The sequence below is a fragment of the Mustelus asterias genome, chromosome 6 (assembly GCF_964213995.1).
Source record: "Mustelus asterias chromosome 6, sMusAst1.hap1.1, whole genome shotgun sequence".
NCBI classification, from domain to species: Eukaryota; Metazoa; Chordata; class Chondrichthyes; order Carcharhiniformes; family Triakidae; genus Mustelus; species Mustelus asterias.
The window spans coordinates 7,887,434-8,102,607 of NC_135806.1; the positions used below are offsets into that span (position 1 = coordinate 7,887,434).

The 215,174-nt window shown below is 47.5% G+C and overlaps 1 protein-coding gene and 1 pseudogene across 4 annotated transcripts; both read right to left on the bottom strand.

Annotated features, from left to right (window-relative positions):
- Positions 1-367: 367 nt before the first annotated feature.
- lpar1 (lysophosphatidic acid receptor 1) lies at positions 368-136,709 on the bottom strand. 4 transcript variants are annotated; one of them, XM_078214045.1, is made up of 5 exons: positions 136,661-136,709; positions 103,102-103,173; positions 72,537-72,659; positions 59,850-60,594; positions 368-4,183 (listed from the first exon to the last, which is right to left on the bottom strand). In XM_078214045.1, the coding sequence occupies exons 4-5, from the start codon at positions 60,583-60,585 to the stop codon at positions 3,885-3,887; spliced, it is 1,035 nt and encodes a 344-aa protein (XP_078070171.1). In that variant the 5' UTR covers positions 60,586-60,594; positions 72,537-72,659; positions 103,102-103,173; positions 136,661-136,709; the 3' UTR covers positions 368-3,884. The 4 variants fall into 4 exon arrangements, with proteins under 4 accessions (XP_078070171.1, XP_078070169.1, XP_078070168.1 ...); XM_078214043.1 differs by lacking the exon at positions 136,661-136,709 and adding an exon at positions 118,455-118,770; XM_078214042.1 differs by lacking the exons at positions 103,102-103,173; positions 136,661-136,709 and adding an exon at positions 118,455-118,770.
- Positions 136,710-136,958: 249 nt separating this feature from the next.
- LOC144495377 (U2 spliceosomal RNA) lies at positions 136,959-137,168 on the bottom strand (annotated as a pseudogene).
- Positions 137,169-215,174: the final 78,006 nt, after the last annotated feature.

Here is a 215,174-nt window from a genome sequence, read left to right on the forward strand (position 1 = left end):
ATTTTAGCATGGCCAATCAACCTAACCCGCACATCTTTGGACTGTGGGAGGAAACCGGAGCACCCGGAGGAAACCCACGCAGACACAAGGAGAATGTGCAAACTCCACACAGACAGTGACCCAAGCTGGGAATCGAACCCAGGTCCCTGGAGCTGTGAAGCAGCAGTGCTAACCACTGTGCTACCGTAAGGCTACCACTTAACATTTGATGGCAAACCAGTCACCAGGTAAATTCTGTCCCTCGATTTCCCAAATTGTGCCAAAGTTCTGCATTTCCCACGGCCTTTCCCGATAAATAATGTAGCATCAGGCCAACATAGACCAAGCTGAAATATGAAGAAAAGGTCAAAGAATTTGTCAACACATTTCCATCCAAAACCATGGAGTTTTTTTATTTTTTGTAAAAAAAAACACAGAAGGAAACATCAAGGGGAATTGGAAATAAAATGTTATCAGTTTATGCAGAGCTAATCGATTATGCTTTGACCGTTAAGATAATGGTATTTGCACCATAATTTTTACATAGAGAACATATCTGCAAAAGTGGTCCTAAGTCTTGGAAAGGTTCAAATAAGTCTTTCACGCTTTCGAAGGAAGCCATTACGTGAAGTGTTACGCAATTTTTTTTAATTATTAATATTTAACCTTCCAGAATAGCTTTTATAGCTTTAAAATTAGGATTGGTCACAAAAGACATTTTGCAAATGGAGTCTCAGATGTTACATTACAGAATTACGAAGAAAAACAAGTTAGCGTGTTGATTGGTGAAGGTCCTGGGATCTGTTCCCATTTCGCTATGTTTCAGGAAGTGCGTCCATTTATGAATGGAAACTTCCCGTTTACATACGGGAAGGCGGGGGAAGGAGAGGAACAGGAAGAGGAGGAATTTCCCAGCCATGGGCAGTCCACAATTCAATTCTTAATTTGACAATTCTCAAAATAAAAATTGGAACACTTTCATAGAATCCCTACAGTGGAGGAGGCGGCTATTCGGCCCATCGAGCCTGCACCAACCCTGCAAAAGAGCATCCCGCACAGGCTTAACACCCACCCTTACCCCCATAACCCCGCACATTTAGCTTGGCCAATCCATCCATCTAACCTGCATAAACCTAATCTTTGGACACTAAGGGACAATTTAGTATGGCCAATCCGCCTAACCTGCACATCTTTGGACACTAAAGGGCAATTTAGCATGGTCAATTCACCTAATCTTCCAATCTTTGGACTGAGAGGGGAAACCGGAGCACCCGGAGGAAACCCACGCAGACATGGGGAGAACGTGCAAACTCCACACAGACATGACCCGAAGCCGGAATTGAACCCGGGTCCCTGGCGCTGAGAATCAGCAGTGCTAACCAGTGCTAACCGCTCTACTTAGCACCTCCTAAAAATGACTGCGTTTCCACAGTCTAATGACTATCCCAAACAGTGCGAGCTTTGCACTCTAAGCTCTCTCTCTCCACCTCCGTTCCCAGCCTGGACCAGGTTTCCCCCTTTTGCTTTTACAGATGTCCCATAGGCGGACGAGACTGGATTAAGCCACAACAACATAAAAAGATCCGGCTAATTCATATGCATGAACAAAAAAGCGGATTCAGTTCTGAATTAAAGGGAAAATGTTAGAACACAATACATAAATCAATACTGAAATGTCCAGTTGCATTTACTAATACAAATTTAAAAGGTTAGTTATGTAAAACACATACTGGCACTAGGTACTGCTACAAAGACAATACATAATGACCTGCTTACATTAAAATAGTTATATTATGTAGTGGTGAATAGTTTCTGTAGTAAGTACTATCAGGACTATTATTTTACCCTACTGGTGCACAGCGCTACCTCCAACTCCTTGTGCACTAAGTTGCAGAATGATTACATAGCTTGTGACAAAGCAGTATTACCCGGAGATTAAACTGAATATGAAACCTGGTATAATTTAGAGAAACTACTCCGAGCAACAATCTGGGTGCTGTAACTCTTGTCTTTTTGAAGAGGAGAAAAAAAGCACCTTGCCTGGTTAAAAACAACAATAAAAATACTCGTATAAATTGTACCTAATTCAGGAAATGTACAAAACAATTTACTAAATAGCAAAGACTTGGAAAAGGAATACAGGTCAAAATCTCCAGTCCTGGTGCATCATTTAATGAGACTTGCAGAGATGACTATCTGCCAATGCACGTTACAGATTGTAATAACGGTCCAGCAATGCATGGGGACACCGCAGGAACTTAAGTCACCCAAATTAAGGCACCTATAGGTTAATCAAAAACAAAACCCAGGCAAAATTGCATTCACCAACGATGAGATTATCAAACCGACCTTTTAAGGCAATCTTTCCAACCCCCTCATCCCGGCAATTTGTATAAAAATTGCAGCACAGCAGCCGGGATGGTTTCCCATTCTGGTCAATCGTTCCATTCATGAGTGCAATGTAACCAAGCACTGGTATACACGTCCATCGCAGACAGTGGAGTTGGTTCATGGTGCTGCTCCAAGGAATGCATTCCAAAGAACCATTGTATTCCCACGCCATGCCATTATCATGCATCGTCCATTCTTATTTGCTAGGAAATCCTTTTAGTCATTAGGAATGTGCTTGAGATTCCAGTAGGTAATTCTCCAACTTAATCAGGTACCTGGCAGGGAAATGTATCAACCAGGAAACTTGGTATTTGGAAGTAGAACTCAAAATGAGAGGTTACTCCCACGAATGTAACACCATCAAATATTTGGTAACACAGATTTTGGCACTAACAATGCCCGGTGCAGATTGGCATTACCTTGTCATGGCAAACCTTAATCTGTTCAAAGATCCTAGGACGTATCAACGCAGCATCTCCCAGACCCAGATTTCACAGGGAGCCATCGGGAAATCAAACAACGGGTCAACACAACTCAACATCATCCTGTTAAAGCACACCCGCCAGACCATATTCAATAAATAGTTCACCTTTAGGTTTTTTTGCTGACAGATTTGTGCATTTTTTAAAAAACCTTTTCATTTGCTCCACTTACAGCCGTGACTGCAACGCGGTAATCGGTGTGATGGAGAGAATGTGTTAGCAATGCAGGAAGTGATGAACTATTTACTCAGGAGGTCCCAACTGCGATTGAAACTCAGAATGCTTCACAAAACACAACTCTCCCCTGCTGACACCGAATAGTCATCTGTATGTACCGTTTGCTCTGATAGACCGTCCTTTTAAAGTTAAAAAGTTTATTTATTAGTCACAAGTAGGCTTACACTCACATTGCAATGAAGTTACTGTGAAAATCCCCTGGATAAAACATTGGAAGCAAAACTGACTGGATCGGCATGGGAGCAACTGTTATTTTTAAATTAAAAAAGGGGGATTAAAGAAAGCACGCATTCTGAGATATTGCTAATGAATGACAGAGTGTGTGCATTCCAAAGGGCAAAGAACTGCCAACAGTCTCTTTAGAGAGATACAATAAAAGCTCTTCTTAATGATCATAATATTTTGTTTTTCAGTGTACTAACATGAAGCATTAAAAGGTCGAATCTGCCTGCTCGACAAAGTCCATCTCAAGCATGCTGATGGGGGTTGGTGGGGGTGGGGAGGTGAATAAAATAGGTTTATTATATTTTTAATAAGCTATAATTTCTACAGTTTAGCAGGTAATACAACATAAGTACTTAAGATGTCAACGGGTGTTACGGTGTCTCACACTAGGTCCGACTAAAGCAGAAATACTTGTCAACAAAGTCTCATATTAGTTTGTCAATAGGCCCCTGGCGCTTATTTAGCATTTAGTCTTCAGTGTTTAATTCACGCGTCCACAGCTGGTTCACATCTGGCCGTCTCCTCGATCCCGGCAGTGGGCAGCCGCGAACCCTTTCTCCCGCTCCGGTTTTACACCATCGAATGGTCGTTGTGGATGCCGCTCAGAATGGTGTGGTTGAGGGAGGAGGCCGAGCGGTCAGAGCCCTCGGCTGCGGTGTTGCTGCCCTCGTTGCCCTGGCAGCACAGGATCTGCTTGAAGGTGGCGCTCATCTCCTTGTCGCGGTAGGAGTAAATGATGGGGTTCATCGCGGAGTTGAACTCGGCCAAGAGCAGGAAAAACTTCTCGTAGGTGAGGACTTTGCACGTGGGGCAGAACACGTCCAGCAACAGCAGCACCAGGCCGGGGGTCCAGCAGATGATAAACGCCCCTAAACAGAGTGAACAACAGAACAAAAATTACACACTTAGAATGATGTGGGGATGCCAGCATTGGACTGGGGTGGGCACAGTAAGAAGCCTGGGTTTGCAAAATCCTACTAACTGTCCTGGCTTGAGACAATTCACATCTCTTTAACCTGTGATTATCCCTCTCTCCGCTTGCACTGTCTGTACCCGTAAAGACTTGATCACCTGTAAAGACTGACATCCCAACCGTTATCTTGCAATTGAGTCTTTGTCTAAATACGCCGTGTTTGTGAAATCTACCTCTCCACTCACCTGATGAAGAAACAGCACTCCATCCGAAAGCTCGTGCTACCAAATAAAGCTGTTGGACTTTAACCTGGTGCTGTGAGACCTCTTACTGTGCACACTGAGAATTCACAGCACAGGGACGAGGCCATTCAGCCCAACTGGTCCATGCCAGTGATTATGCTCCACACAAACTGCTTCCCTTTCACACTATCCATGTTTTAATCAGGTTCCAGCACACGGCATTCAGTCTTGGCAAAGGGAGTCGAGTGCAGAACAGCCATTTTGTTATACATTCCGGAAACATGACAAACTTCAGACTAGCTTCCCAAGAACTACAATTTCTCCATCTTACCGAATGTGCAGGGGTGCGGGGAAAAGGCAGGGGAATGGCCATAATTTGGAGAGCCAGTGCAGACACGATGGACCAAATGGCCTCCTTCTTAACCGTAACTATGATGGTTCACTGCCTGTGTGGAGTTTGCACATTCTCCCCGTGTCTGCGTGGGTTTCCTCCGGGTGCTCCAGTTTCCTCCCACAGTCCAAAGATGCACAGGTTAGGTTGATTGGCCATGCTAAATTGCCCCTTAGTGTCAGGGGGACTATAGCAGGGTAAATAGATGGGGTTATGGGGATAGGGTCTGGGTGGGATTGTTGTCAGTGCTTTTTCTGCACTTCAGGGATTCCGCACCATAGGGAATCTATGATTCTATGACCAAATATTGCAGATGTGGATTATACATTACACATTCACACTTATCAAGTGTGGTTGCCCTTAAATGAGTGAAGGATACCAACAGAAAGAGAGTGGGAAAAAGTCACTCTTAATAATGTAGAAGATAAAGGGTGGCACGGTGACACAGTGGTTAGCACTGCTGCCTCACAGCGCCGGAGACCCGGCTTCGATTCCTGGCTTGGGTCATTGTCTATGTGGGAGTTTTGCACATTCTCCCCATGTCTGCGTGGGTTTCCTCCAGGTGCTCCGGTTTCCTCCCACAGTCCCAGACACATACTGGTTAGGGTGTATTGGCCGTGCTAAATTCTCCCTCAGTGTACCCGAACAGGTGCCGGAGTGTGGTGACTAGGGGATTTTCACAGTAACTTCATTGCAGTGTTAATGTAAACCGACTTGTGACACTAAATAAATGAAAAAGCTTTAATTCACACTACCTGCTCCCACATCAGGATTTGAACCTCAAATGTTAACACTACTTTTCCGTCTCCATAGATGTTGTCTGATGTGCAGAGTGAATCCAGCACTTTTGTTTTTATTTCTGATCTCCAGTGTCTGAAATCTTTTTTTGCTTTAATTCTGAGCCAGGAGAATTTATCCCCATCAGCTGAGTGATATTATTTTGCACTTTGAGATCAATTCCGTTCCGTTACTTATCAATTTCAAATGGTGAAAATTTATCCTGAGGTTATCCTGAGGTTTATCCACCTCCCCCAACCCCCACTCCCCCCCACTCCTTCATTCCCCCCTCCCCACACCCCTCCATCCTTCCTCTATCCTTTGATGCATTAATTCAGGGGACGATGGTGACATGATGGTAATTTGTGAAGAATAATAATTTTGAAAAACCCAATATTACTTCACATCTCGTTTAATTCAAAGTTCACAATATCAGGTTCCTGTTCCTCTTATCCAAGCTTTATTCCAAACAGAGATTTTTTACACAGTGGGTGCCTGGAACTCGTTGCCGGGGGAGGTAGTGGAAGCAAATACGATAGTGAGTTTTAAGGGGCATCTTGACAAATACACGAATAGGATGGGAAATGGTCCCCGGAAGGGTAAGGGATTTTAGTTCAGGCGGGCAGCATGGTCATAGAACATAGAACAGTACAGCACAGTACAGGCCCTTAAGCCCACGATGTTGTGCCGAGCTTTATCTGAAACCAAGATCAAGCTATCCCACTCCCTATCATCCTGGTGTGCTCCATGTGCCTATCCAATAACCGCTTAAATGTTCCTAAAGTGTCTGACTCCACTATCACTGCAGGCAGTCCATTCCACACCCCAACCACTCTCTAAGTAAAGAACCTACCTCGGATATCCTTCCTATATCTCCCACCATGAACCCGATAGTTATGCCCCCTTGTAATAGCTCCATCCACCAATTTATGGTCGGTGCAGGCTTGGAGGGCCGAAGGGTCTGTTCCTGTGCTGAAATTTTCTTTGTTATTTTCCTTGTTCTATTTAACTCCTTTCTTGTATATACAAGTTATATAATAGATGTAAATACAAAATTTCTGGAGTTGCCCATCCCTGATTGCCCTTGGACTGAGTGCTTTGGTAGGCTTTTGCAGAGGGCAGTTACATGCTGTGAATCACATGTAGGCCAGACCAGGTAAGGACGGCAGATTTCCTGCCCTAAAAAACATGAGTGAAACAGATGGGGTTTTTTTTTTAAACGACAATTGACGATCGTTACAAGGTCGGCATTACTGGGACAAGCACATGAAAAGACGATTAACAGGACTACTAACTTTCGACCAAGATTTATCCATGAAATGAAGTTCTTAATTAGTTACGGTTCAATTCTACCTGATGCTCTCCTCTCCAGAGCATTAGCCCAGTGCCATCACCAAAATAAAGTTATTTATTAGTCACAAGTAGGCCTACATTAACACTGCAATGAAGTTATTGCGAAAATCTCCTGGTTGCCACACTCCAGCACCTGTTTGGGTACACAGAGAGAATTTAGCATGGACAATGAATCTAACGTCTTTCAGACTGTGGGAGGAAACTGGAGCACCCGGAGGAAACCCACGCAGACACGGGGAGAACGTGCAGACTCCGCACAGACAGTGACTCAAGCCGGGAATCGAACCCGGGTCCCTGGCGCTGTGAGGCAGCAGCGCTAACCACTGTGCCACTCCAGTACACTACCTCAAATCTCACTAACCTAAAGCTTGGGTTCGTCAACCTCAACTTCCTTAACTGCTTTACTCAGTGGCCGGAACTCTATCACCTCGCCTGCCACGGAATGGGAGCGGGCGAGGTGTTAACAAACGGAAATCTCTGCTGACCTCAGGCGGGGAATTTCCAGTCTCACCCGAGCGGGGCTGTAAAATCCTGCCCTGTACCTTTTCACACAATGTTCATACTCGAACTATGTCTTTAGGAACGTCACCATCATTTACTAGGACTTGTACAGGTTTATTCACACAGCTTGACATTTTTTAACCATTTAACTTGCTGCAGTCTAATAACATAGGAGCAAAAAATATATAGGAGCAGCAGTAGGCCACTCGGCCCCTTCAGTCTGCTGCCCCTTTCAATAAGACCATGGCTGCTGTTTACATCAACTCCACTTTGGTCATCTGTGCCAACTAGAAGCAATCCCTTAATTCACCCGAACGACATCTTTTAACAATATTAGCTCTTTAGTAGGCATATATATATATCTAAGCTGGTACATTTAAATCAGAATCTATGCACTCAGCTCATACTTAGGACAATGGAAAAGTTACAGCACTGAAAGAGGCCATTCAGCCCATCTCACCAGCTGAAAAAAACTAATTCTAATCCCACCTTCCAGTTTGGAACTGTCGATTCACTCGAGGTGAAAGAGAAACATATCAGAACTGTGGACCCTTAAGAAGGTTTAGAATCCAAAAATTATACAATTGAATAAACCATATGTACAACAGTTAAATCAGCAAAGTATTAACGCATTGAAGCATTTCACTGAAAATTCATTATATTAAAAATGTAGTGGATATAAATGGCTAATTTCACTGTTCTAAATCAGATAGCTCTATTGGCAGTGGCCCATGCGTTGCATTACAGTGAGGCACAACCAAGCTCAGGCAGGGCAACTTGGCAAAGTCCCCCCACGCACACCATTAACATCTTCTGGCATCCAAGTCCCAGCTGGGGACTGTGCTGTACACACGCAACAGCCTGACACGCACACTCTGTACACACGCAGCAGCCTGACACGCACACTCTGCACACACGCAACAGCCTGACACGCACACTCTGCACACACGCAACAGCCTGACACGCACACTCTGCACACACGCAACAGCCTGACACGCACACTCTGCACACACGCAACAGCCTGACACGCACACTCTGTACACACGCAACAGCCTGACACGCACACTCTGTACACACGCAACAGCCTGACACGCACACTCTGTACACACGCAACAGCCTGACACGCACACCCTGTACACACACAACAGCCTGACACGCATACTCTGTACACACGCAACAGCCTGACACGCACACTCTGCACACACGCAACAGCCTGACACGCACACCCTGTACACACGCAACAGCCTGACACGCACACTCTGTACACACGCAACAGCCTGATATGCACACTCTGTACACACGCAACAGCCTGACACGCACACCCTGTACACACGCAACAGCCTGACACGCACACTCTGTACACACGCAACAGCCTGACACGCACACTCTGTACACACGCAACAGCCTGACACGCACACTCTGTACACACGCAACAGCCTGACACGCACACCCTGTACACACGCAACAGCCTGACACGCACACTCTGTACACACGCAACAGCCTGACACGCACACTCTGTACACACGCAACAGCCTGACACGCACACTCTGTACACACGCAACAGCCTGACACGCACATGGGCACAGTGGTTAGCACTGCTGCCTCACAGCGCCAGGGCTCTGGGTTCAATTCCCGGCTTGGGTCACTGTCTGTGCGGAGTCTGCACATTCTCTCTGTGTCTGCGTGGGTTTCCTCCGGGTGCTCCAGTTTCCTCCCACAGTCTGAAAGACGTGCTGGTTAGGGTGCATTGGCCATGCTAAATTCTCCCTCAGTGAAGCCAAACAGGCGCCGGAGTGTGGCAACTAGGGGATTTTCACAGTAACTCCATTGCAGTGTTAATGTAAGCCTACTTGTGACAATAATAAATAAACTTTCAAACTGTAAACTTTGTAAATGGTGAGTTAATATGATTAGATGCTGGTATTTGGAGGAATGAGCATTAGCCAGGAACATAGCATCTCTCCTGTCTCTATCTAAATAGCAGCATGGGATCTTCCACATCCATCTGAACAGGCAGACCGAGTTCTGGGTTTAATGCGCAAACCAGCCTCCCATCCATTGACTCTGTCTACACTTCCCGCTGCCTCGGAAAAGCAGCCAGCATAACCAAGGACCCCCACGCACCCCAGACATTCTCTCTTCCACCTTCTTCCTTCGGGAAAAAGGTACAAAAGTCTGAGGTCACGCCCCAACCGACTCAAGAACAGCTTCTTCCCTGCTGCTGTCAGACTTTTGAATGGACCTACCTCGCATTAAGTTGATCTTTCTCTACACTCTAGCTATAACTGTAACATTACATTCTGCGCTCTCTCCTTTCCTTCTCTATGAACGGTATGCTTTGTCTGTATAGCGCGCAAGAAACAATACTTTTCACTGTATGTTAATACGTGACAATAATAAATCAAATCAAATCAAATAATATCTCATCAAAGAATCTGATTCTGTGGCACACACTCCTGAACTAAAATGGCAATCTAGACCCTGCGCTTTGCAGTTAATACATTTCAAAACCGGCCCAATCTCACTTTGCAAAGAGAAATTCCACAAGGAAAATGAAACATTTAATCTGATCTGTGGCCTCGGAGTTGTTTCCATTGCCAATTAATCAACAATTTCAGCTTGCGTTACAGGAAATCAGGCAAACTGAAACAATATGCAATGTTCTCAGTTCTGAGGATTACGTTCTTGCAAAATTGAGGGGGAAACATGATTAAAGTTTGAAAAGGGAACTAACCACTGAAAACGTTATCCAACCCCAAAAGTTTTGTCATTTGTTTCAATCTTGCCGTCTCTTCCCAGGAGGAGGAAGACACAGATAGGGTGGATAGGGAGGAACTTTGCCCCTTAGCAGAGGGATCAGTAATCAGGGGGCATTGATTTCGGTTAAGGGGCAGGAAATTTATAGGAGTGTGAGAATCTATAGAATCTATGGTTCTATGGTGACCCCAAGATTGTGAAGAGTCTGGCTCAGCCACAGCCAACGAGAGGCAAGGAGTCGGAACAGGGAGCAGGAAGAGGCAATGGCCCCACTCTTCCTGATAGCAGGACATTTTAATTCACCGCGTACTGGATGTCAGGGAAACAGTCTGATAATAGACAGAGAGTGGAGGAGTTGGAGAAGAGTTGGAGTTGAGGGTGGAGCTGGACATTGGCAGAATACGGGTGAAAACGAACACTGGGCACTTACTGGCTGTTCACGCCACGCTCCCATTGCAGCAAAGTTGGTGAATTTGCCTCCATTCACTGCAATGGGATGGGAAAATCCCACTGGCGAGAACGGCCATAACATTCATAGAATCCCTGCAGTGCAGGAGGAGGCCATTTGGCCCATCGAGTCTGCACCGACCACATCTCCACCTATCCCCGTAACCCCACATATTTACCCTACTAGTCCCCCTAATCTACGCACCCCAGGACATTAAGAGGCAATTTAGCATGGCCAATCCACCTATACCGCACATCTTTCGGACTGTGGGAGGAAACCGGAGCACCCGGAGGAAACCCACGCAGACACGGGGAGAATGTGCAGACTCCGCACAGACAGTGACCCAAGCCGGGAATCAAACCCAGGTCCCTGGAGCTGTGAGGCAGCAGTGCTAACCACCGTGCCGCCTCCACCGTGTTTTCAGATGATGCCATCGAGGGCAGTCAGGAGCCAAGGGTGGCACAGTGGTTAGCACTACTGCCTCACAGCACCAGGGACCCGGTTTCAATTCTGGCCTCGGGTCACTGTCGGTGCGGAGTCTGCCCGTTCTCCTCGTGTCTGTGTGGGTTTCCTCCAGGTGCTCCGGTTTCCTCCCATAGTCCAAAGATGTGTGTTAGATTGATTGGCCATGCTAAATTGCCCCTAGTGTTAGGGGGATTAACAGGGTAAATATGTGGGTTATGGGAATAGGGCTTGGGTGGGATTGTGGCTGGTGCAGACTCGATGGGCCAAATGGCCTCCTTCTGCACTGTAGGGATTCTATGATATTCTACGATTCTAAGGATAGATCCTTGAGGCACACCAGAGGTAACGGAGCAGGAAGAGAAACCTCAGCAAGTGGCTCTCTGGCTATGAGCAGATAAGAATGGAACCAAGGTGAGTGCGTCCCACCCCACTGGACGGCTGTGCACAGGTATCGATGGAGGAGGATGGGGTTAACCAAGACAAAGGCCGGAGACAGGTCAAGAAACATGAGGAGGAATAGTTTACCTTTGTCATAGCCTCGTAGGCCGTCACCTGTGAGTTTGATAAGAGTTGTTTGGGGGGCCTGAAACTTAATTGGAGGGATTCAAACATGGAGTTCCAGGAAAGACGGACACTAGGATGGTCACGCAATGCCCCCCCCACCTCCACGTCTACACTCATTACAAAACTGGCTTCAGAGAGTCGGAGCTGTACTGAAATACATGGCTTTGAAATCGTACCGCACTGCGGACTGAAAAGAGACAAAAGCCCCAATGTTTTCCCTGATAATCATCAACGTGAGTGAGAAGATGTCAGGAGCCCAGCAGCACATTCTTGTATGCCCCAGTGTGTTTTGCTTTCTGTAAAATGGAATGTGAGCAGAGGATCAAAAGAAGCAGAATGTGTCGGATAAACTGAAACCCTTCCCACAGGAGGAAGATCCAGCGATGCTGCTGCAGCTCAAAACCATTAACCCGCCTTGCAGCAGGTGCATTGGTGTCTGCAGAACAGGGCAATTTCAAACACACAACAATTTACGCTGCAGTGAAAAGGAGGCTGGTTGGCAGGCAAGTTGACTCTAATTGGCCAAAGTGTTGTCACGGAGAACTATAGAAGAACCATAGAATCCCTACAGTGCAGGAGGAGGGTCATTCGGACCATCGAGTCAGTACAGGCCACAATCCCACCCAGGCCCAATCCCCGTAACCCTCATTGATCCTGCTAACCCCCCCTGACACTAAGGGGCAATTTAGCATGGCCAATCAACCGAACCCGCGCATCTTTCAGACTGTGGGAGGAAACCAGAGCACCCGGAGAAAACCCACACAGACACGGGGAGAACGTGCAAACTCCACACAGGCAAGTTCCCAGCTGTGGCATAAAAAGACGCAGAGTTTGGACATGTTCCTTTAGTCTGCAGAGTACAGATCCCTCTGTATGAATGTATGTCACATTGACATTTTTATGAATGAGTTCACGGGGTGTAAACGTCGCTGGCTAGGCCAGCATCTATTGCCCATTCCTCAGTGCTCTTGAGAAGTTGGTGGCGAGTGGCCTTCTTGAACCGCTGCAGTCCATGGTCAGGTTGCAATCGGTTGCTCCACCATTGGCTGCTCCCTGGGCCCCAAGCTCCGGAATTCCCTTCCCAAATCTCTCCACCTCTCCCCCTCACTTTCCTCTCTTGAGACACTCCTTACGACTTCTTTCCAATTTTGACTATGTTTTTGGTCAAATCTCCCTCCGTGCCTCTATTTCGTTCAATGAACAATCCTGTCAAATGACTTGGAGCCTAGATTATGCGTTACAGGCAACAACGAGGTTGGTGGACAGATCAGAGGCAGCACAAATCAAACTGGTGGGCATTATGTCTGCCCCCATGGTCTACGAATCACGGGGTGGGCTTGAGTACTTCAATACTGGGCGCTGTTTATTGAAGGTGCCCTCATTCACAGTCTGGTCTAAGATTGCCCAATGGGGTCCCACACTGGGAGGAGCTAATTGCCCAGGGGTCGCCTAACCTGCACAGTCTTAAAGGGAAAGTCCGCACCCCAAACTCCAACATACAATACATACACATATATCACAGCAGCGGGATTCCTAACCAGCTAATCTAACATCAGCTCTGGAGGAAGCTGCCCACTCCAGCAGTGATTGGCAGTCACGTGGTCTACGGGAGGTAGTTACTGCACATCAGAGGGTATCGCGACCGTGTGGAACAGGCCAGGTATTCTAGAGGGTTCATAAGACCACAGGATACAGGAACAGAGTTAGGCCATTGAACCCATCGAGTCTGCTCCACCATTCAATCACGGCTGACAAGTTTTTCGACCCCATTCTCCTGCCTTTTCCCCATAACCTCTGATCCCCTTACCAATCAGAACCTATCTATCTCTGTCTTAAATACACTCAATGACCCGGCCTCCTCTGTGGCAATGAGTTCCACAGATTCACCACCCTCTGGCTGAAGAAATTCCTCCTCATCTCGGTTCTAAAGTGTTGCCCCTTTACTCTGAAGCTACATTCTTGGGTCATAGTCTCTCCTGCTAATGGAAACAACTTCCCCACGTCCACTCTATCCAGGCCTGTGAAGGTCATATCCTTCCTGTCACGATCGGCAAGTTATTCAGAACGACAAATGAAGAGCTCAGCACCCCAACCCTCGAGAACCTGTGTGAAATAAATAAGGTTTTAGCCAACCTCAACAACAAAGGTTGCGGGAGACAATTCACGACAGGAGTCCCCTCAGCATGGACTCAACTAGGCAACGGAAAAAATCCAGGGGAGACAATGGCCTAGTGGTATTATTCCAAAAACTCAGCTAATGTTCTGGGGACCCGGGTTCGAATCCCACCACGGCGGATAGTGGAATTTAAACTCATTAAAAGAAAAATCTACTGATGACCCATAAAACCATTGTCGAAAAAACCCATCTGGTTCACTAATGCCCTTTAGGGAAGGAAATCTGCCATCCTTACCCGGTCAGGCCTACATGTGACTCCAGACCCACAGCAATGTGGTTGACTCTCAGCTGCCCTCCAAGGGCAACTAGGGATGGGCAATAAATGCTGGGCCCAGCCAGTGACGCCCATGTCCCGTGAATGAATATAAAAAAATACTGACAGGGTGACGAGTAAAAAGCAAAGAGCATCACACGCCCTTCATCAGAAATACCTCAAAATACCCAGACAAGCAATGAAGTCCTTCAAAAATCGTTGATGTGTGTAGGATGGCACAAGCAATATGGAAGAGTTACAGAGCACAATGTGAGAGACTGATACTTCAATCTGCCAGAGAATTGATAAGACATGTTTTGGACTAAAATTCCAACTTGCATACTGCACAATCCTGGAATTCCGAAGCGCTCAGCAGTCTGCTCCAGGATGTTCCGAGCAGGCATGTGTTTGCGGAGGTTCCCTGCGCACACTCCCACCTGCCTTGATCCACGCACCCAGGGTTCTCAGGCTCAATAAATCATGGCAATTAGTCATTGGTAGATTTTCGTTCACCAGAGGTATTAAGCAAAATGGTGCTAAATTAGCTGGATATGGAACAGCTCTTAGTAAATGGCGGAACAGGCTCAAGGGGCTGAATGGCCTCTTCCCATGTTCAAGCTCATTTTGAGTACATCGGGATTACAGAACTTGAATATTGGTGAAAAGAGGAAACAGACGTGTTGCTGAAGTTTTTCCCCTTGTACTCATGAGGACAAATCCAAGAACGTCAATTTCAAACAATCACAATTCATACTATGTTTGAAATTTGGTATTCTTGCATTTGTCCTGATGAGTACAAGTCAAAAAGCTTCAGCAGCTCATCTCCCTTTTCAGCAAGATTCATTGCGACTTTCTCAGGATTCCAGGTATAGATTTGGCCTCGGAAGCACTCCATACAGGAGAAAATGGAACGCCAGCCAAATTTAAAGAGCTGGCCAATGAAATAGTAATGTTAGAATAGAGGGATAAAATTCTGGAAAGCTTTCAGAGCTGCAAAAATACCTCCAGCGATTAGCCGACTCCTCCAAGGATGCAGAGGATTAGTCAGCACATCCACAAACATGCACTCCCTCCACCACCAACGCTCAGTAGCAGCAGTGTGTACTATCTACAAGATGCACTGCAGCAATTCACCAAAGATCCTTAGACAACACCTTCCAAACTCACAATCACTTCCATCTGGAAGGATAAGGGCAGCAGATAAATGGGAACACCACCACCTGCAAATTCCCCTCCAAGCCTTCCAGGCACGGTGGCACAGTAGATAGCACTGCTGCCTCACAGCGCCTTGGTTCGATTCCCGGCTTGGGTCACTGTCTGTGCAGAGTTTGTACATTCTCACCGTGGGTTTCCTCTGGGTGCTCCAGTTTCCTCCCACAGTCCGGAAGACGTGCTGGTTAGAACCATAGAAAATTACAGCTCAGAAACAGGCCTTTTGGCCCTTCTTGTCTGTGCCGAACCATTTTACGCCTAGTCCCACTGACCTGCACTTGGACCATATCCCTCCACACCCCTCTCATCCATGAACCCATCCAAGTTTTTCTTAAATGTTAAAAGTGACCCCGCATTTACCACTTTATCCGGCAGCTCATTCCACACTCCCACCACTCTCTGCGTGAAGAAGCCCCCCCTAATATTCCCTTTAAACTTTTCTCCTTTCACCCTTAACCCATGCCCTCTGGTTTTTTTCTCCCCTAGCCTCAGCAGAAAAAGCCTGCTTGCATTCACTCTATCTATACCCATCAAAATCTTATGCACCTCTATCAAATCTCCCCTCAAACTTCTGCGCTCCAGGGAATAAAGTCCCAACCTATTCAATCTCTCTCTGTAACTCAGCTTCTCAAGTCCCGGCAACATCCTTGTGCATTGGCCGTGCTAAATGCACCTTAGGTGCATTGGCCGTGCTAAATGCTCCCTCAGTGTACCCAAACAGGCGCCGGACTGTGGGGGATTTTCACAGTAACTTCATTGCAGTGTTAACGTAAGCCTGACTTCACCTGATGAAGGAGCAGCGCTCCAAAAGCTCGTGATTCCAAATAAACCTGCTGGACTTTAACCTGGTGTTGTGAGACTTCTTACTGTAACCTTTTACATTGATTGAAAATGGCAGACGGAGCCTGGGTTTAATGTCTGATCCAAAAGCCGGCACGTCTGTCAGTGAGGCACTCCCTCACGATGCAGTTTCTCTGGAAAGTGCGCCGTGAAACTCCCTCGTACTAAGCTGGCTGCTCACTGATGCAGTTAAAACTTTCCAGTCATGTAAATTCAGCCCACATCAACTTGTAGGAACTTCCATCTCGTTCACCTCTTATAAAAGGATATTTTCCCCACTGTTGGGTTACGGGGTTGAGACGCTGACTGGAATTTAAGGAGCCTTTGCCAGGATCCTCAGCATCTTTCGTCTGCAGCTAAGGGAAAAATAACCATTTGACGTACACTCGGAAAAATATCAAGACTCTTCAAGAATGAACAACATGGAAAATGCTGGATCCAGTCACAATCGTGCCAATTAAACCCAATCTTGGATTTTTTTCCTGACAATTTAGTTAAAGTATAAAGGATATACATTCTATATTCAATATAAATTAAAATCTAACCTGATGATGATGCACTAATGACCACATATATCCCTAAACAGACAGGGACAATGAAGAAGGTGCCAGTGTTTGGAGAGTTTTTCGGTGGAAATTGGCAGCATCACAGGCATTCATTTTGCGCCCAACATTATAAAATTGTTTTTAGATGTGACTATCCCAATCTTCTCCTGGTTACTCACCCACTCTGTGCCCTCCATAAACCCAAGCCTATCCGTGCTGCCCATATCCTAACTCACACCAAATTCCGTGCACCCCTGCGCTCATAGACCCTGTGCTAGCCCAGTCCACCAAGCAAAGTAGCTGCCCATCCGTTCACTCCATCTACACTCCCTGCTGCCTCGGAGAAGCCTTAGGGTAGCACAGTGGTTAGCACTGCTGCCTCACAGCGCCAGGGACCTGGGTTCAATTCCCGGCTTGGGTCACTGTCTATGCGGAGTCTGCACGTTCTCCCCGTGTCTGCGTGGGTTTCCTCCGGGTGCTCCGGTTTCCTCCCACAGTCCAAAGATGTGCAGATTAGGTGGATTGGCCATGCTAAATTGACCCTAGTGTCAGGGGAACGAGAGGGTAACTCTGTGGGGTTACGGGAATAGGGCCTGGTTCGGATTGTGGTTGGTACAGACCTGATGGGCCGAATGGCCTCCTTCTGTACTGTAGGAATTCTATGTAACAATGCTTTTAGTGATCAGGAGAGAAGCCAGAATTCTCCTTTCTGGAGCACAAGAAAGATTAAGAAATTATTTAGAGGCGTTCAAAACTAAAGGATTTTGATCGAGTGAATAAGGACATTGTCCAGTTGTGTACACCCCACCACCACTGCCAGTGAGAACGGAGAATTTGACGCTCAGCCAAATCTCCATTCAGACCAGCGGGACTGGAGAATCCCAGCCGCAGGCGAGGCTGGAGAATTCTGGTCATTGTTTCCGGTGGTAAAAGAGTTGGAAACCAGGGGGACGCTGGTTGAAGGCAATTGGCAAAGTGTTGTGCTCCTTGGAGAGGAGCTTGGATAGGGAAAATCATGGGTGGATGGGAACCATTCTCATTGGCAGAAGAGTTGAGAACAAGAGGACACGGATTTAAGGTGATTGGCAAAAGAAGCAAAGTGAACGGGAAAATACATTTTTTTTCTAAACACAGCGAGTGGTTAGGATCGGGAGCGCACTGACTGAGTGTGATGGAGGATTTCAAAGGGGAGTTGGATAAACACCCGGAGAGAAAAACAAACTGCAGGGTTACGGCGAAAGGACAGGTGAGTGGGACTAGCTGTGATACTCTTAGAATTACACAGGGTTCACGGCACAGAAACAGGCCATTCAGCCCAACTGATCTATACACAACACAAGCATCCTCCCACCCTACTTCATGTCAGCCTATCAACAATTCCTTCCATTCCTCTCTCCCTCATGTACCTTTCCAGATTCTTCTTAACTACATCCGCACTATTGGCCTCGACCTCTCCTTGCGGTCGTGCATTCTCAGCACTCTCTGACTAAAGACGTTTCTCCTGAATTTCCAAAGGGATTTTATAGAGTGCAGAAGGAGGCCATTTGGCCCATCGAGTCTGCACCGACCACAATCCCACCCAGGCTCTAGTCCCGTAACCCCAAGCATTTACCCTCTAATCCCCCTGACAGTAATGGACAATTTAACATGGTATGAAGTCTAACAACACCAGGTTAAAGTCCAACAGGTTTATTTGGTAGCAAAAGCCACTAGCTTTCGGAGCACTGCTCCTTCATCAGGTGAGTGTTTAACATGGCCAATTTAACATGGCCAATCAACCTAACCCGCACATCTTTGGAGTGTGGGAGGAAACCGGAGCACCCGGAGGAAACCCACGCAGACACGGGGAGAACGTGCAAACTCCACACATACAGCGACCGAAGGCCGGAATTGAACCCGTGTCCCTGCCGCTGTGAGGCAGCAGTGCTAACCACTGTGCCACCGTGCTGTCCCTTAGGTACGGACCAGAGATTTAGTTTGGTTTCATTTGTCAATGGGAGCAGAATTCAATCATCAGGGAATTTTCCAACGCACATGGAGGCCATTTGATTTAAAAGTGACCACCTGATATTCGTGATCCTTGGCTACAGAGATGCAGTGCAAATATAATGGGCTGAATGGCCTCCTTCTGCCATTCTGAATATAAGCCTTTCTTTTCTTTGAACTGTCGTCTCAAACTACAGCTGAGGAACGGTTGTACAGCAGCGAGTAATTTGGTGCCTGACTCACATTGCCGTGCTGTGGAACGGTGTGTCAGAGCAGTTTAAATAAAATATTCTAACTTTATCCAGTTTGCAACTTGCCAGTCCCCCAGCCTCCTGAGGGAGGGCTTGTGTGCACAACAGGAATCACAGAATGCACGGAATCACCGATCACTGAAAGTGGCAACACAGGTGGATAAGGTAGTCAAGAAAGCATACGGTATTTTCAGATAAAGCTCGGCACAACATCTTGGGCCGAAGGGCCTGTTCTGTGCTGTACTGTTCTATGTTCTATGTATGCTTTCCTTCATCGGTCGGGGCATTGAGTATAAAATTTTTCAGGTCATGCTGCAACTGTACAGAACATTAGTTAGGCTTCATTTAGAATATTGTGTATAATTCTGGTCGCCACACTACCAGAAGGATATGGATGCTTTGGGGAGAGTACAGAAGAGGTTTACCAGGATGTTGCCTAGTCCGGAGGGTATTAGCCACAAGGAGAGGTTGGATAAACTTGGTTTGTTCTCACTGGAACAACGGAGGTTGAGGGGTGACCTGATAGAGGTTTACAAGTTTATGAATGGCATGGACAGAGTGGATAGTCAGATGCTCTTTCCTAGGGTAGGAAAGTCAGGTACTCAGGGGCTTGGGTTTAAGGTGCGTGGGGAAAAGTTTAGAGGAGATGTGCGGGGCAAGTTTTTTCACAGAGGGTGGTGAATGTCTGGAGCGCGCTGCCCGGGGAGGTGGTGGGACCAGGTACGATTGCAGTATTTAAGGGGCAACTAGATGAATACATGAATAGGATGGGAATGGAAGGATACGGATTCCGTAGGTGTATATGATTTTAGTTTAGGCAGGCATCATGATCGGTGCAGGCTTGGAGGGCCGAAGGGCCTGTTCCTGTGCTGTATTGTTCTTTGCTCCTTGTAATGGACTTGGAATATGAAGCATCTAACGTAATAGCATCTGATTTTACAGAAAGATGCAGACCAGTGATTTAGCTTGGTTTCATTTGTCAAAGGGAGCAGAATTCGATTATCATGGAATCTCCCAACACACACGGAGGCCATTTGATTAATCAGGCCTGTGTTGGCACTGTGAAAGAACGATCCAATTAGTCCCACTCCTAAGCTTTCTCCCCATCACCCTATCAGTTAGTTTCAAATGGAACTCCTCAGACACTGAAGTAGTTTGTGTCCATATGCAGAAAGACCTGGACAACATTCAGGCTCAGACTGATCAGTAACAAGTAACATTCGCGTCACATAAGTGGCAGACACTGGCCATCTCTGACAACAGAGAATCTAACCATCTCACCTAGACATTCAATGGCATTACCAGTACTGAATCCCACACCATCAACTTCCTGGGGGTTACTGTGGACCAGAAGCTGAACTGGACCCAACCACATAAATACTGGGGCCACAAGAGCAGGTCAGAGACTGATTTGATTTGACTTATTGTTCTCACATGTATTCACATACAGTGAAAAGTATTGTTTCTTGTGCGCTATACAGACAAAGCATACCGTTCATAGAGAAGGAAACGAGAGAGTGCAGAATGTAGTGTTACAGTCATAGCTAGGGTGTAGAGAAAGATCAACTTAGTGCGAGGTAGGTCCATTCAAAAGTCTGACAGCAGAAGGGAAGAAGCTGTTCTTGAGTCGGTTGGTACGTGACCTCAGACTTTTGTATCTTTTTCCCGATGGGAGAAGGTGGAAGAGATAATGTCCGGGTTGCGTGGGGTCCTTATTTATGCTAGCTGCTTTGCCGAGGCAGCGGGAAGTGTAGACAGAGTCAATGGATGGGAGGCTGGTTTGCGTGATGGACTGGGCTTCATTTACGACCTTTTGTAGTTCCTTGCGGTCTTGGGCAGAGCAGGAGCCATACCAAGCTGTGATACAACCAGAAAGACTGGGAATCCTGTGGAGAATATCTCACCTCCTAACTCCCCAAAGTCTGTCCACCATCTACGAGGCACAAGTCAGGAGTGTGAAGGAATACTGTCCATTGAATGCAGTTCCAACAACACCCAAGAAGCTCAATGCCATCCTGGACAAAGCAGCACACTTGATTGGCACCCTATCCAACACTTTGAACATTCACTCCCTCCATCACTGATACATCTACAAGATGCACTGCAGCAACTCAACAAGCCTCCTTCGACCACATCTTCCAAACCGGCAGCCTCTATCAACTAGGAGGACAAGGGCAGCAGATGCACCACCACCTGCAAGTTCCCCTCCAAATCACATACCATCCAGATTTGGAATTATATCACTGCTCCTTCACTGTCACAACATCCTGGAACATTCTTCCTAACAGCACTGTGGGTGTACCTACACCAGCTGAACTGCAGTGCCTCAAGAAGGCAGCTCAGCATCTCAAAGGCGTTGAGGAGTGGAACATTAGAAGTGACCTTGCCAGCAATGTTCACATCCCACCAAAGAATGAAGAATCAGACACGCCCGAATGCCTTTGGAAAGTTACCAATGAATCTGTGTCCACCACTCTTTAAGGTTTGATTGATTGGTTTATTTGATTTATTATTGTCACGTGTTGGAATACAGTGGAATACAGTGGAAAGTATTGTTTCTTGCGCACTATAGGGACAAAACATACCGTTCATAGAGTACATAGGGGAGAAGGAAAGGAGAGAGTGCAGAATGTAGTGTTACAGTCATAACTAGGGTGCAGAGAAAGATCAACTTAACACAGTGCTCAACACAGTGCTAACCACTTTGCCACCATGGGCAGCATGGTGGCACAGTGATTAGCACTGCTGCCTCACAGCGCCAGGGGCCTGGGTTCAATTCCCGGCTTGGGTCACTATCTGTACAGAGTCTGCATGTTCTCCCCATGTCTGCGTGGGTTTCCTCCGGGTGCTCCGGTTTCCTCCCACAGTCCAAAGGTGTGCGGGTTAGGTTGATTGGCCAGGCTAAATTGACTCTTAGTGTCCCAGGGTGCGTAGGTCAGAGGGATTGGCGGAGTCCATATGTGGGGTTGCGGGAATGGGGCATGGGTGAGATTGTTGTCGGTGCACACTCGATGGGCTGAATGGCCTCCTTCTGCACTGTAAAGATTCTATGATCATTCTATGATCGATAAGGTAGGACCATTCACAAATCTGATGGCAGCAGGGAAGAAATTGTTCTTGAGTCTTAAAGGTGGAGTCTACAGATCCCAAATATCCTCCCAGTGGGAAAAAAAAGTCTCCTCATTTCCCCTCTCGTTTTGTTTGTAATTTATTTTAAATCTGTCTCCCCTTTGGTTACTGACACACTTGGCAGAGGAAGCAGAGCAAATAGGGAGAGACTGGAGCAAAACAGAATATTCTGGACACTCTCAGCGGGTCTGACAGCATCTGTGAAGAGAGATTAGAGCCAACGCTTCGAGTTTGGATGACACTTCATCAGAGCTGAAGACAAAGAAATTAGGACGAGATTTATACTGTTAGGGTGAACGGTGCTGTGGGGTGGGGGGTGTGATGTCCACCACCAGTTATATCCTTTGGCTTTTTATCTACGACATGTTTGCCAACTTCTCTGCTTCACAGCTCCAGGGTCCCGGGTTCGATTCCCGGCTCGGGTCACTGTCTGTGTGGAGTTTGCACATTCTCCTCGTGTCTGCGTGGGTTTCCTCCGGGTGCTCCGGTTTCCTCCCACAGTCCAAAGATGTGCGGGTTAGGTTGATTGGCCAGGTTAAAAATTGCCCCTTAGAGTCCTGGGATGCATAGGTTAAAGGGATTAGCGGGTAAAATATGTGGGGGTAGGGCCTGGGTGGGGTTGTGGTCGGTGCAGACTCGATGGGCCGAATGGCCTCCTTCTGCACTGTAGGGTTTCTATGATTTCTATGATTTCTCCTCCCCCCCCCCCCCCCCTTGTCTTCAACTCTGACAAAGGGTCATCCGGACTGGAAACTTTGACTCAATTCTCTCTCGACAGAAGCTGTCAGATCTGCTGAGATTTTCCAGCACGTTATGTTTCATTTCAGATTCCAGCATCCAAAGTATTTTGATTTGATTTATTGTCACATGTATTAACATACAATGAAAAGTATTGTTTCTTGCGCGCTATACAAAGCATACCGTTCATAGAGAAGGAAATGAGAGAGTGCAGAATGTAGTGTTACAGTTATAGCTAGGGTGTAGAGAAGGATCAACTTAATGCGATAAAAACTACTGCGGATGCTGGAATCTGAAACCAAAAGAGAAAATGCTGGAAAATCTCAGCAGGTCTGGCAGCATCTGTAAGGAGAGAAAAGAGCTGATGTTTTGAGTCCAGACGACCCTTTGTCAAAACTAAAAGGCAGAGAAAGTGGGAGATGTTTATACTGCAGGGGGAGGGAATGACCATAGAAACCAGGGGAAAGGCTGCTAATAGCTGTCCACAGAGAGAATAGAGGGTGTGAATGGCCAAACAGCAGAGAAGCTGTAAGCTGTGACAAATGGGACAGAGGTAGAATGTAGAAAAGGGGAAGCGGGGGGGAGGTAGGTCCATTCAAAATTAATGTGAGGTAGGCCCATTCAAAAGTCTGATAAGTTTAAGTTTCTTTAGTATTGTCACAAGTAGGCTTACATTAACACTGCAATTAAGCTACTGTGAAAATCCCCTATTCACCACACTCCGGCGCCTGTTCAGGTACACTAAGGGAAAATTTAGCACGGCCAATGTACCTAACCAGCATGTCTTTCAGACTGTGGGAGGAAACCCATGTAGACATGGGGAGATTCCACACAGTGACCTAAGCCGGGAATCGAACCAGGACTCCTGGCGCTGTGAGGAATCAGTGCTAACCACTGTGCCGCCGGTAGCAGGGAAGGGATTCCTGATCGGTAATGGAATTAGGGGTTATAGGGATCAGGCGGGTAAGTGGAACTGATCCACTTCAGATCAGCCATGATCTTATTGAATGGCGGGGCAGGCTCGAGGGGCTAGATGGCCTACTCCTGCTCCTACTTCTAATGTTCTTATGTTCTTAAACTGTTCTTGAATCGGTTGATACGTGACCTCAGACTTATCCTAAGGAGAAACTAAAACTCCTCAATTTGAGCCAGCTCTATTAAATCTCCCCTTAACCTTCTCTGCCCCAAGGACCACGGATGAATTGGAATCTCACGCACGTTGCATTGTTAATTGTCGGTGGAACTGGGCGGGCGAGTGGGGGGAGGGAAGAGGGTGAAGAAACAGGAAAACAAAAGGAAAAATGAGCAAGTGTCAACAGATTCCGATTCACAGCTGAAATTTTCCCCAAAAAGATCATTCCAACACACATGTCAAACGTTAGCCAGTGAAGAATGCTGCTGACTTTGAACCTATCCACCGCATTCAATTAGTTACATGGAAAGATTCCCAGGAGCTATTTTCCCCCCTTTGGTTTAAGCTACTGGCAGTTAAACCAGTTCCAAAAATGCATTCGGAATTATTCTGAAACCAGACTCAAGCCGCTGACTGCATTAGAACAAAAAAGAGAGACTTGCATTTATATAGCGCCTTTGGGCCTCCCAAAATACTGTGCCACCAATGAAGCGCAGTCGCTGTCTTAACGTCGGAAACACTGCAGGCAATTTGCTCACAGCATCCTCCCACAAGTAGGGCAAAGAGACGATACGCATATACTGTGTTTTAGTGCCTTTCTTGATTTGATTTATTGTCACATGTATTAACATTCAGTGAAAAGTATTGTTTCGTGCGCGCTATACAGACAAAACATACCGTTCATAGAGGAGGGAAGGAGAGAGTGCAGAATGTTACAGTCATAGCTAGGGTGCAGAGAAAGATCAACTTATTGCAAGGTAGGTCCATTCAAAAGTCTGACAGCAGCAGGGAAGAAGCTGTTCTTGAGTCGGTTGGTACGTGACCTCAGACTTTTGTACCATTTTCCCGACGGAAGAAGGTGGAAGAGAGAATGTCCGGGATGCGTGAAGTCCTTAATTATGCTGGCTGCTTTTCCGAGGCAGCGGGAAGTGTAGACAGAGTCAATGGATGGGAGGCTGGTTTGCGTGATGGATTGGGCTACATTCATGACCTTTTATAGTTCTTTGCGGTTTTGGGCAGAGCAAGAGCCATACCAAGCTCTGATACAACCAGAAAGAATGCTTTCTATGGTGTGTCTCTGAAGAAATACACATTAGATCAGTATAGAGAACATACAACCTCTGAATTAGACCATTCAGCCCATTGAGCCTGCTCTGCCATTCAATAAGATCATGGCTGATCCGATTGTGGCCTCAACTCCACTTTCCTGCCTACCCTCTGATAACCTTTGACTCCCTTGTTAGTCGAGAATATAGCTACCTCTGCCTTAAAAATATTCAATGACCCTGCCCCCCTCCCCAACACTCTGGGGAAGAAAGTTCCAAAGAGGACTTTCCAAGAGAAAAAAATTCTCCTCATCGCTACCTTAATTGGGAGACCCTTTATTTTTAAATTGTATCCCCTGGTTCTAGTCTCTCTCACAAGGGGAATCCACCCTGCCAAGTCCCCTCAGAATCTTATGTTTCCAACGCTCGTTCTTCCAAACTCCAATGGATACAGGCCCAACCTATCCAACCTTTCCTCTTAGGGTAACTCCCACCACGCCAGCCCCCTCACCCCAGGTATCCATCAAATGAAGACCTTCTCTTCTACTAAATAGTGTTCTGGGATCTTTCACAGCCCAACAGCACTCCGAGATCTCTATGCTCATCCAATTCTGATCACCCACATAGCTCCAATCTTCGCTGATCCGTCATTGGCAGCCATCACGGTAGCACGGCGGCATGGTAGCACAGTGGTTAGCACTGCTGCTTCACAGCTCCAGGGTCTCGGGTTCGATTCCCGGCTCGGGTCACTGTCTGTGTGGAGTTTGCACATTCTCCTCGTGTCTGCGTGGGTTTCCTCCGGGTGCTCCGGTTTCCTCCCACAGTCCAAAGATGTGCAGGTTAGGTTGATTGGCCAGGTTAAAAATTGCCCCTTAGAGTCCGGAGATGCGTAGGTTAGAGGGATTAGCAGGTAAATATGTGGGGGTAGGGCCTGGGTGGGATTGTGGTCGGTGCAGACTCGATGGGCCGAATGGCCTCCTTCTGCATTGTAGGGTTTCTATGATTTCTATGATCAAGAAGAGGCCTTCAATTGAACCCCTGATCTGAGACAGTAAGAAGTCCCACAACACCAGGTTAAAGTCCAACAGGTTTATTTGGAATCACGAGCTGTCGGAGCGCTGTTCCTTCCTCAGGTGAGTGGACCTGATGAAGGATCAATGTTGTCCACTCACCCAGTCCAACGCCAGCCTCTCCACACCTGATCTGAGAGCTAGCACTGCAGTCAGTGCAGCATTCCCGCAGTACCGCGCTGAGTGTATCAGCTTAGATTTCGTGCTCAGGTCTCTGGGTGCCGGGACCCGAACCCATGGCCGTCTGTCTCAGGGGCAAGGGTGCCACCAACTGAACCACAGCCAAAACCAGACACCAGCATGTTCCCTTCGCCGTGACCCATGTACTTTCCATCACTGTTACAACAACAATCTGCACTTACATACGGGACCACGCGTATAATAAAACATTCCAAAGCACGGGAATATGCAAAGTGTGCATCCGTCATCCTCAAACTAACAGGAATAGCTAAAGCTAGCCGTTGTGACCCACTATTAGTTCCCAGAAGGAAAGGAAGCAAGATTTGCATTTATATAGCGCCTTTCACGACCCAATGACATCCCAAAACTCAGTGATGCACTTTAGAAGTTTGGACACGGGTGCAATGTGGGGAACAGGGGACAGTCACACGGTTCAGTAATTGCAGCGCGCGACTCAGCCAGCCTACATTCCTCGTGTTTCAGCACTTTTCAGGTTGGTGCACAGCAAGATCCCACCAACACTGGTTACGAGACTGTGGAGAAGTCCCCCTGCTCTTCCTCAAATCACCAGCCAGCCAGCCGGGTAGTTTTGCATCCACCTGGGTGGCCGCGGGGGGGGGGAACGTTTACTTTTGAAACATCTCACCCTGGAGTGCAGTACCTCTGGCAGTGCAGCACTCCCTCAGCGCTGCATCGGGAGAGATTTTGCCCTCGACTCTCTCGGTCGAAGCATTGAACCTGAGGTTGGCTATTCCTAAACTTCCTATCAACAGGTTTCACCCCCATGTCACCACAACCAGATGCATTGAGATGTAAATAAATTTAAATTAGAACAAATCTGTGCGCAAAAAAACTCTGTACAAGACCAAGGTAAATTTTTCAATTGTTCGATCAAGTTATTTTTTAATCTGAAGGAAGTTTCCCCACATTCCATGGAGACAGCATCAGGCAGCACCGTGGCTCTTGCACTCGCTGACCCTGTGCTAGCCCAATCCATCAGGCAAACCAGCCTCCCATCCATCGACTCCATCTACATTTCCCACTGCCTTGGAAAAGCCTCAGGGCAGCACAGTGGTTAGCACTGCTGCCTCACAGCGCCAGGGACCCGGGTTCGATTCCCAGCTTGGGCCACTGTCTGTGCGGAGTCTGCACATTCTCCCCGTGTCTGCGTGGGCTTCCTCCCTCAGTCCGAAAGGCGTGCTGGTTAGGCACCTCCTCCCAGCCAATCACCTGTGGAGACAACTGCACTGATCTAATTCTGGTCTCTTGCGCATATTCCATTTTAATCTCTCCACCAATGATGGCCAAGCTTTCATCTCCTTAGCTCCCAACTCCCTCCCTCAAGCTCTCCATCTCTCAACCGCTTTCCTATTTTTTAAACATCCTCCCTAAAACCTACCTTTTAGCCTTATGGGCAACATGGTGGCACAGTGGTTAGTAGGCTTGAGTCACTGTCTGTGCAAAGGCTGCACGTTCTCCCCGTGTCTGCGTGGGTTTCCTCTGGGTGCTCCAGTTTCCTCCCACAGTCAGAAAGACGTGCTGGTTAGGTGCATTGGCCATGCTAAATTCTCCCTCAGTGTACCCGAACAGGCGCCGGAGTATGGTGACTAGGGGATTTTCACAGTAACTTCATTGCAGTGTGAATGTAAGCCTACTTGTGACAACTAATAAACAAACTTTAAAAACTTTAATTTCACTTTTCCAAACTGATGCAATTAAAGCTTTGCAAAAGCTTGACTATTTACATTATCCTTTGCAAACTATATTTGTACCAAAAGTAGATTTTCCTTTGAAACCACACTGGGTGGATTTGGAAATCTCTTCTGTGTAAACACAGCAAGAAATGATATTCTGGAGCAACTCGAGAGAGAGAGAGAGAGAGGTGTGTCCGTGCTGGGAGTGCTGCCAAGGTAAATACTGAAACCAAAATGTTTAATGAAAACAGGAGGATGATTTTATTTTTGTTTTGAAATGTTGACTGCAGTACTGTACAAAAACCATCAAAAGCAAAGTATTGACCTCAAAACCCACACAGTGTCAACTCAAGGGTCATCTAGCGTCTCAGTAATTGCAAGCAGCAACACAAAACAGCCAACCTTCAGCACTTTTCAGTTCTTACTGCAGTTCCACCGCAGATTCGTTTGAAGTCTAAAGTTTATTTATCACTGTCACAAGTAGGTTTACATTAACACTGCAGTGAAGTTACTGTGAAAGTCTCCTGGTCGCCACACTCCGGCGCCTGTTTGTGTACACTGAGGGAGAATTTAGCATGGCCAATGCACCTAACCAGCATGTCTTTCAGGCTGTGGGAGGAAACTGGAGCACACGGAGGAAACCCACGCAGACACGGGGAGAAGGTACAGCCTCCACACAGACTGAGGCCCAAGTCAGGAATCAAACCCGGGTCCCTGGCGCTGTGAGGCAGCAGTGCTAACCACTATGCCACGTGGGTCATCATTGGGTCACTTAAAACGGAACTTCTGTCCAAAACAGAAACTCTGATTTGAAGGTAGACACTGAGAGGGTGTTTTCCCTGGCTGGACTCCAGAATCAAATGCCACCAGTCTCAGAATAAGACGTTGGCCATTTAGGATTGAGACGAGGAGAGATTTCAGCACTCCAGGATTTTCCCACCCTTCCCATCTGTGGGATCGTCCGGTCCCCCCCCGCCCCACTTCCCAGAGCGGGACAGGCGAGCCACACAAAACACCATAAACATCGGGGGGGGGACGGAACTGGAAGATTCTGCCACCAGCCAACGGCGAGCTGCCTCCACCATCAGAAAACACACCACAGGAGGGTGGAAAATTCCTCCCCTAAGGGTTGTGAATCTTTGGGGATTGAGGAATGTTTTAGCCCAGAGATTCACAGCCGTTGAATGTATTCAAGGCAGAGATCGATAGATTTTTGGATGCTAGGGAATGAAGGGGATACTGAAAGATGGAGTGAGGTACAAGGTCAGCCATGATTTCATTAAATGCGGAGCAGAATCAAGTGTGGGTATGTCCTGCTCACTCACTTGTTACATAAAGGAGGCAATCTGCTGCTGTTGGGGGCTGGACCAGAGTCTCTTTGGTGTTTTCAGAAGTTGTCTCGTCTTCAAACTGTTCTGAATGAATCCGGAGAACTGCAGACTTCAGCCAAAGGACTCAATTTCCAGTATCACGTGAGCAGTAGTCTGTGCTGTGTTAAACCTGTGAAAAGGGTCTTTTGTCTCTGGGGTTGATTTGATTGGGGCATTGTAGAGATCTTTGTTAAGGGCTATACATGATCATGATTGTTTGTTTCCTGTGAGGATTCCAAAAATTTGGATTGTTCAGACAGTGGAAGATCCAACATTAAATGTGCTCCTCCCTGCCAGATAAATAGTTCTTCCTTCTCAACCACTGCACACCCGAACTCCTGCTTCCACCAAGCTTCATGTTCCAGAGACCGTTTTAGCCACCGTGATCTCGAAGATCCACTGATAAAGCCAGGGGATGACAGAAATACTCCCACAACATTCCACAAGGAGCTGGTTCAACAAGTCAAATCAACAAGAGGAACAGCAAAGGCATTTGTGAAGTGAAACTTCACAATAGAACTCAAAGTTTCCAGAATGAACTTTTACAGATGCACCATAGAAAGCATTCTTTCTGGTTGTATCACAGCTTGGTATGACTCCTGCTCTGCCCAAGATCGCAAGGAACTGCAAAGGGTCGTGAATGTAGCCCAGTCCATCACGCAAACCAGCCTCCCATCCATTGACTCTGTCTACACTTCCTGCTGCCTCAGCAAAGCAGCCAGCATAATTAAAGACCCCACGCACCCCGGACATTCTCTCTTCCACCTTCTTCCGTCGGGAAAAAGATACAAAAGTCTGAGGTCACGTGCCAACCGATTCAAGTACAGCTCCTTCCCTGCTGCTGTCAGACTTTTGAATGGACTTACCTTATATCCAGGTATCAGCCCAGGTCCCTCACAGTGCCAGGGACCCGGGTTCGATTCCCACCTTGGGTGACTGTGCGGAGTCTGCATGTTCTCCCCGTGTCTGTCTGGGTTTCCTCCGGGTGCTCTGGTTTCCTCCCACAATCCAAAAGATGTGCTGGTTAGGTGCAGTGACCATGCTAAATTGTCTCTTAGTGTACCTGAACAGGCGCAGGGCTTTGGCAACTAGGGGATTTTCACAGTAACTTCATTGCAGTGTTAACGTAAGCCTACTTGTGACACTAATAAATAAACTATAAACTTTTTTTAAAAAAGTAGCCAGCATAATCAAGGACCCTAGGCACCCCGGACACTCTCTCTTCCACCTTCTTCCATCGGGAAAAAGGTACAAAATTCTGAGGTCACGTACCAAATGACTCAAGAACAGCTTCTTCCCTGCTGCTGTCAGACTTTTGAATGGACCTACCTCGTATTAAGTTGATCTTTCTCTACACCCTAGCTGTGACTGTAACACTACATTCTGCACTCTCTCCTTTCCTTCTCTATGAACAGTATGCTTTAACGCATAAGAAACAATACTTTTCATTGTATGTTAATACATGTGACAATAATAAATCAAATCAAAGAAACTGTGCTGTCTGTCACGCATTGAAGTTGAAGGAATTTGCTGTCAAAGGGTGCGGTCCTGACTGTACATTTAGAGGACTGAATGCACAGGCTTGCCTGGGTGATTGTGACTGGGAGTAGGCTTCAAGTCCGTAGCTTGCTGCCAAGGGAATGTTTGTTAAAACCATCAGAGAGAGAGACAGAATCCAATGCCAACACTGTGGGCAAAAAAATACGATGAATAATGGAGGCGAATGAGCTGCTGAAAGAGCATTATTTATGAATCACGGGAATCTCAGTTACCAGCATGGAATTATTTTCCATTTGCGGCTGCATCAGATCATTGTTCTGGGAAAACTCCTTCCCATCGTCCTACAAGGCAGTTCCTAAAAAGGACATCAGGACTGATGATGGCACAGTGGTTGGCACTGCTGCCTCACACCGCCAGGGACCCGGGTTCGATTCTGGCCTCGATGACTGTGTGCGGAGGTTACATATTCTCCCCGTGTCTGCGTGGGTTTCCTCCGGGTGCAGTGGTTTCCTCCCACACTCCAAAGATGTGCAGGTTAGATGGATTGGCCATGCTAAATTGCCCCTTAGTGTCGGGGGACTAGCTCGGGTAAATATGTGGGATTATGGGGTTAGGACCTGAATGAGATTGTGGCTGGTGCAGACCCAATGGGCCAAATGGCCTCCTTCTGCACTGTAGGGGTTCTATGGTTCCATGTGCCTTGGGATCTATTTACCCATCGGTTTTCCCAGTGGGAGGAGATACACAGACAGGTCATGGGGCCTTTGAAACGCTGAATATACTTATAGCTCAAATTCAAAACCAGTTGCATTCACGAACATTCCTACCTGCATCTCTTTCATAGGGCACATTAATAAATCATGACACAGGGGTTACAATAGATGAATATGGAGAAACTTTCCATATCCACTGGGGTGACACAGTGGTTAGCACTGCTGCCTCACAGCTCCAGGGACCCAGGTTCAATTCCCAGCTTGGGTCACTGTCTGTGTGGAGTTTGCACGTTCTTCCCGTGTCTGCGTGGGTTTCCTCCCACAGTCCAAAAATGTGCGGGTTAAGTGCATTGGCCATGCTAAATTGCCCCTTAGTGTCCCGGAGTGCGGAGGTTCGCAGGATTAGTGGGGTAAATATTTGGGGTTATGGGGATAGGCCCTTGGTGGGATTGTTGTCAGTGCAAACTTGATGGGCCGAATGGCCTCCTTCTGCATTGTCGGGATTTATGATTTATATGAACCAGAGGACTCAGATTTAAGGTATTTACCTCAGTGGCAACAAGAGGGGGAAGGAAAACCTCCGCAATGTGTTGTGATCGGGAAGGTGCTGCCTGAAAGGGTGTTGGAAGCAGATTTAATCGGAACTTGCCAAAGGGGAAACGGGATAAATATTCAGCAAGGTAAAAAGAAAAGTGGTGGAGGACAACCAGAACGTTTCACAAAAAGCACTTTCAAAGAGCCAACACAGACACAATAGGCCAAATGGCCTCGTTCTATATTGTACCATTCAATATAGATGCAAACTTTTAACCAGCCAACCTCCATTCCCCATCTTGGGATGGGTGAAAGAGGGGTGGGCGTTAAGTTAAAAAGTTATTGATACACAACTTGACTCTAAAGCACCTCCCACATGTTGTCGTCACCTGATGAAGGGGCAGCGCTCCGAAAGCTCGTGCTACCAAACAAACCTGTTGGACTTTAACCTGGTGTTGTGACTTCTTACTGTGCCCATTCCAGTTTTAATGGTGGAGGATTTGGGGGAAGGGGGAGGGGGAGGGGGGAGGAGTGGTGGGGGGGGGGCGGGGGTGGGGGGGGCGCTTTGTTTCCAGAGGTGGGCACCTAATTTAATATGATAACATGTAACATCTGTGAGCCACGTTTACCAGGGCCCAGGGTGTTTATTCAGCTTGGGTGTATCCAGCACTGCTTGAGGGTCAAGAAGAGCAAGATTGCCATTTCTCCTGACTCCAACCCCACACTCCCCAAGCTAACCTGTCTCCCAATCCACACCAGGTCAAACCTCCCCGAACTATCCACGACGGTAGCACAGTGGTTCGCACTGCTGCCTCACGGCACCAGGGACCTGGGTTCGATTCCCGGCTTGGGTCACTGTCTGCGTGGAGTTTGCACATTCTCCCCATGTCTGCGTGGGTTTCCCCCGGGGGCTCCGGTTTCCTCCCACAGTCTGAAAAATGTGCTGGTTAGGGTGCATTGGCTGGTGCTAAATTCTCCCTCAGTGTACCCGAACAGGCACCGGAGTGTGGCGACTAGGGAATTTTCACATTGCAGTGTTAATGTAAGCCTAATTGTGACACTAATAAATAATCTTAAAACCCAATTCCTCAGGCCATTGGGCCATGTCCCCTATCTAATGAAATATCCAAAGTTCTTCACTCTTTCCACCCATTCCCACCCCCCCCCCCCGCTCTCCCCCACTGCCTGAAAGCTATATTTCCCTGTCTTTCCCACTCTACGCTCCCCCGCTGTTGTGGCAGTTGTTTTTCAGCCAAAGACCATAAAACATAGGGGCAAAATTAGGCCACTCGGCCCATCGAGTTTGCTCCGCCATTCAATCATGGCTGCTATTTTTCTCATCCCCATTCTCCTGCCTTTTCCCCATAACCCCTGATCCCCTTATTAATCAAGAACCTATCTATCTCTGTCTTAAAGACACTCAATGACCTGGCCTCCACAGCCTTCTGCGGCAAAGAGTTCCACAGATTCACCACTCTCTGGCTGAAGAAATTCCTCCTCATCTCTGTTTTAAAGGATCGTCCCTTTAGCCTGAGGTTGTGCCCTACGTCTTTGCCTCCACAACACCCACCCCCCCCCCACTCCCTGACCAACTTCTCTAGAAAGATCCGGGCCTCCGATTCTCACTTATTAGTACAAATTAGATAAGGAGATGTATAATTAGACAAATGACAGAGAGGAATAGACAGTCCCTTGAAGAAAACTGGCACCAGTAAGATAGAGAAAGTAATTAATTGCGGGAAGCCTCATTACCCACTTACGAGGTTATTCAGGCAGAAAGATATTCCACATTTCATTCACACTGTTGTGTCCTGTGCAGTTAGGCAGTCACATCAGGTTTATACTATCAGTCAAATCTCTACTGCATCTCATTTCTTAGTCAGTAATCAGTAAAGGTTTGTGAAACAATAAGTTTGCAATAAAATGTTTATTTTCGCACATATTCACTTCCATAAATACTCAGGTATTTAATCGGAAGCTGAAATATAAACTTGGCAACATGTCGTGGACAGCACGGTGACACAGTGGCTAGCACTACTTCCTCACAGCGCCATGGACCCGGGTTCGATTCCCGGCTCGGGTCACTGTCTGTGTGGAGTCTGCAGGTTCTCCCCGTGTCTGCGTGGGTTTCCTCCGAGTGCTCCCACACTCCAAAGATGCGTGGATTAGGTTGATTGGCCATGTTAAATCGCCCATTAGTGTCGGGGGACTAGCAGGGTAAATATGGAGGGTTATGGAGTAAGGCCTGGACGGGATTGTTGTCGGTGCAGGCTTGATGGGCCGAATGGTTTCTTTACCCTCCTGATCCCCCTGACATGAAGGGGCAATTTAGCATGGCCAATCAACCTAATCTGCACATTTTTGGACTGTGGGGGGAAACCAGAGCACCCGGAGGAAACCCACGCAGACGAGGAGAGAATGTGCAAACCCCACACAGACAGTGAACCCAGGCTGGAATCGAACCCGGGTCCCTGGCGCTGTGAGGCAGCAGTGCTAATCACTGTGCCACCGTGCCATTTGTAATGGCTGCAAATTCTGGCCTTGCCATCAATGCCCGGATCCCATGAAAGAATACAAACCCTCCCATGGCACTTGTCATAAGAGCAATTAGTCAAACGATCGGCATAGAGGCAGTGAGCGCGGATTGAGTGAAATGTTCAAATCACAAAATATGAAATTCTATCTCGCTTGAACAAAAGTCAAAACAAGTTATAATTGCATTGCTTTGGAAATGGTTCCTGTTATTCAGATTGATGACTCTGGCCTAGATCCTAAATGAAAAGTGCTGCCTTTCAGATCTTTCACTGTGTGAGGGCTTTCCTTCAGTCTTAGGGGAGGAAGATAGAGACAACATTTTGAATAAAGTGCCAAGTGATTACAGTAGTGGTAAAAGTAAAGTTTATTTGTTAGTGTCACAAGTAGGCTTACATTAACACTGCAATGAAGTTACTGTGAAAGTCCCCTAGTCGCCACACTCGAGCGTCTGTTTGGGTTCACTGAGGGTAATTTAGCACGGCCAATGCACCCTAACCAGCACGTCTTTTGGACTGAGAGGGGAAACCGGAGCACCCGGAGGAAACCCACACAGACACAGGGAGAACGTGTAAACTCCGCACAGATAGTGACCCAAGCCGGGAATCGAACCCGTGTCTCTGGCGCTGTGAGGCAATAGTGCGAACCACAGTGCGGCCCCTTGGTGCAACTTTGAGACAATTCTTTACCCAGTAAGTTTGACAGAGAATGGAAATTTTTCTAACCAAGTTTTCTGGGTCACATAGATCATTATAAATGGGGTTATGAGTGCGGCATGTTGCAGGGTTTTAAAGAACCTGCTATACATTCACACTGCTAACACTTAACAACATTTTTCTACAACTTTAAACTTCCTCGTTAAGGATCTCTTTGAAGTTTGTTGCGACTTGCGGAGGGAAAGAAGAGCTTTCTTTAAGAAGACTTAAGTTGGCCCCTAAAACGCCCCTTGACATCCAACAGGCTTACAGCGGAGGATGTATTTATTGTGTGCCCGCACCGACATTAAATGATAAACTTTGGGAAGTGAGTGGCTTATACAAAATAAGCCAAGATATTTTCTAACCCCACACAAATAATTACTTCCTGCTGGAGAAAGAACCCAGTCAATGATGACTGTTCCCCACATCTGTAGCAATATGCAAAGCAGCTTTAGTTACAAAATTTATAACAAATGCCAGCTTGTTTTTGATTTCAAGATTTTCCTGCATGGTTCCTGTACAGTACCAAGTGTATATTTCTGGAAGTGTTTTTGTCCCAGTTTAAAGCTAGACCCTGAAGAGTGATTTATTTAATTATATTATTTAATTGCACACAGACTCATTATCCACTGATTAGGTTCTTCAAGCAGAAAATTTTCCACATTACAATCGTGTTTGTTGAGTCCTGTGGCAATTATTCAGTCACGTCAGGTTTACACAGTGTTTAAAAGCCTGGGCCCTACTATGCCCCGTTTCTTTGTAGTTAGTAAATTAATGTCAGGCAGGAATCTTACAAAAAAAAAACTTAGATTGCGTCTGCATAAATACTTGAGCATTGCAAAGTTGGGTAGAATAATTGAAGATTGCCGTTTGTTAAATTTTAAGATGCTGATGGGGAAAGCATTGCGTGGTTCTGTGCTTAGAGATTTAAAATGCAAGTACACTGAGAGCCCAGACTGAAACATTAGTATCGAAAGGCCAAGCAGCAGTTTTTACCAAGACAACAGGCTTTTGAATTCAGCCAATCAATTTGAATCAGGCACTTAGATACCACAAACCTATTAAATTTAAATCCGATGGTTTTGACAACCTAGACCAATCCTATTGTGGGAAATATTGATATGTCATCACAGGTATTAAAGAAGGGGGGCAGTGGGACAAAAAGAGAGAGCAACTGCCGCCTGCCGGAGAAAACAGCTCTCAGAGAGAGAGAGAGAGAGAGAGAGAATCGCTGGCTCTCATAGCTTCATCTCTGTCTTAGAGAAAGCACCATCTGGATAGCAAAGGTACCAAAGAAGAAAGAAGTTCCAGACAGAAGAATCAACAGAGAAAGCCCAGAATATTCCGGAAGACACAAAACCTGGTTGTAATTTAGAGAGTGACTAAATTCTATTTTGTTAATGAGTGGGAATTGTACTTATTTGAACAGCATTCCATTAGAATCTTGTTTTATTCGGAAATAGTTAATAGAAGGGATTTATTCGGTTTGTTAATAGTTTAGTTAATTTGCTCACTGTTAGATAAATAAATTGTTACATGTTGATTTTAGAGCGAGTGCCAGGGATTTATTTTGTATTTAACCACTAGGAGTTGCTGAAGAGCAGGTCACACCACTTCACACACACTTCTTACAGATTATAGGGCGAGGTCCTCCTCTTTGGGGTGTTTCAGTGTTAGCTCTCAGAGGGGGGATCCACCTCCGCTTTATAACACGAGTATGAACTCGGCAGTGTGTTTAAGAGCTCTGCAATCATATCAGGAATTTCAAATGACATTGTAGATATGTCTTCATTTGAAGTTCTTAGGTCCACTGATTTTACGGGACACAAATCCATTGCGTATGATCCCATTATGGTTATGCAACTGGACCATGCTGTAAACCTCTGTGACTCTATAGGGCATAGGTTTAAGGTGAGAGGGGAGAGATGCAAAAGGGTCCAGAGGGGCAACTTTTTCACACAGAGGGTGGTGAGTGTCTGGAACAAGCTGCCAGAAGTAGTAGTGGAGGCGGGTACAATTTTGCTCTTTAAAAAGCGTTTAGACAGTTACATGGGTGAGATGGGTCAAATGCGGGCAATTGGGACTAGCTTAGGGGTTTAAAAAACGGGGCGGCATGGACAAGTTGGGCCGAAGGGCCTGTTTCCATGCTGTAATTGAGGAGAGCTGTTCAAGTCCCAATGAGGCAGCTGAGAATTTTAAATTCAATGAATGAAAGGAATCTGCAATCAAAAGTTGACATCAGTTACCAAGAAGCTATTGGATTGGATTGTCATAAAAATCCATCTGGTTCATTTAATGTCCTTCAGCGGGAAGGAAATCCTCACTTTCTCTCCCTCACACTGAACTCCAGCCACTCTCTGACATGTCCTGACAAACCACTCAATTGCGTTCAAGGGGGCATTTCATCTCTAGAATAATTTGGGATGTTGGTCCTTGCCAGCGATGCCCACGTGGGCAGCACAGTGGTTAGCACTGCTGCCCCTCAGCACCGTGGTTAGCACTGCTGCCCCTCAGCACCAGGGAGCCAGGTTCAATCCTCGGGTCACTGTCTGTGCGGAGTTTGCACGTTCTCCTCGTGTCTGCGTGGGTTTCCTCTGGGTGCTCCAGTTTCCTCCCACGCTCCAAAGATGTGCGGGTTAGGTGGAGTAGCAGGATAAATGCTCTTTCAGAGAGTCAGTGCGGACTCAATGGGCCGAATGGCCTCCTTCTGCACGGTAGGGATTTGACGATTCTATCCCATGGACGTGGTAGCAAAATAACAAATGCAGGGACAATGTAGCAACATTCCACCACTTCAGCTCCCACCCATTCCTGCTCAATTGCCGGAATTTTACCACCCCGCCCACCACGGAAATCAGAGCGGGCGAGGGGCGGAAAACGGAAAGGTCTGTTGACCTTAGACAGGATTTTACGGTTTCAGGACGAGCATGGCCGTAAAATCCTGCCCGATGTCTCTGTTGGAGGGGGCTGCAACCGTGTGGCTGGGGTTGCCAAACCTGATTGGACATTCATTCTTCTGGCGGTTTAATCACATGACCTGCTGGTTACAACCATCCCTCCCTCACAACCTGGCCATTGGCCACTCTACGGGCCAATCCTCACATTGTAGCACCCTCCCAGCCAATCAGACTCATTACTCCCAATTCATGACTTGTCAGTCCAAAAGTCTTCCACATGTCCCAATGGTTTGGCAACTAATAACCAACGGTGTTCAAAAAAAAATGAAGGAAAATCCTATTTCAGTTAATACCCTGATGATTTTGTTCAGAAGAGTTTCCTAGAGATTGAACCTTAACTCGTAGAGACTCTGTGGTGAACCATAGATGGTTACCACTATGGATACTGAACCATAGATGGTTATCACTATGGGTACTTGTACATATGTTACTCTTGTTACTGTTGGGGTTAGGGTTGGGGTGTTCCACCTGTTGGTATTGTTCTGTGGTACACTCCGGTTGGCTCCGCCTTCCTATAGGAGGATAAAGGTCACTGCACTTCCTAGTGACCCTTTAGTCTGGGATTGTATTGTTAAGCAGTATGCTCTATTCTTGTTGCTAATAAAAGCCTTTATTTCCCGGGTACGATCCAGCCTCCCGAGTGAATTAATCGTGCATCAGACTCCATAGTGTGTTCTGGAGGATTGGCCAACTCTTGGATACAGCTCTAACAATGTTACATGGCTTTGTGTATCTTGTCCATCCCCCTGATATTCAGGCAGTGGGGTAGACAGCTTGTGTAAAGAAGAGCCTTATTCTCACTGCACAGAGAAATGGTGAGACCACACCTGGAACACTCTGTGCAGTTTTGCTCTGCTTACCTAAGGACATAGTTACCCTACAGAGAACGTGGGGAGGCAAAGTGGTTAGCACTGCTGCCTCACAGCACCAAGGACCCAGATTCAATTCCGGCCTCGGGTCACTGTCTGTGCGGAGTTTGCATGTTCTCCCCGTGTCTGCGTGAATGTGCAAATCCGGGTGCTCAGGTTTCCTCTCACAGTCCAAAGATGTGCAGGTTAGGTGGATTGGCCACGCTAAATTGCCCCTTAGTGTCGGGGGATTAGCAGGGTAAATATGAGGGGTTACGGGAATAAGCCCTGGGTGGGATTGTGTTTGGTACAGACTTGATGGGCCAAATGACCTCCTTCTGCAGTGTAGGGATTCTATTCTATGATTCTATGACATTCGAGAGTGCAGTGAAGGTTCACCAGGCCTATTCCTGGGATGAGGGGAATGTCCTATGAGTAGAGATGGGTGTAGAGTTAGCAGAATGAGGGGATCTAAGAGGAGGGTAGATGCTGAGAAAATGTTTCCCCCGGTTGGGGAGACTGGAACATGGGAGCACAGCCTCAGGACAAGCACCTGGACATTTAGGAAGAGAGATTTGTTCACTCTACCCCAGGGAGCTGTGGATGCTCTGTCATCGAATTATATTCAAGACACAAGTTGATAGATTTCTGTACCGAGGGAATTGAGGGAAATGAAGTTGAGATAGAGATCAGACACAACTCTGTTCGGTAGTAGAGAAGGTTTGAAGAGTTAAGAGGCCTACTGCAGTTCCTATTATGTGAAATTATGTAAGCGAAGGATTATTTGATTTGATTTATTACTGTCACATGTATTAGTATACAGTGAAAAGTATTGTTTCTTGCGTGCTATACAGACAAAGCATACCATTCATAGAGAAGGAAATGAAAGAGTGCCGAATGTAGCGTTACAGTCATAGCTAGGGTGTAGAGAAAGATCAACTTAATGCAAGGTAAGTCCATTCAAAAGTCTGACAGCAGCAGGGAAGAAGCTGTTCTTGAGTCGGTTGCTACATGACCTCAGACTTTTGTATCTTTTTCCTGACGGAAGAAGGTGGAAGAGAGAATGTCTGGGGCGCGTGGGGTCCTTAATTATGCTGGCTGCTTTGCCGAGGCAATGGGAAGTGTAGACAGAGTCAATGGGTGGGAGGCTGGTTTGCGTGATGGATTGGGCTACATTCACGACCTTTTGTAGTTCCTTGCGGTCTTGGGCAGAGCAGGAGCCATACCAAGCTGTGATACAACCAGAAAGGATGTTTCCTATGGTACATCTCAGATTCAGATCTTGGAATAATAACCCATCTGCTTGTGACAGAAACAAAGCAGCTCTATCTCATTTTTGAAAAGATATTCCTTCAATTCAGTCACTAGTTGTCTGAACTTATCGTTTTCAAAAGTTAGAATCGTGTTCCAAGCTGATCTCAACATGAACTCATTAACAAATCTTGTTGTTTTGCTGCATCCCAGATGCCACATATATCTCACATTATTTTCCAAGTATATTAATTATATTTATTTGCCTGTTCGCCTTTTGTTAAAAAAGAGTCTGCTTCCTGTTTAAAATTAAAACTATTTCTGTGATGCTATTGCACTTATCAAAGACGGAATGCAGATCCCACGGTTGCACAGATATCAAGCCCAGTAAGATGCCACTGAAGATGTAGAGACTGGCACACACTTGCAAGAATCTCAAATACGGAGATGAAAAGATGTAGAAGTTTTTTTTAAGTTGAAGTTTATTTTATTAATGTCACAAGTAGGCTTACATTAACACTGCAATGAAGTTACTGTGAAAATCCCCCAGTCGCCACACTCCAGCGCCTGTTCGGGTACACTGAGGGAGAATTTAGCACGGCCAATGCACCCTAACCAGCACGTCTTTCGGACTGTGGGAGGAAACCGGAGCACCCGGAGGAAACCCACGCAGACACGGGGGAGAACATGCAGACTCCGCACAGACAGTGACCCAAGCTGGGAATCGAACCCGGGTTCCTGGTGCTGTGAGGCAGCCGTGCTAACCACTGTGCCATCCCAGGATTTTGAGAGACAATCCAAAATGGAGCAGACATTTTATTGGGCAAGGGAGGGGTTGCTGGCTAGCTTATATTTTGCCAATTTAACAACGCCTCATGTCAATTCTAAGCACTCCGACCTTAACCCTACACTGGGGAAATTGAATTGTCTCTGTCCAGCTTTGCTGGTCATTAGATAGCCTCCCACAATCATCACACTGAGCAAAATCTGAACCAAGATAAAGCCAGAATTTGGCCTGTAAACTCGCTCATTTACCAGTTTGGGGAAAACCCATCTCGTTTAGTTACAGGTTGAAACTATACAGAGGCGAGCAGCCTCGTGGCTGCAATCAGCTCCCGGGATGAACCATGGTGATCCCTCACCCTGCTCCCCGATTGGTTCTTCAGGTCACATGACCCTTATTCTGCGGACTAATCCTTAAAGGGGCAATCACCACAAAGATGCAACGAGCCCCTTGGCTGTTGATAGTTCAGCTCAGCACATTGATTGGCGTGGCTGTTCCATTGCGCTAACAGACCTCCAGCCAACACAATGGCTTCATGTGCCCTTGCAATGAGAGATGAACCCAGTTGGCAACAACGGCCTAAGTCAATGCTACCAATACGAACACAATTGCCTCTCCTCCTGGGAACCCACCATTACTGAGCAGGAGCTGTGATACAACCAGAAAGAATGTGGTACATCTCAGGTTCAGATCTTGGAACAATAACCCATCTGCTTGTGACAAAAGAAAGGCAGCTCTCGCTCAAGGTGAAGGTGATTTGAACGGTGTCTCACCACCGTTCCTACTCAAAACCTCAATCATACATCACGTAAACTCCACAGAAAGAAGCTGGCACCGCAGCACAAAGAAAGAAAACACATTCGCGTTTTCCTGGCGTCTTGCTAGGTGGATAAGAGAGACTTGGCTTTCGCAACGTGCTCTCTGCACTTGCTGATTGCCATGAGAACATTGGATTTGAGGTTGCCTCTTAACCATTGATTTATTAAATGATGGATTAAGTGACTAAACCAGACCTGGCCAACAAAATAAAACTGGGGAGCTGTAGGAACTGTACGTTACTATTTGAACTACGTTGGAATGTGTTGCCAGGAAGGGTAATGGAAGTAGATTCAATGATAACCTTCAAATAGTTGAAAGAAAGCATTTGCAGGACTGAAGGAAGAGTGTGAAAAGCAAATCGCTCTTTCCAATGAAACATTAACCTGAGGCCCTGTCTCCCTGATCAGGTGAGGAAGATCCCATGACACTATTGCGAAGTAAGAAGTCTCACAACACCAGGTTAAAGTCCAACAGGTTTATTTGATAGCGCGAGCTTTCCAAGTGTCGCTGCTTCTTCAGGTGAAGGGGGAGCGACACTCGCCTGAAGGGGGAGCGACACTCACCTGAGGGAGGAGCGACACTCACCTGAGGGAGGAGTGGCACTCACCTGATGAAGGGGCAGCACTCCGAAAGCTCGTGCTACCAAATAAACCTGTTGGACTTTAACCTGGTGTTGTGAGACTTCTTACTGTACTCATCCCAGTCCAATGCTGGCATCTCCACATCATCACTACTTGGAAGAACAGAGAAGTTCCCCCACCCCCCCAGTGCTCCCAGCCAATATCCATCCAACAACCAACACCTAAATATAAATCATCTAGTCACAGAATTCCTACAGTGCAGAAGGAGGCCATTCAGACCCTCAAGCCTGCACCGACAACAATCCCACCCAGGCCCTACCCCTTTATTCCAACGTATTTACCCTGCTAATCTCCCTGACACTAAGGGGCAATTTAGCATGGCCAATCCACCTAACCAGCACATCTTTGGAGTGTGGGAGGAAACCGGAGCACCCGGAGGTAACCCACACAGACACGGGGAGAACGTGCAGACTCCACACAGACAGTGACCCAAGCCAGGAATCGAACCCGGGTCCCTGGCGCTGTGAGGCAGCCGCGCTGACCACCGTGCCACCCAATCTCACATTGCTGATGATTGAGAGAGCTTATTCTGCGCAAACTGGGGCTGCCACGTTACAGCAGTGACTATACTTCAAAAAGTACTTCACCGGTTGTAAAGCCAACCTGGACATTCTGAGCGAGTAAAAGGCGTCCGTCTTTCTGTACGGCAGAACCCCCGCCTCCGAATTAGAAGATTCTGGGTTCAGGTCCCATCCCTGAACTTCAGCAGGAAAGAAAAATCAAGGATGACAGTCCAGTGTGAGTGCTGCACTGTTCGATGTGCCTTCTTTCGAATGAGACCAAAATAACATCTCAGGTCAACGCAAAGAAACTACAAAGGGTGGTGAATGAAGCCCAGCCCATCACGCAAACCAGCCTCCCATCCATTGACACTTCCCGCTGCCTCGGAAAAGCAGCCAGCATAATTAAGGGACTCCATGCACCCCGGACATTCTCTTTTCCAACTTCTTCCATCGGGAAAAAGATAGAAAAGTCTGAGGTCACGTACCAACCGACTCAAGAACAGCTTCTTCCCTGCTGCCATCAGACTTTTGAATGGACCTACCTTGCACTAAGTTGATCTTTCCCTAGACCCTAGCTATGACTGTAACACTACATTCTGCACCCTCTCCTTTCCTTCTCCCCATGTACTCTATGAACGGTATGCTTTGTCTGTATAATACTTTTCATTGTATCCCAATACACGTAACAATATAAAATCAAATCAAAAGATGCCCTTGCACTTATAGAGTTATAGAGGTTTACAGCATGGAAACCGGCCCTTCAGCCCAACTTGTCCATGCTGCCCCTTTTTTAAATTAACCATTAAGATAGTCTCAGTTGCCTGTGTTTGGCCCATATCCCTCTATACCCATCTTACCCATGTAACTGTCTAAATGCTTTTTAAAAGACAAAATTGTACCCGCCTCTACTACTACCTCTGGCAGCTTATTCCAGACACTCACCAGCCTCTGTGTGAAAAAATTGTCCCTCTGGACCCTTTTGTATCTCTTCCCTCTCACCTTAAACCTATCCCTCTAGTTTCAGACTCCCCTACCTTTGGGAAAAGATGTTGACCACTTCGCTGATCTGTGCCCCTTATTATTTTATAGATCTCTATAAGGTCACCCCCTCACCTCAGCCTCCTACGCTCCAGAGAAAAAAGTCCCAGTCTATCCAGCCTCTCCTTATAACTCAAATCATCAAGTCCTGGCAGCATCCTAGTAAATCTTTTCTGCACTCTTTCTAGTTTAAAAGAACTGTTTTGAAGAAGGGTGGGAGAGTGGTTCTTGCCATCTTTCAACCAAATCCCTCCCCCCCCCAAAAGATTATCTAGTAATAATCACATTGCCGTTTGTGGGAGCTTGCTACGCACAAATTGACTGCCATTTCCTACATTACAACAGTGACTACAGCTTCAAAAGTACTTTATCGGTTGCAGAATGCTTCAAGACATCTGGTGGTCATGAAAGGCTTGATATAAATGCAAGTCTTTCTTTCTCTGAGCCTCCCTGGGTAGAGGTGGTGTTTCTTTATTTTCAGTGGATCTCTGTTAGAAAGTGCGCGTGGAGGAAAAGTCAGAATCTGGCACCACAGTGATTCATCAGACAACCAAACAACTCGTCAGTATTGAGTAGATGCTCAGGCATGAATAATAGCTCCTTTGTTAAGATACTATCAGCGCTTGTTAACTCTCAATCACAATCCTTGGAACTGGATGAGGGAGAAAAAAAATCAGCAGGCAAATCTGGAGAAAGAAAGTGAAAAGAACACAAGTTTTACCATCCAAATCCACCCCGAAACAGTCTCTTCAACAGACATCCGGGGAATTAATACTTGAGCCAAAACCTGCAACAAAGCTATACAACTTTCTGAAAATTTAGGATATGAGTAAGTTTCGTTTGGACTGATAGGCAATATTTATAATTCACATTTCTAAAGCATTAGATCCAGTAATTCAAGACACTTGGATTAGTGTTCAAAAATACATAAACATCCATTAAAGGGAACACTCTCTTTGTACAGACTGCTTAGTCCAAACTTCAGCAAAGCTCCACAATGTGATCTTGCCAAAACGCAATAAAACGTGTGTCAAATGCTTTGTTGCCCTTCTAAGGAATTTGTGCAACAATGTGTTTAGTTAGTATACCTGTTAAGAAGAAGGACTTTGCAAGGCAGTTACATTTTAAATATCCCCTTTAATTTCAGATCATTCTGTAAAGGGGCAAGGTGAAGTCACAATGAACACCTCTACTCAGAGACAGGCCCATATGATCCGATTGCCATGGGGGAGAAACTCAAACAAATGCCCATTGAAATATCGAGGAACAGTTTTCACACCTTCATAGGATAACTCACAGAAAAAGGACAGCTGTTTTTGAGAGGCAAAGAGAAAGAAAGAAAATACTATTGTGTGTCTAGACAAAGCAGCTATTTTGATTGTTTTGTGTTAACAACCATGCAGGATGCTTGTGAGGATATATTTTCTGTTGTGAAAAGACAGAACCAACAATTTAAGGAACAAGCTTTGCTAGTGAAAACTGGATCTGGAAATCTCAGACTAAATGGAACACTTTTTGAAAGACACCAGAAGTTTTGGCTTAGATTCGGCAGAGAGAACTGAGCTTGTTGCAAAACTGGGAGTTATGGAGGCACTGTTCCTGAAATAGTACAAATGTGTCAGAAGTGCAGCACACGGCCAAAGGGGGCGTGTAAGACTTATCTCGACTGCATTGGCTAGTTAAGGCAAAAGTACTTTTTCTTTATTTTGTTGTATTAGCTGCTTGTTGAGTAATGTTTGGTCTATGGTGTGATTTTAGCTATGTTTGTTACAGTAAAAGTCTTAACCCATGAAATGGTGCCCCAGTGATTTTTTCCATCTGTCGCTGGGAAATTCATCTCTTTTACAAAGTTATCGACCTCCACTGGGACTGTGGCAGTGTTACAAGGATTTAACGTTTCCCCAAATCAAAAATAAAACAAAATCGCTGTTCGGATAACTAAGAAAGGAGCGGGCACTTGTTAACTGAAGATACAAAACAGATCTCCTGTGTTTTTTAAATAAATAAATTACAGTTTGCTGACACAGGACAAGTGAAGGAGAGCGAGGCCAAAAATTACTCAATGCAAGCAACTAGTAGCCAACAATGTTATAAACTGGAAGAGAGCGGATAACCTTTTGCTTACAATCTAATCTCAAATACCGCAGGAATTGCAAACTCAGTGAGATTGCAGCTCCTAGATAAAGTTGAAGATAGTTTCAAACTGAAAAAAGCATACAATTTGGCAAAGGTTAGTGGTAGATTGGACAGCAAAGAATAACTTTAAAAAATAGGGAGGGAGTAATTTCAGTGAAAGAGAAAGCAAGCTAGGAATATAAGGTTAATTTCATTTTTTAGTGTCGCAAGTAGGCTTACATTAACACTGCAATGCAGTTGCTGCGAGAACCCCCAAGTCGCCACACTCCGGTACCTATTCGGGTGCACTGAGGGAGAATTTAGCATGGCCAATGCACCTAACCAGCACGTCTTTTGGACAGTGGGAGGAAACTGGAGCAGCCAGAGGAAACCCACGCAGATACGGGGAGCACATGCAAACTCCGCACAGACAGTGACCTAAGCCGGGAATCGAACCCAGGTCCCTGGCGCTGTGAGGCAGCAGTGCTAACCACTGTGTCGCCCAGACAGACAGCAAGAGCTTCTACAAGTATTTTAAAATGAAAAGAGTAATTAAACGGAGTGTTGGTCTTCCAGAGAGTGAGAACGGGGGAATTGCTAAATGTTAGTATACAGGTACAGAAGGTGATTAGCAAGGCAAATGAAACGTTGTTTATTGCAAGGGGAACAGAGTATAAAAGTACGGATATTTTGTTACAGTAGTACAGGGTGATGTGGAAACCACATCCTGAGCCCCGAGTACAGTTTTGGTCTCCTTACCTAAGGACAGGCATAATTGCATTCGAAGCAGTTAAGAGAAGGTTCACTCGAATGATACATAGGATGAGGAGGTTATCCTATGAGGAAAGGACAGGCTCTGTACCCATTGTGGAGTTTGGAGGAATGTGAGGTGATCTTAGTGAAGCATACAAGATCCTGATGGAACTTGACAGAATGGATGCCAAAAGTTTGTTTTGCCTTGTTGGAGACACCACGACCAGGGGGCAGTTTAAAACTAAGGGGTCTCCCATTTAAGACGGAGATAAGGAGTTTGTGGCACAGTGGTTAGCACTGCTGCCTCACAGCGCCAGGGACCTGGGTTCAATTCCGGCCTCGGGTCACTGTCTGTGTGGAGTTTGCACTTTCTCCCCGTGTCTGCGTGGGTTTCCTCCGGGTGCTCCGGTTTCCTCCCACAGTCCAAAGATGTGCGGGTTAGGTTGATAGGCCATGTTAAGTTGCCCATTACTGTTAGGGGGGACTAACAGGGTAAATGTGTGGGGTTACGGGAATAGTGCCTGGGTGGGATTGTGGTCGGTGCTGACTCGATGGGCCGAATGGCCTCCTTCTGAACTGTGGGGATTCTATTATTTTTTTTCTCTCTGGGAGTCAGTAGTCTGTGGAACTCTCTTCACCATTGTGTGGTGGGGGCAAGCTCATTTGAATCGTTTTAAGGCAGAGGGAGATAGGAAGGGCAGCGATTCCTGGGTCAGCCATGCGATGGAAAGGATGTTGAAACCTCGACCATCACTATCCATAGCTGCAGAGTACCATGTACATGAAAAATGCATGTTGCCACAGCAATGCACTGTAACACTGCCACCTGTTCACTAATCACTACACATCCATTTTGTCTCGAGAGCTTACATCTCAAGAGTTAGAGAATCTTTTGTTATTATTCATTCGTGGGACATGGGCGTCGCTGGCTGGCCAGCATTTATTGCCCATCCCTAGTTGCCCTTGGAGGGCAGTTAAGAGTCAACCACATTGCTGTGGCTCTGGAGTCACATGTAGGCCAGACCAGGTAAGGACGGCAGATTTCCTTCCCTAAAGGACATTAGTGAACCAGATGGGTTGTTCTGACAATGGTTTCATGGTCATCAGTTGATTCTTAATTTGTATTAAAATCAAATTCCACCATCTGCCGCGCGGGATTCGAACCCGGGTCCCCAGAATATTAACCGAGTTTCTAGATTAATAGTCTGGCGATAATACCACTTGGGCCATTGCCTCCCTTCAGACTGTTCCTTGTCCAATTTCCCTTAATTAAAAATAAAATCAACATATCCCCGATAGTGAAGGATGGGAAAAACCCCCCTTGGGTCTCCCCCCGCCACTCTGTTCCCCCTCTGAGGGAGAACGCCACTGACTCCTTTAAAAGAAAATCTACATGTGTAGCAACACTCACACTTCCAAAATTTTGACCCAGCGACAATCAGGCCAGGATGACGTGTGGATTGGAGGTTGCGGTTTTCTCATGCACTTGCTGCCCTTTGTTCTCTGGAGCATTAAGGGGTCTCTGGTTTGATTCTGACCGACTCTAAGTTGCGGTGTTAACAAAGCTGATCGAGTCAAACATCCTGTCAAGGGTGAATCCCCCCTCCCCCCATCCCCGACCTCCCCCAGACACTGACAGCGTGAGGATGGTAAATCCCGTTGACCGTCAAGGCAGTGTGGGTGGAGTGGGATGTGGGTAGAGGATGTTTAGGGAGGGATGATCAATGTTCCTTGGGGGAGGGAAGAAAGACAACAGAATGTTTAGGAAGGGGGCCACAGGGGTTTAATTGTAAATTTGGAGCAAGGATGAGTGCTCGCTTTCTCTCGGTTTGGTGAGGGGGAAAGATTCGGACTCCTGTTGACCCATCAGCAGTGCAGGAAAGACATTTGCCTGGTGATGGTCAAAGTTTTCAGAATGAAACTTTTACAGATGCACCATAGAAAGCATTCTTTCTGGTTGTATCACAGCTTGGTATGGCTCCTGCTCTGCCCAACACCGCAAGAAACTACAAAGGGTCATGAATGAAGCCCAGTCCATCATGCAAAGCAGCCTACCATCCATTGACACTGTCTACTCTTCCCGTTGCCTTGGAAAAGCAGCCAGCATTATCAAAAACCCCAGGCACTCCGGACATACTCTCTTCCACCTTCTTCCATCTGGAAAAGGATACAAAAGTCTGAGGTCACGTACCAACCGGCTCAAGGACAGCTTCTTCCCTGCTGCCATCAGACTTCTGAATGGACCTACCTCGCACTAAGTTGATCTTTCTCTACACCCTAGCTATGACTGTAACACTACATTCTGCACTCTCTCCTTTCCTTCTCTATGTACGGTGTGCTTTGTCTGTATCACCATGATGTGGAGATGCCAGTGTTGGACTGGGGTAGGCACAGTAAGAAGTCTCACAACACCAGGTTAAAGCCCAACAGGTATATTTGGAATCAAGACTTGATTACCTGAAAAGGCTCGCATTCCAACTATGATCTTGTAATTGTGCCTTTGCCTATATACGCCGTTTTGTGAAACCTCCCACTTTACTCACCTGATGAAGGGGCAGCGCTCCGAAAGCTCGTGATTCCAAATAAACCTGTTGGACTTTAACCTGGTGTTGTGAGACTCCTTTTACCTGAACCACGGTTCTCAAAGTTAGATGGTCATTTTTACACTGTTACTAAAACATATTTACTTCCAAACAGGCTGTTGCCTAAGAAAACTTGTGTAACAGAAGTTGGTCTCTGATGCAAAATATATCATTCTGCATTTAAATAAACAGAACTTGGGCTGTAACATAAACAGTATAAAGCAAGCTTCGTATCACAAGCAATGGAATCATGTTGGCAATTTTTCAATGTGGCGTGCAATATGTTTAAGATCATTCGCGCTCATCTAAATATATACGCCCCTCCGATTCACGGGTTTATGACCCTTTTTTTGCCTATAAACCAAATCAATGAACAAGTGGCTGTAGTGTGAACGGAACCAGTCATGCCTGGCAAAGCACTATCGAAAAAACAGTCAAAAAGTCTCATTTAATGTTGCACAACAGTTCTACAGTGTTCAAAACCAGGGCGAGGGAGAAAACGTAACACTGTGCTGACTGTGACATGGCAGCGGAGGAAGCTGGGCCCAGGCCAACGTCTACATTCTATAAATTATTACCAATCGACACCAACACGCTTTAAGGACCGGCCAAACAATTTATCACCATCTCAACTCTTTCACCAAACACTCTCGTGCCAACGTTCTTTGCACTCTGTACTCATCGGTGGCCAATTCGCCTCACTCTTTCCTCCAACCCTTACCCCCCCGCTCAAGAACGAGAACAGCCCAAAAAGCGGAACCTTGACTGCTCGCAGCCCTGCGGGGCACGGGTGGCTCAGTGGGTTAGCACTGCTGCCTCACAGCACCAGGACCCGGGTTCGATTCCCGGCTTGGGTCACTGTCTGTGCGGAGTAGGCACGTTCTCCCCGTGCCTGTGTGGGTTTCCTCTCCGGTTTCCCCCCACAGTCCGAAAGACGTGCTGGTTAGGGTGCATTGGCCGTGCTAAATTCTCCCTCAGTGTACCCGAACAGGTGCCGGAGTGTGGCGACTAGGGGATTTTCACAGTAACCTCATTGCAGTGTTAATGTAAGCCTACTTGTGACATTAATAAAACAAACCTGCTTTCGCAGAATCTGTGAGCACTGCATTGGGGATCCAGTGGGAATTAATGACACCCCCGCCACCTCCAATGTCACAATGACGACAATTAGGAGGAGAAACGGCTGAAAGATGAACACAGAGATCCATTTTCTAAAGAGTCGCTCCAGTCCTTTGTACTTGTGAGGGGATCCAAACCTTAAAGGTCAAAAACATACGGTAAGTACGAATAAATCCAAGAGGAAATTCAGGAGAGACTTCTTTACCCAAAGAACCCACTCTCACAGGGAGGTGAGCAGCATTTAAGGAGACAAAAATGGAAAATGCTGGAAAATTTCAGCAGGTCTGACAGCATCTGTGGGGAGAGAATGGAGCCAAGATGACCCTTCCACTCAAAACATTGGCTCGACTCTCTCTCCACAGATGCTGTCAGACCTGCTGAGATTTTCCAACATTTTCTGCTTTTGTCCGATTCCAGCATCCGCAGTATTTTGCTTTTATCTTAGCATTTAAGGAGACTGAGTAAACTGGGAGTATACTCATTGGAATTCAGAAGGAGGAGTAGAGATCTTATGGAAACATATGTGAGATTATGAAGGGAAAAGATGAGATAGAAGCAGGGAGGTTGTCTCCAATGGTGGGTGAAACTAGAACTGGGGGGCATAGCCTCAAAATAAGAGGGAGCAGATTTAGGACTGAGTTGAGGAGGAACTTCTTCGCCCAAAGGGTTGTGAATCAGTGAATTCCCTGCCCAGTGAAGCAGTTGAGGCTACCACGTTGAATGCCTTTAAAACAAGGATAGATAAATTTTTGAACAGTGAAGGAATTAAGGATTATGGGGAGCGAGCGGGTAAATGGAGCCGAGTCCACGAATAGATCAGCCATGATCTTATTGAATGGCGGAGCAGGCTCGAGGGGCCAGATGGCCTACTCCTGCTCCTAGTTCTTATGTTCATAGAAGCTGGGTAAACATGAGGGAGAAAGGGACATGCTGATAGGGCGAGATAAAGAAGGGTTGGAGAAGTCTCGTGTGGAACAGACCAGTTGGCTGTAAAATCTATGGGTGGAATGTTCCTGTCCCGCCTGCTACGATTCTCCCGGCAGACGGGACAGGAAGATTTGGCGGGCCATTTCAAGTTCTGTTGACCTTGGGTGGAACTTTCCTGTCTTGGAGCGCATGTGGCCTGAAAATCCTGCCCTACGTAACTTTAGATTGCGTTCTGCCACAGTAAAGGAAAGCTAAATCGTCGCCCAAGGAGGGTAGACAAAGCATAGAAATGGGAACACCCGGGGCAGAGAAGATGAAGGAGGGATTTTATAGAATAATTCAAACTCACAAAGGATTCTGACAGATCCCACGCATCCCGGACATTCTCTCTTCCACCTTCTTCCGTCGGGAAAAAGATACAAAAGTCTGAGGTCACGTACCAACCGACTCAAGAACAGCTTCTTCCCTGCCGTCATCAGACTTTTGAATGGACCTACCTCGCATTAAATTGATCTTTCTCTACACCCTAGTTCTGACTGTAACACTACATTCTGCATCCTCTCCTTTCCTTCTCGATGAACAGCATGCTTAGTCTGTATAGCGCGCAAGAAACAATACTTTTCACTGTATACTGATATACGTGATAATAACAAATCAAATCAAATTCAGAGGAAATAAGGAGAATTTACTTTCATTGGCAGAAGGGTCAGTAACAAATTTAACTGGTTAACAAAAAAATAACACACCACCCCCCACGCCCCCGAGACAAGATGAGGAAGAAATTTTGACACAACGGATTCTTGTGATCAGGAATGCACTGCCTGAAAACAGAGTAAATAACACTCAGAATGGAAATATTCGAAGGGGCAGGATTTGCAGGACTACAAGGAGGCAATGAACAGGGGAATGGAACCAATTGCAAAGCTCCTTCAAAGAACTGGTACCAGCATGATGGGCCAAATGGCCTCTTTCAGGGCTGTATCATTCTATAACCTGTGGATCTTCAACAATCCTTTGTCAGAAGTATTGAACGTTCTGCCCTGAGATCAGATTAGTCATCAGGGAATCATAGAATCCCTACAGTGCAGAAAGAGGCCATTTGGCCCATCGGGTCTGCACCAACTCTCCGACAGAGCATTCCACCCAGACTCTATAACCCCACACACTTACTCTGCTAATCCCCCTAGCCTACACATCTTTGGACACTAAGGAGCAATTTAGCATGGCTAATCCCCCTTATCTGCACTTCTTTGGACACTAGGGGCAATTTAGCATGGCCAATCCACCTAATTTATACTTCTTTGGACACTAAGGGGCAATTTAGCATGGCCAATCCACCTAACCTGCACATCTTTGTGCACTAAGGGGCAATTTAACATGGCCAATCCACCTAACCTGCACATCTTTGGACACTAGGGGCAATTTAGCATGGCCAATCCACCTAACTTATAGTTCTTTGGACACGAAGGGGCAACTTAGCATGGCCAATTCACCTAACCTGCACATCTTTGGACACTAGGAGCAATTTAGCATGGCCAATCGATCTAACCTGCATATTGTTGGACACTAGGGGCAATTTAACATGGCCAATCCACCTAACCTGCATATCTTTGGAAAAGGATATAAGATTATGTCCTGACTTAACTTCATTGTAACTTGTGGGTTTCCTCTGAATATGAAGTCAGCCATTCACTTTAATCTTTATCACATTCTCATTAGAGATATTTGTAAATCGCCATCTCAAACATACCAACTAATCAATGGGATGGTAGATTAAGTTTAGCAAATTAAAAAGGATGAGAAGTTTGTCAGGAGAAAACACAGTGACTTAGCAGCACATAAACAAAACTGTTTCTGAAAGATAAGAAGTCAAAAATAAACAGGAACGGCTATAATTTTTGTTAAAAAATGAAATGGTTCATTTGGATTGTCTTAGACATGTTGCCATACATGGCATCAAGGAATTATACATTTGGCAGATTCAAGGGATGGTAATAAATTTAAGAGGTGGTTTCTAGGTTACCAATCACTTAAAATGAAAAGAATAATGTTTTCTGTTCTCTCTCCTTGTATCGCTATGGATACCAGTGGCTAAACTATAGGGCAAGCCAGCTCGCTGGGACTTGGGGCGCAGTTACGGGCAAATTGAGACATTGGGGTGAATTTCCCGTTTTGCTCACCGTGGGAATCGGAGCAGGCGACGGGCGGACCATGGAAAAATCCACTGATCTCAGGTGGGATTTTCCGGTTTCGGGGTGAACACAGCTGGAAAATCCCACCCATTGTTTTCCTTTAGAATTATTTACATGTCACCTTCTCAATGCCTCAAGAGTTGATCCTGTGAGTAGGCCGATTCGCATGGCCCAGGGGATCTCAAAGCTCCAGCCTGTGCTTAGTAAGGTTTTTGGGGTTGGACAGAGAGAGGACATGTCGCCTTTCCTTCGTGCTCTGCCACTTTTCATCTGGCTCTCGTCCAACTCTTGTTGCCCCCTCTGATGCCTTGCCCCTTATATTAGCTTGTTGTCTTTTTGTCTCCTGGGCCTTTTCCTTGTTTTTAATATATTCTTACTCATTAGTTTTTTCTTGTGCAGGGTAAGGTTAGCCTAGAAGACCCTCAAGATTGTGAATTCAACAACAGCTGCTTACATTTATTACAGGGCCTTAAATATAGCATAATGCCCCAAGCCACTTCACAGGAGTATTGTCAAGTGAATTTTGACACTAAGTCACATGAGGAAATGTGAGGGTAGGTCACCAAAAGCCTGGTCAAAGAGGTAGGTTTAAAGGTGCGTCTGAAAGGAAAAAAGAGAGGCACAAGAGGTTTATGTTAGGGCCTAGACAGATGAAGGCAAGGCTGCCAAGGGCGAGTGGCTAAAAGTAGACGCTGCACGAGTGGCCTGAGTTTGAGGAGCAGAGGTCGCAAGGGAGCAGTGTGGCTGGAGGAAATTCCAGAGAAATGGAGGAGGGCAACATCACAGGGGGATTTGGTGAGCATTTTTAAAGTGAAGCATTATGAGACCATGAATCGTAGAATCCCTACAGTGCAGAAGGAGGCCATTCGGCCCATCGAGTCTGCACCAACTACAATCCCACCAAGGCCATTTCCCCATAGTCCCACATATTTACCCTGTTAGTTCCCCCTGATATTAAGGGGCAATTCAGCACAGCCCATCAACCTAACCCGCACATCTTTGGACCATGGGAGGAAACTGGAGCACCCGGAGGAAACCAACACAGGCATGGAGAGAACGTGCAAACAGTCATTGAAGGCTGGAATCGAACCCAGGTCCCTGGGCGCTGTGAGGCAGCAGTGCTAACCACTGTGCCACCCACCATGCTGCCATCCCAGACTCAACTCCACTTTCCTGCCCGTTCTCCTTCAACCCATTACTAATTAAAAATCTGTCTATCGCTTCCTTAAATTTACTCAATGTCCCAGCATCCACTGCACTCTGGGATAGTGAATTCCGCAGACTCCCTATCCTTTCTCCTCATCTCTGTTTAAATCTGCTACCCATTCTCCCAAAGCTGTGACCGCTTGTCCGAGATTGCCCCACAAGGGGAAACACCCTCTACACGTCTACTTTATCAATCTCCTTTAACATCTTATACTCCTCAGTTAGATGGAGCCAGCTGTACAATTCAGCACAGCTAGCTCAGGAAACTCAAAAGCGTGTAATAATATCACATCAGGACAGGTCCTGTTGGTCTGATTGAAATGCTATGTTTCTAAAAGGGAAGATAGAACATAGAAAAACTACAGCACAAACAGGCCCTTCGGCCCACAAGTTGTGCCGAACACATCCCTACCTTCTAGACCTACCTATAACCCTCCATCCTATTAAGCTCCATGTAGTCATCCAGGAGTCTCTTAAAAGACCCTATTGAGTTCGCCTCCACCACCACTGACGGCAGCCGATTCCACTCGCCCACCACCCTCTGTGTGAAAAACTTACCCCTAACATCTCCCCTGTACCTACCCCCCAGATGCCATGAGTCTACTGTCAGCAAAGTCCAACCCAGTTGTTTATAGTGACCATTGGGCCCGGAATTTCCTCATTATGAAAAGGTTCATGCTCACTTTACACTGGTCTCACTGCCAGGAATTGACACCGGAATTTGTTGAGAGTTGCATTGCGCAAAGCAGATTGTTTTTTTAAAAAACCGGCAAAACAAAACCAAAGCAGCATGAGGCATCAGGACCCCAAGGAAAGCACAGAATATCCATCATTTAAACCCATTTTAAATCGCCTTCATGTCATGAAAATTAAAAATTTGCCGCCCCTCATTCACGCACATTAAACACAAAACTATTTCCGAAAATACAATCCTGGAAATTTTCCTCCTTTTAATGTAACAGATTTGGATGTTATTACGAAAAGAAATGTAGAAATTACCACAGCAGATTACCACACACGCAAATTTCCTCAGAGAAATCAGCAAGTCTTGGCACTCCCGCCATTATTATGCTGGAAATATTTAAGCAGAAATGTGTAACCCTGGGTTAACAACCCCAAACACCACTCACTAAATCAGTACCTTTTTAAAAATTCATTCTTGGGACATGGGCATCACTGGCTGGGCCAGCATTTATTGCCAATCCCTAGTTGCCCGAGGGCAGTTGAGCATCAACCACATTGCTGTGGGAGTCACATGTAGCTCTGGAGTCACATGTAGACCAGACTGGGTAAGGACAGCAGATTTCCTTCCCTGGACATTAGTGAACCAGATGGGTTTTTCCAACAATCGACAATGGTTTCACGGTCATAAGTAGATTCCTAATTCCAAATATTTTTAATTGAATTCAAATTCCACCATCTGCCGTGGCGGGATTCAAACCTGGGCCCCCCAGAACATTAGCTGAGTTTCTGGATTAATAGTCTAGTGATAATACCACTGGGCCATCGCCTGCCCGCTGTGAGTAAAAGTGCAGGTGACGCAACAGACAGAGCTGCTGTAAGGGGCACTGTGCTCAGTTTAAGTTCTCGAGCTCGCCCAGTGTTACAGCCAAAATTTCTGGGTGGCCAAATGTCAACTGATCAAGAACAGGGAGTACGAGAGAAGATATCCCAGTGTGTCACCATCCTTGACCAAGGAACAATTCCTCTATGTGAAAGGCTGTTTTTTTCTTTCATCGTACTGCCGAACAAAGGGAGCAGTTTTTGAAACCTCTGGCAGCCGCTCCTGTCGTACAGCCTCAGCAATGTTGATGTATGACACTGCCTCACACTACCAGGCATCTGCCAAACTGATAACAAATGGCAGAGGAAACAGCAATTCCTTGTAATCACTTTTGGAGCTCAGGCAGCCAATGACTTAACGAATATCTGAACGGTGAATTGCTTCCTTGTCCTTCAGTCTAGAACTTCAATATTGACAACGGGACGAACTCTCAAAATCCACAATGAAGCCATCCTGTCCCAGCCTGAGAATCTCAGAGTTCGCAGCACTGAAACAGGCCATTTGGCCCGACTGGTCTACATATAGGTGGCGCAGTGGCTAGCACTGCTGCCTCATAGTGCCATGGACACCGGTTTGATCCGGACCCGACTTGGGTCGCTGTCTGTGTAGAGTCCGCACGTTCTCCCCATGTCTGTGTGGGTTTCCTCCAAGTGCTCTGGTTTCCTCCAACAGTCTGAAAGACGTGCTGGTTAGGGTGCATTGGCCGTGCTAAATTCTCCCTCAGTGTACCCGAACAGGCGCCGGAGTGTGGTGACTGGGGGATTCTCACAGTAACTTCATTGCAGTGTTAATATAAGCCTACTTGTGACACTAATACTTAGACTTAAAAAAACTTCTACATCTCCGTATTTGAGACTTTTGCAAGCGTGTGCCAGTCTAGGGGATTTTTGCAGTAACTTCATTGCAAGTGTTAACCGAAGCCCGCTTGTGACACTAATAAATACATTTTAAACTTTAAAACACAATGATGTGGAGATGCCGACGTTGGACTGGGGTGGGCACAGTAAGAAGTCTCACAACACCAGGTTAAAGTCCAACAGGTTTATTTGGTAGCACGAGTTTTCGGAGCACTCACCTGAGGAAGGAGCAGTGTTCCGAAAGCTCGTGATTCCAAATAAACCTGTTGGACTTTAACCTGGTGTTGTGAGACTACTTACTTTAAAACACACCATATGCTCCCATCCTACTTCCTGTCACCCTCTGAACATATCCTTCCCTTCCTTTTCCCCTCATATACTTTCCCAAGCTTCTCCCTAAATGCATCCACACGATTTGCCTCAAGTGTCCCCTGTGCTAGTGAGTTCCAATCCCCCCCATGCTGACAATATAGTTAAGAAAGCCCCACCAACGCCTCTACGTTCTCAGAAGATGAACGAAATTTGGCACGTCAGTGACGACTCTCACCAACTTTTACAGATGCACCATAGAAAGCATTCTTTCTAGTTGTATCACAGCTTGGGATGGCTCCTGCTCTGCCCAAGACCGCAAGAAACTGCAAAAGGTTGCGAATGTAGCCCAATCCCATCACGCAAACCAGCCTCCCATCCATTGACTCTGTCGACACTTCCCGCTGCCTCGGCAAAGCAGCCAGCATAATTAAGGACCCCACGCACCCCGGACATTCTCTCTTCCACCTTCTTCCGTCGGGAAAAAGATACAAAAGTCTGAGGTCACGTACCGACCGACTCAAGAACAGCTTCTTCCCTGCTGCTGTCAGACTTTTGAATGGACTTACCTTGCATTAAGTTGATCTTTCTCTACACCCTAGCTATGACTGTAACACCACATTCTGCACTCTCTCCTTTCCTTCTCTATGAATGGTATGTTTTGTCTGTATAGTGCGCAAGAAACAATACTTCTCACTGTATGTTAATACATGTGACAATAATAAATCAAATCGAATTACATTCTCACTGGGTAAAGATAGTCCTCCTGCATTCCCAGTCAAATTTCATCGTGACTACCTTGGATTTAGGACCTTTGGTTTCAGACTCCCCCACAAGTGGAAAATATGTTCCCCACATCTATCCTATCGAACCTTTCAGAGTTTCCAAGGCCTTTATCAGGCCTTCTCCTTAAGTGCAGAAATCCATCCGAGTCCACCCCTTCAGTAGCACCCCCTCAATCTTAGCATCGTTCCAGCAAGTGTGGATCATTGACACTGGTTCAGCACACTTCCTGTCAACCATACAGAACGCTGGCTGCAAAATAAAATGTACAAAGGCCACTAAAGGCGACTGAAGTTGCACATTCCTGAAGATTGTGCTAAAGTGTTGATATCGAGCAAAGTGAAGGTCAGCAGATAACGAGTAGTCCCACACAAACTGATAAACAATTAGAAGCTGAAAGCTTCTCATGAAAGCTGAAGTGTGTATCAACAAGGGCTGTTTGAACGATAGTCTACTGCCCTGTTCATAGAATCCCTGCAGTCTAGAAGGAGGCCATTCGGCCCATCAAGTCTGCACTGACTTTCCGACAGAACATGTAACCAGCTCCCCCCGCCAGCCCCATAATCTACACATCTTGGGACATTAAGGGGCAATTTACCATGGCCAATCCACCTTACCTGCACATCTTTGGACACTAAGGGTCAATTTAGCATGGATAATCTATCTAACCTGCACATCTTTGGACACCAACGGGTAATTTAGCATGGCCAATCCACCTAACCTGCACATCTTTGGACACTATGGGGCAATTTAGCATGGCCAATCCACCTAATTTACAATTCTTTGGACACTAAGGGGCAATTTACCATTGTCAATCCACCTAACCTTCACATCTTGAGACACTAAGGGTCAATTTAGCATGGCCAATCCACCTAACCTGCACATCTTTGGACTGTGGGAGGAAACCTGAGCACTCGGAGAAAACTCACGCAGACACGGGGAGAAAGTGCAAACTCCACACAGACAGTAACCCGAGGCTGGAATTGAACCCGGGTCCCTGGTGCTGTTAGGCAGCGGTGCTAACCACTGTGCCACCGTGCTGCCCCTGTTGGCAAGCTTCCCATTTGTTGAAGTCTCTTAGAGGGAAATATTTCTTGATTTCTTATTAAGGTGGCTGAAATGAAACCCAGGACCAGCTCCAGTTTTTGCTTCTACTATTGCCTGACAAATCTCATTCCAAAGCCTTGAAAAATGATAAGTTTGATGGCCAAATGTGAATGATAGATGTCAACTAACTCTCAGCGGTGGTTGAATAGGGAAAATAAGGCAGCACTCACCAAGTACTATAGCGACAGTCTTCAACAGACTCATCATGGTGTCACGGTTCCTGCGAGGGCCTGAGCTGTGCCGAGACATGCGCATAGTCCTCTGCCGCACATAGACAAAGATGTGGGCGTACAGGATCACCATGACGACAAAGGTGACCAGGTTGAAAATAGCCCAAAATATCAAGTAGGAGCTGCTGTAGAGCGGCGCCATGGTGGAGCAGGTGCCGATGTTGCAGATGCAGTTCCAGCCCACGCTGGGGATGGCGCCCATGAGGATGGCCATGGTCCATATCACCACGATCACCACCACAACCCGCCGGTTGCTCATCCTGGTGTGGAGCTGCATGCGGAAGACGGTGATGTGCCTCTCGATGGCGATGGCCAGCAGGTTGGCCACCGAGGCGGTCAGGCTGGTGTCTATGAGGCCTTGCCGGAGGAGCCACGTGCTGACGGTCAGCCTGCGGGTGTTGGGTCCCGTGTTGAACATGAGGTAAAAGTAGGCCAGGCCCGCAAAGAAGTCGGCGGCCGCTAAATTTGCCATCAAATAATAAATAGGGAAATGGAAGCGGCGGTTCACGTAGATGGCAATCATAACCAGCAGGTTGGCAAGCATGATGAAGATACACACGGTGATACCCAGGCCCATAACGAGCTTGCTGATTGTGTTCCATTCTGTTGCTAAGGGCTTTTCACTGTTGTTGTAAAAAAAGGTAATGGTTTCATTGTAGTAGCATTGTCCCTCCATCCTGGCAACCTATCAACAACAAGAAGGAGGAGTTAAGTGCAAGACAGAAACAATTATTTCCATCGCTCAGACACTGGTCACTGAGGCCTTGACCATCGCAATATGATTTCAAACACAATTCTGAACGAACGTTTGCCACAATTAATTTATTTCCCTTTCCGCCTTGGTAGATCCTCATCGTACCACATGTTGGAAAGCAGGCCCAGCTGGAAGCTAGCAGGTCCCAGCTAGGCCGCTCACTGTCCACTCAAGGGAATTAACTTTGCAAGGGTAGGGCCTCTCAGACCCATCAGCGCAAAAGCAGTGCGCACTGGAGCAGTTGTGACCCAGCGAGAGCAACGGGGCATCTGAGATCTGAGTGTGCGATGGGACCAACAGTCTCTCCCTGTGACCAGTGAGACATAAGGATTGAGAAAGCATCAGAGGAACAAAGGAGAAGTCCCAAGGTGTGCTGGTTAGGTGGATTGGCCATGCTATATTGCCCCTAGTGTCCCAAGGTGTGCTGGTTAGGTGGATTGGCCATGCTAAATTGCCCCTTAGTGTCCCAAGGTGTGCTGGTTAGGTGGATTGGCCATGCTATATTTCCCCTAGTGTCCCAAGGTGTGCTGGTTAGGTGGATTGGCCATGCTATATTGCCCCTAGTGTCCCAAGGTGTGCTGGTTAGGTGGATTGGCCATGCTATATTGCCCCTAGTGTCCCAAGGTGTGCTGGTTAGGTGGATTGGCCATGCTATATTGCCCCTAGTGTCCCAAGGTGTGCTGGTTAGGTGGATTGGCCATGCTAAATTGCCCCTTAGGGTCCCATGGTGTGCTGGTTAGGTGGATTGGCCATGCTATATTGCCCCTAGTGTCCCAAGGTGTGCTGGTTAGGTGGATTGGCCATGCTAAATTGCCCCTTAGGGTCCCATGGTGTGCTGGTTAGGTGGATTGGCCATGCTATATTGCCCTTTAGTGTCCCAAAATGTGTAGGTTAGGTGGATTGACCTTGTAAATTGTCTCTTAGTGTCCCAAGATGTGTAAGTTAGAGGGATTGGTCATGCTAAATTGCCCCTTAGGGTCCCAAGATGTGCAGGTTGAGAAAAGTAGAGGGGTGAATATGTGGGGTTACGGGGATAGTGCATGGGTGGGATGCTCTGTCAGAGAGTCAGTGCAGACTCGAGGGGCCGATTGGCCTCCTTCTGCACTGTAGGGATCCTATTAAAAAAAGGAGCGAATTAGAGTCATATCAAGTAGGGAAAGAAATAAATTTGGCCGGAAATTCCGGCTGTTCACGCCGGTGAGATTCTCCGGTCCCGCTGCAGTGAATGAATAGTTGGCTGAGCGCCAAATTCTCTGTCCTCGCTTGGAGCAGCGGCAGTGGGTCATGAACAGCCGGAAAACACGGGCCAAAAAGAGGTAAAGATAGGAGTTGGAAACGGGGGAAAGAAAAGAAAAAAAATTAATGACATTTTTAAAACTCTAACAACAATTTGCTACATATCAAAATGCGATTCAACAGTTGAAGTTCACTTTTCTGGGCTGGAGATAGCCACATTGCCAGAAAAATTATCTGGTTGTTTATAGGGTAATTCTGCTGTTAGGAAGCCAAACTTTCTGTAGCGAGTTGAAGGGGTGATTATGATGTAAATCCAGCAAGTTATTAAGAGGTAGGTTAATGACAAGATGTCAATTATCAAGAGACAAGCCGAGGACTGATGCTAATTGATCAGTAAGGTCGAGAGTTTCACAACAGAGTATCGATTCAGCCCCTGAACTCACTCCTCCTGCTCCTATCTTCTATGTTTCTATAGTTTATGGGGGAAAAGCAGGATCAGGCTATTGAGTTGGACGATCAGCCATGATGGTGATGAATGGCGGAGCAGGCTCGAAGGGCCGAATGGCCTCCTCCTGCTCCTGTCTTCTATGTTTCTATGTAACTGCGTGTTATTAACGGTACTGTCATGAACCTGCAGCCATGTTACAGGAAAACTTCCTCTCCCTAAAATTCAGTCTCAAATTTAAATTGAGCCTGTCACTTGAGAACTGCACCCGCCCCCCCTTCCCCCTCATCCTCCAAGTGGGACCCGGAGACTATTTGTTACAATTTGTAAATACACACCGAATTCCCCGTGTTTCCAGGTCATTCACGATGCCAGTTCGCTTTTGAGTGCTACAGGTAAGTCTCAGCACTTTAGGTCGAGAATGTAAATTAACTGCAATTAATGGGTGGCACAGTGGTTAGCTCTGCTGCCTCACAACGCCAGGGATCCGGGTTCGATTCCCGGCTTGGGTCACCGTCTGTGCGGAGTTTGCACGTTCTCCCCGTGTCTGCATGGGTTTCCTCCGGGTGCTCCGGTTTCCTCCCACAGTCCAAAGATGTGCAGGTTAGGTGGATTGGCCATGCTAAATTGACCCTTAGTATCAGGGGGGCGAGCTGGGGTAAATGCATGGGGCTATGGGGATAGGGCCTGGGTGGGATTGTGGTCGGTGCAGACTCGATGGGCCTCCTTCTGCACTGTAGGATTCTATGATCTAGGACTGATTGACTTGGTTTCTTAAGCTAATTGCTCCTTTTTCTACAAGTTAACTCATATTTCTATCATAACTGACTCAAACAGTGGATAACATTCCAAAAAACAAGACCAAACGTGGGCACAGCTCTCTCCACTGTTGATCCAAGGATGGTTTTATACAATATATCACTTCCCTGGACTCTCCTACATTCTATAAAATCTGTTACTACTTGCCAACTTTCTGCTCGACAGCCAGGAACGTTTTGGGAAACCTTGCAGCCAGATATTTTACTTGATTCATCGCATTCACGGTGCATTAGCACTTGACAAATTTACCATTAGCACAAAGCTGAAACCACTTCACAACAACGCCACATTGGGAGTGTTAATCTGGAGCTCAGGCCTGAACTGACTCCAACATAAGAACAGCAATGCTGCCACCCATGTTAGCCATGATGTGGAGATGCCGGCGTTGGACTGGGGTGGGCACAGTAAGAAGTCTCACCACACCAGGTTAAAATCCAACACGTTTATTTGGTATCATAAGCTTTCGGAGTGCTGCTCCTTCATCAAGTAAGGGTGAGTCACCTGATGTAGGAGCAACGCTCCGAAAGCTCGTGATACCAAATAAACCTGTTCGACTTTAACCAGGGTGTTATGGGACTTCTTACTGTGCTCATGGGGAAGCCACTCTGCTTCACACCCATGTCAAGTTTGACCACATTTACATTATAACAACCGGGTAACCCGTAAAGCAAAATGGTGGAATGGTAATGTCGCTGAACCTTCTCCAGTCTGTGCGCAATCAGGACCCTGACCTTCTGGTTGCTTGCCATTTCAATACACGATCCTGCTCCCGTGCCCACATGTCTGTCCTTGACCTGCTGCAATGTTCCAGTGAAGCTCAACGCAAACTGGAGGAACAGCATCTCATCTTCCGGCTAGGCACATTACAGCCTTCCGGTCTCAACATCAAATTCAACAACTTCAGATGATTGGCTCTCCCCCACCTCAACCGCTTTGCTTTCATTTTATTCAATTTTTAACTGTTCTCTACCTTTTATTTCTTTATTGTCCTTCTTCATTTTTCTTTCCCCCCATTTTATCCCCCCTTTCCTTACCATTTCTCCCCCTTTTTCTCAATTTGACCTCTCTCCCACCCATTTCCCCCCTCCCCCCACATCTTCATCTGCCACAGTTTACCCTCTGATTTCAGTTTCTCTGCCGTTTGGCCATTCACACCCTTTATTCTCTCTCTGGACTGCCATTAGCAGCCTTTCCCCTGGTTTCTGTGGCTATGACTCATCTTTCATTCCCTCACCCTGCAGTATAAATATCTCCCACTTTCTGTGCCTTTTAGCTTTGACAAAGGGTTCATCTAGACTCGAAACGTCAGCTCTTTTCTCTCCTTACAGATGCTGCCAGACCTGCTGAGATTTTCCAGCGTTTTGGATTCAGTAAACCAAGGGCCCAGCCTAATTCTCTGGGGACAAGGGTTCGAATCCCAGCATGAACATTGGTGGCATCGAATTAACCAAATCAGGAATTGGAATCTAAAACAGAGATGGGCAACCTCGGCTAATGGGTGCGCCGTGTTAGTGACCCTCCTTCATCCCAGTGGGTCACAAGGTTGAAATCGGGCTTGTTCACTAACCATCACCCCATGAATAAGATTAAATATACTTAATACACACTGAATATTTCATAACCAGTTATAGAAAATGCTTAATCATTTATATATTAATAGAACTCTCATCAATTCAAGTGGTAAAAACAAAAGAAATATTTATACTTTGGACGCAGAGGAAGCGCACGGCTCTCACAGTCAGTGTTGTGAGCAATCAGCACGCACCCCACTTCACTTGTCCTTGCTTTACGTGTGAGTCACTTCAGTCAGACCGGTCGGAAAAAAACTACACGGCTGGAAATCAGTGGAATGTGGCAACTCTGTGTGGGCAACGGTCAACAAAATGTCCCGTGGGCCGCACTCAGATCCCAGAGGGGCCACATGTGGTTCCCAGGGCAGGCTCGATAAACACATGAGGGAGAAAGAAACAGAACTGTGCACTGACACACTATTTATTTGTGTCACAAGTCGGCTGACATTAACACTGCAATGAGGTTACTGTGAAAATCCCCTAGTCGCCGCACTCCAGCGCCTGTTCAGGTACACTGAGGGAGAATTTAGCACGGCCAATCCACCTAACCAGCACGTCTTTTGGACTGTGGGAGGAAACCGGAGCACCCGGAGGAAACCCACGCAGACACGGGGAGAACGTGCAAACTCCACACACAGACAGTGACCCAAGCCGGGAATCAAACCCGGGTCCCTGGTGCTGTGAGGCAGCAGTGCTAACCACTGTGCCGCCTAAATGAAATAGAGTGGGACAAGACTTGTGTAGAACCTATACTGACAAGGACACATTTAGGCCAAATAGCCTGCTTCTGAGGTAAATTCTACATAAACGAAACCTTAACAGGCTAGAAATACGTACCACGGTTACCATCAAAAAGTAAACTCGACCTTTAATTCCATTTCACAAGACAGCTTAGAGATAAAGTTGGGGGGTGGGGCGAGGGGGGAGGGCACAGAGCCCAGCTGGCCTAGCAGACCCACATCTCTGATTAGCGGGGTGTGGGGCTGGGTTTGTGATGACTCCTGTGAGGCTCAATCCCAGGGAAAACCTGATTTGGGGGTGAGGAGAAAGAGTAGGGGAGGGGGAGGCGGGGGTGGGAGGTCCAGGCCTCATGGGGAGCGATGGGGTCTCTAATCACAGGGAGGTTCTACAGTGTCTTCAGCCTGGACATAGCAGGGGGGTGGCATTTACTCACAGTAAGTCGTCTCACAACACCAGGTTAAAGTCCAACAGGTTTATTTGGAATCACGAGGTTTCAGAGCGCTGCTCCTTTATTAGGTGAGTGCCATGGTTCCCTGGTGGTTGGGAAACCCACTTCTCCACAGTTAAACCCCAAATGGTGGAAGCAAATGAGGTCTCTCACTATAATATTTAAAATGTCAACTCGCCTCCTTGGAGTATGTTGGCCCCTCAATCTCCCCAGGGCAGCACGGTGGCACAATGCTTAGCACTGTTGCCTCACAGCACCAGGGACCCAGGTTCGATTCCTGGCTTGGGTCACTGTCTGTGCGGAATCTGCATGTTCTGCATGGGTTTCCTCCGGGTGCTCCGGTTTCCTCCCACAGTCCGAAAGACGTGCTGGTTAGGGTGCATTGGCCGTGCTAAATTCTCCCTCAGTGTACCCGAACAGGCACCGGAGTGTGGCAACTAGGGGATATTCACAGTTCCATCATTCAGTGTAAATGTAAGCCTACTTGTGACTAATAAATCTTAAACTTAATCTCGCTTCTGTTGAAACTGGGAGAGGAGGGGTTCGGTCAAGATTCAGATTGTTAACACTTTGACCTCCGAACTGACCCCTGAGCGTCAATTCTGGTGTGAGGCAACAATGCCTTTTGCACCCGGGGAAAGCTGCTGTTAAAGCACCTATCGTCATTGGCAAGAAGTTTAACTGGATGCGGTTATGCTCACGGAATTTAAAACATGTTTTAAGAATGCAAGAATCCCAACATGGATTACTGCCTGCTTAGTAACACAGAGTATAACTTTGATTTACAACCTTTATTCAATTAAAGTATTTAAAAGGCAACCAGAACCCATTCATCAGTTTATGGCAGTTATTACGAAATATCACTTTCAGAGTAAAATATGAATCGAATCTAGGAATTAGTGTTATGGGTGCAAAATTTCCACATCTCAGTCACATGGCTGTTTTCTATTTTAACACAGATGCCACCGCATTTAAATCAATGAGTCATTGTTAAAATAACACACAAACATTGTCGAACATGCGTGCTATATTCTCAGCCACTAATGGTGACAACAGTTGTGTCTGGCTTTCTACCTTGTCTTGGGGTTCGTGTGTATCGATCTTTGAAGGTAGCAGGACATAATGAGGGAGTGGTTAGTCAAACATATGAAGCCTCATAAATCACAGAATTACAGAATCGTTATGGTGCAGAAGGCGGAATTTGGGAACAGCGTGTCTGCACCAGCTCCGCAAATCAGCAACTCACCTCGTACCATTTCCCCAGCCTTCTCCCCATAACATTGCACCATTCCCCATTTTCCCACTCCTGACATTGATTTTAGGAGTGGCACAGTGGTTAGCATTGCTGCCCCCCAGCCACAGGGATCCAGGTTCGATTCCCGGCTTGGGTCACTGTCTGTGCGGCGTCTGCGCGTTCTCCCCTGTCTGCGTGGGTTTCCTCAGGATGCTCCGGTTTCCTCCCACAGTCCAAGGATGTGCAGGTTAGGTGGATTGGCCATGCTAAAATGACCCTAGTGTCAGGGGGACTGGTTAGGGCAAATAGGGGTTATGGGGATAGGGCCTGGGTGGGATTGTGGTCGGTGCAGACTCAATGGGCCAAATGGCCTCCTTCTACACTGTAGGATTCTATGACAACTGTCTAATTTTGATTGCCTCGATTGAACCTGCCTCCACCGCACTCTCAGGCAATGCATTCCAAACCCCAACCCCTTGCCGTGTGAAAAAAAGCTTCTCCTCACCTCACTTCTGCTTCTATTAATAATGACTAATGGGCAGCATGGTGGCACAGTGGTTGGCGCTGCTGCCTCACAGCACCGGGGACTGGGTTCGATTACCAGCTTGGGTCATTGTCTGTGTGGAGTTTGCACGTTCTCCCCGTGTCTGCGAGGGTTTCCTCCGGGTGCTCCGGTTTCCTCCCACAGTCCGAAAGACATGTTGGTTAGGTGCATTGGCCGTGCTAAATTCTCCCTCAATGTACCCGAACAGGCGGTGGAGTGTGGCGATTTTCACAGTAACTTCACTGCAGTGTTAATGTATGCTTGCTTGTGACACTAATAGATGAACTTTAACTTCAAATCTGTGTCCTCTCATTCTTGACCCTTTCGTGATATATTCAGTACCAAAACAAAGATGTTTTTATCAAGCCCTGGCTAGGCCGCAACCAGAATAATGGCCAGAATTCTCCCATGGTGCGTGGGGGGTGGACCATGCAAAGGTCCATTGACCTCGTGCGGGATTCTCTGGTTTTGAGCCGAGCGTGGCCGGATAATCCCGCCCAACATGTCAATTCTGATCACCATGCTTGAGGGAGGATGTGAGAGGGTGCAGAGCAGATGTACCCAAATTTGATTTTTGATTTGATTTATTATTGTCACATGTATTAATGTACAGTGAAAAGTATTGTTTCTTGCGCGCTATATGGACAAAGCATACCGTTCATAGAGAAGGAAATGAGAGAGTGCAGAATGTAGTGTTACAGTCATAGCTAGGGTGTAGAGAAAGATCAACTTAATACGAGGTAGGTCCATTCAAAAGTCTGACAGCAGCAGGGAAGAAGCTGTTCTTGAGTCGGTTGGTACGTGACCTCAGACTTTAGTATCTTTTTCCCAACGGAAGAAGGTGGAAGAGAGAATGTCCGGGACGCGTGGAGTCCTTAATTATGCTGGCTGCATTGCCGAGGCAGCGGGAAGTGTAGACATGGTTGTGAGAATGAAGGACCTTAACTACAGAGAAGCAGATTCATTCTATGAATGTACGTGTTAAAATGAAACATGTAAATGAACTCCAAATCCTTGGGTTGCGGGGAGGGTGATGAATTCAGAAATGTACTTCCTCTGGACTCATGAAATTAATTTTCGTGCTGATTCATCACAGGGAGAAGTGCACATTGCTGGTCAAATAATCTGCTTCGCAATTTCTTGGAAAAAAAGGTAGGTAGGTTTCGCTATGGGACCATTCCAAGCTCAAGGTCTTAATCACGCAATTGTGTGCTCTGCTTCATATACACCAGTGTCACTACACCTTACACCCAGACCACATTGCAGAGGCTTAGCTGTGATCTGATGAGAGGTGATGGCAGTGGATTATTTTTAGATTTCACGCTCCGAAACTGTGAAACGTGTGCATTAGGTGGACCACAGACTTCCTCAACCTGTCATTGTAATTCTCTCTGACCAGGGTTTTGACACTCTGTGGAGAGTAGTGGACCTGATGAGCACTGAATGTTCTTTACAGGTGTGGCACGTATAGATTTTTGTTGCCTTCTAACACTGCCACATCAACTGTTCTGTACATGTCCAGCACACGTGACGACGTTAAGAAGATGCTTAAACAACCTATTCACAATTATTTTCAAGGCCAACTCCAGCCGAACTGTGTGGCTAAATTCCCTCGTCCCTGGAACCATCCTGGTGAATCTTCCCTGCACCCACTCGAGGACCCTCACATCCATCCTAAAGCATGGTGGCCAGAACTGGACGCAATTCTCTATTTACGGCCCAATCACAGCTTCATAAAGTTTCAGCATGATTTCCCTGCTTCTGTACTCAGTGCCTCTATTTACAAGGCCCAAGATCCCAGACACTTTGCTAACTTCTCTCTCAATATCGAGTATCGAGTATAAAAGTTGGAGTGTTATGGTAAGGTTATATAAGGCATTGGTGAGGCCGAATTTGGAGTATTGTGTACAGTTTTGGTCACCTAGTTACAGGAAGGATGTAAATAAGATTGAAAGAGTGCAGAGAAGGTTCACAAGGATGTTGCCGGGACTTGAGAAGCTGAGTTACAGAGAGAGATTGAATAGGTTGGGACTTTATTCCCTGGAGCGTAGAAGATTGAGGGGAGATTTGATAGAGGTGTATAAGATTTTGATGGGTATAGATAGAGTGAATGCAAGCAGGCTTTTTCCGCTGAGGCTAGGGGAGAAAAAAACCAGAGGGCATGGGTTAAGGGTGAAAGGAATATTAGGGGGGGCTTCTTCACGCAGAGAGTGGTGGGAGTGTGGAATGAGCTGCCGGATAAAGTGGTAAATGCGGGGTCACTTTTAACATTTAAGAAAAACTTGGACGGGTTCATGGATGAGAGGGGTGTGGAGGGATATGGTCCAAGTGCGGGTCAGTGGGACTAGGCATAAAATGGTTCGGCACAGACAAGAAGGGCCAAAAGGCCTGTTTCTGAGCTGTAATTTTCTATGGTTCTATATGCCCTGCCACCTTCCAAAATTAGAACCATAGAATCCCTTCCAGCGCATAAGAGGTCATTTGGCCCGTCAGGTCTGCACCGACCCTCCAAAAGAGCATCCCACCCAGGCCCTCCCCTCCACCCTATCCCCATAACCCCATGCATTTGCATGGCTAATCTATTTAACCTACACATCTTTGGACGTTCATTGAATCCCTACAGCGCGTAAGAAGCCATTCGGCCCTTCGAGTCTGCACCAACTCTCCGAAAGAGCACCCGACTTAGACCCAATCCGCCGCCCTATCCTTGTAACCCCGCACATTGCATTGATCAAGGCCAATCCACCCAACCTGCACATCTTTGAAGTGTGGGAGGAAACTGGAGCACCCGGAGGAAATCCGGACACTGGGAGAATGTGCAAACTCCACACAGAGTGTGACCCGAGGCCGGAATTGAACCGGGGACCCTGGCACTGTGAGGCAGCAGTGCTAACCACTGTGCCACCTGACACCCCTATTGATGCAAATGAATTCTCACGCCCCCTCCCCCGGCCCACCTCCAGGTGTATTTGTGCTAATAATTTAAACTAAAAGAGCCCGAGGTGACAGGGTAATTGAGATGCTAATGTGTCGGCTTTGATATTAATAATTCACAGTCAGTGAAGAGAAAGGAAGTAATTAGTCTGCACAGTAATGACGGGCAGCTCACATCCCCGGATTAGGGAGCTGCCGGGGTCGGGATCCCAGCTGTGAATCTGGCAGGCCTTCCCATTCCGACTGTGAACACGGAAAAACAAGATAGACGCAGCACTGACGCAGGGAAGCACGCCGCATCCTTTGGTTACCTCGGCAGACAGGTTAAACTGCTTGAACTGCCTCAGTCTAATCATGATTCCTGCACCATGAGATACAGAGAGTGGCACATCGACTTGGATTGTGCCTTTATGCACCCGGTCTTTGAGCGCTCCACCTTCAGAAAGTGATCGAGGGGGAGATGTACATACAAACGGCACTAATATCTGGTTCAGGTCTCCAGACGGTAACGGTATGAGCACAGATTATACCACTGTGCTAGCAGATAAAAAACAGTGTAGGTTGACTCCCAGAGACAGGGAAGGGGGGTGGGAGGGGAGAATTCTCTTCTCTCCCCGCGGGGTGTTTCGCGTGGCAGGAAGGAGGGCACCATCTGCCAGCAGCTGGATCTTCTGCCCCCACCGGGGCAGCGCAGTGGTTAGCACTGCTGCCTCACAGCGCCAGGGACCCGGGTTCAATTCCCGGCTTGGGTCACTGTCAGTGTGGAGTTTGCACATTCTCCCCATGTCGGTGTGGGTTTCCTCCGGGTGCTCTGGTTTCCTCCCACATTCCAAAAGACGTGCAGGTTAGGTGCATTGGCTGTGCTAAATTCTCCCTCAGTGTACCCGAACAGGCGCCGGAGTGTGGCGACTAGGGAACTTTCACAATAACTTCACTGCAGTGTTAATGATTTGATTTGATTTATTGTCACATGTATTAACAAAGAGTGAAAAGTATTGTTTCTAATGTAAGCCTACTTGTGACACGAATAAATAAACTTTAAACTCAATGGGATATCCCAGTGACTGCACCCTTCACAGCTGGGAAACCTGCGGCAGGGATGTGCTGTCGGTGGGACCCGGACATCCCGCCGGTGTGAACAGCAGAGAGTTCCAGCCATGGCTTTGCAACGACAGATATCTGGCTTAGAGAATATTGTACTATTCATGGCACGGATCTGACTGTAACTGGCCAAACCCTTCCCCCCACCCCCTCGAAAATCCATCACTGATACTGCAATGCACCACTATCCTAATCTGTAAAGTCACAGTTGGATACCTTGCATCCTCAATGGTTAGCACTGCTGCCTCACAGCGGCAGGGACCCGGGTTCGATTCCCGGCTCGGGTCACTGTCTGTGCGGAGTCTGCACATTCTCCCCGTGTCTGCGTGGGTTCCCTCCGGGTGCTCCGGTTTCCACCCACAGTCCAAAAGAAGTACTGGTTAGGTGAATTGGTCATTATAAATTCTCCCTCAGTGTATCCGAACAGGCGCCAGAGTGTGGCGACTGGGGGATTTTCACTCCATTGCAGTGTTAACGTAAGCCTACTTGTGACAGTAATAAATAAACTTTAAAAATTCAGCTGTTACTTGTCCTTTCTGTGTCTTCACCTTCTCCAGCCACAGTACAAAACAAGGAAGTATTATCATTCTCTTTGCTCCAGTATTACTATTACCCAGACCCTAACTTCTGAAACTCCCTTCCTAGAACTTTCTCTCCTCTTACAAACTTCGAGCTCTTTGTCCCAAATCCTAATGTGGTTCCGAAATCATAGTGTGATGGATTCATGCCCCTGTGAAACCCCTTGGGCAGTGTACGAGGTTCAAGGTGCCATGCGAATGTAAATTGGTGCTTTTTTTTACCTTGTGGTTCCCCTTAGTCACCACTCTCAGCTTTTCCGATTGAAGTTGCGTGGATCCGCTTTCAAGCAAATTTCATCCGCAGCTGATGAACGGGACAGGGCCTCCTTGTTGTTGTAGCTGGACCTAAAGGGAGTAACAGAAACTGGCTGAAAGCAACATAATATTCATCAACCATTAATCTAAGAAGGATTGCTGGGGAAAAAAGGAGACGTCTGTCTCCTGACGCACTCATCAGGACAATACTTATACATCTATGACTGTGTGGCCGAATTCTCCTCCAATTCCATTTACAAGTTTGCTGATGACACCACCGTAGTGGGTCGGATCTCAAACAATGACGAGTACAGGAAAGAGATAGAGAATCTGGTGAACTGACAATAACCTCTCCCTCAATGTCAACAAAACAAAGGAGATAGTCATCGGCTTCAGGAAGCGTAGCAGAGGACGTGCCTCTGTCTACATCAACGGTGATGAAGTGGAGATGGCCATGAGATTCAAGTTTCTCGGTGTCCAGATCAGCAACAACCGGTCCTGGTCCTCCACGCCGACGCTATAGTTAAGAAAGCCCATCAACACCCCTACTTTCTCAGAAGACTAAGGAAATTTGGCATGTCCGCTGTGACTCTCACCAATTTTTACAGATGCACCATAGGAAGCATCCTTTCCAAATATAAGGCATGGCTCCTGATCTACCCAAGACCGCAAGAAACTACAAAGGATGGTGAATTAGCCCAGCCCATCTACTCCAGACATTCTCTCTCCCATCTTCTCCCTTCAGGGAAAGGATACAAAAGTCTGAGGTCACGTACTAACCGACTCAAGAACAGCTTCTTCCCTGCTGCTATCAGACTTTTGAATGGACCTACCTTAAGTTGATCTTTCTCTACACCCTAGCTATGACTGCAACACTACATTCTGCTCCCTCTCCTTTCCTTCTCCCCTATGTACTCAATGAATGGTATGCTTTGTCTGTATAGCGTGCAAGAAACGATACTTTTCACTGTATGTTAATACATGTGACAATAATGAATCAAATTAAGTCAAATTTGCAGGAATAGCAATGTGGGAGCGAACAACAATATACATTACTCAAGAAGAGAATTGGCAAGCGGACTCTGATTGGCAAAGGCATTCCCATGGAGACTGCAGTAGATGATGGTGACAGACAGTCTTTAATGGGTAAAATTATCTCATAAAACAAAATGGCACAAAGTGTATATTTAAGTAATCTCACTCCCAACAGTTAATGGATCAACAATCCTAGTTTGTATATTTGCTCTTGGCCATCTCACTATGATACTGTCTAAAATGTCAATGAAAATGATAAAATAAGCAAACCACAATTATTTCTACAGTTTTCTGTAATTTTGGAATGCCAGGGTTAGACTGCAAACAATTATTTGCTGCATTGAAAGGATTCAGTGAAAACAAACACATTCTTTGCCCAACGACGTAATCTGATGGATATATCTCCAACCGCACAAGGGTTCACGCAGCAGAATTCTGACACGGAACAGGGAGGGTTCCTGTCCACACCCCCACAAGGGCCCTGGTCAACCATTTAGCTCTGAAACAACACTCCATCCACTGAAAACACTGGCCGGAACTTTCCGGTTGTTCACGACGGCAGGATCTTCTGGCCCCACCGGCAGTGTGGCGTGGAGTCAACGGAAAGCCCAACTAACCAGAAAATCCTGCCACTGGCCAATGAAACGCCACCTTCTGCCACAGGAAACGTGCCATGGGGAGGCCAGAGAATCCCGCCTACCACCTGGTCACGTGCCTCATTGAAGTTTATGGGATCTTGCTGTGCACAAATTAACCGCTGCATTTTGCGGATCCCGACAGGTGACTACTCAAGGGTGGCTCAGTGGTCAGCACTGCTGCCTCACAGCGCCAGGGACCCGAGTTCGATTCCCGGCTTGGGTCACTTTCGGGGTGAATGCGCAAACTCCACACAATGTCTGCGTGGGTTTCCTCTGGGTGCTCCGGTTTCCTCCCGCAGTCTGAAAGACGCGCTGGTTCGGTGCATTGGCCATGCTAAATTCTCCCTCAATGTCCCCGAATAGGCGCCGGACACTTCATTGCAGTGTTAATGTAAGCCTACTTGAGACACTAATAAATAAAGCTTTAAAAACGTCTCAAAAGTACTTCATTAGCTGCTTTGGAATGTCCAAAAGGCGCCACATAAATGCAATCTATTTTTTGAGTCAGGCGTGGCTTGTTGCGAGCGTAGACAATTGGTGATGTTCTTTTACAAGTGCCCTCACTCTGCACAAAGACTCTTCAGAACTCAGATCGAGGACTCGGTAGTTTGGGGTGATTGGGCGGGCGGGCACCCACAGCTCTGAACCCACTCCATGGTTCTGCCAGTCAATGTGGCAATTCCCTACCTGACAATGATGGCTACGTAAGTACACCAAGCAACTCTCCAAGGTTATTCTCACAGGGTCGTTTTTCCAGGTAGTATTTTAACCACTCTAATTTGATTTCAATTAAATTCTAAATTGTACGGTGCTGTGAATGGAATCTCTCCCTGGGTGGGCATCCGCCTGATGCCCCACATGGTGAATTGCCACTCTCATCAGAAGGAGGTATCAATTGGCACCTACCAACCGGCAATTGCTTCAGACTGGCAGTTAACATTCTTTGATCTGTTTCCTCAACCTCACTATCCAGCAACACCTCAATTTTACCTTCACATGCCCCCCCCCCGTCCCCCCGCCCCTTCCTTGGCTTCACCCTTCCCTATTTCTGGAACCTCCTCCAGTCCTGGTCCTCTCCGACATCCCAGCACTCCTCCAATTCTGGCCGCTTATGCATCCACTATCTTCACCCCTCCATCAGAGGTGGGCTGTGCCTCCGGCTGCCCAGGGCCTGAAGCCTGGAATTCTCTCCCAAAACCTTTCCGACTTCTTCTCCTACCTTAGGAGAGGGGCAATAATCTGGCCAATAGGCACCCCTCGATGAACATCACAAAAACAAATGATCTGCCTTATCGCGTTGTCACGTGAGGGACGTCACTTTGTGCTGACTGGTTTGCCACACTTCCCACATAACAACAGATATTTCAGAAGTGATACAGCCATCCAATCAGCTAGAAGGATCATCAAAAAGGGACAAATATTACACTTCAAAAGTGTCTTATTGGCTGAAGAACTCTTTGTAAGGCCTGAGATTGTGAATGGTGCTACATAAACAAGCCTTTCTTTCCCTGGTATTTGCACCTCCCCAATTGCTTCGACAAGCTCAGCCTGAGTGTAAGCAACCTTAAAGTCTTCCCCCAATCAAAATCCCACTTTTTAAAATAAGTTTACTTGTTATTAGTCACAAGTAGGCTTACATTCACACTGCAATGAAGTTACTGTGAAAATGCTCCAGTCGCCACACTCCGGTGCCTGTTCGGGTACACTGAGGGAGAATTTAGCATGACCAATGTACCTAACCAGCACATCTTTTGGACTGTGGAAGGAAACCGGAGCACCCGGAGGAAACCCACGCGGACACAGGAAGAACATGCAAACTCCACACAGACAATGACCCAAGCTGGGAACTGAACCCGGATCCCTGCCAGTGTGAGGCAGCAGTGCTAACCACTGACCCTACACTAACTACACTGGCTTCCCACAGCACATTACTGAGTCGCTCCAAACTGCCATTCCCACCTCCATAACCTTCACCCACTCTACATCCCTTCATTCCAATTAACATGAGTTGACTGCTCAATATCAGCTCCTTCACTGACAGACTCTTCCAACAGAATCACATCTCCGTCATGAGCTTCCTCCCTAGATTCTTTTGTTTTGCTGCAACTCTCCCAAGCTTAACCGTCTCCTTAAAACCTACTTACGCTTTTCATCGTTTCTTTATCGCTGCTTCCTGATGTCCATGTATAATATTTCTTTGACCGATGCACAGTAACAGCCGTGTGTACCATGTACAAGATGCACTGCAGCAACTAACCAAGGCTCCTTAGGCAGCACCTTCCAAACCCACAACCTCTACCATCTAGAAGGACAAGGGCAGCAGATACCCGGGAACACCACCACCTGGAGGTTCCCCTCCAACTCACACACCATCCTGACTTGGAACTATAACACCGTTCCCTCACTATCGCTGGGTCAAAATCCTCAAACTCTCGTCCTAACAGCGCGGTGGGTGTTTCTACAACGTATGGACTACAATAATTGAAGAAGGCAACTCACCACCACCTTCCCAAAGACACGTAGAGATGGGTGATAAATGCTGGCCCATCCAGAGATGCCCACATCACATGAGTGAATAAAAAATAATTTGAGGGTGTTGCAAAATTGCAGGCTGTTGTTTCACATCCCAATCAAACTCACGAGAACATTGCTGATGCATTGTGGTTTAGCACAAGTTAATCATGATGATCTCATATCAATACCAACAATGGAAATATACTTGGTATTGTTAGTGTTAATGTATCCATTGTAAACAATGTTTGACGTCACTGTCTGTGATGGGGAGATACCAAAGTGTAGATGTTGCAACACTTCTTCCCATCTCTGCCTATCGAGCCTGCTTTACTTGTTAGTCACAAGTAGGCTTACATTAACACCAAGTGAAAATCCCCTCATCGCCACACTCCGGTGCCTGTTCGGGTACACAGAGGGAGAATTTAGCGTGGCCAATGCACCCTAACCAGCACGTCTTTCAGACTGTGGGAGGAAACCGGAGCCCCTGGAGGAAACCCACGCAGACATGGGGGGGAATGTGCAAACTCCACACAGACAGTGACCCAAGCCGGGAATCAAACCCAGGTCCCTGGCGCTGTGAGGCAGCAGTGCTAACCACTGTGCCGCCTGCATTCCAATTCATAGAAATCATAGAAATCATAGAAACCCTACAGTGCAGAAGGAGGCCATTCGGCCCATCGAGTCTGCACTGACCACAATCCCACCCAGGCCCTACCCCCACATATTTACCCGCTAATCCCACTAACCTACGCATCTCAGGACTCGAAGGGGCAATTTTTAACCTGGCCAATCAACCTAACCCGCACATCTTTGGACTGTGGGAGGAAACCGGAGCACCCGGAGGAAACCCACGCAGACACGAGGAGAATGTGCAAACTCCACACAGACAGTGACCCGAGCTGGGAATCGAACCCAGGACCCTGGAGCTGTGAAGCAGCAGTGCTAACCACTGTGCTACCGTGCCGTGATTGTCGAGATCTCAATGATATCCTTCAATAGTGGCACAGTTTCATGCCCTGGTGAATATTCTTGCCTCAATTCAACATCACAAACACAGATTATCAGGTTATTATCGCATTGAGCACATCCTCACTCGGACTAAATCCTGTTCACCCATCACCCCGACTCTGGCTAAACAACACTGTTCCCAGCCAAGCAACTTTCATTTTCAAATTCACATCCTCATTTTCAAATCCCTGTGGCCTTGCTCCTCCCCATCTCTGTAATCTCCTCCAGCCTCACAACTCACCGAGATCTCTGATCTCTTCAGCATTCTCAATTTTAATTGCTCTACCTGGCGGTTGTGCCCTCAGCTGCCTGGGCCCCAACCTCCCGATACCTCTCCGCCTCTCCTTCATCCTTTGGAATGCTCCTTGAAAATCCTCCACGGCGGCACAGTGGTTAGCACTGCTGCCTCACAGCGTCAGGAACCCGGGTTCGATTCCCGGCTCGGGTCACTGTCTGTGCGGAGTTTGCACATTCTTCCCGTGTCTGCGTGGGTTTCCTCCGGGTGCTCCGCTTTTCTCCCACACTCCAAAGATGTGGGGGTTAGGTGGATTGGCCATGCTAAATTGCCCCTTAGTGTCAGGGGGACTAGCTAGGGTAAATGCATGTGGTTACAGGGATAGAGCCCGGGTGGGATTGTGGTCAGTGCAGATGGGCTGAATGGCCTCCTTCTGCAATGTAGGATTCTATGACTCGATGACCATTGGCCAGCAGTGGGATCTTCCAGTCCCGCCGACATTTTGCATTGTTCACAAGTCGCGCCAGCAAGGAACCCACCGCAAAGGGAGGGACACCGTTGGTAGGACCAAAAGATCCTGCCAGCGGGAATGGCAGGAAGATTCCAGGAAGAGTTTTAACAGCACCAGGTTAAAGTCCAACAGGTTTATTTGGTAGCAAATGCATTTGCTACCAAATAAACCTGTTGGACTTTAACCTGGTGCTGTTAAAACTCTTACTGTATTTATCCCAGTCCAACGCCGGCATCTCCACATCAGGAAGATTCCACCCAGTGTAACCCAAGCAACGACTGCACTCCAAAAACACTTCTTCAACTGCAAAGGGCTTTGTGACACTGAGGTGTGTGAAGGGCGGAAGGAGGGCCATGCTTATCATTCAACGTGAGTCATTCTTTTTCAATAATTGCACTCAGCAACAAGGGAATCTTAAACTGAAACCCTTCCATTGGTCTGCTGTTACTTACGGCTCTTGTCTTGGCTACAGAAACTGCAGTGGCTTAATCAGCTTCGGTGTTGTCAGAAGTATCCGTTCTCCAGTTTTAAAAGGTTCCTGACCATTTTGGTTAATAATTAAGCTTCACATTTGGCCGTCTTGTAGACAATCAACTTTTCAGTGCCAAAAAGAAAACCTCCCAATTGCTTTTGAACTTTGCCCTGTAAGCTCTTACAATAGGACATCTTCTGGCCTATAAATATCACTGAATGTCCAGCCTCTATCCCGTACCCAAAATATTTTTAATCTCCCTCCCTCTCACCAAGTCTTGCTCCATCCGGCCCAACTCTGACACAGATAAACCAAGCGCCTAGTGCCAAACGTCAATGCTTTTTTTTCTTGAGCTTTTTGGGTGACAGTGAAGACACGGCGATATATTTCCAAGTTAGGATGGTGAGTGACTTGAAGGGGAACCTCTAAGTGATGGTGTTAGTTCCCCTCCTAGTCTCTCGCCATCCCGACTTGGAAATATAATTGCCATTCCTTAATTTTTTATTTTATTATAATGCCTCGACCGTGGCAAGAGATCCCAAGGTACCCAAGCATGACCACTGCCGTCAACAACATTGCAAAGGCAGGAAGGAGGTTCTGGGTTTAAGAGGAGAGAGGGGTGGGGAATTTCAGAGCTAAGGCCCCCAGGCAGCTGAATGTGCGGGTGCCAAAGAGTGAGGTCAGCCTTTCCCAACAGGGATAAAATATCTCACACGTCGATTAACACTTTCCCAGAATGACGTACATGACTCTGGGGTTACTCAGGGGTTGAGGGGGCGAGATAAAGTGGAAACAAAGGCAGCTGAACGCAAGCACCAATGCGAGCTGAATGGGATGATCGTTGAATCCAAACCACGGCCAAGGGCAAACTGCTGAGATACTGGAATATTCCGTAGTCACGTAACTATCTTTCTCTTGTAATGGAAAAGAGCTCTGGAATCCAAAAGCCGGACGAGAAAGGAGAGCAACCATGAACCAGACAACAGTTATCACAGTGGAATACTCGCTGCCTCTCTCAGCAAGTCCTGCGCAGGGTCCCTTTAAGAATCAGAGGGGGAAAAAACCAAGAAGAGCTGCTGGAATGTGCGAGAGCCGTGTGTCTTGCTGTAGGACGCCGAGACACTAGATATCCTTGACACGTACCCCAGAGACCATCCAAGGAGCAAGTCCTTTGATCCAGACCTCCCTGAAGCCAGTTTGGAGGCAGGAGGTGGGGTTAGGAAAACGCTGGAGTGGTTTGCACTCACTCTCAGGAATGTGGCTTAAGAATTCCAAGCACTCTTAAAATATTCACTCACTAAATCCAACTGCGGAATCACTTTTCTCTTGATACGGCTACGATCGCATCGTGATTATCTCACCGGATTAATGATCCAGAGGTGCTGGACTAATAATCAGGAGTCACGAGTTCAAATCCCACCACAGGGGGAATTTAATTAAATATGTAAAGCAATTAATAAAATAAATCTGGAATTAAATCCATTAGCAATAGTGACCATGACACTACCAGATTGTTATAAAAACTCATAGAACCCGTACAGCGCAGAAGGAGGCCATTCAGCCCATCGGGTCTGCACCAGCTCTTCAACAGAGCGTCTTACCCAGACCCAATCCCCAAACCGCATGCATTTACCCCGCTAATCCCCCTAACCTGCACATCTTTGGACACTAAGGGGCAATTTAGCATGGCCAATCCAGTTAACCTGCACATCTTTGGACACTAGGAGGCAATTTAGCATGGCCAATCCCCCTAACCTGCACATCTTTGGACACGAAGGGGCAATTTAGCATGGCCAATCCAGTTAACCTGCACATCTTTGGACACTAGGAGGCAATTTAGCATGGCCAATCCCCCTAACCTGCACATCTTTGGACACTAAGGGGCAATTTAGCATGGCCAATCCAGTTAACCTGCACATCTTTGGACACTAGGAGGCAATTTAGCATGGCCAATCCCCCTAACCTGCACATCTTTGGACACGAAGGGGCAATTTAGCATGGCCAATCCCCCTAACCTGCACATCTTTGGACACGAAGGGGCAATTTAGCATGGCCAATCCACCTAACCTGCACATCTCTGGACTATGGGAGGAAACTGAAGCACCCAGGGAAAACCCACGCAGAAACGGGGAGAACATGCAGACTCCACACAGTCACCCAAGGCCAGAATCAAACCCGGGTCCCTGGTGCTGTGAGGCAGCAGTGCTAACCACTGTGCCACTGTGCTGTGTAACTCATCGGCCATCCTTACCCAATCTGGCCTACATGTGACTCCAGACCCACAGCAATACGGCTCACTCTTAATTTCCCTCTGAAATGACCATTCGAGTCACTCCATTGTATGAAAATCACTGTGAAAATTATCACCCATATCGGGCTACAGTGGATCCAGGCATCGACTCACTACTCACCTTCTCCAGGGAAATTAGGGATGGGCAATGAATGCTGGTCTAGCCAGCAACACCTCCGTCCCGTAAGTAAATAAAAAACAGGGTGAGAGTTACCACAATAAAAATCGATTGTAAACGAGTGCAGAACTCTGCTTTTCCTACAGTCAGACTTACACAACTAGTCTGCAACATATGAAATCTGGAAATAATTCTTGCTGTGTTCGGAAATACAAAGAATGAGAACAAAGAACAAAGAAAATTATAGCAGAGGAACAGGCCCTTCGGCCCTCCAAGCCTGCACCGACCATGTTGCCCGTCTGAACTAAAACCCCCTACCCTTCCAGGAACCTCTATTCCCATCCTATTCATGTATTTGTCAAGACGCTCCTTAAAAGTCACCATCGTATCTGCTTCCACTACCTCCCCCGGCAGCGAGTTCCAGTCAGCCACCACCCTCTGGGTAATAAACTTGCCTCGTACATCTAAGGAATAATAATGTGCTGAATCAAACTGCTTCGTGAAAAATTAAATGACCCAAACTGAGGAAAAACCTCCTGACCTCAGACTGGCCCTGGGCCCTGCCATTGTCAGTCTTGCTTGGAATTTGTAAGTTTACTGACCTTGCCTCTCAAATCCCGTGCCCTTTCTCTTCGATCGTCAGTTGACATTGCAAGTTACCATGGCTGCTCCACAATTCCAGTAAAACTACGCTCAGGCTTGAAGGAAACTGCTGTTGTGGGCTGGCAGTTTACTTCAGACTTTGTAATGAAGTAATAAAGAAAGATTCGTGGCACGGATTCCAAACCAGTCACTGGAAAGAGCGAGAGGATGCCAATGGAGGCTTTTTAACTCTTCTATTTCCAAGAAATGTCATGAAAGCGTCATTAACATACAGAGGGATCTGGGCGTGCAAGTCCACAGTTCCCTAAAAACAGCAACACAAGTGGCCAAGGTGATTAAGAAGACATATGGCATGCTTGCCTTCATCAGCTAGGGCACTGAGTACAAGAGTTGGGAAATCATGTTGCAGCTATATAAAACCTTGGTTAGGCCGCATTTGGAGTGTTGCGTGCAATTTTGGTCACCACACTACCAGAAGGACGTGGAAGCTTTGGAGAGAGTGCAGAGAAGGTTCACCAGGATGTTGCCTGGTCCTGAGGGTGTTGGCTATGAGGAGAGGTTCAATAAACTAGGATTGTTTTCACTGGAAAGATGGAGGCTGAGGGGAGACCTGATAGAGGTCTACAAAATTATGAGAGGCACAGACAGGGACAGACAGGATGGCTGGTCAGAGGTTTTTTCCCAGGGTGGAAGTGTCAATCATGGTGGTGGGGTTGGGGTGGGGGGGAGGGGGGGGGGGGGGTGGGGGGGAGAGAGTTGGGGGCGGGCACAGGTTCAAGGTGAGAGGGGGAGGTTTAAGGGAGATGTACGGGAAAGCTTTTCACACAAAGAGTGGTGATGTCTTGAGGAGTCCACATATTACAGAGAAGGAGGTGCTGGAAATCTTAAAGCGCATCAAGATAGATAAATCCCCGGGACCTGATGAAGTGTATCCCAGGACATTGCAGGAGGCTAGGGAGGAAATTGCAGGTCCCCTAGCCAAGATATTTGAATCTTCGATAGTCACGGGTGAGGTGCCTGAAGATTGGCAAATGTTGTGCCTTTGTTTTAAAGGGCTGCAGGGAAAAGCCTGGGAACTACAGGCCAGTGAGCCTCACATCTGTAGTGGGTAAATTGTTGGAAGGTATTTTGAGAGACAGGATCTACAGGCATTTAGAGATGCAAGTACTGATTAGGGACAGTCAGCACGGCATTGTGAGTGGAAAATCATGTCTCACAAATTTGATTGAGTTTTTTGAAAGGGTAACCAAGAAGGTAGATGAGGGCAGTGCAGTTGATGTTGTCTACATGGACTTTAGCAAGGCCTTTGACAAGGTACCGCATGGTGGGTTGTTGCATAAGGTTAAATCTCACGGGATCCAGGGTGAGGTATCTAAATGGATACAAAACTGGCTTCTTGACAGAAGCCAGAGGGTGGTTGTAGAGAATTGTTTTTCAAACTGGAGGCCTGTGACCAGCAGTGTGCCTCAGGGATCAGTGCTGGGTCCACTGTTATTTGTCATTTATATTAATGATTTGGATGAGAATATAGGAGACATGGTTAGTAAGTTTGCAGATGACACTAAGATTGGTGGCATAGTGGACAGTGAAGAAGGTTATCTCCAATTGCAACGGGATCTTGATCAATTGGGCCAGTGGGCTGACGAATGGCAGATGGAGTTTAATTTAGACAAATGCGAGGTGATGCATTTTGGTAGATTGAATGAGGGCAGGACTTACTCAGTTAATGGTAGGGCATTGGGGAGAGTTACAGAACAAAGAGATCGAGGAGTACATGTTCATAGCTCCTTGAAAGTGGAGTCACAGGTGGACAGAGTGGTGAAGAAGGCATTCGGCATGCTTGGTCAGAACATTGAATACAGGAGTTGGAATGTCTTGTTGAAGTTGTACAAGACATTGGCAAGGCCACACTTGGAATACTGTGTGCAATTCTGGTCACCCTATTATAGAAAGGATATTATTAAACTGGAAAGAGTGCAGAAAAGATTTACTAGGATGCTACCGGGATTTGATGGATTGAGTAATAAGGAGAGGCTGGATAGACTGGGGCTTTTTTCTCTGGAGCGTAGGAGGCTGAGGGGTGATCTTATAGAGGTCTATAAAATAATGAGGGGCACAGATCAGCTACATAGTCAATATCTTTTCCCAAAGGTAGGGGAGTCTAAAACTAGAGGGCACAGGTTTAAGGTGAGAGGGGAGAGATACAAAAGGGTCCAGAGGGGCAATTTTTTCACACACAGGGTGGTGAGTGTCTGGAACAAGCTGCCAGAGGTAGTAGTAGAGGCAGGTACAATTTTGTCTTTTAAAAAGCATTTAGACAGTTACAATGGGTATAGAGAGATATGGGCCAAATGTGGGCAATTGGGATTAGCTTAGGGGTTTAAAAAAAAAGGGCAGCACGGACAAGTTGGGCCGAAGGGCCTGTTTCCATGCTGTAAACCTCTCTGACTCTGTGACATGTGCTCAAGTTACTTAATCAATCAATCCTCATCACGCCTGTATCCTTCCACTTGAAAATCCAATTCATATACCATTAATATAAGTTTCACTGCTAAGTTTCTCTACTCTCAGGACAATCGCCTGAATTTTCTGGATGGTGAGTGATTGGTGCCCACCATCCTGAGAGTCATGGGGGACACCTCCCCACCGAGTCTGACAGGCCCACTGACATTGTGCGTTCAAATGAGCATTGATCGGCAGCAGGCAAAACCCCCCCTTGGACGGAAGTCCCACCTCAGAGAGCTGTCAGCCCGTTGAGCTCTCCAGCTCCCCCAGGCACAGCGTTGCAGTGGCCAGAAGAGGAACTGCAGCACCATGCCTGAGCCTAACTTTTGGGACCGTACTTCAAGTGAGTATCAGGGGGTCCCAGGAGTGTATGGAATGCCCTGTGGGTGGTCGGTATGGGGAGGGGGGGGTGCGATCTCAGTGTCAGGGTGGGGAAAGGGGTGGAAGAGTGTTAGTTCCAGCTCCCAGAGGGGAGGGCTCCCCAAATATGAAGGGACGACCCACACCCTTCCTGATCGTGATTGTTAAGCTTTTCTGTTTGGCACTTTGTGACAGCACGGTGGCACAGTGGTTAACACTGCTGCCTCACAGCGCCAGGGACCCGGGTTCAATTCCCGGCTTGGGACACTGTCTGTTTGGTGTCTGCATGGGTTTCCTCTAGGTGCTCCGGGTTCCTCCCACAGACTGAAAGACGTGCTGGTTAGGTGCATTGGCCATGCTAAATTCTCCCTCAGTGTACCTGAAGAGACCCCGGAGTGTGGTGACTCGGGGATTTTCACAGTAACTTCATTGCAGTGTGAATGTAAGCCTACTTGTGACACTAATAAATAAATTTTAATTTCAACAGGCACCTCCCAGCCTGAAAACTGAGGTGGGAAAATGTCCGCAAGTGGTCAAGTGACCAGAAAGACCAATCAGTCTTTCTCAATCCTATTTATTTATCTACTGATGGGATCCGCTGGCACCTTTGCATTCTGACGATCCCGGTCTGATTCAATGCCCTGTCCAATGGCCAATCCTTCCACTACACTTTGCACATGAGACCAATTGCTTACTAAGTTAGAAAAAGCTGCCAAAATGACTGACCAACATCACGTTGTTGACTTAAACACGCCGGGCGGAAGTTTTCCCGTTCCGCCCGCCATGGGAATTGTAGCCGGCAAGACACAGACCATGCAAAGGTCCGTTGACCTCAGGCGGGATTTTCCGGTCTTGGGGCGAGCGTGGCTGGAAAATTCTGCCCGTTGTGTTACAAAGTTACACCCATTGGACGGGATTCTCCAGTCTCACTGGCAGGACCCAGTGCGAACGAGAATGGAAAATTTATTATTCCAGCCAAAACCCCATTCGCTTCCAGCGGCACTGGATAATAGATCAAGCTGGGATTGGTGCATGTTGTCTTCCCATTGGAGTGCTGAAACCATGTAAATATTCCCAATTCAATCCATTCCTTCAAATAATGCATTAATAAAGTCTAAATACCAATTTTAGAAACTGACAGTACAACACAGTATTCACAAAACCTCTAAATAAATACACTCACCTTTAAGTGCATTTGATTCTCTTAATGTTTCCCTTCATGGAGGAAGAGTTGTGCTGTACTTTATACATGTCGTGTCCAGCCTGGCTATCAGTCACATTTCAAGATTACCACAAATACTCAATCCAATGTTTTTTTTAAATGAAACACTCACAACTTCATTGGTTCCTGATTCAGCAGCCTGGGTCATGTGGCCCTTTCAGAAGATCACCCCTTAAAGGCACCTGGCACCACAAGATTATAGGATTGCATGTTCTCCCCGTGTCTGCGTGGGTTTCCTCCGGGTGCTCCGGTTTCCTCCCACAGTCCAAAGATGTGCGGGTTAGGTTGATTGGCCGTGCTAAATTGCCCCTTAGTGTTAGGGGGAATAGTTAGCGTAAATTTGAGAGGTTATGGGGACAGGGCCTGGGTGGGATTGCAGTCGGTGCAGACTCGATGGGCCGAATGGCTGAATTACTGTAAACATTGTTCATATGGACTCCTCATTTATTCTCAAACTCAATTTCATAGAATCATAGAGTCCCTACAGTACAGAGGGAGGCCATTCAGCCCATCGAGTCTGTACCAACCACAATCCCACCCATCCCCATAGCCCCATGCATTTTCCCTAGCTAGTCCCCCTGACAGTAAGGGGCAATTTATCATGGCCAATTTCCTCTAATTGCACCCAACCCACGACCCCCACCACCTCACCCCTACCCCTCCCAAAGGCACAACATTTACTTATCTATTAGTGTCACAAGCAAGCTTACATTAACACTGCAATGAAGTTATTGTGAAAATCCCCTAGTCACCACACTCCGGTGCCTGTTCAGGTACACGGCGGGAGAATTTAGCATGGCCAATACACCTAACCAGCACTCTCTCAGACTGGGAGGAAACCGGAGCACCCGGAGGAAACCCACGCAGACACGGGGAGAACGTGCAGACTCCACCCAAGTTGTGACTCAAACCCAGGTCGCTGGTGCTGTGAGGCAGCAGTGCTAACCACTGTGCCGCCACTAAATCGAAGGGCAAAAAGAAAAACAACAGATAGTTCAAGCAGTTCACCTCCGACTCAACTTGAAGCAATTTCCAAAAATTTCTAACATGTCTGATTTGGCAAATCGGTTTCAAATGGAAAAGGCAAATGAGCAAACACATGGCGAAAGGAGGGAAAAAGAACTGTTGTGGAATATATCTGCACTGTTTCTTACTAAACTGTTGCGAAAGAAGAGGATGACCGGTATGTCCGCTCAATGACGGGAATAATGTTAGTCCCAGTTGACATCCAAGATTTCAACACTCATAGATTCATAGAATTCCTACAGTGCAGAAGGAGGCCATTCGGCCCATTGTGTCTGCGCTGACCACAATCATCCCACCCAGGCCCTATTCTCATAACCCCACATATTTACCCTGCTAATCCCCCTGACACGAGGGTCAATTTTAGCATAGCCAATCAACCTAACCCGCACATCTTTGGACTGTGGGTGGAAACCGGAGCACCCAGAGGAAACCCACGCAGACACGGGGAGAACATGCAATTCTATAATCTTGTGGTGCCAGGTACATTTAAGGGGTGATCTTCTGAAAATTCTCCTGAATCAGGAACCAACTTGGATCTTCACTCCAACTTGCCTGGGCTTGTCCCAGCAGTTAGATCCGAGGGTCATGCCTGGAAGCATTGAATCTGCATCACCCTGTAAATAGTTGTTTTCCGTTAATAAAATCTATATTTCTGAACTGGCGGAGCCAAAGTTACCACAAATCTTCGATGCATTAATCTCACAAATGGTGGGTTTTTCAAAAAAATGATTAGAGCCACTTCTTTCAATCTTGCGTGAAACTTCCAAATGATGTCTGACCTCAGGGATGAATGGCGTTTTGGAAAGCGAGCCATTCACTAAATGCATGCAGGAATCAAAGCGTTTCATAAAGAGCTTCGAGATTATCACTCATAAACATGGACAAAAAAACATATGGAAAAGTTGGGCACTGTGTTGAATATTGGCCAGAATTCTCTGGTCTCGTGTGCCAGGGAGAATGGAGAATCGGGCCCCCTGCCAAATCTCTATTCACAGCAGCAGGACTGGAGAATCCCAGCCGCAGGTGAGGTCAGCAAATTCTGGCCATTGGCTTTGTTATGATCACATTACATGGATTAAGTTTTGTCCTGCATCTTAAACAGCAATTTTGCCCAGACCTCAAACTCCTCCTTTAACCCTCCCTGCCTTTCTCCCTCACTTTTCTCCTTTTTAAACTCACCTCATGACCCGATTCTTGGACCACGTTTCGGGTGATCTGCCCTAATCATTCCCTCTGTGGCTCGGGTTTCAAATTTTATTTGTTAAGCGCTCCAGTGAAGCCGCTGGGACTTTTCCCGACGTTAAAAAGGGGCTAGATAAATGGATGTAACCACCGGACAAAAGTTGAACTGCTTCACCCACTGAGTAAGTGACAGCGTGAAATTTGTTAATGCACTGGAGGACACGGACATCTTTAAGAGGAAGCTGGATAAGTGCAGGGGGGAGAAGAGGATAGAAGGAGAGGGTGAAATATCATGTTCATGTGGATTATAGATGCCTGCGCAGCTAACTGGGCTGAATGACCCGAAAATCCAATGTCATTATTTGTGATTCTCGATGGCAGCGCCTTCCACGTGCCTGATTTAGCGCATGGCTCCATCTTACACGACCCCCACCTGCTACACGGGCAAGTGCCGAAAAATGCAGCATGTAATTTCCGTGTAATTTCTAGTTACACAACTCTACAGCTTTGTGACACAGGCGAATTGGTGGGAGAGTGTGACTCAGAGAAACAAAGTTGTTAGACGGAGAATTCTGTTTTCTTTATGTAGTTCAGCGTGTGCCACGAAAAACATTTTAATCAGCAGTTAGTTAAACGTTGAAATATAGAATTTAGCTTTCCATCGTGTCAGTGCAAAGGATGAGTTAACAACTGGCTGGGAGGCTACCGAGGGCCTCGTGTCTTCCTAGGTTAAGCAGCCTGACAGCAGCAAAATACTGACAGCAGCAAAAGATGCAGAGGGTCCAAACTATCCCCACTCAGCACTCTGTTATACCAGGGAATCTGTTCTCTCAGCAGTTAGCACTGCTGCCTCACAGCTCCAGGGACCCGGGTTCAATTCCAGCTCGGGTCACTGTCTGTGTGGAGTTTGCACAGTCTCCCCGTGTCTGCATGGGTTTCCTCCGGGTGCTCCGGTTTCCTGCCACGGTCCAAAGATGTGCAGGTTAGGTTGATTGGCCATGCTAAAATTGCCCCTTAGTGTCCTGAGATGCGTAGGTTAGAGGGATTAGTGGGTAAAATATGTAGGGATATGGGGGTAGGGCCTGGGTGGGATTGTGGTGGGTGCAGACCCGATGGGCTGAATGGCCTCTTTCTGTACTGTAGGGTTTCTATGATGACCCTTGGTGTTAGGGGATTAGCAGAGTAAATAAGTGGGGTTACGGGGATAGGGCCTGGGTGGGATTGTTGTCAGTGCAGGCTCGATGGGCCAAATGGCCTCCTTCTGCACTTGTAGGGATTCTATTCTATGATTCTAAATTGCCCCTTGGTGTCCAAAGATTTGCAGCTCAGATAGATTGGTCATGCTAAATGTGAGGGGTTACGGGGATAGGGGCTGGGGACTGGACCTAAGTAGAGTGTTCTTTCAGAGGGTCAGTGCATTCCTGATGGGCCGAATGGTCTCCTATTGCACTGTATGGATTCTACGATTCTAGGTTTTAAACAGTGCTGATGGCAATTCACCCGCTTACATAGTAGGGATTGGAATCAGGAATATTAGGGCAACTACACATCATGGTTAAAAACTGTACTCAACACTTAATGTGTGATGTGAAATTCCCAAAGCGATCAGGGCAGGTGTCAAGTAACATGGCCAAATCCATCACAATGTCCAACAGGACAGCAGTATGCCATTGGACTGTACGAACCAGCAGGTGAGGGGCCAATGCAACAAGGTTTATAATTTATTCTTTGATGGGATTTTGATTTGATTTATTATTGTCACAAGTATTATTATGAAGTGAAAAAAAGTATTGTTTCTTGTGCGCTATACAGACAAAGCATATCGTACATAGAGACGGAAAGGAGAGGGTGCAGAATGTAGTGTTTCAGTCATAGCTGGGGTGTAGAGAAAGATCAACTTTATATTAGGTAGGTCCATTCAAAAGGCTGACAGCAGCAGGGAAGAAGCTGTTCTTGAGTTGGTTAGTACGTGACCTCAGACTTTTGTAGCTTTTTGCCGGCGGAAGAAGGTGGAAGAGAGAATGTCCGGGGTGAGTGGGGTCCTTAATTATGCTGGCTGCTTTGCCAAGGCAGCGGGAAGTGTAGACAGAGTCAATGGATGGGAGGCTGGTTTGTGTGATGGATTGGGCTTCATTCACAACCCTTTGTAGTTTCTTGCGGTCTTGGGCAGAGCAGGAGCCATACCAAGCTGTGATACATCCGGAGAGGATGCTTTCTATGGTACATCTGTAAAATTTGGTGAGAGTCATAGCGGACACGCCAAATTTCATTAGCGTCCTGTGAAAGTATAGGCATTGGTGGGCTTTCTTAACTCTGGTAAGAAGTCTCACAACACCAGGTTAAAGTCCAACAGGTTTATTTGGTAGCAAATACCATGCTGGTACCATAATGGTATTTGCTACCAAATAAACCTGTTGGACTTTAACCTGGTGTTGTGAGACTTCTTACTGTGCCCACCCCAGTCCAACACCGGCATCTCCACATCATTTCTTAACTATGGCATGGATGTGGGTGTCGCTGGCAAGGCCAGCATTTGTTGCCCATCCCTAATTGCCCTGGCTTGGTGGGCCATTTCAGAGGGGCGGCTAAGAGTCATTGTGGGTCTGGAGTCACATGTAGGTCAGACCAGATAAGGACGGCAGATTTCCTTCCCTAAAAGGACATCAGCGAACCAGATGGGTTTTTACAACAATCCGTGATAGATGTCATGGACACCATTACTGCGACTAGCTTTATGTTCCAGATTTATTAATTGAATTTAAATTCCACCAGCTGCCGTGGTGGGATTTGAACCCATAAGCACCATCCTGTGCTTTTAGATTACTCATCCAGCGACATTATCATCCTGCCACCATGTCCCTGCTAAACATGTGTCAAACTCCTAGCTTTACTACCTTAGCTACTTCATATTGGAGGCAACCAGCAATCTCGGGGCCTTGGTTCCTCAGCGGGAGACTGAGATGTTCATTCACGTCCCATAATAGAATAAATAACGAGAATGAGGATTGGGTCCTTTACATTATAAATATTCTTTCAGAAGTGATTTTTTAATCAAAAGTACTTTTTTTTAATTCATTCTGGGTCACGGGTATCCCTGGTTGGCCAGTATTTATTGCCCATCCCTAGTTGCATCCACATTGCTGTGGCTCTGGTGTCTCATGTAGGCCAGACCAGGTAAGGATGGCAGATTTCCTTCCCTACAGGGCATTAGTGAACCAGATGGGTTTTTCCGACAATCGACAATGATTTCATGGTCATCAGTAGATTCTTAATTCCAGATTTTTAAAATTGAATTCAAATTCCACCATCTGCCGTGGCGGGATTCGAACCCGTGTCCCCAGAACATTAGCTGAGTTTCTGGATTAATAGTCTAGCGATAATACCACGAGGCCATTGCCTTCCCTTCAAAAAAGCCATTGGTCGCAAAATCAGCCCAAACTCACTCCTGATCAGCGTCTCCTGTGACAAAACTGGAGGGCAACACAACATGGGGTTTGGGGCTGGGTGGTTTGATGGCCAACACTAAGGCTCACAGTGGAAGAACGGGCAATTGTGGTGAGCCATGAGAAAGCATGGTGCCCATGGAATCATACCCGCCACACACCGGGGAAATAACCGCCATGCATGCCCCACACTCCAGCTCCGTGGCTTCGCTGAATTCAGACGGCAAATACTGCGTAACAAGTGATCAAAAATATTTTGGAAATGACCACGTCTGTGTTCACCTATCAAATGTCCCGCCCGTAATTCATTCATTCATTCGCAGATCCAAATGGAAGAGACGGAGGAACAAACAGCCTTGACCTTGGGAATGAGGTGAAATATTTCATCAGCTCTGAAGCACAATCTTGTTTGGAGTTCTGTACCGCAGCTGCCAACTGTAGTTTAGTCACTTTCTATTTTAGTCCATCAGTGGTCAGCTACAGTATTGACCAGTAACACTGCTGGTCGCCTCAGGCGCTCCTCTCTCGCTTACATTAGTGTTAGTACCATCCAGACAAAAGCCACGAGACGCCAGTAAACACCAGTGACCTGCCAAGAACATCAAGGGCATAAATACTGCACAGCACTGTGCCACATAGCCCCATTCGTCTTTCTCAATACAGCGCATTGCCAGTGTGATCCAGAGGCCCAGACTGGTGCTCTGGGGACACGCGTTCAAAGCCCCCATCAATTGGTGGAATTTAGCTTCACTGAGTAAAATCTGGAATTGAAAACTAATCTCAGTAATGATGACCAAGAATCAATCATTGTCACAAAAACTCATCTGGGCTAGCACTGTTGCCTCACAGCACCAGGGACCCAGGTTCAATTCCAGCCTCGGGTCACTGTCTGTGCGAAGTCTGCACGTTCTCCCCGTGTCTGTGTGGGTTTCCTCCGGGTGCTCCGGTTTCCTCCCACACTCCAAAGGTGTGCGGGTTGGGTTGATTGGCCATGCAAAATTGCCCCTTAGTGTCAGGGGGATTAGCGGGGTAAATACATGGGGTTACGGGAATAGGGTCTGGGTGGGACTGGTGTCGCAGCAGGCTCAATGGGCCGAATGGCCTCTTTCTGCACAGTAGGGATTCCATAATACTGACCTTTAGAGAAGGAAATCTGCCGTCCTTACGTAATCTGGCCTACATGTGACCCCAGACCCGCGACAATGTGGGTACAGTGGTTAGCACTGCTGCCTCACAGTGCCAGTGACCTGGGTTCGATTCCCGGGCTTGGGTCACTGTCCGTGCGGAATCTGCACGTTCTCCCTGTGGGTTTCCTCTGGGTGCTCTGGTTTCCTCCCACAGTCCGAAAGACGTGGTCAGGTGGATTGGCCGTGTTAAATTCTCCCTCAGTGTACCCAAACAGGCACCGGAGTGTGGCGACTGGGGGATTTTCACAGTAACTTCATTGCAGTGTTAATGTAAGCCTACTTGTGACACTGATAAATAAACTTAACTCTAAACCGTTCTCTGAATTGGCCGAGCGAACCACTCAGTTCCAGGGCAATTAGTGATGGACAACAAATGGTGGCCTTGGCAGAGTTTCCCATGGAAGAATAATGAAAATGAAGAGTCAGAGAGGTGCGAACACAAAGCTACATGTTTCCTCTCACAGGGAAGGGGCTTGTGCTTTAAAACAAACACACAAAATGTCCACTGAAGCTGTCCTGCCACAGCAAATAAAAATCCTGCACACCCATGCAGTAACTGTCGACACACATCAAAGCTTCCATCAAACTCGCCTCTGTCCTACCAGCTCCAGTCTGTTAACTTTTCTCTGCTGTGTAGACTATTATTAAGTCTGAAAACTTTTGACCTGCGCCCCAGAAAGAATTCCCTCGACTGGATCAGGTTAAAACATTTTAATCTCAACCACATTTTTGCCGTTCCCTCAAAGCTCGTGCATTTTGTGACTTCAGATGGTGATCTGCAGAAAGTGTATTTTTTCAATCGTCGCGGCAAAGGTGAGATATGAAACAGCAATTAAACTCATCCAGCGTTTGGGAATAATCACCCCTTTCCTGCCTGCGTCCTACGCAGCTGCATCAAGCAAATCTGAACGTTGGTCTTCTTTTAAAAATCACCGAGAGAGGGGTGTCATTCATTTTGGAAACTGGCCAGGTAGACAGAATTTGATTTGAGTTATTGTCACATGTGTTGGGATACAGTGAAAAGTATTGTTCCTTGCACGCTATACAGACAAAACATACCGTTCATAGAGAAGGAAAGGAGAGGGTGCAGAATGTAGTGTTACAGTCACAGCTAGGGTGTAGAGAAAGATCAACTTAGTGCGAGGTAGGTCCATTCAAAAGTCTGATGGCAGCAGGGAAGAAGCTGTTCTTGAGTCAGTTAGTTCGTGACATCAGACTTTTGTATCTTTCTCCCGAAGGAAGAAGGTGGAAGAGAGAATGTCCAGGGTGCGTGGGGTCTTTAATTATGCTGGCTGCTTTGCCGAGGCAGCGGGAAGTGCAGACAGAGTCAATGGATGGGAGGCTGGTTTGCGTGATGGATTGGGCTACATTCACAACCTTTTGTAGTTCCTTGCGGTCTTGGGCAGAGCAGGAGCCATACCAAGCTGTGATACAACCAGAAAGAATGTTTTCTATGATGTATCTGTAAAAGTTGGTGAGAGTCGTAGCTGACATGCCAAATTTCCTTAGTCTTCTGAGAAAGTAGAGGCTTTGGTGGGCTTTCTTATAGCTCAAATGGAGAGTTTATAGAAGAGATGACTAACATCGCGTTGCGTTGGCTACTGGCGACTTCATCCTATTTCTATATTCAATTCCCATAGAATATTCACCAAACTGTAAGAGGAAGCTACCGATACCAGTCAGGGACAGGGAAGGGGGAAGTCGTTGTATGGAACTCACCGACAACATAAGCAACTAATACATCGACGATACAGAGCATCAAGAATGGGCCGTAATCCTTACAATCATTGCCCAGGAGACTCTCCTGAACCAAGGTCACCCAGACAGACTTATCACGTTGCTCTTTGTAGGATCTTACTGTGCACAAAATTGGCACCCACATTTCCTGCATCACAACAGTGACTACCCTTCCAAAGAGCACTTCACAGGCTGAAAAGGGCTGTGGAACGCCCTGAGGTTGCGCAGGATGCTATATATAAATGCAAGTACCTTTTTTTTCTCCACCCCCTCTGGTTCATAAGTTAAACCCCAGCGCTTCCCAGCAAAGGTCCATGTCAGCACCATTCATCTGGTCCAATAGGATAGAGCACCATCTTTAGTAGTGGTGGTGGGATAGGAGTGTGCAAGGACTGGGGAGGAGGGGAGAGAAAGAAAACCATCATGGAAACATGATGCGTCTCAAAGCGACCATTCTGCTGTTTGGTGGTGGGTCGGCGAGTGGGGGCGGGAACAGGACTGATCGCGCAGTATCGCAGATACTGAGAAGGCTGTCACAGTGCACATCCTGTTAAAAAGGAACACATTTAGTGTTTTAATGTAAAGCTGCTAAATGTAGCTTTTGGGAATTTTAGAAAATTCCAAATGTCACAGGAAAAAAAAAATCAAAAACGAAGATTTTAAAATTGCATAATAATTTCAGTCACTATGGCGACAGAGAAGCTGGGGTAAATGTCGAATCTTCTTGCTCCAGATGTTTAAAATTGTGTCTCAACACAACGTGGGATGGCACAGTGGTTAGCACTGCTGCCTCACAGCACCAGGGACCCCGGTTCGATTCCCAGCTTGGGTCACTGTCTGTGTGGAGTCTGCACATTCTCCCCGTGTCTGCGTGGGTTTCCTCCGGGTGCTCCGGTTTCCTCCCACAGTCTGAAAGACGTGCTGGTTAGGGTGCATTGGCCGTGCTAAATTCTCCCTCAGTGTACCCGAACAGGTGCCGGGACTGGGGGATTTTCACAGTAACTTCATTGCAGTGTTAATGTAAGCCTACTTGTGCCACTAACAATAAACTAAAACTAAACTAAGCAGATGTTATGTGGAAAAGCCCAGCCGGACACCTGGTAACTTCCGGAAAACAATTACTGAGATAAATTTAGATGGTCCACAAGAGGATTGTCCAGTTGCCCACTGTCAGTAAAGCCAATAACTGATATAGCAGCGAATGGCAGACTGGCCTTGCTGTCTATCGTTCCAGATGGATTTTCCACCCAAGACCATGAACAGGAGAAAATTCTAGATCACGATTTGTTGAATGATTGTCCAGATGGCCACTTCTTCCCACTCAGCTATTTTGAGAATGGAAATGTGAGTTCAAGTCCTGTTCACCCAGCGCCGCGCCCACCCCATGCTCGCTGCCGCCCACCCCAGCAGCAACTCGACTAAAATTCCTATCCCTGTTCTCAAACCCTCCCGTGACTTCGTCCCTCCCTGTTCCTCTAATCATCTCCAGCTCTATCAACACCCACACCCAACCGAGACTGAATCACAGAACCTTAACAGTGCAGTAGGAGGCTGTTTGGCCCATTGAATCTGCACTGGTTCTCTGAGAAAGAGCTCTCTACCCCGTCCCACTCCCCGACCTTGGCCCTGTAACCTTGCACATTCCCTCTTTTCAGACAGCAATCCAGTTTTGAATACGTCGGTCAAACCTGCCTCCACCATTATATCCTAGGGGTGGCACAGTGGTTAGCATTGCTGCCTCACAGCTCCAGGGACCCGGGTTCGATTCCCAGCTTGGGTCACTGTCTGTGTGGAGTTTGCACATGCTCCCCAAGTCTGCATGGGTTTCCTCCGGGTGTTCCGGTTTCCTCCCACAGTCCAAAGATGTGCAGGTTAGGTGGATTGGCTGTGCTAAATTGCCCCTTAGTCAGGGGAACTAGCTATGGTAAATGCATAAGGGGGTAGGGCCTGGGTGGGGTTTGTGGTCGATGCAGACTCGATGGGCCGAATGGCCTCCTTCTGCACTGTCGGATTCTATGAGGGAGACAGGGGCATAGTTGCATTGTCACTGGACCTAGTAATCCAGAAACCTACGGTGCAGCCTTTGGGGACCCGGGTTCGAATCCAACCAAGGAAGATGGCGAAATTTGAATTTGATTCAAAAAACAAATCGGGAATTAAATCTCTTGCAATGACCATGAAACCCTTGTCGATTGTTGGAAAAACCCACCTGGTTCACTAATGTCCTTTAGGGAAGGAAATCTGCCGTCCTTACCTGGTCTGGCCTATATGAGACTCCAGGGCCACAGCAATGTGGTTGACTCTTAACTGCCCTCTGAAATGACCCAGAAAGACACCGAGTTCGAGGGGAACTCGGGGTGGACAACAAATGCTGGCCTAGCCCACGTCCCAGAATGGTACAAAAAACTCTCAGGAATTTTGTCCCAGATTCCAACCAGCCTCTGGGTGAAAAACCTTCTCTCTCCTCACTGTCACCCCGTCACATCCTGAGTGGGATCAGTTTCTCACGATTTACCCTGGAGGATATTTGTGTCGGGATTGTGGGGTCTGTTTCTTTAAGACAGCACAGCAGAAGTGGGTTATCTGGCTTGAGGAACCAATGGGGACTGAGAGTGAGTGATCACCCCAGGTGGTGGAGTTCTCTCTCGGACAGAATACATCTGGAAGCCATGGAGTAAGTATGTAAGGACTGAGCAACCAGGGAAGCTTCTCCAAGGCAGCTTGGGGGTACAAATCCCTGTACATAATTTCCCTTATTCAATCAATGCCCTTTGTTCCGAACATGTCTGGAGTTTCTTGACGCCACCTGGGGTGCCACTACATAACATCCTCCAGTTTTGGCCTCTTGCCCATTGCCTTTTTAAAATCGCTCCCACATTGGTGGTGGCCCCTCCATCTAGCTAGTCCTCCAACTCTGAAATTTCTCCATCCCAAACCTTTCCTCCTCTCTCTCCTGCTCTCACCAACTTTTACAGATGCGCCATAGAAAGCAGTCTATCTGGTTGTATCATAGCTTGGTATGGCTCCTGCTCTGCCCAAGACCGCAAGGAGCTACAAAAGGTCGTGAGTGTAGCCCACTCCATCACGCAAACCAGCCTCCCATCCATTGACTCTGTCTACACTTTCCGCTGCCTCGGAAAAGCAGCCAGCATAATTAAGGACCCCACGCACCCCGGACATTCTCTCTTCCACCTTCTTCTGTCGGGAAAAAGATACAAAAGTCTGAGGTCACGTACCAACCGACTCAAGAACAGCCTCTTCCCTGCTGCTGTCAGACTTTTGAATGGACCTACCTCGCATTAAGTTTCTCTACACCCTAGCTCTGACTGTAACACTACATTCTGCACTCTCTCATTTCCTTCTCTATGAACGGTATGCTATGTCTGTATAGCACGCAAGAAACAATACTTTTCACTGTATGTTAATACATGTCTCACAACACCAGGTTAAAGTCCAACAGGTTTATTTGGTAGCAAATACCATAAGCTTTCGGAGCGCTGCCCCTTCGTCAGATGGAGTGGTTATCTGTTCTCAAACAGTCCAAACTCTGTCTGGAGACAATACACATCTCTTTAACCTGTGTTGAATGCTCCCTCCACCCACATTGTCTGTACATTTAAGACCTGGCTGGCTGTAGAGATTTGCATTCTAATCAGTATTCTGTAATTTGATTTTGTGTCTCTGTGCCCTGTTTGAGAACAGATATCCACTCCATCTGACGAAGGGGCAGCGCTCCGAAAGCTTATGGTATTTGCTACCAAATAAACCTGTTGGACTTTAACCTGGTGTTGTGAGTCACTGTGAAATTGTCCTAGGTCCACAGAAAGAGGTTATTCCTTACGGCCACCGTTGGTTCTGTTGCGTTAAATCGGTGTCCTCTGGTTCTCGAATCTTTCGACCAACAGGAACAGTTTCTCCCAGTTTACTTTGTCCCGATCCCTCGTGATTTTGACTATCTCTAGCAAATCTCCTCCCGTGCTACTCTTAAAAATACCACAGGAAATCCGTCCCTTATTCCCGGTGCCATTCTCTTAATCTGAACCACCCTAAAGTACCACAGAACTGTTACAGCACAGAATGAGGTCATTCTGCCCGTCGTGTTTGCACCAGCTGTCCAAATGTGCAATTCATTTTGTGCCACCACCTCAGCTTCCCCCCATAACCCTGGGGTAGAGTTGTACGCTCCTCCTAACATAGGAATTAGGAGCAGATGTAGGCAATTCAGCTCTTTGAGCCTGCTCCGCCATTCAATCAGATCATGGCTGATCTCTCCCTGGTCTCAAATCTACCTCCCCACCTCTTCCCCGTTTCCCTTTAACCCGTCCTTTTATCAGAAATATATCTACATTCAGACTCCTTCGCGCTATGGGGCAGAGAGTTCCACAAATTCATCACCCTCTGCAAGAAATAGTTCCTCCCCAAGGCAGGTTCTGAGGCAGGGGGTGTGAATTGAGTGGATGGGATTTTCTGCTTGGGTGGGCAAGGTCTCAGTGGGAATTCTGCCCTTTCACCTCCGAAGGCCCTTTTTCTTGCCCAGCCTCAGTTTTTAGGCTGGCAGGAGTGGGTACAGGTGGAGTGGGAAGTTGACACAAGAGGCAGGGCTTCACTCTGAAGGCCACCTCAGAGTGCCTTCCCCGCAGGACACTGAAGCTCTGGGACCCCCTCCCTCACTGGCCTACTCCCTGATGCCATGATCACATCCATCCTAACCGCCCCCACCCCCAAGGACATTCCCTACCCTCCCATCCCCAGGACACACCTTTGCAAGCATCCTGACACTTAGTTCCAGGTAGAGAATTGCAGTACCGCTTCTAGCCACTGGAGCGCTGTTGCCTGCCCAGTTTGGAGAGCTGTTCACCAATCTGATTGGCCAACACTCACGTGAGCATTAAGTAGCAGTGGGAATTCAAGAATTGGCGGCTGCAGATTACACGCCAACTCCCGGGACGGCGAGCGCCAATTGTTCGCCATCCTTAACTTCCTACCCTGCATATTTTTTCTTATCATAGAATCCCTACAGTGGCCCATCAAGTCTGCACTGACAACAATCTCACCCAGGCCCTATCCCCGTAACCCAATGTATTTACCCTACAAATGCCCGTGACATTAAGGGGCAATTCAGCATGGCCAATCCACCCAACCTGCACATCTTTGGAGTGTGGGAGGAAACCAGAGGAAACCCACACAGATACGGGGAGAACGCGCAGACTCCGCACAGACAGTGTGACCCGAGGCCGGAATTGAACCTGGGTCCCTGGTGCCGTGAGACAGCAGTGCTAACCGCTGTGCCACCCACCATGCCGCCCCATCTCAGATAATGATCAAATTCCCTTTTGAACACCTCAACCACTCTCAGGCAGTGCATTCCAGATTCTAATCACCTGCTCCGTGAAAAAGCTTTCCATTGCTTCCTTGGCCAAATACCCGAAGTTCATAAGATATAAGAGCAGAATTAGGCCATTCAGCCCATCGAGTCCACTCCGCCATTCGATCATGGCTGATATGCTCCTCATCCCCATTTTCCTGTCTTCTCCCCATAACCCTCCAACCCATTACCAATTAAAAATCTGTCTAACTCCTCCTTAAATTTACTCCCTGTCCCAGCATCCACCACACTTTGGGGCAGCGAATTCCACAGATTCACAACCCTTTGGAAGAAGTAGTTTCTCCTCAACTCTGTTTTAAATTAGCTACCTCTTATCCTCAATCAGTGTCCTTTCGTTCTTCATTCTTTCGCAAGTGGGAACAGTTTCTCTCTCTGCTCTGGCCAGACCTATCCAGCTTTCCTACACAGTGTGAAGAATGAAGTGTATTTGTAGAATTCCATTTAGCACAGTGGAAAATTTAGTTTAAAAAAAGCCTCTCAGCAGTTCTTGCAGCCACTTGTGTCATTATCAAGTGGGCCTCTACAAGTGAATAAAAATCCCTTACTTGTCAACGGAAAATTACCTGTGATAAATATCTTCACTTCCGAGATAGCGAATGCACTCAGCATTTTGTCACAGAAAAGTTAACTGGATAGTCCCAGCTATAGAAGTATTTATTGTGTGAAGGTATATGTTACAACTCCTCTCCAGACCCCTGCTCAGGGATTTTAGTATTTCAATATTAGATTTAAATATTTTTGTAACCTTCCCCTTCCCGTCTGAACTCTCGCCAGATCTTGCATCATTCTCCAACAGCAAAGGTGAGCCGGATACCCAAATCCAGGCCGACAATTATCCTTTGTATTCATCCACTTGGACTTGTGCGCCATGGATCTGCCGAGTAACAGCAGTCACAAGAATTTAACAACCCAATGCTGGTCGGCAAGCAAGATTTCAGCTTTACGTCGGGTGAAAGACAGGAGGCCAGCCAGAAGAGCATCTGACGAAGAGTTCAGAAGACCATAAGATATAGGAGCAGAATTAGGCCATTCGGCCCATCGAGTCTGCTCCGCCATTCAATCATGGCTAATTTGATTCTGATCCCCATTCTCCTGCCTTCTCCCCGTAACCCTTGATCCCCTTACCAATCAAGAACCTATCTATCTCAGTCTTTAAGACACTCAATGACCTGGCCTCCCTCTGTGGCAAAGAGTTCCACAGATTCACCACCTTCTCGCTGAAGAAATTCCTCCTCATCTCAGTTTTAAAGGAGCATCCTTTCACTCTGAGGTTGTGCCCTCGACTTATAGTCTCTCCCACTAGTGGAAACATCCTCTCCACGTCCACTATATCCAGGCCTCTCAGTGTTCAGTAAGCTTCAATTAGGTCCCCCCTCATCCTTCTAAACTCCATCGAGTACAGACCCAGAGTCCTCAACCGCTCCTCATATGACAAACCCTTCATTCCTGGGATCATTCTTGTGAACCTCCTCTGGACCCCCTCCAAGGCCAGCACATCCTTCTTTAAATATGGGGGTCCAAAACTGCTCACAATATTCCAAATGAATATAATCAAAATGTTAACTCTATTTCTCTCTCCACAGTTGCTGCCAGACCTGCTGAGTACTTCCAGCACTTCCAGTTATTTCAGATTTGATTTGATTTATTATTGTCAGGTGTATCGGGATACAGTGAAAAGTATTGTTTCTTGCGTGCTATACAGACAAAGCATACCGTTCATAAAGAAGGAAAGGAGAGAGTGCAGAGTGTTACAGTCATAGCTAGGGTGTAGAGAAAGATCAACTTAGTGCAAGATAGGTCCATTCAAAAGTCTGACAGCAGCAGGGAAGAAGCTGTTCTTGAGTCGATCGGTACGTGACCTCAGACTTTTGTATCTTTTTCCCAAAGGAAGAAGGTGGAAGAGAGAATGTCCGGGGTGCGTGGGGGGTCCTTGATTACGCTGCTGCTTTGCCGAGGCACTGGGAAGTGTAGATGGAGGAAACGTTCATTCTGTTTCTCTCTCCACAGACGCTGCCGGACTTGTTGAGATTTTCCAACACTTTCAGTTTTTATTTCAGATTTCCAGCACCTGCGCTATTTTGCTTTTACATTGCAATAACCAAGTCCAATGGTAGCAAAATGGATAAGAGCACTTCAAGACACTAAGTATAAAGATTTGACCGTGTACAAATGTCAACATTTATTTATTATGCCTTTCTTTCTATTTTAACTCATGATTTGCTTTGATCAGCGGCACGGTTGCACAGCGGTTAGCACTGCTGCCTCACAACTCCAGGGACCAGGGTTCAATACCGGCCTCAGGTCTGTGTGGAGTTTGCATGCTCTCCCCATGTCTGCGTGGGTTTCCTCCTACACTCCAAAGATGTGCGGGTTAGGTTGTTTGGCCACGCTAAAAGAAGAGGTTTACCAGGATGTTGCCTGGTCTGGAGGGTATTAGCTATGAGGAGAGGTTGGATCAACTCGGTTTGTTCTCACTGGAATGACGGAGGTTGAGGGGTGACCTGATAGAGGTTTACAATTTATGAGTGGCATGGACAGATGCTCTTTCCTAGGGTGGAAACGTCAAGTGCTAGGGGACATATGTTTAAGGTGCGTGGGGACAAGTTTAGAGGAGATGTGTAAGGCACAGAGGGCGGTGAATGTCTGGAACGCGCTGCCCGGGGAGGTGGTGGGAGCAGGTACAATAGCGACATTTAAGAGGGAACTAGATGAATACAAGAATAAGATGGGAATCGAAGGATACGGACTCCTTAAGTGCGTGTGCTTTTAGTTTAGGCAGGCATCATGATGGGCGCAGGCTTGGAGGGCCGAAGGACCTGTTCCTGTGCTGTACTTTTCTTTGTTCTTTAAATTGACCCTTCGTGTCAGGGGGATTAGCGGGGTAAATATGAGAGGTTATGGGGGTAGGGCCTGGGTGGGATTGTGTTTGGTGCAGACTCGATGGGCCGAACGGTCTCCTTCTGCACTGTAGGGATTCTATGATTAATAGGCCAAAAACTAAGGGTAAGGTAAACAGAGAACCAACATGTGTATGTGAGTAATGGATGAAAGAAAGATAACCTGTAGCTGATGAAATGGAACACAGTTGCCCTGCTAAATGCCAGCAGTTGTTCTCAGCTGAATCCGATCCCACTGTAAACAAGAGAAACATGACCATTAACTTTGTTGACTCAACAATTAATGAGGGCCTTAAAGGTCACTCGGAAGATTGATACAGTTTGCTTCGCTCTTTTCTAAGTGAACCAACGCTCGTCAAAAGGCCATTGTCCTGGCAACGCTGGTGTTTACAACCGCGCTTCATCAAGAGCTGCTGAAGGCTCCACCTTGAATGTTTCGTGGCACTGCTAATGATGCCTTCACGTTGCGCTTTGCCTGAACAGCCCTTACAGGCTGCCTCACCGACATCTGCTCCTGGTTTCTGTATCGAGCACAGAGACCGGATGTGATCTTACTGAACCCCGAGCAGGCGTGTAGGAAAAGCAGAACCCTTTGCACAAAGCACTCGCTGTTGGCCGCGCCATGTGCTTTTCCGATTACTGGAAGCTTGATTAGGACGCAATCCAAATTATCAGCAGCAAGAACCGAACCCCAGTTTAAGCAGGCGCAAAATGACTCAAGAGTTCCAGCTTTTGCAACGGGAACAGGTCATTACTTCAGGAGATTAAAGGTTGGACAATGGCTACGGTCTAGAGCTGCTCTCTCCTCCCCCTCCCCCTCCTCACTGATACCTGGACAGGATAAAGACAAACATGGTTACTTGACACTGCACCTAAATCAGAAGCAAAGTTTGTTTGTGCTCCTTCTCACGTAGTTTGTCTACCTTAAAAGTGAACGTTTCAAATTCCAACATTTAGCCCTGTAGTTTGACTGCCCTTCCTTACCCACTGAGATGCAATTTGGATTCCGTTCTGAAGCCCCCATAAAGTAAAACAAATCTCTTTCTTCACTAACACTTTTATTACACTCAGCTGTCCGACTCCTGTCAGACTTTTCATGAATCATAGAATCCCCACAGTGCAGAAGGAGGCCATTCAGCCCATCGAGCCTGCACCGGCTACAATCCCACCCAAGTCCCCTCCCTGTAACCCCATGTATTTACCCCGCTAATCCCCCTTGACAGTAATGGTCAATTTACTATCGCTAATCACCAAACCTGCACCTCTTTGGACTGTGGGAGGAAAAGTAAAGTAAAAAGTGTATTTATCAGTCACAAGTAGGCTTACATTAACACTGCAACAAACTTACTGTGAAAATCCCCTAGTCGCCACACTCCAGCGCCTGTTCGGGTACACTGAGGGAGAATTTAGCATGACCAGTGCACCTAACCAGCACGTCTTTCGGACTGTGGGAGGAAACCGGAGCACCCGGAGGAAACCCACGCAGACACGAGGATAACATGCAGACTCCGCACAGATAATGACTCAAGACCGGAATTGAACCCGGGTCCCTGGCACTGTGAGGCAGCAGTGCTAACCACTGTGCCACCATGCATGTCCTGTTCCGCCCCCCCACATCTGATTCATTACAATCAAACTGTCAGCTTGCTGATGTGAAGAATGTCCCATTTGCCCCGGAATCGGGGTACGAACAGAGATTTCCTCACAAATGTAAGGGGAACTATTCCCCCTCAACTCAGAATTCACCAATTTTTCTCCACGCTGAACTGAGCACATCCAAGAAAATATAACAAAAAAAGTGCAGTTTCTTGTTTTTTTTTAAAAAGACCTGGATCCTCCTCAGATATCCCAGAAAGTTGTGTCCTTTAAACTGCCAAAAATGTCCATCTGTCACTCCCAGTTATTGGACAAGAACTCCCACCCCTCAATAAAATAACCACACTGATTACTTTTGATGGATGAGACAGAGTTATCGAGATTAACGCAAGTCATAAACATCCAGGCATCGATTACTCAGAGTAACATGACACCATTTCACCATGTCTAACATTATCCCATCGCAAGGGCAGCAAAATGCCCTAAGACACAACAGTTGTTCGAGTTGACTTAAAGAACCATAGAATCCCTACAGTGCAGAAGGAGGCCGTTCAGCCCATCGAGTCTGCGCGGACCACAATCCCACCCAGGCCCTATTCTTGTAACCCCATGTATTTACCCTAGCTAGTCCCCCTGACACTAAGGGGCAATTTAGCATGGCCATGCTAAATAGCCAACCTGCTCATCTTTGGACTTCAAAATCTAAAAAGGAAACTGATTTAAATGAGAATCTGATGATGGTATGAGGAACTACGTAAGCTGCCACAACTCCATTTCGAACATCACATGGTTAAAAATGTTTTTTAAAAGTCTCTGACTTTAACTAGATTTACGGTGCCCATTCGCACCCTGTTGTGACACCCTCCCCCCAGCCCCCGAACATTGTGATTCATCCAGTGCTAATTTAGCAGCAAAACTAAAGTCTCTGCAAGTGTCCTTTTTAACAGATCCTCCTTCATGTAACATGAAAATAGGTCTAATCAGCAAAGGCAGGCAGTGCCTCAGTGATTCCGATCATTAATGTGCACATGTGGGTAACAGATGGCTTCTCAGAGTCTCGCGGAGTTAACTAGCCTTTTCATGAACAACTACCCAAGCTCAAAGCGCCTGCTCACATTGGGAGGTGAGCTGCTGCAGTCTGCATTAAGTCAATCTTTCTCTACACCCTAGTTATGACTGTAACACTACATTCTGCACCTTCTCCTTTCCTATGTGCGGCATGCTTTGTCTGTATAACGCTCAAGAAACAATACTTTCACTGTATACTAATACATGTGACAATGATAAATCAAAACACACCCTGGACATTCTCCTTCTTCCGTCAGGAAAAAGATACTAAAGTCTGAGGTCACGTACCAACCGACTCAAGAACAGCTTCTTCCCTGCTGCTGTCAGACTTTTGAATGGACCTACCTTGCATTAAGTTGATGTTTCTCTACACCCTAGCTGCGACTGTAACACTACATTCTGCACTCTCTCCTTTCCTTCTCTATGAACAGTATGCTTTGTCTGTATAGCGCGCAAGGAACAGTACTTTTCACTGTATACTGATACATGTGACAATAATAAATCAAATCAAATCAAATCACAAGTCAGGACCAACAAGGGAGCAGGCACCATGAAGGGGGAAATGGTGGGGTATTGGTAATGTCACCAAATTAGTAACCCAGAGGCCCAGGCTAATGCTCAGTGGAGGGGGAAGAGATCAAACCTTTCAGTTGATTTTAAAAATCTGGAATATTAAAAGCTAGTCTCAGTAAGGGTGTTGTGCGCAGTTCTGGAACCTGCATTATAGGAAGGGTGTGATAGCACTGGAAAGGGTATAGAGGAGATTTACCAGGATGTACCCTGGGCTGGAGAGTTTTAATTATGAAGAGAGATTGGATAGACTGGGGTTGTTTTCCTTGGAGCAGAGGAGACTGAGGGGGAGGGGACATGATTGAAATGTATAAAATTACGAGAGCAATAGATAGACTAGACAGGAAGAAACTTTTCCCCTTGGTGGAGGGATCAATGAGCAGGGGGCAGAGTTTTAAGGTAAGGGGCAGGATGTTTAGTGGGTGGTGGGAATCTGGAACTCACTGCCTGAAAGGATGGTGGAGAGAGAGAGACCTTCTTAACATTTAAGAGTATTTAGATGTGCACTTGCAATGCCAAGGCATAAAGGCTGTGGACCAAGTGCTGGAAAATGGGATTAGAATAGTTGGGTGGTTTGTCTTTGACCGGCGCAGCAGTGATGGGCCGAAGGGCCTTTTTCTTTGCTGTAGACCTCTATGACTCTATAAACTGACCGTGAAACCATCTGTGATTGTCATAAAAACCCATCTGGTTCACTAATGCCCTTAAGGGAAGGAAATCTGCCTTCCTTACCCGGTCTGGCCTACATGTGACTCCAGAGCCACAGCAATGTGGTTGACTCTTGACTGCCCTCTGAAAATGGCCCTAGCAAAGGGCAAGTAGGGATGGGCAACAAATGCCAACAACGCCCACATCTCATGAAAGAATAAAGAAAAGGGCAGAGGGAAGAGAAACTGGGAAAGAAAAAGTTAAAACTGAGGGGGGAAGAGAGGTACAATGGGAGAGACTAGCCCAGTTTGCTAAAATTAAGATACTCCTACGCTCATAAATAATTCCACCAATTGAATGATAAAAGGTTCGCATTCGCATGCAAATCATTTTCTAGAGAACAACATAATTATTCCTGAAACTGTTATCAGTTAGCATTAAAGTAAAACAGAAATATTCAAGACCAATTATGGGACAGCATTTCAGCTCACTACAATGATGTATTTCATACAGCTATATGACAAAGTACTGGTTATCCAAGCAGAAATTACAGTTGTCAATTTTCCAGAAAATGACTGTACCAGAAAGGAGAAAATTAAAGCGTGCCATTGATTTTTTAGAAAGCTTTCATTTCCCCTGCACACTGAATTGCTAATTATTATACATTTATATCAGAACTGTACTGGCCACACCGCACAAAAATATAGGCCAGCTCAACAGATCAAACTTCCCAGGTTCTGGAGACACACAAGTTGTTGAATAAAGTCTCGCCGTCTTCATGTCAAAATGTTCATTCAATGCTGTCACTCATTCAATTCCCACTTCCGGGAGTCAAAATCTGAGATTTTAGCACATATGAAATAGGGGTAGACCAGATGGCCTGTCAAACCGGCCCCGGTATTCAATCCGATCATGCCTCATCTTGGGCTTCAACTCCATTTTCCTGCTCACTCCCTATATCTCCCTGTTCCCCGAGAGACCAAATGTCTGTCTACCCCAGCCTGAACTGTACTCAATGATGGAACATCCACAACTCTCTGGGGTAGAGAACTCCAAAAAGATTCACAATTCTTTGAGTGAAGAAGTTTGTCCATATCTCAGTCCCAAATGACTGCCTCCCTCACCCTGATTCTGCCCCCATGTTTTAGGTTCCCCAACCAGAGAAACAATCTCTCAGTATCCACTCCTGTGGAATGATGTAGTTTTCAATGAAATCGCCTCTCATTCTTCTAAATGTCAGCGAATATAAGTCCAAATAACCCAGCCTCTCATCATAGGACAAACCTCTCATTTCCGGGAGCAATCCAGTGAACTTTCACTAAACCGTCTCTGATACAAGTATATCCTTTCTTAAATGTGGAGACCAAAACTGCACACACTCCTCCAAATACGGTCTCAGCCAAACCCAGTACAAGTGTAGCCGAACTTCTTTATTATTCTTGTATTCCAATCCCCCCTGGAATAAAGGCCAACTTGTTATTTGTCTTCCCAATTGCTTGCTTCACCTGCATGTCATCTTTCTGTGTTCCTTGCACAGGCACACCCAAGTTTAAAACTCACATAATCGATTGTCAAGACCTGGTTGTCACAGGCAGGGTAGATATCTGTCACCTGCCCCCTGAACATCTACTGAAGGACCTTCTCCTCGAGTCTCTGTCGTCAATGAAGGAACTCTCGCAACTCTGTTGGGGGGAATTCCAAGAGTGGGATTTTCCAACCCTTCCAGCCGGTGGGTACTTCCAGTCGTAGCAAAGGGCATCCCCCACCCCCCCCCCCATGATGGGTGAGCCACACAAAACACTGTAAACATCAGCAGAACCCGGAGATCCCACCAACAGCCAGTGGAAAGCCACCTACACCACCGGAACACATTCCGCGAGGAGTTGGGAGGAGGGCGGGGGAACAGAAAAACCCACCCCAAGATTTTGACCCAGTGATCATGAAGGAACAGGGATATACATCCCAAGTCAGTGGTGCTTCCTTGCACTCTGAAACCAAAAGAGAAAATGCTGGAAAATCTCAGCAGATCTGGCAGCATCTGGCACTGGACAGGGCCCAGAGGAGATTCACTAGGTTGATTCCGGAGTTGAGAGGGTTGGCTTATGAGGAGAGACTGAGTAGACTGGGGCTATACTCATTGGAATTCAGAAGAATGAGGGGAGATCTTATAGAAACATATAAGATTACGAAGGGAATAGGTAAGATAGAAGCAGGTTGCTTCTATCATAGAATCATAGAAACCCTACAGTGCAGAAGGAGGCCATTCCTGCACCGACCACAATCCCACCCAGGCCCTACCCCCACATATTTACCCGCTAATCCCTTTAACTACGCATCTCGGGGACAATTTTTAACCTGGCCAATCAACCTAACCCGCACATCTTTGGACTGTGGGAGGAAACCGGAGCACCCGGAGGAAACCCACGCAGACACGAGGAGAATGTGCAAACTCCACACAGACAGTGACCCGAGCCGGGAATTGAACCCGGGACCCTGGAGCTGTGAAGCAGCAGTGCTGACCACTGTGCTACCGTGCCGCCCTATCTTACCTGTCCCTCAAGTTGCTCCCGTTTGACGTCCCATCACCTTGGTAACAGCCGTGGCAATGGAAGCCAGACCTCACCAACCCAACCAGTAACGTTGGACTGCATCTGGGTTAAACTGGGAAATTCAACTTGGCTAAATCAACCTTCTCTGAGCCAGAAAGTCCCTAATAAAGTACAGGCAACTGCTTAATACATCAGCTTAATGGGTAGCACTCGTTTCAGAATCAGAAGTTTGTAGGTTCAAGCCCCACCGCAGATATATGAGCACGTGATCCAGTCTGCTTCTTCAGGGCAGTACCGAAGGAGTGCCACACTGTCAGAGATGTTAACATTTCAAAGAGGTGTTAAACTAAGGAGGAGGTCTTGTGGCGCCATGGCTAGCATTTCTATCTCTGAGCCAGAAGCTCCCAGTTCAAGTCCCACCCCAGGACTTGATGTCCAAGGAAAGAGTGTTCACAACATGGTCTAATGGGTTGAGTGCCAACCTGCAAATCTTTCCAACGGAGAGGCCAAAGCTACAGCTTCTGGTGACAGGTTGTGACCTGGTCAAGGGAAGTCTAACTAGACACGAGAAAGTTAAAAGATGTTCAATTGAGTCCGTGGGCGGAATTTTCCAGTCCCGCCCGCCACGGGAATTGTAGCGGGCGGGACAGGACCAGGCACAGGTCCATTGACCTCGGGGGGGGGGGGGGGGTCTCCAGTCTTGAGGCGAGCGTGGCTGGAAAATCCCGCCCTGTGTTTACCCTCTCAGATGGCTATAGAAGAATCCAGAGCCTCTGTTCGAAAGAGAAGACGGGAGCTTACCTAATCAACGTTAAGACCCCAAACAACATCAACAAAAGAACAACATCAGAACACTTTTATGGGATCTTGCTGTGCTTCTCTACATCACACAACAGTGACCGTGCTTCATGGATTTTTTTTTTTCCGTGGATTGGTTTCATTTGTCCCAGAGTTGCCAAAGGTGTCAGTCCCAACTTGTTGTCCACCTTAATGTCCTTCCCGTTTACAAAACGGCCAGCAGGAAAGGCGGAACGGTCTTGTCATTTGCGAGACCTGCCCCAACCCAAGGGCATCACAAAATACTGTGCCGGCTTCCCTGGAACTCAGAGGTCACCATAACGACAAGGTGGAACATAAATACGGGTTCCTCAGATCAGGAAGCTGATACGAAGCAGGCATAAGATGTATCGGACGGCAGCATCAATGGGCCACGTCAGCTGCCTTTCCCAGGAAGATCTGTCTATGTACGGATGCATCATAAAACAGCGTTTATCACTAAGGCAGCGCCACTCAATAAATCTCCCACTCCAAGGAAGCTTTAAGTCCCCGGTGTAAATCGGCAATACTTCATTTTCTATGGCCGGCACGGTGGCACAGTGGTTAACACTCGTAGTGCCAGGGACCCGGGTTCAACTGTGGCCTTGGGTCACCGTCTGTGCAGAGTCTGCATGTTCTCCCCGTGTCTGCGTGGGTTTTCTCCAGGTGCTCCAGTTTCCTCCCACACTCCAAAGATGTGCGGGTTAGGTGGATTAGCCATGCTAAATTGCCCCTTAGTGTCCCAAGATGTGTAGGTTAAGGAGATTAGCAGGGTAAATACATGGGGTTATGGGGATGGGGCCTGGGTGGGATTGTGGTCGGTGCAGACTCGATGGGCCGAATGGCTTCCTTCTGCCCTGTAAGGATTGTATTCAAGGAATCATGTCCATAACTCCATATTTCTGGTTGTAATTCTTAATGGGAATTTCTACAAAATCTTACCCATACAGCATAGTTTTTTTAATGTGCAACATACAAGCCCTTGACTTAAATATCCTGGCCGGAACTTTCCCATCCCGCTGCAGTGAACGGAGATTTGACTTGTCGCCAGAACCTCCGGCTTCGATGCAGCGGGAGCGGGCGGTAAGATCGCACCCCCTGTATTTGAAAAGTGGGAAGGGGTTAAACATGATGAATATCAATAAAGGGGGGGGGGGGGTCCTTTACATGTGGTCACCGGCTCCCAGTGTTCCAGCTGAGATTGGAACTCAAAATCACAAAAAAAGGACTGTCATTCCATGGGAAAAGGATTAACAAAAAATCCCAACCCTTCCGGTACAAGTAGACACCACACTATACCTATCCGATCCTGTGTTACATTCCCAGATAGTTGTCTTTCTTCAGCCTCTATTGATATTAAATTGATTTTCTTTTAATCAATGTCCAATTTTTACACACAACCTATATTCACAGGTCCCATGTAACCAGTTGACGCAATCCATAAATTAGCACTGTACACCTCTAAATCTTGAAATTAATTAAATGGCAATATCAAATTTGATGGGCACAGATTTAAACATAGAATCACAGAATCCCTACTGTGCAGAAGGAAGCCTTCGGCCCATCGAGTCTGCACCGACCACAATTCCCTATCCCCATAACCCCATGCATCTTGGATTGTGAGCCAGCATCACATGACCGTAAGTAGCTCACTTATGTACCTAAAAGAATAACGTAGTTATTAACTTAAGAGCAGAACGTGACTAAAAGGCCAGTGTGTGCGCGAGCGCGCGTGCGCCTGTGTGTGTGCACGCGTGCGCCTGTGTGTGTGTGCGCGTGCGCCTGTGTGTGTGTGCGCGTGCGCCTGTGTGTGTGCGCGCGTGCGCCTGTGTGTGTGCCTGTGTGTGTGCGCGCATGCGTGTGTGTGTGCCTGTGTGTGTGCGCGCGTGCGCCTGTGTGTGTGCCTGTGTGTGCGCGCGCGTGCGCCTGTGTGTGTGCCTGTGTGTGCGCGCGCGTGCGGCTGTGTGTGTGCCTGTGTGTGTGCGGCTGTGTGTGCCTGTGTGTGCGCGCGCGTGCGCCTGTGTGTGCGTGCGCCTGTGTGTGTGCCTGTGTGTGTGCGCGCGTGCGCCTGTGTGTGTGCCTGTGTGTGCGCACGTGCGCCTGTGTGTGTGTGCCTGTGTGTGTGTGCGTGTGCGCCTGTGTGTGTGCCTGTGTGTGTGCGCGCGTGCGCCTGTGTGTGTGCGCGCGTGCGCCTGTGTGTGTGCCTGTGTGTGTGCGCGCGTGCGCCTGTGTGTGTGCCTGTGTGTGTGCGCGCGTGCGCCTGTGTGTGTGCCTGTGTGTGCGCGCGTGCGCCTGTGTGTGTGCGCGCGTGCGCCTGTGTGTGTGCCTGTGTGTGTGCGCGCGTGCGCCTGTGTGTGAGCCTGTGTGTGTGTGCGCGTGCGCCTGTGTGTGTGCGCGCATGCGCCTGTGCGCGCGCTTGCGCCTGTGTGTGTGCACCTGTGTGTGCGCGCGTGCGCCTGTGTGTGTGCCTGTGTGTGTGCGCGCGCCTGTGTGTGCACGCCTGTGTGTGCACGCGTGCACCTGTGTGTGTGCCTGTGTGTGTGCGCGCGTGCGCCTGTGTGCATGCGTGTGCGTGCGCCTGTGTGTGCGCGCGTGCGCCTGTGTGTGTGCACCTGTGTGCGTGCGTGCGCATGCGTCTGTGTGTGTGCCTGTGTGCGTGCGCGTGCACCTGTGTGTGTGCGCCTGTGCGCACGATGCTACAAAAATGACACACCTCTCTCAAACAAGATATATTTAAGCAGCAAAAACAGAAAATGCTGGAAAATCTCAGCAGGTCTGACAGCATCTGTGGAGAGAGAATAGAGCCAACGTTGCGAGTCTGGGTAACCCTTCATCAGAACATTAAATTATATTTAAGTAGCAAATAGGTAGATTTCTGGGAGGGAGTTTTCCGTCCCACCCGCTACAGGGCGGAACATGCATAGGTCCGTTGACCTCAAGCAGGATTTTCCAGTTTTGGGTGAGCTTGGCCGGAAAATACCGCCCGATATGCATCAAAGAATATGAGGAGAGCACAGGAGTGTGGCATTGAGATAGAGGACTAGCCACGATTATGTTGAATGGTGGGACAGGCTCAAAAGGCCGAATGGCCAACAAATGCTCCTATCTTCAACGTTCCTGAGCAGAAATTTGCCAAATAATTTAAAGGACAGTCTCGCTTTAAGAACGCATGGAAAATTATTATTCATGCACCTTTTTTTTATTCCCCTGCCCCCACATTCAACTCACAACCATGACGTAAAAGACTCCTCAGAAGTATTGTGAAGAATATTTAAACCAGGGTGAGGCATTCTTGGAGCACAATCAGAGAGTGGGAGGGGGCAGCACACAGTGCATAAAACGCCACAACAGCCCCGAGCTGTAGCATTGAGAGTGGATGCGAAAGAGCAGTGAGCAATGTCCCTGTTTTACGATCTAGCACAAGTGCAGTGCAACGCTGTACAAACCCGTATTTGCCCAAATCCCACAAAAGTCAAGGTCTGAATCATCCCTTTCACAAAGCCAAAGAATGCAGCATCTGTGGAGAAACCGATACAGCCCCGTGCTTCCACACATTAAGGCAGCACTTCGTAAATGCACAAGGGTGGCATTATTTTTTAGCTGGAGAAATATCAACACTGGCAAATTAAATGCGATGAGATTGGGCCTTGAAGTGTGAACCCTGCAAGTGATGACTAACTCTTTGGAGTCATCTACTTAATCGTTCAGAGGGGACCGGGGGGAAGACTCGCTGAGAGCCTCGCGTCTTCGACAGGTGGACTTTCCAGGTGGTGGTTCCAATCCATCACACCCCAGTTCCAAAAAAAAAAGAGTTAATCAGGAAATACTTCATCACATAGCACGGGTGGCATAGTGGTTAGCACTGCTGCCTCACAGCACCAGGGACCCGGGTTCAATTCCCACATCGGGTCACTGTCTGTGTGGAGTTTGTACGTTGTCTGCGTGGGTTTCCTCCGGGGGCTCCGGTTTCCTCCCACAGTCCAAAGATGTGCGGGTTAGGTGGATTGGCCGTGCTAAATTGCCCCTTAGTGTCAGGGGGATTAGCAGAGTAAATATGCGGGGTTACGGGAATAGGGTCTGGGTGGAAATGTGGTCAGTCAGGACAAAATGGGCCAAATGGCCTCCTTCTATACTGTAGGGATTCTATAATGAGAGCGGAAATCTGGAAGTGTCTCCAAAAACAACTGCATAAGGCAGGAAATCAATTGGAAATTTGAAAAGTAAAGTAAAGGTAAAGTTTTTTAATAGTCACAAGTAAGGCTTACATTAACACTGCAATGCAGTTACTATGAAATTCCCCGAGTCGCCACAGTCCGGCGCCTGTTCAGGTCAATGCACCTAACCAGCACGTCTTTCAGAATGTGGGAGGAAACCGGAGCACCCGGAGGAAACCCACACAGACACGAGGAGAACGTGCAAACTCCACACAGACAGTGACCCAACCGGGAATCGAACCTGGTTCCCTGGCGCTGTGAGGCAGCAGCACTAACCACTGAGATTAATAGATTTCCGGGGATTAATAAGGTGGACATTGCACAGATGTTCCCCCTTGTGGGACAGTCTAAGACAAGAGGTCATAGATATAGAGGGTGGGATTTTATGGCCTTGCTCGACCCAAGACTGAAAAATCTTGCCCGAGATCTGCGGACCTTCCCATTCTCCGCCCCTTGCCCGCTCCTGATTCCCATGATGGGCAGGGCGGTAGAATTCCAGCGAGAGTGAGAAGGCGGAAGGTTGAAAACTGAGCTGAGGAGAAACTACGGACGCGATCTTACCACCCGTTCACGCCATGTTCCCGCTGCAGTAAAGGCGGAGAGTTTGGCCACAAGCCATATCTCCGTTCCTGCAGCGGGATGGGAAAATCCTGTCGTCATGAACAGTGGGAAAATTCCAGCCTACTTCTCCCAGAAGGTTGTGAATCTGTGGAACTCACTGCCCCAGGGTACAGGGGAGGTGGAATCAATCAACAGATTCAAAAAAGAGATTGATTCATTTCTGCGGAAAAGCGGGATAAAGGGAGCAGGCAGGAAAGTGGAGTTGAGACCAGAATAAGATCAGCCATGGTCATGTTAATTGGCGGAGCGGGCTCGAAAGAAAAAGTAAAAAAGTTTATTTATTAGTCACAAGTTGATTTACATGAACTGTGAAAATCCCCTAGTCGCCACACTCCGGCGCCTGTTCGGGTACACAGAGGGAGAATTTAACACGGCCAATCCACCTAACCAGCACATCTTTCAGACTGTGGAAGGAAACCGGAGCACCTGGAGGAAGCCCACGCAGACACGGGGAGAATGTACAGACTCCACACAGACAGTGAAGGGCTGAATTGCCCACTCCTGCTCCCAATTCCTATGTTCCTATGACCTCGGCCGCGGGGCACAGGACACAATTTCACAATGAGACAGAACTTGGAAGTATTGTGGACTGTGAGGAGGATGATGCAGAACTTCAAAAGGGCAGAGACAAGTTGGTGGATTGGGAAGAAAAGAAGCAAATGGAATTTAATGAAGGGAAGTGTGAAGTGGTTCATTTTGAAAGGAACAACATGGCTAGATGATACAAAATAAAGGATATTATTCTAGAAAGAGGTGATGGCACAGAGGGGCCTGGGTGTATTCGTGCATCAACCATTAAAGGTGGCATGACAGGTTGGGAGACCAGTTAATAAAACATACATCCATCCTGGGCTTTATCAATAGGGGCATCGAGTACAAATGTCCATTAAACCTGCACAAATCACTGATTCAGTCTCAATTGGAGGATTGCATTCTGCTCCAAGCACCACACTATAGGAAGGATGTGGAGGCAATGGAGAGCGTGCAAGACGACTCAGGATTCCTGGGTTGAGAAACTTCAATTCCACAGATTGGAGAAGTTGGGACTGTTTTCCTTGGAAAAGAGAAGGTTGAGAGGAGATTTGATGTGAAGTTGCCAGCGTTGGATTGGGGTGGGCACAGTAAGAAGTCTCACAACACCAAGTTAAAGTCCAACAGGTTTATTTGGTAGCATGAGCTTTCGGTGAGTCACCTGATTGAAGGAGCAGCGCTCCGAAAACTGATGATTCCAAATAAACCTGTTGGACTTTAACCTGCTGTTGTGAGACTTCTGAGAGGAGATTTGATCGAAGAGTTCAAAATCACAAGGGGATCTGGTCAGAGTAGACAGAGAGAAACTGTCCCATTGGTCAGAGGGTCAAGAACAAGATTGAGAACACAGATTTCAGATGATTGGCTTATGGAGTATTGGTGACAGAAGGGGAACTTTTTCACACAAGCTGCCAGGATCCAGAATGCACTGTCTGAATGTGTGGTGGAAGCAGGTTCAATCGAAGCTTTCAAAAGCTAACTGGATGAATATCCAAAAAGGGAGAGATCATAACATCCCTACAGCGCAGGAGGTGGCCATTCAGCCCATCGAGTCTGCACTGACTCTCTGACAGGGCATCTCACCCAGAAAGTGCAGGGCGGCAGGGAAAGGCCGGGGGGGGGGGGGGGGGGGGGGGGGCGGGGGGGGGATTGTTCCTTCAGAGAGTTAGCCCAGGCACGATGGGTCAAGCGGCCTCCTGTAGCCAACCGTGATTCATTGTCATGATTAAATGGTGTAGATTGGGAGAAGGCTCCTGACAGCACAAACCAACAGCCTAGAGCAGTCAGGCCGAATGGCCTGTTCCTGTACTCCAAGTTGAATGCAAGAGGATTGAGGGATAGAGAACCAAAAAAGACAAGTTAATGGAGTAGAGATCAGTTATGATCTAATTGAATAAAAATTGAAAGTTTATTTATTAGTGTCACAAGTTGGCTTACATTAACACTGCAATGAAGTTACTATGAAAATCCCCTAGTCGCCACACTCCTGCGGGTACACTGAGGGAGAATTTAGCATGGCCAATGCACCTAACCAGCACGTCTTTTGGACTGTGGGAGGAAACTGGAGCACCCGGAGGAAACCCACGCAGACACAGGGAGACACAGGGAGACACAGGGCGGCACGGTAGCACAGTGGTTAGCACTGCTGCTTCACAGCTCCAGGGTCCCAGGTTCGATTCCTGGCTCGGGTCACTGTCTGTGTGGAGTTTGCACATTCTCCTCGTGTCTGCGTGGGTTTCCTCCGGGTGCTCCGGTTTCCTCCCACAGTCCAAAGATGTGCAGGTTAGGTTGATTGGCCAGGTTAAAAAAATTGCCCCTTAGAGTCCTGGGATGTGTAGGTTAGTGGGATTAGCGGGTAAAATATGTGGGGGTTGTGCCTGGGTGGGATTGTGGTCGGTGCAGACTCGGTGGGCCGAATGGCCTCCTTCTGCACTGTAGGGTTTCTATGATCTATGAACGTGTAGACTCTACAGAATCATAGAATCCTACAGTGCAGAAGGAGCCATTTGGCCCATCGAGTCTGCACCGACCACAATCCCACCCAGGCCTTATCCTCATAACCCCATGCATTTACCCTAGCTAGTCCTCCTGACACTATGGGGCAATTTAGCACGGCCAAACCACCTAACCCGCACATCTTTGGAGTGTGGGAGGAAATTGGAGCACCCGGAGGAAACCCACGGAGACACAGGGAGAGAATGTGCAAACTCCACACAGACAGTTACCCATGCCAGGAATCGAACCTGGGTCCCTGGTGCTGCGAGGCAGCAGTGCTAACCACTGTGCCACCGTGAACAGTACAAGTTGGAAGGGCTGAATGGCCTCCAGCTGTGCCTATTTCCCACTCAGTGGGGAAGCCGGCTTGAGGCTGGTTTCGGGCTTCATTCATCAAATCCACACTCCCCCCCCCTCCCTCTCTCTCAAAGTGTCATTTGGCGCAGTTCCATCTGACTGGTTAAGCCCAAACTCAGAAACCAGACTCCGGGGGCATTTTGTTTGGAGCTGGACCCGAAATTTCACTTTGAAAGTTTGGGGGGAGGCTGAAAGAAAGTGGAACAAAATCCAAAAAAAAGTGAACCCCCCCCCCCCCAAAGCCAGTTTCACAGAGCAACTGAAATCCGTGTTGGAGCCAGTGAAGGATTGCCTCAGTATCTAACCCTTCATCCAAACCCTCCATCCAAAACTGCTGCCTGGATTGTAACGCACACACACAAAATAAAATGCTCAGCTAAAAACTTTCCCTGCGCACATTGGAGAGAAAGTTTCAACAGAGAGAAGCCCAGTGAAGCTGGGCACTCTGCATTATTGCTGCTGGAAATGGAATGGACAGAGTGATAGACACCAGCAAGAATGAGAATCCACACCAGTGAATGGGAAAGGAGAAAGATATTTCACACACATACCTGCACTCAGACTGCTGTTTGCAGCAACAAGAGGGAAAAGTTCCGTCTGTTTGATTAGCACACTGACAGGCAATATAATCCTCTCAATCCTGGAAGCAAGTCTGCAGCCTGAGTGTAACCCCGCGGAGAAATAACATCATCTTCACCCACAGCTCAGAGAGAGAGACAAATCTTCCCAATGGTTATTGCTGCCTTTATCCTCCCTCCTGAAGCGGGTGCCGGCTGCTACCTCTCCCCCTGGCTGCTCCGGAGCTCAATGTTCCGCTACACTCACTGGATCCGCTGCCTTTTCCCTCTCTCCCGGCTCCTCTTGCTGTTTCCCTGCTCTCTCCGCCCACTCTGCACCTCCCCTTCCACACAGCGCTGCGTCCTGCGCTGATACTGCGCCGCTCCCTGTGCACTCACTGCGCTGCTCCCTGCGCTGATACTGCGCCGCTCCCTGCACCCAAACTGTTCTCTCACTGCACTCACTGCGCCTGCACTGCACTCACACTGCGCTCACACTGCGCCCACACTGCTCCCACACTGCGCCCATACTGCGCTCACACTGCACTCACTGCGCCTGCACTGCACTCACACTGCGCTCACACTGCGCCCACACTGCGCTTACACCTCTCACACTGTGCCCACACTGCGCCTGCACTGCACTCACACTGCGCCCACACTGCTCCCACACTGCGCCCATACTGCGCTCACACTGCACTCACTGCGCCTGCACTGCGCTCACACTGCACTCACACTGCACTCACACTGCGCTCACACTGCGCCCACACTGCGCTCACACCTCTCACACTGTGCCCACACTGCGCCCACACTGCGCTCACACTGCCCTCACACTGCCCTCACACTGTGCCCACACTGTACTCACACTGCACTCACACTGCGCCCACACTGCACTCACACTGCACTCACACTGCGCCCACACTGCGCTCACACTGCGCCGCTCCCTGCGCTCACACTGCGCCGCTCCCTGTGCACTCACTGCGCTGCTCCCTGCGCTGATACTGCGCCGCTCCCCGCACCCAAACTGTGCTCACACTGCGCCTGCACTGCACTCACACTGTGCTCTCACTGCATTCACTTCGCCTGCACTGCACTCACACTGCGCTCACACTGCACTCACACTGCGCCCACACTGCACTCACACTGCGCCCACACTGCGCTCACACTGCACTCACTGCGCCTGCACTGCACTCACACTGCGCTCACACTGCACTCACACTGCACTCACACTGCGCCCACACTGCACTCACACTGCGCTCACACTGCGCCCACACTGCGCTCACACTGCTCTCACACTGTGCCCACACTGCGCCCACACTGCGCTCACACAGCCCTCACACTGTGCCCACACTGCACTCACACTGCACTCACACTGCGCCCACACTGCACTCACACTGCACTCACACTGCGCCCACACTGCGCTCACACTGCTCTCACACTGTGCCCACACTGCGCCCACACTGCGCTCACACTGCCCTCACACTGTGCCCACACTGCACTCACACTGCACACACACTGCACTCACACTGTGCCCTCACTGCACTCACACTGTGCTCACACTGCGCTCACACTGCGCTCACACTGCACTCACACTGTGCTCACACTGCACTCACACTGCACTCACACGGCACACACACTGCACTCACACTGTGCCCTCACTGTGCTCACACTGCACCCACACTGCTCACACTGCACCCACACTGTGCTCACACAGCGCTCACACTGCGCCCTCACTGCGCCCTCACTGCACTCACACTGCACCCACACTGCACTCACACTGCACTCACACTGCGCTCACACTGCACCCACACTGTACTCACACTGCACCCACACTGCGCCACTCCCTGTGCTCACACTGCGCCCACACTGCACTCACACTGCACTCACACTGCGCCCTCACTGCACTCACACTGCGCCCACACTGCACTCACACTGCACTCACACTGCGCCCACACTGCACTCACACTGCACTCACACTGCGCTCACACTGCACCCACACTGCGCTCACACTCATCTCACACTGCACTCACACTGCGCCACTCCCTGTGCTCACACTGCGCTCACACTGCACTCACACTGCACTCACACTGTGCCCATACTGCGCCCACACTGCACTCACACAGTGCCCTCACTGCACTCACACTGCACTCACATTGTGTCCTCACTGCGCCCACGCTGCACTCACACTGCGCTCACACTGCGCTCACACAGTGCCCTCACTGCGCTCACACTTTGCCCTCACTGCGCTCACACTGCACCCACACTGAACTCACATTGCACTCACACTGCGCCCTCACTACACTCACACTGCACTCACACTGCGCTCACACTGCGCCCACACTGCACTCACACTGCGCCCTCACTGCGCTCACACTGCACTCACACTGCGCTCACACTGCACTCACACTGCGCTCACACTGCACTCACACTGAACTCACACAGCGCTCACACTGCACCCACACTGCACACACACTGCACTCACACTGAACTCACACTGCGCTCACACTGCACACACACTGCACACACACTGAACTCACACTGTGCCCACACTGCGCTCACACTGCGCTCACACTGCGCTCACATTGCACCCTCACTGCACTCACACTGCGCACACACTGCACTCATACTGTGCTCACACTGTGCTCACACTGCGCACACACTGCGCCCACACTGCGCTCACACTGCCCTCACACTGTGCCCTCACTGCGCTCACACAGCGCTCACACAGCGCTCACACTGCACTCACACTGCGCTCACACTGCACCCACACTGCGCTCACACTGCATTCACACTGCACTCACACTGTGCCCACACTGCGCTCACACTGCACTCACACTGTGCCCACATTGCGCTCACACTGCGCCCACACTGCGCCCACACTGCACCCACACTGCACCCACACTGCGCCCACTCTGCACTCACACAGCACTCACACTGCAGCCTCACTGCGCTCACACTGCACTCACACTGTGCTCACACTGCACTCACACTGCGCCCACACTGCACTCACACTGTGCTCACACAGCACCCACACTGCGCTCACACTGCACCCACACTGCGCTAACACAGCACCCACACTGCGCTCACGCTGCACCCACACTGCGCTCACACAGCACCCACACTGCGCTCATACTGCACCCACACTGCGCTCACACAGCACCCTCACTGCACTCACACTGCGCCCACACTGTGCCCACACTGCGCTCACACTGCACTCACACTGCACCCACACTGCACCCACACTGCGCTCACACAGCGCTCACACTGCGCTCACACTGCACTCACACTGCACTCACACTGTGCCCTCATTGTGCTCACACTGCACTCACACTGCACTCACACTGTGCCCTCACTGCGCTCACACTGCACTCACACTGCACTCACACTGCACTCACACTGCGCTCACACAGCGCTCACACTGCGCTCACACAGCACTCACACTGCTCTCACACTGCACTCACACTGTGCCCTCGCTGCGCTCACACTGCACTCACACTGCGCTCACACTGCGCTCACACTGTGCTCACACTGCACTCACACTGCACCCACACTGCGCCCACACTGCGCCCACACTGCACCCACACTGCGCCCACACTGCATTCACACTGCACTCACATTGCACTCACACTGCACTCACACTGCGTCCACACTGCACCCACACTGCGCTCACATTGCACTCACACTGCGCTCACACTGCACTCACACTGTGCTCACACTGCACTCACACTGCGCTCACACAGCCCTCACACAGCGCTCACACTGCGCTCACACTGCACTCACACTGCGCTCACACTGTGCTCACACTGTGCCCACACTGTGCCCTCATTGTGCTCACACTGCACTCACACTGCGCTCACACTGCACCCACACTGCGCCACTCCCTGTGCTCACTCTGCGCCCACACTGCACTCACACTGCGCCCTCACTGCACTCACACTGCGCCCACACTGCACTCACACTGCGCTCACACTGCACCCACACTGCATTCACACTGCACTCACATTGCACTCACACTGCACTCACACTGCGTCCACACTGCACCCACACTGCGCTCACATTGCACTCACACTGCGCTCACACTGCACTCACACTGTGCTCACACTGCACTCACACTGCGCTCACACAGCCCTCACACAGCGCTCACACTGCGCTCACACTGCACTCACACTGCGCTCACACTGTGCTCACACTGTGCCCACACTGTGCCCTCATTGTGCTCACACTGCACTCACACTGCGCTCACACTGCACCCACACTGCGCCACTCCCTGTGCTCACTCTGCGCCCACACTGCACTCACACTGCGCCCTCACTGCACTCACACTGCACTCACACTGCGCCCACACTGCACTCACACTGCGCTCACACTGCACCCACACTGCGCTCACACTGCACTCACACTGCGCCACTCCCTGTGCTCACACTGCACTCACACTGCGCCCACACTGTGCCCATACTGCGCCCACACTGCACTCACACTGCACTCACACTGCGCCCACACTGCACTCACACTGCGCCCACACTGCACTCACACTGCACTCACACTGCACCCACACTGCGCTCACACTGTGCCCACACTGTGCCCTCATTGTGCTCACACTGCACCCACACTGCACTCACACTGTGCCCACACTGCACTCACACTGCGCCCACACTGTGCCCACACTGCACTCACACTGTGCCCACACTGCACTCACACTGCGCCCACACTGTGCCCACAGTGCACTCACACTGCACCCACACTGCGCTCACACAGCGCTCACACTGCGCTCACACTGCACCCACACTGCACTCACACTGTGCCCACACTGTGTCCTCATTGTGCTCACACTGCACCCACACTGCACTCACACTGTGCCCTCATTGTGCTCACACTGCACCCACACTGCACTCACACTGTGCCCACACTGCACTCACACTGTGCCCTCACTGCGCTCACACTGCACTCACACTGCGCCCACACTGTGCCCACACTGCACCCACACTGCACCCACACTGCACTCACACTGCGCCCACACTGCGCCCACACTGCACCCACACTGCACTCACACTGCGCCCACACTGTGCTCACACTGCGCTTACACTGTGCCCACACTGCGCACACACTGCACTCACTCTGCACCCACACTGTATCCACAATGCTTTCACACTGCGCTCACATTGCACCCACACTGTGCCCACACTGCGCACACACTGCGCCCACACTGTGCTCACACTGCGGCCACACTGCGCCCCATTTTCCTGCACTGAATCCTGAAACTAGCCTCTCCGGGGCGAACCAGGTTCTGGTGTCAGCACTGTGCTGTCAGTGTGCTGTCAGTGGGCTGGAGTTTTATTGCAAACACATTTTGGATGCAGCCTGAGATATTTCTATATATTCACCTCTTTTTGTCACACAGCAATCTAACCTGCCCCCTTCTAACCTCTCACTTAAATCTTAATCAGGGAACATCCGCACCAGACAGACACACAGACACACAGATGTACTCGTGTGGTGGATAGTTAGAAAATCGTCTCCTTGTCTAAATATTCTTATATTCACCCTGAAGAAAACGTGGCTGCTTTCGTCAACTTGGCAATGACTGCTTCTCTTCCACCCCCCTCCCTTCCCTCCTTGAATGCCTTGCGTATGTAGTTTGGAAACCTTCAAGAAGTCAGCCAGGAGTAAGAGCCGTGAAGGTTTTAGTAGCAGGAGGATTGGATGAATTTGATTTTCTCCCTTGTCTTTTGTTACACATCCTCACAACCTCCTGAATGTCATTCGAGGTTACAAACTGTTTACAACCCAAACAGCGCTGTTGTAATTTAAACATGCTACAGGGAAGCAAAAAGGAAATACTGAATGAGGCTGCGTGTTTTTGCACAGTAACTGTTCCAGTGTGAAAGCTTGAAGGCGCTGGCAATGTTGCTTCTGCCCGCTCAGTTACACAATACTGGCATTGGGGAGTAATTGGGGGAGGGGTCAGTGTTGGGTCTAACTTTATTAAAAACAAGAACACAGCACCCAGTTGAAAATAAGTCAGTATCTAATGTTTGGAACCTGAGCACAAGTTGTTACTCTCCGAGTCTTGGCGTTGGTACAGCTCCAAGCACGGCTCGTTACAATACTGTGGTTGTACAAACTCTTTTCAAACCTCTGGCTTTTATTCCTCGTCCACGTCCTTTAAGAGGGCCAAGAGTTGAAACGGAAGAGCCAACCAACTCCTTATTCATCTTTCTCTGTAATGAGTCTAAAAGGGCTAAGTCTGAGGAAGCCACTCATGAAAACAGATGGGGTTAAAGCAATTGAGTTGGCTGTTCTTCACCTGCCCTCTTTCACACAGCACAAGGGGACCAGCTATGACAGAATCGATGTTACTCTGTAGAAACTCAACATTTGGCCACATGCCTCTCTTGCCACTTCATCTCACTCTATCAACATATCCTCCCGTTCCTTTGCAGATGTATACAGGAACCCAAATGTCCTTAGAATTGCACAAGGAGGCCATTCTGCCCATTGAGTCTGCACTAACTCTCTGAAAGAGTAACTCACTGCCCAAGACTGCAAGAAACTACAAAAGGTTGTGAATGTAGCCCAGTCCATCACGCAAACCTCCCTCCCATCCATTGACTCTGTCTACACTTCCCGCTGCCTCGGCAAAGCAGCCAGCATAATTAAGGACCCCACGCACCCCGGACATTCTCTCTTCCACCTTCTTTCTTTGGGAAAAAGATACAAAAGTCTGAGAACACGTACCAACCGACTCAAGAACAACTTCTTCCCTGCTGCCGTCAGACTTTTGAATGGACCTACCTTGCATTAAGTTGATCTTTCTCTACACCCTAGCTATGACTGTAACACTACATTCTGCACTCTCTCGTTTCCTTCTCTATGAATGGTATGCTTTGTCCGTAAAGTGCGCAAGAAACAATACTTTTCACTGTATACTAATACATGAGACAATAATAAATCAAATCATGTCAAAATCAAATCACCCAGGCCCAACCCCCTACCCGTAACACCGCACATTTAAAATGGCCAATCCACCTAACCTGCACATTTTGGAACAGTGAGGGGCAATCTATCATGGCCAATCCACTTAACCTGCCTATCTTTGGACTGTGGGAGGAGACTGGAGCATCCGGAGGAAACCCACGCAGATACGGAGAGAATCATAGAATCCCTACAGTGCTGAAAGAGGCTATTCGGCCCGTCGAGTCTGCACTGACTCTCTGACAGAGCATCTTACCCAGGCCTAATCCCTGTAACCCCAAGTATTTACCCCACTAACCCCCCCTAACCGACACATCTGTGGACACTGGACACTAACCAGCCCGTCTTTCGGACTGTGGAAGGAAACCGGAGGACCCGGAGGAAACCCATGCGGACACGGGGAGAATGTGCAGAATCCGCACAGTCACCTAAGGCTAGACTCGAACCTGGTGCTGTGAGGCAGCAATGCTAACCACTGTGCCACTGTCCCCGGTGTGTTTATCTAGCTTCCCTTCAAATGCATCTGCAAGTTGTCCAGGTGATAACAAGTTCTACATTCTTACCATTCTCTGAGCAAAGTGGCTTTTCCTGAGTTTCTCACCGGATTTATCAGGGACTGTCTTCTAGTTATAGCCCCTCATCCTGGACTCCCCACCAGTGGAAAGATTTTCTCTGTGTCTAACCAATCAAATCCCCTTCATAAGTTTAAAGACTTCTCTCAGACCGCCTCCCTCATCCTCCTCTTTTCTCGACTGTTCAGCCTTGCCTGATAATTGCACCTCCTCAGTTTTTATATTGTCCATGTGAACCTGATTAAAGGTTTTTGGCCCCGGAATGTTAACTGTTTCTCTCTCCACAGCTGCTGCCAGACCAGCTGAGGATTTCCAGCCCTTTCTGTTTCTGATCTCAGATATCCAGCATCAGCAGGTTTTTTTGGTATTAGCGTCCAATTCTGACACTGTTTGGCAGTGCGCAAAATCAGCCGACTGGATTTCAGCAAAGCCAACCTCAATTTCCATTCTTAATTATTATACAATGAACAACAGAGATGGAGTAAATAATGATGTAAAGTTATAATGCTTCCTCCAAGTCATAGAATCCCTACAGTACAGAAGGACGCCATTTGGCCCATCAAGTCTGCATTGACTACTATCCCACTCAGGCCCTATTCCCATAACCCCACACACATTTACCCTGCTAAACCCCCTGACGCTAAGGGGCAATTTAGCATGGCCAATCCACCTAACCCACACATCTTTGGACTGTGGGAGGAAACCGGAGCACCCGGAGGAAACCCACGCAGACACGGGGAGAACGTGCAAACTCCACACAGACAGTGACCCAAGCCGGGAATCGAACCCGGGTCCCTGGATCTGTGAGGGAGCAGTGCTATCTACTGTGCCACCATGCCCACCCATGTCATTAAACTTACTGCCAATTCTCTTACTCAAAGTGTGAAAAGTATCAAAGAAGAGGAAAAGCATCATAGAATCCCTACAGTGCAGAAGGAGGCCATTCAGCCCATTGAGTCTGCACTGACTCTCCAGGCTCTCCCCCCCCCTTTCTATCCCCGTAACCCCACGCACTTTACCATGACTTATCCACCTAATTTGCACATCTTCGGATACTATGGGGCAATTTAGCATGGCCATCTTTGGACTGTGGGAGGAAACCAGAGCACCTGGAGGAAACCCACACAGACACGGGGAGAAGATGCAGATCCCACACAGACAGTGACCCGAGGTCGGAATTGAACCCCGGTCCCTGGATCTGTGAGGGGGCAATGCTAACAACTGTGCCACCGTGCCGCCCCAAAAAGAGATAATCAAAATCTGGGGAAATTACAAGATAATTGACCTAACCAGAAATGACCAGTAAGTATTGTTATGGTTCAATCAGAAACTCCATCGTGTTTTATGGAACCCGCCTGGATCATAAGTTTTGCATCTTGAATTTGGCAAGGGTAAGTATGAGATGTTTCACTTCAGGTATGATTCAAATGACCCATTTGGGAGCTTTTATCAAAAAAAATTATTTAAGAATATAGTTAACATGTATAGAAAGAAAATAAGCAATAACTTTTATCGATTACAAACAAGAACAAAACAACCACGATAATGTATAACCCTAACAAATATATCTAAGAAATTCCAATCACACCAAAACCTTCCATAGACAAAACCCTTTAAATAAGTTCAACACAGCAAAGTCTAATGCTCACGTGGTACTGGAATTGAATCCTTTGGTCGGAGAATTGAAAGCTCTCAGTCTTGTAAGTTCTGGTAGTCCTCTCATCACACCCAGAACAGTTTGAAGTCAGAATAGCTTCCCAGAACCCCAGGTAGACTCTGGTCAATTCACCAACAGCAGATTTTCTACCCCAGGAAGGCTTTCAGATAACCCGCAGAATTTCCAAAACCAGGGAGAGAGAGACTTCTCCTCAGCTTGCTGTCCCTTCTAAAACTAAAACTCAAAACTTGCAGACAAACAGCAAATGAAAGAATGCCTATCACCTGACCTGCCAACCAGTTTTTCTCCTGATGATGCAGTCATTAATATTCCAGTTAAAAATAAACAAACCCCCGTTTAAGCAGCAATAAAAAGACTCCTCCGGACAAACCGGCGCCATATTGAGAAAACAACTGGAGCCAAAAAGGCCCTCTTAAACTGCAGAAAACACGATTTAGAAAAAAAGTCTCTTAAAGTTGCACTGACATCACAGTATAAAAGAAATAGAAGCAGGAGGTGACTGGATGGTCCAATCATGGCTGCTCTTGGTCTTCAATCCATTCTCCCGCCTGCTCCCCAGATCCCTTAATCCCAAATATCTGTCTATCCCAGCCTTAAATATATTCAGTGATGATGCACTCACAATCCTCTGGGGTTCTGAAGATTCACAACCCTTTGAGTGAAAGCATTTCACCTCATCTCAGTCCTAAATGATTGGTCCCTTATCCTGAAGTCTGTGTCCCCGTGTTCTAGACACCCGAGTATGGGAAACAACCTCTCAGTATCTACCCTGTCAAGCCTCTTCAGAATCTTGAATGTTTCAATGAGATCACCTCTCATTCTTCTAAACTCCAGAGAATAGCGACACAATTTACATAGCCTCTCATCATAGGACAACTTTCTCATCCCAGGGACCATCACTGTACCCCCTCTGGTGTAAGTATATCCTTCCTTAAATATGAAGACCAATTATTCCAAGTGTGGTTCCACCAAAACCCTGCACAACTGCAGTAAGACTATGTTATTCTTGTTCCCCAATCCCCCTTGTAATAAATGCCACTTGCTTCCTCATTTCTCACTGTACCTGCACACTCTCTTTGTGTTTCTTGCACTTGTTCACACAGGACTGTCTAAACATTAACATTTCATTCCTTCTAAAAAATATTTTACTTTTCTGTCCTTATGGCCAAAGTGAATAACCTCACAGTCACACTTCACCACATTACTCTCCATCTGCCATTGTATTACCCACTTACTTAATCTGTCTATATCTCTTTGTAAGCTCTTGGTTTCCTCCTCACAACTTGCATTCCCACATAACTTTGTATCATTAACAAACTGAGACATTTTACTATCTCTTCACCGAAGTCATAGTCGTCAACGTGTGAGGTCATCCATTTTGGTGGGAATAACAGTAAAATGGACTATTATTTAAATGGTAAAAAATTGCAGCATGCTGCTGTGCAGAGGGACCTGGGAGTCCTTGTGCAGGAATCTCAAGGAATTGGTTTGCGGATGCAGCAGGTAATTAAGAAGGCAAATGGAATTTTGTCCTTCATTGCTAGAGGGATGGAGTTTAAAAACAGCGAGGTTATGTTGCAGCTGTATAAGGTGTTGGTGAGGCCACACCTGGAGTACTGTGTACAGTTTGGCCTCCTTACTTGAGAAATGATATACTGGCATTGGAGGGGGTGCAGAGGAGATTCACTAGGTTGATTCCAGAGTTGAGAGGGTTGGCTTTTGAGGAGAGACTGAATAGACTGGGGCTATACTCATTGGAATTCAGAAGAATGAGGGGAGATCTTATAGAAACATATAAGATTATGAAGGGAATAGATAAGGTAGAAGCAGGGAAGTTGTTTCCACTGGCGGGTGAAACTAGAACTAGGGGGCATAGCCTCAAAATAAGGGGAAGCAGATTTAGGACTGAGTTGAGGAGGAACTTCTTCACACAAAGGGTTATGAATCTGTGGAATTCCCTGCCCAGTGAAGCAGTTGAGGCTACCTCATCGAATGTTTTTAAGGCGAGGATAGATACATTTTTGAACAGTAAAGGAATTAAGGGTTATGGTGAGTGGGCGGGTAAGTGGAGCTGAGTCCACAAAAAGATCAGCCATGATCTTATTGAATGACGGAGCAGACTCGAGGGGCCAGATGGCCTACTCCTGCTCCTAGTTCTTATGTTCTTATGTCACAGCATGCAAACTTGAAAATATTCCATTTATCTCTACCTCCCGTCAGTTAACCAATCTTTTATCAATGTATCACCCTCAACTCTGTGAACCCTTATCTTTCATTTGCTATCTTATCGAGTGTCTTTTGGAAATCCAACTATACCACGGCCAAAATTTTCTGATGTTATACACTACCAGCGAAGACAGAGAATCTGGCGCTCAGCCAAATTTCTGTTACTGCAGCGGGACTGGAAAATCCCAGCCGCGGGCGAGGTCGGAGAATTCCAGCCTATATCTATTGTTCCCCTTTTAATCTACCCTACTAGTAACGTCCTGAAAAACTCTGATAAATTTGTGAAACAGGATTTCCATTTCGTAAAACCATTTTAATATAGCATGTTTTCCTAAATGCATCGCTAAGACCTCTTTAATTTTTAAAAATTCATTCATGGGACATGGGCATCGCTGGCTGGCCAGCATTTATTGCCCATCCCTAGTAAAAATGTAATACAGCATGAAAGCTGACACATTAACAGTCATTTTAAGGGGCGTCTGGACAAATACGTGAATTGAATGGGAATAGAGGGATATGGTCCCCGGAAGGGTAGGGGGTTTTAGTTCAGTGGGGCAGCATGGACGGTGCAGGCTTGGAGGGCCGAAGGGCCTGTCCTTGTGCTATAATTTTCTTTGTTCTTTTATCTCAATCTTGAGATTTGATACAACCAAGAAATCCCCAATAGCATGTTTGTTACAGTATATATTGTTTGAATGTTTTACAATTGCCAGTAGGGATGCAGACTGACACTTTTCCTCTGTATTATGTCCTTGATGCCTCATGATTTTAAAACATGAGAAATAGCAACAATGTTGTGGGCTAATCATACAATAAACCACAATTAGAAATCCAAAATATAAATTATGTATTTCTGATAGGGATTCATGATGCCTAAGCTTCAACTCAGCGAGACAGGTTTGCAATAGCAACAACAATTTATACTTGTTGATAAAAGAGTGCTGATGGGTTGGCAAGTGGACTCTGATTGGTAGAGCCATTGCCATGGAGAATGCAGTGTTTAAGAATTGGGCAACACTTGCTCAACAATCCTGATTGCGCTAAGAGTTTCACTGAATAAGATTATCAGTCAGCCTCACAGTATGGTTCACTTTTGTATGGTCAAAGCCACATATATTCACATAAGGGGTTCTGTCCTTTGCAGACAGAGGGAGCATGTCCACGCCTGGGGGGAGTTGGGGCAGCCATTCCCTGCTTCATTCCCATGGCAATTCCTTGACCAATCAGAGTTGACCTGCCTGGTTTGAATTCGAAGGATAGCTTGACAGTTAACTGTTCCCTGCTGCATTCTCCGTGGCAACATCTCCACCAATCAGATTCTGTCAAGTGTATGATGGAAAGTTTAGACAACATGGCCGGAACTCTCCCACCTTGCTCGTCACGGAATCAGCGAGGGTGAGGGTCCGATAATGGAAATCTCCATTGACCTTGGGTGGGAATTTCCAGTCTCGCCCGAGCAAGGCCGTAAAGTCCCACCCAATGTCTCTTTTTCTCAGCAAACTCCAGTTCTGTCTTACGCAACGGCCGTTTATAAATTAAATTGTACAATGTCAATACGGAGGTCTTGTGGCGCAGTGGGTAGCGTCCCTGCCTCTGAGCCAGAGGCTCCAAGTTCAAATCTCACCCCAGGACTTGAGGGCCAAGGAACGCGGTCTGAGAGGTTGAGTATCAACATGCAAATCCTTCCAACATGCCAATGAGAGTAAGAGTGGGGGAGATTACTGGCCGGCGTGTAATGGAAAGAAAGTTGGAGCTCCTACCATCACTATCCATAGGCCGCAGGCTACAACATGCATGTGTAAGTGCACATTGCCACTGCACCTTGGACTCCCTGAGTGAATTGTATTACATCGCTACCACAATGTGGGTGTAGAAACAGAGAGAGCTGGGGGTGTACGTTTGTAAGTCTGAAGGTGGCAGGACAAGTTGAGAAGGATGTTAAAAGGGCATTCCGAATCCGAGGCTTTATAAATAGGAAATTAATGTACAAAAGCAAGAAAGCTATACTAAACCTTTAACCGGGTGCCACGCTTTTCAAAGGATGTCAAAGCCCTAGAGAGGATTGGGAAGAGATTTACAAGGATGGTACTGGGGATAACAGATTTCAGTTTTGCAGAAGGGTGAGAGAAATTGTAGATGTTCTGCTCAGAGCAGAGATGATTCAGGAGATATTTGGAATACAGAAAGAGGGGCGGGCTATTTTCACACCTCGAGGTAGTCCTGTCATTCTTTGAGAGCATGACTAATCTGTGACCTAACACTGTTTCTTCAGTTTTGCCCCATATCCCTAAATACCTTTGCATGAGAAAAATCCATCAAACTCAGATTGAAAATTGACACCTGGTCCAGCATCAACTGCCTCTTGCGGAGAGTTCCGGAATTGTGTATGGAGGTGATTCCAAATCTCGATCCTAAAAGGTCTGACCTCGATTTCCCCAACCAGCCGGGATCGCTTCTCCCTGGCTGATCCTCTTGGAAACTTTGATCAAATCACCCCCTTCGCTTTCTGAATCCCAGGAAATGCAAACTGTATCATCGCTCCTTGTAATTTAACCCGTGAGGGCCCCGTGTCTATCTGGTAAACCTGCACTTGCACTCTCTTTCCAAGGCAATTCTTAGAATCCCTACAGTGCAGAAGGAGGCCAGTCGGCCCATCTAGTCTGCACCGACCACAATCCCACCCAGGCCCTATTCCCATAACCCCTCATATTTACCCTGCTAATCCCGCAGAGACTAGGGTTAATTTAGCATGGCCAATCAACCTAACCCATACATCTTTGGACTGTGGGGGAGGAAACTGGGGCACCCGGAGGAAACCCATGCAGACACAGGGAGAACGTGCCAACTCTGCACAGACAGTGACCCGAGACCGGAATTGAACCAGGGTCCCTGGCGCTGTGAGGCAGCAGTGCTAACCACTGTGCCACCGTGCCACCCAAAGGCGTGGTGCCCAGAGCTGCTCTCCGTAGCCTAGCTGTGGTCTAACTAGGGTTCTGTGTGGCTGAAGAATGACTCGTCTCATTCAAGTCATGAAAGAGTTTTTGATACTGCTTCCAGTGCTAGAAGTGTCAGTAACCAAATTTAAGGGAATTGGCAAAAGAACCAGAGATAGCAAGAAGAAAATAAAAGAAAAAACATGTAGCCAGCTGTTATGATCGAGAATGTAGCTGCCCATAAGAATCCCTAAAGTACAGAAGGAGGCGATTCGGCCCATCGAGTCAGCACTGACTCTCCGACAGCATACTTACCCAGGCCCACTCCCTGCCCTATACCCGTAACCCAATACATTTATCCCGCTAATCATAGAATCCCGACAGTGCAGAAGGAGACCATTTGGCCCATCGAGCCTGCACCGACAACAATCCCACCCCAGGCACTATCCCCATAACCCCAAGTAATCCCTGTTAGTCCCCCTCACACTAAGAAAAAATTTAGCATGGCCAATCCACCTTAGTGGAAGCAAGATGGAATGGTAACTTAATGAAAGGAGTGGAATGAATACTTGAAGGGGAGAAAATGGGAAGGTTAATGGATTAAGGGCAGGGAGCTGGGGCTAATTGTACATCTCTTTCAGAGAGACAGCACAACTATGAGGGAATGAATAGACTCCTCCTGCCTTCTGTTCTGTATTATTCCATGGTCAACAATCCTCCAATCTGCTGGCAAACTCTGGCAAATTGCCCTGACAACTTCTTTGGAAAACTGTTCAGCTAACAGCCCCTTTCCCCTTGCTGAGGGAGAAGGGTTTGCGACCAAAGATATGGAAGAATCACAGCACACATCTTGAACTGTAAAATTGCCCTGGGTGTCTTCATTGACAATTTTGTTCCGAAGTTTCAAGTTGTCCTGTTAAGAAACAAACGGGGGCTATAATTGATATTCTCCCAGAGTAATCGCTAACATCTGAAAAGATTTAGCAACTCCCCCAGTCCTGACGGACAAATCCCATTGATTTGAGCTTGTGCATGGCGGGGGAACCTCCAATCATGCAACAAGATGCTTCCTTCAGTTAATCCGTGTCCGGCCTGAGAACTGTGATTCCTCAGCTCTCAATGTAATGATCAACTTTGTTTCTCTGTAAGACCTACAAATTTTCAAAAGTGATTTCGGAATGTCTGGAAAGGGAAAGTGCAAATGATATTTTTACCTCAGAGAAGAAAGAAAGGAAGAGAGAGAGAGGCACAGCATGGACAAGGGTCTCGCCCACATTTGATTTATAAGCAACAACAACTTACATTTAGATAGCACCTTTACCATGATAAAACACCCCTAGGCGAGTAACAAAACAAAATTTGACACATAGGCCGGAACGTTAGCGCCCCGCCCGCCACAGGAATCGGAGCAGGCGAAGGCGGAACGTGGAAAGGTCCATTGACCTCGGGCAGGAGTTTACGGTTTCAGGATGAGTGAGGCCATAAAATCCCGCCCATAAAGTGACATTTGGGCTGATGTTCAAAGGGGTAGACTGTAAGACGTAGGAGCAGAACTAGGCCACTCGGCCCGTCGAACCTGCTCTGTCATTCAATGAGGTCATGACTGATCTGATGTGATAACCCTCAACTCCACTTTCCCCCCTTAACCCTCGATTCCCTTACTGATTAAAAATATGTCTATCTCAGCCTTGAACATACTTAATGACCTAGCCTCTGCGGTAAGGAATTCCACAGATTCACTCCCCTCTGAGAGAGGAACTTCCTCCTCATCTCTGTCTTAAATGGCTGACCCCCTGACTCTGAGATTATGCCCTCTGGCCCTAGGCTCTCCCACAAGGGGAAACAACCTCTCAGCATCTACTTTGTCAAGACCCCTGAGAATCCGATATGTCTCAATAAGATCGTCTCTCATTCTTCTAAACTTCAATGAGTACAACCATCTTAACCTCTCCTCCTAAGAAAATCCCTCCATACCCGGGATCAACCTTGTGAACCTTCTCTGAACTGCCTCCATTGCCAGTATATCTTTCCTGAAATAAGGTGACCAAAACGGTTCACAGAATTCCAGGAGTGTTCTAACAGTGCCTTGTATTGTGTTAACAAGACTTCCCTATTTTTACACTCCATTCCCTTTGAAATAAAGGTAGTTTACAGGACTGTCTTAAAAGAAGGCAGAAAGATAGAGAGTTGCAGAGTTGTAAGGAGGGAATTTCAGAGCTTAGGCCTAGGGAATGTCTTCATTTCCATAAATCCCCCTGAAGGAAGTTAAATTCTTTCGGAAGCCAGATTTTTCTCACTAAATTAAATGTATACAACTGAAAATAATTTTCCAATGTCAAATCATTAAAAAATTACATTTTTCACACAAATTCAACTAAACTTGTCTATGACGTTGTTGTCTGTGCTTTTTTACATTCTTTCATTGACATTTATGCTTGGAAAGCTTTGACAAAGGGTCGTCCGGACTCGAAACGTCAGCTCTTTTCTCTCGTTACAGATGCTGCCAGACCTGCTGAGATTTTCCAGCGATTTCTCTTTTGGTTTCAGATTCCAGCATCCACAGCAATTTGCTTTGATCGGTGGTCTGAATGGCCTCCTTCTGCACTGCAGGGATTCTATGATATGATACAGTTTGAGTGTGTACTGTGACTGAACGTTCAAGCGTGTATCATTACCATTCCCATGTCAGCAGTGTATAATAACTCTTAATTCTGAGTTTATTTTTCTGAATGACTTCAAAACCAGCTCAAGGATGAACCTTATGGCCTTCCTGACGCGCGTTTTGGCACGGAAACCATTTTCAATGGCCTATTTTTCCACTTGCCGCAGAGAGGGGGACCGATTGAGGGAAGCAGATGAAGGAAATTGTAGGGACTGTTCAAACATCCAAAATTGATGGGCAAGGAGAGACCAACTGGTCCATCAAGCCTGCCCCACACCGTGGCAGCTCGCATACCATGATTAAACATTTCTTCCCTTCCCTCCACTGTTAACCATATATTAACTGTGTGCAGGTAGTGGGCAGTCACTTGAGCCTCCCATAAATAGACATAGACTAAAACAGTGCCTAATGGGCCAGGAGATGTATGCCTGTAATGCATAACGCTGTAAATAAATATAAAAGTGTGTAAACATTAGCTCCAATTTTAAAGTTTATTTATTAGTCACAAGTAAGGCTTACATTAACGCTGCAATGAAACTGTGAAATTCCCCTAGTCGCCACACTCCGGTGCCTTTTCGGGTCAATGTACCTAACCAGCGCGTCTTTCAGAATGTGGGAGGAAACTGGAGCACCCGGAGGAAACCCACACAGACACGGGGAGAACGTGCAAACTCCACACAGACAGTGACCCAAGCTGGGAATCAAACCCGGGTCCCTGGCGCTGTGAAGTAGCATTGCTAACCACTGTGCTACCGTGCCACTCCACATCAACTGGCTTTCTGGAATAGGACATCCATCCCTCACCCAACACTCTCTCCTACAACCCTCCCCCTCCTGCTACCCAGCCACATAATCATCTGGGAGATTATGGAAAATCTCCATAATGGAAAAAATACTTTAGGAAGTTTCTCTGCACTTCCTCGAGTGACGGGAACCAGTCCAGAGTATCGCATGGACAAAGCCTTATCCGAAAAGACACTGAACTCAAAGCAAAATACTGCAGATTCTTTAATTTGAAATAAAAACAGAAAATGCTGGAAAACTTCAGCATTGAGTTTCCTGGTTAAAGGGGCTTGAAATATTAACTCTGTTTCTCTCTCTCCACAGCTGCTGTCAGTCCTACTGAGCTCTCTCTGTTTGAATTTCATGAAGATGCTTACCTTCTACACAGTGCGATCCCAGTCAGAGAATGATTTAACTCCGTCCTAAAGGCCTGCAGGGAGTCAGCAGTCAGTGCATTGTGTTCCAGAGCCTCACCACTCACTGGGAGAAGAATAGCCACCTGACATCCAGTCTATTCCAAGTCAGACATGGTTTAAACTGATGTTTTTTTTATTTTTTTTTATACTTTTCCAATTCAATCAAATCAAATCCAATTCAGAGTCTCAACAAGTTGAGACATCCCCGATCCAGGCCGACAAGACAGGGCGAGCGACCAAACCACCCTGTCCTGGGCCTGATCCACATGAGCCAAGCTGATTGGGGAAGGGGGAGGTTCCTCCTCCAAGACTTGGGCTCATTTGCATCTTAGCCAAAAGGCCGAGATGCCGCTTTTAAAAATTGCTTCATATGAAACATATGAAGCTTCAGCGTAACCGAATGACCTCAACCAAGTGCAGCATCCTCTCCATACTACACTTGATCTTAGCCAAAAGGCCGAGAAGCGATTTAAACTGATGTTACTTGATCAACTCCAACCTGTTAAACTGAGCTAATTTATCAGTGGGTATGCGACCCAGCCCTTTAACTACTTGCTAGGCCTTATCAGATCAGGTCTAAATGTACTCTCCCGAGATGGCGGTGTGACACATCCCTTCTAGATATAGATAGATCTGCTAGCCACAATGAACATGGGCAATGAAGATAAGGAACTGCTCTTTTGGACCACATTGAGACATTTATTTACAAGGGCGCATTGAGAAGGATGACCTTTATTTAGCTGCTTTGCTCACAGATGAAGGAAACGCTTTTTATTTTCCAGGATCCATTCAGAAAATGCAAGTCTGTCTTTTTTTCCCAAGCTGGCACCGGAGCGAGGCGACTTCTTGCAAGCTGTGTCCAGCATACCTTCTAATTCTATCTTTTACTCTCGTAACATTCTAACTCTTTTAAACTCTCGAACAATGTTCTAATTCGACCTGACCGCTTCCCTGCCGTCAGACTTTTGAATGGACCTACCTCGCACCAAGTTGATCTTTCTCTACACCCTAGCTATGACTGTAACACTACACTCTGCACTCTCTCCTTTCCTTCTCTATGAACGGTATGCTTTGTCTGCAGAGCGCACAAGAAACAATACTTTTCACTGTATGTTAATACATGTGACAATAATAAGTCAAATCAAAGACTGTCACTGGGCTGCATTCTTTCCCAAGTTGAAGCTCATCAACTCAGTAGACTTGCATCAACCCAACTTAGAAAGATGGAGAGCAGGAAACATTCCATTTCTCACTATTAACTCAACAGAATTTGGATGCAGGAGCAAACTGGAGAGATAATATAAATCACAGAATCCCTACAGTGCAGAAGGAGGCCATTCGGCCCACTGAGTCTGCACCGACCACAATCCCACCCAGGCGCTCAGCCAAATCTCCGTTCATGGCAGCGGGACTGGAGAATCCCGCCGGTGTGAACAGCTGGAAAATTCTGGCCATTCTTTCACAGGATGTTGGCAACACTGACAAGGGCAACATTTGTTGCCCATCTCTAATTGCCTTTGAACTCGGTCATTCAAGATGATAGTTAGGAGTCAACACGGTTGTGGGTCTGCAGTCATAGATACATAGAAATTAGAAGCAGGCGTAGGCCATTCGGCCCTTCGAGCCTGCTCCACCATTTATCTTGATCAGGGCTGATCATCAAATTCAATAGCCTGATTCCCCCCTTGCCCCCATATCCCTTGATCCTTTTGGCCCCAAGAGCTATATCTAATTCCTTCTTGAAATCACACAATGTTTTGGCCTCAACTACTTTCTGTGGTAGTGAATTTCACGCATTCACCACCCTCTGGGTGAAGAAATTTCTCCTCAACTCAGTTCCAAAAGGTTTACCCCTTATCCTCAAACTATGACTCCTAGTTCTGGACTCCCCCACCATGGGGAACATTCTTTCAGAATCTACCCTGTCTAGGGTAGATGTGAGGCCACATTTGGAATATTGTATGCAGTTCTGGTCACCTCACTATAAGAAGGATGTGGAAGCGCTGGAAAGAGTGCAGAGGAGATTTACCAGGATGCTGCCTGGTTTGGAGGGTAGGTCTTATGAGGAAAGGTTGAGGGAGCTAGGGCTGTTCTCTCTGGAGCGGAGGAGGCTGAGGGGAGACTTAATAGAGGTTTATAAAATGATGAAGGGGATAGATAGAGTGAACGTTCAAAGACTATTTCCTCGGGTGGATGGAGCTATTACAAGGGGGCATAACTATAGGGTTCGTGGTGGGAGATATAGGAAGGATATCAGAGGTAGGTTCTTTACGCAGAGAGTGGTTGGGGTGTGGAATGGACTGCCTGCAGTGATAGTGGAGTCAGACACTTTGGGAACATTTAAGCGGTTATTGGATAGGCACATGGAGCACACCAGGATGATAGGGAGTGGGATAGCTTGATCTTGGTTTCAGATAAAGCTCGGCACAACATCGTGGGCCGAAGGGCCTGTTCTGTGCTGTACTGTTCTATGTTTCTATGTATGTCTAATCCTGTTTGAATTTTATGGGAGGGAGGTGGGATCAGGATATTGAATTCGATGATCAGCCATGATCAAAATGAATGGCAGAGCAGGCTTGAAGGGCTTCCCACCTTCCTGCTTCTAGTTTCTATGTTTCTATATTTAATTGTTTGGCTGGAGTTGGGGGGGGGGGTGTGGGAAGGGGGTGGTGGGAGGGGGTGGGAGAGCATTTAATTGGTCCATCGTTTCCAAAGGTATTCAAGAGAAAATGGATGGATTCTGCCGTCGTGCCAAGAGTCCCTTGCCCGGAGTTTGCGCGACCGAAGCATTGGGATCTCGGAGCCAGTTCCGCCGCGGAAATGTCGATTCTTCCAGATTGCCAGACAATCTCCTCAGTAGCGAGTCAGCAGAGACTAGCAACACTGCGTGCGTAATCATATTTCCAGGAAAGGTTGCCAACGTGGAACAAAGCAGAACTTAAATTGTGACCTTGTGTTCAGTTGCACTATCTTGCACTTCATTACATTTTTGAACATTTGTGTTCCTGTTGTGGCTATCAAACCTTTGATAGGTTTATGAATTCCTCGCTTGATCACAGTAACAAAACCCCCCCCCCCCCGCAACGTGAGGTCGATTTATAGCAAATTTGGTGTCGTCTGTCAGTTGTGAGCTGATTGGTGTGCATTACTCACGGGCGAGTTATGTCAGAGGTTTTCTTCAATTTCACACTGAGGCCATCCAGAAAATATCATCATAAATCACCCCAACATTAGGGTTACAGGAGAGCAATGCCTCATTCTTTGGACTTGTAAGGATGCCAGGTAAGATTTTTTTTAGATTTACCATGGCCAGGGCTATTCGGGCAGTCCAAGGCGGGGGGGGGGGGGGGGGGGGGGGTGGCAGGGGGAGGGGGACCCTACACCTGGGCTGCGGGGGTGGTCATTGTCACTGGAGGCTGAATTTGTGGGCCGTGGAGTGGTCATTGTGGGAAGCCCCTCGCAGGAAGCTGCTGGGAGGTCACCACAGTCTTGCCACGTGGCGAAATCCTGTCCTGAGGTGGGTAAAATGTTGGTAAAGTGTGGCCATGTATTGGCCACTTAAATTGGTTTAACTGGCTCCAGTCAGCACGGTGCCACAACACTGGCATGCCCTCTGCTGTTCCATCTCAACTCCACTTTCTTTCCCTCTCTCCAGAGTGGTCGAGAATTCCAAAGATTCACAGCCCTCCGAATAATCCGAAAAATGTACTGGTTAGGGTGCATTGGCCATGCTAAATTCTCCCTCAGTGTAACCGAACAGGCACCAGAGTGTGGCAATTAGGGGATTTTCACAGTAACTTCATTGCAGTGTTAATGTAAGCCTACTTGTGACACTAATAAATAAACTTGAAATCCCCAAACTCCACACTATGCTGCTGAGTGACAGTGATTGTACGGCTGTTGGCACCTCTATCTTTTGCAGGGTTTTTCACTTGGGCGCACTGTAGGGTCCGAGGTAAAAGTCATGCAACGTAGATGCTGGCTCTTTCGCACCTCCAACAGCAATTCACACTTGGGTACGGCGCCTTGAACCTAGGAAAGTGTCCACTCCACTCTCACGGTCCGCTGGAGATGGTGTGTGTGTTTACTTCACCTCTCTTCCGAAAGTGTTCACTCCATTTTGCGATCCCTACGATCAGGCAGTTTCGAAACTGGCGAGTTCAGAGCACATCACACAACCAATCAACACTTGCAGACAGCATTGACTAACTGGACCCTATTCCCACTTCTGGTAATGGCCCTTAAGTGGGCAGCAATTGGCAGTGTAAGGGCCTCAATTGGTGTGAGGGTGGACAGGCTGCCCTAGGTCTTACCCAACCCATGTAGGACTGTGTACAGATCGGAGTAGACTGGCAGGCAGGCCATCCAGTGAATGTGAGGGCCCCTCCCACCCACACGCCCTGGCCTGTAAACCTCTGAAAGACTGGATTAGTTGTAAGTATTCGCATTCCAACCATTATTCATGTAAATTGAGTCTGTGTCTTATAAGTTCTGTTTGTGAACAGAATTCCCACTCACCTGAAGAAGGGGCTCAGAGCCTCGAAAGCTTGTGTGGCTTTTGCTACCAAATAAACCTGTTGGACTTTAACCTGGTGTTGTTAAACTTCTTACTGTAAACCCACCAGAGTAAGAAAGTTGCATTTAGATAGCACCTTTCACAACCACTGAATGTCCCAAAGCTATGCACTTTGGAAGTATAGTCACTGCCGTAAAGCAGGAAAATGCGGCTGTGTATTTTGTACACAGCAAGCTCCCACAAATAATGTGAGCTCGATTATTTTCGGGTGACTTTTGAGGCATAAATGTTGGGCAGGACAAGAGGGGAGAATGTCCCCTGATCTTCAGAATAATGTAAGAGTTTTAACAACACCAGGTTAAAGTCCAACAGGTTTATTTGGTAGCAAATGCCACCAAATAAACCTGTTGGACTTTAACCTGGTGTTGTTAAAACTCTTACTGTATTTACCCCAGTCCAACACCGGCATCTCCACTTCAGAATAATGGCCAAGGGATCTTTTGGTCCATCCTTGGTAAAGTGACACTAAAACCTCGTGCATTCTTAAGGGGAAGGGAACCTCTCAGTAAATTGCAACACTCTGTGTGATCTGATCAGGTCACGCAATTGTTTCAGCAAATGGCTGGGAAAGATTTGAAAACATTATCTGATTTTAATCCAGTTGGAGACCCTCGAGCTGTTTGCTCTGTCCCTTTGTTATACTAAGGTGTGTTGACACTTGAAAGTCTTTGTAAACCGATACCAGCGCGTTGTTCCAATCTTTTCACTAATCACCTCAAAGTGTCAGGGGAAGCTAATAAGTCAGGGCATGACATAAAAGCTTCTCATTCATTTGTGCCAATCCCTGGCCATGCAGGTTGCTCAGCCTTTTGGCTAAGATCAAGTGTAGTTTTGGCATCCTGCACTTGGTTGAAATCATGAGGTTACACTGAGGCTTCATTTGAAGCAATTTTTTAAAGCGGCATCTAGGCCTTTTGGCTAAGATGCAAATTAGATCGAGCCTTGGAGAAGGTGTAATGCCTGCTCCAATCAGCTTGGATCATGTAGATCAAGCCCAAGACAGGAAGTGGGATGCCTGTCTTGTCAGCTTGGATCGGGAATGTCTCACTTGCTGAGACTTTGAATTGGACTTTGGTTGTATTCAGTTGGATATAAACAAAAAAAAATCAATGAAAATGTTAACTTTGGCTGCACTGACCAATGTTTTTCAGTAGATATGGCCACCCCCTCCACCCCCCACCCCCCCCCCCCCGTCCGCCCCCCCCCACTCCCCCCCACCCCCACCCCCACCCCCCCGCCCCCCGCCGCCGCCCCACGCTGTTTATTCATTGGAATTCAGATGAATGAGGGGAGATCTTATCGAAACATATAAAATTATGAAGGGAATAGAAAAGATAGAAGCAGGGAGGTTTGTTCCACTGGCGGGTGAAACTAGAACGACTGGCCATGGCCTCAAAATAAGGGGGAGCAGATTTAGGGCTGAGTCGAGGAGCCCTGATGTGGAGATGCCGGAGTTGGACTGGGGTGGGGCACAGTAAGAAGTCTCACAACACCAGGCTAAAGCCCAACAGGTTTATTTGGAATCACGAGCTTTCGGAGCTCCACCCCTTCGGGTGGAGTCCACCTGATGAAGGAGCAGCGCCCCAAAAGTTCGTGATTCCAGATAAACCTGTTGGACTTTAACCTGGTGTCGTGAGACTTCTTACTGAGTTGAGGAGGAACTTCTTCACCCAAAGGGTTGTGGATCTGCGGAATTCCTTGTCCAGTGAAGCAGTTTAGGCTCTCTCATTGAATGTTTTTAAGGCAAGGATAGATAAATTTTTGAACAGTAAAGGAATTAAGGGTTATGGTGAGTGGGCGGGTAAGTGGAGATGAGTCCACGAAAATATCTTATTGAATGGTGGAGCAGGCTCCAGGGGCCAGATGGCCTACTCCTGCTCCTAGTTCTTATGTTCTTATATTATATTCAAGGTTGCGTTGCCAATCCAAAGACCGAGATAACAGCAAGGAATATTTTCTCATTATATCAGTCCCTGACCAACACAGTGTAGCAACTACCCCACAGGGCCCGATTTGCACTGGCAGTTTCCTAACACCTCTTCAGAAACACCCTGTAGATCTCATCATGCCACCAGCAACCTCAGACACAATTGCACTTTTCACGTCACAATTTCACCTTTCCGTTGCAAATCCAAAGACCAAGAGAAGAGTTAGGATTATATCTTGCAGGTTTAGAAGCAGTTCCCCTGCAATGTTTCAGCAGCAAATCAGGCCAGATTTGTAGACGGTTGCATTTTCAATATACATTTGACAACTCAGGGCGTCCCAGGACCAGTGGAAGTTTTTATTACTACTTTCACAGGGTGTGGACATCGCTGGCTGGACCAGAATTTGTTGGCCACCCGTAATTACCTTTGAGAAGGTGATGGTGAACCAACTTCCTGAACCGCTGCAGTCCATGCAAGACCATAAGATATAGAAGCAGGATTAGGCCATTTGGCCCATTGAAACTGCTCCGCCATTCAATCATGCCTGATAGGTTTCTCAACCCCATGCTGTCAGGGAGGGAGCTACAGGATTTTGACCCAGCAACAGTGAAGGGATGGCGATATATTCCCAAGTCAGGATGGTGAGTGGCTTGGAGGGGAACTTGCAGGTGGTGGTGTTCCCATGTGTCCCTTGTCCTTCGAGGTGGTAGAGATTGTGGGTTTGGAAGATGCTGTTGAATGAGACTTGATGAGTTGCTGCGGTGCATCCTGCTGCTGCTGTGCGTTGGTGGTGGAGGAAGTGGATGTTTGTGGGTGTGGTGCCAATCAAGTGGGCTGCTTTGTTCTGTATGGTGTCGAGCTTCTTGAGTGTTGTTGGAGCTGCACTCATCCAGAGAATTGGAGAGTATTCCATCACACTCGGTTGGGTAATCTCGCCCTTGTTAAAAAGTTAAAAGCTATGTTTATTTATTAGTGTCACAAGTAAGGCTTACATTAACACCGCAATGAAGTCACTGTGAAAATCCCCTAGTCGCCACACTCCGGTGCCTGTTCGGGTACACTGAGGGAGAATCTATCATGGCCAATGCACCTAACCAGCACGTCTTTCAGACTGTGGGAGGAAACCGGAGCACCTGGAGGAAATCCACGCAGGCACGGGGAGAATGTGCAGACTCCACACAGACACTGACCCAAGCCAGGAATTGAACCCAGATCCCTGGTGCTGTGAGGCGGCAGTGCTAACCACTGTGCCACCGTGCTGCCCCCAACTGCCTTGGATTGGACTTCTCATGGGTGATGGTTTCACCACACTCTCTATGTACCATATGCAGGCACTCCAACAGATCCTCACAGAGGCAAACTGATCCTCACATATTTTAATGGTGCGTACGTTACCTGGCTGCAGCAGCAATTTACATTGCTCATGCAAAAAGGCCTTACAAATCCAGCTCCAGATTCTTTGCACGAAGAGGATGAGTGAACAACACTTGTTTCTAGTCTAGTTCATCAGGGCCTTTTCTTTCCTGCTCCCCATTGCAGTTATACACGAGGGACCATTCCTCACAGTCTGACCTTCTTGCACACTTCTAATCACTCCACCGTTGGCAGCCATACCATCAGGTTTTATTTCCCTTCACTCTTTCATGTGGACTTCACTGACAAGTCCAGCATTTGTTACCCATCTCTAATTGCCCTTAAACTGAGTGGCTCGCTAGGGCATTTCAAGGGGCAGTTAAGAATCAACCAAATTGCTGTGGATCAGGAGACACATGTAGGCCCGACCAGGTAAGGACGGCAGATTTGCTGGTGGGTGTGTCCAGAACCAGAGGTCACAGTCTGAGGATTCGGGGTAGACCATTTAGGACGGAGGTGAGGAGATATTTCTTCACCCAAAGAGTGATGAGCCTGTGGAATTCATTACCACAGGAAGTAGTTGATGCCAAAACATTGAATGTATTCAAGAGGCAGCTGGATATAGCACTTGGGGCGAATGGGATCAAAGGTTATGGGGAGAAAGCAGGATTAGCCTATTGAGTTGGATGATCAGCCATGATCGTGATGAATGGCGGAGCAGGCTCGAAGGGCCAAATGGCCTCCTCCTGCTCCTATCTTCTATGTTTCTATGTTCCTATTTCCTTCCCTAAAGGACATTAGGGAACCAATTGGGTCAATTGATAATAGTTTCATGATCACCTGCCATGGTGGGATTTGAACTTATGTCCCATTAGCCTGGGCCTCTGGGTTACTAGTCCAGTGACAATACTGTGCCACTGTCTCCCCGTAAGATTGGAGAGAGCTGCCTGGGTTTGAAGTTCTAGAATTTCCTCCCTAAACCCCTCCTCCTCTCTAAAGCTCCTCCGTTAAGATTCTCCTTCAAGCCCACTGTGGTGGACTTCAGTTGTGCCTTTGTCCTGCCTGGACCACCGTTGTGTGTTTGTTATGCCTGGACACATCCCCTGCCAGCTCGGCTCCTCCCCTTGTCACCTAGTATAACGGTGGCTGTCTCCTCCCCCTTGTTCAGTCCGGGTCGGTTACCTGTTGGGATGTGCTCCTGATTCTGTTATGAATAATAGCCTACAGTTGTATTGGCACACAAGTAGTCTTTTGCCTAATTAATAGCGCATCACCCACTTCTTTGACCAAACGTTTGGTCGTCTCTCACAATATCTTTGCATAGCTTGGTGTCAAAATTTGCTTCCTGGTCACTCCCAAGTGCCTTAGGAGAGTTACTTTGTTAAATGGTGACATATTGTTTCATGTTGTTGGGGTCAGAGTGCATTGTCTGGAAAGAGTGGTGGAAACAGATTCACCAGGGAATTGGCTACATGTTTCATAGAATCATAGAATGCCTACAGTGCAGAAGGAGGCCATTTGGCCCATCGAGTCTGCACCGACCACAATCCCATCCAGCCCCTAACCTCATAGTCCCACCTATTTACCCTGCTAATCCCCCTGACACGAGTGTCAATTTAGCATGGCCAATCAACCTACCCCACACATCTTTGGACTGTGGGAGGAAACCAGAGCACCCGGAGGAAACCTACGCAGACACGGGGAGAACGTGCAAACGCCACACAGACAGTGACTCAAGCCGGGAATCGAACCCAGGATCCTGGCGCTGTGAGGCAGCAGTGCTAACCACTGTGCCACCGTGACACCCCTTTGAAAAGGAATCCCATCAATGCTCCTTAGGAAGCACCTTCTAGGCCCACAATCACTGCCATCTAGAAGGACAAGGGCAGCACACATGTGGGAACACCACCACCTGCAAATTCCCCTCTAAGTCACTCACCGTCTTGACTTGGAAATACATCAGCCGTTCCTTCACTGTCGCTGGGTCGAAATCCTGGCACTTCCTCCCTAACCACACTGTGGATATACCTACACCACATGGACTGCAGCGGTTCAAGGAGACAGCTCACCACCACCTTCTCAAAGGCAATTAGGGATGGGCAATAAATGCTGGTCTAGCCAACTATGCCCACATTCCATCAATGAATAAAAGATAATTGTAGATCTATGGGAAAGGGGGAGGTGGAAGTGGAACTCTTTGGTAACTCCTCCAGAGAGAGACACGGACACAAGGGGACAAATTGTTTCCTTTCTGTGCTCTCGGATTCTGTTCTTTAGCCTCTGAATTCTTTGATAAAGAAATGTAATACTTTCCTTTTCATTCCAATGAGGAAATATGCCAGTTCACCACTTGCAAATGATTGCCTCAGTGAAGTGAGCTATTCACGACCGATGGAATTAAATACAACATTGAGTGACACAGAAATGTCATGTCACTGGGATACCACAGAAATATGGGACTTGTTAAAAATGTATGTTTCTGTGATCTGAATTAACTTTGGTTGTTATTTAATCGTATACGTCTATGTTTTTATCTTTGCATCATTCATTGAGCTAAAAACCAAGGACTAAATTCTAAGCTTTTTCTGGTCCAAACCACTCAGGAAGCTCAGGGAAGGAGGATTAAGGTTAGGGTTCAGAGAGAGGGCATTAAACCCTAATGTGTGAACTATCTGTTCTCTGTGCAATTAATGCTATGTAGACTTCCGTGCCAACAATGTCAAAGTTTTATTCCAAAGGTGATGCCAAAAATCTCCAAAATCCCTACAACTTGCTTTGATATAGTACGTTTAATGCAGGGAAATGCCCCCGAGACACTTCACAGAGGCAGAAAGAAAAACATAAAGAAACTACAAAAGGTCGTGAATGTAGCCCAATCCATCACGCAAACCAGCCTCCCATCCATTGACTCTGTCTACACTTCCTGCTGCCTCGGCAAAGCAGCCAGCATAATTAAGGACCCCACGCACTCCGGACATTCTCTTTTCCACATTCTTTCCTCGGGAAAAAGATACAAAAGTCTGAGGTCACGTACACAAGAACAGCTTCTTTCCTGCTGCCATCAGACCTTTGAATGGACCTGCCTTTCACTAAGTTGATTTTTCTCTACACCCTAGCTATGACTGTAACTCTACATTCTGCACTGTCTTCTTCCCTTCTCTATGAACGGTATGCTTTGTCTGTATAGCACGCAAGAAACAGTACTTTTCACTGTATGCAAATACATGTGACAATAATAAATTAAATCAAATCAAAATTACTTGCATTCACATAAAAGCCAAATACAGGAAATGCTGGAGATATTCAGTGGGTCGGGAGAGAGGGACGGAGTTAATGCTCCAGGTCTGTGACCTGATGTCAGGACTGAGGAGAGTTAGAAATGTAACAAGTTTTGAGCAAATTTCTGCTCCCCACACTGTCACCCCACCCCTCCCTCCCAGGATGGGGTTTGGTCCCCGTTGTCCTCACCTTTCACCCACCAGCCTCTGTAATTCAATAGAGCATCATCCACCATTCTCTCCATTTCCAGTGTGACGCCACTACCAAATACATCTACCAACATGGCATGGTGGCACAGCGGTTAGCACTGCTGCCTCACAGCGCCAGGGACCCGGGTTCAATTCCAACCTCGGGTCACTGTCTGTGTGGAGTTTGCATGTTCTCCCCATGTCTGCGTGGGTTTCCTCCGGGTGATCCGGTTTCCTCCCACACTCCAAAGATGTACGGGTTAGGATAGTTGAATCATAGAATCCATAGAATCCCTATAGTGCAGAAGGAGGCCATTTGGCCCATCGAGCCTGCACCAATGACAATCCCATCCAGGTCCTATCCCCGCAAACCCATGTATTTACCCTCCTAATCCCCCTGACACTAGGGCCAATTTATTTTGGCAATCAACCTAACCTGCACATCTTTGGAATGTGGGAGGAAACCGAAGCACCCGGAGGAAACCCACGCAGACACGGGGAGAATGTGCAAACTCCACACAGCTAGTGACCTGAGGCTGGAATTGAACCCGGGTCCCTGGCGTTGTGAGGCAGCAGTGCTAACCACTGTGCTGCCGTGCCACCCTTTTTTAAAGTCTGAGATCATGTACCAATCAACTCAAGCATTGGCCATGCTAAATTGCCCCTTATTGTCAGGGGGGCTAGCTAGGGTAAATGCATGGGGCTATGGTGATAGGGGCTGGATGGGATTGTGGTCGGTGCAGATTCGATGGGCTGAATGGCCTCCTTCTGCACTGTAGGGATTCTATGATCTTCCCCTGCCCAGCCCTATCAGCATTCCGAAGGGACTGTCCCCTTTCCGACACTCTGGTCCACTCCTCGGCCACTCTTCCCTTTCCTACGGCACCTTTCCATGCGAGCATGGGAAAGGCAACACTTACCCTTTTACCTACTGCCTTCTCACCATTCAAGTCTCCAAACAATCCTTCCAGGTGAAGCAGCGATTTACTCTTACTCTTCTCAATGTATCCGCTGCTCACAATCATAGAAATCATAGAAATCATAGAAACCCTACAGTGCAGAAGGAGGCCATTCGGCCCATCGAGTCTGCACCGACCACAATCCCACCCAGGCCCTACCTCCACATATTTACCCGCTAATCCCTCTAACCTACACATCCCAGGACTCTAAGGGGCAATTTTTAACCTGGCCAATCAACCTAACCCGCACATCTTTGGACTGTGGGAGGAAACCGGAGCACCCGGAGGAAACCCACGCAGACACGAGGAGAATGTGCAAACTCCACACAGACAGTGACCTGAGCCGGGAATCGAACCCGGGACCCTGGAGCTGTGAAGCAGCAGTGCTAACCACTGTGCTACCGTGCCGCCCACTGTGCTACAATGCGGCCTCCCCTACACTGGGGGAGGTAAACACAGACTGGGTGACCGCTTAGCGGGAAACCTCCATTCAGTTTGTTATCCTGACCCCAAGCTTCTAGTCCATTCTCCAGCTTTCTTCCACTCTGACCTTTCTGTCCTCGGTCTGCTTCATCTTCCAATGAAGCTCGAGGAACAGAACCTCGCCTTTTGATTCGTCACTCTGCAGCCTTCTGGATGTTGACATGTCCAAGCCCCACACGGGATACCCCACCCTTGACTATTCAACCCCCTGGGCATTCAGAACCATCCCTCCCCCCCAGGATCTCCAGCCACCCATGAGACTGCGCCACACTGAGCCCCACGCGACTCCCCAATCTAACACCCGACTCTAAATTCCCTGCCTGCCTTGACCCAGACCCCACCCCCGAGAGGACTCTGACCAACATCCCCCCTAGAGAAGACCTGGACCAATCTTGATGGCTGCATGAGTGGACCTGACCACCCGCGAGAGCAACGCGACCAACCCACCCCCACTGGACACCTCCGGACCCACAATGTATTTACCCGGACACATTGCTCCCTCTCCTCGCTTCTCCCCTTCACTGAGCCCTTTAAACCCAGCTGCTATCCAGCAGTCAGTGCAGTGGCCTCCCTGAGTTCACTGGAGTCGTTCTGCACCGTCGGGAACTCTCTCACTGCCGGCTCTAAGCAGCTCCAGCCACTGGAAGCTTCACCAGAGCAAAGCTGAAGCATATGGGTGCCTGCCATGCTGGATTTGGCCAATGATCCTGGTTAAATTGCCATAGTGAATCAATTGATTCTTCCACAATGCTGGAGGTTTGAAGCCAAAGGATAATTTTGAACATTGCCTGAGAAGCGTTCCTATTGGAGAAGTTGAATCCAATCTCGTAAAATCCTTTGCATTCAACTTTCAAAATTCCATGTTACATCGTCCAGGGATTTGGGAATAATGCCCTTATTTTTAGTGAATTGAGTGAGATGGGAGGTGTGATTTTCACGTACTCTCTCCATGCTCTCACCATTGTAAATATCAGTGTGTGAGAGTGATTAGAATAGATTAACAGGTTGTATTTATCCCGCCTGTTTCCTGACCTCAGGGTGTCCCAGAGTATTTTTCAGCCGATGGAATAGTGTCGTTGTAATGTAGCAGGAACTGTTTGTAGCGATTCGGAGGCAGCTTGGTGGGAGTGGGGGGGGGGAGTTGGGGTGGAGGGGGAGGTTGGGGGGAGAGGCGGCGGGGCGGGGGGAGGCAGGAGGCACGGGGGTTGGGGAGACGAGGGTGGGTGTAAGGGGAATAGTTGATGATGATGTTGTGCCCCCAGCCCATTCATGAACCTCCTCCCCTTTCTCCCAAAGGCAGCGTCCTCATCATCATCATCCCCACACTGTGACATCATCACCCCCACACTGTGACATCATCACCCCCACACTGTGACATCATCACCCCCACACTGTGACATCATCACCCCCACACTGTGGCATCATCACCCCCACACAGTGACATCATCACCCCCCACACGGTGACATCATCACACACTGTGACATCATCAGCCCCACACTGTGACATCGTCACCCCACACCGTGACATCATCATCCCCACAGGTGACATCATCACCCCACATTTTGACATCATCACACATTGTGACATCATGACACATTGTGACATCATCACCCCATGCTGTGACATCATCACACCCCACGTGACATCATCACCCAGAGACCCTCTCTCACAGACAATGCTCAGGATGGAGGCGGAGCAAACAGGTTCCTCCACCTTTTCTTGCAGCCATCTTGTTTGATCCTCCTTGAAGGTTTTCACTGCAGTAGGACAGTGACATTCCAGTAAAAGCTGCCAATGCACGAATCTGCCCTCTTCCTCCTCCACCCACACACTATCCCTCAGGACCGAGGACGACTTGCTTGCGCTCGGGTTCAATGGGTTCTGAGATGGTTGAGGAGTCCACTGTGTGATCAGCAGATTCTGCCACAAGTGGGGCAGGTGGTGTTTGAAGGGTTGGGGGAATGGTTTGTTTGGAGGTTTGTGCGTTCGCTCCGTCACCTCAACATCTCTGCACTCTCCTGACAAGGCCTCTCCATGTGTTTGGTGCTTTTCCGAATGAAGCGGCCCATTTTGGTCAATCACAAGATAGGGACTCCCATGAGTCAGTGGGATGTTTGACCTCCTCGGGGAAACTTGGAGAACATCCCTAAAGTGTTTCCATTCATTGCCCTCTGGGAGTCTCCTGCCACTAACCCACAGACAGCGTCCAACTAATTGCCTTCCAGAAAACTGACCCAGAAGATGCACTGTTCTAAGGAATGGGACCATAAGGGCGGCACAGTAGCACAGTGGTTAGCACTGCTGCTTCACAGCTCCAGGGTCCCGGGTTCGATTCCCGGCTCGGGTCACTGTCTGTGTGGAGTTTGCACATTCTCCTCGTGTTTGCGTGGGTTTCCTCCGGGTGCTCCGGTTTCCTCCCACAGTCCAAAGATGTGCGGGTTAGGTTGATTGGCCAGGTTAAAATTGCCCCTGAGATGCGTAGGTTAGAGGGATTAGCGGGTAAAATATGTGGGGGTAGGGCCTGGGTGGGATTGTGGTCGGTGCAGACTCGATGGGCCGAATGGCCTCCTTCTGCACTGCAGGGTTTCTATGATTTCTATGATTTCTATGATAAATAGACAAAAATATTCTATGCCCGGAAAATTTAGCAGTCACTGCTGCCAAATACCAAGCACGGCAGCCAATCTGTGCACAGCAAGATCCCGGGAATAGCAATGTGATTATGGCCAGCTAATATGTATTAGCGATGTTGATTGAAGGCTACAACTGCCCTCCCTTCTTCAGACAGCACCGTGGGGTCTTCCATGTTCACCCAAGGGGGCTGAAATGTTCTCAGTTCAACATTCCATTCAGAAGCCGGTGCCCCATTCACGATGCAGCACTGCCTTACTGCGCTGGGAAAGTCAGCCTAGACTTTGTACTCAAACCCCTGAGAAGGACGTTAACCCCACAGAGCGAGGATCCCTGTCACCAGCACAAACCATCTTCCTTTTCATAAGCAGCTCCTCAGTAATATTGCCCTGTTGTAACGAAAAGTCATTGAAGTAATAACTCAATAATAAGCAAGAAACTACAAAGGGTCGTGACTGTAGCCCAGTCCATCACACAAACCAGCCTCCCATCCACTGACTCTGTCTACACTTCCCGCTGCCTCGGCAAAGCAGCCAGCACAATTAACGACCCCATGCACCCCGGACATTCTCTCTTCCACCTTCTTCCGTCGGGAAAAAGATACAAAGGTCTGAGGTCACGTACCAACCGACTCAAGAACAGCTTCTTCCCTGCTGCCGTCAGACTTTTGAATGGACCTACCTTGCATTAAGCTGATCTTTCTCTACACCCTAGCTATGACTGTAACACTACATTCTGCACTCTCACGTTTCCTTCTCTATGAACGGTATGCTTTGTCTGTATTGCGCGCAAGAAACAATATTTTTCACTGTATGCTAATACATGTGACAATAATAAATCAAATCAAATAACTCTGTCCTCCTCTTCTCTGGAATCTGTCTAGCCTGCCAAGTATTTCTAATGTTCTCTTTCTAATTTCAGGACAGCAGCAGTGCCCGAATTTTGCCTTTTACTTTGGGTTGCCAGTCAAGCCACATTTGACAGCGAGAATATAATGTCCGTGTATTTAAGTGAGACGCTCAGACCCAGTGTTGATATGTGGGCATCTTTCCACCAGAATTCGCGTACCTTGGACAAGTAATGACTTTCATTTATATAGCATCATTCGCCAGTCACCCCCTTCAGCCCCACAGATCTCTGCGATATTGACGGTTATCTAATTCTTGCTTCCTGAACATCCCTGATTTTAACTGGGCAGCATAGTGGCACAGTGGCTAGCACTGCTGCCTCACAGCATTTGGGACCCGAGTTCGATTCCTGGCTTGGGTCACGGTCTGTGTGGAGTTTGCACGTTCTCCCCGTATCTGCGTGGGTTTCCTCCGGCTGCTCCGGTTTCCTCCCACACTCCAAAGACGTGCAGGTTAGGTTCATTGGCCATGCTAAATTGCCCCTTAGTGTCCCGGGATGGGTAGATTTGCGGGGTAAATATGTGGGGTTGTGGGGGTAGGGCCTGGGTGGGATTGTGGGTGGTGCAGACTCGATGGGCCGAATGGCCTCCTTCTGCACTGTGGGGATTCTATGATTTTAACTGATCCTCTATTGGTGGTCATGCCTTCAGTCATCAGTATGTCCTAGGCACTGGAATACTCTCCCTGCGCCTTTCTGCCTCTCTTCCTCACTTTCCTCCTGCTAGCTACTCCTTAAAAGCATAAAATCCCTACAGTACAGAGAGAGGCCATTCGGCCCATTGAGTGCGTATCGACTCTCCAAAAGAGCATCCCACCCAGGCCCTCCCCTCCATCCAACCCCATAGTCCTGCACATTTACCATGGCTAATCCACCCAGGCCCTATCCCTATAACCTCACGTGTTTACTCTGCTAATCTCCCTAACACTAATGGGAAGATTACCATGACCAATCCACCTTTGGAGTGTGGGAGGAAACCAGAGCACCCGGAGGAAATCTACAGAAACATGGGGAGAATGTGCAGACTCCACACAGATAGTCATCCAAGGCCAAAATCGAACCCAGGTCCCTGGCACTGTGAGGCAGTAGTGCTAACCACTGTGCCACCGTGCCACCTTAATGTTTTGACCAGGCTTTTAGTCATCTGCCCTCATACTTCCCTATGTGGTTCGGTGTCTTTCTTTGAGTGCTCGCTCCTATGAAAGGGCATTTTATTAAGTTAAAGATGCAATATCATAGAACCCCTACAGTGCAGAAGGAGACCATTCGGCCCATCAAATCTGCACCGACCACAATCCCACCCAGGCCCTATCCATGCATTTACCCTAGCTGGTCCCCCTGACACTAAGGGGCAATTTAGCACGGCCAATCCACCTAACCCGCACATCTTTGGAGTGTGGGAGGAAACCGGAGCACCCGGAGGAAACCCACGCAGACACGGGGAGAACGTGGAAACTAGATAGATAGAGAGCGACCTGAGGCTGCAATTGGACTGGAATCAGGGCTAAGGATGCCAGGTCTCTGATGCCTCCGGAAAGAATATTAACTGCAACCCTCGGCTTTTCAGGACCACAGATGTTTCCAAGCCAAAATGTTAATGAAAGAATGTAAAAAAAAGCACAGACAACACAGCATTATAGAACCCGACTAAGGTGCTGACCACTGAGCCACCATGCTGCCCATGCAATTTAAGTGTCATTTGGTGTTATTTTAAGTCTCTTCTGCACTAGAGTAATAAATTAGCCTTTGCTCTAAATTGAAGTATGGCAATGAACTTTAAGCATTCGGCGGGTTTTACCGCAAAGCCCTGTGTCAAGAAGAACAAAGAGTCCCATCTACACCTTCTAAAAATACTAATGCTTTTTCTGGCCCTGCCAGAAAGCATTAAAGTGAGGCTGCACCTGATAATCTGATGAGATAAGTTTCAGATCAAAGCATCCTCTGTAGCATTTGCAGAACCGAATACAAACAAAGCAAGTGATGAAATCCTTTATTCCAAATGTTCCGAGCGTTATTTGGAGCTTGTGCGCGAGTACAGCTCTCCACATCAGGAACTAATTTCCTCCCTTTTCTTTAATGTGTCCCTGCGATGGGTATTAATACTTGATTTACGATGGCAGTTTGATGCCAGCTGATTGCTTTTACAATCCCAGTTTGTACTGTTCAGTTTTACAGAATGTCCATCTTTTAGGGCCAGGGTGAGTCGTGGTGGATGGACATCCAGTCATTGCGTTCGCAAAATGGCAGCTTCGAGTGACTCTTGCTTCCCATGGCGGGTTTTTTTGTAATCTGCTTGAGGAAGTAATAAGTAATAAGAGATAAAGAATTATGTGCAGTCGGGTAACATTAAACACAGATGTGATTTTGGCATGTGGTCACCTCTTTGTCCAAGCCCTCAGTCATCGACCCGGAACTGTGGCTCAATATCGGACTTCATTTGATCACCGCCTCGAGGAGCAGCCTGGGATATTTGACTATGTGGAAGGCGCTGCTTTTGAGGTTGGGCACATTTTTCACTGCATGGGGGCAGCCCCGAGGGGTGTGCTGAGTTACATCGAGGAGATAAGTGGCAGGATTGAGGGACGGCACGGTGGCACAGTGGCTAGCACTGCTGCCTCACAGCTCCTGGGACCTGGCTTGGGTCACTGTCTTTGCGGAGTCTGCACGTTCTCCCCATGTCTGCGTGGTTTTCCTCTGGGTGCTCTGGCTTCCTCCCACAGTCCAAAGACTGTGGGGGTTAAGTGCATTGGCCATGCTAAATTGCCTCTCAGTGTACCGGAATGCATAGGTTAGAGGGATTAGCGGGGCCAATATGTAGGGATAGGGCCTGGGTGGGATTGTTGTCGGTGCAGACTCGAATGGCCTCTTTCTGCACTGTAGGGATTCTATGATTGATGAATCATACAGACAGGGAGGAGGCCATTCAGCCCCTCAAACCTCTTCTGCCATTCAATGGGATCACAGCTGACCCATATCCTAACTATCCTGTGGTTCTTGTACCTTTACTACTCTTGGCTAGTACAAATTTATCGAGCTTACAGTTAAAATGATTCATTGAGATAATATCTAATGTTTTTAGTGTTGTGGGCAATAATTTCCACACTTCGTCACCCTTTGTTTTACCTTCTTTCCTAACGGCCAGTGTCCGATTTTAAGCTGATGTCACCTAGTCCTCAATTCCCTTCTACCAGCTCAGAAGGCTCCTATCCGTTATGTATGTTGGGGCATAGCCCCTTTAAGGGAATGGGTCATGTGACTGGGTATGTGGGGTGAGCTGGCTGGAAGCCGCCCTGAGTGGGCAGTCAACGTTTGGAGTGCGGAGTGAGTAGACTGAATAAAGATCCATGTTCCCTGAGGGCTGGCTGTGGAGTAGATCTTGAGGAGAGACACCTCAGCATCAGGAGATCAAACACTATCAGTTCCATTCCATGGGGCGGCACGGTGGCGCAGTGGTTAGCACTGCTGCCTCACAGCACCAGGGACCCAGGTTCAATTCCAGCCTCGGGTCATTATCTGTGCAGAGTTTACACGTTCTCCCCATGTCTGCATGGGTTTCCTCCAGGTGCTCCGGTTTCCTCTCACAGTCCAAAGATGTGCGAATTGGATGTATTGGCAGAGCTAAATTGACCCTAGTGTCAGGGGGGCTAGCTAGAGTAAATGCATGGGGTTATGGGGATAGGGCCTAGGTGGGATTGTGGTCAGTGCACTCGATGGGCCGAATGGCCTCCTTCTGCACTGTCGGGATTCTATGATTCAATGATTCAAAATCTTACAAACCCCATCCCTTAACCCTCTATATCAGTGCAATACAAGTCTAGTTTATGTAATCTCTTTGTGTAATCTAACCCCAGATACCTGGTGTCACTCTGGTGAATCTATGTACACTACTCTCCTTCCAAGACCTATATATCATTTCCAAGATGTTGTGCCACAGCTGTATACTGTGTGTACTCCAGATGTGGTCTAACCAGGGCTTTCAATAGTCATTGCTCTGTATTTCTCATGGTCTTGAACATTCAGCTGCCAAGGCCCTAAGACCCGGAATTTCCTCCCTGAACCTTTCAGCCTCTCTCCTCTAAGATACTCCTTAAGACTGACCTTTTTGACCAAAAGTGCAGTCAAGATCTTATTATGTACCACCAACGCCTTTACTTTCTCAGGAGGCGAAGGAAATTTGGCATGTCAGCTACAACTCTCACCAATTTTTACAGATGCATCATAGAAAGCATCTTTTCCAGATGTAGCGCAGCTTGGTATGGCTCCTGCTCTGCCCAAGACCGCAAGAAATTACAAAGGGTCGTGAACGAAGCCCAGTCCATCACGCAAACCAGCCTCCCATCCATTGACTCCATCAACACTTCTCACTGCCCCGGAAAAGCAGCCAGCATAATCAAGGACCCCACGCACCCCAGACATATTCTCTTCCACCTTCTTCCATTTGGAAAAAGATACAAAAGTCTGAGGTCACGTACCAACCGATTGCCTGCTGTCATCAGACTTTTGAATGGACCTACCTTATATTAAGTTGATCTTTCTCTACACCCTAGCTATGACTCTAACACTACATTCTCCACTCTTTCCCTTCCTTCTCTATGTACGGTATGCTTTGTCTGTATAGTGCGCAAGAAACAATACTTTTCACTGTATACTAATACATGTGACAATAATAAATCAAATCAAGTCAAATCAAATGTAACTCAGTGTCAAATTTTATCTGAAAACACACCTTAAGAACATTTCTCCACGTTAAAGGCACTTTATAAATTCAAGTTGTCCTTGTCAGAGATAACGACGGGATCACCACGATAACCACAGGGGCAGCACGGTGGCACAGTGGTTAGCACTGCTGCCTCACAGCACCAGGGACCCGGGTTCGATTCCCAGACGGGGTCACTGTCTGTGTGGAGTTTGCACATTCTCCCCGTGTCTGCGTGGGTTTCCTCCGGGTGCTCCGGTTTCCTCCTACAGTCCAAAGATGTGCGGGCTAGGTGGATTGGCCAGGCTAAATTGCCCCTTAAGTGTCAGGGGGACTAGCTAGGGTAAATGCATAGGGTGATGGGGGTAGGGCCTGGGTAGGATTGTGGTCGGTGCAGTCTCGATGGGCCGAATGGCTTCCTTCTGTACTGTAGGATCCTATGATTCTATGATAACGCAGAGAGATCAATTGCAAATTGCCACATTCCAATGGGCCGACTGCGCTTTGCAGCGTCTATGTAAAGCAGGTTTGTAATAGGTTTAGTTTCGATGTTAGGAGTGTGGTTTGCTTGACACAAGTACTATTTATTTCTGTCACAAGACTGTCATTGGCAAGAATTCTCTTGCAACCCACCCAAAAATCTGGAAATCATCAATGGGAGAAATTCAGGAAAGCACTTCAAATAAAGGCGCCTCCTCGGAAACGGAGGAGAAATGACGCAAGGCAAACATATTTCTATTTTGTTAACACACTTAAGTCCTTGTCGTGTGGCTGGATCCAGATCCATTAATGCCAGCTGCCAAACATCCTGGCCCGAATTCTCTGGTCTCGCACGCCCTGCCACCGCGAGAACGGAGAATTTGGCGCTCAACCAGAACTCCATTCACGGCAGCGGAACTGGAGAATCCCAGCCGTGGACAAGGTCAGAGAACTGAGAACCATTTCTGAGCGATTTCAGAAACCAAAATGATACTCAATGGAGGATATATACCGGAGTTTAACCGCCTCACCCGCCCAAGGCTTGTAAGATCCCACCCGAGGCCAACAGAGAATGCCGTTCTGTGAGCCTCGCCCGCCTCAATTCTGGGGCTGGCGAGGTGGTGAAATTCTGACCATAATGTCCATGTATTGGAATGAGATGCTCAGACCCAGTGTTGATATTTGGCAATCTTTTTACTGGAATTAATGTACCTTGGACAAAAGAAGGATTTGCATTTATATAGCACCATTCACAGCCTCAGGACACCCCAGATGCTTCGCAACCAGTGAAATAAAGAAAGTCTTGCATTTGTATAGCACCTGTCATGGCCACTAGATATCTCAAAGTGCCTCACAGCCAATGAGATACTTAATGAAGTGTGCCGTAATATGGAATAAGAAAGATTTCCAAAGATTAAGATTTAATTAAGGTTCAAAAGACCAGCACTGGCAAAGAGAGGTCAAATGGTAAAGATCATCAAGAAGTTTGCAGATGACACCAAGATTGGTGGCATAGTGGACAGTGAAGAAAGTTATCTCGGATTGCAACGGGATCTTGATCAACTGGACCAGTGGGCTGACGAATGGCAGATGGAGTTTAATTTAGACAAATGCGAGGTAATGCATTTTGGTAGATTGAACGAGGGCAGGACTTACTCAGTTAATGATAGGGCGTTGGGAAGAGTAACAGAACAAAGAGATCTTGGGGTACAAGTTCATAGCTCCTTGAAAGTGGACTCACAGGTGGACAGAGTGGTGAAGAAGGCATTCAGCTTGGTTTCATTGGTCAGAACATTCAATACAGGAGTTGGGACGTCTTGTTGAAGTTGTACAAGACATTGGAAAGGCCACACTTGGAATACTGTGTACAGTTCTGGTCACCCTATTACAGAAAGGATATTATCAAACTAGAAAGAGTGCCGAAGAGATTTACTAAGATGCTACTGGGACTTGATGGTTTGAGTTATAAGGACAGGCTGGATAGACTGGGACTTTTTTCACAGGAGCGTAGGAGGCTGAGGGGTGGTCTTATAGAGGTCTATAAAATAATGAGGGACATAGATCAGCTAGATAGTCAACATCTTTTCCCAAAGATAGGAGAGTCTAAAATTACAGGGTATAGGTTTAAGGTGAGAGGGGAGAGATACAAAAGGGTCCAGAGGAGCAATTTTTTCACACAGAGGGTGGTGTCTGGAACAATCTGCCAGAGATAGTAGTAGGGGCGGGTATAATTTTGTATTTTAAAAAGCATTTAGACAGTTACATGGGTACGATGGGTATAGAGGGATATGGGCCAAATGTGGCAATTGGGATTAGCTTCGGAGTTTTAAAAAAAAGGGCGGCATGGACAAGTTAGGCCAAAGGGCCTGCTTCCATGCTGAAAACCTCTATAACTCTATGAAATGTGAAAGGCCACATAGGAATGAACAAGAGATTGGCTTTCCCACTTCTGGAATGTTAGGAAAACAAGGATATATTGAATGCTGTTTGTTTCTAGGATAGTAAGAAGTCTCACAACACCAGGTTAAAGTCCATCAGGCTTATTTGGTAGCAAAAGCCACTAGCTTTCGCAGCGCGAGCTGCTCCTTCGTCAGGTGAGGTGCCACTCGCCTGACGAAGGGGCAGCGCTCCGAAAGCTAGTGGTTTTTGCTACCAAATAAACCTGTTGGACTTTAACCTGGTGTTGTGAGACTTCTGACTGTGTTTACCCCAGTCCAACGCCGGCATCTCCTCATCATGTTTCTAGGATTGAGAGGGGCTCATTTTCAATTCAGATACTTCTATAAATCTTAACAAATAGGGCAATAATGTTCTGATTGAAACCACGATTTTCCCCTAAGTGCATCGATAATTGTGCTTCGGTAACTTTGATTTTACCATTTGATTGAATACAAATATATATATATATATATTCAAACTAATTTCTGTGCACTTGATGCTATTTTGACTCATTTTGATTAAGAAACAAGAGCAGGAACAATAACATTCGAGCTTCATCCTGCCACTCTATCAGGTCTCATGGAATGTTGACTAGGCCTGTGTTTTTTAAAAATACAATCTGATCTAACCATGAAACCAGAAAAAACCTAATACTCTCTGACACAACCAACCAAAGCCGTGACAACTCTCACTTTTTTGAAGAAGTGACTAGAATGGTTGACGAGGGAAGGGCCGTGGATGTCGTCTATATGGACTTTAGTAAAGCGTTTGACAAAGTCCCTCATGGTAGGTTGGTGCAAAAGGTTGGATCTCATGGGATAAAGGGGGAGGTGGCTAGATGGGTGGAGAACTGGCTTGGTCACAGAAGACAGAGGGTGGTAGTGGAAGGGTCTTTTTCCGGCTGGATGCCTGTAACTAGTGGTGTTCCGCAGGGTTCTGTATTGGGACCTCTGCTGTTTGTGATTTATACAAACGATCTGGAAGAAGGTGTAACTGGGGTGATCAGTAACTTTGCTGGCGACACGAAAATGGCTGGACTTGCAGTTAGTGAGGAACATTGTCAGAGGCTACAGAAGGATATAGATAGGCTGGAAATTTGGGCAAAGAAATGGCAGATGGAGTTCAATCCAGATAAATGCGAAGTGATGCATTTTGGTAGAACTAACGTAGGGGGAAGCTATACGATAAATGGCAGAACCATCAAGGGTGTAGATACGCAGAGGGACCTGGGTGTGCAAGTCCACAGATCCTTGAAGGTGACGTCTCAGGTGGAGAAGGTAGTGAAGAAGGCATATGGCATGCTTGCCTTTATAGGACGGGGCATAGAGTATAAAAGTTGGGGTCTGATGTTGCAGTTGTATAGAACGTTGGTTCGGCCACATTTGGAATACTGCGTCCAGTTCTGGTCGCCACACTACCAGAAGGACGTGGAGGCTTTAGAGAGAGTGCAGAGGAGGTTTACCAGGATGTTGCCTGGTATGGAAGGGCTTAGTTATGAAGAGAGATTGGGTAAACTGGGGTTGTTCTCACTGGAAAGACGGAGGATGAGGGGTGACCTAATAGAGGTGTATTGATGCACTATCAACCGAGCCGAGACTAGTTGAGAGCAAGACAAACAGGCTTTTATTGGCAAGAACTTGGAGCCATCCCTGTCGGTGATCTGGTCTGAACTGAGAGCAAGGGGGAGGAGCCACCGCCTTTATACCCAGACCAGGGGGAGGAGACTTGAGCGGAACCGACAGGGATGTGCCACATATACAGGTACTGAGAAATACTAACTACGGTGGTTAACCACTACAGATAACAGATAACAGTGGTTTACCACATGTATAAAATTATGAAAGACATAGATAGGGTGAACGGTGGGAAGCTTTTTCCCAGATCGGTGGTGACGTTCACGAGGGGTCATAGGTTCAAGGTGAGGGGGGAGAGGTTTAACACGGATATCAGAAGGACGTATTTTACACAGAGGGTGATGGGGGCCTGGAATGCGCTGCCGGGCAAGGTGGTGGAGGCGGACACACTGGGAACGTTTAAGACTTATCTAGATAGCCACATGAATGGAGTGGGAATACAAAAGAATGGTCTAGTTTGGAGCAGGGAGCGGCGCGGGCTTGGAGGGCCGAAGGGCCTGTTCCTGTGCTGTATTGTTCTTTGTTCTTTGTTTATGTCCACACCATTGACACCTTTTGACGTGTTTATGGAAGTTGTCAGCAAACCCCTTGAAACCTTGATTGGGAAGTCACGATGGTAAATCACTGAGGTTAGTGTAACTTTTCACCTCCAGCCCTCCCGGAAGAAAGAGTTCAGATAATATGCACTAATCCTAAGATGTTAATAATACGCAGGGGATGCATGTTATGTATGAAGGAAGGGGTGTACTATAACAACATTTATGATTCATAAGCTACCAAAACACTGGACTGTGTTATTTCATTCAAAACCAGATCACGACAAATGGCGGAATGATCTGTCAGTGAAGAGAACTTCTGTGGCACAAGGCATGTTGTACTAACCAAGAGTTACTCATCAAATTGAGCATCATGGTTTTGCAACAAAGCGCCAAATTTAAACTTACCGGAGAGATTGGTGAGCAGAATAGCAAAAGAACTATCCGCCTTGTAAGCATCCCCCCCCCCCCCCCTCCCCCCCCCCCCCCCCCCCCCCCACCCCCACTGTGCACTTTTGCCTCTTGTCTCTTTATTCTTTATTGCTTCTCAACTTTCCTGCTTCCTTTGATCTGACAGACTGTTTGGGGCACCTCCCATCTCTTATCTGAATCCCTCACTGAATTAAGAGTCAAACTTTGGGCCAAGATGCACTTCCTTTGGGAAGAATTTAAGTGGAGGCCTTTTGCAGATGAAAAGGACGGGTGCTTCTTGTCATTCCAGCTCTTGAGGAGCAACCCTGGCTCGTTTGTTGATTTTGTTTACAATTCCTGAAGATTAATCACTAACAAAACCTTCAGCCCAATGTTCTGAAGCCTACATAGCTGTGTTGCGGAGAAGCTACTCGCAGTGTGCACTGTCAGGAGAACACCACTCTCTCTACTCTACAATATGCATTCTTTGATTTGATTTGACTTATTAATTTCACATGTATCGGGAAATAGTGAAAAGTATTGTTTCTTGCGCGCTATACAGATAAAGCATACCGTACATAGAGAAGGAAAGGAGAGAGTGCAGAATGTAGTGTTACAGTCATAGCTAGGGTGTAGAGAAAGATCAACTTAATGCAAGATAGGTCCATTCAGAAGTCTGATGGCAGCAGGGAAAAAGCTGTTCTTGAGTCGGTTGGTACGTGACCTCAGACTTTTGTATCTTTTTCCCGAAGGAAGAAGGTGGAAGAGAGAATGTCTGGGGTGAATGGGGTTCTTGATTATTCTGGCTGCTTTGCTGAGGCAGCGGGAAGTGTAGACAGAGTCAATGGATGGGAGGCTGGTTTGCGTGATGGACTGGGCTTCATTCACATCCCTTTTGTAGTTTCTTGCGGTTTTGGTTAGAGCAGGAGTCATACCAAGCTGTGATACATTCGGAAAGAATGCTTTGTATGGTGCATCTGTTAAAGTTGACATTCTGATATTATTGCTACCATTTTTGCAAGCTGTGCAATAAAAGCTGCTGAGAATTTTGGTTCATAGGATGAAGAAAGAAGGTACAAAGCAAGGCTTGCATTTCTATAGCACCCATGTCACATCCTCCAGATGTCCCAAAACACGTTACAACCAATGGCGAACTTTTGAAAGGTAACTATAGTCATGAATCATAGCGACAATTAATGTACAACTAGATCTCACAAACAGCAATGTGCGAATGAGCATTATTGTGCTTTAGTGTTGCTGATGGAGGGGTAAATATTAGAGTAGACACTGGGGGTACCTCCCTCTGCTTTTTCAAAATGGTGCCATGGGATCTTTCCATTCAACCGAAGGAAGAGATGGGGCCTGGACTTGATGGCTGGAATTTTACCGTCCCGCCCTCCACGGGAATCGGAGCGGGCGAGGGGCGGACCATGGAAAGATCCATTGACCTCGGGTGGGATTTTATGGTTTCGGGATGAGCAAGGTCATAAAATCCCACCCAATGTCTCATCTGAAATACAGTAGAAACTGTGGGGGAACAGATACTGAACATCCATCGTGGCTGCAGAGAAAGGTTTCTAACTAATGTACCACTGACTAACTGGTCAAATTATTTCATTGCTGTCTGTGGGATCTTGCTGTGCACAAATTGGCTGCTGTCTTTCCCACATTTGAACAGCGACTCCACTTGAGAAAAGTATTTCATTAACTGTAAGGCACTTTGGGACACCCCAAGGTTGCGAAAGATGCTAAAAAAAAAGTTCCGCTTCTTCCTTTAATAATTAACGCAAGACATTCCCAGTTTTATTCCCATTTCCTCTTTGGACGATTCCTCATGCCCAGTCACTCCAAAATTCCAAAGGGTACTTCGGTAAACAATGCCAGCAAGACAAATTGTCTTCCCATCCCACATCCACAAATATCCGCTTTCTGGCAGGTGACTTGGGATGGCTTTAGGAATTGGGACAGTTACATGGGTAGGATGGGTATGGAGGGAAATGGGCCAAATGCAGTCAATTGGGACCAGTATCAGTGGTTGAAAAAAAGGTGGCATGGACAAGTTGGGCCGAAGGGTCTGTTTCCATGCTGTAAACCTCGATGGCTTTATGACGGTAATTGGGGCTTATCCTACCCTGTCAGGCCTGACTTGCTGAGGGCAATTGCAATGTCCTCACCAGCGAATATTACACAGATCCAGATCCTGCCAAGTCTGTACACTTAGTTCGACAGTCCCTTCAAAAAGTAATGGCAAGCTCTCAAAACATTTTTGACTTAGGAGGCAGAGGATTCCGAGAGATGTTTCCTTCAGACCTACCGATCGTATCCACATCTCAGCATTAGTTTTATCTCAGAACCAGCCGCACAAGTTCTCAATCAGTTTTAAGGCCTTCAGTTGGGATGGAGTTCAGGATTCAATGTCTTCAATCATCAAGTTTGACACGTGAATGGTGGTGTCTTACACATCACTCAGGGAGTCCAAGCTACTGAGGCAACATTCACTTTTCCAAGCGTGTTAATATACATGCAAACATATGAATTCGGAGCAGGATAGGCCACTCAGCCCCTCGAGCCTGCTCCCCCATTCAATAAGATCATGGCTGATCTGATTGGAACTTGAACCCCACAATCCTGCCTACCCCCTATAACCTGTCACTCCCTTGTTACAGTAAGAAGTTTAACAACACCAGGTTAAAGTCCAACAGGTTTATTTGGTAGCAAAAGCCACACAAGCTTTCGGAGCTCCAAGCCCCTTCTTTTAAGGGGTTTACCAAAGTACCCTTTGGAATTTTGGAGTGACTGGGCATGAGGAATCGTCCAAAGAGGAAATGGGAATAAAACTGGGAATGTCTTGCGTTAATTATTAAAGGAAAAAGCGAAACATTTTTTTAAGCCTCTTTCGCAACCTTGGGGTGTCCCAAAGTGCCTTACAGTGAATGAAGGGGCTTGGAGCTCCGAAAGCTTGTGTGGCTTTTGCTACCAAATAAACCTGTTGGACTTTAACCTGGTGTTGTTAAACTTCTTACTGTGTTTACCCCAGTCCAACGCCGGCATCTCCACATCATGACTCCCTTGTTAATCAATGATCCATCTAGCTCTGCCTTACAAATATTCCAAGACTCCCACTGCCTTCTGAGGAACCGAGTTCCAGAGAATCAGCATCCTCTGAAAGGAAAGAAATTCTCCTCATCTCTGTCTTCAATGAATGACCTTTTATTTTTAAACAGTGACCCCTAGTTCACGGTTCTCCCACAAGAGGAAACGTGCACGCCACATCCTCAATACCTGTCAGGATCTTAAAGGTTTCAATCAAGTTGCCTCTTATTTCCCTAAACTCTGAACAAAGAACAAAGAAAATTACAGCACAGGAACAGGCCCTTTGGCCCTCCAAGCCTGCACCGAACATGCTGCCCGACTGAACTAAAATCCCCTATCCTTCTGGGGACCATTCCCTCTATTCCCTTCCTATTCATGTATTTGTCAAGACACCCCTTAAAAGTCACTATCATATCTGCTTCCACTACTCCCCTGGTAGCGAGTTCCAGGCACCCACCCACTCTCTGTGTAAAAAACGTGCCTCGTACATCTCCTTTAAACCTTGCCCCTCACACCTTAAACCTGTGTCCCCTAATAATTGACTCTTCCACCCTGGGAAAAAGCTTCTGACTATCCACTCTGTCCATGCCCCTCATAATCTTGTAGACTTCTATCAGGTCGCCTCTGGTGGATACAAAGCTAAACTCTCCAACCTTTCTTTGTAAGATAAGCCACCCATTCCTGGAATGAGCCTAGTGGACCTTCTCTGAGCTACTTCGAATGCATCTTTGTGATCTGTTGTAGTCTGGAGCTGTGGATAGTGGTGGTGGAGACTCCAATGTCCATCACTCAGCTGGCCAGAAATCTCTCCCACTCTTACTGCCTGTCATTGGAGTGTGTTGGAAGGATTTACAGGTTGATAATCAACCTGTTTGGGTATGTTAGATTTGATTTGATTTATTATTATCACATCTATTAACATACAGTGAAAATTATTGTTTCTTGCGTGCTATACAGATAAAACATACCGTTCATAGATGAGGAAAGGAGAGGGCGCAGAATGTAATGTCATAACTAGGGTGCAGAGAATGATCAACTTAATGCAAGGTAAGTCCATTCAATAAATGAACACACCTTCCTTGGCTATCAAGCCTTGGGGGAGGGATTCTAATGCAGAACCTCTACTTCAGAGGTAGGGTCGCTACCCACTGCGCCTCGCAACCTCCTCAGGTTGACACGTATTTAACCCAATTGGAAGCTATTTTTACTATCCAGTTTCGCAGACTTTCACTGTATTGATAGAACACTTGATATCTTCTGACCGTTCTGCTTCAGTGCTAACCACTGTGCCAACGTGCCGCCCCTTGCAGTAGAATAAGCAAAAATAATATGAGGATAAATATTTCCCTGCAGTGAGTGGTTAGGATCTGCAATGTACTGTCTGAGGGTGTGGTGGAGACAGATTCATTCAGCGAGTGGTTAGGATCTGGAATGTACTGTCTGAGAGTGTGATGGAGACAGATTCACGCAGTGAGTGGTTAGGATCTGGAATGCACTGTCTGGGAGTGTGGTGGAGACAGGTTCATTCAGCGAGTGGTTAGGATCTGGAATGTACTGTCTGAGAGTGTGATGGAGACAGATTCACACAGCGAGTGGTTAGGATCTGGAATGCACTGTCTGAGAGTGTGGTGGAGACAGATTCACACAGCGAGTGGTTAGGATCTGGAATGTACTGTCTGAGAGTGTGATGGAGACAGATTCACACAGCGAGTGGTTAGGATCTGGAATGCACTGTCTGAGAGTGTGATGGAGACAGATTCACACAGCGAGTGGTTAGGATCTGGAATGTACTGTCTGAGAGTGTGGTGGAGACAGATTCACACAGCGAGTGGTTAGGATCTGGAATGCACTGTCTGAGAGTGTGGTGGAGACAGGTTCACACAGTGAGTGGTTAGGATCTGGAATGCACTGTCTGAGAGTGTGGTGGAGACAGGTTCAATCGAAACATTCAAAAGGGAATTATACTGTTATCTGAAAAAGAAGAATGTTGCCGGATTACGGGAGAAGTCTGGAGGAATGGATGCGTTCTTTATTTAGAGAGCCGGGGCAGGCACGATGGGCCAAATGGCCACCTCCTGCGCTGTCACCATGAGGGAGTATCGGCATGAGTGACCACAAACCTGGTCAAGGAATGGGGTTTTAAGGAACGCATTAGCCATATGAGAGGGAGGTGGAGATGCAGAGTGGTTTAGAGTCATAGAGTTGTAGAGTTTTACAGCATGGAAACAGGCCCTTCTGCCCAACTTGTCCATGTCCCTAAGCTAGTCCCAATTGCCTGCATTTTGCCCATGTCCCTCTATACCCATCTTACCCATGCAACTGTCTAAATGCTTCTTAAAAGACAAAATTGTACCCGCCTCTACAACTACCTCTGGCAGCTCTTTCCAGACCCTCATCACCCTCTGTGTGAAAAAACTGCCCCTCTGGACCCTTTAATATCTCTCCCCTCTCACCTTAAACCTATAGGGAAGGAATTCCAGAGCTTAAGGCCCACGGCCAGCTAATGGCACGGCCACTAATGGTGGAATGAAAGGACTTGGTCTGTAACAACAGTTGCCACTTCAAAGAAAGTTAGGCAGCTTGGTGTTAGATGACATTAATTCAGTAAACAGATTGCTGCAAATGGTGACACTACTGGGACATGACCCGCAGGAAAGAGGGTTTACCTCTCTAATCACCACGGCAGAGTTTAGTTTATAACATCTCAGCAGCTGTCACACATCTGAGAAAGAGGATCGTGTTTAAAAAAACACCCCAAAATCCTAACATATCCCAGACACTGGTACAGCCAGTACAAGCAAATGTTAAGTTGCACCTTGATCTTCTGAAGTGGCAGTCAATAAACCTCACACCATTCGGTCAGAAGCGAGCTCGGGACAAGCTTGGCAGGACAGAACCATCTAGTCAAAATCAGATGTGGAAGGGAGTTGCTGGAATTGAGTCCCTGGGCATTTGGGTGAACAGGCACTGATCGGAAATTCAGCAGGAGGTAGGTGATAGAATTCCTACAGTACAGAAGAGGCCTTTCGGCCCATCGAGTCTGCACCGACCACAATCCCAGCCAGGCTCTATCCCCATAACCCCACATATTTAACCTGCTAATCCCCCTGACACTAAGGGGCAATTTAGCATGGCCAATCAACCTAACCCGCACGTCTTTGGACTGCGGGGGAAAACCGGAGCATCCGGAGGATACCCACACAGACACGGGGAGAACGTGCAAACTCCACACGGATACCCGAGGCCGGAATTGAACCCGGGTCCCTGACGCTGTGAGGCAGCAGTGTTAACCACTGTGCCACCGTGCCACATTTGATGTCTATGCAGTTATGCTTGATTCAGCTTAATTAAGACTTTGAGAAGGTCACTAGCACAGTGGTCTGATGCATAGAATCTCTACAGTGTAGAAGGAGGACATTCGGCCCATCGGCCCTGCACTGACCACAATCTCACCCAGGCCCTATCCCCAATAACTCCATGCATTTAGCCTAGCTAGTCCCCCTGACACTAAGGGACAACTTAGCATGGCCAGATCTATGGATGTTGACTGTTTGGACTTCCAAGAAGCATTCGATAAAATACCGTAACATTTCATAGAACGACTCAGTAAGAGGCCATTCCGCCCATCACGCCAGTGCTGGGGATTTCATGGTGATTTTTCCAATCCACTTGTAAAGGGAGCTGACAGAAATGGAAATATCAGCTTTGAATCTTTGGTCTCCGTGGTGTCCCCCCCAAAGAGGGCAGCTCCTGCCATCTGGTTGTCGATTAAGGAGTTGTCCACCTGACTAACCCAGCGGTGGGATCGCTGTACACAGCGTCCATGTTTGGGAGCCCCTCTCTGTCCTTAGCCCAAGAGGATGTGACCCTAAAATAAAAGCCAGGCTGTTCAAGATGGAAAACAACTTCTGATGCAGGAAAATCCAGAACTTGCTCCCCAGGCACAAGTTGCTGAGGCTATACGACCGATTGAAAACTTCATGACGGAGATTGACAAACATGTATTAGCCAAGAGTATTCAGGGTTATTGAACCAAGGTGGATCAATGAGAATCGGGATACAGATCAGCCATGAATTCATCAAAAGCAGAAGAGGCTTGAGGGGACTTTTGATTTGATTTGATTTATTATTGTCACATGTATTAGTATGCAGCGAAAAGTATTGTTGCTCGCGCGCTATACAGACAAAGCATACCGTTCATAGAGAAGGAAAGGAGAGAGTGCAGAATGTAGTGTTACAGTCATAGCTAGGGTGTAGAGAAAGATCAACTTAATGAGAGGTAAGTCCATTCAAAAGTCTGACGGCAGCAGGGAAGAAGCTGTTCTTGAGTCGGCTGGTACGTGACCTCAGACTTTTGGATCTTTTTCCCGACGGAAGAACGTGGAAGAGAGAATGTCCGGGGTGCGTGGGGTCCTTAATTATGCTGGCTGCTTTGCCGAGGCAGCAGGAAGTGTAGACAGTCAGTGGATGGGAAGCTGGTTTGCATGATGGATTGGGCTACATTCACGACCTTTTGTAGTTCTTTGCGGTCTTGGGCAGAGCAGGAGCCATACCAAGCTGTGATACAACCAGAAAGAATGCTTTCTATGGTGCATCTGTAAAAGTTGGTGAGAGTTGTAGCTGACATGCCAAATTTCCTTCGTCTTCTGAGAAAGTAGAGGCTTTGGTGGGCTTTCTTAACTATAGTGTCGGCATGGGGGAATGGGCTTCTGCTATTCCTATGTTGTCAGATTTAAACTAAAAGTTTATTAGTCACAAGTAAGGCTTACATTAACACTGCAATGAAGTTACTGTGAAATTCCCCTCGTCGCCACACTCCGGTACCTGTTCAGGTCAATGCACCCTAACCAGCACGTCTTTCAGAATGTGGGAGGAAACCGGAGCACCCGGAGGAAACCCACACAGACAGGGGGAGAACGTGCAAACTCCACACAGACAGTGACCCAAGTCGGGAATCGAACCTGGGTCCCTGGCGCTGTGAAGCAGCAGTGCTAACCACTGTGACACCATGCCACCCATTTTTGTTTACTTAGGCTAATCAATTCATCTGACAGGATTGCAACATCTTCTATCGTTAACAGCGTGATTATTTTCTCTTCTCCACCTCAGAGTGACCCAGGAATGAAGTTATAAGTCGCGTTTTCAGAGTTGTGTTTGCTGCCGAGTTTCAGTGTGTCAATAATGTCACAATGAAAGCCAGGCAGAGATGTAATTACTTTAACATTAGCCTCGGCGTCAATAGTGGCAAACATCCATCCTTAAAGAGATTCATATTTATAGCAGGCAGTCTGTTAATGTCAGAGCATTGAACTAACACATCCACTTAGCAACAGGACAGCTGGCAACATAGTGACACATGCTCCAGCTATCACACGGCTCATTGATAATTGACGGTTGTATTTATAAATTAAAATCTCCCCGTCAAAATAGCAACTCGCGTTTATATTTTTATTATCTCGTTAGGGGCGTCACGGGGGCCAGAAAAAGAGTTCAGGAGGAATTTCTCGACTCTGAGGGTGATGAGAACATGGAACTCGCTGCCACCAGGAGAGGTTGAGGCAAATAGAGCGATGCACTTAGGGGGAAGGTGGATAAAGAAATGATCTGGTGAGAACCACTGTGGGAGGAGGGTCATGTATTCATGATAATACCAGAATAGACCTACTGCCAAAACAGAAAATGCTGGAACTACTCATTCTGTATGTTTTTTTAAAATACATTGGTTTATGGGATGTGGGCGTCGCTGGTTGGCCAGCAGTTATTGCCCATCCCTAACTGCCCTTGAGAAGTTGGTGGCGAGCTGCCTTCTTGAACCGCTGCAGTCCCTGTGGTGTAAATACACCATGAGGTGGAGATGCCGGTGTCGGACTGGGGTGAACACAGTAAGGAGTCTAACAACACCAGGTTAAAGTCCAACAGGTTTATTTGGTAGCAAATGCCACTAGCTTTCGGAGCGCTGCTCCTTCGTCAGGTGGAGTGGAGAACTCCCACTCACCTGACGAAGGAGCAGCGCTCCGAAAGCTAGTGGCGTTTGCTACCAAATAAACCTGTTGGACTTTAACCTGGTGTTGTTAGACTCCTTACTGTGTAAATACACCCACAGTGCTGTTAAAATGCATCAACCTGAAATGACCAGCATAATTAAGGACCCCACGCACCCCGGACATTCTCTCTTCCATCAGGAAAAAGATACAAAAGTCTGAGGGCACGTACCAACCAACTCAAGAACAGCTTCTTCCCTGCTGCTGTCAGACTTTTGAATGGACCTACCTTGCATTAAGTTGATCTTTCTCTACACCCTAGCTATGACTGTAACACTACATTCTGCACTCTCTCCTTTCCTTCTCTATGAATGGTATGCTTTGTCTGTACAGCGCGCAAGAAACAATACTTTTCACTGTATGTTAATACATGTGACAATAATAAATCAAATCAAATCAAAATCAAGTCAAATATCGAGGGCGATTTTGTGCCCTCCTTTGCCATGAGTACAAATGGTGACATGGGCACAAAATCTCATAAGAGTTAGAAAGCGAGATTCTGTTTTCTGATTTTCCCCACCCCTCGCTGGTAATGTAACAAGGTTCCCGCCTTCATTTTAATAAGTTTTAATATGATCAGCTGGCTTCCCCGCCAAATGGTCCCCCCACATTTAGAATTCCCCCCACGCGGACGTGGTGTCATATTGGCAAGGTTTATAACTACCTTTGAAAACCATGAAGCAGTCGAAGGGAACCCACCGGGAGGGGCGCTGGTGAGTAAAGCGCCTGGGGGGAGAGGGACATGCCTGAGCAGTGCCAGGGGGCAGTGTCATGGTGCCAGGCGGGCCACTGGGGAGCTCTATTGGGGGCGTGGGGGTTCCTGTCTTGTGTATGGGGAAAGGGGGTGGGGGGTTCTCTCCGTATCCCTGAATGATCCCAGGAATGAAGGGTTTGTCATATGAGGAGTGGTTAAGGTCTCTAGGTCCTTTCTCGATGGAGTTTAGAAGGATGAGGGGGGGATCTAATTGAAGCTTATAGAATACTGAGAGACCTGGATGGAGTGGATGTGGAGAGGATGTTTCCACTAGTGGGAGAGACTAGAACCACAGGGCACAACTTCAGAGTGAAGGGATGCTCCTTAAAACTGAGATGAGGAGGAATTTCTTCAGCCAGATGGTGGTGAATCTGTGGAACTCATTGCCACAGAAGGGCTGTGGAAGTCGGATCATTGAGTGTATTTAAGACAGAGATAGATAGGTTCTTGATTAATAAGGGGATCAAGGGTTACAGGGAGGAAGCAGGAGAATGGGGATGAGAATCATATCAGCCATGATTGAATGGCAGAGCAGACTTGATGGGCCGAATGGCCCAGTTCTACTTCTATATCTCATGGTCTTATGGGTTGCTCCAGTGCTTGTGGGGGATTGGGTTCCCCCTATCCCTGATGGGGAGGGAGGGGTGATTGCATTTTTTCAGCGCAGATCAGGGTTCCCTTAAAAAGAGCCACGGCTCCAGATGTTTTGTGTATGCCGGGTGCATGCCAGCTTTCCCGCCTCAGCCAGCGCTCTGTACAGAGTGGAAAATTCCGCCCGTTAACTCTCCTTCATCCTCCACAGAAGCTGAGGTTTTCCAGCATTTTCATTTTGAATTTCCAGCAAGACTATGGGTGCGATTTTCCAGTCTCGTCAGGGGTGGGCATCGTCATGGGCAGGACTGGAAAATCTGGAGAGCGGTCGTGTTCCTGTCCTGCCCGTGACTTTGCCCACCTGCTGGCAGAAAAGAAAGGGGGGCACAGTGACACAGTGGCTAGCACTGCTACCTCACAGCACCAGGCACCTGGGTTCATAAGACCATAAGACCATAAGGCAGAATTAGGCCACTCGGCCCATCGAGTCTGCTCCGTCATTCAATCATGGCTAATACTTCTCTCATCCCCATTCTCCTGCCTTTTCCCCATAACCTCTGATGCTCTTATTAATCAAGAACCTATCTACCTTTGTCTTAAAGACACTCAATGACCTGGCCTCCACAGCCTTCTGCGGCAAAGAGTTCCACAGATTCACCACTCGCTGACTGAAGAAATTCCTCATCATCTCTGTTTTAAAGGATCGTCCCTTTAGCCTGAGGTTGTGCCCTCTGGTTTTAGTTTTTCCTACTAGTGGAAACATCCTCTCCACGTCCACTCTATCCAGGCCTCGCAGTATCCTGTAAGTTTCAAAAAGATCCTCCAAATCCCAGCTTTGCCTGTGCAGAGTCTGAACATTCTCCCCCTGTCTGTGTGGGTTTCTTCCCACAGTCCGAAAGACGTGCTGGTTAGGGTGCATTGGCCATGCTAAATTGTCCCTCAGTGTACCCGAACAGGCACCTGAGTGTGGCGACTAGGTGATGTTCACAGTATTGTTTAAGGGGAGGTGATGGCCCAGTGGCGTCATCGCTAGACTTAATCCAGAAACTCAGCTAATGTTCTGGGGACCCGGGTTCGAATCCCGCCATGGCAGTTGGTAGAATTTGAATTCAACAAAAAACTGGAAAATCCCAGACTACATATTAATTCTACATACTGTACGCTGACACAATCGCACAATACCGGAGGGTATCTCAAGAACAGTATCCAAAAGGTTACAAATTAGAACACACGTCAGAAGATTTAGGGGAGGTTTAATCCAAGCAATCAAAGTCCTGAGGGGTTTTGATAAGACATCACTGCAGGAGTTCCCCAGTTTTGTGTCCTAGGCCAGCCATCTTCAGTTCCTTCATCAATTCAATTCTCTTCCCAGGCGGCACAGTAGCACAATGGTTAGCACTGCTGCTTCACAGCTCCATGGACCTGGGTTCGATTCCCGGCTTGGGGTCACTGTCTGTGTGGAGTTTGCACATTCTCCCCGTGTCTGCATGGGTTTCTTCCGGGTGCTCTGGTTTCCTCCCACAGTCCAAAGATGTGCGGGCTAGGTTGATTGGCCATTCAAAATTGCCCCTTAGTGTCCCGGGATGCAAAGGTTACAGGGATTAGTGGGTAAATATGTAGGAATATGGGGATAGGGCCTGGGTGGGATTGTGGTTGGTGCTGACTTGATGGGCCGAATGGCCTCTTTCTGCATTGTAGGATTCTATGATTCCCCCTGCTGTTGATGGAGCCTTGGTGAGTTACTGTGCCATATGTTGTAGATGGTACACACTGCTGCCACTGTACGTCCAAGGTAGAGGGAGAGAGAATGTTTAAGGCTGTGGATAGGGTGGCGGTCGGGTTACAGGTGAGTAAGTTTGCTGATGATGGCACAATGTTCAGCAACATTTGTGACTCCTCAGGTAATGAAGCAGTTCGCGTCCAAGACCTGGACAACATTCAGGCTTGGGCCAAAGAGGCAAGTGACAATCATGCCACACAAATGCCAGGTAATGACCACTCAAGTAGAAAGAATCTAACCATCTCGCTTGACATTCAATGGCATTACTATTGTTAAATCCCCAACCATCAACACCTTGGATGGCAACCATTAACCAGAACCATCACTAGACCAGCCATATCAATACCATATCTACAAGAGTATGTCAGATACTAGGAATTTTGTTGTGAATATCTCATTTTTGGCCTTCCCAAAGCTTGTCCACCATCTACAGCCAGTGTGATGGAATACTCTCCACTTGCCTGGATGAGTGCAACCTCAAAAAGATTCAAGAAGTTTGACACCATCCCGGACAGAGTAGCCCCGCTTGATTGGCACCACATCCACCACCTACAACATCCACTCTCAACACCATCAATACACAGTGGGTACCATCGACAAGATGCACTGCAGGAACTCACCAGGGCTCCTTCGACAGCATCTTCCAACCTGGTGAACTCTACCACTAAGAAGGACAAGGGCAGCAGATAAATGGGAACATCACCACCTGCAAGCTCCCCTTCAAGGCACTCACCCTCCTGACTTGGAAATATATCTCCATTCCTGCACCGTGACCAGATCAGAATCTGGGAAATTCCCGCTCTAACAGCATTGTGGGTGTACCTACACCACAGGGACTGCAGCGGTTCAAGAAGCTGGCCCACCACCACCGTCCCAAGGACTATAGATAGATCGGGTAGATAGATGGACAGACAGACAAATGCTTCTAGTGGCAGGAGAGTTGATAACCAAAACACAAAGAGTTAATTAGCAAAAGAACCAGAGGGGAAATACTTCTGCACTGCATGTTGTTGTAATCTTCAGTGCAATGAATGAAGGGGTGGGTGAAAACAGACACAGTACTAACCTTTGAATGGGAACTGGATAAATGATCGACGGATAAAAGTTTACAGGGCAGGGAAGTGAGACCAAATGGATGGCGCTTTCAATGAGCTGGCACAGAAATGACGGGCTGAATGGACGCCCTACTGATCATTTCATTCTACACAAAAAAGGAAAATATTTGCACTGTAATTTGAAATATAGGAAATATTATTCTTTGTTAATGCATGCATAGATTAGTATTCGGAAGAGCTATGGGCATTAGTGGATGCGAAAGACATCTGAAAAAAATTCATAACTGAAACAGAATATGTCCTTTATAGTCTGTAATACAGGTATTACTGATCATTGGGCTAAAGCAAGCAAGTTCAGTGTACAAGGTAAAGGAAGTCCAGCTTCAATGATACAAGAGCTTCATTGATACTCCTAATCCCCAAAGAGATGACATTGACTTTGGGTCAAAATGGCACAAAATGAATCCAATTCCTGCCCCTTCTCCCTCCTCCACTGTTTGCCTTGTGCAGAGAGCTGCCCTGAGTCCGTTCCCCTGTGTAAGCAGATAATTAATTACTGCTATCGAGTTACTTGCCTGATGCGTGCCTTATTAATCCAGAGCTCAGACTTGGAGTGGGAGCCAAACAGCTTCAGTACACAATGTTCACGCATGGGACCATACAGTACTGAAGGAGGCCTTTCAGCCCATCGCATCCGGTTTAGCGCTACGGACTGGACAAATCTGCTCACTTCTCAGTCCCAGTCACTCTAAAGCAAGAAATAAAGCAGTCCACAGTGGTGGACCTGGCCCGTTCCTGCTCTTGCAATGATGAATTTATTACATTCTAATGGGATAGGGAGCAGGGTTGCCAACTGTGACTAAATGTATTCCTGTAGGTTTCATCACATGACTTGCCCAAAGCGCCAGCCACTGGTCGACAAACACATCCATCCTTGTGCCTTTCTCCACCAACTGGAAAGCTACCCAATTGGATGATGTTTGACCGTCCATCAAACTGCTGTTCTTTTGTCATTTTTGATTTGATTTGATTTGATTTATTGTTATCACATGTATTAGTATACAGTGAAAAGTATTGTTTTTTGCGCGCTATACAGACAAAGCATACCATTCATAGAGAAGGAAACGAGAGAGTGCAGAATGTAGTGTTACAGTCATAACTCGGGTGTAGAGAAAGATCAACTTAATGCAAGGTAGGTCCATTCAAAAGTCTGACAGCAGCAGGGAAGAAGCTGTTCTTGAGTAAGTTGGTACGTGACCTCAGACTTTTGTATCTTTTTCCCGACGGAAGAAGGTGGAAGAGAGAATGTCCGGGGTGCATGGGGTCTTTAATTATGCTGGCTGCTTTTCGCTGAGGCAGCGGGAAGTGGAGACAGAGTCAATGGAATGGAAGCTGGTTGCAGGATGGATTGGGCTACATTCACGACCTTTTGTAGTTTCTTGCGATCTTGGGCAGAGCAGGCGCCATACCAAGCTGTGATACAACCAGAAAGAATGCTTTCTGTATTTTCAAAATTTTTATATTTGGTAAACAGAATGATGAAAACTAACAAAAAACGAAATCCCTTTTTAATATCTCGATGATTATTCTCCAGGGGGTCGCACACAGCAGTGTCCGGGAGTCTGATCTCCAATTCCTGGAGACTCCAGGCCAAATCCTGGAGGGTTGGTGACCGTCAGGGTGGGATTTCCTGGCCGTTCTGTCATGTACTTTCTGGTGGACGAGGTGGCTTGCCAATGGCTGCCGGCTAGATCTTCTGGTCCTGTCAAAGTCTATGGCATTTTGGAAGGCTCACCCACCTCACGGCCGAGGAACCCGTGACTTGGGGAGAGGGTCACCATCAGCAGGACCGGAAAATCCCACTGGTGGATTAAGTGTGGGAGTGTGGCTTTGCTGGATTTCAATCTCTCATACCCATTCATAGAATCCCTACAGTGCAGGAGGAGGTCATTTGGCCCATCAAGTCTGCACCAACTCTCCGACAGAGTATCTTACCCCCACCCTCCCCATAACCCTGCACATTTCCCGTGGCCAATCCACCTAACCTACACATCCTTGGACACTAAGGGACAATTTAGCATGGCCAGTCCTCTAACCTGCACATCTTTGGACTGTGGGAGGAAACCGGAGCACCCGGAGGAAACCCACACAGACACGGGGAGAATGTGCAAACTCCACACAGACCCAAGCTGGAAATCAAACCCAGGCCCCTGGGGATGTGCAGCAGTAGTTCTAACCACTGTGCCACCATTCTGTCCTTTGCGAGTTTAGGTAAACAATATCCCAGCGCCGATCCTTTTCTGGAAATCTACTTCCCACCTTTCACCAGTCTGAGGAACAACACTGTGGGCGGCACAGTGGCACAGTGGTTAGCACTGCTGCCTCACAGCACCAAGGACCCGGGTTCAATTCCCAGCCTGGGGTCACTGTCTGTGTGGAGTTTGCATGTTCTCCCCGTGTCTGCGTGGGTTTCCTCCGGGTGCTCCGGTTTCTTTTTTTTTATAGAAACCCTACAGTGCAGAAGGAGGCCATTCGGCCCATCGAGTCTGCACCGACCACAATCCCACCCAGCCCTATCCCCACATACTTACCCGCTAATCCCTGTAACCTACGCATCAGGACTCTAAGGGACAATTTTTAACCTGGCCAATCAACCTAACCTGCACATCTTTGGACTGTGGGAGGAAACCGGAGCACCCGGAGGAAACACACGCAGACACGAGGAGAATGTGCAAACTCCACACAGACAGTGACCCAAGCCGGGAATCGAACCCGGGACCCTGGAGCTGTGAAGCAGCAGTGCTAACTACTGTGCTACCGTGCCACCCCACACTCCTGGGTTTGATTTCCTCCCACATTCCAAAGATGTGCGGGTTAGGTGGATTGGCCATGGTAAATTGCCACTTAGTGTAAGGGGGATTAGTAGGGTAAATACGTGGGGTAATGGGGATAGGGCCTGAGCGGGATTGTATTCGGTGCAGACTCAATGGACTGAATAGCCTCCTTTTACACTGTAGGGATTCTATGATTCCATCATTCACTGTCTTTTCTTGGGTGAAATTTTCCCGTCCCGCCCGCCATGGGAGTCGTAGCGGGCAGGACACAGATCGTGCAAAGGTCTGTTGACCTCGGGCGGGATTTTACGGTCTTGGGATGAGCGTGGCTGGAAAATTCTGCTCCAAGTACACAACCAGCTTGTTGTCTATTCTGCTACATGTGCCTGACTCAGCATGTTTACACCTTAGTCATGAGTCTATGACGTGTTACCTTATCAACGGCCTTTTAAATTCTGGTCTACAAGCTCTGCCTTCCTCCGAGTTGGTGCTGAGATGTATGAAATAAGGGGCGTGACAGTTATGCGAAGGGATTTGTGACTTACAGAGTATTCTCTGAAATGTGCATGAGTAATACATGGGTGGAACTGATGTGCTTAAGTTTAGAATATAAATTTTGACTCATTCACATATCTACAAATTCAAGCCCTTTTTTTGAAGCAACATCACACTGGTGTATCCCATTAGGTTTTAACACAACTCTGCAGAAAATGACAGAACATTAACAGTATAAAATCCATGTCATTTCTTCCTCTCTTTAACTCTGAAGAAGAGTCGTATTGAACTCCAAAGGTTAACTCTGTTTCTCTCTCCACAGACGCTGCCAGATATGCTGGGTTTATCCAGCATTTTCTGTTTTTATTTCAGATTTCCACCATCTGCAGTACTTTGCTTTTCTATTTCAATATTAACCTTGCCAAACACTATTGATACCCCGAGGTACATCATTAGGATACGAATCGCAATCATAGAACCATTGAATCCCTACAGTGCAAAAGTAGGCCGTTTGGCCCATCGAGATTGCACCAACTCTCCAAAAGAGCATCTTACCCAGGCCCACTCCTCCATCCGATCCCCGTGAATCTGCACATTTGCTATGGCTAATCCCCCTAACCTACACATCCTTGGACGCTGAGAGGCAATTTATCATGTCCAATCCTCCTAACCCACACATCGTTGGAGTGTGGGAGGAAACCGGAGCACCCGGAGGAAACCCACGCAGACACGGGGGTGGAGAACGTGCAAACTCCACACAGGCTGGCACCCACACCGGGAATTGAACCCGGGTCCCTGGCGCTGTGAGGCAGCATCATCTCACTTATTTTTCAGTGCCTGAATATAAGACAGACAGTGTCATTTCGTCCCTCCAATTAACAAGCTAACAAAATCAGAATTTTCTCCCTATATTCACTCACGGGATGTGGGCATCGCTGGCATTTACTGCCCACCTCTAATTGGATCAGGGTGATCAAGCCCTGATCGATTGATTGGCAATAACCAAAAAGGGCGCGAAACCAATGAGGTGTAAAAGAGGCTGCACAACAGAAATCATCATAGAAATCATAGAAACCCTACAGCACAGAAAGAGGCCATTCGGCCCATCGAGTCTGCACCGACCACAATCCCACCCAGGCCCTACCCCCATATCCCTACATATTTTACCCGCTAATCCCTCTAATCTACGCATCCCAGGACACTAAGGGGGCAATCTTTTAGCATGGCCAATCAACCTAACTCGCACATCTTTGGACTGTGGGAGGAAACCGGAGCACCCGGATGAAACCCACGCAGACACGAGGAGAATGTGCAAACTCCACACAGACAGTGACCCGAGCTGGGAATCGAACCCAGGTCCCTGGAGCTGTGAAGCAGCAGTGCTAACCACTGTGCTACCGTGCCGCCCTAGAAGAATCGCTCTCTCGCTCTCTCTTTCCCCAGCGAACGAACAACAACAATGGTGACATCATCAGCAATGACCAGCATGAGGAGAACTACTACACTGAAGAAGGAAGACCAGAGCCAGAGTATCAGACCAGACCAAAGGACCAGGCTACGCAGAGGACTACGGAGACCATCACACAAATAAAGGCCCATATCTGCCAGGGTACTTGCCAGACACACAAACATTAAGTCAAGGTCTAGTATTAGACTTGAACTTTAGCATTCTGTAAGATAACTTAGTATTGATTGTGTGGGTGAGTAATAATGGTGTGTATGTGAATAAATATCATTGTACTAACAAGCACTTGCAATTCTTTGTCCACCGTGTAAGGGTTAAAACAGACTGTGTGGCACCCTTGAACTGAATGGCTTGCTGGGCCATTTAAGAGTCAACCACAGTGCTGTAGGTCAGGCCAGGTAAGGTTGGCAGATTTCCTTCCCTAAAGGACATTAGTGAACCAGATGGGTTTTTCCAACAATCAACAATGGTTTCATGGTCATCAGAAGATTCTTAATTCCAGATTTTATAGAATTCAAATTTCACCATCTGCTGTGGTGGGATTCCAACCCGGGTCGAACCTGGGTCCCCAGGGCATTACCCTGGGTAGATTACCAGACCAATGACAATACCACCACGCCACCACCTCCCCTCGTTGAGGCAAATGATTCCAAAGAGTTTCAAAGAACTTGCAAATGTGCACGCAGTGCTTGTCATAGGCTCACACAGCACAGGGTGAGACCATTCGCCCCATCGTGCCTCTGCTGGCTCTTTGACAGAGCTATCCAATTAGCCCCTCTCCTTCTTCTCTTTCCCCCATGGCCCTGCAGATTTCCCCATTTGCAAATATTCATCCAATTCCCTGCTGGAAATTGCTGCCGAATCTGCTTCCTCAAACCTTTGGAACACCACAATTCCCAGCATCAAAAACATTCTCTTCATTTCTCCCTCCTAAGTTACCCTCTCCCCGGTTACTGAACCTCCTGACACTGGAAGCGGTTTTTGGACTCCAGAATGCCAGATCGGATTTCTATTCCCGCATTACATCGCTAAGGAAATAGGAAGGTGAGTCAGTTCAAATATTTTGTGTTGACCCAAGAAGTTTTTTTTTCCCCTTTGCAAAGGGAATGCAAACCTGATTGTAAATATGGCAACGCAAATAACATTCTCATTCGAATGTTGACCCATCCAGTGGTCTTTCTGGTATCTTGTTGACATTTTCATTCTTGCTGATCTGGGCAATGATTTGAACAGTGTGACGGCTTGCGTTACCAACGCTGGATGTACTTCTAGAGGATTCATCACGCGGTTTTACCAGCTTGCCCCGCCATCGCATGAGACAAGAAATCAGGTTCCCGCCCGATTTCTCTGCTCTCACAATCGTACCGGATCTCCGGCGCAGTCAACCTCTTGCCCATTTCCAGCAAAAGGCTGAATAATTTATTTAAATATATTTAAATCAGCATTAACACATTATTAGCGAGTCCAGGACGCAATCGTCCAGGTTCACTTGCCTTTGTGACCTCTCCAGGAGAGGTTCTCTCCCAGCGAGGAAAACACCTGCTCCCCAAGAACGGGAAACAGTCGTGTTGGCCTTGTCAGTAGAACCAAAGGCCACTGAACCCCCCCGCCCGGGAGGTTGAGGACAAGTGTAGGCTGCAACTTGGGCAGTGCCAGCTTGGCATTGTCAGCCTGGCACCTTGGCACTGCCCACTGGACACCTTGTCATTATCCACTGAGCAGTGTCAGGGGGTGGGGCCTGAAGCAGGCCTGAAAGGGGCATGGCCTGGAGGAACAGGGCCAGGCCAGGGTAGTCTGGTCAGGTAGGGAGGGTGCACTGCCACTCTGCTTGCGATCAGTATGGGGAGGGAGGATGGCCCCACTGCCGCTCTACAAGCGATTGGTGGGGGGGGGTGCAATCAGTCTGGGCAGTGGCGGGGGGATGGGGTGATATTTCCGGGCAGTGTGGGGCTCGCAATCGGCTGCAGGCCACAGCAATAGCTGGGGTGCGGGGGGGGAGCTGGATCAAGGCCGGCTCCAACAGCAGAGGTCTGACAGGTCTCTCTCTCTCTCTGTCGGGCCTCTGCTGTTGCAATTGTACATGTGCTGCCGCAGGGATCTGCACATGCGCAATAGCTCCCTCTGCTGCTGCAGCAAGCCGGCTGGCGATTTAAGCCCCGCCCACTCCGTCTCGTGGCTGGAAACGGCCTAGCCCATTTGTTCATTGTCAAAGTCCATAAGATTCGGAGTAAAGACTCACCCAAAACAAGGACCTGAAACTTTCCCATGTCCCCACTAGCTGGACACTTCGAACTTTCCTCCCCCATGATCTCTGTAAATGGCAACAGCATCACCCCTGCCACAAAGCACACCCCAGGAAAACAGCCTTTCCCCCTCTCTCCAACATTCTCGATCACGAGTAGATGGAAATAATGCAAAGGAATTAAAAAACACTCAAAACAGACCTGCGGGGTTGAATGGTCTGCTCCTGTTCCTATGTGTGATATCGATGACCTGTAGTATACTCCATAATGTTTCAGGAAATTACATAGTATAGTTGTGATTGGTTTAATTCTAAGGTGCCTGTAATTTTAAAAAATATATATTTCTTCTTCAGATGTAGCCTTCGGGCTCCTCAATGCCAACAGCGCGGGTTCAATTCCCGTTCAATGAGGTTATTCATGAAGGCTCCGCCCTCTCAACCTTGCCCCTCGCCTGAGGTGTGGTGATCGTGGAGTTAAAATCTCCACCAGTCAGCTCTCCCCCTCAAAGGACAGAGCAACCCATGGTCATCTGGGACTATGGCGACTTTACCTTGAACTTTTCTACTTATTGCCCATCTCCAATTGCCCTTCAGAAGGTGGTGGGTGAGCCACTTTCTTGAGCTGCTGTAGTCCACCTGGTGTAGGTACACCCACAGTGCTATTCGGGAGGGAGTTCCAGGATTTTGACCCAGCGACAGTGCAGGGATAGCGATATATTTCCAAGTCAGGACGGTGAGTGGCTTGGAGGGGAACTTGTAGGTGGTGGTGTTCCCATGTGTCTGCTGCCCTTGTCCTTCTGGATGATAGAGGTGGCGGGTTTGGAAGATGCTTTCTGGGGAGCCTCGGCAAGTTGCTGTAGTGCATCTTGTAGATGGTACACACTGCTGCCACTGTGCATAGGCGGAGGAGGGAGTGAATGTTGAAGGTGGCAGATGTGCTGCCAATCAAGTGGGCTGCTTTGTCCTGGATGGTGTTGAGCTTCTTGAGTGTTGTTGGAGCTGCACCCATCCAGGCAAGTGGAGAGTATTCCATCACACTCCTGACTGGTGCCATGTCGATGGTGGGCAGGCTTTGGGGAGTCAGGAGGCAGGTTACCCATCACAGAGTTCCCAGCCTCTGACCTGCTCTTGTTAGCTTTGTATTTCCATGGTCCAGATCAGTTTCCCACACAACATCTGCCAACTGATGCTCGCAGTTTTGGTATCATCAATTATTGTAGTTTGTCTTCTCGATGTGAGGCTCTCACTTTCAAAGATAATTCTCTGTTCTGTGGCTTGCCCTGTACCAGGTGGGCGTGTGGCCACCAGCTGAGACTCCCGTCAAAACGACTCCAAAATCAGCCCCAAGGAGCTGTGAAAGCAATAGAGTCATCGGGCCCAATTTTACCATCAAGTTGCGCCCGCTTTCGGGCATGAAAACTTGGTAAAGTCGGGCGTGAGGCACGATCCACACCCACCTCTGCGCCGGTTCCCCCTTTACCAAGGCCTGAAAATGACCATGATCGGGACCGTACCCGAAACGGGCACAACATTTGCATGCATTTAAATTGACTTAATGGGCTGCACGCCCAACCTTACCGGCACTTCCCCCTTTACCACCGCGTTCGCCCATCCAGAATCGGCACGAAACAGATACGCTCCACAAAGGTCCGATTCAGGTGTTCCAGTAGTGGGGAGGTAAGTCCCGAGCGTCCGACGGCTCTCTGACTCAGATTGGTGGGAGGGTGGGGGGGGGTGGGGGGGAGGGGGGGTGGGTCAGATGGCTCCACTCAGATCGGTGGGGGGGGTGGGGGGGAAGGGAGGTGGCTGAGTTGGCTCCACTCAGATCGATGTGGGAGGGAGGGGGGACTGGGGGAGGGGGGGGGGTTGTAGGTGAGGGTTCCGCTGCCACTCTGCGTGTGATCGGTGGGGAGGAAGGGGGTGTCCACTTCCATTCTGCATGTGATTAGTGGGGGGAAAGGGGGAGGGGGCATGATCGGTCTGGGTAGCGGGAGGATGGGGGGGCATGAGGGGGTCTGTAATGTTGTTGGGGTGGGGCATTATCCGGCACGGGAGCGATGTGGCAGGGGAGTGTTTTTCTATCCTTTTTCTCTGCGCATGCGCAGTTGAAGGCTCCAATTGGAGCTGCAGGATTTTGGGTGCGTTAAGCCCCGCCCTCAGGCTTGTGCAGCACGATTCAGAATCACTGATATTTTTTTAGGCAGAGTGCATAAGGAGGCGCCTGAGAATGGGTCTAAAAGTCAGATCTGAAACACTCCCAATTTCAAGTCTGCCCAGCACTTAGAATGAAAATGGTAAAATAGGGCCCATCAAGTCATACAGAGCAGAAAAGGCCCTTTGGCCCATCGAATCTGCACCGACAATATCTGCCAATGGAAAGGGGAATCACAAGAGTTGTCTTACCAGTGGCCAATCCAGTATCACCCATTTTGCACTAAATTCTAAAGTCAAAATTGCCCTCCCACGACCTCAAATCTGGTGTTATTGCGAAGGAGTCTGTGTATCAGAGCCCGGCACTTTGTTGAGCAGTGTGTATCTGTACTGTCATACACCGGAGGTGGATCCCCCCTCTGAGAACTAACCCCGAGACAGCCAAAGAGGAGGACCTCACCCTATAATCTATAAAAAGTGTGTGTGAAGTGGTGTGACCTGCTCTTCAGCAACTCCCAGTGGTTAAATATAAAATAAATCCCTGACGCTCTCTCTAAATTCAACACGTAACAATTTATTTATCTAACTAAGAGTGAGCAAATTAACTAAACTATTAACAAACCAAATAAATCCCTTCTAACTATTAACTATTCGCAAATAAAACAAGATTCTAATGGAATGCTGTTCAAATAAATACAATTCCCACTCATTAACAAAATAGAATTTAGTCACTCTCTAAATTACAACCAGGTTTTGTGTCTTCCGGAATATTCTGGGCTTTCTCTGTTGACTCTTCTGTCTGGAACTTCCTTCTTCTTTGGTACCTTTGCTATCTAGATGGTGTTTTCTCTAAGACATAGATGAAGTTATGAGAGCTATGAGAGAGAGAGAGAGAGAGTTAAGAGCTGTGAGCTCTGGCAGGTGGCAGTTGCTCTACCTCTTTGTCCCACTGCCCCCCTTCTTTTATATCTGTGATGATCAATATTTCCCACAATAGGATTGATTCTAGGTTGTCAAACCCATTAAATTTAAATTTAATAGGTTTTTGGTATCTAAGTTACTGATTCAAATTGATTGGCTAAATTCAAAAGCCTGTTGTTTCAGAAAAACTGCTGTTTGGCTTTTAGATATAAATGTTTCAGTTTGGGTTCCCTGTGTGCTTGCATGTCACAATTTTGCAAACACCAGATTCTAACTTCCTGCCTCCCAATCTACAGTTACTCTACTCAACTTTGCAACAGTATCCTAGCACAGATAGCAGCTTTACATAGGGATAAAAGCGTCAATGCTCTTTTGAAACCCCAAGATGCCTGTAAATAGACTCAATACTCTGCCTTGGCAGAGGTCCACCGCTGTACATAAGTGGTCCTGCTGTAGAGTTCCCCTTTGAGCATGACCTTATGGCAAATACCAGATGTGACTGTGACCAGCAGTGGTCTCTCCTGGGGAATACACCACTTTGTATTTAACCAAGGAGAACGAACAACGCAAGCATCAAGATCGGAGCCAGGTCTCCTCATTTTCAGTTTTATTTTCTTAAGGTTTTTTTTAACTTTTTCACAACACGTCTGTATTTATTTGGTCGATAGATATCCCTCCCACCAAACATAGGAGTGATTTTTTTAATGCTATCTAAAATTTATTTTTGTGACCTTAATAGATCCCTCGCTGTGGCAGTTTCTACCTGGCCATGCTGGTAGGAAGGATGTGGGTGGCACAGTGGGTTAGCACTGCTGCCTCACAGCGCCAGGGACCCGGGCTCAATTCCAGTCTCAGGTGACTGTCTGTGTGGAGTTTGCACATTCTCCCCATGTCTGCGTGGGTTTCCTCTGGGTGTTCCGGTTTCCTCCCACACTTCAAAGGTGTGTGGGTTGGCCGGGCTAACCATGTCCAAAGATGTGTAGGTTGGGGAGATTAGTGGGGTAAATATGTGGGATTATGGGGATGGGGCCTGTGCTTGATGCTCTGTTGGAGAGTTGGGGTGCAGACTCAATGGGCCAAATGGCCTCCTTCTGCACTGTAGGGGTTCTGTGATTCTATGGTATAGTTCTTCAGAGATGCAGATGCCAGCTCAGTCCAAATTCTGCCAATTGACCTTTCACCTTTCTGCCCCTTCCCCCCCCCCCACGATGCAACAGCTCAAGACTGCATTTGTTGCTTATTCCATAGAATGTAGAGCCCAGGAATGAGCCATTCAGCCCAGCTGGTTTCTACTAGCATTTATGTTCCACACCAGCCTCCTCCAACCTCTCTTCATCTAATGCTATCAGCATAATCTTTTATTCATTCCTCACTCATCAGTAATACTTTTGATATTGCATTGCTTGCTGCAAAATGCAATGTTGAATGCACATTAAATTATCTCGCAAGAGTGAGAAAACGAAAGAGACTCTTCACTGCTTAATGAAACATACCTTTCTATTGCGAGAGGGAATATTCACTCATCCGAACAATGTCTGAAACTAACTATCTGGTCATTTATCCCGCTGGTGGCACAATGGTTAGCACTGCTGCCTCACAGCGCCAGGGACCCGGGTTCGAGTCCCGACTTGGGTCACTGCCTGTGTGGAGTCTGCATGTTCTCCCCGTGTCTGCGTGGGTTTCCTCCAGGTGCTCTGATTCCCTCCCACAGTCTGAAAGACGTGCTGGTTAGGTGCATTGGCCGTGCTAAATTCTCCCTCAGTGTAACCCGAACAGGCGCTGGGGTGTGGCGACTAGAGGATTTTCACAGTAACTTCATTGCAGTGTTAATGTCAGCCTACCTGTGATTAATAAATAAATAAAACTTTAAACGGGTGCCAGTGGGAGCTTGCTGTGATCAAATTGGTTGCCGCGTTCCTTACTTTATGACAATTAAAAAGTATTTATTTCATGTTGAGGTGCTTCGGGACGTCCTGAGGTCGTGAACGGCGTTGTATGTGAAATGATTTTCTTTTCTTTTCGCAATGAGTGTCACCTCAAAGAACAAACGCCATAGCCGACCCTCAGAGATATCAGAGAACATTGTCCAAGTGAAAGAGAGTTTGATACATTCTGTTTTATCACCGAGTATGTGTAATTAAAACTGAGATCTTTCGGAAGGAATTCCATCGCTATCTCACATCAGAGTTTCAGCATTTCAGAAAGCTCTTTGACACAGTTTGCACCAGTTTGGCCGGATTCTTTTGTTTGTTTAACCTGACCCTACCACTGCTAATTTCCCTCCTTCACTCAGTTTCAGAGATGTCAAAGTTGACAGGAGCTACTGAAGGCACGTCAGGGAGCTAGGATTTCTACAGGAAAGGAAAAAAGACCTTGTGTACTACTTACGAGCTCTTAGTCCAGAATGGGCGGCACGGTGGCACAATGGTTAGCACTGCTGCTTCACAGCGCCAGGGAACCTGGTTCAATTCCAGCCTCTGGTCGCTGTCTGTGCGGAGTTTGCACGTTCACCCCGTGTCTGCGTGGGTTTCCTCCGGGTGCTCTGGTTTCCTCCCACAGTGCAAAGATGTGTTGGTTAAGAGGATTAGTGGGGTAAATACATGGGGGTTACAGGGGAAAGGGCAATTGTGGGTAAAAGCAAATTAGTCTGAAGCCAAGAGAAAAAACGTTGGAAAAATCTCAGCAGGTCTGGCAGCATCTTTAAGGAGAGAAAAGAGCTGACGTTTCGAGTCCAGATTACATTTGTCAAGGGCTCTGACAAAGGGTCATCTGGACTCGAAACGTCAGCTCCATTCTCTCCTTAAAGATGCTGCCAGACCTGCTGAGATTTTCTAGCATTTTCTCTCTTCGGGTAGTTATGGGCCTGGGTAAGATGCTGAGTCGGAGAATTGGTGCAGACTCGATGGGCTGAATGGCCTCCTTCTGTACTGTAGGGATTCTATGATTTCTGTGATTATGCCTTACACAGAATTGACAGCACATTAACAGACCATTCAGCCCAATATAGGTGTCGAAACTCCACTCAAGCTTCCACTCACCTGATTTCATCTCTCCACCAGCATAAACCTTTCCCTCTCATGTAATTAACACAGCTTCTCCCCGAACACATCTATTCCACTCACCTCAGCCATCCTCTGTTGTAGTGATTCCCACATTCCAACCACTCTTGGAGTAAAGAAATTCCTCCTAAATTTCTGATTAGTTTTGGATTAGCTTTGGATTTCTCTACAAGCATTTGTTATCTTTCTATATCTACCTTACCAAACCCCCTTCATAATTCTGAAGACCTCTATCTGGTCAGTTTTGACACTCATTACAAGACTGGAATTATATGGAATTGGAAAATCCCTCCGTCACTAAGTGATAACCCATTGCGCAACAGCATTCCCAGTGCAAACATCACCGCTTCCTCTAGCAGACCCCATCTGCCACAACCATCCTCTGCCTGGCTGAACCACAGTAAGAAGTCTCACAACACCAGGTTAAAGTCCAACAGGTTTATTTGGGATCACGAGCTCTCGGAGCGTTGCTTCTGCATCAGGTGAGTGGAGAGGTAGGTTTCACAAACAGGGCATATATAGACAAAGACACAATTACAAGGTAACGGTTGGAATGTGAGTCTTTACTGGTAAACAAGTCTTTACGGGTACAGACAGTGCGAGTGGAGAGAGGGATAATCACAAGTTATAGAGGTGTGAATTATCTCAAGCCAGGACAGATAGTAGGATTTTGCAAGCCCAGGCCAAATGGTGGGGGTTACAGATAGTGTGACATGAATCCATGAACCACTGGACACTTTTCCTTTAATCCCACTCACTTCCTTCAGGAATCATGGGAGGGGTGGGTGGGGCGGGGGGTTGGGGGGGAGAGGTTGGGGGGTGGAGGAGAGAAGCCTTGATCCGAGCTATTCCTGATGTACGGTTGGACAAGCGGTCAAGTTGGGGCAGAAAAGACGAGTTAGTTGGTGATAGTGAGCCTCTCCTGTGAGATTTCATGGCTGTGGGGGTGACCGTGAGGTGGGAAGCGGGGGAGATGGGTGGGGGAGGAAGTGTTCAGCAAAGATTGTGCGGCCATCATTGGAGTGGGGCCGGACTTATGGACCAGCTGGTCTTTTCCTTCAGGTCTGTGCGGTGGGGGAGTTGGGGGGGGGGCGGGGGGGGGGGGGGGGGGCGGTTGCATGAGGGCGGTAAAGTGACAAAGTATATTTCCCATGGGAAGTGATTAAGTGACCAGGTATGTCCAGTGGTTATGACCACTCCCTGGGTGAAGAAATTTCTCCTCAAGGTGAGGAGAAATTTCTTCACCCAGAGGGCGGTGAATGTGTGGAATTCACCACCACAGAAAGTAGCTGAGGCCAAAACATTGTGTCATTTCAAGAAGAAATTAGATATAGCTCATGGGGCTAAAGGAATCAAGGGATATGAGGGGGAAGGAGGGATCAGGATATTGAATTCGATGATCAGCCATGATCATAATGAATGGTGGAGCAGGCTCGAAGGGCTGAATGGCCTCCTCCTTCCCCCATTTTCTATGTTTCAGGAAAGAAATTACCTTTGCAAAGCTGAAAGAACCCAAATAGGTCAATAGCACAGTGGCACAGTGGTTAGCACTTCTGCCTCACAGCGCCAGGGATCCAGGTTTGATTCCCGGCTTGGGTCACTGACTGCGTGAAGTTTGCACGTTCTCCCTGTGTCTGTGTGGGTTTCCTCCGGGTGCTCTGGCTTCCTCCCACAGTCCAAAAGAAGTGCTGGTTAGGTGCATTGTCCATGCTAAATTCTCCCTCAGTGTACCCAAACAGGTGCCAGAGTGTGGTTACTGGGGGATTTTCACAGTAACTTCATTGCAGTGTTAATGTAAGCCTCCTTGTGATACTAATAAACTTAAACTTACCTATTTTGTTTGTTTGTTGGGACTCATGTCCTTTTGATGTTGAGGAAAGAGATACTTTTCCTTCCTTCGGTGCTGCCAATTTCCCTTCAGGAGTCAGAACATTTCTTGTAAAATTTGGAAATTTTATATCAGTTGATATAAAATTCTGATTAATTGTAACCAAAAAAAAGGGAATGTTATAGCTCAGAATATTCAGGTGTGGTGATATAAACAGGGCCTAGTTTTAAGGCTGATAAAATTGGATACCCTAAATTAAAGAATTGGGCATATTAAAATCAAACACAGTCAAACCTCAGGCAGGCCAATTGTACAAATACACAGATGTGTCTGTGCCTGACCCATCAACCACCCATCAAAGGTCGTTACAATCTATCGAGACTTAGCAGGAGATCATTGCACCTCATTGAAATGCACCGGCCCATTGTTAGAAGCCCAGATCGGGCCAGACTTTCGGTCACCAAGAGTTCCTGTAGATACCTTATCTGATAACAAGTTATACGTGAGCAACAGCATAGAGATGGACACCTGGGGGGCGGACCCTGGTGTCCTGTCAGGCAGACATCAAGAAACCTACTGGGTATTGGAACCCCCTCCTGGAACCTTATTGGCCGGAAGCCAGAGAAGTTTCTGGAAAGGCAAGCAGACTGGGGAATAAAGGGACACACTTCGAGTCACACAGGAGCGAAGATTCGACAGGGGAGACGGCCGTGACCATCCGGAAGACTGACCAGAGAAGGAAGGAAGGAAGAAGCTGCCATCGAGACTCACCTTCGTGACGACGGACCAGAGGGACTCAGAAAATCGAGCCTGCAGTTCAACCAAACCATCTTTGCGGGTAGTATACTTGAATCTGGGTTTTATGTGGGTAATTTAAGGGTTAGAAACATAGAAAAACTACAGCACAAACAGGCCCTTCGGCCCCACAAGTTGTGCCGAACATATCCCTACCTTCTAGGCCTACCTATAACCCTCCATCCTATTAAGTCCCATGTACTCATCCAGGAGTCTCTTAAAAGACCCTATTGAGTTTGCCTCCACCACCACTGACGGCAGCCGATACCACTCGCCCACCACCCTCTGTGTGAAAAACGTCCCCCTAACATCTCCCCTGTACCTACCCCCCAGCACCTTAAACCTGTGTCCTCTCGTAGCAGCCATTTCCACCCTGGGAAAAAGCCTCTGAGAGTCCACCCGATCTATGCCTCTCAACATCTTATATACCTCTATTAGGTCTCCTCTCATCCTACGTCTATATTGTGCTATTATTAATAAACTTGTTGAACCTTTACTTGTGTTTGTCCTTTGTCCATCTTGCAAATAAGGACACCGGGGTAAAACCTCAGAGTAAGCAAACTGATCGAAAGTATCTGAGAATTAACAGGTACAACACAGGAATTTTATTTTTCACTCAAATACTGAAACAAAATTCCGTAGGGACATATTTCCCATCAGGATTTTCATAGCCAGTGAGAGGGCAGTTAATTCTCTTGAGGCAACTGGGCCCGCCCATCTGTACCAACCTGCCCTATGCAACTGGAAAGTAAGGGTCATAGTCTCAGGGTGAGGGGTCAGCCATTTAGGATTGGGATGGGAAGAAATCTTAACACTAGTTTATTTATTTATTCGTTTATTTATTAGTCACAAGTAGGCTTGCATTAACACTGCAATGAAGTTACTGTGAAAATCCCCTAGTCGCCACACTCCGGTGCCTGTTTGGGTACACTGAGGGAGAATTTAGCTAGGCCAATGCACCTAACCAACACATTTTTCGGATTATTTGGAGGGCTGTGAATCTTTGGAATTCTCGACCACTCTGGAGAGAGGGAAGGAAAGTGGAGTTGAGATGGAACATCATCCATAACCCTTCGGAGCTTTCTTCCATGTCAGACAGCGTCCTGAGGAGGGAATATATCGATTATCATCATTGCTGGGTCAAAGTCCTGGAACTCCCAAAGAAAGAGCCCTGTGTTCAAGGCTTACCACAACTTTCCCAAGGGCAAATAGGGATCAAACAAACAAGAGAAACTAGCATTTATTTTATGCTTCTCATGATCACCAGACATCTCAAAGCACTTCAAAGCCAATGAGATACTTTTGAAAGTGCAGTCGCTGTTGTGATATAGAAAACGCAACAACCGATTTGTAGACAGCAAACTCCCACGAACAGCAATGTGTTAATGATCGGATCATCTGCCTTTGTGAGGCTGGCTGAGGGATAAATGTTGGGCAGGACACCAGTGGGTGGCAGCGGAGGAGGTCACCCCCACTCTTCTTCAAAAGAGTGCCATGGGTTGGGTCCAGTTGATGGGTTAAACCTCTCTCCCAGAAGACGACACCTCCGACAGTGCAGCACTCCCTCAGTACCGCACTGGAGTGACCAGCGATGATTGTTGTGCTGAGGCAGTGAAACTTTCCGGCTGTTCCTGCCAGCAGGATCATCCGGTCCCATCGACGGTGACCCCACCCTACCCCCAACGCGGGATCCCTGGCAGCAGAGGGAGTGAACGACGAGAACCCCCATTGATAGCAGCGGGACTGGAAGATCCAGCCAATGGCAGGCAGCCTCCCTCACTGAAAGACATGGTTGGGGGGGAGGACCCGACCCAGGTGAACTTGAACTTGGTGACTTTTTAAAAATTCATTTGGGGGACATGGACATCGCTGGCTGGCCAGCATTTATTGCCCATCCCTAGTTGCCCCTGAGAAGGTGGTGGTGAGCTGCCTTCTTGAATCGCTGGAGTCCATGTGCTGTGGGTTGACCCACAATGCCGTTAGGGAGGGAATTCCAGGATTTTGACCCAGCGACTGCGAAGGAACGGTGATATATTTCAAAGTCAGGATGGTGAGTGGCTTGGAGGGGAACTTGCAGGTGGTGGTGTTCCCATGTATCTGCTGCCCTTGTCCTTCTGGATGGAAGTGGTCGTGGGTTTGGAAGGTGCTGTCTAAGGATCTTTAGTGAATTGCTGCAGTGCATCTTGTCGATAGTACACACTGCTGCTACTGAGCGTCGGTGGCGGAGGGAGTGGATGTTTGGAGATGTGGCGCCAATCAAGCGGTCTTTGCCCTGGATGGTGTTGAGCTTCTTGAGTGTTGTTGGAGCTGCAGCCATCCAGGCAAGTGGGGAGTATTCCATCACACTCCTGACCTGTGCCTTGTAGATGGTGGACAGGCTTAAGGGAGTCAGGAGGTGAGTTACTCGCCGCAGTATTCCTAGCCTCTGACCTGCTCTTGTAGCCACTGTGTTTCTGTGGTGAGTCCAGTTCAATTTCTTGGAGGCAATAGTGCTGCTAGCTGAGCTGCAACTGGGTCCGGGCACGGAATGCCATCTTCGCCACTGGCACCCGCGCCCCACGAATGAATTTTTAAAATGCCAACTGTCGTTTGACTTTGCTCAGATCCTGGCTGGAATTCCTAGACCCGCTTTTAACTCCAACTGCTAAAGTTAGGCGGCAGCCGCATCAACAAATGGATGAAAACGGAGACACCTTTCTGCAACACAGACCCTTCAGGGGGACCTGTGGCTTTGCAAACATTTGAAAGATAACGCAGGTCGACAATGTTCTTAAATGAGTGCGGGCTGCTGACAGACAGAGACTGGATGTTAACACACAAACCTCTTCAAGAAAGATTTATAACAGGATGTGACACAATCTGTGATTACTCGCTGTGTGAGAGCAGCCAGCACTTCGAAGCAATAGGATGGACTCTGCGGATAACTCAGACCATCATTTTCCCCAATTCCTCACTTCTGATTTATCTCCGTTTCCGGATTTTAACATTTCCAGGCTGTACCTCACACTGCCTCCAGATTCCTGGGTTCAGCAACCCCCTCCCCCGCAGACAGTGAAGCAGAAAGTCTCAGACACAGGGCCCTGTTTTACCATTTTGGTGCTGGGCGGACTTGAAACTGGGAATGTTTCAGATCCGACATTTAGACCCATTCTCAGGTGCCCCCATACGCACCCAGCCTGCAAAAATATCAGCGATTCCGAATTGACCACTTCCTCCCCGACCCATCGCAGTGGTAAAGGGGGAGGTGCCGGTAAGGTTGGGCGTGCAACCCATTAAGTCAATTTAAATTCATGCAAATACATTTAAATGGCCATCACACCCATTTTGGGTGTGGTCCTGATCGCGGCCATTTTCGGGCGTTGGTAAAGGGGGAACCGGCGCGGAGGCGGGCGCGGATCGAGCTATTCGCCTCACACCCGACTTTATCAAGTTTTCGCGCCCGCAATCGGGCTCAACTTGATGCTAAAATCGGGCCTTTATCATCTAGAAAACACCAAGGATTTTCTTTAATCTTCAGAAGTCTGACATTCCGGTCATTTTTATCAGAAGGTGACTTGTTTACGAAACCTGCAAAAGAGTCCGAATGGAAAAAGGGGCTTTTGCCAATGTGAATATTTTGGAAAATGGATTCCACCAGTGGCCGTGCACACAGCTGCCTGGGCCCTCAGCTCCAGAATTCCCTCCCTAAACATCTCCGTCTCTCTCACCTCCTTTCAAATCAGCAACAGCTTACATCCATACAGCATCTTTAACATGATTAAGTGTCCCAAGACATTTCACAGGAACATTCTAAAACAAAGTATGACGCCAAATATCATATCGAGGACATTAGATCAGACAGACAAAACTTGATTAAAGTGATAGGTTTTATGTCGATAAAAGCAAAATACTGCAGATGCTGGAATCGAAAGCAAGTGTGGGCGGCACGGTGACACAGTGGTTAGCATTGCTGCCTCACAGCGCCAGGGACCCGGGTTCAATTCCAGCCTTGGGTCACTATTTGTGTGGAGTTTGCAAATTCTCCCCGTGTCTGCATGGGTTTCCTCCGGTTGCTCTGGTCTCCTCCCATAGTCCAAAGATGTGCAGGTTAGGTTGATTGGCCGTGCTAAATTGCCCCTTAGTGTCAGAGGGATTAGCAGGGCAAATAGGTGGGGTTACGGGGATAAGACCTGGGTGGGGTGGCTCGATGGGCCGGTTGTGGGAAATCACCACTCGGAGTCAGATTTAAAGATTCAACATGCAGTTTATTAGACAAAGCTTTGGGAGAAGCGCTTGGCACTCCGCAGTGCTCGCAGTCACCTTCTCAATTTTAAAAATGGCAGCTGAGCATCTTTTATACTTTTCAAAGAGTCGACAAGTACAGACATTAGCAGTTATCACATCATTAGCCAATTATGCCCCCCCCCCTCCCCCCCCCAGCAATGACTGACCTCATTAACAAAACTTATTGTTTCGGTTCCACTTTATCTTAAGCTAAGTTGATCATCTGGGCCTCAAGGTCTGGTTTTTTGTCTGTTCCGTAGTAATTAAACAGTAACAAGATGTAGCTCAAAGATTAGTTCGTTGTGCAATGTCTATGCCTAAGTCAACACATTTTAATGTCTTTCCACAGAGTCCATTTTGTACCAGGTAACCATCTTGTATCTTCTAATTTTGGGATTCCCTCTGGCAGCATCTCACTTTTACTCGAACAGGCCAAATGGCCTCCTTCTGCACTGTAGGGATTCTATGATTCTTCTATGATGGAGGAATGTGGAGGAATTTCTTCAGCCAGAGGGTGGTGAATCTGTGGAACTCTTTGCCACAGAAGGCTGCGGAGGTCAGGTCATTGAGTGTCTTTAAGACAGAAATAGATAGGTTCTTGATCAATAAGGGGATCAAGGGTTACGGGGAGAAGGCAGGAGAATGGGGATGAGAAAAATATCAGCCATGATTGAATGGTGGAACAGACTCGATGGGCCGAGTGGCCTAATTGTGTTCCTATATCTTATGGTCTATGACAAACAGAAAATATTGCAAAATCTCAGCAGGTCTGGCAGCATCTGTGGAGAGAGAATCGAGCCAACGTTTCGAGTCAGGATGATGAAGAGCAGGGAATAGAGCAGGTTCCGAAAACTATACTGCCCCTTAAAGCCTTCCCCTTCACGTAAGTTTTCAATCTCCTGTCCAACCAGCTCTTTGTGTGGCAGGGCGCCACATTTGTTTTCTGATAATGCTCCTGTGAAGGGCCTTGGAACAGTTCCCTCCACCAAAGGTGCTATATCAATGGAATGGTGTTGCTGTTGAAACACAAGCCAGAAACCTGAGCAGATGTTGCAATGCTGCAAAAGGGAGTGTCAGAAGCACAAAAATCCCAGGGGGAAATTTTCCCATCCCGCCTGCCAGGGTAATGGTAGCGGGCGAGGGGGAGGACTATGCAAAGGTCCGTTGACCCTCGGGCGGGATTTTGCAGTCCCGGGACGAGCAAGGCCGGAAAGTCCCGCCCTCAGTTGTAGGAAAGATGAAGGAAAAATACTGCGGATGCTGGAATCTGGAACAGAAACAGGAAATGCTGGAAGATCTCAGCAGCGTTTGTAGAGAGAGAATAGAGCCAACGTTTCATGGTTACCCTGACTCGGAACGCTGGCTCTATTCTCAGTTACTGGAAGCTCCGTCTGGAGTGGGGAATCAGGAGTAGCGATGTGGAGAGATGGTCAAAAACGTGATGTCGGGACAGACTGATCATTAAGAAGCAGTGCAGCAGACATTTTGAAAAGAACTGGAATAGCAGAAGACAGTAGCAGAAGGAATAACATAGTGAAATAGACCGACTGAGCAAAATCCTCTGCTCTCAAATCCTAAATAAAAAGCAGTTAATTGAAACCAAAAGAGAAAATGCTGGAAAATCTCAGCAGGTCTGGCAGCATCTGTAAGGAGAGAAAAAGAGCTGACGTTTCCAGTCCCGACGACCCTTTGTCAAAGCTGACTGGGTGTTAATTGATATGGTTTGATTTTTGAAATCCAGACCCAGCACAAAGTAAAGTTTGTTTATTAGTCAGCTTACATTAACACTGCAATGAAGTTACTATGAAAATCCCCTAGTCGCCGCACTCCGGTGCCTGTTCGGGTACACTGAGGGAGAATTTAGCACGGACAATGCGCCTCACCCGCACATCTTTCGGACTGTGGGAGGAAACCGGAGCACCCGGAGGAAACCCACACAGACATGGGGAGAATGTGCAGTCTCCGCACAGACAGTGAACCCAAGCAGGGAATCGAACCCGGGTCACTGGCACTGTGAGGCAGCAGTGTTAACCACCGTGGCACCGTGCTGCCACTTGAGTGAAATTTTTATCACACTTTTCAACGCCACACCAAGATTACAGGATCAAAGTTTAACAATGGTGTGGAACTCATTATAAGTGAATAGTCGGGGCCAGAGTCTGGAGTAAATGATTAATATCAACATGGTTTATTTTTATAAGCTGACATTTGGAGATCACTGATGCTGACTGACGTTTATGGATAAAGTTTCTTCTGCTGCACCTTTGTTTAAACTGATTTTAAACTTAAAAGGGGCAGGCTGTATTTTATTTGAAAAAAAACAGCTGTCCTCACGCTTCTCAATCCAGACATCACCTTTAACCCAAATGGCTGGTTGTGAGTGAGTAGGATTGGAGACTAACCTCGAGACTGGCTGGGGGAGGGGGTTTCGCATTGACACTCTTAACAAGCGGCCTATAGAATGGCGGAATCAAGTTATAACGATGCTTCAATTTTAATTAAAATTGTTCTGGAGTAATTTATTCTTTTGTGCCTGAAAGAGAGAGAGAGAGAGACGAATGTGCAAAACAGCTGACAGGACGAAATGTTTCCAAAACACCCACAGTTTGTCAGTACCTGGTGCAGCTACAATATTCCAATGATTCACCCTCATGTTCGCCCCCACAATCATTCCGACTGACCCATCTTTAAAAAGTATTTTGCTCGGTGGCACAGTGGTTAGCACTGCTGCCTCACAGCGCCAGGGACCCAGGTTCAATTCCAGCCTTGGGTCACTGTCTGTGTGGAGTTTGCACGTTCTCCCCGTGTCTGCGTGGGTTTCCTCCGGGTGCTCCGGTTTCCTCCCACACTCCAAAGATGGGCAGGTTAGGTGCATTGGCCATGCTAAATTTTCCCTCAGTGTACCCCAACACTGGAGTGCGGCGACTAGGGGATTTTCACAGTAACTTCATTGCAATTTTAATGTAAGCCTACTTGTGACACTAATAAATAAATTAACTCTGTACACACACAGCAGCCTGACACACACACTCTGTACACACGCAACAGCCTGACACACACACTCTGTACACACGCAACAACCTGACACACACACTCTGTACACACGCAACAACCTCACATAGTCATCCGTACATAATCATATACACCATCCAGTAAAGAGAACAGAACAAAGCCACAGTCCAAAAGATGTGCTGGTTAGGGTGCATTGGCCATGCTAAATTCTCCCTCAGTGTACCCAAACAGGCGCCGGAGTGTGGCGACTCAGGGATTTTCACAATAACTGCTGGGGAGGCAATGGCCTAGTGGTATTATCGCTAGACTATTAATCCAGAAACTCACCTAATGTTCAGGGGATCTGGGTTCAAATCCCGTCACGGCAGATTTGAATTCAATGAAAAATATCTGGAATTAAAAATCTACTGATGACCGTGAAACCATTGCCAATTGTTGGAAAAACCCATCTGGTTCACTAATGTCCCTTTAGGGAGGGAGATCTGCCGTCCTTACCTGGTCTGGCCTACACGTGACTCCAGAGCCACAGCAATGTGGCCTCAGGCAACTCGGGATGGGCAATAAATGCTGGCAGTGACGCCCATGTCCCGCAAATGAATTTTTAAAAACTTCATAGATCAACTATTTCCTAAGGGTGGATGAATCACAGAATTGTTACGGCGCAGAAGGAGGCCATTCGGCCCATCATGTCTACACTGGCTCTCCAAACGGCCATCATGATTTGGCGCCAGTGCCTTGCCTTTTCCCTGTACCTCTGCTCGTTGTTTCTATTCAAATAATCATCTAATGCTCTCTGGAATGCCTCAATTGAACCTGCCTCCACCACACTGCCAGGCCGTGCATTCCAGATCCTAACCATATCGCATTTGCTCCTTTCGCGAATCGCTTTAAATCTGTGCCTTCTCATTCTTGATCCTTTTACGATCGGAAAAGGTTCCCGGTGAGAATAAGTTATGAGAATAAGTTATTAGCAGAGCAGCTATCCTCCAGTGTAACAAGGCTGTGGGGGGGGGGGGTGGCGGGAGGGCGGATTGATTTGCATTTCAAAGGCATTTTTACCTCATTCGTCTATTATTCCTCTCATGGCCCCTCTCTCTCTCTCTCTCTCTCTCTCTCTCCCAGGAGCAAGTAATTCAATCATCCTCCCAAACTGTCAGGAAGGACAAGAGTTGTATTTATGTAGCGTGTGTCACAGTCGGAGGGCATCCCAAGATGCTTCTGAGGTGAGGTCAGTGTTGCAATGTAGGAAAGATGGCAGCCAAATTGCGCATAAGATTCCACAAACAACAGTGCGATAATCGAGTTTTAGTGATGTTGCTTGAGGGACAAATATTGGCCCAAGAATATTCTTCTTTAAAACAGTTCAACGGGATATTTATCACCCTCATGAGTTGGTTTAATGCCCCCCACCCCCCTCCCCACCCCCAATAACAGCACCCTCAGGAAATGGCAACATTTCTTCTGTGCTGCACTGGGGTATCAACCAAGTCTTTGCTTTCAAGTCTCTAGAATGTTCTGAAATTCCTGCACCGAGCCACGTAATCTGCCTTCAATTCTTTCCAAAGTATACGTTGAATAACGCAGCTCGAAGAATATTACGCTCATTTATGATATCATGGAAAGGCAGCACGGGGGCACAGTGGTTAGCACTGCTGCCTTACAGCACCAGGGACCCAGGTTCAATTTCCGGCTTGAGTCAGTGTCTGTGTGGAATTTGCACGTTCTCCCCGTGTCTGCGTGGGTTTCCTCCGAGTGCTCCGGTTTCCTCCCGCAGTCCGAAAGACCTGCTGATTAGGTGGATTGGCCACGCTAAATTGCCCCTTAATGTCCCAAGATGTGTAGGTTTAAATGGATTGGCCATGTTAAATTGCTCCCAAATTTATTTATTTATTAGTCACAAATAGACTTACATTAACACTGCAATGAAGTTACTGTGAAAATCCCCCAAGTCCCCACACTCCGGCGCCTGTTCGGGTACACTGAGGGAGAATTTAGCACGGCCAATGCACCCTAACCAGCACGTCTTTCAGACAGTGGGAGGAAACCAGAGCACCCGGAGGAAACCCATGCAGACACGGGGAGAACGTGCAGACTCTGTACAGACAGTGACCCAAGCCGGGGTCGAACCTGGGTCCCTGGCGCTGTGAGGCAGCAGTGCTAACCACTGTGCCACCGTGTCGCCCATGTCCCAAGATGTGTAGGTTAGAGGGAATGGCCATACTAAATTGACCCTTCGTGTCGGGGGGGTTAGCAGGCAGGGTAAATACGTGGGGTTATGGGGATAGGGCCTGGGTGGGATTGTGGTCGGTGCAGACTCGATGGGCCGAATGGCCTTTGTTGGGCCTATGAATTCTCACACTTGCTTGAGAGGGTGGGCTCTCATTCACGGCCTAGGTCATAGCAAAGATCCTGCTGTGGCTAATCAGTGAAATGGTGTTTGTGTCCTGGGCGCTTTGTCAGAGTGAGTGCCAAATTCTAACTGACTATCCTTGAAATCTGCTCCCCGTGTCAAGTCCATCATTAGAGCAGTAAGAGTTCAGCAACGCATTTGCACTGCACCAGAGCAAGGATAGGCCTCCTTATTATAACGGTTCCTAGTTAGTTTATTACTGCCATTGATGGAGCCAGAAGCACAGGAGGAAATGATTTTGTCTGAATTTAATCAGCCAAACACATATGGATTACATTAAACCTCAGGCCCGCCAAACACTGACACTGACACTATTCGACTGTTTCGCAAGGAGCTGCTTACCTCATTCACAGTTAATCGCTGTATAATTCTAATCATCTTTAAAACAGATTCGACATTCTCCGTGCGCTATCCCTGCCTGTGATAAATGTGAATCCATGTATGCTGCTGAGGTCCTTAGTTTTCCTGTCTCAATCTGGGGCCAAAGCTCTGGAGTCGAGTCCCACCCCAGGACTTGATGTCCATCAGGCCTGTTGATATTGTGGCCAAACAGGTTGACTATCAACCTGCAACTCAGTCCAGTACACGTGTGGTAAGTGTTAAGAGTGGGAGGGTTTCCTGGGCAGCCATGTTTGGAGTGGCGTTCCCCCCGACCAGAGCCTCTGGCCACAGGCTAGTGATATGTTTTTGGAAAATCTAGCTAAGGAAACAGATGGAAGTGTGACCTTTCTCTGGGTGTGGGAAGGGAAAAGAAAGACATATTTTGTCTGCCTCATGAGTCATAGAATTACTGAATCCCTACAGAGCAGGAGGCCATTCGGCCCATCGAGTCTGCACTGACCACAATCCCACCCAGGCCCTATTCCCGAAACCTCACATATTTACCCTGCTAATCCCCCTGACACTATGATCAATTTAGCATGGCCAATCAACCTAACCCGCGCACCTTTGGAGTGTGGTAGGAAACCGGAGCACCTGGAGGAAACTCACGCAGACACGGGGAGAACATGCAGATTCCGCACAGACAGTCACCCAAGGCCAGAATTGAACCTGGGACCCTAGCGCTGTGAGGCAGCAGTGCTAATCACTGTGTCACCATGCCGCCCCTAAAATTGAGTCTAAATTTGTGTGGCCTCTGTATCACTTTACAGATTTACAAGAATGTGGTTGTCTTCACTTTGTGGGGTTCCCCCCCACCCCCTTCCCTTCCCAACCAACAAACCCCCCTCCCCCCCGCCCCCCCGCCCCCCTCCCCCCCGCACCCTGGTGGGGGCACTTTGTACAGGCCATCTGGTATAGCACCCATGTAGGCTTTGTTCATGGTTCAGCCATGAAGTGACTGGTTCAATACAGCACATTCCCAATGCTGTCTCCATGCACCACCCACTTTCTCCCCGTAACCCTGCACATTCTTCCTTTTTGGATGATGATCCAATTTCCTTTAAAAAGCCTCAATTGCACCTGTCTCCACCGCACTCTCAGGCAGTGTGTTCCAGATCCTAACCACTCACTGTGTGAATCTGTCTCCACCACACTCTCAGTCAGTGCATTCCAGATCCTAACCACTCGCTGTGTGAATCTGTCTCCACCACACTCTCAGACAGTACATTCCAGATCCTAACCACTCATTGTGGTGAATCTGTCTCCACCACACTCTCAGACAGTACATTCCAGATCCTAACCACTCGCTGTGTGAATCTGTCTCCACCACACTCTCAGACAGTACATTCCAGATCCTAACCACTCGCTGTGTGAATCTGTCTCCACCACACTCTCAGACAGTACATGCCAGATTCTAACCACTCGCTGTGTGAATCTGTCTCCATCACACTCTCAGACAGTGCATTCCAGATCCTAACCACTCGCTGTGTGAATCTGTCTCCACCACACTCTCAGACAGTACATGCCAGATTCTAACCACTCGCTGTGTGAAAAACATTTCTCCTCATGTCTCCATCGCTTTTTTTGCCAATTATCTTAAATCTGTGGCCTCACCTTCCAGACTCTTCTCCCAGTGAGAACAGTTTTTCACTATCTACTCCCATTACTATTTATCATTCATCCTGATATTGTATCAACAAGTGGAGAGGAGATTCACCAGGATGCTGCCTGGGCTGGAGTGTTTCAGCTCTGAAGAGAGGCTGGTTAGACGGGAGTTTTTTCCTTGGAGCAGCGAAGGCTGAGGGGGGACCTGATTGAGGTGTACAAAATTATGAGGGACATAAATAGGGTAGATAGGAAGGACTTTTTCTCCTTATTTTATTAGTGTCACAAGTAGGCTTACGTTGACACTGCAATGAAGTTACTGTGAAAATCCCCCAGTCACCACACTCCGCCACCTGTTCAGATACACAGAGGGAGAATTTAGCATGGCCAATGCACCTAACCAGCACGCCTTACGGACTGTGGGAGGAAACCAGAGCACCCGAAGGAAACCCATGCAGACACGGGGAGAACGTACAAACTCCACACAGACAGTGACCCAAGCTGGAATCAAACCCGGGTCCCTGGCGCTGTGAGGCAGCAGTGCTAACCACTGTGCCACCATGCCGCCCAAAGTAGATGAGTTCAATAACAAGAGCGCATAGATTTAAGTTAAGGGACAGGATATTAAGAGGGGGTTTGAGGAAAGACTTTTTCACCCAGAGGGTGGTGGGAATCTGGAACTCACTGCCTGAAAGGGACAACATTTAAGAAGTATTTAGATGACCACTTGAAATGCATACAAGGCTACGAACCCAAGTGCTGGAAAATGGGATTAGAATAGATAGGTGCTTGATGGCTGGAGCAGACACAATGAGCCGAAGGGCCTCTTTTTGTACTGTAAAATGACTGTAAGTCAATGGCATTATTGAAACAGCAAAGAATGGATGTTATGTTTTGAGATCTCAGAAAGTCGACTTAAGGCACTTGCGGAAGTGGCTTTTTTGTTGGATGCAACTGAATAATTAAGAGGGATTGTGGCTTTGGTCCTATAATTTCCTGCTGTAATGTGTAGACATTTAGCGTCTGTTTAATTCTCATCTAGTCTGGAGCAACTAAATACGTCCCAAGTCCTGGTAAATGAAACAACAAAAAAAAAACAAGATTGGACCATTAATTCCAAATAGATTCTTGTGTTGGCAAGTTTTATTGCCTGGTGGCTGAGCTCTGATCATAACAAAAGACCATCTCTGCTTCCGACCCTGAGAAACGGGATTAAAAAACAAAACTCCGGTTGCTTCACAAAGCCAGTTTTGTCTTGTCGGGAGAGGGGAAGGGCTTGGATTTATTTTCACAGAGGGATCAAGAGGAAAGTAACAATCTGAGCCGTGAATGCTGCGAGGGGCCGCAGGGTTTGTGGGATGATGTTGCTTGCGCACGGAGAGAGGAGGGAACTCGAGGTTTCAGATGAGAAGAGAGAAAATAGGCAGTTCGGAGAATGGGATCGGAAATGGAATAAAACCACGGCTGGGAATTAGCTCTGCGTTCCTCGTACCAAGCTGCCCTGACTTCACCCAGAATCAGGCGGATGCCCCAACGGGGTTCTGGCCACATTCCGGGACGGGCTATACGAATGGAATGGGATCACAGGCCTGAGCAATTTGCTGCCCCAGGACTATTTGACTTAAGAAAGAAAAAGCTTGCATTTATATGGTGTCATTCAGAACCTCAGGACATCCCAAAGCTCCACTGCCAATCAAGCATTGTTTATTAACGTATAGTGGCTGTTGTAGCATAAGCTGTAGGAGCAAAAGTAGGCCATTCGGCCCATCGGGTTTACTCTGCCATTCAATGAGGTCATGACTGACCTGATGTGATGATCCTCAACTCCACTTTCCCACCTTATCCCCATAACCCTCGATTCCCTTACTGATTAAAAATGTCGCTATCTCAGCCTTGAAAATACTTAACGACCCAGCCTCTACAGCCCTCTGCGGTAAAGAATTCCACAGATTCACTATCCTCTGAGAGAAGAAATTCCTCCTCAACTCTGTCTTAAATGGGCGACCCCCTTCCTTACTCTGAGATTATACCCCCTGGTCCGAGACTCTCCCACAAGGGGAAACAACCTCTCAGCATCTACCCTGTCAAGCCTCCTGAGAATCCAATATGACTCAATAAGGTCACCTCTTATTCTTCTAAACTCCAATGAGTACAGGCCCCAACCTCTCCTCATAAGAAAAACCTTCCATATCTGGGATCAACCTAGTGAACCTTTTCTGGATCGCTTCCATTGCCAGTATATCTTTTCTTAGGTAAGGGGACCAAAACTGTTCACAGTATTCCAGGTGTAGTCTAACCAGTGCATTGTATAGTTTTACCAAAACTTCCCTATCTTTATATTCCATTCCCTATAAATTAAAGGTCAACATTCCATTTGCCTTCCCAATTATCTGCTGAACTAACATTCTAGCTTTTTGTAATTTATGCATGAGGGCTCCCAAATCCCCCTATGCTGCAGCTTTCTGCAGTCTTTCTCCATTTAAATAATATTCAGCTCCTATATTCTTCCTTCCAAAGTGCATAACTTCACATTTTCCTACATTATATTCCATCTGCCAAGTCTTTCTCCATTCACCTAACCTGTCTGTATCCCTCTATAGACTGAGTGGAATTTTCCAGCCGCACTCGCCCCAAGACTGGAAAATCCCGTCTGAGGTCACTGGACCTTGCATGGTCCACGTCCCGCCCGTTACGATTCCTGTGGCGGACGGGACAGGAAAATTCCACCCTTTGTGTCATCCTTACCACTTGCTTTCCCAGCAGCGGTACGGTGGCACAGTGGTTAGCGTTGCTGCCTCGCAGCGTCAGGGACCCAGGTTTAATTCCGGCCTTAGGTCACTGTCTGTGTTGAGTTTGCATGTTCTCCCCGTGTCTGCGTGGGTTTTCTCCAGTGCTCCGGTTTCCTCCCACAGTCCAAAGATGTGCAGGTTAGGTTGATTGGCCATGCTAAATTGACCCTAATGTTAGAAGGATTAGCAGGGTAAATGAGGTTTATGAGAATAGGGCCTGGGTGGGATTGTGTAGGTATAGACTCGATGGGTCAAATGGCCTCCTTCTGTAGGGATTCTGTGATTTGATTTTTGTGTCATCCGCAAACTTGGCAATAATACATTCACTTCCCTCATCCAAGTCATTAATACAGTTTGTAAATGATTGTGGTCCCAGCACTGATCCCTCTGGCACTCTGCAAGTTGCCATTCTGAAAATGTCCCTCATATCCCACTGCAGCCAATTTGCACTTAAGAAGCTCCCTCAGACAGCAAAGAGCTAGCAAGCAGATAGTCTGCTTTGTTGTGATGTTGTTTGAAGGATAGGCCTTGGTCAGTGAACTGGGGATAATTACTGTATCCCATCTCCACCCACCACCCCCCACCCACCCCTCCCCCTCTTTGTGGCAATAGGATCATTTATCTCCACCCCAAAGGGCCAACAGGGCTTTGATTTAAAATCTCAACCAAAGGACAGCACCTCTGACAGTGGAGCACTCCCTTGGCACTGCCCTATGTGCGTTGGCAGAGTCTGATTGTGGGTTTTTTTCCCGACACTCAGCGGCCTACCACACAGCTGGGAACCAGTCAGTATGATCAGGAATGGTCTGATGGATTCTGGGAAGATCATGAACTAACCAGGAACATTTTCACTTTTCACACTTCTGATTTAAGCACCGGAATTCTACCGCCCCGCCCAGCCAGGGAATTGCAGCGGGCGAGGGACGGACAATGGAAATGTCTGTTGACCTCGGGCGGGATTTTCCGGTCTCAGGTCAAGTGAGGCCATAAAATCCCACCCAAAGAGTCAACAATTAAATCCATCTCTTGACCTTCGCTGGATGCACCCAAACTTGCCCTTACTGCTTTCTGTGTGTCAATGTGAGTGGTGGGATTGAGGGATTTACAGGGGGCGTTCCCTGCTCAAGAAAGTGCCATTATTAAGCCACTCAAGTCTGTTTGGCTGCTTGCCTCACTCACTGATGTAAGCTTCTAGTCAATCATAGAATGTTACCTCACAGAAGGAGGCCATGTGGCCCATTGTCTCTATGTCAGCTCTTTGAAAGACTTTTCCAATTGGTCTTATACCCCTGAGAAAGAACATTGCAAGACATTCCTCTCCATTGTTGGATTTTGACAGTTGCTATTGAATTTGCACTTCCGGCAGTTCATTCCAGATCATCGCCACTCACTGTGTAAAACATGTACAAAATAGGAGCAGGAACAGGCCATTGAATAAAAACAGAGCCAATTCATTCCACCTCATCTGGTCAAAGCAGAGACCAAATGATTTCTCCTCAGTTCACACTGAATGATTGCTTCATTCTCCCACTGGATCTTTTGCCAATTATCTTAAATCTCTGCTTCTCAATTCATGAATCTCCTGCCAGTGGAAATGGTTTCCCCTTCTTTACTCTTTCAGGACCACTCATAGTTTTGAACATCTTAATTGAATCACCCTTTAACCTGGTTGGCTCTAATGAGAACAATCCCAGCTTCTTGAGACTCTCAGCAAGAGATTAATTTCTCTTCTCCAGATGCATGTGGACAATTTGAACAGAAATCCTCGTGCCCTCAATGAACAATTAACTCAATGCACATTTTCACCCCCCAAACCTTTATTCCCATTGCCGCATGAATCACATCAGATACACCATTGATTTATTGAAAAAGGCTTCATAACCAATAATTAATTAGGACAGCAGGGTGGCACAATGCTTAGTACTGTTGTTTCACAGTGCCAGGAACCCGAGTTCGATTCCCAGCTTGGGTCACTGTCTGTGTGGAGTTTGCACGTTCTCCCCGTGTCTGCGTGGGTTTCCTCCGGGTGCTCCCATTTCCTCCCACAGTCCAAAGATGTGCGGGTTAGGTGGCTTGGCAGTGCTAAATTGCCCCTTAATGTCAGGGGGACTAGCTGGGGTAAATGCATGGGGTTACGGGGATAGGGTATGGCTGGAATTGTGGTCGGTCCTGACTCGATGGGCCGAATGGTCCCCTTCTGCATTGTAAGGATTCTATGATTCTATGAATCAATCAATACATGGAAATTCACAGTGGGTACAATTAGTTATGAGTAATCAAAATCAAAAAGAGAATTATGTCAACATTGCAACAAACCCTACGGTGCAACGCCAACATCACAGCTGAAAAAATAAGATAAAGAGAGAAGGAGAAAGGCTCTGAGGTCTTCATGCTCCCTCCTGATACAGATGCAGCCAATGATATGAATAGGGTGGTATGGTGGCACAGTGGTTAGCACTGCTGCCTCATAGCGCCAGGGACCCAGGTTCGATTCCTGACTTGGGTCACTGTCTGTGTGGAGTTTGCACATTCTCCCCGTGTCTGCGTGGGTTTCCTCCGGGTGCTCTGGTTTCCTCCCACAGTCTGAAAGATGTGCTGGTTAGGTGCATTGCCGTGCTAAATTCTCCCTCAGCGTACCTGAACAGAGTGTGGCGACTAGGGGATTTTCACAGTAACTTCATGGCAGTGTTAATGTAAGCCTACGTGTGACATTAATGAATAAATATATGGCGATGGACCAGGTGCAGGTGGTGTGGAACGGGGCTGAGGCAATTCGTGGAGTTTTGGTAAACTCTTTGATCCCGGGTAGCCATGTTCTATCAGCGGACACTCAGCCACCTTGAAGTCCTGCTATCCCTCTCCTCCCAAAGGTTCCAGACTTCGGACATGGCTTGCTTTTGCTGGTCGAGCTCTGACCCTATACGGAGGTGTTCCCCTGTCGAGTGGCAATGCCCCCAGCACAGCAATGCTCATCTCCCAGGCCATGGGGTCGCAGGCCCCGTATCCATCAAAGTAACCATCCATAGCAATGGTGGGGGTGGGGAATTGACCAATGCATTGGAAACCCCCAAGTTACAGCTGGCATTGCCACGCTGAACCGGACCAGTCCCACATGACCAACTGTTGCCCCGGAGGATTCATTTTCCTGTTTGTGTGGGGCTGTGCCTCAGACCACCACCTTATAAAGATGACAAAACAAGATGGTGTCGAACAGTGAAAGAAATAAAAACAATGTTGTAGACAAATAATGGATTTCCCTGTGGGCTTTGAGGAGTACGAGTTTCCCTCTTCAGTGTTGTGGAGCTTGCTCAATGAGAGATGAGTGGCTGAAGTGTGGACCCAGGCACTCATTAACCCATCGAGTCTGCACCAACCACAATCCCACCCAAACACTATCCCCATAACCCCATGCATTTACCCTGGCCAGTCCCTCTGACACTGAGGGGCAATTTAGCACGGCCAATCCGCCTAACCCGCACATCTTTGGAATGCGTGAGGAAACCGGAGGTTGGAATTGAACCCGGGTCCCTGGCACTGTGAGGCAGCAGTGCTAACCACTGTGCCACCGTGCCGCCCCTGGGTTGAGTTGAGTTGACTCATTTCCTGCCCTGAAATCCTGACTCGAAAGAGTTACTATTGGCAATACGTTGCAGTGTGTGCCGTTACAGCAGCAGGAGCGTAGAAATAAAAATCATTTTTCGCAAGGAAGGTTTTAAAGTAATCAAGCGCAGCTCTGTGTTTGCCAATCCATTCTGACAGTCGGGCACAAGCGACACAGTCTCGCCACCTCAGTGACAAAATTGCCTTTCGATTAGTACGTCAAGCCAGGTTTTATATTGCGTGCCTTGTGTAATTTCATCGCTCAGTTCTTGAGGCTCGGCAGGAAGCAATTCACAGAGCACTGGATTCCCACATCTGGAAACATGTCTCTGATCCTTCCCTAGACTGGCGAGTCGGTGGAGGGGAGGGGGGGAGGGGGGTGGTGGGGGGGGGGGAGGAGGGAGGCCGGTGGGAGGGGAGAGACAGGGAGACTGAGGGCCACTTTCACCACTTGATGATGCACACTGCTCTCCATCCAATTTGCCAGCTGGCTGGAGGACTTGGGTCCACCCCCCCCCCCCCCCCCGCCCCCCCCCCCCCCCTCCGCCACCACCCCTCCCCTGACAACTCACAAAAGTCCTGTGTGCCAGTCACAATCTCGCTTATAAACTCGCCTTTCACAGTTACAGAAAAGAGTTGGCAGCACAGCCCCTATCCAGCTGCTCCATCCACTTCCCAAACAGGCAGAGAGTGCACAAAACAAAAGCAGCTTCATTGCGCCACCCCCCTTGTTGAGAAAAACACCGCAAACATTACCCAATGCAGGACTCTCATTCATTGTGCCCACTTGAGTTTGTTAAGACATCTATTTGGCAGTCGGACGCGATAAATGGAACAGCATATGTTGTCCATCGGAATTCCTGTCAGTTGGGCGGGCAAACTCAATTGCTTTATCGAATGGAGCCCCTCAGCAGAGGCCAAAGAATCTGTCACTGCAACGGGGAACAGTTCAATGTTTACTGTCACCTAGCCTGCTCTTACACAAACCTGGCAACTGGTCACAATTGTAAGGTGTTGAGCCAAGTCTGAGTCCTAACCACATACCAGGCCAATGGCTTCATTCACACAGTTGCCATTCCTGGGATCTTGCTGTGTGCAAGATGGCTGCACCCCAGACATTCTCTCTTCCACCTTCTTCCACCGGCAAAAAGATACAAAATTCTGAGGTCACGTACCAACCAACTCAAGAACAGCTTCTTCCTTGCTGCCATCGAACGAATGGACTTACCATGTATGAAGCTGATCTTTCTGTACACCCTAGCTATAACTGTAACATCATATTCTGCACTCTCCCCTTTCCTTCTCCCCTATGAGTACTCTATGAATGGTATGTTTTGTCTGTATAGCGTGCAAGAAACAATACTTTTCACTGTATCCCAATATATGTGACAACAATAAATTAAATCAAGATTATGAGGGGCATGGACAGAGTGGATAGTCAGAAGCTTTTTGCCAGGGTGCAAGAGTCAATTATGAGGGGGCACAGGTTTAAGGTGCGAGGGGCAAGGTTTAAAGAAGATGTACGAGGCAAGTATTTTACACAGAGGGTGGTGGGTGCCTGGAACTCACTGCTGGGGGAGGGAGTGGAAGCAGATATGATAGTGACTTTTAAGGGGCATTGGGACAAATACATGAATAGGATGGGAACAGAGGTCCCCGGAAGGGTAGGGGGTTTTAGTTCAGACGGGCAGCATGGTCGGTGCAGGCTTGGAGGGCCGAAGGGCCTGTTCCTGTGCTGTAATTTTCTTTGTTCAAATCAGAAGACAGAACACGTGGGAGACTTTTCAAAGTGTGTCCCATTCCTATCGAGTAATTGAGAATCCTGATCCCAGTGTCCGGAGTGTAGGTTGTTCCATTCACCTGCCGAACACTAACATAATAATGGAACAGAGATGGCGAAAAAGACATTTTATTCACTGTGCAGTGCTTTGAGGCATTTTCCGAGAGAGCTTCTCTCTCGTTGATTTGGAATGGCTGTTGCAGCAGGCAGTGATTCGGTACAGGATACAGACTGACATTAAAAGGTGACGCTAGCGCACAAGTATGAAACACGGCGATATATCTCACTGCTGGAGATTTGGAACATTTCCCACTCCAGGCACTGCAGTATCCAGCAGCAAGGAATCTGAGGCCTAACCTCACTCAGTCTGTGGAGCTCTCCCGACCCAGACTCACGTGTCCATTTGCTTTCTCGTCTCCAGGCCAACCATGTTGAGGCCTGTCTCAATGACTTTGCCAAAGTGTGTTCTTTCAACCTGTATCCAATAAGACTGAGCAACTACATCCAGCCAATATTCACCGGGGATTTACCAACTCCCAGCATGCAAAGAGTGCAAACAGCAGTTTTGGTTCTGTGGTGAACCATAGTTGGTTACCACTATGAGTGCTGAGCCATGGATGGTCAGCACTATGGGTGTTTGTAGATATGTTACTGTTGTCACTGTTGGGGTTAGGGTTGGGCTGTTCTACCTGTTGATATTGTTCTGTGGTACACTCCAGTTGCCTCCGCCTACCTGGGGAAGTATAAAGGTCACTGCACTGCCTGGTGACCCTTTAGTCTGGGATTGTATTGTATATAGTGTGCTCCATTCTTGTCAGTAATAAAAGCCTTTATTTCCCGGGTACAATCTAGCCTCCCGAGTGATTTAATCGCGCATCAGGTTCAAAAAGAGAAAACACTGGAAAATCTCAGCAGGTCTGACAGCATCTGTAAGGAGAGAAAAGAGCTGACATTTCGAGTCCAGGTGACCCTTTGTCAAAGCAGTTTTGGTTGGGCATTTAGGACCATAGAATGGAATCCCTACTGTGAAGAAAGAGGCCATTCAGCCCATCGAGTCTACACCAACTCTCTGAAAGAGCATTCCACCCAGGCCCTCCCGTCCGCCCTATCCCCACAACCCTGTACATTTACTGTGGCTAATCCCCCTAACCTGCACATCTTTGGAGTGTGGGAGGAAACCGGAGCACCCGGAGGAAACCCATGCGGACACAGGGAGAATGTGCAAACTCCACACAGACAGTGACCCGAGGCCAGAATTGAACCTGGGTCCCTGCGCTGTGAGGCAGCAGTGCTAACCACTGTGCCGCCCATGTCAAAATAGGGCCCACGAGTGCTTTAGGTTCACACAAACAGAAATATAGGAGCAGGAGTGGGCCGTTTGGCCCATCGAGACTACACCACCTTTAAACAGACCATGGCTAACCATTAACTTCTACGCTATTTTTCCTCAGTCCCTTGACGTCATTAGTATCCAGAGATCCATTGATGTCTATTTTGACCTGCGCAATGACTGATCCACAACAGCTCACTGGGATAGAGAATTCCAAAAATTCACCCCTTCTGACTGAAAGAATTCCTCCTCATAGAGTCACAGAGTTTTACAGCACAGAAAGAGGCCCTTCAGCCCACCGTGTCTGCACTGGCCATCAAGCACCTATACATTCTAATCCCATTTTCCAGCACTTGGTCCATAGCCTTGTATTCTATGGTGTTTCAAATGCTCATCTAAATGCTTCTTCAATGATTTCCACCTCCACCACCATTTCTGGCAGTGAGTTCCAGATTCCCACCATCCTCTGGGTGAAAATCCCCTCTTAATCCTCTGCCCCTTACCTTAAATCTCTGCCCCCTGTTTATTGACCCCTTTACTAAGGGGAAAGGTTCCTTCCCATCTAGCCTATCTATGTCCCTCATAACCTTGTACACCTCAATCAGGTCCCCCCCCTCAGCCTTCCCTGATCTAAGGAAAACAACCCCAGCCTAACCAGCCTCTCCTCACCTCAGTCTTATTCTGCCCCTTATTCTGAGACTGAGTTCCCTGGTTCTGGACTCACCAGTCAGGGGAAAACCCATTCTATCTACATCCACCATGTTGAGCCCTGTTGGTATATTGTGAGTTTCAATGAGATCGCCTCTCATTCTTCGAAAGTCTAGACAAAACAGACATAGATTCCTCAATTTCTCCTCATCGGACAATGTCACCCCCCCACGAATTGGTCTGGTGAACCTCCATGGCACCCCTTCTAAGGAAATTCGGCATGGCCGCTACGACCCTCACCAACTTGTACAGATGCACCATAGAAAGCATTCTTTCTGGTTGTATCACAGCTTGGTATGGCTCCTGCTCTGCCCAAGACCACAAGAAATTACAAAGGATTGTGAACGAAGCCCAGTCCATCACACAAACCAGCCTCCCATCCATTGACTCTGTCTACACTTCCCGCTGCCTGGGAAAAGCAGCCAGAATAATCAAGGACCCCCACGCACCCCGGACATTCTCTCTTCCACCTTCTTCCGTTGGGAAAAAGATACAAAAATCTGAGGTCACGTACCAACTGACTCAAGAACAGCTTCTTTTTTTTATAGAATCCTACAATGCAGAAGGAGGCCATTCAGCCCATCGAGCCTGCACTGACCACAATCCCCACCCAGGAACTATCCCCTTAACCTCACATATTTACCCCGCTAATTCCCCCAATACCATGGGGCAATCTACCATGGCCAATCAACCTAACCCGCACATCTTTGGAGTGTGGGAGGAAACTGGAGCATCTGGAGGAAAAACCCAAGCAGACACGGGGAGAACATGCAAACTCCACACAGACAGTCTCCCAAGGTCGGAATTGAATCCAGGTCCTTGGTGCTGTGAAGCAGCAATGCTAACCACAGCTTCTTCCCTGCTGCCATCAGGGAATGGACCTACCTTGCATTAAGTTGATCTTTCTCCACACCCTAGCTATGACTGTAACACTACATTCTGCACCCTCTCCTTTCCTTCTCTATGAACGGTATGCTTTGTCTGTATAGCGCACAAGAAACAATACTTTTCACTGTATACTGATACATGTGATAATAATAAATCAAATCAAATCTATGAGAAGCAGTCTATCCTGTCATAGGTGAGGAGCCCAGAACTGCGCACAACAGTGCAACAAGTCCCTGAGCCTGTCTGTGTGGGCCTTACTGCCCTGTATATACCAGTTGTTGCGGGGTTAAAGCCAAGCCCAGCCTCCACCCCCATCCTGTGTCTGCGAGAAACGTTTAAATCAAGAGTCATTTTTAACAATTGCATCAAATTATGGAACAGCTGCAATGCATTTAAAAGTTAAAGGAGAAAAGTGTGTGTGTGCGGGGGAGGGGGAGGGGTGGGGGGGGGATTCTAGCCATCATTAACCTCCAAGGGTTCAGGGAACACATGTGAAACTGAAAGGCAATGCAGGAGAGCACAAAAAAAAGGCCTTTTACTGGCTTTTCCAATCCGGCCCATCAGTTAGGATGTGCTTTGAAAATATAACCAGGCCGTGTTGAGGGC

Excerpts from the sequence above, each read along its gene's own strand:
- lpar1 (XM_078214045.1), bottom strand. The coding sequence starts at position 60,585 with ATGGAGGGACAATGCTACTACAATGAAACCATTACCTTTTTTTACAAC. Across the intron at positions 4,184-59,849 it reads GACTGTCGCTATAGTACTTG|GGGCGTTTATCATCTGCTGG; the intron begins GTGAGTGCTGCC and ends CACTCTGTTTAG.